Source organism: Catharus ustulatus, chromosome 5, assembly GCF_009819885.2.
Source record: "Catharus ustulatus isolate bCatUst1 chromosome 5, bCatUst1.pri.v2, whole genome shotgun sequence".
In the NCBI taxonomy this organism is placed as follows: Eukaryota; Metazoa; Chordata; class Aves; order Passeriformes; family Turdidae; genus Catharus; species Catharus ustulatus.
The window spans coordinates 60,165,770-60,439,322 of NC_046225.1; the positions used below are offsets into that span (position 1 = coordinate 60,165,770).

The 273,553-nt window shown below is 39.3% G+C and overlaps 1 protein-coding gene across 10 annotated transcripts; it reads left to right on the forward strand.

The window, feature by feature from the left end:
• Positions 1-7,104: 7,104 nt before the first annotated feature.
• LDB2 (LIM domain binding 2) lies at positions 7,105-224,367 on the forward strand. 10 transcript variants are annotated; one of them, XM_042779288.1, is made up of 9 exons: positions 7,105-7,604; positions 81,459-81,561; positions 170,354-170,526; positions 175,685-175,807; positions 177,400-177,483; positions 212,756-212,879; positions 213,998-214,146; positions 220,261-220,403; positions 223,040-223,059. In XM_042779288.1, exons 1-8 carry the CDS (start codon positions 7,473-7,475, stop codon positions 220,363-220,365), a joined length of 993 nt encoding a protein of 330 aa, XP_042635222.1. In that variant the 5' UTR covers positions 7,105-7,472; the 3' UTR covers positions 220,366-220,403; positions 223,040-223,059. The 10 variants fall into 10 exon arrangements, with proteins under 10 accessions (XP_042635222.1, XP_032916730.1, XP_042635223.1 ...); XM_033060839.2 differs by having other exon boundaries at positions 7,106-7,604; positions 213,995-214,146; XM_042779289.1 differs by having other exon boundaries at positions 7,106-7,604; positions 213,995-214,140.
• Positions 224,368-273,553: the final 49,186 nt, after the last annotated feature.

A 273,553-nucleotide genomic window follows, 5' to 3' on the forward strand; every position in this document is an offset into this window, starting at 1 on the left:
CTTCCCTTACCTTCCACACCTGTAAAATAGGGAGAGAGACCTATATGCAGGAGGTTGCAGTTTTGTCATAGTGCTAATCACCACAGTGTCTCTATGAATGTTTATAAAGCGCTTTGAAGATGAAAATTGCCAAATAAGCTAGGGATGATTATTATAAGTTAATGAATAAATTTCAACATGTATTTGATTGCCAGGTAATTCAGAAGGGAATCACCAACCCTACCCTCTCTTCGAAGAAGAAAAGTTGACAGTCAGCTAGTTGCTAATTAGCACTCAACTGAAATGCCTCCAAAGCTGAGTGTTCCCAGTTGAGCCCTTTAAAAAGTAATCTTTCAACTAATTGAAATATGCTGAAAGTTGAGCAGTGGGTGAGGTGTGCAACAGGTAAATCAGTATGGTGGAGTTGGTTATGTAGAAGGAATACTAAGCTTTTCCAGGTAGGAAAAGCCAGCCAAAATGAACATCTCAGGTGAATCATTAGCCAAAACGAGAATCACTTTTTCATATTCACGTATCTGTTCTAAGACCTAGGTTAGGGAGGAAGGGTTGCTTAAAGAGTGTGTTGAAGCCTAGTGTTGTTTATTTCTTACTATACTGAGGAGTAGTTATCATGATTCTTGCTTTGGACTGAGACTACAGAAATTTGAAGTAAAACACTGCCTAATATATTAAAGCTGAGTGACTGTGCCACCTGCATTTAATTCATATTTAGCTTGTCTGTAAGGGAAGCTAGTATATCAGAAAAGGGCTCAGATGCTTCAGGCCCTTTCCTCTCTCCTGACCTGTCTGATGTTTTGCTGGAGGGTCAGTCTGCCAGACCATAGTCTGCTCCTGTAGCCTCCCCCACCATTTCTTTGGAGATTTTTTTTGGCTGTCTGCCAATGCTATAAACCGCAGCACTGTCTTCTCTGCTGCTGAAGGCTGTTTTCTTCCTCAGCTGCTGGGAGATGGCTGCAAAAGGCAAGTTACAGGAATTTCATCTCTTTCTTTCCCCTGTTTGACTGCTCTAGATTGACCATCCTCAGCATCACTTTTTCATACTTTCTTCAGGGAAAACACATCCAGCAAAACTTGCTGAGCACTTAGAGTGGAGAACCTCAGTGGCTTCAAACAGCCCTTCCCAGCACCAGTCTCCAGTGATAATCCACCCCGAAATTCAGCAGGAAGTAGCCCTATGCAGGGGGTGCGGGAGGGGAAACCCAGTCTGTAGGGTGGGAAGCTACCAAGGCAGGTATGATTCAGGGAAAAGGAATTCTGCTCCAAAGGGGCTTTGGGCAGGTATGTACAATATGAAGGAAAATGGGAAGATGGAACAAAAATAGACATAAGTGTTGAAGTTGCTGAATTCTTGAAAGCAGCCTTCATGGTGTCCTCAGAGATTCAACAAAACCAAGGTATATTAAATCTCTTTGCTGTTTTACTAGTCTGGAAGATGCTGTCAATGGACAGATATTCTCTGAAGTTGTTGCAGCCCAGAGAAGCTCCTCTGGAGGTCAAGAGCTGAATATACCACACTTGAGACCTCATCCTCTCCTCCCAGCACCAATTTCCCCTAACAGCAGTCCCCCTCCCACGGGCACAAGGTACTTTGTAGCTACAGTGCCCAGGTATGATGCAGGGCAGGTGGAGGCTGCCCAAGTCCACTGTGCACTCAGGTGCTGCACTGAAGAGCAAAATGAAGCCATTCAGGATTAATGCAAGTCTTCTGTGAGCCAAGGAGCTGGGCTGCAGCTGGGAGTTCCTACAGACCAGTATGCCTCTGCAATGGCACAGGCAGACACAAAACACACAGCACTATGTGTTTTAAACACTGGCTTACCACACCTTAATCAGAGAGATGGTAAGCCAGTTTGTCTGCTGTATCTTGGTGGGTTTAGAAGGCCAATCAATGTAACATCAAGGTAAGATTTTCACCACTTCAAGTTTGTTCTATGTTTACTTTCCCTGCTCTGTCTCCTTCAGGTACTGTGCAGGTAGTGGATGAGCAAAGCTGACAGACTGCTCAGTCAGGCATGGGCAGGCTCCTCAAAGACTGCTTTCAGCTGAGGATTCGTAAGTTTCCAGACAAAATTAAATATCCCTTTTGATTGAGGACAAAGACATTGTGTACACTGAAGAACTCAAAAATATTCAAAATCCCTTCTGTGTTATCAATTTAGAAGTACTTCTAGCATCACTAGTGAGAGCTGGAGCTGTAACTCTAATTTACTAGGATTAAATAGGGGAAGAGAATTCTTAGAATTTTCATTTGTATTGAATTATAATTATATGTAATTTATGCAAGATAGGCTTCTGTCTGCAAAAAGCCTGAAGCATTTAAAAGATGTGAACCCTTCTTGCCACACTACAAAATCTGAAACACAGTAGTTTTGGTGGGTCCCACTTACGGATTTTTTAAAAACCCTTCTGATAAAAACAATCATGTCATTCATTAACAACAGAAAATTAAAATTATCGCAACAAAAATAAAAGGTAATCTACATGAAAAGTCTGGAAATGTACACTGAGCTCAGTCATTTTTTTTAACAATGGACTGAACAGATTTATTTGGTTTCCTGTCCACAAATTATCTGTGAAAGGGCATTGCTTTCTGGAATACATTTTTATTTCAATGTACTAATATTTAATGCAAACAAATTACAGCTTCTACTTTTGCTATAAATTGCAAGCATCTGGTACACTCTATTCTATAGCGGTAGAAATGAATGGAAGTAACCTGAAGCCTGTCAAAATCTGTGTTTGAGCTCTGCAGTTGAGTATGTTACAGATGGTTGGGTATTGCTGGTGGTTCTTCGTTGTGCATCCCAGATTTTGATAAGCATATTTCATTTAGTCAGTCAGGAAAACAGTTTTGTTCTTTTACCTAAGGCCACTCCATCAGAAGTCTTCAGTGCTATTTGGCTTTTGTATAAACAAAGGACAGTTTGAAAATGCAGTGCTGTTAGTTTTTAAAAACAAATCTTGTTTACTTGAGCATTCTCACTATTCAAGTACTTGTAGTTTTTATCTCTTTCATATGCTATGTGTCTTTAAGATCAGTCTCTCCTTTACTGTCTTTCAACAGCTACAAGCCACCTCAAATGTATCCTCGTAAACCTGATTTCTGACAGAGACTGAACAGTCAACACATACTAGGGATAAATACAGCAATTACACCTATTTTCAGCTGTATTGCTTTTCTACATTATTATTATTATTACTAAGCAGTTATTAAAAATAGAGCAACCTTCAGAGCTGCTCTGACTGTCAGCCTGGCGGAGTGAGGCCGTGCCTGGGTCGCACGTGGTGCTTTTGGCAGGGCTGTGTGCCAGGGCTGTGTGGCAGGGCTGTGTGACAAGGCTGTCCATGGTTCTTTTGGCAGGGCTGTGTGCCAGGGCTGTGTGCCAGGGCTGTGTGACAAGGCTGTCCATGGTTCTTTTGGCAGGGCTGTGGGGCAGGGCTGTCCATGGTTCTTTTGGCAGGGCTGTGTGACAGGGCTGTGTGACAGGGCTGTCCATGGTTCTTTTGGCAGGGCTGTGTGGCAGGGCTGTGTGACAGGACTGTCCATGGTTCTTTTGGCAGGGCTGTGTGACAGGGCTGTCCATGGTTCTTTTGGCAGGGCTGTGTGGCAGGGCTGTCCATGGTTCTTTTGGCAGGGCTGTGTGACAGGGCTGTGTGGCAGGGCTGTCCATGGTTCTTTTGGCAGGGCTGTGGGGCAGGGCTGTCCAGGGTGTGCTGTGGCACTGCCAGCACCAGAGCCCTCCCAGTGCAGGCTGTGCAGGACGCCCTGTGCCAGCAGCTCCAGCATGGACAGATGAACACACTCTGGTTTGTCCTTTCTTACTCTCTGCTTTTGTCCTGGAAGTTCCTGCTGTTGGTTTTTGGTCCTTCCACCGTAGGGCAACTTGGCTACTCAGAGATGCTGCAGGTATCACACAGGTGAGTGCAGAGGCAGAGAACACGCACTCATCTGTTCCACCAGATCCATGCTTTCCCCTGAGATGAAGGCAAAGCTGTCTGAGTGCGAGTCCTTGACTTGCGTGGGTCCTTCTGTTTCTGCCCAGGAGAGGGCAATCCAGCACCCAGACAGCAGCCAGATTATCCCGGCCCTGCTTTGGGTGTGCCAATGGGTATGTGGTGGTTAGTGCCTCGCCAGAGAGACACAAAGCGTGGCTCTGTGTCTGCTGGTGAGGTCTAATGGCACACCTCCAGCCAGATGGGAATCACAAGCCTGTGTCCTGGCTCTTCTCTGCTCTGGTGCCTTGTTTCATGTTCACGTGCAGCATCCAGGCAGGGTTAAGGTAAACCAGCGCAGTGTGCAGGTTTGGGAACTGGAAAACCAAGGATGTGTCCCAGTACTTCCTTTCTGGCCTCCGGGTGCTGGTGCAAGCCTCACCACTTTGGGGTGCAGCACGATTTGCACGTGCATACACATCCACATAAAGACAACTCTGCACACAGTCTCCTCATCTGTTGGTAGCCATGCATCTGCACAGACACAGGAATAGACTCATTTTCAGATTTGGGAAGAGTAGTCTCTTCCTTTTGTTTTCCTCCAACTCTTTTTTTGCCTCTGCTCACATCAAACTTGTTTTCCAGATTAAGGAATTTATGGACTTCCTTAAATCTTGAGTCAGATATTTGCCTTCGACCCCTGGGTCACTTTGGGTAGCAGCTTGATGCCAATGGTGCAGGGGGTTTGGAGCAGCCCAGGCAGAAGGGCTGGCTGCATGCCCCCTAACCCACGCCCCTAGAGCACACACAAAACTTAAAAGGCGGCAGATCCAAGTGGGAATCGAGATGACACTGTCAGGATCCCTGTAACTTTATGTTCCTTTGATTCTGCCTTCTGTTTTACCGTTCTGCACATCACACTAGTCTAGATGATAACAGGCAACTGGAAGAGCTGCCGGAGCCTGTAATTAGCAGGCTCCTACCCTGGGACTTGGTTCTTGCTGGTGGGCTGTAGGTGTGGGATAATCTGCCAGTTAATCAATGGGAATTATTAAAATATCACTGCATATTTTTGCTTTGTGCTAGACCCATACACAGAAGCTCTTATAAAGGGGTTGAGGGGAGTATCTGGGATTCCTACTCATGTAAGCAAATCCTACTGCTCCTTCCTTTCCTTCCACCTCAGCCAAAATAAAAATACTAATATAATTGCCATATTTAACTTCAGTGAAACTGTGAATTTTAGCTTAATCAAAAAGTCCTTAAAACAGAAATACCTTACAAGCTATGCAAAATTCCACCATTTTAATTACAGAAAGCAGTGTGTCCTTTCTTGGGCAAATATTCTATTTTGAATTTGCTTTGCAAAGAAGGTAAAATCTGTAACTCAGTAGATTTCTGGGTTTTTTATTTATTTTTTTTAAACATTTTGAAAAGTATGTTGTACTTCGGTTATAAATACTGTGTTTATTAATGCTGTAACTATTTTTTGTGGTCATTTTGGTTTTAGGTTTTAAGGTAGCCTTGTTGGGATCTTTTACAGTACAGGGTAGATGCAGGGAAGTTTTCTCATAGGTGTGAAAGTTATGTTAGAGGTTTTTCATGGGATCAACAAACCCTGGGAGAACACAGTCACTGCAGCACTACTGAGTCAAATATTGCACATTATTTATTAAACTCAGTACCTCCAGTAATGGCACTGGAGTGGCAGTGTAGTATTGCTGCATAGCTGGGGTGCTCTTGAAGAGAGAAGTGACATTCCTTGAGTATTATCTGTTGTCTCTGTTTAGTGACAGAAGCTGTGGGAAGTCTATAAAAACAGCTCAATACGTCACTTCTTATGGAAACTGTTATTCCATAAGAACATTCAGAAATAGTTTTGCTAAACAACTACCAGTAGGGGAAAGATAAATTATGATTCCGATCAGTGGTCAGTAGAATATAAAGCATGAAATTTCATATTTTATCCTGAAAAGAGAGGTCAGACTTTCCAGAACCAGCCAAATGCCAGTGAAAACTAGAATTTTTCAAATATGTATCAAAATATTCCTACATTCGGTCAGATTCGAATTAAATTTTTGACCGTGGGTAAAGCCATATCATGCTCAAATATTCTCGGGATTATTACAAAAATTTAGAAAAAGTAATGGCGCGTGCCTTGATTTCCCCATCTGTGAAATGGGCGATCCTGCAGCGCTCATGCAGAGCGCTCCGACTGAGAACAGTTGTGGCTGCAGCTCATTGTTATTCTCTTAATCATATTAGTTAACTAAATCTGTTCCTAGAGTGGTTCCATTTGCTTGAATGAATTTACATGAGAGATTAATTCAGCGCTGTTTATTGTTGTTTTTACATTTATTCGGTACTGTAAATAATGCCTGATACTTTACAGCTGTGTATGAGGACAGTCTGTGCTTCGAGGACTTTTTCGTACAGGTAATTTGAAGGCTCCCCTCCTAGACCTTGCACTTTCCCATTGAGCACATGAGCCCATTTTGTTTATGCTATATTTTGAGGACTTTTCGTTCACGTGGTGCCCGCTCCCAGCACTTTCCTGCAAGTATGATTCAACAGCTGAAGTTCATCGCTCACCTCCAAGGGGTGATCTCCTCCCCTCGCCCTGCCCTCCTCCCTCGGGACCCCCTTCCCCAATGCTGGACATTCACTGGCAACGCTCTCTAACCGCTGCTGGATTTGCGCCCAGCAACCATCCCAAAAACTGGGAGCAGTCTCCCATCTAGCTGCCGAAGCCCTTCGGCCGGACAGCGGCTCTGAAATGACCCCTTCGTGCCCGGCTGACCCCGCCGCAGGGCACTGCCGCTGCTGCTCCGGGGGTCCCGCTCTGCCAGCCGCCCCTTTGTGCGTTCCCGTTTGCCGGGAGGTCTCTGCGGCTGGCACCGGCTCTGCATTGTGCGGAGCGAGGCGTGCGGGGCTGTTTCTTTGTGCCGTGCCCCGGGCGCGGCCCCCCCGGCCCGGGCAGCGCTCCCCGGGCGGGCAGCGGAGCCGTCGGGCGCGGGGGAAGCGCGGGCTGCCCGCGGCGGGATGGCCGTGGCCTGTGTTTATGTATTTTGTAGTAATCACATTTCTGACATTACCCGCGGGGTGATTGGCTCAGGCAGCTTTTAAACCACCTATATGCTAACGAGCCCGCCGCGGCTCCGGCGGGGGCCTGCGGGGGGACAGCGAACCCCGACCCGCACCTCTGCCAGGCGGTGAGGGGGGGTGGCACTGCCGAACTAGTCGGCAGCGCGGACAGGAAATGACCCCTCCAGAAACTGCTGCTTTAAAACGGAGCGGCGGTGCCTGAAGCTATCCAGCCTCCCTCGCCGTGTCTGGAGCCTGAGCGCTCCCGCTCCCCCACCCCCCGCCCGTCTCCGCCGGAGCGGGCTCCCACAGCAGTCCCCAGCCAGTGCGCGCAGCCTGGATGTGTGTGTGTGTGTGCGCGCCGCTACTTTGTACTGTGAAGAACACACAGCCCATGTGCTCTGTATGGATGTTGATGATACTCTGTGTAGCTTGAATCTCTGCAAGCAGGCAAGATGTCCAGCACACCACATGACCCTTTCTATTCTTCTCCTTTTGGCCCATTTTATAGGAGACACACACCATACATGGTGCAACCAGAGTACCGAATATATGAAATGAACAAGAGGCTGCAGTCGCGGACGGAGGTAAGTCCCCCAGCCTTGTTTTCCTGTGCATGGACCGTGGTAGCTTTCAGCCCGAATTCCAGCTGAAGCGTCCCACTAGACAGTACAGTATATGCAGGCATGAACCCTAATTAATTTAGTAGTTTAATTGGGTAATCCCTCATTATGTTTCCACGCAGGGCAACTCTTCGAGGAGATACCAGCTTAGGCTGAAATCATGAAATTACAGTACAGCACTTCAGGATTGATTATAACGCTGCTCTCAGGAAATTTCTTTGCCTTAGTGTGTTGTTTGCTCAGGATCTGTCCTGCTGGCATTTGCAGCTATAATACTGCAAAGTATTGCTTCGGCTTTTGCACAAAATTAATTCTGGAATGTTGCAGGTTTAGGGGGAGAGACGAACATTTCTTTGGTTTTGTTCTGTAAACTCATTAAAATGAAAAATGGATGATAACTGAAAAGAGGAGCGGAGTTTTAAAAACTTATTCCATGGCTACTCTTAAAGAACACATGTTTGGGACAACCGACAAGAGAAATTTATGTTTACCTTTAGAATGCTGTTGCTTTTAGCAAGAGAGATGGTCAGTTCACTACTTTATCATATAGCTGTCAAAAGTACCCAGTAATGTAAACTACATTCACTGTTGGTTATGCTTTGTAAAATGTGCTCGTGGTTTGTACACCCTGGCTTCGAAATCCAGACCAGCCACTGCAAAGAACATACTGAATGGGAGGGGGAAATGCTTTTGTCACTTAAAAAAAAGAAAAAAAGAAATAGTGGGGGCTGCATATTGTTATTTACGTGGTTAAGTAAAGCACACTTTTCAAGTCTGCTGGAGTGAAAGTGAATCAGGCTGCATTTCTGTCCATGTGTCTGTGTTTGTGCAGCAAACATTCTTGGTGCTGCAATTTTTCATAGTAGTTTATTGGTGGTGCCCTGAAAAGACTTTTTTAAAGTATGAATCTTTTATAGTAAATGGCTTAATATAGTGGCAAATATCTGCTGGGTTTGTGACATGCAGCACGGTGAAGGATGTCAGGTTGATCTGTTTGTTGTATTGTGATTCTTTAAGATAACAGGAGGTTATCATAAAATAAACCACACATGCCTGAATTGTCAGCTAAGCCATGGAGAATCTGTGACGTTTAATGTATATGATACAGCTAACGAGATGTGACCTGCTTTCTGATTGGGTACCGCCACGGGGTAACTGCTTTCCTATCGCTGCTACCACTGCCAGGCTTAAAACCTTGCTGGGGAGGAATTGGTAATACACTTTGTGCTGGCTAAAAACTCCAAGCAGCTCTTTGCTCCCCAAATCATGGCAAGTGTTTGTCAGTTTTGCCCCAAGTTGTTGGCTGCAGAGCGTTGCTGCTGTTTAGAAAGAGGGGTTTTGTGGGGTTTGTTTGCTACTGCTTGTTTGTTAGTGTCTTGCATTCCTGTACATGTTCATGTCATAATTTATAGACTTTTTCAAGTGAGAAGAGCAAATATGTATCACTGAGTAATTGCTTCAGGGCTTTATATACAACTGGTTCTAAAAGCTGTAAGTGGCTTTTACATATTATTTCAGTGGTACTTTTAATACTTGACCAGATCCTGATTGTAGCTCCTTTACAGATGTTACACTAGAAAAGTTTTTGAGGGACTTGTGAAACAACTTTCCCCTCCTTCCTTGCTGAGGTGCAGCACCTTTAATTGCAATCTTTGCTGCGCCAATTCAGATGGATTGTTGTGGGCAAAGAGCAATAACCCACTCTTTCTTGCTAGGAGTGCCTTGCTAGGTTTCAGCAGCATTTTACTTTGACAGACTGTATTTAGTTAATGAAGGCCTTATGCTCCAGCATTTCTTTTATTTGCTCAGGATAAAAATTCTTTTGCTTTGTGACTGTTCAGTGTTTACATTCTGGTTCTCTGTTTTTTTAGTTTATGAGCTCTGTGCTGTTAGCATCGTTGTTCATTGAAATGTGTTTCCTAGCTAACTTCAGTTCATCTCATTCATCTTCCAAATAAAACATCTTCATAATAAACAAACAAAAAATATTAAACTAGTTTCCTGGGACACTAGAGTGGCTAGGTGTGGACAGTCTGTAAAGAATTATGCTGGCTTCTTGGGCAGGTCAGAAGTGGAAGTTTCAAATTAATTTTCTGCACTTTCAAGCATGTTTGGGATTGGTAGGTGAAGGCTTCTGGAGCATATATAACTAGCTCTAAATTTTTTTGAATCCAGATCCCTGTATGTCATGGAAGGAATGTGCTTGTGCTCTGGGTGATACAGGCTTGCTACATGAGCGTTTCTCTTCAGGCAGCCTTTGGAATAATGTAGGCACTGGTCTCTGAAGGAGGCTGCTTGTGCTCTGCGAACCCCAGGGGGTAGGTGAGCACAGGCAAAGCAGCTTAAGGCAAAAGGAATTACAAAGAAACTCTCCAAAAGACTGGGGGTAGCAAGCTGGCAGATTCCACATGGACCCAACTTGTGCAGAGAGACAGTGGCAAATGAGGATGCCTTAAAAAATGGGAAACTACAGCCCTTATCCCAAATACATCCATGGAAAGCCTTTGGGGTTTTTCAGGTTTCATAAAAAAATAAAAATGTTCTTAATAACCCTGTAGATCCAGATTGTCTACTGTCTATTGCAGAGGTGGAAGTTCCAAGGCAGAGCAAAACATACATAATTTAATAAAGTTATACAGAGGATGGATGGAGAGCCTGTGGAAGGAGTATTTGTATGTCATGTCTGTTTTCTCCTCTCCCTTCCTGTTGTAGTTCTCCAAAGCTTGCAGGTAGGTGAGAAATTATTTGGAAAAAAAAAAGAAAAAAAGAAAAAAACAATGAGCCGGTAGAAACACCAGTGGGGAATCCACCAGTAAATGCCATTCGTACTCCTGGTCTCACAGCATCATGGTTGAAGGAGGTGGAAGTGTCCTCAAAATGCCTCAAGGCTTGGGGACCCTTCCTGAGAAATCCACTGCTTCCACTCCAGTTTCTGTCAGCTTTGGGTGGAGGGGAATAACAGTCAGTGTGAAGGATGTGCTCAGTGTATTAAGCAGACAAAGTACAGAGTGATAAAGAAAGGTCATTTAGATGCAGCATAGCTATCTTTGTTGTTCTTGTTTTCTTTAGGAAAAAATGGAAGTCATGAAAGTAAAGAATTAGCAGCTTTAACCTGTGCTAGATGTGCAAACTTCTGCTCTCCAAACTTCTTGTAACTTTATGGGCACCTCAGACAGAGCCTACAACTGCCTTTTTAAATTCAGGGTCAGTCTTAGGCGAAGAATTCCAATCACACCCAGGCAGGGGGTGGTTTTATGATGTAAGTACTGGCAGAAGTCCACCACCTAGCTAGTTCTTATGTGATCTAAAGTAAATTAGGGAGTCTGAGTTACTAAACAGTGTACAGGAAAACCTTACCTTCATTAAACGTTGTTCAAAGAAATCTAATGTGGTAATACTTTTTTCTAAATTAATACATGCTTTCTTCATAATACTTGTGGAGCATCCAGTGCCATTTCGTAATGCATCAACAATCTCTATTTAAAGAAGTAAAATGAATATTTAAATGTTTAATAATCTCTGGCAGATATAAAGATAAATCTTGCTTACTTCTCTCATAGTTGATTAACTTCTGGTTAAACAAAATGCAGCTGTTTCCTTGCTCTGTGTGTGGTTTTTCAGAATTTCATTCCCATTCACTCATACTCAGTTTATCTTAGTATTTTTTATATCTGTATTAGTTTAACATTTCAAGAAAGGAATCCTGTTGTGGCATAATCAGCAGTTTCTGAAGTTCTAGGTAGCAATACACAACATAGGTAGATGTCTCTGTTTTTCATAAAACTTGATGTTTAAAAAGGCACCTCTTTTCCTCTTTGATGTTGTAAATCCTTTTCTGTTCTAATTTTTAATCATTTGAAATTGCTTACACGTAAAAGAAAAAAAGGTGATTATATCTTTATATAATTATTCAGTAACATGACAGTGTGCTGTGAATACATCACTTGAAGTTGCTGACAGTTTAAAGTTTGAGGCGTTGCTTTATTGTCAGTAATCAAAGAAATGTATCAAGCCTTTCACTTGTTTATTTAGTACCCTGTATTGTTAGAACTTTTGTGTATCACAATACATTAAATTCACCTGTAGCTCTCTCTGTCACTACAAGAGATTATGCTTTACATCACCGTTGGATGCAAAACACAGCTTCCCCTCTGGCTAAGAGAGCAGTGTTTTAAGGGTGACTAGAGACCTTGATTAGTAGCATATTTATTTTAAAGACAATCAGCTTAATCAAATGATATCAAACTCCTATTAAACTGTATAGTGAATTTCGCAAAGATTTTGTGATGGGAAAATATATAAAGAAAATTAAAAGGAAAATAAAGGAGGGTGTTATGGTTATTTAAAAGCTGCTAAATGAACTGGAAGCTTACACAGATATTCATACGCAACCAAATATTTAAAGCAAATCAAAGCAAAACAAATTTTCTGCAGTTTAATGGAAGTCTCTTATTTTTCTTCCTCACATTGCTATCTGATGAAATAATCTTCTTCTTCCTGATGCATTTTTAATAGATTAGTCATAAAAATCTATGTTGTGACATCACATTTGTTCGCCTAGCAACTTAGTATGGCAAACAGATCTCTCATATTGTGTACATAAGTCTGAGTTTGTCCAATGAGTTTGTTTTGTTGAGGGGAAAACACATAAACTTCTGTCTCAAAGTAATTTTGAGGAAATATTATTTCACCCACAAATACACTAATACTAAGCAATTCTAGGAACATGAATTAAGTATTTTGAGAGTATTTATGAACCATGCTTTGCTGAAACTGAAAGGTCAGTGTTAAAAGAAAACCCTTGAATGCCTTTAGGCAGACACTGACTTCAGAATGGATTCAAGGCTCTTTTTACCGATTTTCTTTTATTTCAAAGATGTTTTTTATCCATTAAAAATTTAGTTGCAGCTGCTTTCAATTAAAATTGTTACAAACTAACAATTCTTATGAGGCCAGGGGAGAAAAAAAAGACTCCACTTCCTTTACATGTTGATCCTTAGCTTACGATCCGGGATATCTTGCTGCTCCTGCCCGCCCTTCCCCCAAAAAAAGTCATATAATAGAGTGGAAACTGCATGAATGCTGCATTTGGGGGTAGGGGCTGGTGAGGGTGGAGAAAGAGTCCCTGCAAAAGTGCAAGAATGGGTCTTGCCTGCAATTATTCTGATGCTTACTAGATCATTTTCTATAAAGAAACCTTTTCAACTCTTCTTTTTTTTCTTTACTCTTTAAGCCATAAATCCACTTAGAAAAACCCTTAAACTTTGTCTTTCCCTGATGTAAACAAGATTTACTATGCAGATCCAGTCTCAAAAATAGAAGCTGTTGGTTAGTGAGAAAGAAGAAAATAGAGATCATAACAAGGAACCAGTCCTGCACTCTTATTTTAGCTGGAGTTTTGCCTGCAGTAAGATTGCAAGATCAGATAAGAAAGAAAATAATTTGGGTTTGGTATATGCACTTTGTTTAAAAAGGGGTAAGATTACTAAACTCTTTGCAGTATTTTTTAGCTAGACTTCTTACTTCAAATGGTATTTTTTTGCATCTCTTTGCCAGAAGTTGCATATCTACTATAAACACACTTTTCAGCCATGCCGATACTTTGTTCAGTTGTTTCCTCCACAAGAAGAGCCTTCTTTCTTGCAGTGTTCTGTGGAAACAGGTCAGGATAGAGCCCCACTTTTGCCAGGTGCTCTTTTCCAGAAGTTGTTGCCGGGCTGCTTGATGCTTTAGAGGCGTGATCGTGGCAGGAACAAGGTTGCCCCAAACAGGGTGATGATTATTCTCCCAAAAAGACTGTGGCAGGGCAGGACCTGTTGGCCAGTTCTCAATTGTCTCATTTATTAGAGAAAATTAGTAGTGAAAGAAGCATCCCCGAACCCCTGGCTAAAATCTTCTTCCCTATGCCTGCATCTCTCTTTCCCTTGGTATGGTCTTTCTGTGTTTGGTTATTGTCAGGATTTCAGAGAGAAAGCACTTTCTGATCAGAATACTGTTTCTATCACATTGTGGTTTACAGTCCTGCCCTAGTAAGCTAAAACATGTAAATTATTGATCTAGGCTGAATAGTCCACTTGGTACTTCTGAGGTAACAGGGAATCAACTAGACCTCAGTGAGGGAACAGCTCTAGTACTTTCATGCCTTAAAAGGTGAGTGAAAAAACAACTGCTCTGGAAAAATGAGACCTTTCAGAACTAAACATGAAATTGGACTTGGTGTGTTTCTAAACCTATCACCTCTTCAGGATTCGAGATTGGTTGGTACTAAAGAGTCTTTGCAAAGACCGTGATTTCATGGCAACAGGCTGTCCTCTCCATGAGACTTAGGTTGTTTTGGCATCACCTTGGTGTTTCTGCAGTATTGTCAAGGAGGCATGCCCATGTTGAAGCTTCTGGCCAGGTTCTCAGCATACAGACTTGAATTACAGACTCATAGAATGGTTTGGGTTGAAGCATGAGACTTGAGCATAGCAGACTACTTCTTTACAAAGAGCTCTGATAACTACAACCAAATAAAAGTGTCGCACTAGAACTTCTCCCTGAGGTCTTTCTGGTGTCAATACTCACATTCAGGTGCTTGTCCAGAGCAGAATGGCAAATTCAGAACTAATTCAGTAAAGCCCGTAGCTTTACGTAGGTTTCTAAATGTGCTTAGATCTACTGCTCATTCAACTGCAAAGCAAATAGTTTGCATCCTTTGGAGCACCTAATGCATTGGAACATTGCTGTAGATCTGTCATAGATGATCTGCAGTACCTGTTGATATCCATCTTCCCTGATTCTAAGCTTGCCAAGCCCAGTTAGCTGAGCAGGAGCATCATTTGTATGTGTGTTAAAAAGGGGAGGGGGAAATCTTATCTCAGTATAGTTTTGACGTCAGATTACTCACATAAATCTAGATCCCATGCATTTTACCCAAGTGCTAGCTGCAGACTAGAACATCCAGAAGAATTGCCTGGCTGAATGACCTTATCTGTTGCATTCAAAGGACAAATAAACATTATGTGTGTATAAAAGTGGTCGTATTTGGAACCCCCTGATTAAAGCGGACTCAAAAACAGATTGAATAATTGATTCACTTTGCTTATTCTTGAAAAACTAAATACCTGGAAAAAAACCAACTGACCATAATTGAGTATTAATATGTGCAGTCTTACATTACATGTGCAGTGGACTATTTTTACTTTCCTTTTGGACTTTGAAACATTTGTTTTTTTCATAGCTACATTTTTATTAGGTTATTTTCTAAAGTAGTAAATTGAGAAAATTATGACTTTAAGCACATTGTGCATTTGAAGTATTTTATGTACCTTATTGTGATTTTTGTTCCAGTTGTGTAGTTTTACCTCAGCCATTAGCAGAAGATTTTATCAGACAAATAGCTGCCATCTGTCCTAGAGCAGGTTACAATGAGATTTCTGAGATACTAATGACTACATTATACAAAAAGAAATATTCTAAATCTTTAAATACAATAGTTATGTGAAGAGAGGAAAATGCTTAGAAAACAGGAAAGTAAATAGAGTGAAACTTTTTCATTTTATTTCTACCTATGCTGAAGCACCTTCAGCATACTTTATCCTGCAGTCAGCAGCACCAGCATTTCTAACCATCTTCTGTGCACTAGACATGCTCCAGGGTGAGGTGGTGCAACCTCCTCAGCCTCTGGGTTTGCAACCAGGACAGCCTTTAATAAGTCAAAAAAGGGATGACGAAGTGCCTCACACCTAGAATACTGTGTTTTATTCCTGCAGTTTACAAAAGTCTCGTGCATGGGTCATTTGGCCGTGGAGAAAGGCCTAAGGTGTCTTTTTTACTCGCCCACGTTTTGACAGAAACTTGCCTTTTCAGATTGTCACTCACCATCTTCCATAATTCTTTTAGCCGGTTTAAGTACCAAAAATGTTACCATGTTACACTATTTTGCATCACAAAGATGTGAAAAGAAAATAACTGCTATATAATAGTTCCTTTAGAGAGGAATGAAAATAATTCTTGTTCAGCGTGTTGGCAGAGGGACCTCCTTCCTTTTGGCACTTGTTTCTCCATCTTTTTTCCCCCATACCAAGATGTTGAAAACATTCACAGAATATGGATTTGAGATGTGTTTGCAATTGTAACTTTTGCTGTAGTGGATGAAGGCAATACAATGGCTCTATCGCTTCCACCTAGACTAAATCACTGGAGTATCAGTTAACCCTTATGGTAATTGGGTGATAATGTTGTTGATGTGATTTGAAGTATCATTTTAAGCAATTAGAAGTTCAGATATAATGTGATGCAATTATGCATTGTATAGTGCATCTATCCATTTTACACAGCAAAAATTACCATATGTTTTTGGGAAGCTTGGCGTTTTACACTGACTGGGGTTCTGCTTGTATTTATGAACAGCATGCCTGTAAACTGTGGTAATAACTCTTTGAAGGCCACACCTATGCACACTGCTGATTATGTTAAATAGCATAGGCCCATTTTAATGAATGTGTTGGCATGAATAATGGGACATGAAAAGCCAACACACTGGGTAAATGTTCATTACCTGAGTGCAACAAATACTACATGAAAAATTTCCGTGACAATTCACTTGAGTTTAACAGTGAATTTGCTTTGGCTATGTTCGTGCTCTTTATGCTTTTCTGTGAATGTTTGATCAATGGAGTTTTATTCTTACAAATAATTGCAGAATGCAAATTTCAATTTATTAACCATTACTGAAAGAATTTGCTCATTTTATATGGGCTAAGCTGAGAGGCAGTGTTTCCTGTTTTGAGCTTACGTCCCAGATAGAACCATGATACTTAGAAATTACATATGCCAGAGAAGAATCTCTGATTGCTTTGCAGTGAGAACTGACTGGTGTATGAATGTAAAGCAAATTAATAACAATGGCTGGTTGCAATGGGAAAATTACAAGTCAGTAAATATGATGTATGTGCATAATTTTTTTCATGGAACGGAATGCTGCTTAGTGTGCAGTTACATTAGAAAAATGGTAAAAATTTTCTAAGCTTCCTGGCATTTGAAGCTCTAGCTCCATCTGTGCTCATCCAGTCAAGGATGCAAAACAGTGACACACAATATATGACCAACTACAATATATAGTCTTAGCGAATATTACATGCTTACAGCACACTGCTTGTTACAAAAGGCGAGCAAAAATATGTTATAAATTTGAATATTTAGTGCATTCAAATAAATTATTAGTGATTCCTAGAAACCCTTGGTAGAACAAAGTGAAATTCATAAAATTTTTTATTTGATATGAATTATTAGTTCAGTACTTCCTAACACTGGCAGGGTTAATAATGCAAAGTACAGTAGTTTCACGAATACAAGCCGCACGGATTATAAGCCGCAACCCCGGTGCCTCGACAATGTTGCTGTCTTTGTCAATAGATAAGCCGCACCCCGAATATTAGCCGCACTTTCGTTCGTCGCGAGAATCCGTGCGCAGCTTTCACAAACTGGCCAATTAGTAACAGGATCGCGGCATAGCGGGCTTTACTGGCTCGGGGCGGGGCCAGGAAGGCTCGGCCCGCTCATGGTTGCCGACGGGGCCGGCTGGGTGGTGCTGCAGCCGCCGCCGGGCTCACTGGCCCCCCTCTCCCGTCAGCACCGCCCCGCCGCTGCGTTTACGTACTCGCCCTGCCGGCGGGCCAGGCACTGCCGCCGCTGCCAGGCTCGCCGGCCGCCCCCTCCCATCTGCACCGCCGCCGCGTTTCCTCGCCCTGGCCGGCACTGCAGGCCCACGCACCGCCGGGCTCCCCCACGCTGCTGGCCCCGATTCTGCTGGGCTTCCCCCGCTGCCAGGCAGCCCCACCCGCCGGCCTTCCTGCTTCTGCCATGCTCCCCTGCACTGCTAGCCCCAGTTCTCCCCGGCTCCCGCGCCCTGCTGGCCCGGGCTCTGCCGCCCCCCTGCCCCGCCCTGCTGGCTCAGGCTCTGCCGCCCGCCCCCCACACTGCTGGCCCCGCCTCTGCCAGGCTTTCCCACCTCAGCCGGGGCCGGCCGGGCTCCAGCTTGGCTTGGGGCTGCCGCGGGCTCTCACTTCCGTGTTGGCAGCTTTTAGAATTTTGTTAATGTATTAGCCGCCCCGGAATATTGGCCGCACTTCCGGGTTTCCACCAAAATTTTGGTCAAATTGGTGCGACTTGTATTCGTGAAATTACTGTAAAAAGATTGGCCTAGATGCCAGCGCACCAAGTACTTCTCTTCCCTGACGGTGCTTTAAGATTATTTAAGGCCAATATAAAAAACATCCCTAGGCAGCCGAGTTGCACCTTGACTGATAGTTGCATCCAAAGGCCTGCACTTCTAAACACTCAGTGTAGCACAGACCTCCTCTACAGAGCAGTGTTAGCACTGGTATGTAACCTGAAGCCACAACCTGCGTGTCTAGACTGACAAGAATCCTACCACTTGAGCCACTGTGACACCTTGTGGCTTGTGAAGCAACACAAGCGTCTTTTAGAAAACTAACAGGTAAAAGCCAGAGGTTAATGGGTATTGACAAATGTCCTTTCATACAAATACCAATAGAAATGTCTTTGCTGGGTTACTATACTGTGTTTCCAAGATACAGTTAAATTAGGTGTTAGTGGGCTCATTTCTGTTTGTGCCTTTATAGCATGTATTTTACTGCTAAGTGGCATAAGCTGAGGCATCATTTTGCTAAGTCTGACCTACTGCTATTATCTCCATGGCTTTGGTGTTTGCTTATCAGTCAAAACCAGTCAAAACACTGGTTTTGGATGCAGTACAGAGTAAATATTTTATTTCTTTGAGACCACTAATTTGGTTAACCAGAAGAATGCTTGAAGGGTGAAGAGTACTTTTTGATACTGAGTATGTTTTAAATGGTAGCTAAACAGTAGCTTCAACTAAATTATAGTTAGCATTTGGCAATGAGCATGTTACTCCATACAGCCCTGAATCTGAGGTTAGATAGATTGGTCTTTCAGCTGTGGATAGTTCATTAACTACAATGAAATTGTATTTTGCTGAGAAATTACCATTAAACTTAAAATCAGGCCAGGAATGCATGGAGCTTAGAAAGAGCCCTGCATCTATAAATGTTCAGGACCTCATGGTACCATACTAGTGTCCTGTCACAAGTGATTGTCACTTGTTCCTCTTCAAACAAGCATGTCCATGTTTTCTTCCATGATGATCCTGAACATGAGGGGAGTTGCCTGTAAACTCATGCATTATGTCCCATAACAATTTTCTTGGCTCTGATGTTTTAAAAAACTAGGCAAAACTGGGCTGAAATAGTTGCCTTCTGTTGCCAAACAGGGTCTGCATCCCTCTATTGTCCCTTATCTTCAGGTGTGTCCACAGTGCTATCACTTAAACATAACAAATAGACAAGCATGTCTAAACTTTTGTTGAACTTGATGGTGTGGGGAGAGACAGCAGCCCAGGACTCAGGGTGTGCAATCTGCCTTATTTCATGCATGGGTATATTGATCCTTTGCTGAGCTTTATGCTTGTAAAATTAGGTGGTTACTGATGCTCACTTCCTTGTCTTCACGATGTGCACCTTTACTGTAAGGTTCTTGGGGTTGAGACCACTTCTCTTTTTGTACAGTGCTAGAACAGTGGAGTTCTGGTCTGTATCTGCAGCATGCCTTTATTATTGTGCTGTGTATTGTAACTAAGGGCTAAATGCTGGTAGTAGTATTTAAAATACTTTCCAACCCAAATCTATATACACTATTGTCATTTTGATGTCATAAATCAGTTTATGCACTAAAAAGAATTGTCTGAATAGAAAGTACAATAATAGTGTAAGTTCTTGGAAGATGACTGTTTAATGTTATTAACACTTTTTGTTACTTCTCAAGTAATTCAGCACACCCATGCAAATCTACTGGTTTTGCCAAACAACTGCAAATATATTTAAAGCAGCATTCTGCTGCTTGATTTGTACATCTGATATTGTTATTAAATCTATTGCTTTTCAAGTGTGATTCTTCAGTAGTTTCATGTCAATCAAAGAAGCTCATTCTAAGCCCATGTTTTCTTTATATAGTGGAAAAGACATCTTAAATTCTACAGGACAAGCATATTCTTTTTGATGGGAACTGGTGCTGTGGAATATGTATCTTATATCATGATGACTTGGGGAGGGAATATTGTAAAGTCTGGTAATAAATTAAGTTCTTGTAATAAGTAGAGATGAATCAGGGAGGTTGTTCTAGGGAAGAAAGGCAACACTTATTTTTTCTTTTATTGTTTGCACTCTACTGATTTAATTAGCCAGTGAGAACAGACCCACTTTGAATATTAAAAAGACAAAATCAACTTCCCCCTCCCCCGTCCCCACATCTGTTGCCTTTTGGAGACACTTACAGTACCAAAGCTACCCAGAGTCTAATGGATTTTGCTTTTTAACAGACGTTACCTGTATTTTCTCACAAATAAATGAAGTAGTTGTAAGTATTTTATTCTGGGTCGGAGGAAAAGGTGCAGCTTAAAATGTCATTTTGAAAGAAACTGGGCTACCTTAAGCAAAACCAATACATTTTTGGTTTTATACAAATGAAGTCAGTCTTGATACATTTCTGAATGGTGATCTAATAGAAATATCTTAATGGTTACCATATTATAGAAACTTAAATCATTCCTGGGACTGCTTGAAGTTGGAAAGAGTGAAGTCCTGTGTGGGGTTATGTATTGGTCAGGAGCAGGAGAGCATAAATTGATAAAACTACTGAAGTGATCTCTGTTCTGTTTGATTATGCTACTGCCTTCTGCAGCGTCAATTAGATGGACTGAATTTCAGTAAGGCAGCAAAGCAGCTTGCTGCACCTCTGCTGGGTTAGACCCACCATTGTACAGAGCTCCTGCCTTCTTTCTGATCACAGTCTGGAGTATGAATATTAATGCCTTATCCAGATTGCAGTGTTGCAGGACCAAGGGATCCTTGTCAGTGGATCCTGCTCTGTATCCATGCTATTTTGGCACCTTACATCACCCATGGACCCCAGAATCCCCTTAGCTTTGTTTAATGCCACATTTAAAGGCAGCATCAAAGAAGGGTTAAATTTTTAAGTTGCATTTTTTCTTGCCATTTTTATATGCATATACTAGCTACTTTATTAAAATATTTTTCCTGTTGAGAGGAAAAAACTCTCCCAATTTTGCAAAAGGTGGCTTTTCAGAAACACAATTACCTGCATAATTTTCAAGATTATTATTAGGAAGTATATGAAACTATTAGGACCATGGGAACTTGGATAAACCCGCCTGGTGTGCAAATTTTGTTACCAGAATAACTGCACTGAGGTTGAGAACACTGTGTGTGATTATAAGAGTCAACTGAGAAACATAAATTGAGAGCTCAGCCCAGCAGTCTTTCCCTTCCTTGGAGATTGATGGCACACGGATGCACAATTGCAAATAACATAATTTGTAGGCCAGTGGTGCTGTTGTGATAAAAAAAAATAATCTTTTTCTCTATCAGAAGCATCCTAGGTTTGCTTCAGTTTGATCTTGTAACTGCAGCTCCTCATCCCAAGCAAAGATTTCTTTTTTAAGTCAACAAAATGAGCATTTGGTCCTTTATATGAAGATGCTAAAACAAGGCACAGAAACTGGAAAAGCAAAAACTTGGTTTTGTGGAACCTACCTATTCTAATGGATTTACCAAAAGGACTGGAAATATTCTGCTTTTCCATGTTGTCCATAGTTGGCTCTGCAATGAAACTGCATGTTCAGGGACTTGTATTGTGTTTGCACTTACAATATCACAAAATGCAAAAGATATAATAGAAAGCATGGTTAAGAGCAAGCAGCACTCATTATTAAGGAGTACTGTGTAGCAAAACAAGTAGTAGAAACTGAGTGGAGTTTTTTTTGATCAGAAATTTAGCTGGATAGAAATGTATGGCTCATAAATTAGCAGAATAGTAGGTAGATCTGGCAGGCAGAATGAAGTACATAATTTAGCTGAGCTTATCGACACTCTTTGAAAGTGGACTACAAAGCCTATGTTATTGGCTGTATTAATAAAAACAAATTTTGCAAGATTTGTCATTGGGGTTATTGTAATACTGATCAAAACCAAATCCTGGACATCCATAGTTATTTTTCAGTGTTTTTCTCCAGCAGCTGCTAGCTTCTACTGCTTTATCAGGAAGGGGAAAGATGATAAAATGAAATTCATAGCCTTTTAGTGTCTGCTCTGCTCAGCCTGCAACTGGCAGCATTTGGGGTTTGTGGCTGCTGACCTGGCAGACTTACAGCATTTTTATGACGTCAACTGCACACATCATGGATCTGTACAAGCTAAATATGAGCTTCAGTCTCCCCCCTACCCCCGCCACCCCCATTTATTTTCATTTGGGAGACTAAGGACTTCTCCCAGTAAAAATAAGAGAGGGGAGAGCTGAGCTGCTCACTGCACTTGCAAACTTGTGTGTGGCAGTGTGACCTGAGTTACTGGGCCCAGGAGCTTGTTTTTGTAGACATGGTTTCTGTATAGCGCTTTATTTGCTTGGTATGGTAAATGGCAACTTGCTGGTTTAGTAAGTGAAAAATGGATGCAGCTAGCAAATCTGAGCTCTGCTGAAATAAATAGCAGCTTCTTCATTAGCTCCAATATCACCAGCACTATATAAAATATGAATTCTTTACTTCGCTGTTTGTATGAACCTTTGAGTTCTTTTGCTAAGAAAATGAGATTGAAATAATTATATCTACAAGTTTTTATATATCTTGAGAAAATGCTACTGTCTGTTTCACACTCAGTTGTATTTAAAACCTGTGGGTGCATTTCAGGCCATAAAATAAGTTTACAAAATAACAGCCGCTTGCATTCACAGTTGTACTTAATGATTTATTTATTTCTAGGAATTGCATTTGAAATTCCCAGACATCTAAAGCTTTTTCAGCACCAAACTGACCACTGATCTTAAAAAATCATCTACATCAGCACCAACTCAATCACTGACAACGGCTGGAGGAAATGAAACATCTGGGATCTATTAAGATTTTTATTTATGTTTTTAAATATTGAAGTGTGCGTGGCTGCTTGACTTTTAAGCTTTGAGCATGAATCCATTAAAGAAAGCTCTCACAACACAAACAGTTGCAAGGAGAAGTGATTTGGGCTGGAAAGCTGGGACCCCACCATGTAATTGCAGAGGAATTGCTGGGAAGGTGATGACCATGGTGAATGTGGGTTTGTCTCTTTATTGTGGTGACAGAAAGACTTAACCAAGTTCTTCCCAAAGATAAGACTCTTCAATATTCTCGAGGTTTCTTGCAGAAAATGCTTCACCCTTGCATTTATCTCCCTTCTATAGGCTATGCCTTCAAAGTGCAACCTTGCTGCATCCTCAGTGGTAGGTGATGGCATGGAGTTTTGTTGCTGTCAAATGCGCCCCTGCCCACACCCTCATCAAGGGACAATGATGTGTTTGGTTACTAGCTTGCCTTTGTGCTGGGAAGGAGGCTCTTAGGCCAGGGGCTCAGGCTGTTTCTGCTAAATCTGCTCCACTCTGCTGTGCTCCTCTGGAGTCCTGGGGTGCAGGATGGGGGGTTGCAGCTTCTGAGATGCTCTGTCCCCATAGTACCCAGCAGATTTTAAATATATAGTTAAAGACTGACTATGTACAACAGGCAGCGCAGCTACTGGGATTTTTCAGAGGCCAGTAAAGGAAAGGCCTGGGTGGGAGTGCAGCCAGGTTTTCCACAGGACAGCCCTGCACCTCGAAGGCAGCACCTCCACCTGGGTGAGGAACGTTGTGTTGGGGCCAAAACATCTGGGCCTGCAGACTCTTGATGCTTTCTAAATCCAATCTCTGCCTTGCTCCTCCTTCAGCCAATACATTTGATTCCTGAGCTAGGGAATGGTGTGGGCTGCTCTCATTAATGGGGCACTGGCAGAGGGCAGCCTGCAGCTTGGCAGGCTCTGGGGGCTGCACCACAGCCTGCAGTGCTCCAGCACAGCTGGCACCTCCAGCACAGCTGGCACCTCCAGCACAGCTGGCACATCCAGCACAGCTGCAGGCAGGGCTCCAGCCAGCCACCAGGAATTAGCTGTATCCCACTCACTGGGGCCAGTCACTAGGAGGGGCAGACCTTGTAATCTGGGTTAATGAACCTGGACCATCACAGACATTTTAGAGGAATACTGCAAGCCCTATTTATAGGGGCTGCTGGAAAGAGAAGTGCAGTACCAGGTAGTGATCCCTTAGCTGAGGCCAAGCCTCTTCCATCCTGCAGAAACACTCCTCTGAAATATATTTGGGATTTTGTCTGTGGCTTGCTGATTTCATTGAAGATTCTGAAAATAGCATCTGGAAAGAAATAACTGGAAACCATGTCGCTTTAGGGAGGGGGAAGGAAAAAGGATGCATTATTTCAGAGACCAGGTGCATTCAAGGTATGCTTCCCTTAGTGAGTTTCACCAGAATTGTCCATCCTTTACTTTATTTTGGATTCAGGGAAATGGAAGAATAATACAGTAAATAGGGTTAGCTTTAGGAAGGGATAGGATTTCAGAAGTGACAGTGCAGCTAATATACTAGTCTGAGTGACCATGAACAGGCAAATGTTTAAATACCATTTTTATAGACATTGCTAACCCAAGGGGAACAGTAATAGCAAAAGGGTTTCCTGGTGTAGCATATAGTGTCTTTAAAAGGACATTTTGAAATTTCTTGTGACCTGACATGGAAGTTCAAGATCAGATAATAACCTGTAGCAAAGATGACATAGTTTAGTTATTTTACCTTGATGAGTTATATTTAAAACTTGCTTAGGATGTATCTCAAAAACTATACTGAAGTAGTATAGTTCATGGAAAGCTAATCTATTATTTATCAACAAATGTTAACTAGGTTGCACAGATTTGAATACCCTTCAGGATTTCCCTTTGGGTCTTGTCACAAGTACACATAAAAATGTTAGATACATCAGCAGAAAAACTTAAAGAAAAATGAAATTTGTTGAAGTTTTACACAGAACCTACATTGCTGGGAACTGCAATGAATACAGATGATTCCATTAATGATTATCATTCAAAATACCGGTGCTGTGGATTTTTCCTTTTAAGTGACATTGTAAGAGAGATTTATTGTTTTACAAGTTTAAATTGGCATTTCTCATTCATTTAGAGAGATGTACTATGTTGTAATACCTAGCAACTTAAACTTATAGTATGAATGAAAAAGCACATTTACAAAATCTTGGAGCTAGATCATAGTGTGGCAGCTCTGTGAAAGATTGCCTGCTCAATGATTAGTTGCAGCACTCTTACTAAATGTGTTTCAATTCAGATTTTGTCACTGAGAAATCAAGAAATAGGTGGCTTATTAAAGGTGACCACATCCTTTTATGCAAATTTAATGCACTTGGCAGGTTTATCATGATAAATACTCAGGATGAGATGGTTCATGATGTATCTCTAATCTCTTCTGTGAAGATGTTCATGTCTTGCAGGAAGTAGCCCCTTGAGAGTTCAGATCTTTAGAAGTGTGTGATAGATGGTGATGTCTGCAGAGTCTCATAGACTTGCTTTGAAGTAATTCCAAATGGTGCCTTACTGTTCAGGTTTTGCAAGTTCTCTTGCTTCATCTCTCCTCTGGTGCCCTCCTCTCTCCTCCATCAGGCTGAGTCCCCAAGTTGTTCCACATACTCAGAGGAACATGCACATCTTATAGAGTACATTACAACTCTCTCCCCAGCCCTCTCATATTTTTGCCTGTAAAGTTGTTCTTCCATTAGACATCTTGCATATTTTAAGTGAAGTGATTCACAACAGAAAAACAATCAAACAGAACAAATGTCTTAGAAAACTCTATCTATCATTTATACACTGTGTTTAGTTTTTGAGTAACTCTTTTGAGTAAAGAGCCAGCATCAGTGCCACTGTAGTATAACTATGCTATGTTGTGATAATTATAATCAATTACCAATATTAATTAGGCCAACTTCTCTTTAGATTAGTAACAAGAAATGGTTAAATTTTAATGCTGCTGCAGGGGATCTGAAGGAACTCACATAATCAAAAAAGCACTGCAAAGCATTAAATGTAAACCTTATTCTATTGGAATACAGCTAATGAAATAGATATAAAAGCATCAAAAATACATTAAAAATACATCTGAACAATGGTACATTTTCAGAGCTTAATATTTTCACTTTTCATTACTTGGTCTTGGTTGATATGAGTTTGGATGGGCTTCTCTTCTAAAATCAAGTACCAAATTGCAAAGTTTTATACCTGTCATGGTCCCTTTCTAAGTTTTCATTTTAGAATCATTCTTCTTAAATATTTCTATTACTATCATCACTATACATAACCTTGTGTGTAATAATTGGTAATGTTTAGTTTGGTATACATAAATTTTTAGTGTATAGGATTTTTTTTTTGCACTACTTCTTTCTCAAATGGAATTCCCACAACTTTAAAAATGGATCTCTTTTAAACAGGAAATGTAAGGCTCAGAAAAGTTTAAATAGGAAAGGAAAGGCCAAGGAAAGACTGAGAGAATTGAGGTTGTTCAGCCTGAGAAGAGAAGGTTCTGGGGTGACCTTATTGCAGCCTTTCAATACCCAAAGGGGGCCTGCAAGAGAGCTGGAGGGGGACTTCTTACAAGGGTATGTAGTGATAAGACAAGAGGGAATGGCTTTAAGCTGAAAGAGGGCAGATTTAGATTAGGTATGAGGAAGAAATTCTCCCTGTGAGGGTGATGATGTGCTGGAACAGAGAGGTTGTGGATGCTCCATCCCTGGAAGTGTCCAAGGCCACGTTGGATGGGGCTGTGAGGAACCTGCTCCTACCCATGATAGGGGATTGGAGTGTTCCAACCCCACCTTTTTATGATTCGATGAAATATCTATATTTATTATGTTTTTTTCAATCATGGCCTACTAATTTCTACTAAAATTAAAAAAAAAATTGTTACTATTTATTGTAATAATTTCATAATTATTCATAACTATTCCTCAGTCTACTCCATGCTGAGTACCAAAGCATGAATTCTGTTAAAAAAACAGTAAATGTTTTTGTTTTCATCACACTTACTGTCTAAACTGTCCTCAAAGATTTTTGAGTGTTACTTAGTTCTTGCCTTCCTTATGAGCTTTTGCTTGTACATGTAGGACCATGGCTAGCATGTTGTGAAATCTAGGTGCTTTTAAAAGGGAAAGGAACAATGAGCTGGGTATTTTTGAGACACGCTTCAAGGAAATTTTTGGGAAATCACTAAGTTCCATGATTAGTCTGGTTTAAAAATTCTTGATTTTGAGGTTGTACTTTTAGCCATCAATCTATACCCTTAACTGCCCCCATTTTGGACTGTTGCCCTTTTTTAATAAAGTGTCAGTAATTAAATGTTGAAAGATATCTTAATCAACATATGTTTTAGATTCTTGTTATGTTTTGAAAACACTGTAGTTTCATATCACAGTGTAATTGTATTATAGTAGTAGTAAATAATACAAAAGCCCTGAAAAACGGTGCCACAGACCTGATCAGCTGTCTATAGTCTAGAAAGAGGTACTGAGGAATTGTACAATCTCCTTGTTAAAATTCTGCTCATGAGTTAAGAAAAAGACTGTAGTGACTTTTCTGTCTCTGTGACATTCCCTTTGTTTCTGGTTATTGCTACGGCATGTCATCCCAAGGTGATTTATGGAATCACTTGGACTGATTCTCGATTTATAAGAATTTATTTGCAGAGCAAAGTTGTTATTTTACTTTTGTAATAAAAAAGAAAGTCCAAAATTATAGCTGCAATCTTTAATTTAAATATATGTTTTCTCTTACCCAACTGGTACTTTATAGTCTACATCTACAAAACTTCTACTTCTTACATAAATAATTCCTGCAGTTCTAATGCAGGCTCAATAAACACTTTCATAATCATGAGTCTTGTATTCATTTTAATAAGTTACGTGACTGAATGCAAACTTAGATTACAGTAATTTCACGACTATAAGGCGCACTCTTGACTAAAATTTTCCCTTGAACCTGGAAGTGCGCCTTATAGTCTGGTGCGCTTTATCTGATGTACAAAGTTGCGAAATTTGCCAAACCGGAAGTGTGAGCTGTGAGCTGTGGGGGGAGCCAGAAGTGCCACGGCAGCTGGGAGGAGGCGGGCTCAGGGGCCCGCGGCACTGGCCCTGCCAGGTGGAGATGGGCCAGGAGGCCTGCGGCAACCCCCTCCCGGGTCAAGACAGTCCCGGGGGCCCATGTCTGCCGGGTCCAGGGGGGCCCGGTGGCTCGCGGCACTGCTGCTGCCAGGTGGAGGCGGGCCCGAGGGCCAATGGCTGCCGGGTTGAGGCGGGGCCTCGGCCAGCAACCGTTGGGGGGAGCTGGGGGCGGAGCCTTGCTGCAAAAAAAAAGTGCGCCCTATAGTCCGGTGCGCCTTATCTGATCTACAAAGTTGCGAATTTTGCCGACTCCTGGGGGGTGCGCCTTATGGTCGTGAAATTACTGTACCACTTTCTCAGACTACCTGAAAGGTCACCATTACATTTCTTCTCCTGCACTGAACTGGCAAACCATTTGTACATGTGAATGAAATAATAATAAAGAATTACCTGCTTAGTACTACTGTTGGCCGTTTGACTTCTGTGCCAGGGACACTGAAGTATTACCTGTAACTTACTGTGCTTCACCACAGACCATATTAGAGTTGAATGGACCTTGGAGCCACTGGAGCCAATCTGGCCATGACCAGAAGATTAATTTGTTCACTTCTCACCTATTTTACAATTCAGCTGTTAAAAAATTGTCTGGCTTGTCTGTGTCAATCTTCGTTGCTGTTGTTTTTGTATGAGCCATGCTGGTTATCTTTCCTTTGTTAAGCAGTACCATTTCTTTCCCAACTTGCTTTCAGACCCAGACCTAGACCTCCTCAGTGCCATATTCTGGTCCAGCTCCTCTTCTCTGGCCTTGGAAAGATTTTTAATAATACGGTGCTATGGTTATAGTAGAAGTTCAGTAATGAATATTGTACTTCTCTGGATCTTCTCTGGAGCTTAGTCTTTCTGGAGCAGCACCCAACAAACCAATATATTCACAATTCTAAATTTTCCAACTTTGATGTTACTTTATTTGTGGATTTTTTTTTTGTTCGGAATTATGGGTAAATAAGAAACCTCATTCAGTGTGAGTCTGATAATTGTCACATTCATCATATATCTGTGTTGCAGAATGAATATGCAATACAATAGTCTCAGTGAAGGATGTCCTGAATAGTACATTCATTGCACACGTTGTGAATCATAACCCAAATCTTTTATCTAGGGCATCTTTTGACTGCTTATGAGTGGATTGCTATCTGGTGATCTGGTGATCTTCAGAGGAGAAAAGCTGCTTAAGTGGAGAAAAAAAATAGGAAAGAAGGGAGGGAAAAAAAGATAATGCCATCACTGCTTCACCAATAGGTAATATTTGTGCCCACACAACTGATACTACTTAGCAATCAATAATATGCACTGATAAAAAAGTGGAAAATGCAAAATATTTACTCAACAGTCTGTTTGCTTTTATAGTAGCAACCAGTCTAGGCTTTTATTTGCAAACTGTGAACAAAGATGGAACACCAAAATAGCTGTGCAGTTTCCTAATTTTTTATTTTTTATTTTTTGTCTCTTTGGAAGCCATTTACATGACTGTCAGTTTAGTAAATGAGCACATTTTTAAACTTTAGGCATCACACATGATAGGTGTATAAACTAGCCAGAGCAATTTCACTTACAGGAATGCCAGAAAAGCTCTGAAAACTAAAGTAGATGCTAAAGCTAACTGATTGTCCTGGCTGTGTGGGCACAAACATGAAGATATGGTGCCATCTCTTCTGTGTTGCTTGGCCAGACTGCCTGGAAAGAGAGATCAGGAAAAGACAGATTGGCATAAGCCCTCTTGCTCAGTTCCTGGGAACACCATGAAAAAACAGATTCAAACTCAATAGTACTGGGGGCTGGCTAGCAGAGTAAGGAAAATATTGGCAAAGTAACAGCTTTAGAACAGGGTTTAGAACAGCCTGGAGGCTCTTATTTTTGTGAGTCAGTAAGAGGAAAGATAGTTGATAGATGCTATTTAGATTACTCAGCTTTGATGCTCTCTTTCTAATACTAAGGATTGCTTTAAATAAATCTCATTTCTTTTTCTTCATAGAATATTCCTCTGGACTTAATAGAAGTGTTAAGAAGGGTTACCTAGTGATGATCAGTACAGTAACTTCTTTTTCATCAATGAAATACCATGAGTGTGCACAATTGGCCCGTAACCACTGTGTTTATACAAAGGCCAAAACTGATAAATAGCTTGAAATATGTTACTAGACAATTTTCTGTGAGATCTAATACAGAGAAGAGAAGGTGAAGGACAGACTGTACTACAAATATATCTGATATTTTATAGATGTAAGTAGCTGTAAAAGGAGATGATACTGCAGGATCTTTTTCTGCCCCCCTAGTATGTAAAAAAACAAATGTGTGCATGAAAGAAAGCAAAACATTGTAAACTTCTAGCATTACCTGCAGCCAAAACGTGGCAGTTCTGCTTACCAAATTAATACAGGTTTTGTCTTCTAAACAGGAGAATATTGTGAAAAGGAGCAAATTAATAATTCTCTATAAACAATATAGGTTCAGGTCCTGTGAATTTCTCATAGTTTAGTTCTAATATCATTTAGGAAAATGTAGAGCACTTGAAAATACACAAGTCAAACCCCTAGAAAATTCTGTTGTTGCTTTTTCATCCACAGTCTCATTTGACTTTAAGATTCTTTTTTTAAATTTTAGTTAAAAATAATACTATCAGCTTTATATAAAAAACCAAGACACCAGAATCCCTTGCCAGTCGTGCCATAAATAGAGCATTTTTCTAAAATGTCTGTTATACCTTGCACCATTTATTGTGTATTCTTCAAATTTGCATAGTATTTTCTACCTGTTAGTGGGAAAAAAAAATTTAAAAAAACATATTTTTTTTTTTTCTGTTGTGGTGGATTTTTGGGAGGGATTTTCTGGGACTGGTTGATTGGTTGGCAGGACTACTGATAAGGGTTTCATAAAAGGTAATCAGGAAGAAAAAATCTTTGTTGGAGGCCTTTATTTCCCTTACAGATGCCAGCATATCTTCTGTTTAAAACATGTAGGTGTCTGCATATACAAAAATGAAAATAGATGCATTTTGTAGTTTCATTGTCATATTTTAAACACCAACTCCATTGTGCAGTATCCAGATTACAAATAAACCAGTTCATTGTCTTCTACTTCTGTCCTGATATTCAGGCTTAGAGACCTCAACACAGATCCATTGAACTTCTTTAGTTCTGACTATAGCTCCCAAGTTTGTCTGCTAATTGATAAAAATAGTAAACAAAGACTTAAAATGATCATCCTCACCCGCACGCACACACACACGCAAAAAAAAAGAAAAAAAGGCAAAAAAGGGCTGGATGCCTGGCTTGAACTGCCAGACATTATCTGTTTAAATTTTCAAAGAGTGAGTGAAATCTGCATAGAAACTCAGAAAGAGCATCTATAGACTGAACACTTTCTCACATGTCAGTGCTCTCACAGGCTGGCATGTCAGAAAAGGCTTTGCAGTTTTGTTTTTTAGGGTGTCACAAGCTAGCACAAGCATGCAAGCCTTCTTCATTGCATGAAATTTTAAGAAATAAGTTGGATGACTGGATGAATGGAAGGAGTGAAGCTCTCAATGCTGGCAGTGAAAGTTTAACATATGAATTACTTGCTTCTTCCTTCAGCCCATCTAACTGCTCTTGTGCCCCCAGTCAAAGTTCATTGACGGGCTGGCATATCACTCTCTTACAGTGGAACATTTTTTGAATAATGTCCTAATCTGCCTGCCTAGGATCTTGTATTAATATTGGTTGCATTGTGTGTGAGTACTTCCCAAGTGTCAGAACAACAATGCTATCTCTCTCTTCCTTCCCCACCAGGGATGGAAACAGTTAGTTTGTTCTTTCCTCGTAAGGGAGCTCCAGTGGGGTCAGGCAGGCAGGATGGTTAACAATATGGTTTTGTAACTTAGCTGGATGGGTGGATTTCATCTCCATTGTTGCTTTCTTCCTGCTTTATGGTGGCTGCATGCTCACTTGCCAGCTTCCCTTCCCAGTCATTGGCACAACTCAAAAGAGGAAAGGAAGGCTCTAAGTGGCTGGGTGCAGAATTGAGGCTGGGAAGAGGTGAGGTGTTGTATGAAACAGACTGATAAGGAAGAGGCTTGATGACACGATCTGATACAGGAGCTTTAAAAGGCTAAAGTCAGACCTGCTGAGAAAGATTTATTGCAGTAGAAAGAGGTCATGTATTTTTCTCTTGTGACGTCCCATAGGAATGGACTAGAGTGCAGAGAACTCTGTGACAGGCCTGATAGTAAAGGAAGATGAGTTAGTTTTCTCTCACAAATCAGTGGAGAGTAAGTCATACACTGAATTGTATGAGTAAATATGCAAGGTGGGAGTTGTATAGCTGAGGGCAGGCCTCAGCTTTGCTGTAGTTTAGTACCTTCTCCCAAAGGCAGTGACTTTACAGGATCCTTCTAGTTGACTACTCATGTGCCAGAAAGTGACTGAAAATATTTGTGAGGGAAAGAAAAAATTAAAAATCCATTGCTGACAATACATATTTATTTACTTATCTCAAAAGCGTTTTATGAGTGTCCATGTACCCTTTGCATGACAGCTGTGAGAGATTTCATCCTTTAATCTTCTGAGACAGTTTGGATGGAAGGAGGGAAGTAGAAGAGGAAACTCAGGGTGGTGCTGAGAAGCTCAGAGCCAGGAGACTGTGGACTGCAGGACCATTGTGCCTCATTAAGGCAGGAGACAGCACTGGCTCAAATATGTCAGACCTGCTGGCTGCATGGCCAGATCAAAGAAATGCTGCATCCTCACACTGTAGGTTTTGCAGACTGTGTGAAATGCAGAGGATTTGCATTTCTCCTTTAAGAAGATAATATGTCTGTGCACTATATGTCCACTCCAACCCTTTGTACAAGCAGCAAGAGCGGCACAGCTATGTGTAACAATGCAGCATTAGGCGTGATATTTCCACTGTGCTCAGTAATTCTGACAGAATTCTTAATGCAGGGAGTATTTGCAGTATGAATTGCTGCCAGAACTACAGGCACATTGTTGCTAGAACAGCAAACAGCAGAGAGCTAAAAATACCAGGGGTCAAAATTTACTATTGGAATAAATCTGAGAACTGCTTTAGTTTTGAGGGACTGCCTCATGCATGACCAATTTGCCACATATGTTGCTTGGTATCTGGCCATACAAGCTCTTTGCTTTCTTGGTTTTTGTAGTACAGGATTTGTCTATATCTGCTTTATGTCTTTTTGGAAGCAAAGTGCCTGGCATTTGTGAACTCTCTTTCCCCCTCTATTTATTTTTATTTTTTTTTCTTCCTCTATTTTTTAACCCTTCCTTGTCTTCTCTCACCTTTGGTTCAGAAAAGCTGACGTCTTTAGAAGCTGTCAATGCAGAGAATGTTCCAGCGCTAGCTGGTGATTGATAGGTCCTGTACTGAACCTTGTTGTCTTTCTTCATCCCCTTCCCTTACTTGTGTTTCATTTCCTTTTCCCCTCAACAACATAGTGGTTTCCAAACTGAATGTCTTTGTCTCTGCTGTGGCTTTAAAAATACCTCAAATTTAGATATTTTGGGAGTTCTGGAAAGGGAGAAAGAATGGTTGAAGGCTTTTGTCTTCCTCTTGTTTTCTGATAGAGTTTGAATTTCCTTGAATTCCCATGGGAATTTCCCATGGGAAAGAGAACAACTTTCACAAGGAACAGCTTTTCCAGGCTGTCTTGAAGTTAGACCCTTGGAACTTGCACAATTATTCACCTGTACTACGAATGCAACAGTCAGAATATCTCTTATAATCTTCACCTTGGGATTCAGACTGCAAAAAATGTTCATTCAATTAAAAAAAAAAAAAAAGACAGAAAATAGCAGGTGTCCACCTCTTATTAGGCTTCTTCTGTGGTCAGAGAATAAAAAGCCTTCCTTTTTTCAGTGGTGTCATCTCCTGCCTTTGCTGAGGTTTTTGCAACCTAGACTTGTCTCTATTCTCCCAATTTCCTTTTGAATTTGGATTTGATTCACATATTTGTTCTTTCATAAAGTGGAACACAGTAACAGAGCCAATTCTTCCCACATCACTCCCTGTGCTAGTGTCCCCTCCATGACCATGACAATGGCAAAGTCCCTCATCTGACAATTGTATGTATTTGTTTAATGTTATTGCAACTCTTAACAGCTTCCACACACCCAAACTTTGGTTATATTCTCTACATTGTGCTGATACTATCCTGTCTGTGTTTTCTGTTCAAACTTTAAACTCCCTGGTGCCGATGAGACTTTGCTTGCAATGGAAAGTTTTAAGCCAGCCCATCTTCCACCTCCATAATTTTAAGTGATAGCATGAAAGAAATGGAAAGCTGATTTATACAGCCCAAGAACAATTTATCTTTGTATAGAAGTCTCTATGTGCTGTGATAGCAGAGAATTCTTATGGGAGTGTGAAGTAACCTGTGCAGTATTTGGGGCAAAACTGCTGATGGCAGAAAAAAAGAAGTGTTTCCTGACCACTTCTATTTTCATGTGCTTGAAAACAATGTTGGCCATTACTTGTTGACTGAGATGCTGCCTTGATCCTTTTGGCCTCAGAGACCAAGAATAAAAGTACCAAAGTCTTAACATGACTCAGTTACAGGCAGTTATTTGCTACACTGAATAACACAATCTAGACATTTTTCACCCTATCTACATGTTAGCTTTGGTTTAACAGTTCAGGAGGATGATCCAGAAAATAGCTTTCCTGCCTTAGTAATTTCAGCAAACATTTATTTATGTTCATATACACTGCATGCAGACCGAATTTCATTCAAATAATAAATAAAATTCCCTCACACGTGCCACATGTTTTCTACAGTCTATTAGTATTTATTAGTGTGTGTGTTTAAATAATGCTACACAGACAGGCTAGTCCAGGCTTTTATTCCTGTGCATGATTCAGCTTAACCCTTCTCCCCATGATGGACTATTCCTACACTTCATTCCCACAGGAGGTTTTCCTCTCCTGAGAGCAGTTGTAATCCCATAACTATTAGGGTAAACCCATATATATCATGATAAACTAGCCTGATCACTAATCAGCACTCAGCATTCCCCAGGTGGAAAAACACCTGTTCATTTGGATGTGGGGAATATGCAATGAAACCATTCCTGTGACAATAAATAACGTTTTGTTAGTTTTGAAAATAGTCTTCTAAAACATACAAAGAACTGAAGAAAACCCTGGGTGTATAATTCTATTAAACATGCTTTTCTTAGTCCGTGTTGGTAAGAGCTGATAAATGTTGTTGATGCTGCACTGCCCAGATTAATACAGGGAATACATATCGGACCAATAGAAACAAGAAAGACACCTGCCATACAGGAGCATTTTAAATTCAGCTTTCTCCCTTAGGACTGGATGACAGATTATGAAGTAGGAAGACATAGCATCACCCATGTAATCCTGCTATGATCCTACATTAAACAATACGGAGTGATAAAGAAAAAGCAGAAGGAAACTTTTATAGAAATATTGTCCCTCTTAGGCATCCCTACTTAAACCTTCAGCCTGTTGATAATGTTTGAAGATCTGTTACACTACATGCCTCTTGGCCTTTAGCCTCCTCCTCTAGGCCACCTCTGGATCATGTTAATTGGTTTTGTTGGTGTTCTGTTGTGTTTATATTTGAGTTTTTGTTTGGTTGATTTTTTGTTTATTTTTTTCTTTAAATCTGGCTACTTTAATTCGAAGCGTCTAATTCAGAATTAGCTGTAAGTTTCAGCAGTCAGATTTAAATATCTTGGCCATAATGTTCATACTGCACTGAAATATTGAATCTGTTCTCGCTAACAAGGCAGTTTTTCACACATTAAAGGAATATGTCGAATGTTGGATCTGTTATACTCCTTAAGTGTTGGATCTCTCCCCTACTCAGAGCAGCAGTCCTCATCACAGATTGCAATTCAACAGTAAAATATTGAAATTCTATTGAATCACGTGGATTCTCCCCATGCTTCAATGCTTAAAAAAACAAAACAACCCAAAAAAACAAAGCTCAATTAACCCCTAGAGCCTGAGACAAAATTTCATTGACACTGTTAAAAGTAAATGTTCCTTAAAGTACTGTATTATTTTTTAGCTTTATAAATCCTCTGCAAATATTAGAGGAGAGAAACAGCCAACATGACCCACAGTAATTGTATATAACATGTACTGCCTATTCCTTCCCTGTATCTTTTCAGGTTTAGTGTATGGCACTGTCTGTGTCACTGCTCGGAGCTTGTGTAAAGCAAATACACCTATTAACTTTCTGCAAACACTGTTTATATGATCTCCTGGACCTCTTCAGGAGACATTTAATTTACTGATAAATACCTCAGCTATTTTATAGGTAAATGATAGAATTCTGTGCTTCAGTAAAGCTGAGGTAATAATGCATCTTAACAGAAAGTGAAATACTTGGAATTTTAGGATACTGCTTATAAAAAAGAAAACCTTTTAAAACAGAATTTTTAGTCAAATAGCAGACAAAACTGTGTAAGAAGTATTTTTAAAAAGCAGCGTTACTGGGTGATTAGACTTTGTTTTAGGAGTTAACAGTACTGAATTGCACATACATATTGATGCAGTTTTCAAAGTCCATAAATAGAGCTTCAGCTCCTGTATGGCAAGAGGATGTTGCAGAAATAATTATGACATGATGTGATAACCCCTTCCTAAAAAAAAAAAAAAAAGAAAAGGGAAAAAGCAAAGCAAAACAATACTGCAGTGTTCTGGCCATCAGGAAACCACGACAATGCTCCCACCTTTTTCCTGTGACTACCCAGAGTTCCTTCCAGGCGACAGAGATAACTGACTGCTGCAGACTGGATCCTGTGCCAAATAAAAATAAAGGAATTTTTTTGTTAAATTTGTATCTGATTGAAAATGAATCTTAAAAAAACCCTTTTTGACACTCAGTTTTATAGCTCTTCAGATAAAATACATCTTTGTAACTTTGAAATTGCCTAATTTCTTAGTGAGTGTTACTCCAGCAGGACAAGGACAAAAAAATTACTTCATTTTGTAAATTCATATCTTTTAAACGAACTGTGATTGAATAAGAAGGTTGTTCATCTCTGTCTCTGCTTAAGAAAAACTACTTGAAGTTGGCTTTTATGATTCTCTGGGACTTGAGCATTCATGAAACAGCTTTGCCAATAATGCTTTCCAAAGTGTGTGTGACTTAGGGGGACCTCTCACAGTGTTCAAAATGCAAATGTAGTCCCCTGAATGTGACCTTTTGGGGTTGTGTATATACCTTTATGGACATCCTCCTATTCTCTGTGCATCCCTGGGTATGCTTTGCTGTCCCTCTCTGTTTCTGGGTAGGGTGGAGCTGGAGCAGCTCTCCAGCCAAGGCTGCAGCAGCACACGAGTTGTGGCTTTAGAGGTCCTTGGTGTCTTGCCTAGAAAGAGGCCACTTTTGTCTGTTTGGAAATGGTATTTAGATAAAATGCCCATCACTGCAGTGCTCTGCAAGCATGTCTCTGGGAAGTGCAGCATGGATTAGGAACTAGCTGTGACATCAGGGTACAAAGAAATCCTTGCTGGGCAAGAAGGAGCCTCTCTGGTGTGTGTGAGTGATCCTGGGATCCACAGGGCCTCGCTGTGGTTCCCATCAACACACACACACAGTTATTTCATGCTCTCCTTACAGACAGGGAATTATTTCTAGTCCCTTGTTTTTAGCTCAGCTCACTCAGTTAATTTCCACACGCGTTTTGCAGGGTTGTTTATGCTTCAGCCTGTACTTAGCAGCCAAGTTATTTTTTTTTCTGACTGGCTACTAATGAAGAATAAGTCAATTTATCCTCATCAGTTAAATTATAAATACCGAGAAAACGGAGTAAAAATGTCACCACATGGAGATGGCTTTGCTTTTTTCCATTCCCTAAATCCTGGTTTATGTAAACTGAGATAAATATTTATAAAAAATGCTGGACACAGTAACTCTCTTTTTAAAACTATTTGGATTAGCTTGTGAGATGGAACTATTGATAACACAGTTTGGTACCTTTGCAAGTAGATTTACTTTGTAGAGCAATGTCTTCCATTAAATTTTAAAATAAATGTTTTATTTGGGCTGCATAAGAAAAGAACTTGTAAACTACCAAAAAAAAAGAAAATTTGTCAGAAGAAGGTTAATTTTCATAGTATATATTGTGATTTTAAAAAAAAGGAGAATGCCATGCTTGCAGGCCAAAAATTGTCCCCAGACCAAATGGAATTAAAGAAGACAGACAAGAGGGACTTCATGGAATGTGTGGAGATGTTCTTTGCACCCAAAACACGTGTAGGAAGCAAGGAGAGTCAGTGCAGGTGTGCAGTGGGGCTGGGGGAAGGAGGCTGCTGATTGTCTCAATCAAAGCCTCTCTCAGAGGGGCTGCCAGGGCTTCCCTGTATTTCAAATGAACAGGGTTAAACTGTTCATTATGTGCCCTGGAATCCGTCCTCTGGTGTGAGCCATCTCATCCTCACAATTGCTACTTCTGCTGTTGTAAGTGTGCAAGGCAGAGGAGAGTTTTGGGGTTTTTTCCTAAAGTATACAGTGAGGGATTTCAGCATCTTATGATGCTTTTAATAATTAATTGTCAAAAAACACAACAAAAATAGATGGAGCATTAAAGCAAATTTGAAAGCCATTGAAGTAAAGAGCTGCAAATAGAAGCAACGCCTGTATTCTACCTTCAGCTATCAGTATAAAACTCATCAAAGTAAACCAGTTTTATTTAGACATCTGGAAAATGTACTTTGACAAACATCCACTTGATGACTGTCAGTGTCTTATAAAAAGACTTTGATATCAAAGATCCGAAGAAACTGTCAGAATAAACTGGTTGGTTTTTTTTCTTTTGACAGAAGGTTGTTTCCTAGCTATGATTTGTATTGTCTGGAAGAGATGTTTTTAATATCCTAATACAAAGGATTATTTTTACAAATGTTTTTGTATCTACTTGTGCAAAATGTCATGACATTAAGAAGATATATTTGCAAGTTAAGCAAACTAGAGAAGCAGAATCTGTATTCCTGCTCCTTCCAGCACTCTTAATTGTTCTGTCCTTGAGGTTAATAGATAGTGATTTTAAGACTTTATATTTTTGATAGACTCACAGAGCTTAGGTAATCTATCAAAACCTCTTTTCAAGCAGATGCAGAGAACACTAATCATGTTAGTATCTGAAGGGTGAGTGTTAAGAGGATGGAGCCAGGCTCTGCTTGGTGGTTCAAAACAATGGGAAAAGAGGCAGTGGGCAGAAATTGATGGCCAGGAAGTTCCCCCTGAATATGAGAAGCAATTTCTCTACTGTGCAGGTGACCACACATGGAAAAGGTTGCCCAGAGAGGTTGTGGAGTCTCCCTCCACAATACTGGAGATATTCAAGAAGAGTCTGGATGCAATCCTGTGCAATGTGCTCTGGAATGGCCCTGCTTGAGCAGGAAGGTTGGATCTGATGACCCACTGTGGTCCCTCCAAATCTCACCCATTCTGTGATTTTGTGATACTGTAATTTGAATGGCATTGTTTCCTTACATTAAATGCTACTCAATTATATAAAGACAGGGCAAAATGCAGTTGATTCTGTTACATATTTTAGTCTTTCCACAAAAGGCTTTTAATCACCCAGCCTACTTCACCTGAGATAGAAAGAACTGTTCGAGGCAGTAGGTACAACTGCAGATGTCGAAAACAGCTTTTTCCTCCTGGCTTTTTTTTCCTTTTTTTTTTTTTTTAAATCCAGAAAGGAGGTGTTGCCTTGCAGTGTTACTGGAGATGCTGAATACATTAAAGTAGGAAGATGAGAGGAATGCCTTGTGGGGACTTCTTGTAAACATGCAGCATGATTGCTTTTTATTGGAAAAGGCATTTCTGCGATGTTCTGTGCAGTGCTGTAGCACCATAGATATGTTGAAAATGCTATGAAAGCCTTAACTATTTAATTCTCATAATCCATCTGTGAGCACTAAGTGATTAGTTGCAGTTTATCCCAGTATGGATGCTGGTGTTGCTACTTGCATAATCCTGCCCTGCAAGGTCCTGCTGGAGATGGCAATGCCCATGCTCAGTGTGACTGGCAAAACTTCCCTTGATTAATAAGAGAGCTGGAAAGGTGGCCCTGGGCAAACAGAAAAGTCTGCAAGAGATGAGCAGTTTAAACTGATTGAAAGAGTAATGGTGTAGTTTCTCGATGGCTACAAGGATGGTCATACTGCCTAATTTTAGGAACCAGATTTAGGACTATAATTTCCTGGTTTGTCATTAGGGAACAGAGACTTCTCATGTATATGAATCAGATCAAGAGGAAAACTAAATTTTAGGGGAGATATATATACATATATATATGTATATCTAGACTCTTCTCAGCCTCACTTACATAGTGTGGTATTCGCTTAAAGGTAGGGTTCTGCACATGTGTTTTTCTGGTACCAAAGATATGCCCTGGCCATTGTCCCAACTTTGGGAAAACACATTGTTTTGCGGAAAGGCATTTTATAGACAGATAAAATAAATACAAGAATCTTGAGACATTTTGTTTTAGGAAAGCAGACTGCCTTGGAGTGGATATCCTGTATGGAGTCAGGAAGGTATAGGAGGGTACAGGAGATGGTGTGCTTGCAGTGGCTGTAGATCTAGAAATGGATAACAAAGGGGCGGGGGGAGGGAAGTTAGTTGCTTTCTTGCTCATTCTCTCAGACACAGAAGCTATTTTTATCTAGCAAATATCAATTCATCAGTATTATAAAGCAATCCTACTAATGAAATACCCATTTAAAAAGTTTTTGTTTGCAACAAAATTGCAGAATATTTGGTCAACTTTACTTAAAAGATGAAGTTTTCCATTATTTCACTATTTACTTTCAGGGTGGCTAAACAAGGATGCAGTTCCTGTCTGAAATACTACGTTATTTCAGAGCAACTGCTTGTGGTACAGGCAATTACATGATACTATTCCCTTATTTAGGATGGCTGTTCAGGGAATCACAGGTATCAGCATACTGGACACAGCTAGCATTGCCACAGCCTTAACATTGGATTTTAAAAGTTTGAAGGATACTATTTATACCATTAAGGAGATGCTGGAGAATTACTGGAAATAAGTGTATGCTGCTAAACTTTGTCCTGCCAGGCAATAATACAAGCTATTTTGACTAGGCGGAAAAGTTTTTAATGCTGTGGACCAGGTTCTGTGAAAATAGCTTGTATGTTTTGTGGGTAGTTGTGTCCTGGATGGTATTGACTGGCTTCTTTTCGTGACCATAAATATTTGAGCTCACCAACACATATTTCGAGGAAGGAGCTGCTTTCAGCTGATTTGGGTGGGTTACTTTCCTTGTCCTAGGGATCGTGTTCTTTCTTTCTACCTGCACATCTTTCTTGAGGGAAGTGGCCTCCTCTGCTGGTCATTCTATTTTTTCTTCAAATATGTGAGAGAACTAGTATCCTCATTTCCCTTTTATTTTTTTAATCTGCAGAAATGATCTTCAGTTGTTTGTTTTGGCAAATGATTCCTGAGAAAGGATCCATGAGAGCAATTGTTACTATTATATTAGCTTCCCCTAAGTTATTTGTAGCACCACCCCCAAGTCACCTCCTTTCTCTGCTTTTCGTCTTCTTGACTGCTTCCACTCTGGTTTCCTTTGATGTTCTTTTGTTCTTGTTGCCTGTTTATATCTTTTTGTTGTCTTTTCAGTTATGATTTTTCATCCATCAACTCACTGCTTTTCTAAGCCAAGCCAAAGAAACTGCAGTAGTTTGCACCTACACTCACACAGAGATTTAAATCCTCAAGCTTCTGCCTGTAATTTGTCTGCCAGTTCTCACCTTTTTTCCCCTCTGTATGAACAGCCTGTGTCTTTCCAAATTCCAATTTTGGGATGCTTTTCTCTTCCCCCGTCCCAGTTTAATTCCTAGGAGGAATAAAATCCTGGCTCCATTGCATGCTCTTTGCTACAGAGCAGTGCCCACACTTTTCATTTCTGTGACTCATAGCGTACAAAATTAGTGCCTGCAAAGCTCGAGGAGCAGGGAGAAGCTGCAGCAGCTCCCAAGAAACACTGTTAGCAGGAATAAGCTACTGCTCTCACTGAACATGGTGACTTTTTCTTCTTTGGGCTTATCCCTGTTGCCTGCTCTGCCTTTTTTCCTTATGCCAGAAGAAGCATTGGTATAACTTTCCCAGATCAGGAAAAGATTTCAGTTAGAGCAACTGAGGAAAATGAAAGACTAATTTGATTGGTTTTGTGTTTATCAATTGAAAATAATTTTGGCTTGATTTTTTTCCTTCTTTTTAAGGAATTTTGATTAATTGTTTCCAATTTCTGTTTTCATGGATTTTGTGATGATAGAGACTACCTAAATGCTGTGTTGACTGACAGAAAATGTGCAAAATTTTACATTATATATCTGGTAAGGTTTTCCTGTAGTAGCCAGAGACCTGCCAAAACTATACATTCATAGGGAATTTCACAGGTCTCCAGTCAGCTCTCATATCAGCTCCAAATTTATAAAAAAATGAATTTTTTTTTTCTTTTACAACATCATTTAAGAAACAAAAATTACTATCACACAAAAGGTTCCCGTTTGGAAAGTATTTCAGTCTTGAGTGGAAGATGAGAGATTTTGTGTATTCATAGCATTATATCAGCAACTGTAGCTAACAATGTAGTTTTGAGAATAATTTAGAACACAGGATAAAAGTTGTCATGGTTGTTTCCATCTAAATCCAAACTCGTCTCCTTATTTGACTTAACTTTCAAAACTGTTATTTAATAATTGTTTATCTGATGTAATTTCATGTATTCAGTGTTTAACTGTTATGCAGAAAACTTACAGTTGGTACAGATAAAAATATTTAAGGGTTCAAAAAGTTAAATATTCAGGTTTATATATATATATGTATGTATGTGTATATATATATATATGTATTTATGCATATGTGTACACTGTTTCATAAATACAGCTAATAATATGTTTTTCTGCTAGATGAAAAAACACCCAGTAGAGCAGGGTGTAAGTATTCTGTAATAAGCTAAAATATATAATCCGAAAAAGCTGAGGTGACCGACCATATTTTGTTCAAAACTGCATAACTGCCCCTTTCAGAATTATGACATAATAGATATTTATAGCTATCATCACAGTTTTTTTTTTTTTTTAAGTTCAACCAGATTTTAAAACATTTGAAACAGCACGAAATATTCTTCTCTGTTTAGAGGTGCTTTCCTGTAAATTTAAGTCAGCTCCTAAATGCTAATGCAAGAGCTAGTTATAGTTCAGTTGAATTTTAACAAGTGTATGGATGGCATGTTTCTGTGAAATAAAATTCAGTGTAACTTTCCAGGGTACTTGCTCTGCCAAGAAATATGTAATTTCCCAGACTAACTGTATTTAATTGTTGGAGGATATCTTGTGGTTTCTAGTGGTAAAAATGGAAAAATATGCCAAAATTGGTCAGGCTAGGTAATACTATTTTGAGCTCAATCCTACATAGCACGGAGTATCTCCATCATTGCTTCTTCCCTGTGGAAGGAAGACAGCCAGGAGGGAGACCCAGTGATGCTCATTTTCTTTCTCTCCTACTTGGGACTGCAGTTGTGGATGCAGAGCACATGAACACTCCTTAGCCCCAGCTGGAGTTTATACCCATTTAACTCTGTGTTTGGTCTCTAACCCCCCTCTGAGAAACCATTTCCTCTTATAAAAAGGATGGCTTTTGGTTTTAACTGGAATCAGTTTGCAGAAATGGGTTGGGGTGAACAAACACCAGCCAGCTGCAAGGACTGTGTGGTGCTTCTGCAGGTGGGGAAAGAGGAAGGGGGCTGAGTGAGGCTGGGGGGAATGTGAAGGAATGAGGGAGGGGTGAGTGATGGAGCTCACCCAGCCCTGTCCCTGCCTGGGCTTTCCATCAATGACTTCTGAGCTCCTGGTTCTTGTCAAGGTGGTCTCCCTCCAGCCATGCCCACTCTTTTCATTGCAATGGCATATCTTGAACCCCTCCATGAATGGATTTGCCTTGCTAAAGAAACAGAAAGCTACCACAGCAAACCAACAGACAAATCCCTGCAGTTTTACCAGGTGAATGACTTACCTAGCCCACAGAGGAGCTAGATGAACCCAAAAGCAGGAGGTGGAGGGCCTGCAGAACCATTAGAGAAAGGGAAGGAGGCTGAAAGGCTGCTCATTTGGACACAAGGCAGTGTTGGACAGGCTCATCTGTGCTGCTTAGCCACACTCTTAAAATGGGATTTATGGCATCACTCTGCAGGGAGCCTGCCACTCTAGTCACCAAGAAAGACAGGAGGAAAACCAGGACCTGTAAATCTTGTCTTTGCTTTGGTCTTCAGGGAAACACCTCATTAGGGCTGTTGGCTCAAATGCTTCCTGGAGCAGCCATTTATCCCCAAATTTACTTTTTTACTTAAGGTGCTGGTGATAAAGAGGTTCCTCAGCTGTCTTGCTTATGCTGAGCTAATGGGCCTGGAGAACTGCAGCTCTGCTTACTGAGCAGGGGCTGGAGAAGAGACTCTAGACCACAAGTTAGGGAGTAGGGCACTCACCTGAAGTGGGGAAATCTGGGACTCAGCCCTGTTTCCAGCACACTGACCACAGCTCTGATTATGTGCAAAAGAAGAGACTTCTGCAAATAAGAGGAGTGGGATTCACTGACCAATGTGGATGATGAGCTCTGAGTCACTTTTCTGGACTCCATGTATGATCACTGGAGACAAACACATTTGCAATAGAAAACAGCTCTCCGTTCAATGTGGACATTTAAAATAGACACGATGAATTGCAGCTTCAGAGTATCTTTCTCTCAAACTACAAGGAATTTTGAAAAGCAGTCCACATGTAGATGACTGCACCAATGGAGCCTGGTTGACATAAATATTGCAAAAGGTAACTGAGGAATTCAGGAGTATTTTGAGAACACTTTCAAATTCTATTGCCTGGATTTTCCTATCAGCTTCTAAGCAATTTAGTGGAACTAGGTCATGATACCTTACAGGATAGAATTTTTCTTTCCCAGAATATAATGATTTTCACATCCAAATGTCTTAAAAACATAAATATACCCATATGACCATATAACTATACCCATGGGTGTGGCCATGATCCAGCAGGAATTGTGGCATATGAATAAATTCTACACAGTACCAAATACCAAAGGCAAATAAAGGCTTCCCTATCCTCCACCGATTATCCATGGGATGTGACAAACAGTGGCATTGCTGTGATATTTTCCTATCAATAACATTCTCCAATTCAGAATTTAGATTTAAAATCAACATTTGCATTTTTCATCAAAACAATAATGGTTCAGTAAAAATGGGCTGGAAATTTTAAGACAGACAGTTACAGATTATTACAAACATCAGATAAAATGAATTAATGTACAACTAATCATAATTAAGTATTCTGTATTTATATATCTCAGTGTACTACAGTACCTTTCAATCAAATGACAGTTGCTCTGTAGTGACTATGGTACCAATGATAATGAAGCAACAGGTGAAAATCACAGCAATTTAATTAATTAAACTTCAAACATTAATTTTCCCCGTATTTGAGTCATAGTTTTGGGAAACAATAACAGAAAGATTTTTTTTTGTTATTGAAAGTTGCTCCTTCATAGAAGCTTTGGTTCAGCTTTTTTTTTATTATTTTCTAAGCTTCACACAGTGGTTTGATTCTGATTTAGTTAATGTTTAGCCTATTCAGAAGGGTAAAATTACTGGGGTGAGCTTTATTGCTGTAATGGAGGTCTTGAGAAATTTAAATTGAGAAGTAGTCTAATGCATCTCTGTAGAATATTATCTGCCTCACTTCTGAATGCTTTGCTACCATGAGCAGAACATGGCACATAAGTGGCTTTTGGGGCTCGATGCACTTATGCAATTGTTTTTCCTTGCTGTCTCTTAACACAACAAAAAGACACTTGCAGCCTTTACTTGGGGCTTATCTTTATTCCAAATTTAAGTGCAAAGAGTGCAAAGTCCATCACAATGCACCTGCAAGCTTTTTTTTCTTTCAACTGTAGCCATTGTGATGATTTTCAATGAAAAATTCTGTTGCCAAAGAATTGCTGAAGTGAAGGTTTGCAAAATTCTATTGTTTAAGATAGAGCCAAGATTAAATTAAACAAAATTATTTTTGCAATTGGTTGCAGGTAAAAATTGTTTATAAGCTTATATTAGCTAGTCCGGGAACATAAACTTTATTCTGTGCTTTACACAGACTGTTCTACAGTGCAAATGTTGAACTGCATCTAATGAATTATCTAAGGAATATACCCTGTGAACAGTTGCAAACATTATATGCTGAGATGTGTTCAATACACTGTTCATTGAGCAACTCTGAAGAGTAGTAGTAATAATAATAATAGGAGCCTATTTGCAGACAGTGGCAAGCAGGAGAAATGGCTAAATGCTTCAGTTAAATTATTCCTTATTTGCCTTGTCATACTGTGTGGTAACAGTTAATAATATAATGTGTTTTAGTAATGGGTCGGGGTTTTTTCCTGCATTACTTCTTCTGTCCAGATTATTCTCCTCCATTAGCCCGTTCTCAGTGGTTTGTTTGTTTGTAAAGTCCATCCAGTGGTTATAGGCTGACTTCAAACTTGGCTTTCTTACTATGTCCAAGTGATGAAGTAATGTCTTTTGTGGACACTTTTCCACAGATCTACTAGAGGGTTTTACTGCTATTTTATTGAAATTCTTCCTGGAAGTTTGGTGATAGCTGTGCTGAGTATCAAAGCTGAAGATGGATATGGACCTTGGCCCTCCCTTACACATTTCAGATAATTTCTAACCCCATTTTCTGATCTTCAATATTATAAGATACTTTAACAAATATTATGATTGAGATTCTCAAATAATCAGAGTTAAGATAGTATTAGGTCAGTTTAAAATTGCATCACTTGAAGTTCTAATATAAGACTTTACACCTCACTAAGCTTTCCTATTTGTATTTAACTCATCTATTACTTTCTGCAGCAAAAAGTATTTAAGCTTGTAGAAAAACATGTCTTCTCTGAGATGTTTATAACAAGCTGATTAATGTAATGTGTTACAAATAATGTGGTATTCAGTTGTTTGGGGTTTTTTTAAACTAAATCAGTTCATGTCAGATTTTATAAAAATGCTAACGGCACAAAGTATATTCAGATACATCCATCTAAAATCAGAGGAACATTGTGCAGTAGAGTGAAGCAAGAGGAATTTCAGTGTGTGCAGTAGATATTGCCACTTGCATAACAATTCACCTCTCCCTGTTGCTAGTGAATATTCATATTCCCATAGTAAGGCTCTTTGTATTTACTGTTCTGCCGAAGTGCGAGATGGCATCCAAGCCCTCTAGTGTTTTATCGGAGTAGACATGCCATTTGCAATGTTGTTCTAAGCCTTCCTACATAGAACAAACTGAGATGAACAATACTCTTGTATACCTCTCCTAAATCTCCTTAAAATGTAAATGTAATGTGATATGGACTCCTTTATTACTGCCTCTTTTTGTAAAATCCCTTACATTGGCTTGACTTGGAATAAGAGAGAAGGTGGGGGGAAGGGGGAGAGTGAGCTCTGGACCCTGAGCACATATATATATATATATTTATTTGTAGCCCAGAAAGCAAACTAGGAATCATCTGCATTAGAACAAATAGATTCTAGCATGCAGGAGAGAACTATTACACAGAAAACAAATTATGTAAGTTGTACATGAATCCATTCAAGGATTCTGCTTTCTGCATATCTGGAGTACAAACTTTCCAATAGCCATCACTGCCTGTCTGTGGAAGCACAGCTTGTAACTGTGAACCATAGATTGCTTAAAAATAAGCAATCAACAGTATTCCTGGCAGTGTTCCCTGCTCTGGCTAGTCCTGCCTTCTTGGCTGTTCCTTCTCTTCTTATACCGACCTTCCTACCTGTGCTCTCCCCCAGACCATCCCTCTCTTACCTCAATTTTTCACGTGCTTCATCTTTTTCAGGAAAGCAACAGTCCCTGGTACCAGCAAGTACCTCGGGGCCATAGTTGTTTGCCTCCTCTTCTCCCTCCCCTGCTGCCTTTCCTCTCAGCCAGCTCATTCTCTCTGCAGGTGAAGTAACACCCAAGAGTTGCGCACAAATTTTAGCACGCTGCATTTACAGCTGCACTGGCTACTTCCGGCTAGGGAGGTCCCACCGGACTGATCTGGACACCAACAGGACAGCACTAGGTGCTCTCCCTGGCTTTGAGGGGCTGTTTGCTCACTAGAACAGCTTGGCTGTTTTCTGAGCAGTCCGAGATGCTGTTGAGTTTCATGCAAAGCCTGAAATCAGGACTATCCAGGTTAGATCCAGAAATGAGGCAAGGATACAGCGCAGCTTCAGATGCTTCAAATGTTTCAAAGCAGATGTAAACAACTTCTGTCTTGAAAGGGATTCAAACCCATCTGCACAGTCACCCTTATCAGTTAGCTTGTTCTCCTACAGTTAATTTGTACAATGTTTGTGTGCAAATAGGGCTTTAAAGTGATCAGACAGCATAATTAAGCAAAACCGTACTTTGGAAACACCAAGTGAGTTTCCTCTTCATCTTGGTGGGAGAAGAGATAACAGCCATCAGGCCTCACTCTTCAGAGTGACAAGAGTTGTGTGACTCTGTAGCTGCTCTTCAGTGCCTCTCTAATCAAGGTGCTTCTCTTCAGATCACAGCTGATGCTTTGGGAAATCTTCATCAGCCTTCAGTGCACTGCAAGGGCTGGGAATGCAAACATGGAAATACCAACCTGTTGTTCTGATGGATTGTTGTGAGCTGTCAGGGGCTGGTGAAGGTAGGAAATCAGAAGGGTGCTGGAAGGTTTGATGTCACTGTGCCAGGAAGGGCTGAGCTGGTGGTGCTGGATCCTGAGAGCAGCTGTGCAGATCAGGGGCTGCCAGTCCAGCTTCAGTGATGCAGCCCTGCAAACTGCTGAGGGCTTTTCTCATGGCACAGGGATTCAAATCCTGCACACAGACAGACACCACTAGGCAGTGTAAGGTAAATACTTGTCTGCTTTTATCCACTGTCCTTATTATGTGTATCCCCAAATATATGAAGGCAGAGTTTTTGTTCTCAGACTGTGTGGTGACTTTTGTGCACCATCTGTATTCACTGTATTCTTTCTATCTGTATTCTCTGGAAATATGCCTTTACAGGTAAGTCATATTTATTCAGGTAGTTATTCAGTGCTTGTTCCCTAATGAAAACCTCATTGCCACAGGTTTCTGTCAGGTCAGGAGCCGTTCAGAGCAGCAGATGGGAGCCAGGTGTCTCATTCCAGTTAGGCTTCTTTGGCTTTTGTGTATTGCAACTGTGATCCTGTTGGGTGTCCCTTCTGCTAAGTATAGTTGTTATATATGAGTTAAAGTATTGATTTTGTTTAGTGATTGTTGCTATCAATAAAGATAATTTCAATAATTATCTCCTATGACATTTTAATTTTGAACCATGACAGGTTTATATTTGCTGTTTGATTTTATTGCAGTCTGTTAATTTGAATCCTATTTTTCTTACTTTATTACAGTATTCATTCGCCACTATGTTTTATAAATATAAATGACTTATGAGTTAAAACACTTGACTGGGACATTGTGACTTCTCATTTTGTATTTTGGAAAACAGATTTTCATTATTTTTTCAAGCGAACTTTAGGATAAAATGCCTCTACCTGTAAATGAACAGTGTAACTTAACTTGGTTGGGAGATGTAATGTGACTTGAGTAAGGCAACAGCTCTGCTTTGTGTGTCTTGCATGGGTGATGCTTTAAATAAAAATAATGATTCATAAAAACATCTTTTTATGGGAGTTTTTCCTGCCCTCAGCACTTCATACAAGAACTAATTTTACAGAGACATATATGTGTATGTAGTTATGGTGTAAAGATGGGGTGCATTTCAGACAGCACCAGCTGCCTCTGATGCAAGAGAAGGGGAATGCAATTGCTTTCTCTGCAAGTCTGTACATATTTGCCAGAATTTATAAATGTTTACAAGTAACTGGTCTTCACATAAGCAGGGCCCTCAGGGAGTGCTAGGCCCCCATCTGCTGGAGAGTTTTATGTCAATTCTGGTGATTTTTAGGTTATTTTTCCTGCATTTTTCCCTTAGAATTATCATCACTTGGCTTACTAACTTAAATGCTGATAGTGCCTGGAGAGGCAAAGGCCTTATTGTTTGGAGTAGTCTACATACATATGGTGAGAGACAGTTTCTCTCCCAACAAGTTTTCCATCTAAATAAACAAGGTTAACAGGGCTGGGAAGAAGCAGTAACTCCCCATTTCACGGGGGAAGTACCAGAAAGTGAGAGGAGCTGAGCAGTGAGCCCCAATCCTGACAGGCACAAAAACGTTTGCTCCTGGCAGGGCCAGAGGGGTTTGGAAAATATTTTCAAGTTGAAAACAGTTGGAAACGTACTTCAAGAAAAATAAACATTGCAATCTGCTTGGATAGCTAAGCAGGAATGGCACAGAACTTGGTATCCTAGAGGTTCTGGGGATTAAAGGCTTTCAACTACGTTTTTGACCTTTGGGGATATTCTGTGGCCTCTGGAGTACTTTTGGTAGCTTAATTTGCAGCTTTTTGTTGTTGTAATGCTGCCTAGAGCTGTGCCTTTGACTGGAGTGTCTCAATTGTACTTACACAGCAAACATGTGACTGAAGTCGAAGTGTGAGATGATCTGTTCCTTGATGGTTTTGAGGAGCCTGAGAAGTAGCTGAGATGCCTGCCTTGCTGTTTACAGAGAAGGCTTGCCTGGGGACACAGATGGGGACTCTTCCTAGGATGCTGCTTGTCTTCTATGCACTGTTGGTTGGATCAAACGGGAGAATGTAACCAAGACACTGAGAACAGTCTTGTATAGAAATTCCTTGATTTGCCCCATCTCTCCCCCATCATGGCCAGTGCAGAAAGCAGCAATGAGAGCGCTCCTGGAACCAGCCTTACAGCTCCTGGCAGCCGCCTCAGGACAGTGTGTTCCAGGGACTGGAGGAAGATTAATTGCACACTTGAATTTCACACACATCTTTAAGGGCACCTCTAATTATGAATGCAATACAGATTACAGTTAAGACTGTAACACTGGGAATGTTTAAAAACAGACATTTGTCATCAGCAGGGAAGCCTTAGAGGAGGTAAATCTATATTACTATTTCCCTCTTCTCCCATGTCAGAATAGTAGTGAGTGAAGAGGGAAAATCTCTGGTGTGGTAGAGGAAAAGCCTCTCTGTCCAATTCTCAGAGGGAAAGCATCCAGTTTTGGGGAGTCTTTGGGAAATACTTTGCTTTTCTTCTATCAGACATACGAAATAGCTCACAGTCCTGCCCAAAGAAACTAGTCTGAAGCTGAGCCCAAACTGTGCCAGCAAAGAGTGGCACACAGCGTAGTTTGAAGAGACTGGGTTATCATGTTGGGCTGATTTGCAGGGAAAATGAATATTTAGGTAGAAATGCATATTGAGTAGAGTCCTATTTATTGCTGCAAATTACAGTCACTTTGAAAGTGGATTGATTTACATGTTTCCTCTGAAGTCCTGCTTTCATTCTCTGACCTGATGTGGTGTACAAAGAATCAAACCATCTCTATATTAAAAAAAGAAATGAGAAAAACTGTACTCAAGCCATAAAAAGGTTTTGGTTTCTTCAAAAGAAGAAAGGCAGTCTTGCCACAAATTTGGTGAACTGCATTTATAGTGCTTATGCCCACAGATTTAGATTGCAACAGGGAAATGTGCTATGTTTAAATACCCAGAAGGAGTCTGGAAGACAGATTTGTCCTGATAGCTTGTCATTTACCAAAATGGGTAGTGATAATTAGACACAGGAGACACTTTCAGATCAACCTTTAGAGACATTGCTGATAGTTACTGAAAACATAAAATATCTCATCATGGAGCTTCAGTGTCTTTGTCATCAGCCCAGGCGATGTCCCCAGCAAACACCACATGCATCATTGCCAACTGCATTTTATCAAAATACTCTCACTTCAGTCCTTTTCTTGGTCTTCAAAATATTCTAAAACTGTACATATTAAAATTTACAGAATAATAATGAGATTTGAGAAGTATAAGAGGGGTGGATAAACCCATCCTTCCTATGTTGCTTTTGGCTGTGATGGCTCTGGCCTGGAATGAAGCAGACATATTAGTTATCTACCAGGAATGAACCTGTTTTCCAAATCTTGCTCCCCTTGATCTTCATCTTTTAGCCACCCTGTTGGTATCCTGTGCCACAGGACTCAGTGTTGATCTGATGAAGTGGAACAAGATGAAGAACAGATTTACTTATTCAAAGAGTGAATTATCGCACTTAACTAAGAAGCCTCCCAAAGTTTCTTAATTAGAACCTTTTCTTTTGCATTGCTTTTAAGTATCATTTATTGCAACTTCCTGGTTATTTAGCTTGTGCTTTTGAGAAAATAGGGGGGGTTTTGTGGGGCACTGTACACAGCTATGATATAATTACAAAAATCACAGCAAAATGTTGTGTATCATTCTGACTTCTCCAACTACACTTTTGCCTGTCAAATAACTTATAAGAACTGTTCAGGTTTTTTTACTGCATTTTACATGCTTGAATGCTACATCTTAAATGCAGGATACTTATCTCCTTGGTCTGTGCTACCTTTTTCAGCATTTTTAACTAGTCCCTTTCCTGCTTCTTGCAAAGCATGCACAACACTGACTGCAAATGATGCTTGTATTGCTTAGTTGTAATATTTGGCTGTTTAAGGAGCTGCTGAAAATTATATTCAGATGAAGCTAAATTGCCAGCTAAATATTGAATTGAGCAGTAAATGGTGAAGTCCCATGTGGTATTTTATTATTAATCTCATCAGGAGGTTGTAAAGAACAATACCAATAATTACTCATACCTTCTAACCCTCTAAACCAGGACATATTGGTTATATTACCCTTCATAGTACACTTTATTAATTACTTCCTATTTTTCTTATATATTATGATGTAAGAAGGATTGCTGGGTCTTAATGAAGGTATTATGTGAATTAAAGAATAAAATTTGACTAACCAGGTTAAAATTTATTTATTCATAACTAAATAATTGCTGGGTGTGTTAGTGTATATGATTGAAAAGGTAGCCTTTTTTTTAAATGAGACCTTGGATTAATAAATGCTGGAAAGATTTAAGATCTCCCTTTTCTGCCCTTTTGCTGATGTTGTTACCCTAGATATAAGGTATTCAGGCTGTATGTTATATTCATATCCACTGCTTCTAAGACACATGACCTGAATGTGGCAAAAAGATAATTTTATAATATAATGGTAAGAACTTAAAAGAAAAGGAAATGAGGCCAGTAGCTACCCTATAATGAAGGTTCTGTTTGAGGAAAGGATCCCTGTGCAGCAGAGCTGTTAATGTCTGCTAAAGTAAATGGCATGTAGGCATATACATAAACACATACGTCAATGTTATTAATCAGGATCAGAAAGTTTATTGAGATTTTTAATTTAGTCAAGATAAAATGCATGAGCACATTTTCACATTTTCCTTTACTTGTGGTGGACTCAGTAAGCTGTGTTTTCAATCACGTCCTTTTACCTAAAAGTTATTGGGAATAAAAAGTCCAAGGGAGTTCAGTAACATAGACTGGCTCGAATTCTCAAGACAGCACAAATACTAAATACATTTACAGATGTAAATTTTGGGCATTTTACTAAAGATTGCTTGATTTAGCATTTGTTGCAATGTGCTAGAAACAGTTTTTCTGCCCATACATTTGATGTGTATATGAGTATCAGTTTGGCTGCGTGCTTTGAGCAGGTAAATATTTACTCAGGAAGTTCTTGGGTTTTTCTGTACATATCAAGCTGATGAGTGGCTGGGATAGGTCTGATATGGAGAGAAGTGCCATCTCAAGTCAACCCTCCTTAAAGCAGCCTAGACACTGAGTCCATCTGTTTTACCACAAACTTGCTCCCCACAAGCCACAAATTGCCCTTTTAGCAAAGCCAAGCAAACTTAAGGCAATAATAATCGGCACTGCTCAGGCAAAAGCACTTTTTAAATGGGCTTGCAAACGTTGAAAAGACACAAAGGCAATTAAAACTTCATATAAAAAAATAAAAGAAAACCCAAACGAAGAAGGTAATGTTAAATTTCAATATTGTCTATCAGTATTTAAACTTAAGTTTGGAATCTCATCTCTATCTTGAATCTTGCAGATTGGTTTGTGGAATTAAAAACCTGCTTTTGCTCTTTGGAATCTTCAGTTTTTATTTTATTCTTCTGTCTTTGGCACAAATCAATCTGACTCTGATAATGTTATATTTTTTCAAGTGCTTGAGGAGAAAGAGGTGTACAAACAAGTTTCCAGGTCTTTAGAAAGCAAGCTTTAGTGCTTGCCTACTGTTTTTTGTTTGTTTTGTCTAGGAGTCTTGGGGTTTTTATGACTATTTTTTTTCTGTGAGAGACAGGCTGATCAGACAGACATTCAAAAACATTGTAATCTGTATTTATTACTCAGTGGAAGACACAAGGCTAATGGAATGAATTGACAGTGCTCTGTATACACATGCTGTATTTACCTAGTTCTGCTTAAGTCTGAATGGAAATTTTACTTACTGTTTAACTAATAATTATTTTACCAGCTATATTAGTTCTGGGTATTGGTTTTACACTAGCAGTAAATTCAAGAAATCTTTTTACGACTAAATCTATTTAATTGTTTATTTCTTTGTTTATAGATAAGAAAATTAAAAGTCCCAGCTGAGACATTGAGCTGCCAAGAATGACCACATACAAAGAAAAAAATAATTTTCTCTGAAAATTCTTTGCAGATATCAAACCGTTGTCTGATCTTTGTACCCACATATATTTAAATATTAAATTTTTAAAATGTTGAAAATATTTGGAGTAAGATGCCCATTTAGAAGTCCTAATGAGAAATAAAGTTCCAACCACAGTTAATTGTCCTGCAACTTTTAAATTGAGCTACAGATGCCAAAATATGCATGGAACCCCTGCAGGGGGGAGAACAGGGATCTAAACACTGACCAGGCTCCAGTTAAGTTAGTGAGGCAGAGTCCTGATAAATACTTCTGTGTTAAGCATTGTTTCTGGTGGGGGTGCATGGTGAAGGAAAGCATCTTTGGAGCAATGTTGGTTAGGAGTGATGTTCTGTTGCTCATTTAGATCATGAACCTTTTGTCAATACGAACAATTAGTGGGCTAAAGATTCCATTGACCACACGACAAGAATCAATATACACAGTACTTGATAGTTATTTACCACAGAGTGTATTAAAGCCTGTAGATTCACCATAAATCCTTTAAAGCTATCCTGCTATGATCCTTGCCACAACATGCATTGACACATCAATAAATCCTTTTGACAAGGGTGATATGTGAAAATCAATACCAGTTTATCAGCTATTTCCATGTAGTCTTTTCTACAGAGGTTTAAAGATCTTTTCCCAAAGCTGTACAACTGACATGGTGTAGGGACAGATCTTGAGTCAAATAGTGACCTTGATTAATGCTGTTCACACAAAGAATTTTTTAAATCCCATATAAGGGACATACAACCATTTCTGATGAGGTTCACTGTTTAGAAAGTGCTTTTCAAAGCTTTTGCTGAAATTTCTTTTTTTCTTTTTGAGAGTGAATGAACTTTGTGTGCATACAGACCATGTTAGGTGCTTTTTTCCCTCAAAAAGAGGTTTCTTCTGCTGATAAAAATTGCCAGATGTTTCTGTTTCACTAAATTATTTTCTACAACACAAGAGCCATTGCCAAAGGCTGTGCTGTGTACTTATTCTGCTATACAAACTTTATTGCATTATAAAAATAGGTTCAACACATATATTTATAATGGAAAGTATACAATCTAGGCAGAGTAGAACTATTTTTTAGTTGGTTCTTCTGAAGTGTTTGAGGAACTTTGAACTGATCCTATCTTATTTCAAGTGTCAAGCAATGTTTTAAAAATCCAGGCTTCCAGTAGTGGTTATCTTTCATGTCTAAGTAGTAGATTATTTAGATTTTTCAGGGATTCTTTCTATGTATACTGTCCTCCAAATGTATGCAGTAGTTTTATCCTGAAATTTTATATATCACTTATTTCACCAGGAAGTTCTAATTGTCCTGGAGGATGTAAAAACTTGGATGGAACCAATGTAAAAAACATTTCACTGTAAAAATCTTACCTAAAACCTCCACTCTAAAATCTCAGTTGTTCTGCTATAAGCGTGATATAATGTACACCCTGTTATTTGCCTTTCTTTCTCCCCTTTATTTTCCTCCCCTCCATCATTTCTACTTTATCATGTTCCCTCTGATGAATCTATAAGTATGGATAAATGTAGTGTATTAAATGGCATTAAAATACAGGAAAAACTCTGTTTGGTTTAACTACCCTGTTTATGGGGATAAAGATATTTAAATTATATTCCCTCACCATTTAGATACATGGACCATCCTTAAAAGTAATGAGTGAATTTTTCAATTTTCACAAAGAATATGTTAAATACTTTCTCTCTGTCTCTTTCTTTTCTGTAAAGAGGAAAACTCTTCTCACCTAATGTTGCTCTTTCCCATTAGAGTAGTCTGGATTTCTTGGTGCACAACCAGGATGGGCTTCTGGTGTGTGCCCCAGGGACTTCAAGCTGAAAAGGGAAGAGAGTATGAAGAAAAGGGTGGAATAAAATCCATGTAAACAACAGAAGAACAATGATCCCTGAATGAAAAACAAGGTAGAATAGCCTCGGGCGACAGACAACCCAAGCTCCAGCTGACCTTGACAGCATGACTGGGTCTTTACATAAGGACAGAATCCTCCAGCAATTTCATCAGTTTTGCCCCACTGTCAACCTTGCATCTATTATTATGTCTTTTTTTTTCTCTGCTCACATGTGTTTATTGCTTTAATGTATTTACTATGGCTAACAGAAGGAAGATCTCTAAGTAGGCTTGAGCTTTCTCAAGTCTCTCAGACTCCTGAGGACTGATGAAATTCAGGATTCTTTTTTTCGTTCATTTGTTTCAAATCTCTTGAGCCAGAGAAAATTGGACACCAGCTCTGCACCAGCAAGGTTGAATTTTGGGCCTAGAGCAGTCTAATTTTGGCATAGTTGTAGAGTATGTCTTGTGTCCTTTCTGCTGTGAATGTGCAGTTAAACTAAGAGCAGAGGACGGAAAGGCAGCCGTCTTGAGCACGTCACTTGGCACTGACCAGACCTTAAGCATGAACAGATTTGTTGAGGCAGCTTTCCCAGCCTATTGAGTAAAGGCAACCAGTTCTGAGCCTTGTGTACTGTGAGCTGATGGGGTCTATTAAATATCCTCATATAAAACATGCCAGGGGCCAGTGTAAGGGAAAGAAAGGAGTATTCACTGAGAGACATAAGCTAAAAACTGTCAAGAGTTCTGTGTCGCCAAGAATAGTTGTTTTACTGTTTGTTTGTGAAGGATGCATCAAAGCATCCTACTTTAAAATTGTAAGGGCTGCATAGCTTTTCTATCATATAATAATTTTGGCATTTCTTTGGCTATAACAAATGATCATGCTGCTGCATCCACATGAATGAAACTGCATATATTCAGCTGAGAGGAAGATTGCTTCGTGGTGTTTTTGTTATAGGCTACCATGTACCCTGTGCACCTGTGTTTTAAAGTCACAATATATCAACAAGAGTCAAACACTTGTGAACTAAGTTGTACTGGAGCAAAATGTGTTACCATGGTGTTTTGATATTTTAGCCATTTTAAATATTAATATAATTTGAGACAGTGAATTGAAATTTCAGTTGATGATTGCAGAAGGATCATTTCTACTGTTTGAATCATTTTGTGTGCAACTTCATTTGATACTGATGAACTAATTTCCAAAAGAAAGAGTCCTATAATTTAAAAGCACAACTAGTAAAAATACTGTTAACTTTTAATGCTGTTGAAAATAAACTTTTTTCATAAGGGTAGATTGATAAGTTATTACAGGGAACATGATTTGCTGTTGTCAAAAGCAGGGAAAAATTTTGTAGGTCTTCTGATTATACCCATCTTCATCAGATTTTTCTGCAGAGGAGGTACAGGGGAAGAAATCTATGACAAAAAAAAAAAAAAGAAGAAAAAAGGGTTGCTGCATGACCATGGGGTCTCTTGAAGAAATTATTTTTCATTATTATTCCTTTTCAACTATCCTCTGTAGTTGACACTGGGTTAGGAGCAAAGTTAGAAGTTTTAACGATCAAGCAAACAAATGGGAAGAAGCAAGAGAGAGGATTTAGAGGCAAGGATTTATTTGGTAGTAAGCAAGATGGTTTTATTCTCACCCTCCAATCTGACCCATTTTCTTTGCTTAAATTATTTAATTGTTTTACGTGAACAGTAACAAAGCATGTGTGCTAAATATGTAGCAGTGTTTTGTCAAAAAGAGGTTACAGTAATTTCACGAATACAAGCCGCACCAATTTGACCAAAAGTTTGGTGGAAACCCGGAAGTGCGGCTAATATTCGAGGGCGGCTAATACATGGACAATATTCTAAAAGCTGCCAACACGGAAGTGAGAGCCCGCGGCAGCCCCAAGCCAAGCTGGAGCCCGGCCGGCCCCGGCAGAGGTGGGAAAGCCTGGCAGAGGCGGGGCCAGCAGTGTGGGGGGCGGGCGGCTGAGCCTGAGCCAGCAGGGCGGGGCAGGGGGGGCGGCAGAGCCCGGGCCAGCAGGGCGGGGGAGCCCGGGAGAACTGGGGCTAGCAGTGCAGGGGAGCATGGCAGAAGCAGGAAGCCGGGCGGGTGGGGCTGCCTGGCAGCGGGGGAAGCCCAGCAGAATCGGGGCCAGCAGCATGGGGGTGCCCGGTGGTGCGGGGGCCTACAGTGCCGGCCAGGGCGAGCAAACGCAGCAGCAGGGCGGCCGGCCCGCTGGCAGGGCGAGTAAATGCAGCAGCAGGGCGGCTGGCGTGCCTCGCAGCGGCGGCGGGGGCCGGCCCGCCGGCAGGGCGAGTAAACGCGGCAGCGAGGCGGTGCTGACGGGAGAGGGGGGCCAGTGAGCCCGGCGGCGGCTGCAGCACCACCCGGCCGGCCCCGTCGGCAACCATGAGCGGGCTGAGCCTTCCTGGCCCCGCCCTGAGCCAGTAAATCCCGCTCTGCCGCGATCCTGTTACTAATTGGCCAATTTGTGAAAGCTGCGCACGGATTCTCGCTACGAACGAAAGTGCGGCTAATATTCGGGGTGCGGCTTATCTATTGACAAAGACAGCAACATTGTCGAGGCACCGGAGGTGTGGCTTATAGTCCGTGCGGCTTGTATTCGTGAAACTACTGTACATTTCAGTAGAAATAAATTGTAGTGTAAATTGCTTTAGTTAGTTCGTAAATCTGCTAGTAAAGACACTGAATTCAGAAGTCCTGACATAAATGTTTGCCTGAAATAAGGATAAGCTGTAAAAACACACCAGCCTTGTAGATGGGGGAGCAACAAGCACATTTTGTTTTCACCTTCAACTGTTGTGTGACAAGTGCCACCCATTCTTCATTTTGTGTCTTGCACAGAGAGAATGACAGAATATTTTACTTCTTTTCAAGTGTATGATGCTAGTGTTCTAAAAAACTCAAAACGTGTTTTTTTTTTCTCCTGGAAATAATATTTCCTCAGTTTCTAGGATCATAGATGTAAAATACTTTGGAAAAACAAAAAAAAAACACCAAAAAACCTCACCAAAAATCTCTTAGAAGCCTAGTCTGTATAGTCAGTCCACACATTATATGTTTGCTCCTGGTGATTTCTTATTTCCTGGGATTCAGACATCCCTTCCATAAGCTGATACTGGGGCCTGTGCTGGACACAGCTTAAAGGAGGAAGAGCTTACTTTTAAAGATGTCTCTGCGTTTTGACTGAGGTCTTCTCAGGAGTTGTAAGGAAATTTGGCAGGTGAAATACAGCAGTCCTTTGGAAAGATGTTTTCTCATATTTGAACAGCTCTGGTGGCCACTGCCAAGGAGGGACAACTGCCAGTCACTCCTGAACTCTTCCCAGCCCTTTTTGGGAGAAGCTGATGTCATGATTCATCTTTGCATGAGACAGTGCTCATGTTTCCCTGCTGTTTTATGCCTCAGCACAGGAGGAGGTTCTTTGTTTTCTCTCCCCTTGGGCTCGCTTCTTGCAGTCCCATGCAGGGCTGAATACAATCTGGCCTATGGTAGAGATTTGGAATCTGTTTGCTTGCTCTTCTACAGCTTTCAAGGCTTGCCAGCAATACTGTGGGAAGCCTGGAAAAAATTAAAGTGTTATTCTATCCTGAAACTTGTTTCTGCAAAAATGCTATTCTAGGCTTCCATGTTTATTGTTTCTCCATGATTCTCTGTATGAAATTTGATCCGCTTCAAATGTAAAGGAAAAAAGCAACAAAAAAAAGACATAAAATTTCTGATTACCTGTCCAGCAGATGCCTTCTTTGAGCAGACAACCTGAATTCTCTCTCCTCAGTCTGAGAATCAGAATCTCTTCTGATGAAAGGAATCAAACCCAGCTGAGAATGGCTCTGCTGTGTTTGAACTTAAAATTCTTTTCAGCTGAAAAGATATTAACTTACTTGACAGCAAATTCACAGGGCAAGGTTATTTATAAATGCTAGTGTATTGTCTGGTTCATAGGGAAGGCAGGACTGTAAATTGTAGTGCAGGACCTAGGGTTTCCTCTGAGAAATATTTTTTGTCACCTGTTTTCCAGTGTCATCTATTCAGCCTACAGAGTAACTTCTCATGTTTCAAATGCACATCACAGACCAGTTGTCCACTGCATCTTCTGTGATAGCCCAAATCACCCCTGTATTAGTCCAGTTGGAGTGAACCCATTATCTCTGTAAAATACAGTTAATTGTGGAATTTCCTTTGGAAACATTTTTTGGGAGAAGATGCACATGGTACATAGCTTGCCTTTACCTTTAGGCTAGTGACAGAGAAGTTCTGAAAGGGTCCCTGTATCATAAAGACAGGGAGGTACATCACAGCCCCTGATGTGAACATGACCTGCAAGAGTTCTGGATTGGAAACAGCAGATTTTTAATGGTCAGATCTTGTAAACTGGTGACAGCCTTTCTCTCATCTGGAAACTGTTTCTGTTTTCGTTCAAAAAATAAACAAGTGCGTTCAATCAAGTCTTCTTGATCAGTGAAAAATAAAGTTCTTCTGACCTACAGAGCCATAAACAAGATTTTTTTACCATTTTCCAAGGAACTAAGAGCTTGGCCATTATTAGATAGTTTGGGAGTGTAATTATCACCTTACATATAATTTTAAAAGATCAATCTTAATGGACCACTATTTTTAAAAAAAGCATGGCAAACCAGGAAACTCAGAAGGTACATATGCAAATCTATCTTTTATTATTTTGGTTATATCTATGCAGCACCTCTTGATAGTCACATATGAGAGGCCAGACAAAAGGGAGGGACTTTGTACAAGTCCTTGCAGCTGATTCCCTCGGGGCTGGGTTCATTTTAAATATGGCTAGTTTCCCATTTTTAAAAATCAGTCATAATTTTAAAAATTGCGGATACTTGCAAACAAAGAAAATTGTAGGGGATTATTTGTTGCAGTCATTGCCAGGGCTGTTGTTATAATTACTTCTATTTTAAAAGTCCTCTTGGCCCATGACAAAAAGGATTTTTTAAATTTGATGAAAACTTGTAAAATAAAATAATGCACTCTTAAAATAATATGCAATGAATTTATTACCAAAATCTATTGATGAAATCTATGCTTTCATTATATCAAAAGCATCAGCAATCACATGTTTTGTGCTACATTTTGTTCTCTTTGGTGCTGAAACAGATGAGGTTTTACTAAGGTTGCTGAATGTTATCCATGATAGCTTCCAGTTTGCAGATCCTGATAGCTTTGCCAGACTTTAACTATTTGGCATCTCCATGAGGTGAAGCTTTCCATACTAGTTTTCTTCTTAGTTGAATCTGTTTTGGAAAAATTCAGACAAAATTATTCAAACATTTCCAGGCATTAGGCAGTGGGAATATACATTTTTTTGACCACACCGAAAACTCCTGGCAAACCTTGCTCTGAATAGCTGTAGCTTCCTCTCCCTCCCTCCCTCCCTCCCTCTGCTGCCCATCCTATTGTTTGGGAATAAGGATTTGAAATTTGGCAGGAGGGTGCTCTTTGTCTTATAAAATTGTTATGAAAAGCATCGCATTGCGTGAACTTAAAAATCTTTGAGAAAATGTAATGAAGGCAGGTGGGAGAGGGGAATCAGCTGAGAAAAGAAATGGTTCTATCTCTGGAAATATTGGTGTAAAGCAAGGGGGAAAGGGATGTGAGCAGAGAAACAGTTAATTGAGGATGAGACACTGATATGAACCTGGAAGTCAAAGGGAGTTACAGGATTTAATATTTACTACACAGAAGATCAGGCCTTGGAATCAGCCTTTTCAGAAGGGAAGATTTGTGGAGAAGAAGGGTCAGATGTCAACTATCCTGCCACCAGTAGCAGATGGATTGGGAAAGGATAAGTGAGCAAAACTGGGGAAGGACCAAACATTTTTTACTGATATATCAGCTCACCCCAAATGGGAGGTTGTGCCTGGAGCACTGCACTCAGGAATTGCCAGTGTATTCTGCCTCTGCTAATACACCTAATATGTTTTAAAATTTGTTTATGCTTGTGACTTGAAGCCCGGCAGCAATGAATTCTACAGCTTGTGCGTTGTATGAAAAATTATTTCCTCTTACTGGGTTTAAAACTGTGAGCTAATTTTATTGTGTCCTCAGATTTTTTTGTAATTTATTTATTACAATGATGATTTTTACACTGAATAATCATTCTCTAATCACAGAGTAGAAAGTCCAGAACTTTTATGACTTGCAAACCTCCCTTGTACCCATCCCCAGTTACCTTTTTTCTGATCTGAAAGCATGTGGTTGGCCTTTTTTTGCTACATATCATTAAACCAACATTTCCATGGAATTATCCATAATGGTTCAGAGATTTTTGTGCCGCATGATAATAGCTGGGGTCCATTGTGGTTTAGATCTAATTAGGATTGTTTTCCCTCATATGCATTACTTTGCATTCATCAATACCCTCTGCTGTTTTATTGTTGTTTAGTATTTTAAGCTTCCCACAACTCTTTGCATTCAGATCAGCTAGCCAGAGTGACTCTCCATGCCTGGTAAATTTTTTCATGCTGTTATCTGTCTTCTTTCAATGGCCTACAAGACTCTACCCAACATCTCAGGTCCTTGGGAGTTGGGTGGGTAGTTTTCTTCTGTTGCAAAAGCTTGCCAGTTATTTCTACCCTTTGTTTGATATCTTTTAATGATTTATTAACCAAGTCTTAGGTTTCCCTTTATCAAAACCTAGAATAAGATAAAAACTGTCTGCATTTCACAAAAAAAAAAAAACAAAAAACAAAAAACAAACAAAAAAACCCTAAACAAACAAAACAAAACAAAACAAAAAAAACAACAGAAACCTCAGTGCCACCACTTGGAGATGCAGGAATTCAATTTGCCTTTGAAACTTTAATAGGCATCTTTTTAGCTTATAATAAATTCTTTAATTAACTGATCTTACAGTATTAGATCATGTACTCCCTGCTTTCTTCAGTGCACAGCAAGCTTCTGTAATGGGAGCAAATCAAGATAACAGATAGGAAAAGACTCTTGTCAGGAGAATATTTATTTTGGAACTTGGCATCTGTACTGGGAATGAAATCGAGGAAAATATCCCCCGGTTAAGGACGTTAAACATAAAGTCCAACAACTGGTTGCATTTCCACATCTTACTTCAAGGTACTCACATGTGCAAATAATGTGCAGGTTTTCATAGAGGCCAAGGCCCTTGCCTGGCTATTTACAGCAGGCTGCAGTAATTTTACAAAAAGTTAGAGCAGTGAATATTGTGTCATTCTCTAAGAAATTCTGGATGCACAAAGACACATATACAGATATATAAATAGATAGACCTATGCACATAAGATCTTTCTTTTAAGTCTAATTCAGAATTCCCTTATTAGTATTATTAGAAAATATCTTTGTTTTCAGGCAGCAGGAGAACCACTGTCCACTATGGTAAAGTTGCTTGCAAATGATTAGACTTAAATGTTGGCAAAATAATACCTAAACTCTCAAGACAACTCTCGTGTTTATAAATCAACACCAGCTGTTCCTGTTTATGCAATACTTTATAAACATAAAAGAATAAAATAGAATCTGATATGACAGCTCATATACCAAGATTCAACTTTCTGCAAAAACAAATCAGGCCATTAAAAAATGTGGGGTTTGTTTCAGATATTCTAACAAAGCCAGCTAGTCTCATGACAATAAATGTAACCATGTTTCTCTAATGCCTTTAGGCATATGGCAGGTACCTGGCAAGGAGACTTCTAGACCTAAGCCATCAGAGAGGTTTTCTTGCTCTCCCCCTGGAAGGGACTAATAGGAAGACCCCCTCACAGGCAGCACCTGTCAAGCGTTTCTGAGCCATGTCAGTTCCAAATTTGCCCTAAGTGCCAAATTCTGATTTCTGTCACACAGATTCTGTGACAGAAAGTGAAGGGATTCTCTAAAGTCAGTGGGGTTTTCTTTAGCATAATTGTCCTCAGATCATCCACAAATCTCTCTTAGGAGTGGGTGTATTTTACATTTGGCATAGTTCTCTCTCATAAACTCAAAGTTAAAAACTCTTAACTTTTGGTGAGTATTTCTCATGTGTAGAGAGGATTAGATGTTAGCTAAAACCAGTTCAGTTTGAAAAAACTAAGATTTAGTAATCTCACAGCTAGGTGCGTGGCCCCCAGAATGAATGAATCCACAGGCTGGTTCCATGGGAAGTGTGGTGTGAAAGCCAGGCACATCAGAGCTGAGTTTCAAACTAGCTGTTTGCTGAGGTGAGCACTAAACTCTTGATGGTGTGGTCTTTGGAAAGGGGGATTATCTTCTGTATTTTTTGTGGAAGCTCAGCATCCTATCAGAGCTGAGATCCACCTAGACAAAGCTGCCTACCTAAATCCCTGAGAGTAGGGACCTAAAATTTTCTTCTAAAAAACAGGCACAGAAATGAGTTCTCTTTTTCCCCTTAATTTTGCCTGGGAAGGGTAAGAGGTAATGCTTCTTCACCCCTGCTAATGTTTTAATTTGTACTAAGATTGCCACTTTAGAAGTAAATTATGTGAATGTCTCAACTTACTGGATGTCAGGTCATGTTGCAAAGCAGTCTTGGTGTGTGTGAACTGGACTTTAAGGTCTCTGACTACTCCTTGCCATTCAGCCCATGGGATTGGTCTCAAGCCCATTGAAATTTAACCATTCCTTCCTCCTCCTTTGTACCCCCCAACATCCATATTGTGGGCATTGGATCAGGTGCAGGAGCTTGCATTTGGCTGTGTTGAACCTCATGCGATTCCCAAGGCACACTTAGAGTTTGTTCACGTCCCTCTGAATTCCATCTCACCCCTCAGGTGTGTCAGCTGCACCTGTCAGCTTCCCATTGTCTGCAAACTCACTGTGGGTGCACTTGTGCACTGCCTGTGTCACTGACAAGGATTAAACAGCCCTGATCCCAGGGCAGCTCCTCAGGGTCACTCCTCAGCACTGGAGAGACGTGTAGTCTATGGCATTCCCACCTACCAAGCTTTGTGCAACATCTGGAAACTAAAGACAAGAAATGCTGAAACCTCAGCTCTCCTGTTAAGAGATTTTCTGGGACATGATATTTTAGGGGCAGAATCCACTAAATAGAACACATTATTTTGGAACTCTATTTTTAGCTTATTTTATTTACGACTTGGCAGACTCCTAGTCAGGAGGGGATAACCCTGGCCCTAGTGATAAGTTCTAACAACTACATGTTTATGCACCAGTAGGTATCAGGAGGTCAGTCATAAAAACCTGTCAGTTTGTATTACTTCTCTGTTGACTCTCTATCAAAGCATGAAGGAAACGGGAACTGCCATCTTTCTCTTCCTACCACTGGGTAGTATGTCATGAATTAAATAAAATAGATAAAATAAGCTGTTTTTTTCTTATATTTGTGCAAAATAGAGTTCTCCTTTGAGAACTGGAGAAAAAACAATTAAATTTCTATCTGTTATTCAGTTACTGAAGCAGAGATACCACTTTTGCAGGTGAAGGCAATGGAAATAATGTAGAATACATGCTGCTTCTGAGCTTTTCTTAAAAACACATAGGCAGCACTCTCAGATGCTTGTGAATCTATTGTTGAATTCTGGTCAGGTCTCCCCTAAGAAGATTTGTTTGGATATTAATGAATTGTTAATTTTTAAGTTATATGCAACAGGGAATAGGGAAACTTGCATCATCTTTAATATGTTCAGGTCACTTCCTTTTGATACCAACAATCAAATTAAAGAAGCTGAATGGGATAAGAGAGTATCAATGATGATCATGTTTTTTTCTCTGTATGAGAAATTTATACTCTGTTTAACACCCTGCCTCCAAGTGAGCTTCCAGTTATTTGATGTTGATGGCCATGAGAAGGAACATCCACAATTAAAACACATAAACCATTCTGTGCTTCTGGCCAAAGCGGAGCCAGGCTCTGAAGGATCATGCCATTGGCTGAAATGTCATCCTATTGAAGAAGAAAAGAGTTTGGAATTCCCTTTCTTCTATGGCTCATGTTTAAATGCATTTCATGACACTAAATTTTCTCTGAAACCATGGCTACAATTAGGGTGGGCTCTTGTTCTTAAAAACTCCACACTTCATTGTCTATCTGGAGGACCTGAGAGCTTTTTCAAGACAGTTTTTTGATAGGATAAGCTACAGAATGCAAAGTCTACAGCAGATGAATAGAGCACTAAGTTGTTCTGAGCTTGTATCAAGAAACCAGATACTAAAGACTGACAATTTCAAAGACCTGCCATTCTTTCTATGTGCTCCAAGCACTACACCATGCAGACCAGGCACTGCTGTGTCTCACTTCAGTAGACCCTGTAGATCAGGAAGGTACCCAGGATTGTTTTGATCATTATCTGGATGGAAAAAAAATATATATATAATGAAACACAATGCATAGTAATTTCCTTAGAGCTATTTATGATAGTAGAAATCAAAGTGGGAAAAAACTGTAGCTTGTTTCTCTTTATTTTACCATGGGTTAAAGTTACTTTTGAGTTTTTCTCTATTAAAATGCGAAACATGGATACCTTGGAAGTGCAAAAAGGATTACTTGATTAAATCTGTGAAGTATACCTGGCAAGTGGACATTTTCTAGAAGTGCAAAAAGATCTTTTCAAGCAGGAAAAATAAATTCTTAGAGCAATGGTTACTTCATACTATATCACCCTCTCATCCTACATTTCCTAAGGAGGCATTTATTATCCCTGACTGCTGTGCTTATTGTCATAGGAACATTGTGGAACAACATGTTTCCTTTTACATTTGCAAGGCACTGCTGCTGATGGTCTCATAGGTTAGGTTATTCCCTAGGACATTCTTTATTGTGAGACTCATCATGTAGAACATGGATTGCACTTCTGTTTTCATGTCCCATCTTGGCCACTGGATTCAGTTGATATCTATATCTACATCATTATATCTATCTATCTATATCTATATATCTCTATATCTCTATATCTATCTATATCATCTATATCTATATCTATCTGTATAGATATCTAGATCTAGATCATCTATATAATCTGTAGCTATACTTACATCTATATATCTAATCTCTATCTCTATCTATATCATCTCTATCTCTGTCTGTCTATCTATCTATCTATCTATCTATCTATCTATCTATCTATCTATCTATCTATCTATCTATCTCTGAATGGTCTATATGTATATCAGTGTGTATCAGCTCACAGCCCATAGGATCTTTCATCTGCTGCATACTACATAATACAGCTGAAAATATTCAGTGTCTCTGCAGTTTCTAGGCCATGTGTCCTGGGCAATTTGGTGTCACCTCTTTGACTGATTCTAATGAGTGCTTGGAATATTGGCAGAGGAATGAGGAGCATACTGACAGTGTAATCCTGCTTGTGGTCCCTTCAGATCAAGGTGTTTGAGTATTTTCAGGGAGAGACAGGGAAGCTGCTTTGATTCTGTACTTGTTCTGCAAGTCTGTTGAGACTTTAGGACATGAAGACCTGTGACTGTCAGCTGTACTGGAGAGGGTTGAGAGGAACTCAGTCCAGGCCTGACTCCTGCCAGATGTTGAGCCTTTCTGAACAAGTAGATTTACAGGAGTCTGAACAAGGACTGCTTGCTTAATACAAAGCATATTTGATCCTCAGTACACTCTTTTGTCCTTGCTGATATGCCATGAGATATATGGTGGGGCTCTGTGCTGACCAGGCAGTTGCTGATGGGCTTCTTGCTGCTTTCAAATCTCACATGTAGAGGTTATAAAAAGTTCACATTCGTTCTAGAATGCCTCAGACCAGGGATAACTTGATACATGATTTTAAGAAGCAGAAGACCTAATCCAGGAGACACTACTACTGAAGCTGAGAGTATCAACAAAAATGTGTGTCTGTCCATGTCTGTCAGTGCACCTGTTTTAGAAAAAAACTTTACAAATCAGAAAGTAGAGCTAAGAAAGCAAGAGGGGGAAAAAAAAGAAGTAATTTTGTTCTAGAGCAGAGAGGTGATCCTTCAGTGTGCCAGACAAAATCAGGTGTAAAATTCAAGTGACTGGAGAAGAACTCCTTTAGAGGAGGAGAATCCTAAGAACAGTCAGCACCTGAAACCAGCATCTCCAAAGAGCATCTGGGCTATTTTGATATAATATTTCTCTGAGGGCCTAGAGAGTGATCCAGCTACAACTAATTTTGTACGTTCTGACACAACATAGTGCAAAGAAATATGATAACATCTCACAGTGGTTGTCATTGCACTAGTGGAAAACAAGCTGCTTGATGTGAATCCATATATTCTGGGCTGAGCTTGACATAAGGTTCTCCTAGTCTAAGAAGACATTAGCACTGAATCTTTTCTGATTTTCTGTCTCACTTTCAGCTGACAGCTCCTCTGGCAGTTAACACATTCCCAGAAATGGGACTGTGTAGTTTCTTGGCTTTGTCAAGGCTATTGCTGCTGTCTCAGGCTCTTTGGTAGTATGAACACAAATCTTTTAGGAAGGCTCTGAAACTGTAGATGTTCTGGGTTTATGGCACTCTAGGGGAACACATTGTAATTAGGAAAAAAATAGGGTTCTGAATATAACCATTGTATGTTTTAGTTAGAAATGCACAACTGTAACAAAACAGAGAAACAATGGTATGTCCATCATATATATTTTATTTATAATATACTGTAATATTTATAGTATATTTTAATGTTAATATATGAGGATTTAGATTTTTGGAAATAGGTCTGAGCTGCTCTATAGGTGCACTTTTGTGAGCTCTTTAAGTTATTTCAGTCTTCTCTGCAGCAACTTTGTCCATACTTATCCATGTTATGCAAAACTGTTTTCTTTCTTAAAATAGTTTTCTGTGCGTTTGAGCTTTCTCACAGATTCATATTCTTTCTGGTTTTAAACATTTAGTATCAACACTGGTAGGTTTTTTTAGGCTGTAGATGCACCATGTCCCTAGATCCTATTCCTTAGCTGGGGAGGAAGGAAACTGCTTTTTCAAAGCTTTTCTTGCTCTTAGTCAGGAGATGCCTTCACCTGGCAGGCACTGAGGGTAAAAGTCTACATCAGCAGTCCAAGGTGTCACTTACTTGGCTCTTTGACTAATGTGAAAATGTAAAATCAGGAAGGTCATTAGTCATTTTTTTGCAATGAAGCTTGCTGGCTGGCAGGAGCACACCAAGAAAGATCCAAGTTTCCAAGCAAATTCACAAGTTTTCTGTAAGCAAGTTTTCCGTAAGCAAGTTTTCCAAATTGTCACTTTTTCATACTTCTATATGTCATGCAACTTTACACAGAGAAATTTTGATGGCATTAGAAAACAGGAAAGGCCAAATACCACTTCTGGCAAACTGAGAAACCTTAAGTGAATCACTTTTACTGATTTCACAGGTCCACCGAGTCTGAAGTGATTGCTTGTAGTTCATAGGAGCATGTTGTTGTAATGAAAAGATGTTTAAAATTTCATTAAATGTTTACAGATCCAGAGGTGAGGCCCCAGTAGATTATCATACACAACATAAAGATGTATTTTTTAAAAAATTACTACCTGTTACGACTTTCAACTGGATCATATCAAGTCTCAGTACAAAGATGACCTCAGTGGGTGCTTTCTGTGACATATGTAGCTCACACTTTGCTTTGCTTACTTTTTTTAAATTTAGATTTATACATTTTTCATGTTTAAGCAGTAGGGTAGCTAGTAAATAGACATTTTTAGTAAATAATTGCTCATCTTGTTACCAGTTGACTGACAGCAAATGAAATCCTGCAAGGATTTTTTATACATACTAGTGGTAGTGATACAGCTAAGTGGCCACTTGGTAGGTGAGAGCTTTGTTTGTCTAGGGTTTTAGCATAATCATTAAATCACAGCTTTCTCTAATTGCTTCAGCTGCAGCCAAACTCAGTTGGATGGGATTCTGAAGCAAATGGAATTCTGTCACATTCAATATCAGTGTTTGCTTTATTAAATAGCATTTCTCTGGGGACCTGCATAGACTTTTGGAGTTTTTAATTTGTTACAGTATGTAGTAGCTGGCTTCTGTAAAGAAATTGTTCACCAAGATGCAATTTTATTATTATTATTGATGCCTTTTTACTTTAAATGAGGTTGACAAGATAAGAGATGCCATTTAGAAGGTAGCTTTACTTACTTTGCTCAGTGAAGAGCGAGTTTTGAAAGAGAGCACTTCTTGGCATGCATAAATTCTGCCTTTTCTTTTGAAGTGAAAATTTAAAGTTAATAATTAAAACAAACACACAAACCCAGTCTGTTATCACAACCTCTGTGCTTCATTCTCTCTCTATTTCTTTCAGTACAGTATATCCTTTGATTTAGCAGCCGTAACAGCCTTGTCAGTGATCTGTTACACTGTTCTACGATATTATAGCAGCAATAACAGTAAAAGTTTTGGTTCTGAGTAGATTTTTCATGGCAAGCAGGTGATTCAGACATCTCCATTTGAATCAGAATTTTAATTCGTAAATGCAAATGTCAGTTTAGAAAGTACCTTGTGCTTCTCACCACCAAAACTTGCAAATCATTGTGTACACTGAGAATATGCAATGTCTGGAGCCCAACTCATCCTCACTTTGTCAAAGCAACCTGAACTGCTGATTAGTGTTCCCTCATTAATCAGGCCAGGCTGTAATGCCTGTTATGTGCTACACCACAGAAATGGAGCCACTGAGTGATCTGGCAGGATAAAGCATGAGAAATATCACTATTTGATATGGGTTGCCTTGACCTAGGATTTCCCTATATTTCAGATTACCCAGGACGTAGGAAGATATATATGAGCAATTCTGTGTCCAATTTAATTGTATTTTGTACAGGAATTTTGTATCCAAATACAGTATGAGATAAAAAAACAGGACTTGAGGGCCTTTATTTGCAGCTGTTGCTAGCCGGGGAGTAAAGTTAGGAAGCCAGGCAAATAATCACATCTTCTTCATTTGAAGTATTTCATACTGGCAGAAGTCTTTAACCAGTTCTCCAACTTCTGTCTGCCACTTGGAGCTTTTTATATGAAACAGCAGGAACCTGGCAGCCTGGACATCTTTGAGGATTGTGAGCAAAAAACTTGAACATCATTTATAGGTTTTCCTGCCAAGACTGTAAAAATCTAGACAAAGTAGATACAGTTGTTTCACCCAGATTTTCACGTATTTTTGTCCTTCACTAAGCTCTCAAAGCCTCAACCAGTTTTCTTCCTCACTTTTAAATTCTTAGAAGATATATAGAATAGGATTTATCTTACCTACCTTTATCCCTAAAAAAGTTACATGGCTAGACTGAACCATTCTCTAGGCTCCCTCTACAGACAGTGAAGAGACAGAGATCTGCAGGAGGCTTTTTATCTCACATGAATTTAGACAACTGTCTTGGGGTGAGATGAATCCCAGCCCTGTTGTCACCCTCTAGCTTTGATTCAGCAAATGTAACAAGTTCCATGCTGGGATTTGGAGCCTTGCATAGAATATTCCAACATCTGATTTCCACTTAATTTAATGGAAAATGAATGCATAAGTCTTTTAATTAAGTCTTTTAATTTGAAAATCTCTGCCTTAATGTTTGATTAAGTCTGAATGCACATGTGTTTATATATTTAAAAACTACAAACCATGAATGTAGCTGTATTATTTTCAAATACCTGAGCATCTGATAACTGCAGCTGATTAGTGGTTCAAATGGCCACTGAAGATGATACTATGCTGTAGTGTGGAAAACTAGAACAAGTAGAGTCTAAAATATAGACTTAATAATATCTCAACTCTATATTTTTTCTTACCTCTCTCTTAAGTAAAAATTAGATTCTGAAACGCATTTAACACAGATGATATTTGTGGATAGAGGGACATCACCAGCTGACAAAAATGTCTGTGATTACTATTACTTATAAGTACAGAATGCACACAGGAATTAACTTGGAATGTAGTTTTGCTATACTAAAGAAGTAATTCTTTAAAATGATCACAAGAATGGGGCTTCTGATATGTGTTGAATAAAATACGTGAATGAAATTTTAAGGGACATAATTTGCAAGTCACTGTAACTCATTTGTAATTATTTGTTAATTACCACAGTGAGGGTTTTTTTTTCTTAAAAATATGCACAGTTTATGTAGCAAAGATATAGAGGGGTTTTTCTCTTACCTATACATAACAAGGAACTCACATTTGTGCTTTACCATTGCTTCTTGCCAAAATTTCTGTAAGGTGCCGTAATGGTTACTTCTCTGAACTGTCTGGAATTAATGCAGTGCTTTTACAATTTCTTTGGGTGATACCTTGACACCCCAAACCACAGTTATATTACTAAACCACAGTTATATTATTAAACAATTAAATGCAGCAATATATAATTTAAAGTGTAGATATGGTTGTAAAATTTAACAAGAATGGTTTCTTCACTACTTCTTTCTTAATTGTTTTGTCTTTTTCTGGCTATTTGTTGCTAAATTAAGCTTTTGTGCATGAGATTTCCTGTCCTCCATAGGAAAAGGCACATATAATATACCTGCTCTTGTCCACTGCCTATACCTTTCCAAGAAATAACAGCTCTTTGGTTAGAGCTGTCCATGATTTTGATATGCTCTTACCTGGTTGCAAAGCCTAATAGGAAGTCATAATTTTGAGTTAATTAGACTTGCAGACTACCAAAAGCATGGATGGATCTCAGCTCGGCAAAACATTTAAGCATATCCTTAATTTTAAAAGTCTCTTGCTGAGTCTTAGCAAGAGTTTTCTCAAAGTCCTGTAGGGTAGAGTTGTGCTAGAGCTGTGTACAGTGGTCTGGGTTGGAGGGGACCTTAAATTAGATCATTTGCTTCCAAATCCCCTGCCAAGGACAGGGGCACCTTCCACTAGACCAGGTTGCTCAGAGCTCCAGCCAGCCTGGTCTTGAACACTGCTAGGGATGGGGCATCCACAGCTTCTCTGGCCAACCTGTGTCAGTGCCTCATTACCCTCACACTGCTAATTGAAACCTGCTGTCTCAGTTCAGAGCCATTTCCCCTTGTCCCATCAATATGTGCCCTTGTAAATAATCCCTCTCAGGCTTTCTTTGTGTGTGTAGAGATTTTTATCTCCTCACCTATATGTCTTTTCAATCCATCTAATCTTTCCTTATGATAAAATCAACTCTTTGTAGCTGCATTATCTAGCCCTTTCACTATTTGATACTTCTGCAAGACTCCAGAATGGAACTGGAAGGATGGTTTGTGTTACCTACAAACTATTCCCTTTCCTGCCTGGATCACCAGATTCGCACAAGAATAAGGAACAATACATAGCAGAATAAGTTTTTTAACTTAGCTGAAAAGCCATTTATGACCTCTCAAAGTACAGTCTATTAGATCATAGTTTAGATTATAGTTCTTCAGAATCAGGGACCTCTGAAGGTCCCAGCTTTGTACCTGTCTCCAATACACATGGTGCTTTTGTGAGGCTTCAGTAATCAAAGAGGTGGGGAGAGTCCAGTGTGGAATGCAGATGTCAAGGACTGTCTTCATCATGCTCCAATGTAGTATGTTGTCAGTAATAATTTTATTTTGACTGTAATAAATGATAAAGGGATTTGTGTTCACTAAATTTTAGAGCCTTGGGAGTTGGTGCAGTTGGATAGATAGACCTAGAGAGACTCATTTACTAATATTGCTGGGAATATGAGTTTTTTTCTGTGCCCTAGTGACACATAATATTTGATGCTCTATATTCACTCATGGCAATACTAGTTATTGCCTTTTCATTCGGATAGATGGCACAGCAGCTTCCATTTACTCATAGAGATGGAAGTAAACAAGGTAAAAAAGAAACCAGGTCAAAATGTCAGAATAAAATAAGAACATTTGTATGGCTGACGGTAGTATAGTAGATAATAGACACACTTAATATTCCATCTCTCTAAACTGTTCTCAAAGGCAGAGGCTGTGAGGTATTCTCTGGCAGAACAGAGAAACATAACTGTGGTTCATTTTTGATAAACACAAAACTCAGGTCTGTGATTTGTCTGCAATGATCATGGATTGAGAATACTGCTAAGGAAATCTATTACTGTTTCCAGCCAGCTAGAGATATTTTCATGCCTATTCAAAAAAGGACTCAAATTTAAAACAATTTTGAATATGGATTTAGTATGCACTGTAGCTATAGCAAGTGCTAACAGGTACTCTGCTGTGGGTGGAAGTGTATATTTCTGCTAAAAACTGCACAATTTGGTTGTTAATGCCCAGTCTTTTTGTTCTCACAGCTGGAATATAGGTCTTATCCTTAGAGACCAAGTGCAATCTTATCCCTTATATTTTAAAAGGAAAAAAGAGCATCTTCTGCTGGTCAGTGATGATATTGCTGTGAAATCTCAAGGATGATGCCACACTGGCAATAAGGAATTGGTAGTGGAGTGTCTTAAGCTCAGCTTCACTGCTCTTTTCCCCCCTTTCTTTCTTCTATCCATTCTTGTGCACAAGTTTCAGGAATGGAAATAATGAATTCAAATTAAAGAAGCCAGTGAAATGACACATTTCATAAGTTAACTCCTTCTGCTCTCTACAGCTTACAGACAAGTATTAAACTGCAATCTCCTGTCTGCTGCAGGTGAATAGTCAAACATGCACAGAGCAGATATTTAAGAATTCATTTCTCTTTTGTCCACAAGCTCCAGTAAAATTTAAAGACTGACAAATAATAGGTTTTATACCAGGCATTCTCCTCTGATTCTGTTACTAGACTAAACCGGGTATGTCTCTGTCTCATCCTTTCCTGACAACTTAAGTTAAAAATCTCTATAATTTTAAGCACTGCAATTTTAAAAGGATATCCAAATTGTTATACATGTAACATCTGTGTAGATGGAAAAATTGGGTGGCTTAGATGTAGTGGAATAACTGTTCTTTTATAGCTGTGTGTAGACTGGTCTTGCTGTTTGCCACCCCTGTGAGTATTTCCCACAAATACACTAACAAATGCTATCTAATTTGGGCATATGTTAGTGGAAGGGGTCAACCTTCATCCTGAACACAAGAAAAGTATTTGTTGTCCTTATTTCAGCATATTTCAGTTAATCTGAATTCCCCAATGTGGGACTTGCTATTTGTGACATGTAAGTGACACTATCTCAAAGCAGTATATCTGCAAAGCTGAGTTATATGACCAGTGCCATTACATGTTCTTGCCAAAATTATGCTGATTCTCGCCTGCCTGGGTTCAGAGTACAAGAGGAAAACGGCATAAATCAATTTGTGTATTTTGCAAAGCCTCTCTCCTTTTCTTCTTTTTCTTTTTCCCTCCCACTTTTATGTGAAATAAAATAATTAATGTTTGATTTTCTGTTGTCTGATAGTGTACTGATTTATAGGCAATAAAAATAGAATCCTTGATATACTAGGCATTTCCAGTGAATCTGTAAGAGTAACTCCCTGTTATGGGCCTTTCCCTGGAATTCCTTTGTATTTTTAAACCTACTCTAGATTTACATGAGAAACAGAGATGTTGCCCCATTTTGCACCTCAGTCAGTCTCTCTGAGGAGGTATTGCTGTGGGGATCTGTTGCATGACTATATTCTGCCTTTTCAATAAAACAGGAACTTGGTGGTTTTTTCTTTACTGTACAATTGAAGATAAGTTCCTAAGTGGAATGTAAACAATAGTTTAATTAATTATTAAGTGGGCTGAAGAGGCTGATATGTTTTGGGCATTGAGCGGAGTTTTGGCAAGAAGTTGCAAGTGTATAATGGAACAGAAAGCTACTTATGGCCAAAGCCAAGTCTTAAAATCTTTCAGCCAGTTTTACTACACATTGTTTGAGAGATGGAATCCAGCCATACTAGTAAGTGAAATAAAAGAATGCAACACCATTAAAACTGTGAATATGTGTGAAATAACAAATGGAAAGAATAGAGTTGGGCATTCCTGGCAGGGAAACGGGGATGGAGATTCTGGAAGATACCACTAGGTGCAAGATTAAAGGTATATTTAATTGTGTAAAATATGCTTTATGTTTGAAATAAAATAAATGAGATAGAACAACAAATGGAAAAGCAATGAATTGGTTCTTAAAAACCAGCCCTGATTAACCAGATTGGTCCTCTTTTTCAGGTACTTTTACTGACTATAGGGTACCACATTTTCCTAGCAAGGATACTGGGAAAATAAGAAAATTGTGCATCTTCTTGTATAACAGACAACCATATATGGGTTTATCACCTCCATACTTATGAGCATTCCACTCTCACTCTGTTCATACTGTTTCAGGAAAACCAATCTAGGACTCAGTATCTGTAGTCTATACTGAATATATACAAATAGCAAAAAACCCTATGTCAGATTACAAAACCATTGTGCTTTGCAGGACTAGATCTACAGATGAGTACTCAAATTTCCAAATCTGCACAACTGTGGTACGTAGGTCCCTCATAATTTGTTACTCATGCGCAATTTGTATCAGAATCTTAAATATGTTAGAGACAAGATTGGTCTAATTTAAAACTAATGGGGAAAATTATTGGTTTCTTGTATTTGGACATTTTATTTTTCATGGTTTGTCTATGTGCTTTGAGTATAAGCTTCAATGACAGACTTTTTTTTTTTAATACTTGTGAGTTTTATAATTTGTAATGGCTGTGGAGTTTTTCCACATGTATTTAATAGCAAAATCTTATCTTGAACTGAATTGTGAAAGCTCAAGTGTAGTTTAATTTGCTTGGAACAGGAGGAGGGAAGGAATGCTATTCTTTCCTTAGGGAGACAGAAGTTCCTTGTGCAACATTAACTTAAAAGAATATGCGACATGTATATATTGCCAACAGGAATGTAGATGTATAGAGTTCTGAAAATAGTAAGTGTCAATAGGGAAGGGTTGCAGATGCCAGAAGAAAAATGTAACTCCCAAGTGCACTCTCTCTTTTTATTTTTGCCTTGTCCAATGCCAAACTGATGTTTAAAATTCAGGCTTTCCCTAAAAAGTGATTATTTTAAAAAAAGTCTGACTTCAGAACAGATGTGTTTCGTGTGTGTATTCAGAATCTTTTTATTTGTTTCCATAACTCTGTTTGAATATACCATTTACACCTGTAACACATGTGCAGCCAAAAGTAATGTGAGGTAGAAACCAAATTCGGCTGCTCTCTGGGCATGAGCTGTGGAGCTGCAGTAAAGGGGTGGCTCGCGGGCAGCAGGATCCCTGTATCCACTCCCCTTGGGAACACAGCAGTCGTGCTCTGCTGCTCCTTCCCCTCTGCAAAACACTACCTAGAAATCTGTAATGGTATTAAACCACTTAACCTGCAAAGGCAGCAAACTGAACCAATCATTGCTTCTTCTGTGTTAGCCACCAAGGACAAGTGTTCACTCTTCTTTACAGCAATCTTTTCATATAATTGAGGAGTGTCATCATGTTCACTGTGAGCTGCTTCTGTCTTATACAAAACACAGCTAGATTCTTCTACCTTTCTTCCTATGAGTCTTTTGGGGTAGGTTGGTTTATTTGCATGTGTGTTTAAATTCATTTATTCCTATGGTTCTTAGCTAATTTCTTTAAAAGTGGGTGACCCAGACTTGGCCATAGTTCTCCAGAAGTGGACTGACAATTCCAGTTGAAATCTTTCCAGAGATGTGTTTGCTGGAGTGGAAGGGTATTCTAAGACATTTCCCTTATTTCCAAAAGCAAAAAAAAAAAAAAAGAAGATTGCTGACATGTTTGCTTTATGATCTGCACCATTTTCTACAGTACTGCTTAGCCAGTATCCCCCATTTTGTTGTTGTACTTTTCTCACTTCACTTTATTGAATTTCATCTTCATTTCAGATAATTTCTCCAAACTATCAAAATAATTTTGAATTCCAGTTCTGTCCTGCAAGATATCTACATCCTTTCAAGTGTGATTTCATGTACTGACTTTTTACATCAGTCCATTCTGCCTTCCAAATCATTAAACAAAAATAAAAGAATTTGGAGAAAATGCCATAGTCTCAGTTGGCCTCATATTCCAGTTGCAAGATCTATCACAGGCAAGTGGAAAAGCCTCGTTTAGCTTGCAGACTCTTAATCATGTAAGTGTGTAAGGTGTAAAGAAGAACCCAGCGTGACTCTCAGATCACGCAGTGAACATACGGGACTTTTAGATGGAGAGGGAAAAGGAACATCATTGTACTTAAAATCTGATTACCTTTGCCAAAGAAATCAGAGTCAGGAAAAAATATTGAAACGGTAGGATTCCATTTACTTGAGACCCTATTCAGAGCTGAGCCATGGTTCAAATTACAAGTAATACCAGGGGTGGAGGGGATCAGAGGGAAAAATGACAGTTGTGGAAGAAGTCGCTTTGCTGCTTGGGTACCTGGTCACCGGAGCATGGCATCTTCACTTCTGACCCAACTTGCTGGTTGTCTCTGCCCTTGTCTCTCCTGTGACCTATTCCTTAAGTTTATTTTAATACAAAATATTTTTTAGAGAATTAATTTTTTTTTGGTTATGTTTAGGCCATTATTTCAATGTTTGAGCATGTGAGTGCACTACGTGAAAGGGAGGTTGCCATGGTAATTTCTCATTATTGTTGAATAGAAAAATAATTACTCTGGCAAAATCCCCCGTAACCTGTCAAAGCATAAGTTAAAGATGCCTGAGGGCAGCCTTGCCTTCACCATCCCCTTTCTGAAAAAAAGAAAAAAAAAAAATTAAATAACTGGATTCTATTTTGGTTTGGCTGAGGACACCTCATTTGGTTTAGTTCACATTTGGCTTTGAGTGTAGATGGGCCCACCTGTGACAAGGGTGGGGCAGAAAATTAATCAGCAGAGTATTTCCAAGGTTAACAGGATTTATACACTCTTTTTTAAGGTTGGGTTCTCTTTCAAAGGGTGGCATGTTGCATTTTATATTTTTCCTTCTTCCTCGCCTAAAATATGCAAAAGCTTAAGATGACGACCTTGGACTGTGTTCAAACTGTGAGAGAGTCTGGATGTTTCATCTTACCAGGGAGGGAATCCACAGTAATTCCATTTCCACATTTTCCTTGCTTTCAAGGCTCCTTGGGAGCCAGTGTGAGTGCAGATATATGTGGTTTTGAGGTGAGGGCCTGCACTTTCCCTGCCCTTCTCCATCTTTCCCATGTGCAGTTACATCCTGGCTATGTGATGCTCTCATCTCATTGGATGCTGCATGAGTATCTCCAGTGATACCCAACTACTGCACTAACAAGAGCTGCACATGTGGTGTGTGGCACTGCTGAAATTCTTCGCTCTTCCTTCCCCGTGACCAAAAGGTTGAATGGCACTGCAGCCCCTCTTTAGTCAAATGGCAGAGAGGTGGCTCCTGGCTGCTTGTTGGACAATGTGCTCGTGCATGGGGTGGTGCTGCAGCCCCAGGCTGTGCTGGGTGCAGGCTCCATCACAGGTGTGCTGAACACCTGCGCGTGTCCCTTGCACCTCTGAGTATTTCGTGCTTGCTGCTGGGGCTGCTTGGCTACTCACACGGCAGAGCTTGCACATGGGAGCACTCACCAGGTTTACACCAGCAAAGAACAACAGCTCTGTGTGGCAGCAGATTTCTGAGATGTGAGGACAGCTTTGATACCTCTTTGTGTGACTGAATTCAGGGCTGTATGGTCCTGTCACTGCCAGGTGGGATGAGCCTTGGCAGGGAAAGTGTATTACAGGCTCTGACTCAGACAAGAAGTCTCTCTAGGGTCTCTTGAAGGAACCAGATTGTTTAACCTGTCCTTACCATTTCTCCATTGGATGCTTGACAAAAAATCAAAGTGAAATTGAGAGGCAGGAAGTATACCTTGCTTAACATTTTGGAGTGAAATCCAAAAGTAACAGCATCAGGAAATACAGCAGCAGAACTAAAATCTCCAGATTGCTCTGCATGTGTACATAATGAGTATGATAGATGCATATTTTCTTTTAAATTGTCATTTTATCTCAGGATTTTTTTTTCCTGTGAAGCAAACAAATGTTTTCTGGCTTAGATCTATATTGCTCAGGCATTAAGACATACTCAGGCCTCACTGTGCTGAGTTATCCTGGCCTTGCACACTGGAAAGGAAGGTGCTGTGAGTGGGACAGAATGGCTCTGAGGAGTTCTGCATTCTGAGGATGCAGCCAGGGCATCCTCAGTGTATTTCCAGCCTTGTTACTGACCTTGTGTGCTACAAGTGATTTCAGTCTTGGGGCCTCAAAGCAGCAGAAGAGACTGAGCCAAAAATTTCTAAGCCAGCTATTAAATATATTCACAGCTTTTGAATGAAACATTTGCTGGGTTTTTTGTTGCCTAACTTCTGTGAAAACCCTTGCAAGATGGACCACTTGTTTTGACACTAGACATTGAGGTTGGGTGTCTGTTGTTGATCATCTCAGTCTGAAAACGCCTGGTTCAGTTGTTAAAGTCAAGAAACTCCCTGTAGTGCTGTGTTGGTATATGTCTTGCATTGCTCACTATTTCAGTAATTGCCATGTTCCAGCTATGTGTATTGCTGTAAGTCTAAGTATGCACAAGTCATCTTCACACATTTTTTTTATTTCTTGTATCACACTTAAAAGTAAAGATTTTTCACAACAATTACATTTAATTAACTAGCTGGTATTTAATCAACCTGAAGTAGCATTATATTTATATTAAATGCATTGGAGTAGAATGGCCATTATATTTCGTTTCTAAATAACTTTCTTGTAATCTTGTGCTGATGATGAGGTTATGAAGCATTCTAGAATTAAGTACTGAGGCATTTTCCATTACTAGGACTAAGCATTTGGGACACACAGCTCAGAAAAGGGGGGAAAACCCATAATTGCTTTATTTGCAACTGATTTGTAAAACTATATCTAACATTTGGAAAAAAAATGTAATGAAAAATAAAGTTTTCACATATTTAATATGCTGGATAAAATGGAAGACAGTTTATTGTACAGCAAATTAAACACTTCAGGTTTTTTTCTAAATTAGAAATAGAACTTTATCTAGGAAAATTAGTTTGAAATGCCATATAGACATCTGCACCCCAAAACCATAGGTGAAGAAGCCAAACTAGGTGTGATCCTGTTGAATTTCTTTTACAACAGATGAACATATTTTCATTTTGCCTTCTGTTAAGTGAATGATCTGTTGCTTCCTAGGATAGTGACAACCTCTGGTGGGATGCCTTTGCAACTGAATTTTTTGAAGATGATGCAACCTTAACACTTTCATTTTGTTTGGAAGATGGACCAAAGCGATACAGTAAGAAATGCATATTTTTTGTTCTAATGTTAAGTATGAGTTTCTAAAAACAGTTTATCTGTACAAGACAGATGCAGCCCTGGCAATGACAAAGTCACTTGTGCATATTCAGTGACTATTAAGTTACATTAAAGAATTCCGTGAATTGGGAATCCATTTTTACAGAATTCCTCTGAGTTTTATTACATGAAAATAAATTATTTCCTAGTGGAATGAAGCAAATAATAAAATAAAATATTTGGATTTTTTTTTTAATTAATGTGTTTTGTGGCTGTGTTTGCACTCTTTGGTAATTTTTCTTCTGCAAAAATTCAAGCGTTGAGTCTTGTAGGCAAAATTGTTCACAGAAAGAGAACTTTGTAGCAAATATCAGTATTTTTTGCTGGAAGGGCTTCCAAAATTAAAGAGGGATTGGAAAAACAACAAATTAAAATCTATATCCTTGCTGATGTAGGTAAGTGTTATTCCATCAACGGTGTGGATCTATGCTACTTGCACACATTAAGGACTAGTCTTGGATGCTGTCTGAGCAGCAGTGGAAGTCTAGAATACTCTCAATCAAGCACTAAATGAAAGCTTGAATAAAAGTGAAGCAGTGAATAAATCTGATGGCATTGGAATCCATTGCCTGCATACACTGAGCAGCAAAAAGGGACAAAATTCATCAAACAAATTGTTCTAAGTGAATAATTCACTCAGCTTTAGCACCAAGCAACAGGGAGAGAAGTAAACATTGAGAAACTGCATTGCCAATTGTTTGACTCCATTCAGAGTGACCCCTGCTTCATGGTGACAGATTGTGCTCTTTACTTTATGTTCTGAATCTTGTGAGGTTCGTCTTTTTCATGAGAGTGACTGATTGTCAGTGTGTCACTCACATACTTCTAATTCCTATTATCAATTATCTCAGGTATTTATTTGACAAGTGTTACCGTCTTCTGGAGAAAAAATAACATCCACTTTGAATGCACGTTTCTGGGATTAGTGTTGACAGAATTACAGTTTCTTGCCTTTCAAAGCAAGTGATAACTCTCTAAAGGTCCTCAAATTACAGCCTATAGCAACGTTGGTAACAGCTGATCTGTCCTGATTAGGTTGAGTCAACTTGTCAGATATCAGATTTGCTAGTTGTGTTATCAGTCCAGAAGGCAGAGATAAATCAGCAAAAAAGCAATTAATGTCCAGTTAGATCAGAGGGAGTTGTGATTCTGGAAAACAGTGCTGCATATCAAAGTATTTGTCAATGTGTAAAATACTCCTGTTGTCACAAATGCTTGATAATGGTTGTATTGTCTGCAAGTGGAACAGTTTGACATGGGGTAATACTGTGATTCTTAGCATTGTTGTTGATAAGAATGATTGAAAGATCAAGTTACTGTAGTCATGCTTTTAAAAGTGACTAGTACACTGAATTTTTCCTCTGGTTTTAATTTCTGACCTCTGCACAAACTGTTGTTGCTTTTGGTTTATTCTCAGCATCTGGAATTGAAGCTCCACATTTAAGGCTCTTTGCTGTTAATTCATATTTAATTTCCTTTTTAAGTTAATATTTATGTAATACTGAACTATTAGATGCTTTTTGACATGAGCAGTATTCCAGCTCAGTGAAACTCTGAAGAGCTCTGGTGACTGTTCTGGTTTGAGACTTCCACTGCCTTCTGAGAAGGCTTTGAGAGCAGTCTTGAGCCTCTGTGCTGTCCAAGTCCCAGCTTGGGGTCACTTTCAGCTTCGCTTGTGGTGGCTGCAGGGTGGAGGTTGCATGTTAAGAGTAGCTCTCTCTTCCTGGCTGGGAGCTTGGTGTCCAAAATCACATCCAGGAGTTGAGAACAGAGAAGTTTTCTCCCCTTTCAGGTCTCTGTTTTATTGCCCACGCCATGCTCATGCTCTGCTACTCTCTTATGGATGCTCTTGGCATCTCCCCAAAGCCATGATGGCACCCAGTGCCTCTTTTCCAAGCTGATGAAATTGCTGACCAGGGGCTGTGGCTCCTGTTAGGCGACTTTGGCACCTGTACTCCAAGCACAGAGTATTGAAAGTGATGAAAAAGTGTCCTTTTCTTCATCTGTGCTGTCTGCAGCAATTCACCTGCCTCCTTGCCTGGTGTGTATGCTCTTTGAGATGGACAGGGCATTAAACATATTGGAACTGGCAGAGAGGAAAGAGAAAAGACAAATTGTTTTTTCTTATACTTGCTGGCACAGACAGTAATGGAGAGAACCAAGATAAGGCCCAGGAAAAGAGAAAAAGGCATCCTTTGAGAAGTTGTTTATAAAGTTGAAAGTGGTGAAAGATGCTGACCTCTTGCATTTGCTCTAGGGGTCAGGTCAAAATTGCCTCCCTTTGTCTTGCTTCAGCCTGTGAGAGCTTTGTGTACATCTCTGACATTGGTTGTGGCCACCACCTTATTTTTTTCCTTTGGGCAATGGTTTCTCTCTTCTGAGAAGTAAAATATTTTCTTTTGTAACAAACAAATTTAAAAAAAAAAACCTTGTACGTGTGTGTGTGGAAAAGACAAAAACTTTTTTGCTGTCCATGGCCTCATTTTTCTCTGGGTTATGGCAATTCCCAGTCCACTTCCCTCCTTCTTCTCAGGGGCTATCCAGAACTTGTGTTAAGCCATCAGAGACACAAAGAAGCATGCTGTTTTGCCCCAGGTTCCTTCTTCAAAGCCCCTCGAGAATGTTGTGGGAGGCTGCTGGGAACTAATCTTGAGTGCAGTTCCCAAATTCCTTTGGGGGCTTTTTTCCTGTGGTTGCTTTAAACTTTTCCTTTCGTATGATAGCCTGTTCCCAGCTGGCTCTCTCTGTCCTCTGCTCTTACCTGAACAGTCCAATTCCACAGCCAATGCAAATGTTCAGAGCAGGCCTGCAAATCAGTGTTTGTGTAAGTGGTAAAACACTTTTTTTCAAAAAATTACTTTTATTTGTCTCCCCTTTTGTTTTAACTTTTAATATACAGTTTTGTCCAAGCGATTGTAAGGGTTGTGAACTCACCTGTTTTTTGAGTTTTTTTGTCTCAGAAAACAAAGTTGCTTATATAGCTTTGTGGCCCAAAACTGAAACTTTATGAAGAACACAAAATACTTTTAGGTCTTTAATTCACATTACCATGTTTTACAGCACTCCTCTCCATACTGAGAAAAGCAGTTTTCTTCCCTTTGCTGTTCTCAATGTTTCTCCTCAGCTGTCAGCTCTGAGATTCTTTCATTTGTAGGGAAAAAAAAGATACAGTTCACAATGGGGGTTTTAAGTCACTGGGTTATATTTACTTTGCTTCACGTCAGGCAGCGCTGTGTACATCAGTACATAGTACTGTACTCAAGCTAGCTTTAAATGTTCCTATATCTGCATGGCACAGCATGCAAAGATGTAAAACTTACTTATGCCCTGGAAAGAGCAGAGTTTTGTTAGTTCAGTGATCCACTGGTGTTAATTAATTTGATTGCAAGGTTTGTTACACCTAGACCTAGTTATCTGTGCAGAACCACATTCTGCCTTGGATAGATGTGACTTGAGAGCCCAGCTTAACTTTTTCATGCAGAGATTCTGTGTCGGACCAGAAATAGCTGCTGCCCATCTCTGCAGCTCTTTTTGTCTTTCTTCAGTATTTGATTTCTGTAGATGCAAGAACTTTACCTTCTGCAATCCTTTCTGCCTGGCACAGCATTCCAGAATGAAGATACTATCTTCTTTCAAACAGCCACTGAAAATATGTTTTTCTCCAACTTGCTTATACCCCCCAGCTATTCTTTTGGTCTGCTATTATCTGTGAATCCTACTCATATTATTGAATTCTTGTTGAAATTTTAATGAAAATGCTGCAGAAAATAAAGATATATTTTAAGTTAACAAAGGTGCAAATTATGCATTTCTCTACTCTGGCTTTTTGTCTACCCTGAGATAGAGAGAAACCATTCCAAAGCTTAAAGACAAGGAAAGGTTCCCAAAAGCAGAGATGCTACCTGTCTTACACTGCATTGAATTACAGTCAACAGAAACTAAGAAGTAAACACATGAAGTTCATTCTACAATGAAAGAAAAAAGAAATTTACTCTAATATATTATGCCCTGATTTGTTTGTTCAGGAAATAAATAGGATTTGAACAAAATCAAAAAAAAAAAAAAGAAAATATGCCTAATGGAGCAGAATTTTTGTTTCCTTGTTGTGGATAAAGCATTCAAAGAGGCTTCTATCCCTGTAAAAGAGTAAATACTAGACTCTGATCCATTGTTGCCCAGGTTCTTTGTTTCTCAGAGACAAAATATTTCCTGAACAGATAAGAGAAACAAGTTTGATTGACAGCTCTTAGCAGAGTCTCATCAGCTGCTGTGCTGACAGCCTGGTGATGCGCACTGTGCTGATGTGGTGGGGACTGACAGCTGATTGACAGCCCAGGACTGGGGAGACAGGAAAGATGAAGCATGCTCAGTAAGAATAATGTGCAGTGTTTATGCAGCACTGCAGAGAATAGGAGCTAGAAAGTTAACTCTTTCAGGGAAAGTGCTACTTTAACGCATAATGAATGCAGTTGCCACTGTACAGAAAATTAGAGCTTGACTGTATTTCTCTTCTGTTCACTAAATGATTTCTGTCCATGGAGAAGCTATAACGCTGTGAGGAAGCAAAAGCATGAGCCATTACATTTGTAGCTGTAAAAAAATTTCATGTGTGGTAGATATAATGGAGTCCTCAAAATGGATTTATTTAAGCTTATAGATGTAGAATATATTGAGAATTTGAAGCACTTTTTATAGGCTTTCATCACACAATTTTATATGGCATTGCATAATGTTACACAGTAGAAATTTCAAAAGGAACAATTTGTGCTCTTTGCTCTCCCTATCCTTAGGAAAATATAGTGATTTCAGTTTTATTGTTGCTCTGAATCTGTAGCTGATAATTGAATATGTATTTTCTGTTATAATTTCTACTGCAGTTTGTGTTTGGAATGTATAAGGTAACTATACCATGCTTTGCATTTTATGCCCTTTTCTTTCATTTTCTCTACTTGGCTCATGAACCCTATTTGTATTTTTTTCATAGATAGATAGATAGATAGATAGATTGATAGGGAAGGAAGGAAGGAAGGAAGGAAGGAAGGAAGGAAGGAAGGAAGGAAGGAAGGAAGGAAGGAAGGAAGGAAGGAAGGAAGGAAGGAAGGAAGGAAGGAAGGAAGGAAGGAAGGAAGGAAGGAAGGAAGGAAGGAAGGAAGGAAGGAAGGAAGGAAGGAAGGAAGGAAGGAAGGAAGGAAGGGAGGGAGGGAGGGAGGAAGGAAGGAAGGAAGGAAGGAAGGAAGGAAGGAAGGAAGGAAGGAAGGAGAGCGAACTTTGGGTCAAGTGGCAAAATCATACATTTTGAAGTGTTTACCCAAGTTTTTTGTGCGCCTATAGAATATATTAAATAAGAGTATTTTAGATTTTACTACAAATTGTTCAATTAGTACACCAAGGCAGCTGCAACAGATTCGTTGTGATTTTATCCTTGTTTTTATAACCTGTGCAATGCAGGTAACTTTATTGAAAAACTTTTGCAGGGGTTAATGGTGAGAAGCTACATCTAGTGGGTACTTCTTATAAGCATAGTTTGGGAATAAACAGGGAAAGTTCATCACTCATTACCCACTTGCATAACTATTTTCAAAAAGATGGTTTGAGGGGCCAGCGTGCTACATTATGACCCCAGGTTTTTCTAAAACTGTCATGTAGCTTCTCTCCTATAACTCTTAGAGAGAAAATTAAATTTGCCTAGAGAAAGAGATTGTTTTTTTTACAGGAACATCTTTTTTCCTATATTTTTTCCCCCTAAGAAATCACAGTCATTAAACATCATTTGAGCATTCAGGTACAACACAGTAAATTGGCCTAGCTTTGTGAGACAGATTATTCTGTGTGACTCCCTGGTATTCATCTTTATGTACCACTATTCTAGATTTGGGTTTTTTCAAAGTTTCTTGGTAATACTTTTGAATTAATTTTCAGAACTTAGGTAAAATTTTCATTAAAATCAGATGTAAGAGGTCCACAATTGCCTGGATCACCACTAGACCCTCCATCCTCCAGATAATGATTTCTAATTAACAATTACAGTAATTTCACGAGTATAAGGTGCACTTCTGGGGTCCGATCAAAATTTTCAGTCAAAAAGGTGCACCTTATACTCGTGAAATTACTGTACTTTCTAAAATTGCTGTTTTAAAGAGTTCTCAATCAATTTTAAATATGCTTTATGAAAATAAATTAATAAACTTTAGTAAGAATATAACTAATGCACTATTTAGTTGCTTTACAGGTGTCTAAGTGTATTACAGTCTTGCACTTATCTTTATCACCCAAACTTTTGTAAGCTCATCAAAGAATAAAATGAGATTTTGTTTGACAAGAACTATTTTGCATAAACCCATGTTGGCTGGCATTAATTACATCCCTTTCACTTCAGTCTTTGTCAGTTAAATCCTGTATTTTTTTTCCCACTATTTGGCTGGATTGGTATTAAGCAAGTGCATTAGGTTATGCTGTTCCCTGACTGTTTACTGTCCCTTAAATATCAGCACAGCAGTATTGAATTTTTAAAATTCCCTCAGTAGTTATTTTATTTTTTTAATTAATATTTTATAACACCAGATATATATGTGAAAAAACCCATTAGAACTGCTAATTTCAAAACATTTAAGATCCATCTTAGCTGCTGATGGGCTAGCAAGCACTTTTCACTCAAGATCAACATTCTTTCCAAAAGTAGAACAAAAAGGCTTCTTATATGTTGATGCTGAAAGTTTTTCTGTTCCCAAATTAAATTACAATTTGATAAATTTCAGATCTTATTTTCTCTAGTTTTTACAGAAATGAATTTTTCACTGTCAACTTCAGCATCTCATTCTAATATTTTGTATTACATAATATGTTTTTACAGAACATTTCCCCCTTTTTTAACGTTGCTTTTATTTTCCAGACACCATAATTATCAAGATTTTCTCCCTTCTAATTATTGCCTTCGTTTTCCCACTAACTTTTTTTTGCCAAAGTTGTTTTCCTTTTCACATTATATTTGCATCTTTTAGATATCTTAGGAAGTCTCTTTAACAGATTCTTAATTTTCATGTGTAGTTCTTTTCTATATTTTCTCCCTGTCAGTTGAACTATGGTGAATCCAGTATTCTGAAGCACCAGCTGTGTCTCTCCTACTGACTGGGATTGCCATTTCTTTGTCTGCACTGAATGCATGGTTTGGATGGCATTTGTACAGAAATATGTGGTCTGATTGGAGAGTGTCCAGGGGAAAGGAAAAGTCTTGAAATAAGACTTATTAAGGAAAATCAAAGAATTTGAGTTGGTCAGTCTGCAGAAGAGAAGACACAGCAGAAAGGAGAGAGGAAAGTGGGACGTAATAACAGGACATGTGAAGGAAAGGCATGTGCTCTGTTTCCATAGACATAATGAGCAGAGAAGAGATGCATTAAATTAAATTGCATTCAAACAAACAAACAAAAAACAATAAAAAAGAGGGGTTCACTCTTACCACTGATAAAAATGAGGTGCTTGGACAGATTTCCTGGGGAGGCTGTGGTGCCTCCAGTAAACAGGGAGCTGTCTGATCTTCACCTCTGGTCGCTCCCAGAGCTGGTGCCAACTTTCAGTCTCCCATTCAGTTCAGTCTCAGTCATCATAACCAGTTCTGGAACAGGATGCTAGACTTTTTGTGATTAAAAAGACCTTCCTCTTTCCAATTTTGGGTAGTAGGAATAATCTTTTTCTAATACTGCTGGCTAAGCAAGATGCACATGCATCTTCCACCAATTTCCTTCAGAAATAGCATTTTTCTTTTTCTCAATATTACGGACAGGTGTTGAAGGAATAATTCCTGCTAGTTCCTGATTTGCAATTAGCAGATATGAATTAGACTTTCACCTCTGCCAGCTGCAGTCTTGTTAGCTAGCTCAGTGCTCCTGCTTCTCTGAGTTCTCAATACCTTCAAAACACAAAAGAAGGCTTCACTGCAAAGTGCCAGCTACATGCAGTGTGTGTGTGTATTGCCTGTGTGTGCACACACAACATCAGTTAGGTACAACGTGGAAAAGTTTATAATGAAAACTGTTTCATCAGCCTCTTTCTCAACTATCCTAACAAATAATGTAATATCTCAGATATTTTACAAAGGGGGATCCCAGATTTCTTCTGCTTGTATCTAAGCATGTTGTACAAATCAACATGGGAGACCCTATGTCTGTGAAGTGGCACATGGAAAAGGGCTACTAATGTAATAAGGGCTACTAATTCCTAATGTGAATATTGTGTAATTATGTGGAGCCTCTAATTGCAATTTCTGAAACCCCAGTCAATCAGACTGGTTCTGCTGTTGTATAAACACATGAAATGATAAATCCTCTTTGGGAGAAATCTTAATATCATAGGACAGGATACATTAGAGGTGTCTTGGGTCTGTTCAGAAAGTAGAAAGAATAAATGCAAAATTAACATGAGAGAATCACAGTGATTTATGGGCTTTTCCCCTGCCCAATACAAATGATTCCTTTGTTGTAGTTGGCTTTTGTTCACCCAATTGGTCTAAATTATGTAGCATTCAGTTCTTTCTGCAGGAGATGATGTTAATAAAATGATGGAAACCCACGCAAAATAATGGAAATTAATAACTTTTTATATCAAAATATTAGCCAATTTTTCACTGTTTTAAGATTTAGGTTAAATAATTTCTTCATAGTTTTGTGTGCATAGTTTAATGGCAATTGTGAGGAAATGGTCAGTACTTTTTCTGTTTTGCTGAATAACTGTGTTTGGCTTCAAATGTTGTCAGTACATTAAATTAATTTTCTTTTATTGAGAAATAAAAGTGTTCCTATACTAGAGGTATTTTAGAGGTTTTTCCATGAAATTGAAAGTATTCAGTGGTTATTGCTTCAACTTCTAATGTTATCAAGTGATTTTTAAGATGATCAATTAATATGTGTTTTGTTCTTGCAGAAAACGTAGTTACAGAGTTCCTGTAAGAAACAAGATTGGATTAGAATATTCATGTTTCCCTTAGTAGTCAATAATTTTTTTTCTGTATTTTTAATTTTTATTCTTTTCTTTTCTTTTGTTACACTCATGGTGCTTCTTCTTCAGAAGTGAAATACGTCACTTTATGAATTACCTAAGCAACACCACCAAAAACATGGAAGTTTTGTGGTAGAGGATATTTTCATATTTTTATCTCATTTCTAAAACAAAGAGAGGCATTTAACTTAGTAGTTTTATCCACAATTGGTATAAACTATAACACTTTGGAGTGCATGGATTGCCTGAAGGTATTAGAAATAAATTTTGTTTTATAGAACACTGAATAACTAAACTCTGCGCCAGATTTTTTTCTTTCCTTATTGAATCCTCAGGTATAGGAGATCCAGAACAAAATTCCTAATTGTTCTGGGACGTTTATTCATATTATGATGACTCAATAATAATTTATAAATTCTGTATTGTGCATTTGCACTTCCCACTGCAGTTAGTGGTGTTTCATGCTTCATGGCTTTAGCACACTGTCAGGACAAGACTTGTAGGTGCAGATGATCTTTTTAAAGTTCAGATAATAAAACATTTGCTCCTCTATAATAAAACATTTGCTCCTCTACCTACAAATTTAATCTTGCAGACCTGTATGCACATACAAATAGAACACAGTCAAATACACAAACATGCATCCTAATATAGTGTAGGTTTTATTACACAAAATGTGCATGCTTGTGTTTAATGTACAATAAAACTTTATTAAGACTTTTACATTGTATTTCTGTGATGCAGCAGAGCTGTTCCACATGATGTACCTTATTGTTAGGCACTAGGTATTTACTGTAGTGCAATATTTTAAATGGCTTAGGAGAACACAACATGCAACATCACCAAAAATTATGGAATCTTTATAGAAATACATTTAAACTGGGTCAGCTGCATGATTAGTAGAAATAGACCCAAAAGCTGATTCTGAACACTGAGATACTATTCCCAATTCCATATTGAAAGTTTCTTAGAATTAATGCAGTCATGATTTTTTTTTTTTTTTTTTTTTACATCTGCTATGTATGGGAAGGCTCAGATATTATACAGTGACTATCATTCCTTATCACATTGAATTCTGCACTCCAAATTATATTACCTTTAAAATGTTGCTGACATTTTGCTGTTCCACTATTCTGATCCATATAGGTTTTATACCATAATATTTTAAGTTCATTCTAGTGCATATAGCAGTGTAAGCAGTACTTTGCATTTCTTGTTTCTTCTCTCCTTATTTTCACAGAGAAGTGGTCCCTGTGAAGTATTTACTTAGGATTTTTCAAGACAAATGAACTCCATACATAGATACTATCAAAAGTTTACATCAGAGAGGAGAATTCATAGGTATATGTATAGGATTGGGAATGGAATGATTACGATTTATGATATTCCTTAGTTTTTGTGGAGTTTGAACTACTTTTCTACTGAACTGCTGGGGATATCCTGGCTCCTGAAGGACACTGGTGTCCAGCTCTGCCTGAGCAGGAAAAAAGGGTGTGCAGGTCCATTGTTCCAGATATGCTCTTTGAACGATCTTGTTTCAGGTCATTAAGAGTGTTGGTATCTTGGTTTCATAGTGTATGAGAAATATGGGAAGGATTGCAAGCCAGCTCTGGGCTGCAGAGGAGATACTGGCACCTGCAGCCTTGGGGTTAACTGTGTAGGGCTGTTTCCTTGCTGCCACCCAGCCAAGACACATGAATCAACAGTCAGTGGCTGAGAAAATTTTGTTGCTGAAGGGCACTGTCACATGCAGAGTCTGGGTGATGTCTCCTCATAGCTGTGCTCCAGAATAAAGTGCCTGCACATAAGTGTTCCTTCACCCAAGGAGGCTTGTGCCTTGGCCCCAGGGTCATGCTACTGCTATTCCTTCATTATCAGAGTTACCTTTTTCACACCATTCAGCTTCAAACATGTGCTTTTTATCTGTGACTTGGGCTAATCTCAGTTTACCACTTTGGATATAGCACAGGAATATGTGCAGAGAAGCACCAGGCACAGCTGTCTGTCCAATGGCTCCATCGATGCAATTCACTGCGTACCTGAAAGGAGATGTTGACCATTTTGTTGTATCTATTAAAAATCCATTACTTCCAACTCCATTTGGCTATGATAAAGGTTTCTATATACAATTTTATCTAGTCCAGAAATATTAGAACACTATGCAATTCAATTTTTTTTGTCTTTAATGTCTGAACTTGAATTAATACAGCATTGCTTTTCATCCTGATATCAATCTTGTTCCTTTCATTCAGATCCAAATTCCTTTGTAGTACATGATTTAATTCACTAAAATCAGGTAAAATGAAACCCTGGTCCAGGGAATATTAAACTAACATATTTTTTGTGTTACATGTGATAGTAGCAGTGTCTGCTGTATAACTGTTTGTTTCCCTCCCCTCTTTTAGTTCCTGAAAGACTTTAAAACTTTTTTTCCTCTCAAGAATTGATATTACCTCTATTTTTTTCCCCCACACTCTACCCCCACCTTTAGCCTTAAGGAAAATCAATTCCTCTATTATTCAATTATATGTTATAGAGATTAAAAATGCACTTTCCTTTAATAAAATCAAGTCCCTGGTTTTTTAAGCAATTTTGAACTCAAACTAGTTTGGTATTCTCTAACTGTGGATCTGTGCTTTCTTTTGTGGCAAATTAGCTTTTATTTGACAGCTATTTTTGTTTCAAGATTGTAGGCACACCAGTTTTGCTGCAGCTTGGCTCTTAGGGACAGTTGCACATGCATGGCTGGCTGTGCATCAAATTCTGTAATCCAAAGGGATGCTCCAGGTCATGGTCTAAAAAAAAAAAATAAAAGGGAAAAAGGGTAAAAAACAACATGGACTTGCACCAAGAAAAAATATATCAAGTTGGAAAACAAAGGAATGTCCTTCCTTTCCAGACTGTTTCTGTTTCTGTACAGTATTCTTAGTATTCTTAGTATTCTAGTATTCTTCTTTTATCCATTATGCATGCACAACTAATGGAATTAAGTTAATAGTTTGAAAATGCAAATGAAACCAAAGGTATCTTATACTGAGAAGGATTAAACTTAGTTTAGTGAAATGTGCACAGCCTATAGTGTGAATTTGTGTGCAACTTGGGAATTGCACTATGGTAGGGAGAAGGTTCTTGACTAAACAGAAAGAAAAAGTCTGGAAAATACATTCCAACCACCTTAGACAGGTAGAGTTTGTACTGTTAGTACTCTTCAGGGCCAAGGGCCAGCTTGTTGGTCTAATTTATAATCTGTTGTTCTGGTGGCTGGATGCTACACTGATATCAGCAGGAAGACCAGTGCAGTAGGATTGCAATATTGAGGGCATGACTTCCACATAACTCATGTTTTTCAGGGGTTATTTCAGCCTAGGTCCAGCCCAGCCTAGTGAACTACCTGCCTGTTAAAGGCTGGCATGCATTAAGTGCATTCCTGGAGTCCATCTGGCGCCTTCTTACGAAGGGCATAGAGTCTGTGAGCTTGGAGACCTCTCCACATCATGGACCAAAGTGAGGTGATTCAGGCACCAAATTCAGAAAAGTGAAGCTAACTGAGGTAAAAAGTGAGGGTGAATTTAGGTATGGAGAAGGAATTCCTTTGTGATAATGCCTTCATTAGGCACCCTGCAAGGAGCCATGTGTGCCATCCTGAGATGAAAAGTTCATTTACTTTTACTTTTGATATCATTTATACCATAGACCTAATAACCCTCTGTTCTTCTTCCTTACTTCCATGAAAAGCATCCAAGTCCTGGAGGAGTCTATTCTACATATTCAGCACCAGTCATGCTCCTATGACAGTGCTCTTCTCTGGTGTGACAACAATTCCTCGTCCTCAAACACTTGCTTGATTTTTCTTGTTCTAGAGCTGTGGAGAAAGACTATTCAGCACACAATCTCCCACTCTTTTCACTTATTTTAGTCTTTGTGAGGTCTGCAGCCTTGCTCTACATCTGTGTCTCATCCCCTGCAGTCCTGCTGACCTCCCTTGGAGTGAGCTAGTGGCCAGGCTTGCAGTAGCTTGTTTTTTGCTGCTTGGACCCACTTCCCCCACACTGGCTTGAGGAATCAGCCCCATTGCTATGTAGAAACCATATCCCTCAGGGAATAAGGTCACCATGCATTCTCTTGGCATACTGTGAAAGCCAATCTTAAATCCCAAAATGCTTTCTTCTGAAGCTTCTTTCCTCCATCAATTCTCTTTAATAATAACAAAGACAAAAGACCTATTCAGGATCCGATGATGTGATTCTACAGTAGAGAGCTCAGATATAATAAATATAACTTTGGCTGCTCCTAGCAATAACTTTCAACAGAATGTAACCAATATGTCAGTAGATGATTTCAAATAAGTATTAATATACCTTGATATGTCTCTTGATTGTAGGAAGGTGCACACATACATCTACATTGTAGTAAATTTGTATACTATCAAATTCATTTGTGCAAATATATGTGATCATGTAATTACACTCTGTATTATTGCAGTACAGATGCACAGGGAAGCAGGATTAAGATTGTGCTGTCAGCTTCAATTTGAATAACCCCTGGCATCTGAGCACACTGCAGTGGAACATTAGCTTTTGGTGTGGCTTTTGCTGCAGCTGCCAGAATTAGGATCAATGCCTGCTTCTCTTTGGCAAGTTGCTGCTATCCTGACATAGGTGTGTGTACCTGGTCATTCTGATCAATGCACTGTCATCATCAGCACACAAAAGAAGCAATAGAAATGAGGGTGATGTCAATGGGGAACATTATCTAAGACTGAAACAGCAGTGCAGCTCCTCAGCAGAAGCAGTCAGTGAGGACTGTGGCACAGAATACAGAACAGAGCTTCCCATGGACTGGGCCACCACAATTACGTCTTGCTACAAGAAAGTAATGAAGAGGCCTGCAAGAGGGCTAGCAAGGACAAGCATCATTACCCAACTTTTAGATGTCCTACTAGAAAGGAGAAGAATATAATTTTTTTATTTTTGCTTGTTTGTATAGTGTATTATGAGATAGTCATTCAAGTCTGTTTAGGATGAATGATTGTGTAAAGACATTTTAGTATCTACTGAAAGTGCTAGTTAATAGCAGAGACAGCAAACAAGAGATATTGTTTACAGAGATTTTTAAAGCAAGGCTTTAATGAGATAATATTGGCATGTGAGCATTTTCTGGTTTGCATGTCTTGCCAATTGAGTATTCCCCTTCTGTCACTTCTGTTTTAAAGTAAGGTTTACTGGAAATGCACAGCATATATATAATTTGTCTTTATGAAACTGATACATTTACTCACCAGATCATGACACATTTCTCTAGACCTGTTGATGGGATCTAAACTGTACCTCTTCTGTGTGCGTTGAATTTGAAAGCAAAAGTCAGCAGGATTGAAAGGGACAACCATGAGTCATTCACCATTAAATTTTGGAATAGTTTCAATACGAGAGGAAAGAGCTGGGAGTCTACATCAGACAGCTGTGTTACAATAGCACAATACAGTGTTTTGAATGCACATTGCTATATGATTTTCATTCTCACTGAAAAACTGAATTTTTTTTTTTGGAAGCTTTTCAACTGCTTATGTCTTACTCTTCTTCTTTATGCCATCATAGTTATACTATTTTTGTCACTGGTAATTTATGAAATGTTGTTTGATATGTCTAGCTAGTTTAATTATTAAGGAAGGAAGCAATAAGAAAATAGCATCCTAATATGCTAATTATATTCAAGTCAACAATGTTTAGAAAAAAACAGGTTTTGATACATACTCTTGCGCCTCACCTACGCAATGACGAGTCAAAAGGACTCAGAGAAAAATTACCAGAGGCCACTAATTCATACAGTCATTTTTGCAAGTGTTTGTGTAAACTTACTAATATATCTCTACTTACCATTATATAAAATAATATAAATAATTATTAAAAACATTGGTTTATTATTTAGAATCTCATCATCAATCATGAAAGTTTTACTTTTGCTTTTATTTTAATAAATAATTATTAGTGTACTCAGTTTTCTGGCACAACAAACTTGGTAAAATGTCATGCATATATAGTCTTCCTATTTGAAAAGCAGTCTAGGAAAGATAGCATTTGATTGACTACTTATGAGTAAACCTCCTATTCCAGACCATGTAGCTGAACATATTTTATGCAAAAATATTAAAATGTATAATCTTCTAAAACAAAGGTAGGCCAAAACATCAGTAATTATAAAAGTCTTTATGCAGGTTCACAGCAATACAACAGTTCTCTTTCATTTGATAATTACCTCGTTAAGCTAGTGTCCAGCTAGCTCTGTATATTTTAAAGAAAAGTAATCTTCTCGTTAATTCATGGCAGAGCTCCAGCACTCTTCATCAAAATATTGGTCTGAAAATTTTGACTTAATTTTAGGTTTTCTGGACTGAAGCAAGCAGTTCCTTCTTAGATTTCCTCTTCATCATTTTCCACTCTATTTTCCATTATTTATTTCTGCTATTATGCTTCAAATTACACCATCTTTAGTTACAGAGTCATAGCATGGTTTTTATTGATAAATATAAAGATCATCTGCTTCCAACCCCCCTCCATGAGCAGGAACACCTTCCATTAGACTAGGTTGCTCAAAGCCCCACCCAGCCTGGCCTTGAACACTCCCAGGATGGGGCATCCACAGTGGTTTTTTTTTTTGGGACAACTTTTTCTGGCATCTTACCACCTGCATTGTAAAGAATTTCCTCCTAATAGCTCATTTAAACCCCTCTTAGTTTAGAGCCATTACCTCCTGTTCTATCACTACATCACCTTTTAAAATGTCCCTCCCCAGCTCTCTTGTAGCCCCCTTGAAGTACTGGAAGGTGCTACAAGGTGTCCCTGGAGCCTTCTGTTCTTCAGGCTGGAACAATGCATCTCTCAACCTGTCTATTTATAGAAGTACTCCAGCCCTCAGATCATCTTTTTGAGTTTGCCCAGGTCCCTCTGGACGGCATCCCTTCCCTCCAGCCTTGCTGCATCACACAGATTTGTGTAATCTGCAGCTGAGCTGAGTGTGCTCTTGATCCCACTGTCCATTGATAAAGGTGTTCAGCAGCCCTGGTCCCAGTACAGACTCCTGAGGAATGTCACACGTCCACAACTCCCTGAGTACAACCATCCCAACAATTCCTTGTCCTCTCAGTGCTTCATCCACCTAATCCAAGTCTCTCCAGTTTAGAGACAAAGTTGTTGTGTTGTACAATATCAAATGCTTTGCACGAGTCCAGGTAGATGGCATCAGTCCCCCTTCCCTCCTCACCAGCATTGTAAATCATAGTTGCCTGTGTCTGGATGAGTTCTGCCCAGTGCTATCAGCACTACACAAATGGCAAGAATTGCCTGTCAGTACAAACCAGAGTATGTGAATTTTTAATTTTTCTTTTTTTTGGCCTGTCCATTTTCTCTCTTAAGTCTGGTTGGTAAAATTTTAAAAATGGAGAAACATGTACTAGCTTTTTAACTCATTGTTTATTTTTCAGACTAATGATAGACATGCATCATATTATAGGGATGACAGATAACACAAAAATCTTTTAACAAAACATGTAAAGGTTTCCTTGGATGATGTGAAAATGTTTATAAATCCCCAAATGGAATTTTCCTTTTTTCCTGTTTCAAATGTAGTTCAGACTTCTTTAGTGGGATTTATGAGAACCATTAACAGTCTTAGATCAGTGGAAGCCTTTCTTAAAAGTTACATTTTCTTCTTTTTTTCTTCCCAAAAAAATCCAACGTCCTGTTTCACATCTCAGATGCCTAGTGCTCACTGAGAATAGCAGCAATCAGGTTTTTCCTGTTGCTGAACTAGCTTAAATACAGACATCTACAAAGGCAACAATAATGAATCTCAGTTAATATCCTGTTTATTCCAACAGAGCTTTTGTATAGATTCCTTTGCTGTCCCTAAAGATGCTTTTATGATCTCTGGAATGTATTTATCTTTCAAAGCAGCAGAGAATCGTTCATCTGTCTGCCATCATTACTATTTACAATTGCAGTGGCACTAAAGATGATCCTCCTCAAGTTTCCAATCTACACTATTTTCTCGGGTGCTTCAAAACTGCAAGAAGTTATTTCAGAGATTATATATTTAATATAGATGATTAAATCTGATGCCTTGAATTCCTCAAGACGTGTCACAAGTGACTCGAGTTCTTTTTTGTTTTCCTATGGACCACATGAGGACATCCTTTTATTTAAAATTAACCCAATTTTATCCATTGCCAAAAGTGCAATGAAAATTAGTTGAGGATGGTGGAAAGATCTTAAGATGCTTAGCTAAAGGTATATCTCATCTGAGTCTTCCACCCAGTGCTCTAGACATGCTGCAGAGTAGGATAGTCCTATTTTCTGTCTAATAAAAATGAAAAGGTATGGGAGGATGGGTAATGGGTAGTGATGTTTCAAAGTCCTCCTTTGCTTTCACTTAACATGACATCCTAAGTAGTCAGTTCTTTTTTGACAGTTCTTTCAGTACAGCAGTTGAGTGCCCAGTTCCCTCATAGACTTTCACATCCTGACCTTCTGCATAATCTGAGAACATAAAAGTGGGAGAGGGCAGAAGGGGCTGTGGCTTGTTGGATCCCTCTGTGAAGGACTCGTTACCCTCCCCAGCTCCTGAGCTGTCAGTGCACAGCACCATGCTATGTGACACACAGGAGTGCCTCTCTGCCGCCCCTAGGGTGGCTGGAATTCCCATGTGGTTGGAAGCTGAACTGGCTCTAGGAGCTGTTCCCTGCCTCTTAGCAGAAAGAACCATCTGTTTTTCCTGTTTGGGAGTGTTTACATTCCAGGTGTTGAGCCTGCTTTCCCCTCACCATGCACTTTTAGGATTATAGTTGCAAGGATCCCTAGATGATTTTTAAGATCCCTTCTAACACTAGCTATTATATGATTCTATGTTCCTTGAAATGGTTTGAAACTAGGACTTTACTGATTCATCCCACCTAACTGAGCCATCTGTTAAAAGGTATCTAGATTTGTCTGGTTTTGAGTTTTAGGATTCTTTAAAAAAAAAAAAAGTTAAAGTAAGAAACTGCAAGATTCAGTCCAGACCTTCTCCTGTTCAAGCAGCAATACACTGCTATGCAGAATTTTACTGAAGACCACCTACCTTTCATTTGAAATTTGATCAGACTGTGTTATTCTTTTAAGTTTATTGGGACACAAATGTTCATTAATACTACATTTGTGTAGCTAGAAAAGTGTCTTTTGGAGTTAAAAGAGCCAGTGCATGAAAAGAGATAGCAGGGGCTGTACCAAGGGGCCAAATCCTTCTAGCTGGAGATACAAGGCTGAGGATGGCCAGAGAAACGGGATCTGAGACCTGGAGGGGTATCTGGTACAGGGAAAAATGAGAGGTTGTAAAAGTTCGTAGTATCTGCCAGCAGGGGGGTAAACCCAGAAGAAGGAGGTAAGAGAAGGACAGACCACAATGCTCTTTTTAGTGTGTTTATTGCTAAGAGGGTCAGTATTTGACTTAGAGCAAATAAGGGCCATGCAGGGAAACCTATTACCTGAACAACACAATGATTATATTGTGGGGTTTGTTTAAAATAGACATCAAGATGGATTCTTTTTTCCCTGTAATTCTTCTGTGTTCTGAGGTCTTATCTCTTCTGAAAGACAACGAATGACCTGGATAAGTAGTATTCTAAAAATTCTGGAAATAATGAATGCAACGTAAATTGTCTTGCTGTAGTTATGTATAGATGATACAAAGAAAACACAAATCCTCTGAGCTATAATTCCTGAAATGTCACAAAAAAATCAGACCTTTTCTATAGATCACCCTTCCTGAACCTTTGGACAAGATGCTGGGCAGTTAGAAAATTATTTCTCTGGTTAACCTCTTCTTTTACCATTGCTTATTGCTTTTATTTTTCTGGTATTGTCATCTTTGCCACATTTTGCCTGATTTTAGATAGAAGGTGCTGAAATAGCATGGGAACTGCTGTTTTCTCAGGATCTGGAAAATTGCCAAATATCATACTGAGTTACTTATCATTCTAAGAGATCAAATCTGGTTCTAAGATCGGGCTCAATGAGGTCTAGCTATGTGACCAGAAGTTTGAAAGCATGCATGATCTAAACTGGGCCTCGTGTGAGTTGTACAGCACCATAAATTGCAAAGCAAATATTTTTCTCTTGCTGTAAGTACTGTTTAAAGTCTGAGAAGAATTCACAGATCTTCCACAGAAGAAAAAAGATCCTTTCTTCCACACTGCTGTCATTAATCCTATGCCATGCATTTTCTGGTGAAAAATACAAATTAATTTTATGTAGCACAGAGCTAAAAATCAAAGGTAATAAAACCTTGCAGGTTACTTCTAATCTTCTGTGGTATGTCTGTCTGCATCATATTATCAATAGAGAAGAGACAGTTTCCATTTGAGCACAGCTTTTTTTTTTTTTGCTTTTAATGACCTCTAGTTTTTAGGAGGAAAATTACCACTCTCATTTATTTTGTCTCTGACATTTTTATTGTCCTGGAGGTTACAAAATTCTAGACACAGTGATTCCTGTCTGGTAACTGTCCTGAAAATTTGTGCTTTTGCAAACTTTTTTTCTTCTTTAATTCAGAACCAAAATCTGTAGATAACGTGTGCAAACAATGTATTAGCACGTATCTTGTAGGCGCTAAATAAAGCTGCTGCCTTCTGCTGTGATTTGTGACTGAAGTTACACCTCAACAAGTGGAGGTCTATGTGATGCAGCTAACAGAATCAAAATCTTGTCTATCCAGATTGTGACAGTTAATTCAGGTAAGATTTTCTTCTGTTGGACAAGTCCAGATGCTTTTCTTGATTGCCTACCCTAAACACTTCCACACGTGGGAGATGGATATCAGACTGCTCAAACTATCTTTCCACATGCACAGGTTCTGGGAGCCTCCAGACTCGTCAGAGAGTTACCTTCTGCACCAATCAACTGCAAAGACTTTCTAGTTGACCTTCTTGCAAATAGAAATCCAGAAGTCTTAGATGGAATTAGGTGTTGTGAATTTTGGACATGATCTTTGCGATAAAGTGTTTGTCTTTGTTTGCAACACCAGTTCTACTTACATGTGTTCTTGTACCTCCATTCCTTATTACCAAGGCAGTGCTTTACACTGTGAGGATGATGAACACAGACAACAAGTGTCTACAACAGGGTCCTAGAATATGTTCTAAAACATGTGTCTATGGCCATAAAATTGGCCTCATTTTAAAAATTTCAGCAAATCTAATTTTCCACAAAATCAGTGGAAGTTACTTGCTGGAAGGATTGTCATAGGCTTGCAGAGGACATAAATGCCTCTTTTGTGTGACAAGCCCCTGTAAGATTAGGTGGCTGATATTACTAGTATGGTTGAAAATGCAGACCTGTATATCAAAGCACATTTAAAGAGCAAATCTCTTTATGCAAAAAGCTGGTCCTGGAAATAGCCAACATTTTCATCTGTTAAGTTTTTTAGCATCTAGGATACTGTCAGTCTGTAATTCCAAGTTTCTCATGGGTTAGAAAGCATCTTAGAGGCAGAAGATATTTTCTGGTCTCTCTCTGTTATTAAATATTTGATAGAAAAGGGCAATACTTGTTCAAATCACATGGCAGTTGTGCATTGGTTTTGTGTGGCTAAACTGTTAGTGATTCATAGCTGTCTCATTTGGTGTAGGAGAGGTAACCTGTAAGGTGCCTGGGAAAGACCAAGCCTCTCCTCTACCACTTCTACTGTCACATCTTTTCAGGTAGTAGTGACAGCCTGTGTAGACTGCATCATCTTATCTTTGTCTGTCATTTGTCTTGTAACTGTTAGGTATCCCTTTAGATACACGGCTAAGAAAATATAATTGAATGAACTATACAATAATTTTATTAGCTGACACAAAAATCATCTTCTACACTTTTTTCCCCCTGGAGAAATACCATGACATTTGTGTAGATGTGAATTAAAAATGCCATATAGATAGGGCCTGGACTTCTGAACTCTGTTGAAAATGGAATATATATAGCTGTCAAAAACAGTAACAAAAAACAAGGCAGTGAGGAGGCAGATCTGTCATTCAGACTGATTGGGCTTACATATATTCACCACTTTCTGTATCTTGAACTATGCATTATTTGATCGTCCAGATGGCTTTTATCAGCTGTTTAAGTGACAGAAGTCCATTGAAAACTGGCCTAACAGTGTTTGAATTACCTTGCTATGATTCCTCTGGCACCTGAGGGTGGTTGTTAAAAGTTGAATCCGATTTAAGTCTGTGCTCATGTCAGACTACACATGTGTTACTTCTGTTTTTATTTGTTTTATCTGATTATTCGTTTAACAGAAATTGCCACATTAAAGAAGAGCAAAGAAAATTCTGACAACTTCTTTTAGCTAAAGAGAGGAGAATTTGCTGGAATACATGCTTACTCCTTCTCTAATGTCAGTTTTGTTTCCATTTCTTTAAATTACATATCCATGTTCAATTAAATTTAGTTTTATCAAACAACTACTTGTCTATGCTGCTTCTGAAGCAAATTAGGCTTGAGATTGTGCTTTATATATTTCAATGAAAAAAAAAGACAGGCAGTATCAGATAAAATTGAAACAGAACAACCTTATTTACAGGAGAAAATTCTACAGATGTTACTGGCTTAAATCCAGTGGGTAAATTTTATATTGTTATTTCATAATTCCAAAATTTCTGTGGCTGCTTCTACTGTTCCTGCTGTTTGCCAACACTTGCAAATTTAAGAAGAGCAAAGACTTGTTACATTAGTAGATTCATCTCCATTTCCTTGTCTTTTTCTGTTTTCAAGGTCACCCACTGTCTGGCAGGGAGCAGGCTGTTACCTCACCCTGCTCCCTATGATGCTTGTAAATGTAAATGGCCTACTGCCTTCATGTAAAGGTGAGGCTCTTAGGACATGGCTAAATTGATAGAATCTAAGTAGCATAATGCATGTGGTGTGTTACACAAGTTAAAAATCACACACAACATGAAATGTTAATGTTTGACATAGAAACCTGTCGTGAATGTAAGACTCACTGTGCTCAAGCCTGCGGTGCAGAAGCACTTCTCCATTCTGAAGCCATCAGAAATTTGTCAGTTAAATTAAGTGCTTGTTTCTGTTTTATATTCTTTGTGGGTGTGTGTATATGTTTGTGTATATTTCCAAGAGTCTAAAAATCATAATTCATGGTGGCAGTTTTATTTATAAGACAGTCTTTGTGTGGACATCGCAACATAAGGAGAGACATTTACACCTCTCTGCACAAGTTGTAAGTCAGACTTCCTAGTTTTTGGCTCAAGTCTGTAACAAATCAGTTTGAAAACCTGAATTCTAGGAGGTGGGACCTGAATCTTACACCTCCTTGGTTTCCCAGTACTGTCAGTCCTTGGCTTGCAGCAAGTTCCAAGGCTAGACTTACATCCGTGTGAAATGAGCATTAGACCTTTTAGGACTCTGAACTTGATTGTCTAGAGTGGATCTAGATATATCATTTGGATATGTCTGCATTAGAAAATAAAACTTGCTCTGTTTGGCAAGGAAGTGGAACTGGACAGCATCTCAGTCAATACCCTGAATCTCAATGCCTGTGCCTCAAATCCCAGTGCCTGCTAAGAGAGCTCAGGCATAAGTTTAGCATCTGTGACCACTTCTCTTGATCTGGGTTACATGTGGGGTTCTACAAAGAAGGTTATCTACAAAGAAATGGCAAAAGCATCAGCCTGATGTCAAAGCAGGTACTGTAGCTCATTTTGTGAGGTTTTGAAATAGATTATGTGAGTACAAATATTTGTCGGAACTGGTCCTGGCTACTTACTGATTTTAAACAATTGGATGACTGTTGTACTGCTTCCCTAGGTGCTAAAAATCAACGATAATGCCAGACTACTTCATTCATTGTTATTTTAGAAAATCCCTAATCAAAACAAGTGTAAGTGCTGATGTGTGCTCAGTGGTGGAGTTTTGTGTGTTCCTTGGAAATATGATATTCCCTGGAGAGAGAGGAAAGGATTAGAAATGATAACCATTTTTTAAATACATCAGCTTGCTCATGTGTGTGGTGTTTTTTATCAGCTTTACAGCAAAAGCTTCATTTGATTTGTGCAGGGATGTGGATAATAAGGAGAGAGGCCAGCAAGCTGATTTTTATAGTCTGTTTGTAGCTTAAACAAAGATCTGGGATTTTGCGGATAAAGACCAACTGAAATACCACAGATTATGCAGCTTTGGTTTTTTTTCAAAGATTTGTTAATTTTTCCCCCACAGAGCCTGATTTTCATGTGTCCACTCCACATGAAAACATGGAGTTTTAAAACAGCATTTGTGGCAGAACTTTATCAAATCCTGCTCCTTGATTGTGATGTGCCATAATTAGACACTCTTGCTTTTGTCATAAAAACAGAGTTTGAACTTAGACCACTATGACATTAGCAGGCACAGTTCTCACTGCAAAAATCCGACTGTTCTGGAAAAAATCCTTGAAGTCAAACAAGAGGTGGAGCAAGATGCTGCCTGTACTGGAGGGTGAATATAAGTTGGTGGCATGGCTCCAGTTTTGCTGTGACACAGTTAGAAAGCTTAATGAAAACTGTACTGCCTTGTCTCTGTACAGGAGTGGAAGGCACAGCCCTGCCAACAGATTTCTCAATCCAGGCAGAAGTAGTATTTCCTTTTTTTAAATTTTATTTCTTTTGTGCATTGTACACCTTTCGCTTAAGTTAGGATCACATGAATGCAAAGCGGCTTCTGGATGCTGGGAGCTAAGTGAAAATTGGTGTTAAAGTCCAGCAGTGTGGCTCCTGCACAAACTCTGCAGCTCACAGCTTGCTGGCTTGTGAAGCTGAACCAGATGCCTTCACAACAGAGCTGGGACCTCCTGCGTTAGATGTTAGCTGGAAGTGCAAAGGACCAGATAAATGAAAAGCATCACAGAGATGCTCTGTGTGAAAGTATCTGTGTTATTTTTAAATGCACAGAAGAAAGCCAGGCGAGCGCGAGGCGGAGTGGCAGGACAACACATCACTTTAGTGGTACTGTTCACTTTCTTATTTTGTCAAAATTGTTGTTTCCACTGTTGGAAGAAATGGATGTTTTTAAAATTAATTTTTAACTTGGTCTAGAATTTAGCTTCTTTCAGAACCTGTCATAGAGATGTTGGCTACATTTATTTTTAAATTCCAAGGGAAACAAATATAGAAATAAAATCATGTTTCCCTGCAGCACTTGGAAAACAACTTTTTCATCCACTAGAACATGACCACTTGGAAATTCAATTGACTTAAAACTGACTAAACGGAAGAGAATTTGCAAGAAATATTTCTAATGCAGAGAAAACTGCAAGGAGTAACTCAGCAGCATTCTTGCAGACATTGTGTTATAGTGGGCAGAGCTCTGGCACAGCTCTGGGGCAGCATGTGGAGATATGGGTCTCATCTCTTGTAATTTGTAAAACAACTAAAGCAATGCTTTTGACTTATATGTTTTAATTTTTTCTGATACATGATTTATATAATTTACATTTTCAATGAGCTACCTTTAAAAAAAAAAGCAGGAAATAGCAAATGGAAAGTGATGGTACAGGAAAAATGAAGCATTCTTAAATAAACTAGAGCTACTTGTGGGAAGACTGAACCAGCTGTCAGTGACTTAAAAACAGCTAAAAGATGGGAGATGATTTTGCTCTTAATAGCTAGACCATCCCTCATTTTAGAAGACTTCTGCATATTTTCAGCTTATGTTTGAAAATGTGCCATCTTAGCTTTAGTCTTAGCATACCTCATGTACAACTGATGAGAGATTCCTGAGGACACCTCAGCCTGAGAGATCAGTTGCTGCATATTCAATCTGTAAAGCACTTTGGGTTCTTTGTGAGGTTAAGATGCTGAGTTTTCCAGTAGTAAGGGTCAGACTCTGATGCTAGTCCTCATGTTAGCTAGTACCTAATCCAGTATCAGCTTCAGTGGGGATGTGTGTTGAATGCAGTATTATTCAACATGAGTTAAGGTAGTTCACATAATCCTCAAAAGAATTCATATGAGTATATAATAGATATGGTTAAAATGCCTTTATAAAACCATTGGCTATATAGGAAGAGGAAAATCTCAGAAAATAATATTCAGAGCTTTTAGAAATACAACTGACTCCTACTTCCAAATCATCAATAAGTGTGCTTTATTTTGTAGTGTACTTTTTTGAATAGTACCAGGCTGTTAGTTTAGCTCATTCTCAGTTCTCTTGCAAGTGCCTGGCCCCAAAACACAGTTCTGAATGACCTTCTTTTTATTTTGCTGATTTTAAAAGGACTGACATGGTGCGGCTGCTGTTGAGGGACTGCCAGCCAACTGCCATCCTTAATTATATCTGGGCTTCTTCAGCTTCAGTAGGGTAAAGTCACAGTCCCTTTAAGAGCCTTTTTTGCTCTACAGGAAATGTCACGTGTAAGATATAGTAGTGCATCTATCATGAAGTGTTCATTTATGGGGCAAAACATTGCTAAGGGAGGTAAATTTGGTCTCTGGGAAGCAGATGAAATAGAAAGCCAGCTAAGAGTCTGGTACAAATGAAAGAAAAGTATCAAAAGAGTAATTGTGATTGTGTGAGATAAACCCTGTGTTGCTGTGACTTTCTTACTGCTGCCATTAGAATTCAGAGTCAGGTTGTGCTGGATACAAAAAGGTATACATTGAGGACTTAATCCAAAGGGAAAAGCTTCCAGTGGGACTGGCTGCAGCCCAAGACTAGGCAGGGGTTAGTATGGCCCCATTCATGCCGTGGGACCTGAAGCAGAGGAGTGTTGCATAGCTCAGTGTTTCCTTTTGTGTTGGTCAGTGAGGGCTTTTAGACTGTGCCCACCATGCCTGGTGAGGACTCCCTTGCTCTGGGCATGCTCTCCTTGTGCCATAGAGGCTTTTGGCCAGCACCAGAGGGAATTAATTAACAGAGATTTACCCTCGCTTGCCCACCAGAAGGCTCCTACATAACTGTGTCCTATTTTTTAAGAAGTGGGTTATCTCAGCTGAGCTCAGCATGTTGACTTCATTAGGGACCTTTGAAGGTATCCATGTGCTTGCTCCTGCAAATGGAATAGGGACTCTCTGTCTCCAGACCTTGCTTTGTCACAGGCTAGGAGCAAAGAATGCCCCCAAAATTGGGTAGTGGTGGCAATACTTAACCCTCTGTATTTCCCAAGTGCTGCTTCCAGGAGTGCCAGTCTGCAGGAAACAATTTCTGTCTCTTACTATCTTGTTTTGTGCATTCCATTGATCTGCTCAGCACTTCAGAAATGGTAGAAACATGACCTTTCCTATGAATTTTTAACATAAGGGCCCTTATCTTACAAACTTGTCTGCCTCTGCACACCTAGAGGACTGAAGTCAGAACAGCTGGATAGAGTAGCAACATTTGTTAGCAGAGATCATCCTGGCAGAACTGAAGCCTAAATTCTTTCTGGTTCTTTTAAAAATATCTAAAAAAACTAAAATTTCTTTTTAAAAATATATTAAGCAGAATCAAAATTTTTAACCAGGCTTTACTTTCTGACCATATAGCAGTAATTTCAACCTGTTCTCCTTAGTACATAAAGTTAATTTTTATGTTTGAAGTTGCAATTTGGAATAGGATTTAATGACATTCTATTACTGTAAATGAATATGACAAGATTCCACTATTAAACTTAAATGTTTTAACACACATTTATAGTGGGAAACAATCTCTATTATCATGAGACTTTTTAGTAACAAATACAAGCTGAAATAAGTAAATTTTATCTGTTGTGAAAATAGTCTGTCATTGTTAAACAGAATTTCTATTATACACATATTGTTTACTATTATTTAAATCAAAAAGGATTTATTTACATTACAAACTGTAAATTTAATTTACTGTTAAACAGTTAAATTACAGCATTTGCAAGGCTAAGCTGCCAGTAATTTGGCCATAAATATATGCGATTTTTTCCTTGAATGCTTTACACAAAACATTATAAAAATGCATACATTACAAGAATCCAGACAGGGAGTCCAAATCAGCTTCTCCTAATTTTTATCTGAAAATCTATCCATTTTCACCATTAAAAAGGGAGATGCAATAATGTATTCAGAGTGATAGAACAAAGGATTCTGATAGCTTTCAGCATCGAACACCCTTCTAAATGCTTATAGGTTTTGATCCTTTCAGATATCATCTTGAAAATCATTGTGGAGGAAAGCTACTATGATTTATGTGATACAATGCATCTGGTATCTGCTTTCGTGATTTTTTTTTTAACTGCCCTTTTTTCAAGTGCTTTAAACTCATACATATTTCTAAATTGGTTTCCGTAGTCGACAGTTACTAACAACAGATTTCATGTAATTTATGAAGGTCTGGGTCCTACAAGGTGTTGACTGCTGTGGTGCTGATCTCACAAGGGTTATCTCAGCTTTAACCAGAGCTCTTGTCTCAGTTGCCCACTGACTTGGCAGTATGAGGGCTCACATCTGGCTGCTGGATTTGGGGAAGGAGCAGCCTCGTGGAGACAGCAACACACGAGACCTGTCTGAGACTTGGCATCTACAGCAGATGAGCCCTGAAAATGAAGAAGGTCCAAGTGAAGGCTCTAACCCTTCCTTGCTGTCCATTCTGACTTCTGAACTGGAGGCTTTCAGTTCAAATTCTTCCTGGCATACACTTCTGGATGGCAGAAGGTGCTGTCATGTATTTTTCCTGCCCAATAAACATTAGCTGCTGTGGTATACAAAAAGGAAACATATGGTAAGACCAGTCAGTCCACCAGAAGGACTAGTTAGTCTGCAACACTGGTTTTTGAATGGTTAGTAGAAATTTTAAGCTTTTAGTGGGATATGGTTCTTATTTGATGTTTTCTTCATCTGTTTTCTGTTACTATGAAATGCTCAGAGCACGTACAGATCATTTGCCACTTTGGCACTTAATTTAAGCAAAGACCATAAAAGATGCCTATGGCTATCAGTTAATTTGGCAGAGACTATAAAGACATACTTTAAGTGATCAATTTGTCCGTTCTCTATCCCAGGCACTTAAAATTTGCATTTTCTTATCTTAACTGTGCATTCTAGCCATGACCTTTATTCTGCTGTGGTTGGACCCTTGTGTTTAATTCTTTCCTTGCCTACTCAAGGACTGTGTCTCTTTATTTTTACTGTCATACTCTTTCTTCATTTTCTTTGGAGCAGAAGTAAGAGTCACGGTTTGCCTTATATAAAATTGGACAAACAAGAAGATAATTTTAAATTTGATAATAAATGAAATAAGTGAACTAAATGAAATATAATTCAATAAATGAAAAGCTGAAGTGCTTGTGCAAGAGCAGTTGGAACAATTATGATTTCACCATCTTTTTTCTACTTTAGGTATTCTACCCACCAACTTTATTAAAACTCTCTGACAATAATCTCATCCTGTGTTTCCATTTCCTTTAAGGTCTGCTTCTGTACCCATCACCTCTTACATTGATGCACACTTGACAAATCAGAATAGTGTATGTCGTTACTGTGCTGTCATGTGCAAGAAGTAAATTAAAGCATTTTGTGAATCTCACTGCTGGTTTCATTTCTACAGGATGTGGTAGAGTGTGTTTGCACAAGCTGTGCTGACAGATAGGATGGAATACTGTGTACTTGCCTTGAACAACTGGTCTTTTAAAACATTGGTTGACTATAGCTTTGGGTTAGATCTTCTCCTGAAGAGAGAGTCACTCAGTGATAAACTTGCTACATGTGCTCTTCACTTGTGATTTGAGAACGTTTCCTGTCAGACCGCAGAGGCAGCGATGCAGCAGAATGGTCAGCTGATTGATCATTGCACTGCCCCGTTCTCCAGCTGTTCCAGTTTACCTGCTGTCAGCAGATTCACAAGGAGTGCCTTTGTGAGTAATGGGTAATGTTGTGGGCAGCAGGCGTGAACCAGCTGTTCCAGATGCGTGAACTCCTTCTCAGAATCTGAAAGACCACTGCTTGGGGTAATAGGAGGTCAGGATATATCTATTACCAGCAGGAAAGCCTCTCATTTGAGTCATGCAAGCAAATTTACTTGGGGTTTCTTTTTCCTTTGCTCGGTGCTGTTGAGTTGCACGTATTGAGCTCCTTGCCTCACAGTAGTGTGCCATCAGTAGAGCCGTAAAAGGTCAGTATGTAATGATAGAGCAGTTTGTACTTGACGACATTTTTCACACCGAATTTTTTCTCCTTAACATTTCTGAAAAAAAAAAAAAAGTCACACAGTTTTTAAGCATTTCTGAGCTGAATTTGAACAAGCTGGCTTAGGAATTCTCCATCGCAGTGCTCACCCATCCCTAACCTTGAAATGTTTAAAAATAAATAAATAAATGGATTAGCATAAAATAATATAGTAACCCACTGAATTTATTTAGTTTAATTTATGCTAATCATGGCATATTGGTGCTCTGGCAGATAAAATAAAGCTGGTGGAGAAGATTGCGTCAAGGAAACTATGACAATTAACCCTAGAAATTATCACTCTGAAAGTGTGTTCAGCTTTGCCATTGAAAGGAATGAGTCCAGCAAATTCTGTAAACTTCCAGTAATAAGATGGATTTATTAATTTTAGGAATGTTAATTTAATTTTTAATTATATATATACACATATGTACACATGTGTTTTCTTAAAGTTGTGCATATTCCTCTTGGATATTAGAATTTTAAATATTTGAATATAAGAAAACAACTTAATCCAGAACAATACTCAGGTCCTTTTACATTGTTTTTTAATTATTTCTGGCTTATAGATCTTCAAGGTTTTTTTAAGGTTTTGTAATATACCATGTTAGGAATAAACATACATAATACAGAAGTTAATATTAGTTTAGGCTTTCAGTAACATCGGAAATAATGAAAATGGCCAAGCAGAAAAGGTTGTAGGTATTATTTTATCAGAGCAGGATAGCTGGACTCTGTCATGCTGCGTCACTTTTAAATTGTGTCTTGGGTGTCTCTATCAGAGGAAGCATACAGACCACGTAAATAAATAAAATTGTTGTCATAAACAAACAAGTATCTCAGGACTTCTCACATGCTTTAGTTCCTGTGTATGCTGATTTGGTTTTAGATATAAATTAACTCCTTTAGTTCCTCACTTAAAACCTTGTATAACAATCAATGGAAACAGAAATTTAGTTATACATTTTTTTCCACACAAAATGAAAAATTGAGGGCAGAGGGGAAGTTCCTTTCTTCACCTTAGACCACATTGCATGAGGTAAAGTCAGACAGGACTTGAGTGCAAGCAGTCTCTGAAAAAGCAAGATACTTTTATTATTTACTAGGTTAGGGTTGGCATTTTTCTTGGTTTGATTCACTTTTTAAGGAGTAGAATCACAGACTTAAAGGTGATGGCAAGGACTTTCCAAAGAAGGTACCTCAATTAGGTTTTAATTCTCTTTAGGACAAAAGTAGGTGGTCTGATTTTCAATACTGCAGAGCAAGCAACGGCAATCCAAGGTCCATGAGAATTGCAGGATTTTTAGAACTAATTGATTTGTTTTGCTGCTTCCTTTTGTGGCTTTAAATTGTTCTATCCTGAACCTTAAAACAGGTCTTTCTTCCTGGTTACTGCCTGCAATGCCTGAACAAATGGCAGGAGCTGAGCAAGTGAATGCCTCTGCACAGGGAAGAGTAAAACTGATGATGTGCAACTTCTGCCATGCATGCAAAACAAACATGAAAGCTCATTTTCTCAAATGCCTTTTGTTTGCTGTTATTATTTGAAGCAAGAGTCACTACCAAATTTTCAGATGGAATTATAGGCTCTTATGGACTGCATCGCATGTTGAATTTGCATGGTAACTTTCCTATGAGCTTCTTGGTTTCAGTCAGTTAAAACTCACCAGTGTTCACTTGGAGGCTAAAAATGCTCCTGCTGCATATCTACCTGGGCATCCCCTGTGCCTGAACATGGGTTGTGCCGTTTCCTGGTATGGGCCAAGATAAAACACACTTTTCCACTTTTACAGAGAATATTTGTGGACTCTTATAGCTTGTTCAACTGTAGGTAGAAACTTGAAATTTGCATGGAAATAGCTGTCATGAAGGAGAAGTGTTATTTGTTTTTCTAGAGAAAATTGCTTTTGGTTTGACTGAGCCTTTGGGAAGTAGAGCAAAATTTTATTCCCTGAGCTTACAGGGTATGTAGTGGAGGAAAGACTCTGTGCATATGGTTAATTTAGTGGAAGGGCAGAGTATAGTGCAACATGCTTCCGAAAATGGGTGAAGGCACCTGAGGCTGGGACTTTATAAGGCACGAAGGAGAAAGAACTTTCCATTTTTAGGTGCTAAGGCAAAGGCAGCTTTTCCTCAGCTCTCAGAGATCTCGTTTACTGATGCTCCTAACACAAGCAAGAAGGCTCTCCTACACACAGTCATATTGCTCTGTCCCAGAAACAAAAGAAGAAAGTGACTTTAGCAAGTGTTTTTAGCCCCTGTTGAATTTGAAATGACATTATGGTCGCACTACAGAAAATCCAGCAGATCCATCCTGCCATGTACACCATCATCCAGGTAGCAGGGTCTGTATCTAATCTACCATTTGCTGTAATCTACATCTTCTGCCTGTGTTTCTTCACTTCTAGATAACATCCATACCCCATTTGAAATCCATCCTTGGGTATCTTGCATATTTTTAATTTTCGTCACATTAGAGATTAGTAGGGCTTTTTTCCAGCCATCTTTCCATGGGTGATATATTGGTAAATGACACCCAGTCCTTTACCACTGCTTAATTTTATTTTTTAATTAATTTAACTAGTTTTCCAATAGGGTCTCTAAATTTTTCTCTTCTGTAATGTTCAAACTGGATAAGATGACGTAGGATAGAAGAAGGAATTTGTGGCACATTCCTTTAAGAATCACTTTTGTTGCCTGGATGGGCAGCAGTTCTCCTGAGCTCTTACAGGTTCTACCACGGCTCCAGCTCCTGAGCACCTCCTGCCTTTCTCCCTGACTGGGCCCTGAGCTTCCTTCATGTACAGCTATGTCACCTGGCTGTCACTTCAGAAGCAGCTCTTCAATCCCATCATCCATTAATCCATATCTTGTTGAACCTAAGACATACAGTAATTTCACGACCTTAAGGCGCACCAGACTATAAGGCGCACTTCAGGGTTCAGGGGAAAATTTTAGTCAAAAGGGTGGGCCTTATAGTAATGAAATTACTGTACTTAAAAGGGCAGCTCTGTGGCAGTTCCAAGCACTTTACACCGTGCAATTTTGCTGTCTAAAGCCCTACACAATTGCAATTCCTCTGACTGACACTGATAGACACACCCCCTCTAACAGGGTCAGATCCAGTCTCCCTAAAACTTCCCTCCAGCAGCTCTGGCTTGACTCCCTGCCCATAAACCTGGGTTCTGAAATCAGGTCAGTGCTTAGGAAGCAAGGCAGCTTCTCTCTTGTGTGCAGAGAGCTGTGCAAACCCTCCCTGAAGAGCCTTCCTTCACCAGAGCTTCCTCACCAAGGGATGTCAGTGGAGACCAGAGAGACAGAGCAAGGGCGAATCCATCATAGATTGACCTGTTGTAGAAGGGTATGGTGATTTTCATATTTCCCTTGTCTTTATTACAAAGCTGTTTTCTCCAGAAAAGCTGCCAAATAGACACATCATTCACGCTTGCTCAGGCCTGTTGCTGCCTGTTGGCGTGTCCCGCTCTGTCAGAGCCAGGAACGCTCCTGACCCCATTGGACTTGATCCCCAGAGATTTCAGAGAAGGGATGCATTTTTCCTTAGGCCTTTAGCTTCCAGGCTTCCCCAGTACAGAGCAACACAATATCAAAGCCATCTTATTCACTGCTAAATTAATTATGCTGTTAATTGGTTAACCTAGGGCAGACTGTATGGAAAAAATGCATAATATGTGTTTGTTGGCAAGAGTGGATGGAGCTGGGCAATGGAGATGCACAGATTATAACAATGAGATGTTTCCATTGTAAAACGTTGGGAGTTGATGTACAGTCAAATGTTGTAAAATGTTGCTAATATTATTTGAGTATACAGCATTCTCTAGAATAAAATCATAGACACTTTAGGACTCAGGGTAAGTAGTTCTGGTATCTCTTCACTCTTTTACACTTAACTGGCTATTTTACCATTCTCCTGGCAGCCTGGTGTACAGACAGCATGGCACAAAATGGTAATAGGGTGGTGCCAGTCGAAACAATGAACTCAACAACTGGATCCTGGCCTTGAGTCTAGCAAGACAGGATGCCATTGTAAGCATAAAAAATATATAAAAAAAGAAAAGAAAACTGAAAAAATTTTAAAAAATAAAGCAAGTCCAGAAATGTGCTGGAAAGAAATAAACCATAATTAAATTTCCCAACTCATTTTAGCCCCAGAGCTTGAAAATGTCAGTAAATAAATTATTGGTTATGTAAAGATAACTCTTTTCTGCTAATAGGAGGGAAGAACTAAAGCCATGAGGTATTCCTTCTTTGATCTTTAGCAGGAAATAAAAACATAGGCAACATCACCAAAATGGAAAAAAAAAAAAAAAAAAGACATATCCTTTCAAAGCTGTCAGTACTCTCCTTGCTTTGGAAGGGAGGAAGGCAGGTTATCGCTTGTGTATGTGTGAAATTCAGCCTTGTTTGCAGTATGATTGTATAAACAGCACTTTATTAAAAGCTAACTGTTATTTCCAGACTCTAAACTTAAACACCGACGAGTTCAGGGATAGATATAAAATCAATATAGCTCTTCAAGTAATGCAAGCAACATTTTGAAAGGCAACTGTTTAGAGTGTAACAAGTGATTTACTGATAAGGTTGCTCTGCTGATCCATTTGTTGCTGATTTGCTATACCTTGTCCATTAACGTGACTGCAAAATGGGACTCTGAGCTTGGTTTGATTCTGCTGTAGGACTTTTATTTCATCCTCTGAAAGAAACTGAGAGCAGCATATCTGATAGTTTGTTACAGAGAACTTCAGATACCTAATATGAAGCTACAGTGCATTTTTACACTAAACATGCTGTGCATTTCAGATTATTTTCTAATCATTGTGCTAAAAATCTTGTTTTATTTTGGAGCAACTAGGTGTATACAAAAACTCTAGTAGTGCATAAGCACAGGTAATGAAATAGAAAAGACTATGTCTTTAACTATTCCTATTGCCTCTATATGGGTTTTGATGAAATGACACATGAATTTTGCAGTATTAATATTATTTTCCTTCTGTTACATGAACTGAAGCCATTAAACAAAGTGCTGCTATTTCCTCTATGGCCCCATCTTCCTACCTTAGTTTTCTAGTTTATCTGGTTCTGAGTACCACTAATAGGTGAATGGCATTCATTCCAGCGACATTAGTTTGATGTCAAATGTGACTTAGGCTTTGAGGTTGATGGGATGATAAGCAGCCCACCGTTTCCCCTGTGGGAGATAATGTCTGCACCAACCTGCCTTTTTACATTCAGAGGTCATGTCCACTTGAGAGAGCAACATGTACAAATGGGATTTTGGGTACACATTACCTTTTGCCCCTGAAAGTACAGCGGGGTTGTGACACAATAAATATGCAGGTTTTCCTTCAGTCCTACCTGTTCTTCCTGTGACTAATCAAACAATTGTAAAAATGTACACAATTTAGCTTAAACATACTTGTCTCTTTAATTAGGTCTTTCACCAGAAAAGTCTGCTTTTCAAAGCACAAGTCAGTCAAAAGAAGGAAAAAATTCCACAAGCATATACTGGGACAAGTGGTTTTTTAATATGTAATTGTTGTGATGAGCACAATAGAAGAACTCTTGTATGATTTGAGAACAGGTGGAATTGTTTCAGAATTTTTTTTTCCTGAAGTGAACTCAATGATAGCACACTTTTGATAATATTTTTAATTTGGTATTTTTGGTCTCTTATTTGACTACCTACTCTAAACTAAAATATTAAAAGAGGACATATAAATGCATACTAATACAATGCTGAAAATGTGATGGGAAAATATCTTACCACTTGGTAGTCCATATTGTGAAAATATTATTTTTTAATTGTGGTGTTTGATGCATAAGCACCATATTTTGGACCAGGATGAGTTTTAACAGGTGAGACATCGTTTTGCCCAAGGGAATACAGAGTTTATGGCAGTATCGCTGCCAGACCTCTAACTGCTGTTGCCCTTACACTTTATAGTGCCACTAGTGACCACCACTGCTATGAATGTAAATTCTGCATGCACTGAGCTTTTATACACAAGTTGAAGGGTGATGGAGGGAGGAGGTAGAGGAGACAATGCTTCATGACTGGCTTTAGGGATATTAAATCCTTGCCAACTGGTTAGATGGATAGCGCAGTTTCTAAAATTTGCAAGTCAAAGGGAGACAGGCCTAAATTCTTTCCACTATGAAACCCCCACAGTCCTCTGCCTTTCAGGCAGAAGCAAAAAGGAATGGAAAATTCCAAACTAACGAGCGCTTCATTTTTTTTTTCTGCAGTGCTGTGCTTAGAAAAATTGCACTCCTTTTTTTTTTCTAAGGCAAAGAAGTAAAATTAAAGTTGTATGACTGTTATAAATATTACATGTTCAGGGTATCAAGAGTACCTGTAGTTCTCTGGTTTCTGAGGGTGTTTTTGAATTAACCCTTTTATAGATACTGGTTGTTGGGAGGATCTTAGGCAAATGTTACACTGCTAAGGAGAAAGTATCCTATCCTAAAGGTTTGTGGTATTTGTATGTATGTTGTTTGCACATCTGTTTTGTAGAAGTGGACTGTAGGACAAGCCAGAGATGAAGCAAGAAATGGAACCCAATGCCTTCATTCCAGACTCTCTGATGTTTTGCTTTCCGTTTTACTGAATATTAGAGATTAGTCAACCTAAATATTGGTTCTATATTAAATACATATATATTCAGCAGCAGCAGAATTCAGGATTTAGAAAGTGGTGAACTTTTACTGAATTTTTCAAAGACTGAGACAAATATGCTGTCTTGTTTTATTGACATGTTTAAAGAGAACTTCTGACAGGCCTTTGGGAGAAGTAATATAAGATAGAAGAAAATTAGAGCCTCCAGATTTCTTGACTGAGATGTCCTCAGTGTGAAGGACCCATGCAAGCAGGAATGGAGCGTGCAGGAAAGCAGACTCTCCTGCTGATCCGGACAAGAAACGCACCCTGTGCAACGCACTGGCATTCGGGCTCTGGATGTTGCCTGGAATTCACTCAGTCATGACCTTCACTTTAGCTCAGTACTGCTCTTGCAGGGGATGAGATACTCCTAGGTACCCTTCCTCTGTGGGTAAAATACATTCATAGCTTTCTGCTGGGTCTTGTATAAGCAACAGACAGACTCCCTATGTTCTCAATTAATCCATTTGCAACATCTTCCTACATAAAATCTATCTGTAATTTAACTTAGACTGTCCAGAGGACAACGATTAAGAAGAACTTCCATCTTAGCAAAAGTCAAAAAGAATACAATTCAATTTCTTTTTTTTTCTTTCTTCTTGTGATTCTGAATAATTTCTTAAAGTTGCTTCACTTCTGCTTTTCTATATACTCCAGTCAATTTACTCATTGGATCAAAATCTGTTTTTCCTTTTCAGCATAATACCTCAGCCACACTAGCACCTTTGTGCCTTTCATTTTGCAAGCTGTTCATAGCCAGTAAAATAATGATGTTTCATTTTCTTCATAATCTTTAGCTGTCTTTGGGCTGGTTGATGTTCCCATAACTTTGGGAAATGTTACCCTATTGAAATAAATAAGCATATTAATTAGATTGTCAGGTATTAACATAGACAAGACATCGCTAAAGTAATTATTCTTTTGTGCATTAGTGTTTTGGTAGTGCATCTTTTTATAAATAAAATTATATGTTTTGGGGATCTTAAAATGACTTCCTTCTCTCTCCTGCAGAAGGAATCAGTGATATTTGAGAAAAATAATTATGTATAAACTTATATATATTTACTAATTGTATCACAGACAGGCCAACAATTTGAAAATATATTAAGCTTTGTATTTAATTGATGTGATATTTCTTGAACATTCTCCAACGTGTCTATCTCTTTAAAGTATTGGCTCGCTTCAAAGCTAATTTTGCCTAAGACCACTATCTGATGAGAAATTCACATGTGCTAAATATACTTATGATAGTAATCTTATTTTCAGTCCTCCAGTAGAGATCCTGATGGCCTGAAAGGGATTTGAGTCCTCATTGTAGCTTCCCTGCCATTATTTTTCCAGCAGATTTCAGGAGAAAGAAATGGTTAGAATGCTAAGCCATAAATACTGCTGTAATGTGGTTTAGCAATCATTTTGTCGATATAACAATAATATAGCAATAACAATATGTTCAATGAAACAATAGCAGTATGTATAATAATGACAATTATGTTTGTCTCATAAAGGACTCTTAGTGAATAAGGGACTACAGAAAGGCATTAATAGAAATGGATTGCTCACACATGCTATACAGTCCAGGTGTGAGTAGTATATTTCTCCTCTGTGATAAATTTGGGATAGCAAGGAGTAAAATTGCTGAGTTGTTCAACCAAACTTCAGTTTGATTTTCACATCTCTGGGCTACTGCTTGAAATACAGACTGTGGCAACCCTCTCTGGTCAGTATACATGCATTTTTCTTAGACTGAAGTCAGTGAGATTATTGCAAAGTCACCTCAGAAAGAGTGCGTGTTGAAATTCGGGTTTCATCTGGAACAGGTCATAATGCCACTTTTCACTGATAATTTTGTCATGCTTAGGGCAAATGGCATTGCCTGTATTGTTATGTACGTTGTTTATACCACAGCTTAATTAGAACTCTTCTGATGTTTCTGTGGTAGTCGTCTGGCTGAAGTAGAAATTTTAGTTCCTGATGTAGTTCAGACAGGCGACAGGGCTAAGCACAACTACACCGTTGGCAAGCAATTACTGCTTCAGTGCCCTGCAGAAAGGACACCCTAGTACAAGGCTCTTGGTTGCCTTAAAAGTATTTATGTAGCCTACAAGTAGCAATGTCTGTATTTTTGTATCTCTGTCTCAGCTGGTCTACACGGAAGGCAGCATTATCCTCAGTGCCCATCAGACATGTCCATCAGCTGAAACAAAAAAGCTGTAAGGAGATTCTGATGGCTGTTGATGCACACCTTTCAGATTAACAGTGAAAAACTAAAACAAAGAAACAAACAAAACCCTTGAACAGCAGCAACAACAAAATGATGAAACACAAAAGCCACAAGATCTAAGAATCAGGGCATTATTGTTGAAAAAATGTGGAAGGGAATATATGTGAATATTATGCCAACAGTGGTTCTATTACTGCATTTTTAAATTTTTTTAATTGTGATTAAGTCAATCTGTCAGAGTGGGATTATTTTTGAGAGTGAAAGCAATATGGTAGATGTCAGCCAGAGTATAGAGAATACAAAATAGCAGGGTTTTGAGCTCCAAAAAAGAATCAATTTAATCAACTTACTTTTCCAGAAAAGAAGTTCATTCTCAGATGTTTAACTAGCATGCCCAAAACTAACTGCTTATAAGTGATAGTTCAAAATAGTAGAAGTTTTAAAGAACATAATATTTTTACATTTGTCCACTTAATTTCAAGTATTTGGTATGTGTGCTGGTTCACTTTTGGTATTCTTCTGCAAATGCTAAGAATTTTCTTTTAATAATATGAAGGCTGATCCTTATTCCAGGACCTGCAATTTGTGAAAGTCATCAACTATCATTAAACTCTCAGTAAAACTATCAGCTAATCATTTGTGGTAGACTGCATTCTTCAGGGCACTGTCAGTGAACCACAGGGCACTATCAATGAGCCAGACGTGCTCTCACGCACAGGCCACCATCTCTGACTCCCAGGAGAGTGATACAGTCATGCAGAGCATGAATTTTACTTGAAATCTGAGCAACACTGTACTTACTGCATACATATCAGAGTTAGGTGGAGTAAATTACAAATCGAAACAATGAGCAGGAATTAAACTCTTAGTTTATGGTAACTTAATTTTAGATTTGAGCTCAGACCTAAGCTTTTGTAACTTTGAGACTTATTAAGGATAATACCTGTAGAATCATTTTCTGCCATGATTAATTTTTAGGTTTTTCAGAAATTCCTAGTCTTATTATGTGAGTCTCCACATTTACATATTTATTCATAGTGGTAGATCTCTTTGAAGATTTTCAAAATTTAGGGTTGTATTTGCAAATTCCTCTCTATCAAAACAATTGATATAGTAGTAGAAGTTACATAATGAAAAGCTTTATCTGAATATTTAGCCCTGAAATTAAATAACAATTCAAATTATAAATTATAATTTCTTTACTTAATTGCTTATCATGTCAGAAGATGCAGAAAGATAAATGAACCTTTCTGGTAACATTTTGAATAAAAGCATCATTTTAGTGATCAGGTTAACATTTTCTTCATTATACTATCAAACTGACAGAAAACTATGATGCAAATGTACCTTTATAATTTGAAGACACATTCCTTGCACAAATATTTGACCTGAGTTAGAAAGTGAAGAAGATTATAGCTGTCTCTTGGTGTTTCATACTCAAGTGTTATTGCTTATCAAACAGGAAAAATTAGTAATATGGTAAAGAACCACACAGAATTCTGTATTATAGAAGGACATTTTAGTTAGTAAATCTTATTGTCTTTTTCTTTTTCATAGGTGAAAACAAATGACATTTGTTTTTTATTTTTTTATAGTACTCTCCACTACCTCTCATGCAGGTTTGTTGCAATTTAGTGATACCAATAAATTTTTGAGGTAATATTATTTTATCATGTACATTAAACTAAAAGCAGGTTTTCTTCAACTTTAACTTCAAGTTTAAATGGAATTTGGCTATTCATAGAAATAATTTTTGAGTATTTTTCTGATACATGAACATACAAAAATAACTTTTGACAATTTTGGGGAGCTAATTTCACCTCCTAGTGTGGTGTGAAACTTCAAGAGTGATGGGGTTATAATACCCATCCTTCATTTAACAGCTCAGTTTACAAACTCTGAGGATTATCATCCTTAGGTAAGGAAAAATGGGCATAGGCTTTCTACCCTTTTAAACCAAAATTAGTCAGTCAAGTGAATCACAGAAATATTTGTGTTTCTAGAGGTGTTTGAAGGCCATCTGCTCAATGATTTTTCTCAAAGCAGGGCTAAAAGTTCGAAGATGTTCTGAATGATGTATATCTAGGATCTGCTCAGTTATATTATATTCATAATTTTTAAAAAAAGTATTTGCTTTCATTTCTCTTTATAAAGGAAAATAACTGGTAGTTCTTACAGAAATTAAATAGTGGGTCCTTAAAGGACCCAGGACAGGTTTCTGTATTGTATAACACAATCTGGATTATAGCAGTTTTAGCTCAGTGGAATCCCATCATTTTTTATGCATAATTTGGTAGACTAGTGGTGTGAGTAACACTTCAGCTTGCTACAAATACTAAAAGACCCATCAGGAAAACAAATTATTGCTTTTCATTTTATAGATAAATAATCTGAAAGGCTGCAGGAGATTTCTCCAGTCAGATATAGGAATCAAAATGAGACACCCAACTTTTATCCACTTGTGTGGAAAAGCTGTGTTCTTTCTGTTCAGCTGTCCTCCCCATATGCACTAAAATACATACTTCTCACATAGCTAGAAATAAAATCTAGGTTTCTGCTTCCTTCTAGCTCCTCCAAACTTGATGGCTTCACTACCATCTAGTAATTGTAATAGCAGAAAATTGGTGATTTTTCCGTCTAGGTCGTAGTCTATACAGAAGCTGTATGAGTTGTTTGGGCATTAGAATTCCATGGTCCGAAATTTGGAGTGCATGTAAGAAACAAGACAACCAAGTTTTTGACAGGACAAGACAGCTGAAAAAGAAACCAAATGGAATTTAGTGCTTTGGCCATGAACAAATGATCTGCAATGAACACCAATGTTTTGCAGTAAAGTTTTTTCTCAGTCTTTCATCTGCAATTACACAATTCAGTAAAAGTATGTTAGATTTCAGCCATTTCTCAGACTTGGATATCTGTGTTTCTCCTCAGTGGCATTGTAGAGATGAGAAGATGTGAAAGTAGTTATTCCTGTCTTTTGGACTCAGTGGTCACTTTGTATTTTTTTTTGTTGATTAACTTTTGCAGAGTCCAAAAATAGCAAGGGAGACAGAGTCTGTGGTGGTGATCTGAAAACACAGAAATTTTGGTTCTTGGGGCCGTGGAGACTGGTTTTGTTTACTGCACACTTCATACCAACCATATGAAGTTTAACACTGACAAATGCCAGATTCTGGACCATTGATGTAGGTTCAGGCTGGGACATGAGATGCTGGAAAGAAGTGCTGTGGAAGGGGAGCTGGAGATCCTGTTTGATGGCAAGTTGAACATGAGCCAGCAGCTCCCTGGCAGCCAGGAGGGCCAGACCTGTTCTGGGGTTCATCAAGCACAGCATGGCCAGCCAGGCAAGGGTGGGAATTGTCCTGCTCTGCTCTGAGCTGGGGCAGCCTCACCTCGAGTGCTGGGGGCAATTTTGGGTGCCATGATATAAAAAATACAGGAAGCTGTTAGAGATCATCCAAAGGAGGGCAACAAAGATGGTGAAGGGTCTTGCACGGAAGCCATACCAGGAGCAGGTGAGGTCACTTGGTTTGTTCAGCCTGGTGAAGAGGAGATGGAGGGGAGACCTCATGGTGGTGTTCAACATCCTCATGAGGGCAAGAGGGAGGGGCAGGCACTGATCTCTTCTCTCTGGTGACCAGTGACAGGACCTGAGAGAATGGCATGAAACTGAGTCAGAGGTGGTTTAGGTTAAATACTAGGAAAAATTTCGTCACTCAGAGTGTGGCTGGGCACTGAAACAGTGTTAAGGAATCATCTCTATCTAGCAATCCAGGATCCACTCTGGCAGTCTCTCTCACACCACCTTGAGCTAGGACTGAAGCCCCTTTGCAGCTACACACCCCACACTCCCACAAGTCAGATCAGGTTTTGTTACCAGCTCAACCGCAGTTTTCCCACAGCAGAGTCTCAGATGTCACTGGCCTCACAATAGTTTTATCATGATGCAATAAGAAAATAGTTTAAGCTGGGTGCCTCTGAGGAAGGACCTTAAAAAAATGAGTGTTTTTATACTCTTGGAGTACAATCAGGTGGAAGTCTTGGGTAGTCAGCTCCTGCTATATCTCTGAGTGCCTTTGCCAGATCCCTGTGCCCTCTGTCATGCAAAGAGTCGCCAGTTCATGGCCTCTTGCTCAGGACACCAACCCCAGATCTCAGTCTGCAGCTGGAACTGCAGCAGCACACCAAGCTACTGCACTGAATTAACTCCCTGACAACAGGCTCCCCAGGGCAGTGGTCACAGCAGCAGCCTGACAGAGTTCAAGAAGCGTTTGGACAATGCTCCCAGGCACATGGTGTGACTCTTGGGGCTGTCCTGTTCAGAGCCAGGAGCTGGACTTGTATGAACCTTGTGGGTTCCTTCCAACTCAGGATCATCTATGATTCTTTGTTTCTGCACTGACTGCTTCTTTTTCTTCTCTTCTGCTTTGGATGGTGCCACATGTTTCTGTAGAAATGAGCTCCAGTGCATTGCCATCAGATCTTCAAAAACACTGGAGTGAGTCTTCCTCTTCCTATGTATTGAAGCCAAATGGGAACATAATATTGTCAATGGGCTTGCACAATTGAGGCCTTTTACAAGTGCTTGTAAAAAGTCAGAAACATTTATATCAATCATGTGGAATGTTTTATTACTATAGATAGATACAAACCCACCCCCCTCATCCCCCCTTTCCTCCACAAGAAAGAACTTCAGGCTTCAGTGAACCCCTAGAGGATTCACCGTCTGAAAAAAGGAAGAGAACACAGATCACAGAAAAAGAATTTAAACAGGCAAGAGGGAAAAAAAAACTGGAGAAGTTCCCAAATCAGTGTATAAGCCCTTCCAAAATGTCACTAAGTTATTTTCATAAAGCAGCTTAGCTTTCCATTTTGGCACTCCTCGTTCATTGTTTTTTGTGAGAGAAAGCAATAAAGAAACTCAGGTCAGACTGGTCATTTTTGGTTCCTTGGTCACTCCCTATCTAATATAGGATTATTCTTCTTTCCACACTTAAGAAACCTGTAATGACTTTCATCTACCTCACCAGAGACCTGGGAAGGAGTGTCTAATTCTCCCAGTGAAGCTGATCTCAGCTTGAACATCTCTCCTTCTCTATCAGTGTCTCTTTGTTCAACTTCATATATATGTATCTTTCAGTATATATTTTAAGGCCAGGAAGCTCAGGAAGGGCAGAATCATGCCCGCACTTGTACCAACTGTTTAAAGAAATTATATCACAGAATGATTTACAGATTTTTCAAAAAAGCAGTATTTTAAGGCATGAACAGTTATTTTTCTAAAGAACAGGCAAAGAGCTGTAGTAATTACCTTCAGTCAGCATAACCCTCAGTGTTCATTGCTATCACAGAATAAAAAAAAATATTTCTTCTTTGTATTTCTGGATGCAATGTTTTCCACTTCTAACTGCAGTATAAAAGGACAATGATTTTCTTCTCCACCCCCAGAAGAGTGAGAGATGAATGTTTAATTAGAGCCAGAATTTGTAATGTTCACAGAACAATTTTTTCCCCATAAGTGTCTCTGCTGATATGGATACCGTTTGTAGCTCATCTCCATGCGTCCTTTCTATCTGCTAACAACAGAGCCCTGCTGCAGTTGCTGCATAAGCAGTTTTTGCCTTTTTAATAAGGAGAAGGGAAGTCTTGTAGTTCATCCCAGTGGTGCAGTTTAAGAGAAAAACAAGAAATGAGGCAAACAAGGGCAAAGAGAAGATTCTTTTAACTCTCTGATTGCTTTTGCCACGTTGCTTAATTTACACTGGTGACAGAAATTTTGGCAGTGTGTCTGGTGCACCTCATTCTCCCTCACTGCTGAGAAATATCAACTGGATGCTGTCAAATGACTTTTACCTCGCCATTTTTTCTTGCATTACTTGTCATAGCTTGTTATCTCTTTTGAGTATTGGCTCCCTCAGGTTGCTGTGTCATGTCAAAAAGGAGGAGGGGAAATAGCAAACTGTTCAAATGGGATCTGTTGTGGAAACAAAAAAGAAAACTTGTGGGGAAAGCAGAAGAGAATGAAGACCAGGACACTGACTGCCTCCTATTTTAAACTTTGTAGAAATCACCAATTGTTTTCCTTAACTTTTGCCCATTTAAAGCAATTATAAAAGAAATAACCTTATTGTGTGTAAAGGAGCTATTTTCTGCAATTTGTTCAGGAAGTGCTTTGCCATAGTTTCTTGAATCTTTCAGAAATAGGTGGGAATTTAAGGACTGTGTATTTAAGGTGTGTTTGCCTGGCGGAAGCTGCACTGTCCTGCACATTTTGCATCCTAATAGCAAATTTAATTGCTCTCCTCTGTTTCCAATTAAACTACTTACAGAAAGATAGTTCACTGTAGCCAGGCATAACATCCAAACCCCAAAGAGAAGTAGGATATAGGAAAGGGTGTGGATATTCATGTTAATCACTAATTCCAGTAAAAATGAAATATTGGGGATGGAGAGTTATGTGATCACAAACATATTGCTGGAAGGAGCTGCTGTAGTATCTCATTTATGGAGCAGTGAAATGTAGGAATGATAATAGCTTGAGTTTATATAGCACCTTCCAACACAAAGGATTCAGAGGTGATTTACAAACTTAAATTGTTACATAGATGGCACTTATAAAACAGAACACAATTGCTGTTTTCAGAGTAATGGTCTGAAACACTACAGATTGTGTTAGTGCTACTGAAATGATTTGGGCTGTTATTGGAGAATAGGTAGGATTCTTTATTTTTGTAGTATAAAAACTGAATCATAGTAGCCAGCTCATGAATGAGCTGCAACTGCTGTTAAAATGTGGTTAGAAAAGCAGCACAATGCAGGAGCCAGGACATATGGGGAAGAAAGGTCTACACAGAAACTTTTGGAGTGATTGAGTAAAAGCAGTAGCATTATCCTCCCATGGAAAAAAAAATAATCTGTGTATAAGGGGTCCTGATCTTTCTGGAGTGGCTTTTCAAAAAGTTGTGACTTCTACATTTCCTGAAAAGTTATGTCCAACAGCTTGATGTCCCAAAGCAGTGCAGGAGGAAAACAGGCCTGCAGTCCAGGCTCCTGGGAAGTGCCTCTGCTGAATTTGCAGTCTCTCTCCTGCCACCTTTAGGCTCCCTTGCAGGTTTCCTGCCCAGATGCTGGCACTGCCTGTGATGTTTCAATGTGATTTATGTGAAAATAAACTGAGGTTATACTGTATGAGAAGTCCACATAGGTGTGTCTGACACCTCTAGGATCTGTAGTTGGTTTTGTCTCTCGTTTTACCTTTGAGTGTGATTGCAGAAGTTGTCTTTGTTGGCTCAGCTAGAAGAAGGCAGATAGAGGCAACTGCTATACAAACTGCAGCTCTTTTGCCTGACTTCCATGATGCAAAGTGTTATCTCCTGTGCCCCTGTTACAGGTGAAGTTACAGCACCACTCTCTCCAACACAAACGTATGTAGTTACTCATCTGACTATAAATCTTTGTTTGGTATAGACTGAAAGCACATGTAGGTGAAAAGGGGTTGCAATGACTACTGCTGCTTGGCTACTAATTCCATACCAATCAAGAGGAAGTGTGCTGACACCTCATGCAAATTCTGCCTTCCACCCTGTGCCTGCATTCCTGTGCAATTATCACCACACTATATTAAATGGAGGTTGTTTTCATCGATGCTTTCAACAGTTTGTAAGAATTGCATAACATACACACTGTAAACTGTTACTGTGAAGTGTTTGGAAATATTTAGAAGATGGGCAGAGGAGTTGAGTGGTTTTTGCTTCAGCAATAGATTTAGTCAAACAAGCTGTTGGGAGGCAGTATCCATTTTTATTTTTGTTTTCCTGTTGTACTGATTCATTGTGGACCAATCTACTCCAAGCAGCTATTCTGACCTAAAAAAAATAATGTTTCAGATGCAATGTATTCTAAGCACTTAAAATTGAAGGAATGTCTTGCTGGCTATATGAAGTCTACTAACAAAATAAGGATTAAAAAAAATATGTAAAAAATTTCTATTGAACTATGTGAGATCAACTTGATTCTAAGCAGAGTGTTGGCTAATCTCTGTGTGGTAACAACTGTAACTATGGGACTCCTGTGCAATTTACTCTGGAAAATGCAAGCCTTAAAACTTTGCAAAGCAATCTGAAAATATTTGTTCCTGTCTTATACTTATTCCAGTACAATGTGGAAGGTCATTTTAAATGCAACTGTAGCTATACAAACTGATCTACACAACGAGATTTGTAGATTAAAGCTTAATTAGGGCAAGTAGCTCATGAAAGCCTCTTCTAAAGTGCAGCTGCTCTCCCCAAAAATGTACCACATAGCAACTGGTAGCAGTCTTTTACCAAACACTCCGGTATTTGTAGCTAACTAGACTAAATATCAAAAGGAGTATTGGTCTGGAATATGTATCTTGGTTCTATCAAAACTGGAGTAAACAATCATTGAAGTAGATGAATGCTGTGGGCTTTTCTTTTTTTTCTTGGTGGGAAATGGGGAATTTGCTCAGAAATACTAAACTTAAAATAATCAACTACATGTAATCCTTCTTTACAAATGCTTGAACAAAATTCCAAACTGTTCTTAATTCTTCCCCAGGACATCAAATATTCTTCTCTGGACAGGTTGCTTTTTGTGCCGGATACAATATCAAGGGACTATGCTTCAATTTTGTTTAGCAAATGGTTTGATATATTTTCTTATTATTGTTCATGTCTTATAGGTTTATTTCTTATATAAGAGGTAGAAGTTGATGAGACAAAATAGGACAATAGTACTGTCTGTGTATTCACATTTTACCAGTTCGGCTCAGTATAGCAGTTCAATAACACAGAGATTCTTAAATTTAAGCCTGTCCATGCTTACTTTGCTCAAGTGTGTTCTTACTGTTGTTTTCAGATTTTGTTAACTGTTTTGGTAACACTGTTTTTGATGTCAGTGGATATTCTGTCTCAGAAAGAATTCACTAGAACAAAAAGGAAATTTGAAGGTCTGACACAATCTGTAAGAGGTTGAAATTGCTTGCACCAGAAATGCTGGCACAGAAAGCAGATTTTACACAGAGGATGGTAATAGTGTGCAGCTCTATCCAGCTGAAATTACAAGGGAAGGTTACAAAGACATAATGTGACAACCCAAATTAGATTTTGGCAAACTGGGCAAAACTAACACTTTACTCTCAATTTTTTTTTATAAGATTTCCAATGTCCCCAGTGGTCAGGTCCTTAGATTTATTTCTTGTAAGAAAACCAGTGTGTTCAGGAGTAACACATGTGAATTCTAAGAGAACAGGGGGAAAGGAAGTCAAACAGCAAAAAAAACCAAAACCCCAAACTAAACAACAAAACTCAAAACTCAAAAGAAAAAAAAAATCAGAATCACTTCTATTTATATGAGAAGTGGATAGCAGTGTGTGCCTAGAAAACTAAATTTCTGCATGTAGATCTGAAATGTTGCTGTTTTATGAAATTCATTGTTGATCAAAGGGACAGAATCAAGCTGTTAGCTTCTTTGAAGGAATGCTGAAATGTGTGTTTTACTATGGTTTCAGGTACTTTTCAGGTGTGTGAATGCCATTCCTGCTGGCTGAGCTTGCTGGGGCTCCCAGGAGGGAAGGTCGGGCGCAGGACCATGTGCACTGCGGCCAAGGGGCCCGGTGAGCTCCCGCTGCTGCGCTGCTTCAGTGCAAATGCTGTTCACCAGGCATCTCATCAGAGAGTGCTGATTTAGAGCAAAAATATTTGTTGCTGTCTGTTTCGCTGATGGCCAGTTTTTGTGGGAAGGAAGGGCCCCTTGGAGACTGCACGCCAGGCTCTGCTGTTACCTGCTCATGCTTAGTTAGCAGCAGGCTGAGGCAGACCTGGGAGAAAGCTCAGCCTTTGCCAGGGGTGTTTCTGGGGGAAAAGAATCTGTTCACTGATGCAGAAAGTCTTTTCTTGTGCGAAGTGCCCCCGGCTCACTCAGGCTTGTTTCCCAGAGTGGCTGAAGGTTCCTTCTGTGACAGCTGGGGCACCACCAGGAGCCTGCTGCGTGTCCCTGCATCGCCCGCCTTCGGGTACGGCCTGGGGGACATGGCCTTGGGGACATGGTCTGGGGGACACGACCTGGGGGACACAGCCTGGGGGACACGGCCTGGGGGACACGGCCTCTGCATGGCCTAAGGGACACAGCCTTGGTCCGTGAGGTTTTGCTGGAGCTCAGAATGGCCTAGGTGACACAACTCCTGTCCATGAAGCTTGGTTGGTGCTCGGCACTGCCCAAGGGACACAGCCCCATCTGTGAGGCTTTGCTGTCGCTCAGCACTGCCCAAGGGACACAGCCCCTGTCTGTGAGGTTTTACCGGAGCTCAGCAGGGCCAAGGGCACACAGCCCCTGTCCGTGAGGCTTTACCGGAGCTCAGCAGGGCCGAGGGCACAGAGCCTCTGTCCGTGAGGCTGTGGTGTCGCTCAGCACTGCCCAAGGGACACAGCCCCTGTCTGTGAGGCGTTGCTGGAGCTCAGCAGGGCCGAGGGCACACAGCCCCTGTCTGTGAGGCGTTGCCGGAGCTCAGCAGGGCCCAGGGCACACAGCCCCTGTCCGTGAGGCTGTGGTGTCGCTCAGCACTGCCCTTGCTGCTGGCAGTGCTGGCACCACCGCCGGCCCAATGCCCAACCTTGGCAGTGCTGCAGAGCACAGTGCTACCCTGCCGCTTCACAGCCACAACGCTCCTGTGTCTCCACAAAAGCTGATCCACTTGTCTGGGTGCCCCCAGCCCCCCACTTGGACGATGCAAGGATTAGACTAGGAGCATATTTCTTCTTGTCTCTCTGCCTGGCTTGTACAACCCGCTACCGGGGACAGGCAGCGGCTGCCAAATTGCATCCTACATCTGTTCATTTCCAAATGCGCCTTTGTTAGGTGAAAACGAAGGCCTCATTATTGGCTGTAAGTATGTAGTCACTTAGGAAAATAAGTCAATAAGTAAACATCTGAGTGAACAAATTGGTGATTTGCATCTCCTTGTTCCCTGAATGCGTTCAGAAGTGGTGAGAAAAAGAGCCAGTGTCTTCAAACAAGTCCACGTGGCATTTCCCCACAATACAGTTTTTCAAACAGACTGTCTGGCTTTTTCAGCCAAATGATATGTAGGGAAATCTAGAGAGAAGAAAGATGGATGTATTGGATTTAGTAATACAGAGTACTGAGGTACAGGTACAAAGATTACATTCCTTCTGGAAAACTTCTGATTTACTCCTAAACACAAAGTTGACCATAAGGAGAACTTCCTGCGTCTGAAGAAAAGCAGCTCACTATTTCAGGTCTGCAAGAGAAACTTCTGCTTCTTGTAATAATAAATCTCTGGACTATCTTTTTTTCTGTTCAGTAGACTGAAATTTAGATTCAGGAACAGTATAGAATTAGAGGCAAATAAACTGTTAGAGAAACTCTTAAGTCATATTGACTTAAGTGATGAGATCATGCCAAGAAAGTTAATGCAGGCAGCTCTAGGGGAATGCTGATCAACTGATTTATTCACCTCTGTTTGTTTTAAGCAAAAACATATGTCTAAGGAGGATTTCAAAGCAGATTAAAAAGCTGAAAAAAACCAAATTCCTTTTAGACCCTTGTTGTCTTCACTCCATTGACTATATATTTTTCATGTACAGGTAAAACAGTATGAAGAGATGAAAATACAGCATAAATGCCTTTTAAAGTGCCTCTTTAATTCTATATTGACATTTATTAAAAAGTAACCCTGGATTCCAAGTTGTGTAGTTCCACATCAGTAGGGCAGAACCTGGCTATATGTTTCTGCTTGCCTCGTTCACTGCTGATCACCCTTGCCCACTTTGGTTATGCTTACAGCCACTGACTGTGGCTTTCTTATAAATTATTTTTCCTACAATTTATGCTTGACTGTAAGTTTGTACAAAGATAGCTTAATAATCTAAGATCTAAAGTAAGTTTAGGCTGTTTCAAATTCTAGATGCGCATTGTCCACATAGGCACAAGGTCCATTGTTAAATGAATGAATATTTTTGGTTAGTACCCCCTGCATGGAATCCAGTCTCAACTTGCTATACAGATTTTTAAATTCTGTTAGTGTTAAAAAAAAAATGGATCCAATTTTGATCTTTTAAAAAACTCTCTAAAATGGAATAAAAAAATTTCAGAAGAACTTGCATGAAGACACACTTAAGGATCCTAGAAAACAAAAAAATATTTTATTTCTAGACTATAACTTTTCCTGGAAACTAATAAATTTGCGATGTCTACAACAAATTTGTGCTCTCAATTCAGTATAGACTTTAATAAGGTTAGTAACCCATCAGTATAGACTACAGAGCATCTGCATCAAGGCACTGTAGAAGCTTTTAAATATTGTATTTTTAATATATTTAATAGGGACTTACAAGTTTAGTTGTGATTGACTACCAGGCAAATAGTGCATATTGCACTTGCAAACATGCAGCTCCGAGGATTGGCTGTGTAAATTAAATTTGTTTTGTAACTGTGATTTTGCATGCATCTGCCTGTTTCTATGATAATCAGATGGAAAGATTACCCACAATGAAAACCCACCCCATGAGAGATTTCACATCTCTGTTTTGAATTCTTTCTCATAAGAATTCCTTGCATGTGCCCAGCTTTATTTACGCTTCTGCTTACGTAAGAATTTAAAGGCTATCTTTTCTGCATCTGTATGTAAACACTGGGAAACACATTTAGCTCTACACACCACGAAGGAAGCATGCTGTTCTCTCCAATAACATATTTTTTGTTCATAGATGTTCAGATTATCAAACATATCTAACATTAGATGTTAGATTATCGAAGTATTGAGAAACATTGTGTCTCTGCCCCCAGATTCATTACCACAACTTGTCTTTGCCACAGCATAACCATAAAACTGCTTAACAAAGAAGGATTTGCTTCTGGGAGACTTTTCAAGAGCTTTGTAATTGAGTGGGTATGGACTGACCAGCACTACTTGAAAGTTCAAGTCCATTTGCTTGAAAGGGAGAGAAATGAAAAAGAGCAGGTTTAGACTGAATGTAATGAGAGAGTATCATATGGGCCCAACAGTGCTCTCCAATGTGGAATGGTTAAATAAAACAGTTGAGCTGGATTAAAATTTAGGTAAATAACAGGTTGAGAAAAGTCAGAGAAGTGTACCTCAGGGAATGATTTTACATGGTTTCAGGAAATGACCAAATAATACCTTCATCCTTATCTCAGTTACTCATCTTAATATGAGCCAAAAGCTCTCCAGGTCTCTAAAGAGGCACGTGGCTCATCACTTTTCAGTGTACAAAGATAACAGAAATGAAATCCCAGATTCTTTCTTTCTCTCCAACTAAGGCACTCATTTTTAAACCTGATCCACTCTTAAGAAAAGGCTTTTCCCATTAGACACATAAATCCTAGTGAGCATAAGGATTCCCAAGTTGCACCATAATGGAGAATTTGGATGTGAGCAGAATCAGAGGTACTTCTGAATTTCTGAAGCAAAGATCTTTGTTCATTAGCGCAGGAAATACTGTTTAGGACAGGGAGTTCTAGAGATGAACCAGGAGTTAACACCGAATATATCAAAAGTATTTGTTGCATATGCAACTCACAATCATTATAAATGTGAATAGAAATTGTTGCACCAGCAAGTAATGTCTATATGTCATACTTCAAAAAACCCACACTTTAACCAAAACTGAAGGCTCACCTGGCATAAATGAATGGCAATATTATACTAAAATTTGGAATTGTAAGTCTTTGTTATTGTTGAGATTGTCCTAGTGGATCCAAAAGCCATGGCTTTAAAAACATGAAAAACATTCTGAAAAGTCCCTGATTGATGACATATAGAACAATCTTTAAAAAGTAATGCAAATAAATAACGGGGGAAAGTGGAAGTAGAAGCACTGAATTTAAATTACAGGTTAAAAATGCAGGCAGTAAAGAAGAGGAGCCAAAAAAATCAGTAGATATAAGTAGAAATAGAATTAAAATAGTAAAAAAGATTTTAAAGGATATTAGGAAGGAATATCACTTTTATCCAAGACCAGACCCATTGCAATATGAAGAATATATAATCAAATAATACAAAAATTTAAAAAATACATAAACATTCAGTTATTAATTCTGTTCAATGTTTGAAGAGAAGTAGGAGATGAAATGGTGGATTAAATGAGAAGTTTACCATCTGCAGTGAAAGAGAATGTGAAACAGTATCTGCTATAATTAAATGCCATAGACTCAAGAGGCACAGAGAAGTACAATTAAAATCTTTGAGGAATTATCCAAGGAGCAGAAAGAGCTGAGTCAGTTTGAGATTGAGACATAACTCTAGGAGTGGACATGGATAATTACCTGTGGAAGACAGGCTTGTTGGAAGCTTAGAGATCACAAACAAAAGCACATGAGGGTCTGGTGGGTAAACATTGAACTTGAACAAATTTGGCCTCAAAGGAGACAGATTTTCCTTGTATTAAGGTAATTTAGCATGGGAACAGCTCACCAGGGAAGGCTGCAGACTCATCAGTTGGAGACTAAAATGAAATGAGATAACTCTTAAAAGAGTTGTATCTCAGGAAGGTTCTATTCTGTGTATAGACAAGGTCAGACTAGATGATCAGAGCAGTTCTTTTTGGGCACAGCATGTATAAATTATAAATTAAACTCAAACTAATTTAGAAAATGATGTTTCAACCCAAACTAGAAACTAATTTACTGTCTCCTGCATTAGACTCTTCTCTCTGATAATGTCTCCAGCATAACTGCCATTGATTTTTTATTAATTAACAGCACATGTTTCTAATGTGGTCTGTTTTGTGGCCATCTAGTACTTAGGTTCATTTTGTGGGGCTGATGAATACGCACATATAATGAATTATATATTAAAAAAAGCACTATGAAAGAACTTACACTCAAAAGAAAACATGAGAGACAACAGGTGGGCAGAATAGCCCCACTGAAGGGGGCTGAGGGTTGGTACAATACTAGGTAGAACTGAAGAGTTTCTATTGAGTACTAGAAGGTGCCATATGGTCAGACATGCCTGAATGTGTTATGGGGCTTTTCAGCAAGACCGGCTGCTCTAGCAAAAGACTCACAATTAGCATAAAAAAATGATTAGGGGGAAATTTTGTTTAATCGTCAAAAAAATCAAACTCAACAGTGGAAGGTACCATAACCCTGCAAATACAGAGGGCACCTGCAGAGAATCTAGACCTACATAAATATTTTCAATATCCTTGTTTCAGAGGATGTCGACATCCTTAGAGAAGCTAAGAAGAACTAAGTCATTAAAGTTATTCCTTGAGAAGCCTTGAAATATATACTTCAGTTCTGTGACATCTTCTTTCAAAAGTATCTGGACAGTGAAGGTTGTTTTATCATCAACTCAAATAAGGGACAGGATATGTTTCCTAGCATTTAAAATAAATTTGGAATGGAGGTGCAGTGTACTAAATGAGCTTTTAGATTGAGAAGTATTTCACTGCTTTCTTCCTGATCACTTGGAAGGTAACCTCCTAAACCCTGCAAAAGATACCCTGCTTTCAAATTCTCAGCGGCATTCTGTGCTTTACTGGGTATTTTTTACTTGTTCAGACACTGTTCTACAAGACTCTACTGTTCTACAAGAGTCTGGTTAATTGTCTTTAAAGACAGCAAAAGAAAAAATAAGCCAGATAAACATCCCCCAAAACAACTTGTAGTGTTTGGAACATAGTGGGTTTCCTATATATATAATGTGTACTATATGGTATTTCTTTACTTATTCATTTATTTCTGTAGCTAGCTGAATTGGTTGTGCTAGATAACCTACAGTGATTCCAGTATTTCTGGGACATTATCCGTGATGGACTGGGGAAATGAATTCTTTACTTGTACTACATGCAGTGGTGTGCATATGGATACTTTTGTCTATGGCTGAATGTGGGAAAAGTGTGTAAAAGGTGATAGAGAACTTCAAAACTTTATGTGTCATCTCAGCTGGCATTTAATGCGCACTGTATATGGTACTGTTATCTGTCGCTCTCCATACAGCTTGTTAAGAAGCAGAGGCAGCGGTTTGCTAATATGCTCATATATACAAGTGCTGTGCAGGAGTACACAGTACAAACTGAAAAGAGGATTTTGTCCAGTGACTTCAGTGGGCAACAGATCAGGCCCATACCATTCGTCATCATTTCTTCTTAAAGTCCTAGCGGTTGCTTCTGAAGAGGTGTGCAAACAGCAGCAGCAGAAAATGTTTATTTCTCCGCAACTAGTTAAAGTAATTCACTGAAGTATTGTACCTGTCTTAGGGAGAGCAAAAGTGCTTGTGCTGCAGTAAAGCATGATAGGCACCGTTGGGGATTTTCCCTGCACTGAAACCCCAAGTCTGGGACAGCACTGTAGTTTTTTAACCTCTGCATAAGTCAGTTTGTATTAACATCATAGCTCATGGTCCTTGGCACAGAAGAAGGATTGATAAAAAAAAAGATTCTTAATACATTTCTCAGGGCCTGTATCTGCTTGACTCTCTGGGTGTCTAATTATCAGTCATAGTGTGGCCTTCCTAGAATGCTGCATGTATTTATCACTTGGAGCGTTTTTTCACTCTGCTCTTTTTCTTGTAGAAATGTAATGAATTTATAGTGCAAGCTGGGATGTTTCTAATATCCCTGTAATTTGGAATTCAGGTGCATTAGGAGAAATTGGTGATGCTATTCTTTGCCCAGTCAATTACTGATCTGGAGTGATTTTGTTTTTCCTAAAAATTGAACAGTTGCAATCCCAATACAAATGTTACAAATCATTACTTATGCAAGCAGAACTATTGATTGCAAAACATAAGTGATGGCAGATAGCTTCTTTGTTTCTTACTGTGTTTGGCCTCAGCATCTCAATTCTCAGACAGCAACTCTTTTTCTTCTTGTATACAAGGCACATTTCATATTGTATTACTGAAATGTACAGCTGTGTTTAGTAGCTCCATTCTCACACATTTAAGAATAGCCATGCCTGATTTTTTTGAGATTGTGCCAGTATTCCAAATGGCTTCTCTTTTGTTTTGGGGAAGTTAAGGCTTAATTTTGGCATTTATCAGTTCTGAAGTTATGTTTGGTTTCAACAGCTTTTTTTTTTTTCTAAGATGCACCATTTGAAATCACCCTCAGTAATTACAAGAGTTTGTCAGGATGTTGCTGAGCACCTCCTGCGTGTGTTTTTTGGAGAGAGGCGTGGGGCAGGATGCACGAAGCTCTGCCCTGCTGCCGCCCGTGCCCGGCGCTGTCAGCACCAATCCACCCCGGCACCTCCCCGCTCTTCAGTCAGGCTTAGTGGCCCCTCGTCGCTTGTTGTTCAAGCTGTGTGTCACAGCCAGTCACAACAGTTACTTCAAGCAAATTTTCACACTCTTTGGCTCAAACTGCTGGCAGCATTCCTAAAGACTCTGAGGAAATAATTCCACAAAGTGGCATAAATTAATGTGACTAATTAACATGATGTTAATTATTTGTAAATTGTATGTTTGGATACACATTACTTGAGAGGCATATGTTACATTCAATGTTTACTGAAACAAGTGACTGCTAATCGCATCTCCTGAGTGTTCCTTTCACAACAGTCAGCAAATAGAGGCTTCTCTAAAAATAAAAATTGTGTCCTAAGGGAATGCATGAACTATAGCATGCAGTGAAATGAGGAACTGAAGTAGAGTTACCTTCGTGGCAGCCTGAAGAAGTGTGTTGCAATGGGTTTCATAGGTAGCAACTACTTTCACATGTAAATCAGGACATATATAGTATATTAGCAGAAGGTATTTAAATGATCCTTTCCCACACCAGTGGCCAAAATACCGGAGCTCACGTAATTAAAAGTTGCACACAAGGAGAAGACCTCAATTTAGAGTTGAAAAACCAACAGTAACACAGTTTTCTAAATTCTGAGTTTCTGTTGTGATGTTGAGATGGTCCTCCTGCATCATTAGCAGCAATTGCAGGCACTTGAGTGGTAAGGGCAAGAAGGGCAAAATGTGACCTGCTCAGTAACCTGTGACTTTCTGAGCATGAGAGGCTGGTGTGGTGGGTTACAATGTCTGCAGACACCCACCCCCAGGTTACAGTGCCTGCAGACACCCACTGCCACTGCAGCTGGCAGCAGATTCGGGTACACGTTGTGCTGAGCCCACACAGGTTCTCCTGTGCTCTAGAGGGCATCGACAGATTGCGCTGGTGCTCATCAAGGTACTTTTGTGACCCGGGAGTCGGCTCTGAATGCCACTACTAAGGGGTTATAACAGAGAAATGCAGTAAGTCCTGTTGTGAGGTGCCACAGGCCATATAATCCCTCTATTAAATTGGTCAAGCTCCATTATTTTGTATTGTTTTTCAGTACTGCTGTCAGAAAGTTATTTTAGAATACAAGGCAGTCATGCTTAAAAACTCTTTTTGTAATTCCTAGTTTACATTTCTCCATGATTGCTTACAACTATTCTTTTTGGTCACATCAAAATTGTCTTTTAGATTAAGTAGTTCTTTTACTTCTCCCACATTTCCTCTTCCAGCTTCATTCACATTACATCTTTGAAAGTTCAATCCATAGAAGCCTAATTAGTTTAAATGCTGGTTATTGTTCTGCCACAGCAGCTCCCTAAACTCACTTGTCACCTGACTGCACATGCACTAGAGTTGGTGCAAAGCAGAAGGGACCATGTATTTGTAATATAAAGGCACAGAGAGAAATATAGACAGAGATAAAAAGGACAGGCATAGCATGTCTGTGAATTACATTGGTAATCAGAAATTTGAGAAGTGATTTTTCAGTCACAGTACAACCATATCCTATATATGAGGGAAACTTCTGTATTTCACCCTTCATCCTTCCATAGTTCCCATTCTTGCTTCACATATCAAGATATATGAGCTTCCCAGTAAAGAAAAAGAGTATGACTTTTTAATTATTTTCTTTTTAAACACGAGCAAACAACATGTTTTCCTAGCATGCTTTCTTCTTTTGGAGGACAGAAACTGCTTTTGTCGAAAGTTAAAAGATAAAATTTCGTCTGAGGCAAACATCTAGTCTGGAAAATTTCAGTGAAAAAAATACAGCTTGGCAAAGATGTAAGCAACTGAAACCAATGTATTATAATAAAAAATATTAGGCAAACTTAACCAGAGCTCTTGTCTGTAATGAAAATGTACGCAAGCATACATATGTATATACCGTGCTATTTTCTTATACATGTAATGAATAATGCAGTTCATTATTTTTGGAACTGTATCGTTTGCAGTACTCTTTCAAGCCAGCTCCTGAATTCAATGGGGCTTATTGTATATGTAAAGTTTAATACATGCATAACTCTTTTGCAGAATCATATCCTACAATATTAATATGGTATTCACATTATGAATTTACCTGCCTGAAAATCCAGACTATTTTAAAATATGGCTATATACACACTGACAATAAAATTAGAAACTCTAGCACTCTATATTTTCATGCATTTTTTGTGTGTGAAATGGTTGCATATATTGAAAAAAGAAGACGACGTGTAACTCCTAGTTTGGTTTTTTTTTTCTTGTAAATTTATTGTGGTTTATCGGTTTTTGGTCATTCTTTTTTCTTTCCTGGGAAGGGATGATACATGCGAACACAGATTGTGCATTTTGCTTATTTAGGAAGTGTTTGGCTGCATAAGTTCTTTACTAGCGAGGGTAGGTAGGGTGGAAGTCCCAGTTGCTGCTGTGCTGAGGTGCAGATGTTAAGGAGGCTGGTTTGGGGCATGTGTTGACTTAGCTCTAGTTGCATAAAGAACCTTCCATGAACAGATGCTCTGAGAATCTGTTTTGTGACCAAGAGTCTGATCTGTTTGAACTCTCTCATCTGTTAAGTTAAAGAAAAACTCAACTCTGGGCATGGATGCACAACCAGGATTGGGATTTGGTGCTGAAATTATACAGAATACAACAGTGAACTTATTTTCAGAAAGTTACAAGTTCCAGACACTTTTCTAAAGAAACATAGAAGAGCTTTATTATGCCATAGTTCATAGTGACTGTGAATTCTCTGTACAATGCATTTTCAGATCAATGGAAAAGGGTGAGTACTAGGAAAAGTTTTTGTTCCATAGAAACAAAAATAAAATTTTAGAGGCTTTGCTGAAACTATACTATGGTTTTGAAAAAGAGAACTGTGAAATTACATAAAAATAAGGATGAACAGCAGGTCTTTAAGTTGTGAAGTCTTTTTGAAATGGAAATATTTATGTATCTGCTCCTCAATGGAAGTAGTTTTCTTAGCATTTAGGTTTTTCCTACATATTTTGACAACAAAAAACCCAACTAGAATAATTTAAATTATTTTAAAATAAAAATAATTTTTGATTTTTGAAAAAATAAAAAGTAGTTATGATCTCTCACTCAGCCAGGTAGTTGCTAACTGACTCTGATAGCAGTTGAATCTATTACACTGACTAGGCCACCCTTAGAATGGTGAGAAAGTGTCCCTGTCTCATATGGCTGTGTTGAGTCATGTGAAACAGAGCCACTACTCACAATAAAATAATACAAAACTACCTTTGGACAGGACAGGAGGTAAATAACAGAAATTGCAGAGGAGAAATTGCAACCTGCAGGCAGAATTAATCACCAGAGCTGGTGTTGGGAGAAGTGCTTGAAATAAGTCCCAAAAAATACCATCTCACTAAGCACATGCGCTAAGGACTGTTTCTTTGGGGATCCAGTTTCTCCTATGGCATTGTCCTTCAGGGGTGAAACCTTGCCCAGGCAGCTGGGCAGCTGAAAGGAAAGCTGTGGTTTGTTTGGCCACTCCATTCCACAGTGCTGGAGTTATCACTGGATGTTTCAGGCACAATCCAGCTGGCATTAGTTGAAGGACAGGACCTTGTGGAATCAGTCATAAACATGAATGTAACTTTAAGGACCTGACACAGACCCAGAGATTTGGTAGGGAAAACTGACTTTCATTCAATTGCTTAACAATTTGTAGTTTTCTTCTTCCCATTGACTACCCTCCCTGTGCTGATCAGCCCACACAGGAACTGTTGTGAGGTCCCAGTTGTGAAGGTGTGATGTACAGCTGACAGCCAGTGCTTGCTAATCCCATGGGTTTCATTGGGAGTTCAGCCAGGGCCCAAACACCATGGCAGCACAGGAAACCCAGTGCTCTTTCTCTATTCCCCCAGTCTTCAAGTTGTATTTTGTAATAGTACATGAAGAAATTTTGGGAGATTGGTGGGGGGTTTTTTTGACTTAAAGGTCAATTTTGTTGGTGAAATGGAAATGGAAGTGTCTCCAACAGATTAAGGGGAACGAAAGAGTCAGATTAGGCCCCTAAAATTAGAAGTACCTCTTGGGCTGGGTCAAGTAAACCACTGTCTCCTAGGGAGCTTAAAATTGAAGACAGCACCTAGGTTACATCTTAATTTCCTGCTGGGAAGAATTGTGCCAAAATATTAGGCGTTTTTAGTTTGAGCATATACCAATTCACAAAAATAGCCAACTAAGGTTAGGTTAAACTGCAGGCATATAACTTTCATCTATGCATCACCTTTCTTTTAGGGTGCTTCTATTTGTAGGCTATACCCCCAGGAGCATGCATATCCCATCAAACAAAATTGAAAAATCTTTTCTTACTATATCCTTAAAGGACATATTCTTGTTCCACCCTTCTCTGCCGGATGGGTGACACATGGGCCAGATACACCCACCAGCCTCTTCAGTTTCATGTAACAAGACACAGTTCCAGCCCTTGTTAAGACACCTATTGGCACTGTGTATCTCAAAGATGGTAAGTATCAGAAGGAAAAACCAGCCCAGCATCTCTGTGTTAAAATTAGACATGTACAGAAAGTCACATGAATGTGATGTTCTTGTTAACTGTATCCTTAAAAACTGCAATGACATTCAGTGGTGTGTTTTAAGAATATTTTTTTATAATATTGTCACAATTTGCCTATCCATTACTTAAATATCTCAAATGGATGGATGTCATTCAAAAGTGCAACAGTGATGTGTTTGCTTGATTTATAGTCCATTCTTCTCTCTAGCTTTCTGGCCTCCAGTGGGATTTCTATTTGCTGTTGTTAAATCCTAGCATAATGGATACCACAGCTGCAATGGACAGCTGTAATTTTTACTGACTTCTGTCTTGGTGTGTGTGTGACTCAGCTATGCAGTTCTCTAGTCAACCAATGTGTTTTGAAAATGTATTTGAATAATATCTGCATATATTGTTTAATTAACAATAGAAAATGTTTATTATTTTGAACTTCTCACTTTTGAAAGAGAAAGAAAATATGTGTATGTTTTGTATTTAATATTAACATTCCCTAGGTACTTAATGAAGGAATGTACAGGACAGCTGTTTTGGATGTACACAGAATGTAAACCCACAGCAGGGTATTTAACTTCTTGAAATCACATTTAATTTTAAAGACTTCTGAAAGATGAAACAGTCAGAAAACACTGAAGTGGTAATAAAATCTTATTACTAAGAGAATAGGATCCTTAGTACCTAATGCCACATTTTGGTGCTTGGAGAAGGGTTTCTTGCCATCATTTACTAACTCGTTTTTCACCCCTGCACAAAAGCATTAGAAAGTACCTTCATCATCCCTGAGCTGAAATCAAATTGATATACCCAGGTTTTCACTAGAATATCCCAACACATTCAACTTGTCATGTTCTACACTGGATCTTGTTCTTTGAATGACACCTGGTACCTCAGATAATTGAACAGGAGTTGTATGCTGCTATTGTTGGGGTTCGTACTTAATACCAGGTAATACACACTTACATTTAACCTGCTTTAAAAGCTAAATATTTTCCTCCAAACAACTTTTACTGTGAGAACATCTGTAAACACTCACTAACCCCATGTCACTTCTCTGTGAAACCAGAGGAGGAAGATGGTATATTTGCACACACTGAAGTGGAGCAGTGTGCCCCAAAAACATGCTAAACTTAGCTTTTTGCACAAAACCCTCTGACAGTCAGAGCTGTCCCTGAGAAATAAGACAAAGATGTCCCTCAGCAATCTGGTTTCTCTGGTTTGAACCTGATATGCCAATGAATATCCCATAATCTTATAAAGGAAACATAAATTACTGAATGGTTTGCACATGAAAGCACAGGGCTAACTACAGTTTAAATATTTAAATACTGTCTCCTCCATTGCATTAGGTGCAAATCTGTTTGCTGTCAACATTTAGCCAGTCCAACCTAGGATTTTATAAGAAATATCAGTTGATCACAAGTCTGTCTCTAGGCTGTGTGAGTCTCTCAAATGTGCAGTTCCAGGGAAATTGCCACAGGGCTAATGTATATCCAGCACTGAAGCATGTAGCACTCTCCATGAGATCCACTGTCATAGAAAAGTGAAAATAAAACCCTTAGTCTTTCTAGGAGGAGGTACATTAGTGTAATAGTTGGCCATTTTTAATACCATTTGATAGCTTGTAAGTGCATAAAAGTATTGAGAATTAGTACTCTATCAGGTGGTTTTCTAGCTGATAGAAGGCAAGAGAGTTTTGCTGTTAGGAAAGGTATTTTAAGAGAGGAAACAATGTCAATGCATCAATTTTTTTATCTGATTGCTATAGCTATTTAACATGATTCTTTACACCCTTGGTCAGTAAGAATGTTACATACAGTCTACTAATTAAAACTGGAAGGGTTTGGGTTTCCTTGCAAAATTTTTGGTCAGCTGCCAAATCAGTGGTCAGCAGAGACACTGGATACTTATGACAGACAATATTCAGCTTCTAACTATCAGAGTCAAATTCTGTATTGGGTTGATAAAATTGAGAATGTAAGGCTGTAAGAGGAAATATAATAATAAAATTAATAATCTTTGATATATGCAAAATTCTTATAGCCAAGACCATTTTGAATATTTACAATTGAAACTTTTTTAGCTTTGGATATCAAAATTTGCCACTATGGATTGGCATGTGGTTTACTGTTCCATTTGAAGGAGTTTGCCTTTTAGACTGTTTAATACAAAGACTATCACTGTATGAAAAAACTCCAAACTTGTTCTTTTCACCTAGCTATGATTTACATGACTAATGCAGTTAATGTAATAACACAGGCAAGGTTCTTCACAAATATACCTGTGATGGTACTATCTGTTTATTTATTTTTTGGTATTTACCTTTGCATCTGTGTGCTGTTGATTTTTCCTGTTAATATTTTATTATTTTGGACTCTCTTGTCAAATAACTTTCCATTAGAAGAAATGCCTTGCATGCAAGATCAAATACTGTGCTATGCACTCCACTCATTAAAGAATCAATAGCTGTTTTCTGTATTGTAAGTAGCTTGTTCAAAGTAACAGCTTGCAAAAGTAATAGCAAGACATCTCCAGTCTGGTTTTTTGTTTCCCTAGATATAAAAGGAGCAGCTGGTTAGAATCTGTTCTACCATATTAAATAACATCCCAGTAGGAACCGCTTCTCTCTGAGAGAAAAATCTGACACTGACTTACCAAAATTTGCAGAGTGTTGATTATACCTCAGCTTTTACTTAATGCATCCTGTAGGTCATGTCTAGATACATGTTGCTACTCCTCTACATATAATTTTAATTAATATATTTCTTGATTATTTAAACTAAAACCTCTTAAATGGCAAGAAACATTAGATTTTTCAAAGTGAGGATGTACAAATCAGATCCTGAATTCTGATTTGAAAGTCCTTTGGGAAGGATGAAAATCCTATAAAAATATTTTTGGTGGTGGTTACAGTATGTATGTTTGCATATTGTGTATGTAGACAAAAACAGTGTTTAGGAATTTTTGGAAGAGATTTCTGTATGATGAATCTGCAAATTGGATTTTCAGAGACTTATTTTATTTAAAGTGTGTAGACATTTGTCATATAGCTTGGAAAACAGTTGTAAGGTAGAAAGGGTATGTCAAGTTTTACACAGTTTAAAATGTCTGAAGAGCATTCTGTTTAGGTGACATCTTTGACTATTAAGTACAAGATACTTATGTGAGTGCCAAATATAAAGTTTTAAGACAGTTATTTGGCATGTTGGCCTGTTGTCTGTAATTTTTCTACAGTTTATGTGGTAATATTTGTTAGATTTTTAAAGTTTTCCCTTTATTTTGTAATCAATATTTGTTGGTGATTATATTTGGAATGTGTTTGTGTAGGTGTACACAGACATGCCACCTCAGACATATACATAAAATAATGAGGTAACTGTTCATACAATAGTGAGCTATTTAAGCTTAAACATTGGTTACAGATTCACTATGCTGTTTGACATCATTACATCTGTTTGAATAAACCATGAATTATTCTTCTTCCATAGCAAACTAAGCCTATATTATTAAAACAATTAAAAGATAGGAGTAGTAGTTAACCAGAAACTCACTCTGATGAGTTAGGTTTTATTTACTTCATATCCACTCCACTGTGCAGAGGTGTGAAGGAATTTCATGCAGACCTTTTCCTGCACTATACCTGCTTTCAAATAATCTAAACACAGGATTCTGTCCAATAGATTATGTAGCATCTATGCATGCTTGACATACCAGGGCAGCCTTTAGAAGCTACTCAGGAGACCAGATACCATCAAGGGCATGCCTTGCTTGTTGGTAGAGGGTTTGCTCTGGCAGATGTGAGCCATGTAAGTTGAGGCCAACTGAGGGGCTTCATCATGAACCATGTCAGCACTACCTTGTGCCATGTTGCTTTGCTCTGGCATGGGGATATGCAGTGCTGTGAACAGAAACCCTGCAGTCACAGAGGAAAGGCCAGAGGAAAGACTCATTCATGAAGTCACAGAAATGAAGGCAACATGTTACAGAACAGATTCCTTTTTTGTTTGGAGCCTTTCTTAAGATGATAGAACAGAATGGCACTCCCCTCATTTGCTTGGGTTTCTTTAGGAAAGGAATTTTTCAGAAGAGCGAGCAAACATGTCCTACCATCCATGAGAGAGATCAGTAAAGTGCATGTGTCCACACGGTGGGTTACAAAGACAACTTTGTCCTAAGAGATAATGCAAATTCCAGGGATGTATGTACAGCAAACAAGGAATTATTCTGGCACCTGCAGTTCCTGTAGTAATAGAAGCAGCTCATCCAGTAGTGAACTGGTTTTTTCAATCTGTTTTGTTGCTACTTTCCATAATGTGAAATATTGGGGCCCATCCCCACTGAGTTTCTGGCTCAGACTGCTACAGTTCCATGCAAAAGCACTGCTTGTGGAGAAATTCAATACCACAGTCATGTGAGTTGCTGCTCTAGAAAATGATGCACAGTCTAGCTCATCACATAGAAAAACATAAGTTGTTCTTATATCTGTGGTAATATATAAATAACATTTTAACAGAAAGTAAGAGAAGGTACTGTGGTAATCTAGGAAATTTTCCTCCACCTTTTCAGCCATTCCTTCCCAATGTATATGGTACTATACCTTATAACTTTCATTTCTGATTCCAAGAGTGTAGGGGAAAATGGATTCTGCCTGATAGTCCTCACTAATAACTTAATTCAGGAAACAATAGTTTTCATCTTTTCTTTAACATAATCTGATTCTGTCTTCAGACCATTTTTTTTGGTTTTTTTTTTTTTTTTTTATTTGTAATCCCACTCTTGCTGTCTGCAACAATTTTCTTTTTTTGTTTTTCCCTCTTGGAAGAAATGTGTGGCTAGATTGCTTCTTCCCATCATTCCTCTACTTAGCTCTAACTTTGCCTTCATGTATGTTACAGGATGTACCAGAAGGGCTTACTAATTTCAATAACCAAACAATCTCTAAGGTGGCAGCAGCATTTCTCAGTGGTCTGTAACAACTTTGGGAAACAGGATCAATTTAGTGCAATCATAACTGGAACCCATTCACTATCATGGATAGATCATATTTAAACTGTAGAAATATTTTGCATTACAGGTTTATATTCATAAATTCCAAGGTGAAGGAAATAAATTCAAAACCTGTTCTTCAAAGTGTGGAAGTGAGAGAAGAAAGCTTTTGCAGAAACTAACTTTATTATATGATAGACACTGCACCAGAGGAAAAGGGTCATCACTCCTGAGCTTTAAACAGGATTTGAAACATCCCACACCCAGATCGTTTAGTCACTTGGAGCTAAGGCTGCAGAACTGACCTTAATGTAATATTCTGGAGGGAACTGGTGATTTGACATATTCTTGGCAGTATTTCCAAACTTATGGCTGAAGTACCCTGCAGGCTTTCTTTTCAGAAGTGTTTGGTAGCCTCCATCGCATTGTCTGACTACAGAAGTGATTGTCCTGTGATCCAGGTAAATCAGGAGTCAACTGTACAGCAGCCACACAGCTGTCATATTGACCTCCTAAATCATACTGGGTCATTTCAGCAGCCTCCATCACACCAGGAAGGGCAAGAGCACCCCCAGCATGTCCCAGACAGGACATTGTGCATTTCCAGAAAGCAGAAGGTAGTGAGGCAATCCCGGGAGGCACAGCTGCCCTCTGGTCTGGGCCTGGGCAGTCTTTCATTCAGAACATCCCTTCAAATGAGATGTATAGTGCCATATTCACTAGCTGTGGTTGCTTTCAATGTGATGTTTAAAGCCCAGGCAAGCTGCAGTGTTACAGCCTGGTCAGACCTTCCTTTCAGCTGTGGATAACCGTGTTAATTTAGTTACATGCTCTCAGAAACATCCTTGTTATCAGTGCTTAGTGATTGCCTTCTGGGCAAATACAGTTCCCCAGTAAAGATCTAAAAAGCTCCAGGAAAAAATGGATCCAGTGGTGCAGAACATTTTCCAAAATCTCTTTCCACAGCCACATAATGACTGCTGAATTTAGGCTAACAGCTATGTTCACATACTTTCTAGCAACAGAAAAGTCAAAACCCTTGCTAGAGCACAGTGCTAATCAGTCACTAATCAAGTCTGTAACCAGCCTGGAAAATGTGCTGTTTGAAGAGCAAAAATTCATATCTTTGTAATTTTTAATTTTTCTGCCTAGAACTTATTTTCTTGCTGTGCTCCATAGTCTATGAGAAAGAAACTGAGTAGATTTTTACAGATCGGTGTTTTTCAGTTCTTTTCCTGTATTGTGAATACGCTGAATGTTTAGTTTGTTAATAGATATAGGAGGATAGTTATGTTTTAAACAAAAGTTCATAAAAGAATGTTTCTTTCTTGCTACACATTGTGTTGTAAGGCTCTATGTCAAATCTGCATTATAAATTATACTTTTTCTTACAACTTTTTATATCACTGCTGATTAACAGCTGATTTTAAAGTTGTCTTTATTTCATAGGTTGCTGTGAAATAAAGTTTCTTTAATGACAATTTTCCTAAGAGGTGATTTACTACAGTCTCATTTTGTCTGACCTTTAAATTAGTTTTATGCAACCACAGTATTAGAACATTCAAGCAAATGCAACACAGATTTATCAAAGTTATTATCCCAGTCTACACTGAAGAACTAGACATTTAGAAAATGTGATAGGCCTGATAGTCAAAGTTCAACATTTGATAAGGATCATACATGGGAAATTATTAGTCCAGATGAACAAGGTGGATGTTAGTAGCAGCATTTGCAGAATGGAATAGAGCTGAGTAAAAAAGCGACCACAACAGGTTATGTTAAATGGAGAACTGTCACACTAGAAGGAGCATATCGGTGGATTTTTTCAAGGATCAATCTTGAGTACTTGACTTACTTAATATTTTAATTAATGGTTTTGACACAAAATGTAGAACTGGAGGAATGGAATTTGGTGGCGGCAAAACATTGTGAGGTATCATTGACATAAAGGATGATCAGAATATTAAGCAGGAGAAATGTTCTGACCTTGAGGACTAAAGTAATAGAAATAAGATGAAATTTAAGAATACTGATGGCACTTAAGGGCTGCTGGAAAGAATTTCTGCTAGAGACTTATCAGTTGAAAACGACAGAGGAGGCAAAAGACCTGTGTGTAACAATCAGTCATAGAATAACTATGAGTCACCACTGTGATACAGCTGTGAAGAAAGCAATGTGATCCTAGAAAGCATCAAATGAGATTTTTTCCTGTGGAGATGGGAAAATGTTAATGTTGTAGCAGCACTGGAGAGCTTGCTTTTTGAAAAACTGTACACCTGCTTTTAAGGAAGATTAAATACAAGTAGTGCAAGTATTAGGAAGGGTTATAGGGATGATTAGAATGATACAGAAGCAAACTAAATGTACTGCAAACAAAATAAAAGGTTGTGGCTTGTTTAGGGCAGTAATATAAGAGTGAAAGGAGGCTAGACTGCTGTCCACATGCTCTTTGGGGGGAAAGAGCAGAGTCAGAGAAAAGTGGCACCTGTGACAAAAACAAGTGGACATGAGTGAATACAGGCTGGAAATTAAGAGAACATTTCTAGTGATCAGATAGTAGGGTCTGAATCAGTACCATCAGTGAAGAGAGAAGTGGACTGGTTTTAAGAGAGAGCTCAGTAAACTCGTGGAAAGGTTTATAGGGTGTGATTTTCATATGATGTGTTTTGCTGAGTCAGTTGGGAACTAAATTTGCAGATTTACAAAATCTTATGTTCTTCATTGCTTAATCACCTGTGTATGCATCATATGTGATGCATGCAGCTTGCTTAGATTGTGCCAACTTATTTAACCTCAAATTGTTATTAAACAGTGAGACGAACTCTCCATGAGAGGTATGGAAAGAGGATCCTTATTTATAACTACATTGTTCAAAATACTCAGATGTTCTCTTTCGTACCTGCAGCAGTGCTCAAAAGTACTCAGACTCAGAATATTTATGTATTTCTTAGATATACTATAGGCTGTATAAATGCCAATTACAGTATGAAAAAGTATGGAATTATTTCTGAAACCTATGTTTCATAATTTTGGCAAAGGAAACAGATAATGGGTGCAAACAAAACTGGTCTTCTAAGAGGACATAAAACACCTTTAACACCAGTAAAATTTACTGATAAAATTTGCTTCTTTTCTGACAAGTGCAAATCTTAAAAAATACAAAAACCAATAGTGTCTGTTCTCTATATTGCATGCAAAATTCTACACCTACTTCACTGAAAAAGTGTAGCTGTAAGTTTTACTGAAGTGAAAGATTTAATTTGGCATAGAATATGAAAGGAACCTCTTGGATGTTAAGATCCTTGCAATGTGAATTCCACCAGTAGAAATTCTATCAGGGTAATAATTTCTATCAGGATGATAAGTGCAAAGGCTCTGATTAGATAAAAATGTTGATCCTCATGTGTTTGTCAGTCACAATTAAAAACCAGAATTTTTTTCCCACTAAAAATACTTGTAATGGGCTATTCCAACCTTAGGAAATAATAAGAAATTTAAAATATATGCAAGAAAAGAAAGGAGGTCTGGCAAACAAAGGTTACCTAATTTCAACCATGAAGTGTTTCTTCACATTACTCCTTTACAGTCATGGATGGATAGTGGGGGAGGGGAAACAGTATGCCTTAATAGAGAGCACTTTTAATGACAAGAGTTGCCATTAAGAGAAAGAAGAAAATTCTTAGAGAGATGAGCATCTTGGGTTTGCCTGGCTCACACTGCTGCAGAACACTTGCATACGGTTCTGCAAAAAATCAATTCTTCCAGTATAAACATCCTTTTTGCAGAAAGTTGAAACAGAAAATACAGTACACTGACATGTTGCTAAGCAGCAAAAAGGACATATGTCAAGAACCATCTCTGTCTTTTGTATTAGTGCACTTCCTCTCATCACACTTTCATCACACAAGCTGTTAGAATTCTTATGTGCCCATAATATGGAGAGAAATTACACAGAAGTTAGTTTTTCCTCATTTATTCTCTATTTCCTTTTTTAAAGATCCAGTATTAAAGAGAGGTCCTTGGTGGATCTAATCTGGTTGAGATATTACTAGTTTCAGGTCAGTCCAGGGCTTTAGGCATTTTTGGTGTAGATGATTAATTCATTAGTTGATGGGCATACTGTTGTGAAGCCTTTTGGGTCTGGGTTACTTCCAGAAATAAAATGAAAATCTTGCCAAAAGGGAGAATATTAACCTTAGAAATAAAACTGGCCTCTCTAGACCGTGAGGAGGTCAACAGTATTCTGCTGAGATAGTTAAGAACTACAAAATGGTGACTACCAGAAAAAAAAGAGGTAATTGGAAAGTGTTAGCAAATAGGAATTTTGAGATGGTTTGCACTGACCCCTAATTTATGTTGCTTGCCATATCTTTTATTCACTGGAGTAGGGGTAGTTTCTTCCTAGCAAGTTTTCATGGGTAAAGCATTACAGTCTCTCTCTTGCTCTTCCAGAAACATTTGTGTGAGTAGTTTCAGTTACTTGTATTTGTAAAGTGCATTAAAGACCTTTTGATAATTGATTATAATCTTTGCAAGGATGTATTTTATGCTGGTGACATTCCATGTTTTTAAAAACATTTATTTACTGTGAAACTATTACTGAGTACTTTCAGGACACACTGTCTTTGTGATAACAAATGTCTTCTGAAATGAGAAAAAGCTTTCCTTAATTTAAAATTTCAGTATTGAGATTATTTTTTATTATTACAGCTATTTAATAATCTCTTCCAAGTCCTTACATATTTTCAAGGTCAAGAATTTTTAGAAAGACTTATGGGACTCAAATTTCTTTTTGCTTCTATCAGACCAACTGTGATGAGGTAATGGTGTTCTACAAGTTGGCATTGGAACAACAAATTATACATCAGCCAGGGCTCATGCCTTTTTCCCTATGTGGCCTGTGACTATGTGACTAATAAAATGCCTATTTTTATTGTGTGTGGTCCAGCTTCAGAATAATAATCATCCTTGAAGATTAAATTAATGAAAAATCAATTTAGCAATCAAATATTTCAGCCATAGTGGGTGGCTGAGTTAAGAAGGTATTATAAGCAGAGTATAATTTGTTCAGACATATAGGCTGTTGTTGGATTTCTTATTCAGCCATCAATTACTGCAAAATGGTTACCCGAAATTACAATTAAATAATGGTTGCAAACCATACTGTTAGAGTGCAGTCGCATGTGGAAACAGCTGCAGTTATTCTAGAAGTGACCATCCCTGCTGTTTTCTATTGCTCTTCCTCTGCAGGTCACAGACATGAGAAAGGGGCTTCTCTCATGCACTGTCTTGCTCAGGCAGCTTCAGCCACCACCAAGCCCTGGTTTGGGCAGGAGCTTTCACAAGGCTTCTGTGGTGTCTCCTCCTGGGCTTGTGGCTCCCAGCATGGTGACAGCAAGCAGCCAAGGCTGCTCACACCCTGCACTGCTCCCACTCCGCCTCTCATGGGGTTTGCCTGTGAGCATGGGGTTTGCTCACCTGGAGAAGTGACCCTTAACCCATTTCAGGATGGATTGTCCTACAATTGCACTTCTGTCCAACTGTGCCTAGGTTAAGACCTAGGCTGTAAGAGCAGCATTTTCAGGGAAAGCATTTGAGGCTTTCAATTTGCCACATATTCAGTACCCATCTTTATGACATGAGTGAAAATAATTAATTGTTTCTTGATTAAATAATTGCCCCCAGTTTACTGTGTGCTATAAGACATTATAGAGGACATGGGAGAGACTTTGAAATCTGCTTTCAAGATTTCCAAGGGAAAATTATTATAAATTAAGCATCTGGACCTCCTCATAAGTTTGTGATTCCATTTCAGGGCTCAACTTTTCAGAGAAAAGCAGTGACTTAATAATGGTACAAGGGGTTTTAGTACTTGCTGTCTGTCTCATAGAGCATTATGTGGTCACTTACATATTCGGTTGAAAGGTTGTTCTGTGCAGGCTTATCTGTTGCAATATTCCCAGATACTCTGTTTAAAAGCATTTTCTAGTAGGCATATGTATGCAATACATCATGGACAAATGCCAAAAAAATCCTATAAAAACTTATTTTGCGTCGTGAAAGGGGGTGTAAGTTCAGGTGTGCTTCAGTGCTGCACCACGGATGTGTCATTTCAAGCAGTTTTACATGTAGGCGTTTGCTATTAGGTGTTTGCTATTGTTAAAAGTGACAGTTACATCCCCCTCTTTAGGTGAGCCTTTTAAAAATAAGTGTAATCTACATATGGTTTGCATATTTTAATTTGTAATTTGCATATGTTAATTGACAGTCGTTGCAGCAGCAAATGGCATTGCATGTAGTCAGCCTAAGTTGTAAGAGTTACAGGAAAGTTTGCTCAAAGGCTCGGGAAAGACTGAGCTACCACTGATCGTCCCCGGTGATGCTGAGGATGGGGAGGGCTCTGTATTGCACATTTCAGAAGCATAAATTAATAAACACAATGGTTGCTCTCCTGGTTTTAAAATACATCTTGTAACTTTAGAAAGGAATCATTCCCTGCCGTCAATGCCTTCCATGGCAATAAAGTTCATGCCAGATCATATAGAAAATTGCTCTTAAAGTGAGCCTACATTGCTAGAACTTTTGGGGGGAAAGAAGATCCTAATTTTACCAGTTAGATAATACATGAAGTCTCTTGTATCCATGCAGAGGAGTCAGGAAGTGAGGCTGTGGTGCAGAGTGAACCACATGAACACACCACTTTGTAGCATTGAAAACACGAGATTCGTTTCTGCAGATCACCCGTGTTTTTTGCAACAAGCCAGATCAGCATATTGGAAAAGATCTATTGGAGGAGACATCAAAGTTTTTGCTCAAAAAGGTGCTAGATAGGAAGGGACATAGGAGGGAATACCTACTTTAATGATATTTCAGTTCCTGAATATTGCAACAGTTGACCTGTATTGGAATAATCTTGTAACAGGAGCCCTCTGGGATTCTTTTGCTCTGTAGCAGACACATTGGCATCAGTTTATGTATTTTCTAGGCCACTACATTTCAAATAAGAGCAAGTTTCATATTACTACTGTCTGTGATGCATTCTGAAAAAATAGTGAAAAAGACAAAAAGAAAGCCTGTACAATTTTCCATCACATTGACACCATTGTGGTATCAATAATATGGATCATCCATCTTGCAGCAGTGTTTTCTTGTGATTAGCAGACAAGTGGCCAATGACTCTTCCCTTCAGCATATCTAATGTCACCAGCAGTACAGTTTTTCTTCCATGTTTCAGCAAGACTTCCGTTTAGAATCACAGTTAATAAGGTGAGGTAGAAATTCCCAGTAAATCTAAAAGAATGGTTCATAGATGGGCAGGTAGTTGCAAGAATCCTCTGTACTTGTCATCTCACTGTGCCCTTTAAGAAACATCCACTGGCAGTCACTCTCTGGGGACTAGTTTGCAAATGTGGCAGGGAAAACTGCTGCATTTGCCTGGGACATGTCACCCCAATGTACCACAGTCATTACAGGCAGCATGGTTTATGGAAAGGAGATGATTATTGCACACCAGTTGGCTAGTTACGTAAAGGATTTTTTATTTAAAATAGATGACTGTAGAATATATAAAAATATTCTTAATTTCTGGAATCACTGGGGAGACAAAAAAAGACACCCACAACATAGCTATTGTGAATCTTTTCTATGACACTGGAGTGTAAACATAGACATTTCTCTGAAGGAAAATAAAAAAGTAAGATTTTTTTCTTGGGTTTTGATCCTGTTTGGGTTAAAATTTACTTCTTATAAAATGCCGGTTCTTCTTGACACTGTTAGGAGTGTCATTCCTCAAGTGTAACTTGTAACTGATGCAGTAAACAAAAATGTTGTTTCGTTAATACTACCATTTGCTCCTAAATCTTCTCACAGTTGCATGAAAACCTGTGTTTTGAAATTCAGCTATTCCCATCACCTCTCTTATGATTCTGAAGGTTTGGGTGCATTTATCACTACTCAGAACATACAGAGCACAAATAACTTGGCAAACAAGCAGCAAACACAAATTCTTCAATGGAAATGCTTTGAGTGACCCTGTGAGTGACTTCCATGTGAGTACCCCTTTGAAGGACATTGAATGGAGCAGAGAGCTTACATGGGAGAGTAAAATGTGAATGGGATGACATACAAGTGATGAAACTCAAGGGGAAAAAAGCAGGTGGAAATAGAAGAAGAGGAGCAAAAGTTCAACTTCCCTAGGCTGCATCCCCACGCAGAGCAAAGGCTTCCTGTGAAGTTGCTCTTTGGGGGTGTAGCCTACCATCTGCCTTGGAAGTGGTGGATTTTTAGGAGACATTAAAGGTGACCAAAGTCATTCAGAGCCACTGTTTGTGACTATGCTGCACACCACCTCATGGGAATAGCTCTGGGAAATCAGACTCATGCTGCTTTGCTGACAAAATGTGTATGTGGTTGAAAGCTCCTGTTCCACCCCAGTAGGATACTGAGTGTGAAGGCATAGATGATTATCCTGGAGAAATTCAGCATTACTTTGCTAAATCCGTATTGCTCCTGAAGTGGGCACATTATGGACACAAAGCACGTGCTGTAAGAGAGGGTTGGTATTTTCTTCTTTCAGAAATATGGGGCCCTATACCCCATACCAGTGTCAGGGCAGTGACAGTGGAGACTCAGCTGTATGGTGTGGCAAAACTAACCACTCCCTGAATCTTGTCTGCAGCTATGTGACACACATTTGGTGCACTGTGCAGTCAGTGTGGGCACCTACTGTGTGCAAAGCCTGAGGAGGAGAGGTTTTAGTATCACACTGGTTGCTGTGAATTGTTTTCTATGTTATCTTGCATACATTGACATATATAATGGGTTATTTCTAAGTTCAAAGCCATAGCTCAGCCCATCAAAGTAATTTGAGTCTCTTGCAGTGGCAAGCAAAATAGCCATCCCTTTTTAAGACCCACTTGCCTCTGAGGTTCTTGCAAAAGCAGTAAAAAACAAGAATTTCAAGCTCAACAGCCTGAAAGAATAAACTTCCTCAAATGATTTTTAGCACTTCCTAACTCTAACCAGATGTGAGGTATGCAAGAACAGCCTTTTAATTTATATTCGGAGTTGTGCTGATTCTAGGAACAGGAGGATAGCAGCGATGTGACTAAAGTACTGTATGAAATACAAGAGTGCTGATCCAAAAAATCTTAATTGTCATGTTCAGTCTAAGGCTTGTGCAGAGGTCTGGGAGTAACTCCTATTTATCTAAGTTGCTTTATGCTTCACTGTGGGTAATTTTCCCTCCATTTCTATTTTTTGTAGAAAATGACACTTTAGTTTTGAATTAATCCACAATTTTGCTGAAAAAAAATATGCAAGCTTCACTTTGTTTAGAAAGCAGTTGCAGAGTAGAACCCATGTTTTCAGGTTGTGTTCAGCATGCTCTGTTGGCATAATCCAGAAGCATAGGGAGCAGACACAGTTCAGCTACCTGAACTGCATCGGAGTACAGCACTGCTCCTCTGCCCTCACCTCTTAGGCCACTAACTTCAATATATGAAAATTATTTTCTTTAATTCTCATCATTATGCAAACAAAATTTCTGCTGTTTTAGGGGGAGATTCATGAGATGCCAGTATTTGTGAATAATGTCTGAAATATGATCAGTATTAACAGGTGGGGACTAATTTGAAAATATGAATATATTAATAAAGTGTAATTAATAAAGTGTATTAATGCAGTGAAGAAAGTTTGGGTTTAGGCAAAGATATTTTTCTATGGTGAATAAAGAAAACTTTGTAGGATTGTTCTTTTCTGTTACTCTCCTGCGTAATGGATGCTCAAAACAGGACTGGTGTTTTCTGCGTTTTACTCCAGCACCTTTATATTTGTCATATAATAAAAGTATTACTTGGTTCCTACCAAGCTTACTCTTACATGGTGTTATGTTTTGTAAACAAATAAGTCAGCTTTCTATTCACTGCAGTCGTCGGCGCACAAATCTGTTTCCAAATCCTGAGTTGAGTTTGCAATGTTGAAGTTAAAAAATATATTCTTCATTGTGAGATAGGTACAAATTATTTGAAAGTCAAGGAGATATTTCAAATACATATTAATACAGCAATATATTTGCATGTTTACACTGCAAGGTGGAGTATCTTATTTTTTTATGCAAAGTCATGTTTGACATAATGAGTTTGAAATATACCAAATTAAATTAGTTTTCCCACATTAGGTGATTTTTCTACGTTTTTAAAATTTGGTAGATTTTGAAAAAATACATTTAATTTTTCTAAGAAGCACTTTGAGTTGCATATTAGGGTATCAGGACATGAATTTATCTATCTGGGATCCTTCTCTTGGATGTCGACAGGGATTCTTACTGGGAGAGTTGCACTGTAACCCTATTGAGCACTTCTAAATCTTTAGAAAAGAGCTTCCCACCTTGACATTCTCTATTGAAGTTCTGCAGGAAAACATGTTCCAAGATAATTTTTTTGCATGCTTTCAGCCTAAGATAATAAAGTCTGTATATATTTTTTCCATAATTAAACTAAGAGGTTTTAGGGTGGCATCTGGAGCATGGGGTTCCCTGTGCTCTCACTGTACTTGGATGTCAATAGCTGTTAATAGCTCTGATTTCCTTGTCTAATGTGTGCAACCATCACTTCTCTAGCTTTCCACTTCTTCATTTTTGGAAATAGGTGTGATGGACCAGGGCAAGGATCATGCCACACTTCTTTTTTTTCCATTTTTTTCTTAGGTTTCTAGTTTGTGTGTTGTTAAGCAGTGATATTGGTCAGGGTGGGCATTTGGGGTTCATCCTCTATGGTGGTTGTTATGTTTTATGGTCAGGCAGTCCCAGAAATTGTCCAAATGGTGGCAGGTCAAGACTGTCGTGGGAACTGTATTTTACCCTATGGGAGTTCCAGAAATCACCGTAGAAAAACTGTTCCAAAGAAGATAATAAATTACTCCCTGGGAAATGTGCAGAAATGTACCATACAGCTAAAAGGACAGAAAACATAGGAAGTGATTGTTTCAACTTCAGCACAGATTTGTTGTAGTACTTATTACTGACGTTACCTTTTTCAAGTTAAGAGGATTTTGCATTACTTGCATGAAATTTTATTAAAAACTATGTATAATGTGTGTTCTGACTGAAGCTTATAAACCTGCTACATTGCTTGCCCTTTTCTGAAAGTGCTTCTTTATTATTTCGTGTTATTTTGTCAGACATCTGATTTGTATAACTGAACACAGGGCACTTGCCTTCATTTTAAGGGTAATAAACAAGGCACAGTTTTAAAACCAACAAAATATTTTTAAATAGTAGACTATTTTTTAATTATCTTGTCCACTGTGTTCAATACCATTTTTACTTTCTCTGCAGTTAGCTTCCATGAGCTTGAAAGAGAAAGAGAATGGGAAAGCAAGCTTTGCTGCTGAAAAAAAAAATAATCAAAGCCAACCACCAACAGCTTTTTGAAAAAGAGTGTTCGGGTTGTTATAAAACATGTATATAACTGACAAGTGATATTATCCACTGGTGAGATATTGTTCATACATCTGCAGCATAACATTACCAGAAAAATCATGCTGGTTATCAATCCATATGTGCTCAATGCAGTTTGAGGATTTTGAGAATGCCATGTATATCTTTTATCATGTCACTGTAACCCCTCACCTCCCACCAGTTCTCCAGACACACTCCCCACTACGTTATCTCCCCTTTGATGCACGTATCAACCCATTTCACCTCTGATATTTTTCACCTGAATGTGGACCATGCTGTGATGCTTGACTGACAGTGGTTGAGCACGAACTGCTGTGTTGGGGGAAAGGACTGTCTTTCCCCTTCACATGGCCAGCCTGTGGGTGTCAGTCTTGCCAGGAAAAGAATTCTTACAGTGCTGAGGAGGCCAGCAGCACCTGTGGGGCAAATGCCTATATGAGCCCATTTTTCCTATCCACACCAAGCTGACCAGATGCTTTGTGGCCATTTTCATGTCTCAGAGCCCAAATCAATATATGTTCCTTCTTCACAGGAATTGCTTCCTCAGACATGATGCCAAGCTATGCAAACATGTTACTTTGGGATTACAGTGATTTCACGAGTATAAGCCACACCATTTTGACTAAAATTTTGCTTCCACCCCGGAAATGCAGCTTACACTCAGGAGTGGCTTATATATGAAAAAAGTTCGGAAATTTCCAACCCGGGAAGTGCAGCTGAGGTGCCTAGCCGAGCAGCTGCCAGTAAAACCCGGGATTGTGCAATTGCTACAAATTGGTTGCTCTGTTGTGCGGCGGGTGGGGCCGGCTCTGTGTAGCCAGCGCAGGGCGGGGGGGAGGTGGGAGGAGGTGGGGGCTCCCTCCTTCAGGTAGCGCAGCCCAGGAGAGAGGCGGGGGGCTCCGTGCTGCCATCCCTGCGGCTCGGGGAGAGGCAGGGGGCTCCCACCCCCACCTGCCGCCGCCACCGCAGGAGCAGGCAGGCTCCGTCCCCACCTGCCACCGCCACCATGGGTGCTGGCGGGCTCTGTCCCCGCCTACCACCACGGGGCAGCGCCAGGCCGGGGCGAGCGAGCCCGGCGGAAGCAGTGGCCAGCCCCGAGCGGCCCCACAGAACAGCAGCGCCAAGCTGGGCCACCTGGCCCCATCGGCAGCCCTGAGCGGGCCGAGCCTGCCCGACCCTGAGCCAAGCCAGTAAACCCTGCGATCCTGCAATTCTGTTACTATTTGGCAACTTTGTTGCATGCAGGTCCTCACTGTGAACGACAGAGCGGCTTATAATCAGGTGTTGCTTATTTATGGAGAAAGAACGAAATGTTGCCAACACCCGGAGATGCAGCTTATACTCAGTGCGGCTTGTAATCGTGAAATTACTGTACTCAGAGTGTTAGCAGAGCAAGTTGATGTCTATCTACAATATGCCTTACAGAAACATCCATGGCTGTGTTTACACTGTACTAACCACAGTGAAGGAATACCTTTGACTACTTAAACTAGCTGCCATAAGTACTGGTGTTCCTATCTCTCAGTGGAAGGGAGCTTGTGGAGAGCTGCAGAAAGCATCCAAGAAGAAAAGTAAATTCTGAGCTAAACCCTCTGAGGTCCCAGCAGCCTGTGCTTGTCCTCAGGCTTTACATCATGAATGGTGTCCTCAGGCTTTTCATCGGGCATGGTGGTGATGACATGAGGTGCTACTCTGGCAGATACAAATTGGACTGAAACCAAAAAAAGAATTTATCAAACTTGCAGCTAATTGAAGGTGTGTGATGTTGCTGATTTTGCCTGGATGAAAATCAGACTTTAGAAGTGAAAAAGTCCTCTTCTACACATGGTACCCTGTCTCAGTCTCTCACAGCTTCTCTTCCAACGTTTCTAAGGGTGAAAGTGACATTCATTTTTCAGATCAGATTGTTTAATCTTCCCTCATATAGGCTGCATATGTTTAACAGTATTTCTAGGGTACATGTAAGACTTTTTTTTCCTGCCTCAGGTTCCCATCTCAACATGGAGAGACTGGAGATGAGAAACTGGTAGAATTATATTTGTAGACATCTGTCTCCAGAACAACTTCACTCTGGAAAATATAGCACAACAGATCTTCCTATGTGCTTTTGTAGCAATAGTTGGAATATTTGTACCATTTGGGGGCAGGAAGGGGGAAGGGAGACCTCCAGCATAATGACCAAGTTCTTAGCATGTGGTAATTGGTGTGGTTCTAGTGAATTGCCTGATTTTTGTAGAACTGTTTGATTTAGACCAATAAAAGGTTAATCAAGTTGATGGCTGTGAAATATGTGGGTTGGTGCCTTAACACACCACCAGTATGAACACACTACAGAAAGGCAGACACTTTTTTTCTACAGCAACCAAGTTTTGGTTTTGAGATCTCTGTCTAGCTTCTGGTTCAGACCAGCTTGTCTACCTGCCTAAAAGGATTCTGGCAGTATGTGAGGGTATGGCCAATATCACTTTATCTTAACATCATTTTGCTTATATTTTTACATAATGGTTTTTTTTTTTCTTGTGCCATGTTTAGCATTCTTCTAGGTCAGATGAAGTCAGGGGTCAGGGGTGTTCTTGATTTAATATAACTAGATGGTTTCCCTGGTTTTTGTCCCTTTCTTTTGGTGTCCTGTCATTTGAATTTTATGGTTTTGCCTTTATTTCTTGAGACAACTTTTCTTGGTATCATTTTCTCTGCTGCGTTGGTCCTTTTTGCTGGTACAGATTGCATTTGTTCATCTAAAATGCCTGTCCTGTACAATTTCCATCATTTTTACGGTCTTACATTTTGTCATTTTCTGCTTGTTTGGTTGTGGTTTGTTATGTTTTGACAGTGGTTTGTCATACAGCTGTGAATAACCTCTTTGGTTTGCTTTTAAAAGTTTCTTCTTTGCAGTTGTACAAAGTTAACTGACCTACTCTTCCTTCAAAATGAATGATTAGCACAGACAGAAGCGTGAGTGACTGTACACTGCAAGCAGGAAACCATTTGTTCTGGTTTTATTTGAATACAGAGTGTAGAAATTTTATGCAAACACAAATACTCTCTTTTCTAAATTTTCATCATGGGAGTGATGGTTTTGATTTATAAGACATGGAAGTTTTAGAGTTAAAATTAGAGCTTCCTCATCTAAGGTATGTCTTTTTGTCTGTGGATCAAGAGTATGGGTAACTCACCCATTTCTCACCTCCAGACTAAAAAAATCAGCTTAGACTGTATGGTTCCTGATAAATCTGCCTGCCGTGAGAAATTCTGAATTTTTTAATGTCACACAGGGGTTTGGCCTGCTCTGTACTATTAGAAATCTAACTCAGTTGTTTAAACAATAAATTGTATGGGCTCTGAGTTTTCATTTTAGGATCGAGTAGCAGGCTCCCTAAGTACTTCGTGTTGTCAGTGGATACAGAGAAAAAAAACTTAAAACTTGAAGCTGGTACGGAACTGTGCAGGGCTGGTGCTCTGCTATTTGTGCTTCAGCTTGAGACACTGGTTATGAGACCTGCAGGAAAGGAGCCCAGAGCTGAAGCTGACTGTGAGCCAGCAATGTGCCATTGCAGCAAAAAAATCAACAGCCTCCTGGCCTGCATGAGGGAGAGTTTGAGGGAGGTGGCGGAGGTGATCTTCCCCTCAGCACTGGAGAGACAGATCTGGTGTAGGACACTCAGTTTGGACTCAACATTTTGAAGCAAGACGTGGATATATATACTGGAGTGAGTCCAGAAATGAGATGTGAATATGATTAAGGGCTTGGAGGATTTGCAATATGAGGAGAGGCTGAGAGAATTGAGACTCTGCAGCCTGGAGAAGCCTATAATGTGTTTAAATATGTGATGGGGACAGAGTAAAGAAGATAGGCTTTTCAGTATTGGTCAGTGTAATGCAAGAGGCAGTGAGCACAAAGTGAAACACAGAAAATTCTGTTTAAACACAACAAAAACTGTTTTTTTCAAAGGTGGTCAAATACTTGCACAGGTTACCCAGAGAGGTTGTGAAGGCTTTGGAGATACTCAAAACTCAGTTGGACACAGCCCTAAACTGGAGATTTCTGAGTGGAGGGTGGGATGATTTCCAGAGGTGCTCTCTGAGTCCAGGTTCTATCCTGTGAAAGGGATCTTGGACTCTGCTGCTTGCTCACTACATTCCCTGGACTAGACTTAGGCTAAGACTGAAATACTCAAGATCTGATGAATGAATTTTGTACAGAGCAGTTCTTTAAAGACTGGTGGTCAGCTGCCAGTGTAATAAGAAGAAGGTTAGGAGGAGATTTTGTTGTTGGCTGGCTGAACCTTAATTAAAAATTACTCTCATGCAGTTTAAGTTTGTGCTGAGAGTTATAGAGGATTTTATAGTTATTTTCTGAATGTTTTTTCTAAAATGAATTACAGTGAAATATTGTCTGTCTTCAGAGGGATCAAGGATTTAAGACTGAGTTGCAGATTATGTGTCTGTTGAGAATAAGGGTCATAAGGTGCAGGGAGTAAAGCTGAGTTCTCATTGTCATAGTTTCTGTTACTTGCTCTTGACTCAAGTGTGTTTTAGAGGATTGAAGTGCTGGTTACACTCTTTTGAGAAAAGGAAATATGCTGTCAAATGAATCAAATTTTACACGTGAATCCTCACCAGGGTAAAATGTTAGAAAATACTGGGGAAAAGGCACAGTCAGATCTAACATAATGATTGAATTACACAGGCTAGAAGGAACTGGAGAGAAAAAACCTATACATTTGCAACTTTATAAGCTTTAATATTTTGGGTTATAGCCTTTAACTGTAGGCAATGTTGTTGATATAAAACAAGTAAGATACTGCAGATACCGAGAAAGTGTCATGGATCTGAACAAAACCATTGGGTTCTGGTTGTGGGAAGGATTCAGTTGACTCAGTAACAGGTACTGATCCATGTTACACATCCCACTTTGTAATTTTGACACAAAATTGAGAACAAAGGCAAATTGGTTAGAGCATTAAATTTCCACAATATCCAGAAGATGCTGTGTAGATAATTAAAAATAAAACCATAAATTTCAGTACACGGGAAGAATATATAATACGCTAATTTTACTCCTCAAAAGGTGTGCTTTTGCAATATGGAGCTACTACTTCCACTCTCTTCCAAATTTCATGGTGTTTAAAATTTATATGTGTAGATTATGCAGATGTTTTCTGAATGTGCAAATACAGTGTAGCATATTACTAGTATAGAACTATTAAAAGTACATTAGTGTACTCGAATATACTATTATTGTTATATAGTATAGTATTGTATTGTTATTATTGCACAGATTTTATACCATGCTTTTGCTTGATATTTAGTTAGTATAAATAAACTGAAATTTCTGTAAGTGGAAATTAAGCATACATTCTAATTTTTATTCTAGAAGAAACCTACACGTTAGAAGCCCAATCTTACACACTAGATAGGGATTAAGAAAGGACAGGTCTGTGTGTGCCAGATTCTGCCTTGAATGCATGTGGGTGGTTTAATCAACATGGCCCACGTCTCTGAGACAGAATCTGGACTTATTAGACTGCCTTTTCACTGCCTTCTGTGCCACACTATCAAATCTGACAGTAGCTTTTCCTAGGAATTGACAGATTTGTGTTGTCTGGGTTTGAATCCACTGGGCAAAGAAGGTCTTACAGAGGTGGAGAAGTGGTCCCATGAGCATCATCCCTTGCAATTCTTCCAGAGAGCAGGCCATAGTTCTGAAAAATGGAGATTTGCTATTGTCCAGCTTCAGAGAGGGATCCCTCCCTCCACATCCCAGCTAAATGGACTGTATCTGGAAGAGAACACAGCTGATGTGCTCCTTCACTGGGACAGTCTTGGGTAAATAGAAGTGTAGGCAGAGCACCAGCAGTGGTATCACTTTGTAACTCCATGAAGTTTTGCTCTGTGTGCACTGATTTGTTTACTTCAGCTACAGAAACATATGTAAATGAACATGCCAAGCTCTGACCCACGCAGATGTTAGTTAGTCATGCCCACAGATGTCAATTAACAATTAACAGAAAGCTCATGCTCTCTTTTTCAGTGCCCAGGAAGGTTCATTTGCAATCAATGGGCTGTTGTTTCTTGGCTTCACTAGTCCCTGCATCTGGCTGAGGAGAGTTAGTTACATCTCCATTTAATTACTGAGATCCAACTGTGATAATCTCTCAAGCAACAGACTCTCATAGTCTGCCTAGAGCTTTATGGGACAGCTCAACATTTTGTGTTGGGAGCTAAAAAAAACCCCACAGTCCCAACCAGTAGAGCTCCTCAAGCCCATTTACAGCATGTTGATGAGATAATCAACTGCAGGCTGCACCAGAGTTTCCAGAGCTCCTTTGAGCTATAGGCACAGGGTGTTTTTTTCATTCTGCTGCTGATTCTGTGGAACTTTTAAAGGCTTTTTATCTTTTATATTTTTGGGTTTATTTTTTTCTGTTTTATTACTTATTTTATGACCTAGCTTTAATTAAAGACAGAGGACTTGACAGGATTCAAGCTGAAAAGAAAAACAACCTGAAAGCAATAAAACCAATATTTTTATTTCACTGATTAACACTTCCATCGTTTCTTTGCTACACCAACTTTGCAGTTATTTTACTTGGTATATATGCTAAATCCAAATGTCTGATCCTGAGAGCTTCTACTGTAAATGCAACACATGAGCAGTTCAGTGAGTAAGGAGGGGTTTGCTATCAAGCCCTGCTTCTTCAAAGAGGCCATGACCCTTCATTCTGTAGAGGGGGCATTGAGATTTTGGCAGCCTATCTTTGGCACACAAAGGCAGGAAACGTTCTACTATTCCTAGCCCACATATAATACCAGTTTCCTGTGAACTAGAAAAACATGTTTACTCTCTGTTTTACTCAAATCTTCCTTGGGGGAAAAAAGCCCCAACCATCAAACTGTACCATCACCACCAATCTGTGTGGTGGTACCTAAATTATATTGTAAACTATTTTTTCAGCTGGCTTTCTACCCATAGCTCATCTGAGGCTTGGAAAAACCCTGAACTTCACAAGTTATGGACAATCCCATCTGGAGATCATTGGACTTTTTGGCTCAGTTTGGGATGGAAAAATAATTCTAGAGTTACACATATTCCTGACAGAATGAAGTGTTTTATGCTCAGGCAAACATATCTAAAATGGAAAATAAACTAATGGAACAGTGTGAGAGAGAGGCATCCTAATCATCACTGTTGCATGCCCAGGCCAAAAAGCAGGAGTGTGTCCTCAGTGCATCCCTTCTTGAGAGGCATGCCTTGGGCCATTTAATATGTCAGATGGTTTCATTCTATTCTTTAGAATTCCCTAGGTATGATACTTGAGTAATTATATATAATATAAGTGTTACTGACCTATAAAGCTTCTTGCCTATGTTCATAGATTGAATTAATTGATTTCTGGACCACTCATGTTTTGGGGGGGAGGGGCAATCACAAATATATCTTACTTCAATTCTAAAATTGTTTTTTGGTCTCTGATGCATGGAAAAGTTACATGGAATGACATTTAGCCAAACTGTCACACTACAGCATAAGATGAAGTTACGTCATGCCAGTGGATGACAACATTCTTTTTTGTGCAAAAAATTCATTTCATTTTCATATAAATAACTATTTCTTATTGCTAAATCCAGCTGATCTTTGTCACTTTGCTTAGCTATCTGGGCAACTGCTAGCAAAATCAAGCAAAGATGACGTGTCAGTGCCCCACTTCTCATAAGAAATCCTCCTTCATTTAGGGAGGAATGCTGCCCAGGACAAAATGATAATTTAATCTGGAATTAAAGCCTGAGGAGCAGGTGATTTTTCCTTCTAGTGTATACAGTATCTTGCAATGGGGGGTGTCACATTTCACGCTATTAAATGATCATTTCTGGGTAATGGGACATAAAAGCCTGTTATTATTTGTATAGATGAAAGCATTTTTTCTATGTTAAGAAATTGCAAGTTTGTTTTTTAAATATTGAAAAATCTGTATGCTTTGGAGTAGTGTTGCTCACCTTTGTGGTAGGGGTATCCCTTTGTCCTCTTTGTGGCAATCTGACTGAATTTAACAGATTTCAAAATATTTTGGGGGACAGAAAGGTACCTATTCTCAGGTAATCAGTGCAGGCTTTACTAGGGTTTGACAGCTAAAATTTCCAAGGTCTCCCTTCCCAGGAACATTGCTCAGTGGGGCATCCACATGCCAACTACATTGAGTTACTAGAAATTTTGCAGGTCAGGGCTATATGGAACCATGGTCATTTCCATTACAAAACCCACAGGGAAGGCTCAGCCAGTTGTGCATGCAGGAGCAGGAAACCCTTTCTTCTGCACTGCTGGCAGGTGTGCCTGGGATCTGGGTGGCCTTAAGCAGGAAGGAACTTGACCTGAATACAGAGGAAAGAAATGGGAAGAGGAAAGCGAAAAATGCCCGGTAAAAATCAGGACCAGATGCCATTGATATGATAGAAATAGTACCTGGGAGATGAAAGGAGAAGATGGAGGGTGATTGAGTACAGGAGAGTTGGAAGTCAATGAGAAAAATACAGGGAATGGGGATATGTTTGGCTGGGTAGGGGACAAAGAGGAAGGAGGTCCTCTTGACTGGTCCCTGGCTGATGAGACACTGAAGGAAGGAAGGAAAGTTGGGATAAATTTGGAGAAAGAATCTACTGTTACAAGGAGACAGAGTGGGAAAAAGTGCAGAGAGAGAATTTGGCAGGAGTAAACCACAAATTCAAGATCCAGGAGTGCTTAGGCTGCTAAGGCAGGGAGGTTGGGACAAGCAGCTGTGGAAACCTGGCTGGGTAGGAAGGGCACCAAAAAAGTGTGTGTGAAGTTGGCATTTTGGTCAGCGTGGAGGAGAACAAGGAAACTGAGACTAAATAACTGGGCCATCTTAATTAAGACGAATGAAAAAATCATGTAGATTCAGGGTAGGTTATTGAGTTTCCTTGAGCAAAAGAAAAAGAGGCATCATCTGAGGAGGGGGAGGAGACAAGGAGATATTGGGAGCTGAACAGTGATCTTGGAAGATAAACAACCAACCATATGCTGAAAAAATGGACAATTGGACCATGGGCATGGATGAGCAAAAAGACTGGAGAAAGAAAAAAGCCCTGGCATTAAGAAAGGAAATGACAAGAACTTCTCCAGACTCAAACTGCTCCTGCAAATGCTGAGCCCAGAGCTCTTGTGGCTGAGATCTGTGTGCTAGCTCTGAAGGCTCCATGTGATGGGTGTGGTAGGGAGGAGCCCTACAAAACCATGCACAGACACACATTCTTGGACATGTATTCTGTGGACTAAAAGCCACGCTCTAAAATATGAAAGAATTCCAATTCCAGTAGCACATAAATCTTCATTCAGCCCCACTGGTGCAATTAGATGTGCTGTTAGACTAGACTTTCCATTATGCTGTGACTGCCACTGGGGAATTGCAAACCCAAGGCCAGGCTGGCATACAGCTTGCTCTGTGCTCTGCAAGGGGTGAGTTCATTTCACGGGCATAAGGATGGCTGGACTGCATCCTGAAGTGGCCACAAGTATCCAGTTGTTCCGTAATTCTGCCTTCACATTGTTTGGGGTCCTCCAATAAAGTGTCGTGCTCTAGCAGAAGATCCATGGTATTGCTGAAATCTTGTTGACATGTACAGTGGCAGGCACAGGAGGAGTGTGTGCATCCACATGTAAGCACATCCATCTACTGCAAGTAGGGAAGGAAAAGCACCATTGCCATGTTCCATTCTTTTTCTCAGGAAAGGATTGAGTGTATGCATGCAGCAGAGCAGGGAGTGCATACACATGTGCTTGCATATTCATCTACACAATTATGCCTTGGAAGAGAAAAATTCAAGGAGTAGTCCTTTGCACTAGAAAGTACACAAAGTTTGTGATGATCTCTGGGCCTCATAAAAGTTATTCCATAGCCTTTTGTTTTTCTTGGAAATTCCATCTCCTGCACAAAACCCCCTTGTTACTGCTCTGGAGTTTCATGTTTATCCTAAAAATGAAATGAAATGATTTTTTAAGTCACTGAGTGCTTCAGGAAGAAAACTAAAACCTTGAACCTGCTTCAATCTTTCATGGCAAAGCAAAATAGTGAGCTGAGGAGAGGTCTGCTCATTAGCACAGGTTTCCATTGCTGTTCCTTCTGGAGCTGAATAGTTAGCTATAAACATGTACGCTGGATATTTGCATCGGTTATTTTCAGTTCTGCAGAGCGACAGGGTCTGCATGTGCATCTGTCATGGAAGATGAGGTTCCATGGAGCACATCCTTGTGTGCACCTCCATTCCTCTTCATGCTTTTGGTCTCCCACTTTGTTCCTAACAGTGGTATATCTCTGTAGCAAGCACAGATAACACTTACCAGGAAATAATTTTTATTAAAAAATGTTTACTAGTAATAAGAATAAATTATTTAATGTATTTCTAGACTTCTTTAATGTTTTGTAGCTGTAAATACAAGGCAAAAAACAACACCACATGACCATGCTACTTTGGGAACAGTCTATAAACTGCAGTTAAATAGTTTCAAGATGTTTATGCAGTGCATAAGTCACATGAATAGAGGTTTATCACAATCAGTAGGAATGCTGGATTTTCATATCACCCATTTGCTGCTTAAGATGATTAGCAGGAAATTTAATTTGCACTAATTAGCCTTAGGGGAGCAAGAAATTAACTTGATGGGTAAATTTCACTTTTTACTATATACCACACCAACATGAAGAAATTTGAGTTAAACCATGAATTAAATCCTATGCTAATACACTGGACTTCAGATTTTCTAAATTATATTAAAAGACTGTAAAAAAATATTGTATGCATAGTTAGTGGGTGGGGTTTTTTAGGATCTACAGTTGTACAACAGACTTTCAATGTATTCACTGAATTATCAGCCACTCCCAGAGTGTGGTATATTTTTGTACATTAAACTACATTGATTTGTGATATTACAGAAAAGCTTTTACAAGTCCTAATTTTCTGTATTTGCATATTTTCTTTTTACAATACGCATTATGACTGCCTATACAGTACTCCACGTTGCAATGCACAGAAGAAAAACAGTAGTCACAGAACTACTGTGAAAATTCCTTATTTTTAAATTTGCAACACCCATTTGCAAATGCATTTTTAGGTTCAGGAGCCTTTGTTCATATGCTGGCAAAATTTCTATAAAAATAGTTTTTTTAGAAATCACTCTCAAAAGTATACAGCAAATGAGGGAGGCATGAGTCACCACCCAGTCCCAACAGAAAAATTAGAATTAGGAATTTATAAACTCTAATCTTGCCTGTGGATGGTGACTTTTCTACCTCATTCTTCCAAGAGACCATTTAGATTGCTTGGTTTTTCCATGTAAAATGGAGGCAATTTTTATGTATCCACGACTCAAAATTACTGTGGATTGATTAATACTTGCAAAGCAATGAGTCATTTGGTATGGAAGTATCCATCTATTACAAACTCAAATGCTCTCTTATACCGGGCTTGTGGTTACATTCAAATTTATCTGAAGAGAAGGAGATGGAAAGCATCAGTTGCATATGAGGTAATTACATTTGATGTCAGTGCTGCTGCTAATTTGTGCATCTGAAGCACACTCAGCTCATTTTTGGAGTTAGACCTTATAAAACTTACCTGACACTACTACTGAAGTGAGAGATGTGACTTCAGTGAGAGTTTTACCCCACTAAAGAGTTCAGTCCATAGTTTGGGGTTTAAGTGGTACATGCAAGGGAGTTCAGGTGTCTGCTCAGACTTTCTAGCCTATGACACAAATACTGGTCTAAAGAGAGATCTCAAATAGATCTGTATATAGTCATATATTGTATAACGTTCTAGTTTTCCATTCTCAGGTGCTACTTCAATCCCCAGTACTCTGATTTCTCAGTAGTAGCCCTTCTGTTGAATCAAGAGTGCATGTACATGTGTGTGTGTGTGCATGTGTGGGTGGGCATATATAAATATACACATGCCCACACACACAAAAAAACATGTATGTGTACACAACCCCCTTATATAAAGTGGTTTACTTTTTTGGGTGTAAAAATATAGTTCTGTCAATACTCATCACTTGTATTTATACATTTATGGGTAATATTCAGCTTTCAGTAGTAATTGACATCATGTGGTTTTTTGTGTAATAATTACTTTGGGACAAAAAGCCTTGCAGATGGTTTCAAGAGTGACTCTAACATGCCATCAATGTAAGAAAATTAAATATGATGAGCCCACTCCCTCTGAATGGAGTCAGCCATTTTCATTGATTTCAGTGGGAGCAGGCACAACTTTGTCCCTACAAAAGGGAGAAAACATGCATTATATTCATTAAATGAAAGTTTGATTTCATTGCACTTAAAATTATTCATGTACTGTTAGCAAATGGTTTGAGATTTTATAACCTAGAGCATTTGCTGAATTCTGCTTTGTATTTTCCTCACAGCAATTGGAAGAACCCTCATTCCTCGTTATTTTAGCACTGTCTTTGAAGGAGGTGTAACAGACCTGTATTACATTCTCAAGCACTCAAAAGAGTCATACCACAACTCATCCATCACAGTGGACTGTGATCAATGCACCATGGTCACTCAGCATGGAAAACCCATGTTTACCAAGGTAACAGGGAAGACTCTATAAAGTGTGTTGTTTGGTTTTGGTTTTCTTTTTCTTTTTCAGTGTGTATAAGGGTGAAAAATATTGGCTGTTGAATTTTTCTGGTAGACTGAGATTATTTCTAATACTGAAAACCCTTGGAGCCATTTAATTACTGTTTTCTATATTCATTATGTGACTGGAAGAATGTGTGGGTATCTCCTGTAATTCTCCCAGAAAGAGAAGCACATAATGCCAGGCCAGAACTATCAGTTTTATGTTCATTAAATTCAGCCTGCCCATTTCCTGTTCTCTGGGTTTGATTTTAAAGTAGCAATGAGATTTCACATTGCTAGTACCTACCATTTGGGATGCTATGCACTACATGTGATACTTACCTGGTACAAGGACTATAAATCTCTATGAAAATACTGATTTGATACAGCAGGATGCCAGTTCAAAAGGCAGTGAAGTTAATGGAAGGAGTCAATTGATTGGATCAAACAGTTAGTGAATATTCAATATTTGTAATTGATAGTGAATTATCTTCATTCATAGGGCACATCTAATCCTGTAATTAAAATGGGTACTATATATGTATATAAAAAAACAGTACCAAAAGAGTGAAAAATAAAATTAAACCAAGAATTTTCTGATATTAAAAAAAAAATCAGTAAACTTCTTTCAGAATGCAAGTGAATACATTTTAATACATTAGCAGTAAATAATGACAACAGGAAATACTGATTTTCCATCTTGTACCTGTTTAACTTTTTCATGAAGAAAAGAACACAAGGAGAAGGCAGCAGGAGAAGGTAGATAATTTGTGTTGCCCTTGATCTGCAGGACCGTGGAGTTTTAAGTCACTGGCTGTTAGCAGCATCCTGACCAGGTTACATGGCTTATGCTATTTTAGCATGGATGTGAGTCCATCCCTTTGCAGGTCCTGCTCCCCATCTCCCCTGGGGTGGGCTCAGAGGGAGAAGAAGCTGCAGGTGTGGTGCACTGGTGAGCCAGGACGTGTGAGCCCTCTCCAGCCCCTGTGGCTTATACAGATACAGACAGAGAAGAATCCAGATATTCCTATTAGCACCTCTTTGCCACCTCACTGCTCATGAGGAGCTGTGAGTCCTGGCCATGTGCAGATGTGCCAAAGTTCCACAGTAGCTGCCTCATTGCTGAACTCCCTAAAGCAATTTCTGTGTCATTTCCCTTTGTGTTAGCATTAATGCAATAGCAAATAAAAGGGGCTTGGTTTGGGGGTTTTTCAACCAGTAAATGCAGAAAGCTTTTCTAAATTCAATTAGATTTTTTACTATTCATGGCAGCACATGACAGTATTGTTATTTTGTAAGGGAGGTTAGCATCCAGCAGGTCAAAGTTGGATGAACAGTATGGACTGGGCTGGGTGCCCCCCTCACATGAGGGGGTCACAGTTGCCTCCTGTGGCACTGTCCTGTTGTGTGCTGTGGGTCTCTCTGTCTGCTGCAGCCCTGGCAGTGCACAGCTCACCTCAGCCTTGATTGACTTGCCAATTTCTCTGGCAGATTCCAATATAAACCTCTGGGTCCTGGTAGACAAGTTCAGGTGGGGATGTGATTTGGATTCTAGTAAAAAAAATTAGGAAGGTTTAATGCCTGCATGTTTAAAATATGACTTGTTAGTAAGAGCAAATCTGGAATAAAACACAGTCATTGGTGGAATAGGGGAGAAGAAATAATACTCTCTCAGAAATTAGTTAGAGCCGAATGTTGTCTCAGCTGTGCTTATTTAACTTCTAGCAGATACACCAAGGGCACAGCTCTCGTACCCAGAGGTAAACTACTCTCACAGTGCTGGTGATGGAACAAAGCAGACCTCCCATAATAAGCACCACTGCAATGGGCTGTGGAGCTCCTTGGATCATATCTGAATTTGACCCAGTGAAACTATCGTGAGGGGGTTAATGCAAAAATACAAACCATTTCAGTTTCACAAGCGAATTCTAAGCTGCAAATTCACTAACTTCTAATATAACAGACTGAAATACTTTTCATTATGTATTGAATCAGGAATCCACAGAATCAAAAATCAAATGTATTTTATTCATCTCAACATTTTGCTAGTTAGAGCAACTCACTGCATACACAAGTATTGGATGAATATATAAAATAGCATTTCCAATTCTTTTGAAACAAATATGGCCAGAACATGCCTAGCAGTAAGAATATGAATGGTTCAGCTTGTCTTTAGAGGGTAAGAGGTCCTTGTAAAGTGTCACACATTAAAATTGTTTTGTCAAAATTCAAATAAATAGTATAAAAAATTTATACTAGTTCAGTGGCATAAATAAACTTGTAAAACACCAAAGCCAAGGCCACGATGTTTTTTTTACCTGGGAGATGCTCCACTTTTTCTTCAGGTAGATGAAAGTTTTAGGAGTCCTCTTAAGTCTCTGTTTTCACTGTGTTTACTCCAACTCTGGCACTCCCAGTTTATGTGTAGGCAAATAGTTTTTCTACAGTTGTCAATGGTTGTCAGTGGAATAGCAGAGGTAGGCAATGCCTTCACCACTAAAGCAGTGAGCGCCCCATGTGCTCACTACTCACTTCCTTCTCCCAGGAGTGCAGCCATCAGCTGGATTTTGTTTGGTGAAGCCCTTAAAACTCAGCAATTTTAATCCCTACTAATAATACCAGGCATTGCCCAGATTTGTATAAGCTTTAGGTTTCTTTTAAAGCAACAACTCATGTTTGAGAAATGGTAGTTAATAAGGGGGGAACACTTCTAAAGATGCCAAGTGTTAGGAGAATGAGATTGTGAGTAAGAAGGCACAGGACCAAAGTTGGTTTTTATAGGCACAAGCAGTTGAAATTCCTACAATTAATAAGTGCAGTGAAGGGGTTAAAAAGCTATTGGTTAGTTTGAGAAATGTTCTTTTTTAGTTTTTTCCTGGCCTAGTCTAGAGCAACCACGTGACACCCTGAATGCCTGCCAGCCTCTTTCTTGTTGATCCTCCGGAGACCATCTGTGCTGGGGGCATTGATTAGAGTGTGTCTGCTGGGATTACATCTTTTCTGTTGCCATGCCAACTAATCAGCTGATTTTGGTTACCACAGAAACAAAATGTCAGAGCTCACAGTACGGTAACATGAATTCAGCACAACAGAAAATGTTTTCTTAATTGGAGACCCTTTTGATTTTTTGGATTCTATGTAAAAGGCAGCTTTCAGGGGAAAAAAATAGCCCTTTTAAAATGAGAACTGTGCCAATTTTATTGATTAAAAGCAGTGTGTAAAATTCTACTTTACATAAGGAAATTAAATTCCTTTATAAGACGTATAAATTTTTACCACTGCAATATGAGGAATGTGTTTAAGTTTTTTCTATTAAAATTTGTTAATGCCAGTGCCTAAAATCTGCTAAGAGCTTTGGCAGTGTGAGCTTAAGAAAAGAAACATTTGAAAAGTCACAGGTATTATTATTAAAAAATTATTTTAACCCTGAAATATTTTCACATCAACTGGTCAATAACCAGGATCTTTGACCTCAACACAATAACATTAATAGAAAATATATTCCTTCTGTGAATCCTTACGTATGTGCATATGTACTGTGTAATTTCTCATCATGGTGCAGGTGATGTGAAAATTAAAGGTGAAACATAAGGCACATTAAATATCTGAAGGCATCACTAAGGTGTGTTGAAAAGGGCAGATGAGAACCTGTTGCAAGATTCTCCTTCACAGGTGTACAGGAATTTGTCTATATAGTGTGCCTGTTATAACTGCCTATGTGTTTTTGCAGAAACAGTAAGGAGGAAAAACTGTAAGAACATTAAGCGAACTGTTAACCAGAAAAGCCACACATTGATCAAGTGAGAGATGGCCAAGTCTAAGTCAGAGCTTTTAAAAAGGCTCAACAGACTCAGCTGAATCTGGGATGGTTATTTTTCAGTCAAATACTAGCTGTATTAAAATTAAGGTTGCAGAAACCCTTTGTTTTGAAAACCATTGCACCCTGTTTCCACAATATCTCTGTACCCTGCACTGCAAGTTTACTATGAACAGGGATTCTAAGTCTAAATATACATTTTTTTTTAAAATCAAAAGTGGTTAATTTTCAAATCAGTCATAATTTTCTATACTCCACAGTACCCTTAGTCAAGACACCATGCTGGGATTGTATTCTTCACCTTAAAGAAGATCACAATCATGTACCTTTTCCACATAAAATTGTGGAGAGATATTTAAAAGTCCCTAGTAATTTATTTTATTTTTCATTTATAGGTAGTACCCACCTGCTGCATTTTTTCCTCCTATATTTTCTATGCTTTCTTAGACAAGATTCCTCACAAAGCTGTGTGAGCCACTATCTGTGGAAGTAGCTCCATTGTCCTGGCTCTCCTTTGCTCCCCTCCCTCTAAAACCTGTGAGCAATGCAGCTCGTAGAGCCCCATGGCAGGCACCCATCTGACTTTCCTTGGAAGGGGGGACTAATAAAACTAGATAAGAGGGGAAAAAGAAACACAGAAAGAAACCCACAAAAAAAAAAAAAAAAAAAACCAAAAAAAACCCAAGAAAAAATAAAACAAAACAAAAAATCAAAAGCAAACAAAAAAATAAACGCGAAAAACCAAATGCAACAGGAGAAAATGCCTGGAAAAGGGAAAAAATGATGAAAAAAGTTATAAAAAATCATGGGGGGGGTGGGAAAAAAAAAGCCAGGTTTGACCACAGGCATTCAGGGCACTGCCTACTCCAGCTGGACATGAGAGAAAGGCTTATATGCCAAGCTGTAGTAAGTCTAAAACTGGTTGGGAATGACTGGTTCAGCAACTTGCCATCAAGTGCACTCAGTTGCACCACAATCACCTCCACTGTGAGGTTCAGTCATTAATTAGCAGTAGCAAACTGTGAGGAAAAGGGAATTGATGCAATAAATAAGATTTAGCGCACAATATTCTATGTTTGTAAAATGCTATAAAATCTATAGCATTATAAGTTACTGTCTCTGAGGTAAGACCTATGAAGTAATTTTTCCACATTTGTTTTTCTCCCCAAGAGGAGGAAAAACAATTAATCTAGCAGAGATGAACAATAGATTACTGATCTGATATTTTTGAATGTTGTTTAATCGATGATGCAATACCAATGAAAACAAAATTCCTGGGAATTTATTTCATGCATTTTATGTATTCTAGGTATGCACAGAAGGACGTCTTATCTTGGAGTTTACTTTTGATGATCTTATGAGAATAAAAACATGGCACTTTACTATTAGACAATACAGAGAATTAGTCCCACGCAGCATTCTAGCCATGCATGTAAGTAATCCTTTATTCATTTGACCTAATGCAAAGAGATGAGATTAGGTTTATGAAGAACTCCAGCAAATTTCACACCCAAGGCAATTAACTATAAATATTTTGGCTTGCTTGCAACCACATCTATTCACAAGTTCTTTCATGTCTCCCTTGTTTCTCAGTGCTCTATTATTGCCACTGTTGCTATGTTTTCATTCCATTTTAGCACGTAATTTTCTTTTTAATCCCACTTGGTGGTCTGTGTGATTTGGGTCCAAAATCTCTTCTTATCGACCTGGACTGCACCAAAGTCTGTGAATTTTCATCATTGTAGGTACCAATGATAAGTTTTAAATGAAGCAAAGCGATGTTACCCTTGCATAGACAAAAGATAAGAAATTGCCATAAATTTACTTGGAGACCTTTAGAATTTTAATCCAGAACTTCTTTTTGTTCCACATTTCACAAATTTCTTTTGTTATTGAATGAAAATACACACAAAAAACATTAAAGTATTAAATATTCCACAAGATAAAGTCAAAATATATAAAACGTAAATTGTAGAGAAACAATGAACATACTTTTATTGACACTCTAATTTCTTCACCGTAGACCCATTCCTGCTAGTAGCACCCCAATATACAAAATAAGTTGCAGGACTATGGTTTTAAAAAAGGTAAGAACACAAACACAATGATGTTCCTATATTTGTTCCTCTAAGTTACTTAGATATCCACAGATAAAAATATATTTATAGTGAGGAATTTTATATGGCTTAAGCTGGATCTTTTTCCAAAGTGCTATTGCAAGCCCGAGGAAAACACCTTTGAAAACTTGCCCCACCATTTCTGTCCCAGGATTATCTACTATTTTAGGGAACTTATCAACTGAACTCTTCAACAGTATCCCATTAAGGGACAATGAGGATGGCATGATCGACATTTTGTATTTAGAGGGCTGCTAAATTCAGAGTGGAAGCAGGTTAGACAGCAAGCAGCAGGTATTAATTTTAGTAATGAGATTGATCTCATTTTAAAGAGGAGGCTGGTCTCACAGGTAAAGATGCTGGCTAGGTCAGGGAAGAACTATACTTGCATTTTTCCCCATTTAATTCTGGGAAAATAACTTAGATCAGAAGGGTTCTCCAGACTGTGCTTAATGTCACATGTTTGATGAGGTCTTCCTGCTGCAGTTTCTTACCCACAAAAAAAAAAATGATATGTTTTTTATTCCTGCCTTTTCTGTCAAGTCTCCTGGGACTCAGAGCCAACATACTGAAGGCTCAGAGTGTACTGCAATCCCTGAGGAAGCTCTTTGGTGGGGCACTGCTCACTTGCATGACCAGACCTCTTAGGTCTATCTTTTGAATGAATGGTCAGGGATCAAAGGAACATACTCGAAAACAGTCTTTAGTCTGCTCCAATTTCATCATGCTTTACATCTTCCTATGCATATGGAACTCTAGCTTATTACATATATTTAGCACCAGTGTGTAATTTTTCCATAGCAGTGGCACTGCTTTTCAGGGAACCCTCCCTACATTCCACTAAGCACATAGAAAAAATACCCCAATGAAAAGCAAAGTGAAAATTCTTTTTTCCTTTGTCGTTTAGGCACAAGACCCTCAGGTGCTGGAGCAGCTGTCCAAAAACATCACTCGAATGGGTCTGACAAACTTCACCCTCAACTACCTCAGGGTAAGCACATAGCTGATGATTGTTGTGAGCATTTTCTAAAAGGTACTGTTGGTAATGAGAGCAGAGTCTGTGTTGATCAGGTAAGAAATTGACCTAACCCTTAATGAGGGTGGAGGAAAAACAAAGACATTATAGAAGAGATATAGTTTATAACAATGGGCTATTAAAAAGGCTAATAATTTTATAATTCACCCTGAGCCTTGTGTGAGGAGCCCCTCTTTTTAAGTATTTCTTCTCAGTTTCAGTAATGTCTTTATTTTATTGCAAGCAAGAAATTCCCAGTATTTTTCCTCTCTGTTTCACTGTGCCTGAGAAAATGGTAGCTAATTCTTATTAAAAGCTGCCTGTCTTTTCCAGCTTTTCAACCTTGCCACCTCTCCCAGGCAGAGGCAGGGCTGAGGGAAAGTTCAGCTCCAGCCCTGTTTGCAGCAGTCCCTCAAAGCAGTCCTCACTTCACATGCCTCTGGGAGCCTGAGCTTCCTCCTCAGCCTTGCACTGAATCGAGTGTGGTTTTTAAGATTAAATAATGCATTTGTTCCCATTGCTTTTTGACCCTTGAAGTGCATTCAAAGTTTAGATGTTTATTTTTATTTTTGAAAGTATTCCCTGGTGTGGGCTTACCATACATACACAGCAATACAGATTTGTAGAGTTCATATTTCAAATTTAAATTCAGATTTTTTGTATTTCTAGATCTGCCATCAGTGGTTAAAATGAGACAAACTGCTCAATGATACACCAAACTAACTTGGCCAGAACTGTCTAGTTTTATTATTTTTAATTTCATGAATAATTATTCAAGGAACTTTTTTACGATAACACAAACACTAGAAAACGCAGTTATTTTCAGCCTAATGTAGAGATGTACCTAAGTGTGTAATTTAGCTGCACTTCATTTAGTTCTTTCCTATGATGGATGGACCCCTGTCCCCAGAGTGTTTTTGAACTCCAAGGGAGACAGTGTGCAGGACTGAGATGTGTGACGAGTTCTCTCTCAGGGTATCCCTACAGTTTATAGATACCCCATATTGTACTTACTCTCCCAATAGCATAAGCCATTACTGATTTCTGCTTATGTGGTGTTAATGTAAAAAATTACTGTTCAAATTACAGCCTGAGTTGTGCAGGGCAGGTCTGGTCTATTGTAACTGAAAGAAGAATGTGGCATAAAACCTCAGAGGAATAATACATTGCATTAGGATTTTTCCATGTGTAAATGTAAGATTAACGTGCCTGTGTAATGCACATTGTATTCTCGTGTTTAGTTTAGTTTGTGAGTTGGTACAGAGTGCAGCTCTTGTTCTCTGGCAACCCTACAGCCACGCTGCCCTTGTTTTGTGGTGGGGCACCCTAGAGCATGTCCTAGAGAAAATCCCACTGGGGATTCCTGCTCAATCATGGCAAGTTTTACATTACATGTCATTCATTTCATGTTTGCGTCAAACTGGGCAGAAAGGGGCTGAGTTAGGTAGGGGATTTCTGTGGTTTCTTTGCAAACTGTCCAGTGACTCCGGGCATTGACCACTCGTGGGTGTTTGGTCCCCTGAGTGTGACAGGACATTTGGGCTGGCCCTCAGCAGCCATGGGCTCTGCAGCCTCTGCAAAGCTCTGAGGGCCAGGGAATTCACAGCACAAACCACCTCTGTCTCTGATCCCTTCTGCCTCCTCCGTGGTGCAGCCTGTGATTGCTCCCTGTGACAACACAAATGACAAAGGCAAGGCTCTGGTTAGGGGCAGCTGGCATCAGGCACCCATTCTGCTCCCTCTGTCAGCATCAAAAACTGAAAGGAAGAGGGAGAGAGAGGAAAAAAAACTCGGAAAAAGAAAACTGGGATCAAGATAAGCACTAGGGAGATGAGCAGTGAAGTGGAAGGGGATGAAAAGATAAAGTCTTACTTTTTTTCTTCTTCAGACTAGTTTTGTTAGCTTAACAGACGACATTAGGTCTCTGGGTGCAAAGCTTCTCTGGCTCCTGCTGTGGTGATTCCAAGAGGAAATCTTTTTCTTCTCAAGCCAGTCTTTACATGTCTCTTTTTCTTGTGGTGAGGGATTGATCATTCTGCTCTTTTTTTCAGATGTTCAGCTCATCATGGCAGCGTGTATTACATGGTGTATTTCCATTTTGATTTGCTTCTTTTCCAGTTACTTTCCTCTGTTAATTTTAACATGAAAATATTTTCTGAGCTCATGCACTAAAAATCATGCACTAAACTAATGTGGTAAATGTACTTAGATTTAAGGTGTTCTGTTTTGTCGGTTTTTAAGTCATCATTTTATGATATTTTATTCAGTCTTCCCAGTGTTTAGTAATTAGCACTGTTACATGATTTTGAATAAAGATCAGAAACTAAGCATTAATTTTTTTTTTTCTGCTCACACAGCAAAGGCTTGTGATACTCATAAGCAAAAACTTCACTGATGGGCGGAATTAATCATTTTTATTCTCCAGTGTGCACATAGCAGCAAGCTGTGCTGCAGTTTCTTTAAAGGCAGAATTTAAACCTGGATTTCAGATGGTTGTGATATAAAGGCATAGCCGGTGGTTTTTGGGCTCTAGACATCACAGAATGCTAAATCATTGCTAGTTGGGATAATTGCAGTTGCTGGCATGTAAACCTCCATTCCTGAGTGCCACATGCTTGTAGAGCCACAGCTTTGGATGTGTGCCCTGGTTTGTCTTCATTCACTCCAAGTAAAACTGTCCAGCATTGAAGAACACTGATTTTGTAAATCGTATTTAATACAAATTTAAAATATATCTTCTTGGAACCTGGAAATGAAATGTTTTGTCCTATGTCAATTGCCAAATGGTCTTTCTCTCTGTTTTCTCTGGATCTGTACAAAACCATAGGCTTCCTTTCTTTCTAGTTACGAGTTTGTTTTGTTCCAGCATAATTGATTACCCCATCAATGGGGTCAGCATACTTTGCTGAAGCTGCTGACTAGGAGTTGAATAGGCTGTCTCAGAAATAATGAACAAAACCTTGTAGGTTTTAAATTAATATCAAGATTTTTAAAATGTAATTTCTTATCAAGTCATCAAGTAGTAGATATTACGAACTATCAGATAATAAGGCCAAGACCTAGTCTCATTCAGTATGAGTCCAGGAACAAACAGGAATCCTGTACAGAATTTGAAGGTGAAGATAACATTGAGAAGAACAGTTTCCACTAAACTGCAATAATTTAGTCCCCATGTTTCCTTATTTTTTTCTAATTTATTTAGTTGCTGAGCTATGTTATCTATATCTTCAATGCATAATGGATTTGAATGTACTTTAAAAACAACAGCTCTATACTAGCAGCACTATTCAAAATTTGGAGTTCAGCTATTTCTTGTTGTCATCTATAAAATTATTCATTCTCTTAACATTTCTGACACTATTTAAAGTCAGCCCCTGTGTCAGGTAGGCAGGATTACCTGTCCTGGGCCTTGAAAGATAGCTGTGTCTTGCCCAGCTGGTTTTCAAAATTTGTCTCTGCTTTCTTGTGCTGGCTGGGCTGGAATGATTTCATAGAGTGCTTCCCCAGAGGTCTCTGTTGCATCCTCCCCCCACTGTGGTCTGCTCTGGTAGCCAGTTTAGTGATGCTAATGGACATAAATCCCCTGCCCCTTGCTAAGTTGGAGTTAGTGTGGCAGAGCACTCCAGCTCTGCCTCGGGAGAGGTATCTAGGCAGGGGAATGCACACTCCCACTTCCCCTTACATCCTGTAAGACTCTGTTAACCAGGGCTTGCTTATCTGAGCTACAAATGATACAATTTGTTTGTTCTCTATATGAGACAATGACGAGGTGTTACTATTGCTACACAGAGGACAATATTTTCTAAGTCCTCACTTTCACTAATTTAGTTCCTTGCTAGACACTTTTGGATTTCTTCTTCTGGGAGGATAATGTGAATTATTTAATGGGACACAATTTTCTAAAGGCACTACTTACACTGTAGTCAAAAGCCATTTGTATGTGTACCCATTGTGTACAGAGAATTTTCTTTTCCACATGCAAAATAGACACACGTGCAATGCTTTCCTTTAATGTGCAGGGAAACTTGATTTTCTTCATATGATTTCAAGCACAGGAAAGATATGAGCTGAAATAATTTTGGAGCTATTTTGCTCCTAATCCATAACAGTTTATGGCAGCCAATATGTTATGGCTTTTGGCGTATCTTCAGTGAAGAAGGAGAAAGTTTACATGCATACATGTTAAGGATGTGCAGTCGGGTGTTTGGGGGAAAAGAAAAGCTGTATTTATAGCCACACATGCAATATGAACTCATTTCTCTTTGTGAGTTATGTTGTGTCATCATCATCAGGCAGTGCAGGTAGAGCATAGGTTAACTAGCCCTCACTCAGGAGCAAATGCTCCAGTGCTGCTTATTCTCTTCTAGGGTGTTCCCCAGTATCATTCTGCTGCCCAGGGAAGTAGTGGAGCACAATTCCTGGAGGTATTCATTTAAAAGACCTGTGGAGGTGGCACTTAGGGACATGGTTTAGTGGTGGCCTTGCAGTGCTGGGTCCATGGTTGGGCTCAATGATCTTAGAAGTGTTTCCCAATCAGAGTGACTCTGATTTCATCTCGGTTGCAAACCTTAGTGGCTGCACGGCTTCTACCAGCTAAGGAGGCGTTGTCATTCCAGTGCACACCTTTGGGATTAGGGCACATGGATGAGCACTGGGGCAGTCTGAGGGGACAACTAAAGGGAAGTGCCCTTTCTGAGAAAGCAAGGACCTGTTACTGCACTTGGGATTTCATCTTGCCCCATATACTAACAACAAAACTATTTCTGTTGGATGCAGTCTGTTGTCTAAGGCTGGCAACATGGTGTTTCTGGAAACACACTAGTGAAAATTCTTTTCCCATGGCTATCACAGTGAAGCTTGGGAACAGGGGCAGTTTGTTAAAGCAGCACTGGGCTACTCTAAAGCCTATCCTTTCTTGTTCTCCAGTCCCCTGCTTCTGCCATGTTTCCATGTCTTCAGTAGCTACATGTGAAGCCCTACACAAAGGAATTTATTAGTTTTGTGCAGCACATTGAATGGGGGGTGCTGGGGAAACGGAGGATGTGTTCAGAGGCTGTATCCTATTGGATGTGAATGAGTTCTATTAAGGGCTCTCAAGCACTAAAAGGGGGATGTTTAGATAATTTAATAATTTTGGTGACTTTAAAATGAAAACAGCCAAAATTTTAAAGGAACTTCTGTGTTGTATATGGTGAAAGCAGGCACAACGTTTTGTAGCCTTAGTTCCTGTAAAGAATGGAATTTTTCAATCTAAACCAATTGATCCTGGGGTAGCTCTCCATAGGAAAATACAGCCGAAACCAGAGGATTCTCACAGAAGGATTCAGATTACTGTAGCTGGCTGTCCATAATCTATCTGTGCCAACTATAATTAGCTGATTCTGCCAAGGTTTTCTGGTAATGTAATTTCTTAGCATTTATTTTAGTAATGATCAGAGTGGATTCTGTTCCCCTCTTTTATGCATCTAACGCTTTAGGGATAGTGTTATATGTTACTTTCAGAATAATAAATGAGAAGAAATGTATTTGCAAAAGCTCATACAGTCAAATGTTAGCTTTTCACTTTTTTAATAAAGACAGAACATCACAGAATCCTTATATCAGGAGTTAATTCATCATAAGCTTGAAATATCAGAGAGAACAGGGATGGAAGAGTTGCAGAAGATAGGGTAGGTAGAGAATTAAGCAATAACTTAGATATTTTCTAAAGCAAAAATGGAATCTGAAGCAACCACTGCATAGGAGATGGATTGGAAAGAAAATATTCATATTGTTAGAAATAATAATGGTGTGTTTTTCATCCCTTGATTTTTAAGTATTTTGCTAAAACAAATGGGAAAATTGTGGCACATAAGAAACAAAAAAATATGGAGCAAACCCAATAGCATTTAAGAAAAGTCAGATGGCAATTCTAAACCAGACTGGAGAGTAAAGTGAGCTGGTGCAGTATTGTCCTCTTCTGCTCCTAATGACTCAGAAACAGATTTTAGTGTCTGTGAATACCAGAAATTTCAGAAGTCCTGAAAAGTGTGCAGTGGAAACAAAGGACAAGGGACAACAGACATCACAGTACGAATTGGGATTTCAGCAGACATGACAGATTTTGCCAGCATTCTGGAAATGGTAATGGCCCGTTTTCACACAAAGAGCACTGACTAGGCTCATGAGTATCAGTTAAGGAGAAAGATGTGTGTGTATGAACACAAGCCAGTTACTGTGCTCACTGGACATACAGCCCATATGACCTTTGAAATAAAATTAAGGTCTGGACTAATGAGAATGGAAGGATGATAATCAGTGATGTGAGTCCTTGAAGCATCCATGAGTAAGAAATCAGAATGAAGTTAGGTTGGAGCACTTTAAAATTAAAAATGTCAGAAGGGTAAAAGGGAGAAAAAGAAAGACAAAGAAAAAGCACTAGTCAAAAAAACAAGCTACAAGATTTGAACTAATAATGTTATTTCAGAAAAGAAAAAAGATAAAGAAAAAAAATTCCAAGAACACAGCCACAGGCTCTCTTTTAAGAAGACTAATTTGGACTAGTATGCAGTACAGTCATAAATAATAATAACTATTAATTAAGTTTAGGAATGAGACCTGCAGAGGTACAATTTATATGAAGACCTGAAAATGCCCAAACCAGCTTCTTGTTCAAAGCAATGAAAACAGCAGAAATTTTAATTAGTTGTTTAATATTGAATATCCATCGGTATTTGGTATGAATTGTTATGCAGGGAGGAGTGAGTGCTCCGAAGCGGTCAAGAAAACCCTTTCATGCAAAGCTGGTGGTTCAAACCTTTGTTCTTGGAAGGAGTTGTTTTAGAACTTAAAATATTTATTGTGGAAAGATTATGGCAACCCTAAGGTCTGCTATTCATCTGGAAAGGGAATCCTGTAGCCTACCCACTCATGTTTTTAATCTTCATAAAGATAATGTCATGAGTCTGTCTATCGTGATATCACAAGCTACTAGCTCATATCACCTTGTAAAGTAGTTTTCTATAATAGTTAACTGTACTGATTAGCCTGCTTATCCCCTTCCCCTGCCACTCTTTGTATGGTAAAACAGCATTACTATTTACTGGAGAGATCTTCTGTGATGCGTCTCAAGCTAAAATTTGACTTTTCAAAAAAAGGTTTTCCTTGGGCTTTGATCCTACTTCTAGGATGTTTATGAAAAGCCTTTACCTTTCTTGTGTGATGCCCTGATCCTTGTGTTTATGAAGGATACCTACCCACTTTGTCACTTTGTTCTGTCTATATACAGTAATTTCACAAATACAAGTCGCAGCAATTTGACAAAAATTTTGGTGGAAACCCGGAAGTGCGGCTAATACTCAGGGGCAGCTAATATGTGAATAATTTTCTGACATTTACAACCCCAGACGTGCCAGCCAGGGCGCCGAGCCAAGCACCTGCCAGTAAAAGCCGGTATTTCGCGATTGTTACAAAGTGTTACTCCGTTGCCCTGGCTCCCTGCAGGCAGCACGGGGGGCGGGGAGAGAGGCAGGAGAGCTCTCTTCTTCCCTCCTCTGCCGCAGCCCAGGGGAGAGACGGGGAGACCCCGCGCCGCCATTGCCGCGGCTCGGGGAGGAGGGGGTGCTCCATGCCCGGCCAGCGCCGCGGCGGGAGTGGGGCCGGGGCAAGCGAACCCAGAGGTGGCGGCCAGCCCCGAGCGGCACCACCGAGCTGGGCCACCTGGCCCCATCAGCAGCCTCTAGCGGGCTGAGCCTGCACAGCCTTAGCTGAGCCAGTAAACCCCACCCTGCCGCGATTCTGTTGGTATTTGGCAACTTTGTTGCACACAGGTCCTCGCTGCGAACGACAGAGCGGCTTATATTCAGGTGCGGCTTGTGTATGGGCAAAGAACGAAATATTTGCCAACACCCAGAGATGCGGCTTATGCTCAGTGCGGCTTGTATTCGTGAATTTACTGTACTTTTATTTTTAAATCTATTTTGATCTCTCTGTGTAATTTCTCCATTTTATATTCTCAACAGAACCCTAAATACCAAAATCTGACTCTGATCAGTGAAATAGTTCAGAGACTATTAGTCTGGATGAGAGACTGGCACACAGAAAGTTAAATTTGTCTTGCAGTCACCTCCCTTGTACTGGTGCAAGCACTGTTGGAGCCAGGTCAGGTGACTGATCTGATGAAATAACTAATCTAACTCTTTTCACCTGAATTATGACCACTCTTAATAGCTCCCCAAGTGCTACTTGGGCTGGTCAGAGAACAGAGCAGCAGTATGGATTCGTATCAACTGGCTACTGTTGAAGCTGGACCTCATCTCCAAATTTGCCAGCACTGATAGAAAAAGACAAGAAAGAGCTTGGGAATCCTACAGATTAAGTAGGATTCCATGAATCTATAAATTTTCCTTTTATTCTTCTGTATCTGAACCATTATATTGATCGTGTCTGACCTATTATTGTTTCATACTCTTAAATGTATTCATTTCATTAGAGTGACCACTGACTTTCAACCATACATTTTAGAGTAGACATTTGCTCAGAACAGATTACCATAATTTACAAAACTTGAATTGAAAATAGAATAAGCATAAAGAGAAAAGGTTGATTTTTTTTTTTTTTGCACTACTGAGTGAAAAGGAAAATTCTATCTATATACACATATTTATCTCTATAAATGGAACACCCACTTCTGTAGGTATCCTGTGGACCATACTGTTCACTAACCTTGCAATTAATTGTCATTACTCTCCTACTGGAAAACTTCAGTAAAACATTTCCTTGCTGTATGCACACATAGATGAATATTAGTGTCCATCATGAATGTGTAGATCTGCATTCCTTTTGATTTCTAAGCATGCCTTCTGTTGATATTAAAGGGAGTATCAACAGATGTCTCAAATTCATAAATGGAAACCCATGATTTTGTGTTTGTCCTGCTTCAGGCAGACCCATGAGATGTAATGTGGATAATTTCTAGCCAGCACTAATGAGCAAAGGTGGTGAACCAAACCTGTACTGATGCCCACATAAGGCTTGTGAGCACAGAGGGGCAGAGGACATTGAGACTTGATCCAAAATCTGTGTCATTCCTGGTGCTGCATTCTGCACAGCTAGAAAACTGTGCTGTGTTAAATATTCCTCCCTACTCTGAATTGCTTCCTTAATCTTGTGCCTTGTTACCTTTTCTACTTGGTGTTGTTGCCTCACAATTACTCATAATAAGGAAGTTTGTTAATCAAGGATCCAGTTCAACATCCATTGGAGTCAATGGGTATATCTCCTTTGATCCAAATGTCATCTCAGAGTTTTCCATTTGTTCTGAGGTATTTTATGCACATAAAATCCAATTCATTGAAATTAATTTCTCTATTCCTTCAGGCAGTTTTAGCCATGAAAATGTCACGCTTCATGAACAGCAACAACAAATGGTTATTTTTATTGCTTTTTTGTTTTTCTTTTCAAATTTTGTGACAAAAGAAAATTAACTTGATTAACCACAGATTATAGTTCTTAGGTGAGCCCAAAGGAACAAATATCAGCTTGGGGATCTGATTTGAAGACTGTAAGCATAGAAAAGAATGAAGGAATACAGAAAAATAGAGCTTTCATAGCAAGACAGAGAATTTTCTCATTTTATTAATCATTCAGGCAAAACTTAGAGCTGATTTAATTAAAGGACTGTGCACCATTTCTATCCACGATAAGATGGTTTTACATAAAGTAAGTATGAGTCACATGGAAAAAAACTCCACAGCTGTATTCCCTAGCTAAGATTTCATAGAATTTCATTTATAAAGTAGGATTGGACTCAGTCATGCTGGATCAAAACCTTCAAAGAAAGCACATGCAACACCATTTTGTCTAAACAAAATGATGTTGGTGATTAGGCAGAGATCACAGTACTCTGCAGTAGACCTTGTCTCATTCTGGTTCTTTACTTGTCCAGCTTTTCAGCATTACTGCTGCATACCACAATGGAATGTAGGTCCCATGTCTACAAGGCAGCAAAGGTTTCTTTCTAGAGACATTCCAATCCAAGTAATGAAATATAAAAGGGAATAATCTTTTAATAGTGATATGCAAAGAAAGGAAGTAAATTTCCATCTTCTAAACACTACACCAGACCTTTTCACTGATTAACTTTTGGTAAGGTGTATTAGAGCTATGGTATCATTTGAAATATTATAGCCTATTTCATAGCAAGTCTGTATTTTATAACTATCCCAGCATCATGGTGGTATTCTAGTGAATCCTTGGATATCTTACTGATTTTCTTTAGCAGTGTGTGAGATGAGATTTTCAGCCATACCAAAGACAGTATATCGTATGTTCTATTGCTAAGTGCTCTCAAACAATGTAATTTTAAAAATTAATTAATTCTACTAAAACAATTGCAGTAAGAAACAGAACATGAAATACAGCTTGCTGTTTATGATAGTCAACAGTGTAAGGAGAAGGACAAATGATTCAGAACAAAATGTATATTCTTGAAGTCTTTCAATGCTATCACCAAATATATTCATGATACTTTTTGTTTCTTTTGGGCATGTTCTTGGTGTCTAATTGTATTATGATGACCATCTGGTCTCTTTATTTCTCAGTTTCTTTGAATTCTTTCTCGTTTAATATAAGGATAGGTTGATTCCTATAGTCTTATTCTAATACTTAGATTCCTACTGTGGGCCACTTTACTACCTAAGTAAGCTTTCTGTTGCTATAATAACGGACAAGGAAAACTTCTGCTTTCAATCACACACATATACGAACTGGAACAACATCTTGGAAAGCAGTGACCTTTCTCCAGAGTGAAATAAGTGGGTGCAAAGCTTCTCCTGTGATAGTTACATATTTCCTTACCTGTAGAAATACAAGGTATGAGCACCATCAGATTAATCACAGCAGTGAAGGACATGGGGACACTGTCATGGTCTGCCCTCCAAGGCTTGCTCCAAAGCCTCTGATAATCAGCCCAGTTCTGCTGAGAACACAGGGCCCAGTCAAGCATTTCTCAATCAAACTTTTCTGAGTACAAATCCTGTTTAAAGGGAAAAGGCTACCTTCCTTATAGGCCAAAAAAATTATCACAGAGGCTTCAAGAACTGTCTGTTTCATTGACTACTAGAGCAGAAATCAGAAACACATGAAACAAGAGGAAACAGCAGAAACAGAATCACCCACATAAACAAAAGCTCTGTAGCCCCCCAGGAGACTTGAGAAGGATGCTGTCCATGAGGTGCTCTCACTTTTCTATTTACACTGTCCTCTCACATTTCTTGCATCAAATTCTGCTGAAGATCACTTCCTTAAAGAGCAATGAATATCAGAGGAAGGTTCATAATATAAAGCGTACTTTTAAAATGCTGATTGGTTTGGAATTATATTTTAGGCTTTTTCCTCACCTTTTCCTTTAAGTGGAATTAAAGAAGAAAGAAGATTTTTTGATACCTGCTATGAAGGCTGTTACTGGTCCTTGATAATGCCTTTGTGTAAGTAGAAGTTGTGATTGCTTAGTACATTTCAAGATGGATGTATCATGCCAGCTTTTACCCCTAATTTATATTCTCAAGCAAACCTAAAGGGAGCTTACATTTTTAACTTCCAGTGTTTGATTTCATTGTTCAAACTTTTATTCTTTTTTTTTCTTAGTTTCTTTCTGAACAAAAATTATGTTAGAAAGAACTTCAAAGGATATCAGCTGCTAGAGGGTTGTTGATTTCAGTGGAATTATACCAAGTTATGAAAAAAATCAGGTCAAAACGGGAAAAACTTAAAGAAGTATATGCATCTAATATTCTATGCTATGACAAAGCTTTTAATAGGTGATCTGCTTGCATTTTGCTCAAGCTTATTTCTTTTATGTACATAAACATGCTTTTCCAAACAATTGATACAATTCATCTTTGCTCAGCTTCTTTCATACCAGTAAGGCTGGAATCAAGTTCTTGAAACAGTGTCTGAGGTCAGTTCTGGGTGCAATCCAAAAAGCTATTCATCTATGTGTGTAATCATGGAAGGTGATGTGTGCAAAGGTGGAAACATTGCAGTCTAGCTTAAAGATAGTCTGTGCCTTAGGAATAAGGCAATATGGGCAGATCTCATTAGCTACTTTATTTTATCTGCAAGGGCTGTTAGAATCATCCATTTAATGACATTCTGTGATTTAATAAATAAGGTTGTATGAATCTAGAATATCACAGGAATTGTGATTGTGCAGAAAACACTTTTGGTGATGAAAAATTCAACTTTCCACTCAGGAGTGCTCAAAAAACTTAAACAAAACCCTGAAGGGGTTGATCTGTGATGACTTATTTGGGGTTTTGTTTATCATACAGATATTTTTATATTAATATAAAATTATGTATTTTATTCAATTTAGTTGGGAAAAAACCCACCCCTATATTTGTTGGCCATTTTAGGCAGTGTGTTACTGCAGCAATGGAAAAGTCTAGAGAGTGCATCTGTGCTTGGTTATCAGTCTTAAACACCTTGAATAAATAGCATAGCATCAGGAAAACCAGATTACTTCAACCATCCAAAAATACAAGAAAATGCATTGCCTGCAGCCTCTTGCCACTGCTATAAAATAGAAATAATTATGGAGAGGGGGAAAAAGTTCATCTGTGTACATTTACTAAAGTATATGTCCATGTCATCATTGAAAATGTGCCTGAAAGTTCTAGCATAGTAAAGCCATTTCATATAATGAATTTTGTTATGCCTTCTCATTTTCTGTGGACTTGAAAATCTAGATCTACCTGGACTCCCATCATCATCGTATCTGATGGTTTTGCATTTTCATTTTATTTTATTCTATCAATATTGTTGTAAAAGCCATTCTATCCATTGCACAGCTGAGGAGCTGAGGATGCTTACAAGGACACAAAGCCTCAGTCAGACATAGCATCTTCACTGCAGCCTCCAGCTAGAGGCTTATCTTTTTGGATTTCATTGCTTGGGACACCACAGGCACCTGTGCCATCCTAGTTTGAGCCAGCCACTGTGTCATTTATTTTTATAGTAAAGCATGGGAGGTGGGAGGAGATGCCTGGCTTTATCTGGTATTCCAGAACCCTTGCCCCAAAGTCTTTACTTATGGGTCAACATCCTACTTAGCCTGAGGGAGTTGAAAGCCCCCTGTGCACACACACCAAGAACAGGCTAAAAAAACCAGTGGGTGCTGTGAGCAACTTAATGAAGCAGGGCCATGATGCAACCTAGAGACATGGCTCCATGGGTCAAAAAAGGAACCAGATTATTTCAGCTGCTGGAGAGATTGGCTGAATGAAAACAAGGACTTATCTTCTCCAGTCTGCTCTCAGGATTCTTTGCTTTTAATTGAAGAGTGACTGAACAGCAAGTTGGAGTGAACATACTGGTGATTGCTCTTCTGTATACACAGCTTGCACTTCTGTGTGCTTAAGCCATCCACATCTGTCAGACTCCTTGAAAGGGCTCATTTGGATTTTCAACACCCTCAGGTTATGTTCATCTTTGTATATTAAACAGAATCTAGTGGTGTTCTTGGGCATCTGAATGCACTGTCTATACTCTTTTAGAGCTCTTCTGCCTACTTTGCTCACTCTCAAAGAATTCCTGGGCAGTTCAGGAATTGGCATGATAGTCCATTGCTGGAAGGAAATTTGTATGTAGTCTCCTGTCTTGGTGCATAAGAAGGCTTAACTTTATGAAGGTAGGACAGTGTCTGCCAGTTGGCCTCACTGCCAGAGAACAGTGCTGGCACATTTCATTTACTAGAGTTGCTATGTCTTAACAGTCTTAAACATGATGCTTTTTGAATTCTGAATTGTTTGAGTGTGTACCAGGCTCACCTCAACCAAGGCAGATGAAACACAGGACTTTGTGGCTCACACTCTTGGAGTTAAATGCTTAAATGTAGGTACTTTAGTACTTTTTTCTGATATTTGATTTAGAGCTACAACTGAGGTCACAAACCAAGAATGAGCTTTAAGACCAGCTCTCCTATTTTTTTTCCTGATACCACTACCACCATTTCATTTGCCTATTTCTTCTGTATTAACAGAAACACATACTTATGTGTATCTTTTCTTTCTGTCAAGGAGAATGCTGCTACTGTTCTCCTGTGTTCAGTAGGCAATAACAATTTTCCCCGTCAGCCAGCAGGAAGAATGGTAGTCTCTTTTAACTCCACTCCCATATACACTTCTAGAAGTGAAAGAAACTTGTCTCTCTGGAAGAGGCCTGCTGCCTGGACTGAAGGCAGGCATGTAGCAGCCAAGCAGCAGAGTGACCAGCTGATCAGAATGTGTTCCACAGAACACAGTCCAGGATGTGAAGACAACTCATGAATGCCATGGAGAACCTCTAACACTTGGAAATGTGTACCTGAGTACACAAAATGGGGCTAAAATCTGGAAAAAAATTAAATAAGATTAATAGCTCCATCTTGAATACCTCTGGTCTTTGCATGTCTGTCTGAGTAAAGTAAAAATTTACCTTCGATGTCTTCTGTACATGCTGCAAAGTCAGGCAGCTCTCAGAGATTAAGGGGCTCTTCCTTTCTGAGTCACATTTTACAGCAGAGCTGTTAAGGGCCAAGTGCAATATTAATAAATGAAACAGAAGGAACACGACTTGATTTTCAAACTCCAAGCAGGAGTTTGCAGAACTAGCAATTAGGAAGAAGATATTTGTACATGAAAACTGCAAGTCTTATCTGGAAATCACTGAGTTAATAATCTTGGCACCTGATGACTTTTTTTTTTACCAAGACACAGCAGTTTAAGGACACTGTTGTGTGAAACTTTGTACAAATCTGGTAATGGATCAGCTGGTCTGTTTTTAAAAGGAGGGAAGGAAGACTATTTATTTCCCCCCAAAGGAACTGCTACAAAGCTATTTTCCTTATCAGAAGAACACCTTTTTCCTGAATGTTATCTCTGACATTTGTTCTTTATAACCTAATGAGGGCAGGTGGAACACCATGGGAATGAGTAATTGTTGATTTGATATAATTTTAACTTTTGTTTCAAGCCTGCACATGGAGTTGGTATTTTGAGCCTTCATTTTGCTTATTGGTGACCTTGGGCTATTTTGTAGTCAATAAGAGGGGAAAAAGATAGTGCGTCTTTTTACAGCTAGGCTGTTAGGTGGCTCAAACTCTTGCCTAGAGACCATGCACAGAAATGTTTTTCTATGTATTTTTTTTCTTTTGTGAGCAGCAGAGAGTGTTACTTGATCTTCCTAAATAAAATGGTAGGGCACATTTGTAATTTAGGTTCTTCTCTCTGAGTGTTTGCATTAGACTCCTTGCACATCCTGTGACAAACACCCAGTGTCCTTCCTGGCCAAGGCCCTGGGCAGGCGGAGTGAGGCTGCACTATGGCCCTGCCTGCTGCCCCAGTGCTCAGCAGGCATGGAAGCTGGCTGGGTGCTGCCTGCCCTGGCACACAGCCTGACCTTCTTTCCTTAGGAAAGTTTTCAGGGATTCCCCCAGGAACCTTTGGGCATGGTCACTCCCAGAAGATGGACTTTCCTCTGCCGGACATCAGGGGCTATGTAAACCTGTTACTCCGCTGGTCAGTGGTACTGGCAGGGATTGTTCCTCTCTGGACTGGATGCAGTGTTGTGCACACAGTAAAACCCAGGGACTGGGAGAGAAGCTTGTGTGTCCTTAGATCTGCCCATGGCCAGCCTGTTTCAATTTGCCTTCTTGGTACTCAACAAGTAACCTCAGGTTACAAACTTTCAGCATGAAAAGTAAAGCCATGAAAAGTAAAGATTTAACCTTATGTGTGCACAGGTGCAGCCTCTGTCCTGGCAGGAACCCAGTGGTGTGTTAGAGTCTGAATACAGACTACGAGCTTGTAGAGTATCAAAGCTCAGGGAATAGTCTGATATGCTCACTTGAATCTTAAATGGCTGAACAACCATGGTATTTTTGCATTCCCTAGTATTTTACATGGTACTCTAATACCAATCCCTAGCTGAAGATGAATACCCAGTGTTGGTATTCTGCCAGGATCAGAGTACAGCTTCTGTAACGATAGGCAGAAAAACTGCTTTGGCTCTGCCTGATAGTTAAATAACCATTCTTTTTATTTCCATCAGGAAAAGGATTCTTCTAAACACCACTTTCTCCTCTTCACCATACTTGGCTACTGGGAAAACCAGAAAAGTCATACACAAATAAAAAGTAATTTAAATGTAATCTAGTACTAAATGTAGTCTTTTCTATTGTCATCTCTCTTGGCTATTGGCCAAAGAGATTTGGTACCCAGCTGTTATGTCATCTTACTCATGGATGTGTAAGGGTGATCCCCAAGAGCTCATCCAAGTCTGGGCCTGAGAGCCACAAGCTCCACAGTAACATCATCCTCTGTGCCAGAATGACCATTTCTGGGGAGCTGAGACAATCAACAGTAATAAAAGCTAAAATAAGATTGCTTTCCTTAAAGAAGCTAGCAAGAATCTGGCTCAGAACACGAACCTGAAAATGCCTTTGTCTGTCACCAAGCAGAAAACTTTCTCCAATTGCTTTCAGAAACCCACATCTGGTATGTCTGTCTGTACAGTTTCTAAAGCAGCATTGGTCCCACATCACCAGTTTCAGCCACACATTTCTGCCCACATGCTGCCTATTTCCTTAGTTACTTCTTGGACAGATCTCTTCCCCCAGCTGCTCTGCTGTACAGCCACACAAACAGCAGTGCTTGCACAGCAGTGGGACAGCATAGTGCTGCTTCAGCTGGCATTGCTACCTAAGAAACAGCAGCCTTAGTGCAGTGTCCTTTGGATCCTGTCCCTTCCTAAACCTTCCACACGATTTTGTTGGCCTTGCTTTCCAGGAGAGGGGGAGAAGGAGGAGAAAGCAGTCTATGAGTACTAACACCTCTGAATTCAGGTTTTTCCCAAGTAGCAATTTATTCAATGTATGATGGACCATTCAATCACAGGTTGGATACAAGAACCTGCAGGCTTTTCAGAAGAAAAGTTTAACTCATTTCTCCACTTAGCCTCGGATTAATGAAGGGTTGGGGACACTGGGGCACACTTAGAGAACATTAAAATGTCTACATAATTTTTTATGTTCTCCACACCCTGAATGTTCACTTCATGGTGCAGATACCATATTGCCTCCCAGAATATCCAGACTTTCTTTTGCCGTCTGCAAAACTAATTAAAAGCTTAAAAACAAGTGGTCTGAAAGAGCATAGTCCTGCTAAACCTTTACTGGTCAGTGGTGCCTGCAGACTAATTTATCCTCACTTCTTGATCAATTGACTCATGCCATAATGATCTCATACTCTTCCCATTCAATCTCAGAATGTTTTTAATGATTGGAAATCTCTTTCTCTGGCTGTGCTTTATACCCTGTGCCATTTCATGGACTTCAGGAAATTTCTTAGCAAGAGCTTCCACCTTTCACTGGAGCTAACAAAAGGGCACTTCAAGTTGTATGATTCTTCAGCAGCACCTCCCAGACTGAACCCATTCAGGAAGAACAAGATAAATCAAACAATATGGGCAAGTACATAATGCAGACAATTCACAATAATAAAGTAGTTGCATTAGTCTCAAAACAGCAATTCAGAGGAGCATAGGATTACAGTAATTTCACGAATACAAGCCGCAGCAAGAAGACTAAAATTTTGGTGGAAACCCGGAAATGCGGCCAATATTCCGGTGCGGCTAATCTATGGACAAAAATGTGATATCTGCCCTTACCTAGTATCATGCTGGTCCAGTCTCGAGCCAAAACAGTCTGAAATCCATGGTTTCCCGTTGTTCCGACGATGAACCAATCAGAGAACAGCTTATTGCCTGCCTGTGGATGGCGGCGTTACTGAGGGGCGGGGGTTGTTATCGGGGTGAGTTACCTCGGCAGTTCGATAAAAGTGTGTGATATTTCTCTGTACTTTTTAAAGTGTTTTCAGTCTTGTGTGGCTGCGGGGCTGGCTGGGCTCGCAGGGAGAGGGCTGGGGGAGCCTCTCTCCCCGCAGGGAGAGGGATGAAGTGGGCAATCGGCTCGCAGGGAGAGGGCTGGGGGAGCCGCTCAGCCCGCAGGGAGAGGGGTAGAACGGCCACCGGCTCGCAGGGAGAGGGCTACAACGGCCGCTCGCCCCGCGGGGCTGCGAGGGCTACAACAGCCGCTCCCCCCACGGGGCTGTGAGGGCTACAACGGCCGCTCCTGTGCCAGCACGGAGATGTGGCTCCGCTCGGAGCTCAGCTGCCTGCCCGCGCGGCTGAGCGGCTGTTTAAAGGCAACGCGGATCCATTGGGAATGCTCACAAAATGACCACACTATTGTTCCTGTCTTTTTCGGCTTTTAAATAAAGGGTGTGTCTTTTTTCACTTGGAAACAATGTTTCCGAGGTCGGCAGTAAGCCAGTAAGCCCCGGCGATCCCGCGATTGTGTTACTAAATGACGATTTTGTGAAAGTTCGCAGCGAACTAAAGTGCGGCTAATATTCCGGGTGCGGCTTATCTATTGACAAAGACATCAATGTTGCCAACACACCGGATATGCGGCGTATACTCCGTGCAGCTTGTATTCGTGAATTTACTGTAACCAAATACTGTATATACCAGTTCATTTGCACCATCCTCTGAACCAAATATCAGAAGGGGAAAGGATAATAGACACATGGGGCTGTGTGTTGAAATAGATTTGGAAAAAGAAAATTGTTTCAGAAAGCTATGAAAACAAAAATCTGGGTGCTTACAAATCTGCAGCCAGGAGAGGGAAGAAAGAATGTCGCTTCATAGGCCTCAGAGATTTGCTTTTTCACTTACCATTTTTAGAAGTGGGGAAGGTTGTGGAGCTTAATATAATCTACTCTGGAGTCTAGTTCAGACAGGAATTGCTATTTAACTATAGGAACCACAAGCATGGCTCCTATTATGCAGAGAACATGAAGCACAAATTTTTCAAATGTATGTGGATGCTGTGAGTGAGTACATGCAAAATTTGGGCTTGGATATAGTCACCAGGATACAGCCACAGACTGACTCTGTTTAGATGGTTTAGACATTGCAACCACTTGATAAGAATCTTTTGTGTTCACCAGAGCATGTGATAGACATTTGGAACCCTTCAGCTGGCCTTCAGATCAATATTACTGAGAATGCTTTCCTAGAAAATATGATCAAAAGCTGAGAAATTGCGTTGTTCAGATACTGTTGTAAAATATGTGCATTAGTCAAAAGATTATATTGGATTCTGCATTGCCAAACACAGGAACACTAAAATAGGGGAAAAGATCCCATTATTCCAGAAGTCTGAGAAGTGCTGGTGCATCTCTATAAAGTGTCATATGGTGTATTAGCATAAACCAACCCATTTCAAACCCTGAAAATATGTGTTTATTTCTCTTCATCAAGACTGCTTAAATATTGGAAGTTACAGTTTTTCCCTTGTAATATAAATTGCTACAAGAAATGTAAATTAATTGTTACTTATTTAATTGATAATAATTACACTTAACAATCTGTGCTGCAAAAGGTAATGGCTGTGAAAGTCAAAAGGCATTTGCACAGAAGTTTAACTTAGTGATAAATGGCTTCCTTGTGTGAGATGACACATTAGAGCTGAAAATGCAGTCCCATCTTTAAAGACTTGGAAAATTCTGGTTTAACTGCAAGGAAAAAAAGAAAGAAAAGAGGAAAAGAAAAAGAGGAAAATAATTTTCTATGTCTCTCCTTCTGGTGCTGAATAGGACAATATTCTAGAAAGTGACTGTAAAAATTAGAAAGGTCCCTTTAAAATGCAGTATAAAGTAATTGTTTATTTTAAATTTCAGTTCTTATTGTGTCAGAACACCTAAAAAATACTCATGAATGCATCACTGATTCCTAGGGAGGTGGTGTTACAGGACATAAGGCATCAGAATAGAATTCAGTCCAACTTTGTGTATATCACGGGCCGTTGTACTTCACTGAATTACTGCCAAACTGAGCCTAGTGGCTTCAATTTCACTGAGACATAACTGGTGTTTGGCAAGAGCAGAAAGTATCCTCAGAGTACCCATTTCAAATTATGGAATTATTAGTTTCCTTATTATATAGATGGGACACAGAGTAGTTTGGGGAACCATTGAAAGGTCTTTCTGGATGCTATATGCTCTACCAAGAGGCTATTTTCTCATGGAAAAAAAAGCGAAAACACCACAGGAATCTTGAGGTCTCACTAACTCCTTCTCCATAAAACTGACTTCTCCTGACGCTAGGGGTGATAATGAGAATTTGACGATTGTTCTGTGACTTGTGTGATATTTTCGGTCCTGGCTGGAACACATTAAAAAGCTGTTTTGAAGATAGAGGATACATTACTGTGATCACACTAGCAAAAAAAGTTCAAAATCTCTCCTTGCTCTCTAAAAGCACTGAACTGCCTGAAGAAAATAGATGTGTTAGCATAGGAAAAATTACTCAAACCTTGTGCCAGAATTGAAATTCACATTGCCTTGCTCACGTAAGAAGGTGTAAATTATATTTTTTCATACAAATAAACTTGAAAAAGCCAAATTGTAGTTGTTTTTGTGGTTAGAGTTTCCAGCAACAGGCACCATGTCTGGTTAGCTTCTAAAGGCATTGTGCCCACTCTAGAAATAACAATTGCACTGTCCCCAGGAGCACTGGGACCACTGCACACCCTCTACCTGCATCAGTAATATATGGGCAGTGCTATTTGCAAGAGACCACAGATTTTGGCTTCCTCATCCAGAAATGTCAGTCTGTCCAGTTAGTCCAGTTCCTCCTCATAATGGAAAACAAGCAGGACATTCCAGTCACCAGACCTGTAGCTGTCACTGGGTAGATGATTCTCCCTGCCTGCATTTCCACTAGTAAATGAGATGGACCTGTGGAATTGAGAGCTGGCATATAAATATCTGCCTGGGTAACCTGGCACATTTTCTCAATTTATCCCATGCCACCTCACTGTCTCCCAAACTGTCTTGGTGTCATTTTCAGAGCAACCTGGGTGAAGGTGATTTTCAGTATGATTGGGACCACCCTCTGCTGGGAGCAGGCAGGGCTGAGCTGTGTGCACACAAGTGCTGCACTAGCACCTTCCCTGAGGGCTGAAGAATGGGCTTTTCCTCCTTCATTTGGGAAAATTCTACTTTATAATGTGTCCATAAGTGGCTCCATACCCATTAACAATGTATCCTTGTGATTGGATCATCAAGCCATATAAATTTAGAATGGCTCAAATGAGAGCAAAATTATATTTCTGTTATTTTAGCAGAGCATCCATTGTGGAATGAGGCTGACTTTGTTGCCTGTGTTGGGCAATACCTGATCTGATGCTGGAATGGAACTGGCAGATGATCCCTTGTATGCCATGAAACATACTGATACAAAAGTAATCTGTCACATTTTCTTGAAAAATATTAAACTGGTCAAATTAATTTCTACAAGCACAGCTGTCTGCCTCACTGATACCCAGGAGCTTTAACACCAGGGCTGCTGTGCTGCTGAAGCACAATCTTAGTCACACACTTTAACAGCTTTGAGAGCAGTGCTGCAGTGCAATTGGTAGCACTGATACACACACAGAAGACCTTTCTCAATATTGCTGCTACTGAGAACTTCAAATGAATGGATGCATTTGAAAGACTTCCCAGAAAATACATTTCCTTTTCAGCTGGCAGCTCAGTTATTCATCTAAGTAGTCTGTGGATTAAGTAATTTGACAGGTTTCTTTTGTGAAACAATTGTGTGTTATTGCTCTCTCCTTTTTCCATCTCACCGGTACAACTAACCCAGAAATTCAGCACAGATGTTTCAAGGCACACACCAGGACCAGCCAGCAGCCACCCCAAGCAGCATGTGATGATTCTGGTGACCACCACAGGGCCCATAAATGGGTTCACAAACCAGGGAGGGAAAACCAGAAGCAGGGAAAGGGTTAAGAAGGTTGTTTTTTCCTATTTGATTATTATCTCAGTTCTTGGCATAAGTGTCTCTGGACATGGACAAAGAGGGAGCACAGATTTTACTCTTTCATTGTTTCAGAAGATTAGTGCAGGGAGGTCAAATTGAGGTACAGCATCATATATTCTAACACAGCACAATGATCTGGTATCTAATTTATGAAGTGACCAGGCAGATTGGACATCCTGATTTTTCTGCGTGTGTAGGAACTCTCTGTTTGTTGGCACTGTTGGTAGCTCTTCTTTCTGTTTATGCTGGGCTGCAAGGGTGGGCTGGGTGGGAAGAGGCTGGGCTCTCCCCATTCAGATGCAGCTACCCCGTCATTGCACTTTCCTGTGTGTTTACCTGGGGCTGACTTTCACAGCACAGACACTCAGACCACGAGCACTCGTGAGCAGGTGGTGTAAGGAGTGCCAGTGTCCCCACACAGTGTCCCCACAGTGTCCCCACACAGTGTCCCCACAGCACTGCAAGATGCAGCCGTTCTGGGAAGCAGAGGCCACACATGCCATTGTGTTTTACTCCACCTGATCATCATATCCACCCGCCTGAATTCCATCTCTGTTTTCTATATAGATCCTGACAGAACAGCTCAAGTACACTGTGTACAGTCAGAGGACAAGTATTGATTTTGCTGTACCTGAATAAAATTCTTAACAGAAAAACAAAGCTAATGTTGGTGTTTCGGTTTTTTCTCTCTTTTGGCTTCTGTGCGTGGGTTTCTGTTCTCACCATATAGTTTTTAATCCATATGAGGTTCCCAGTCAGAGCTAGATTTTTAAGATGTGCATGACCCAGGCTGTGATCTGTGCACAATTTCAGAGCCAGTAAATAATTTTTCCTATGTTTTATTGCCTGTATTTAAGTGAAGTGCAAAGCAATAATTTCCCTCCTACCAACAAATCAGCGAGTCAGACAGACAGTTAGTATGTTTTTCTGGTGTAATTATGAGGGACCATACTCTTCCACACCAGCATTGCCTAAAAGTTTCAGTGTGTAGTTTATTGGCACTTCACTGGGCCAAGGGACAACTAGACTAATCTAAAGTGTATCTTTATTTATTTTGAAGATGTTGCTGTAAATTAAGGTCATTAATGCATTATTTTAATAGTAGGTATAGTATACATTAGTTGTGTTGCTAATTATATTGTCATGAAAACATTTGAAGCCTTATTAATGCACACACCATCGATACTTAAAAGCATCGTTGCCTGATGGTGAAAATGCAGCTTCACTAGTGGATGATCTATGACTGCAAGCATTAAATACTCCCTACTTTAAAGTCATTAATCCCTACTTTCTTCAAATGCATTTAATTAAAAAGTTCCATTTCCCAGTAATTGCTGTTTTTATATAACCCCGAAATGGAATTTTATTCAGGCACAAGGTCTTTTATATAAACATCCATCTGTCCGCAGCATAACAGTGCTGGGACAAGTTTTGTGGATTGGGTGAGAAGTGAAGAGATTACAGAAGACTCTGTGTCCCAGTAAGAACTGTGAACTTTTGTCCTCTGTGTAACAGTTTTAGAATGTTTTTGCTTTCAGAATTTTGGTGCCAAACAAGGAATTGCAGAGTCAATAGGAGAGAAAATCATGAAACAATGGGTTTTGTGCCTACTGGAGTTGCAATATTAGTTTATAAAAAAGCTCCTTCCTTATTCCTTTTTTTTTTTCTTGTCAAGGTCTACACTGCAAAGTATTCTCCTTTCTATTTGAACACAGAATTAAGCAAACCTCAATATCATGTATAAAAATACATATACATATACATATACGTACACATACACATACACATATATATCCTCTGTGATTCAGGCTAAGAGATATCACTAATAAAAAAAATGTGTTATTGATAAGGTCTGTATTCAAAAAGAATGGAATAAATGCATGGAAGTTTGTCAGCTTATTAATCATTCCATTACAAGTGGTGTTTTTACTTTCATTGCTCTAACATCTAACCACAGTTCACTGGCTAAAGGCCAAGGTAGCTTTTGCACTGGCACATTACCATGCGGTGTACTTCTGTACTTCTCTTCCATTTATTAATGCTGCAGACTTCCTACAATTCAGGCTAAAAATAGAACTGGTTATGTGAAAAACACTGCATTTGTGCTTGAGCTGCAGTGTAGAAACAAGAGGATTTTATGTGGATGGGGGAAGAGATTCATGACAGAGAAGAGCTAGCTGGTTATATTCTGGAAAAAGCTTTCTTTTTTCATGGTTGTAAATAAAATTAGAGTTGCTATGTACATGTTAGTCTGGAGAATGAATCACAGTTGTATTGCCTCAGTCTGTATGAATCTCTATGTGTATCTTTTGTATGGAGGAGAGATGATTTCTTGTACAAGGAAATCTGAAAATAGAACAACGTATGGAAGTGAATTTGTAAAATCAAAGGTGAATGTGACGTTTTGTTTTTCAATATAGAGATGGTCTTCATCTGAGGCATGTGTTTTGAAGTAGCCTCAAAAATTATATGCAAACCAAAAACTTCAACCTCACCACTAATTTTTGCACTTGTATTTTGGCCAGACATAGCATCTCCTATTGTTCTGCTTTCAGAAACTTTAAGTCAACATTTGCTGTCTGTGGGTCACTTTACCAAGAAACATTTCTAAACTTATTTCCAAGCTGTAATACAGCTGCACACTAAAAACTGTCAGCATTCAAATGCAGTCCTTACACTCTTGATCTTTTCTATAATGCTGTGATTTGTTTTGAATCAACAGTAGTTTGAACAAGACAAACAGCATACCCGATTCCATCTGAACCTAAGGGAGCTGCCAGGGACACAGGTGAAGAGTGATAGTGGATGCATTTCATAGTCAAAATGAAAAGCGGCAAAACTGATAAGGTCTCATTGTTGCACAAATAGAAAAAGCTAACAGTTTGCATATCAGAAATATCAGGTGTTAGGGTTTGACTGAGAACTGCTGAATAGGAGCTTGTTTGCCTTTGGAGAAATAAAGAGGAAGGAAATGTCATGCAGCAACATCACACATGGTAATGATGGGAGATGGCAAACAAGGAAATAGACTTTTCCGATGCTGTTTCCTAGAGATACTGTTTGGGCTGGCTGTGATGGTGGATTATTAAGGAATTCTGATTATTAAATATCTAGGCTTGGCAAAGAATAAGAGAGCAATGAACCTCTTTTAAGTGCATGGCAGTCTTGGAAGACACCCTTGTTTTGTTCTTATCTTGGTAATGTGTAAGAAATAAAATTGGTGATCATGTTAGAAACAGAGGCAATAATATTGAAATGAGAAAAAATTGTGAACTGTGTGATTTTTTAACTATCTAGAGAAAGTGAAATTAAGAAACCTTTCAAATGCCATGTGCTTTGCACCAGGCCACTGAAACACAGTGAGATAAAACAATAGCTACTGTGTTTCTCTGTCAATTCATAACCTATAATTGGACTTTAAAAAGTAGGTATTAATTCACAGGACAAGGCTTAAGTAAAAAATATTTGGTGCAAAGTGCTTAGTTCCTCCTCTTAATTACTACAGACCAGCCTTAAACCTTGCCTAACAGTAGAACTCCATCCAAATCTAGTATAGACTGAAATTAATAAATCTTCTCCAATTTGCATTAAAATTTCATTTTGTCCTGACAAGCTCTCTGAAATTGATACTCACTGCAATACTGAGTGCAGTATAAAAGATCATATCATGCAGTCAACATGATGCACTTTGCAATGTAATTTAACACTAATGCTAAATTAAATTACAAAGATAAATTTTATGGTCTCTCTTAAAATCATTTAAGAGTTTAATTCTTATCTGAAATGTGTAAGACACAAATCTTTCCTATTGATCACTGACTATGTAGATAATTGTGAGAGAAGAATCACAAAATATGGTGGTCTGTCCAAGGCTTTTCTTTATGATGCAGATTTGTGATATGATGTATTAGTCCTTTATTACAACTAGGATCTCTGCTGAAGGAAAAGGCTCAAGTAGGTTGTCCTCAAGAAAATGCCAATCTTTACAGTTTGGATGAGGCCAAATTGCACCAGGAGATCCATAAAGAAGATTTAGACAATGTTAAACAAGATTTGGGTGATTCAGATTGTAGATTTTCGTGGCCTTCAGAACTAAGCCCATCAGGAGGAAGATGAAACTCATCCCATAAGTCCTTTTCTTTTCATTAGCTGAAAATACAAACAGCAACTGGATGCAGTTTGCCTCTGCCATTGAGATTCCAGGAATATCTACTTATGTTATTGAAACCAAGTGCCCTTACTTTGATTTGTCATCAAGGGAAAGGAAAGGGAGCAGAAAACCTTCACTATTCACTTTGGTGTAGGAAGAACTGTGAGCCCAGCTGGTGGAAACAAAATTAAAATCTCTTAACACTTGTGTGTGGTGCTGTTGAAGGAGGGGGTTCTCAAAACCATTGTACAGAAGGTGAATAGGAAAAAGAGCATTTATTGAAAGGACATTACCCATGTCTGGGTAATGAGAGGAAGAGTTTAAAGTTGCAAAGTTCTTGCAAAGAATCAAAAAAATAGAAATAATATTTGAAAACAGTATTAAAATTTCAAAGAGAGAAGGAATAGTACAAACAGTGGAGCTCCTTTTTAAGCCCTTTCTAAACAATGGATCTTAAATAAAAAGATTAAGCAAAATCACAAGGAAAAACTTTTCAGAGTTTGAGGGGAGAGTGTTATCAAACAGTTACAGCAATGACTGAGAGCCTTAATTGGGTTTTTTTTAATGCTTAAGGATGTTTTGAAACAGAATTCCTTCCAGCACATGCTGCAATGATGAGCGTACTGACTGAAGTGAGGTAATAAGGTATACCTAAATAAGGTATATGTCAAAGTCATCTCCACAAATGCACTCCAGCCTCCCCTTGGACAAGGAAAGGAGAGCACATCTGTCCTGTTCAAAATTCATTATGTGGCATCTTGAAAGTGCTTCACACCAGTCATTACTTATAAACTGAAGGTGTCACCAAGACTGATCATATCCAGTGTTAGAAATGCTTAGTTTAATACAATATGAGACTAAGTAAGCCCTCAAATTATGTTCTTTTCAAGGAAGAATGTGCTCAGCTGGTTCTGGAGCTCTTAAAGCCAGAGCCCTTCTGCTAGCCCAGGCATACTGCAGGGAGTGAGGAACTTGCAGTCCTTGCTGGGATGAAAGGAGGGAGAAAGAAACTTTCTGAGCTGTAGAGGAGGTTGGGTTCCCTGCTGACCACACATGCAGTTTTGGTGCTGTCATGGTGTCACCACGAGGAAAGGCAGAATTAATAGCCACAAGAGCTAACAAAGTTTCCACAGTCACCTGAATTGCTCCATAGTGCATGGAGGAGATGACAATGGTGGAAGTTTTTATCTAGCTGATATGTAGAGGAGGAGGAAGAAAAGGGGAAGAAAAATGAAATTAATTGGGGTGCAGCGCTCTAACCAGAATTAACTGTAATGCTGGTGATGTCTGTGCTGTGTTTCTGTTTCGTATCTACTCATAGTTATTTGCCTGAAAAAGCTTGTATTTTAAGCTTAGTCTTACCTGAAATGAATGCTGCTTCTTTCCATTACCACTGTTGCTGGGAATTGAAATGGCTGCAGATACAGAACAGTGTAAAAACATGATGAGCTATGTAACTTGGGAGCAATTGAGCAGCTGAATACTGCATTACTGAGAAATCATTTGCTACCTCTGGGTGTTAGTGAGAAACTGGAGAGTCCTAGACTGGCATTCAGGGCATAGCATAGGATGAATAAACATTACTGAGTGCTGAGTATTTGCTAGTGAATCCAGCATGGAGCTTCAGCAGTTGTGTGTCATCCCACTGCATCCTCCAGAGCTGGCAACACACACAAAAGGAATAGTGAACACCAGGAGCCTTGTGACAGAATTGTTTCCAAAATAACCAAATTATCAATGAAATTAATGACATTTTGTATGACGTGCAGCAGGCAAAACAGCCATATTTTCAAGTGTCAACATGTGAGAACCATTTAAATATATATCAGTAGTCCTTAAGGGACTTGTGTCTGGATAGGTGCATGAAATTGTTGTTGTTTTTATGTGCATACCTGACTGTTGCCAAATTATTCCTGGCTTAGTATTTTGCCTCTTATCTAGTTAAGATAGGAATCTCTTTAGAACTGAAGGAGCTCAGTGTTTTGTAAAATATATGTATAGCTCTGTCATTATATAAATAATAAGCTGTCAATGCAAATGATCACTAATATTGCAAGTGTTAAGCTGGAATGTCTAATTCCTAGCTTCTTAGGCGATTGCAAATACAAATAATTCTTGACTCAGCATGGTATCACAAAACATGGAAGCTTCTCCCGTGCTGAGAGGTGGCTATTAAATATATCCCAAACCCTGTAAATCTCAGGTTATGGAATTTGTCCCAGAATCTGCTTTTGCTATGGTATTGTGCTGCAGAAACTCATCCTGTATTTTTTAAAGCTAACACAAAATATCGACTCCATATGGTTTTGGAGATGTACTTAAAATATGAGCCAAGTTCAACCTGATGCAGTGCTGTCTTGCTGAACCCTGAGCTAGTCTAAAACATTTTTTTTTCAGAGGTGTAATCTCTGAAAGAAAAGATCATTCATCTCAATGAGATTTTAAGTCAAAGCCTAAAGAAGTTATTTTTAGTAACAGTTTTAAAACCTTTTCATTATTATCTATTTAAATCAAATGTCTTTAATTTAGCAGTAAATAGAGTTAGCATGCTTACACCCTATTTCCAAGCAGTTTCCCACCTCCTTGTAGATTCCTACCTATGTAGCAAACCCAAGGACTTTAGTCTGTTTATACAGAGCCAATTTAAAAAATCTTTGGCACAGAAGGAGTTGGAAATATGGAGAGAACAGTAGTCACAGTAAACAAGCTAGGGATTACTCTGTGGTATTGGACTACTTAAGCTATTGGGGTTAAGAGCTGGCTTTTCATTCTGTCCCAAAGATCATCTAAGGTTTCACTAAAATAAATGACCTTGTGACTGGATTTTGAATATTCAGGTTAAAATAACGGGGTTTATAATTAAAGTTGAAGTAGCTACTGTATTCGCTGCTTGCTACACTAACTACTGTCAAAATTGAACATTTATTTATTCCGTGTATATCATTACATGGGATGTACAATGAACATTTATTAGTTCCACATCTCAGCAGGAGTGCACAGTGGCTCTTCAAAAAGGGAAAGAAGGTAGCAAGAATAGTAAGTAGAGTGATGGGAATCTCAAAGCCCCTTCTTTTGGCTTAAAGTTTATCTTGCAGGGGAGGACTGTGGATATAACTGATCCACTGAAATGCACTGATGGAAGAGACTTGTATTTGACTTGACATACTGGGCAGGAGCTTAAAACAAAGCCAAAGCATTCCCCTCTAGGAAACAAGTATGTGAAAAAACACCTAATTTCTTTCAGTTCATAAAAACCCCAAAACATTTCTCATTTATATCTTCATGTTTTTAATGGAAAACAAAGATGGTTTTTAAGATGGAAATGTTCTGTATTCACATGTGATTCTTAAAAAACACATGCTATTTTGAGCAGTGAATTGCAAGCCGGCCAGTAAAAGAAGCAGCAATATGTTCCTAGGAAATTTTCATTCCTCCCTCTGTTCTGCAGGGGAATGAAACTTACATTAATTCTGAAAAACAAGCAGGAGCAGAGAAATTTAAAATCAGCTATAAGCTTTCTCTGTTTTTAACTCCAGAGAATGAACTGTGTTGAGGACTGCAGCAATGCTTTCCTGTTTCAGTGCCATGCTGTTGGGGGTCCAGGGCACTCAGACAGGATTTTGAAACTACTCCAGGAAGTCAAACTTCCAGGTATGGCTCTTCTACAGGGCCTGAAAAAATAACCATAGAGTGTCCCTTTCCTCACTGCAGGTGTACCAGTAACATATTGTGGACATCTGGAAATGTGTGCCTGTGGATGGGCATAGAGCTGGGGATGTGGATGTGCAGAGACATTTCAGTTCTTTGAAGAAATCCTGTCCCACTGAAGAAATGGGATCTTTCCCAGGGAATGCACTGGGGCCAGATTTCTCTAGCAGCATTAACTGGAGTTGTTTTCTCTAGAGCACATAGAGGGTGTGCAGGGGGAAGACTGCATTCCAGAATGGAAATAAAATGTTGTTGTGTTTAGATTTGTTGGTTAATAATGCAGGGTCTTTGTGGAGGATAAAAAATGAGCTTTAAAAGAAAGAACTGAACCTCTTCAAAGCTGCACATTGTATTCCAGGTATACCTTCACTGTCAACATCTTACCTGAATATTAGCTAATGATTAATACTCCCATTCAAGTGAGGGTTTTGTCACTTTTAGGAGAGGTAGTAAATCAACATGTGCCCTGAATATGCAACAGTTCCTATAATTTTCAAGTGATTAATACAGGCATTTGACCAGGAGAAGTTTCAAGCATCAAGGAGTTAAAACTACATTTCAGTAGAACTTCAGGGAACACTCTCACTGCTGCCCGGTTCCTTGATGGCTCATTCAGAAAAACTGATGTTATATTATACATTAACATTTGTAAGTGCCATCTACATGAAAAATTTTAGCTGTTTCCATTTTTAAAATTGTAATTAGTGAAACTTTTATGTATACAGACAAATTGGGCAGCCACAGGAAGACACTTTAAATTTGCTTATTTTGGTAGCCCATGAGACTTGTTGGCCACCTGACCAGATACGATTCCTGATTTAAAGAAACTGACTGGGTTATTATGTAGTGTCACCAGCTAAATATGGCAAGACTGGAGGCTCACGGATTTCTCTTTAAAACGCAGAAAGCATTAAAGAGCTGAAGGGCTGCCGATCCTTTGTGCTGCCGGCACGGAGGCAGGGGAGCGTGTTGGCTGGGGCAGCTCTGCCACCTGCAGCTCAGCGCCGGCAGGAGCAGCCTTCCCACCGCTAACCAAAAACCCTCCTGGAGGCAAGAGCCTTCATGACGAGGGGAATCGCTAATTAAATTAGAAATAGAGTACATTAGCTTATGGTGTGCAAAAGGTAAAAGAGAGCTTTCACATCGGTCTTTATTGCTAATCTGCACTGCTTCCAGAATGAGCATCTGTTCTCTGAACAGAATGAAAACCCAGCATTAGAACAAAAATCATAAGGCTAAAACTATTCTTGGTGTGACTGGACTGATCTCAGAGCTGAATCTGACCCCTCACTGATGAAGGCCAGTTTGTGCTCTGCTGATAACTGAGGTATTACAGGAAATTATGTGTGGATCCATATTCTCAGAACCCTTTAATTCCTGTCTGCAGTGCCATCACTATCTCCTCATATAAGTCCCTTCTTGAAATACACTGGTTTTTGAAACTTCCGAATTCTAGTCTTCTCCTCCAAAAAATTCATTAAAAAATAAATCAAATTCTTCCAGATGTGTTTCACTAACACCAAAGAGAAAACAAAGCCCCCCAACATGCCTTGCTATGTTCCCTATTTTCACTTTCCTGAGCCCCAGTGGTGTAGCATTACCATTTTGTCAAGTTGGATCCAAGCCCTCTAACTGATAAATTGTCTGTCCAGAGGATCCATATGGAACTCCAGGAAAGTCACTACCAGTCTATATAGTACCAAAATGTGTGCACAGGTCCCAGTGTGTACTGGGCACCCACAAATGCAGGCTGCTCATGCTGGTGATCTCTCAGTGTGAAGTGTTCATCCCTAGAGCTGGCTCCTCCTCACAGCCCTGACAGTGACACAGTGATGGTTCTGAGTAATGGTCACACATCACCACAATGAGCTCAGATAAGATGGCTAATTCTAATAATACAAGCATAATGTGGAGTTCTTTCAGTGGGTTTTAGTACTGCAGAGGGAAAGTATATAATCTATTATGATACACATTGTTCCAAGTATGTTTTAAAAGCTAAAACAAACATAATTTTTCTTTGAACTTTAGGCTTTACACACAATTAAGACACATTCTAGTGCCTGAAACATCCACATGGAGCTTTGTGTGCTTCTGTGACAGCAAGAGCGATCTGGTGGATCAGATCCAGCATCATCTAGGGCATTTCAGCTGGTACTAGACACCTGTGCATAGGCATATGGATCCCACCTCTAGTGTTGCCTAAGTGTGGAACTTGGAAATATCTGTCTTGTCAAGCATTGCCATTAAAGGTTCTGTATTCCTAGGAATGTGGAAATTATTTCTGCAATCATACTTCGTCGCTGCATTAAATTCTTGAAGTCTTTAGGCTATTTTCTTGGGTAACTGATTTCAAGCTGTGAAGAAACTGCTTGAAGAAGAGATTGGTTTAGTTGGTGTTCCAAACATTATTAATATAGTACTATGGTAAAAACTTGTACATTTTGGTATTATCCAGTGCTTAAAAAAACATTAAAATGGATGTTTTGAAGAAATCCCACAGAGGGAGACTAGATGATCTGTGGGGAATAGACAGTTTAAGCCTCAGGCTTCGTCTATATGCCAATGAATGCAGGAGTATAAAACATTTCATTAGCTTTGTTTTAAGAACTCTCTCTGTCAACCCAGCCTGCCAGTTACCTGCTCACCAGTGGTTAAAGACAGCAGGTGGTTTTGGCCAATCAAACTTTTAAATGCATCTTGTCCCCACATTTTTAATCCAGCTTTTTTGAAAAAACCAAGTGACTGATTGTCACTGGCAAGTTCCTTGGACTTAAGATAATTGGAGCACAATCATTTCCTCTTTCAAGGATTTGGGTTTGAGTCATTTTAGATTTCAAGTGGGTCTCAAAGGTCACCAAAAAAGACTATGAGATATGATATCAATCATTTTTAATCCAGTTCATTTTACACTTATGCCCAATTCACATGAGCTAGATGTATTTAAAACTATAGAGTTCAATGCCCTTCTATTACTCAAGTATCCAAAGCTGACCTTCAAATTTTCAGACTTTAGAGGAAAAAATGGTTGTGAATTCCCAAAAAAACAGAAGAAGAATTCATGTGAGTAGGTACAGCTCCCAAGTATCCAGAAGGTGAGACTTTCCCATGTCCTAGAGTAGGGCCCTCAGTGCCCATATTTTTTTTCTCTATGTAAGTGAGATCAGTCAAGCATTTCTACATATTGGGTCTGTATTCAATTTTAATCTTGTGTGTGAAGTGAAAGAGATTATATACAGTATTAGCAGTCGAGATATCCACAGGCAGCAGGGACAGAGTAGTTCTCAGTGCACATTATGGTTAGAGCACAATAGCAAACATCTTTGCCAAGATGATAAAGAAGAAACATTCTCTTTGTTGCCAGCAATGAATATCTAGGGAAGAGTAAGTGTATCATGAATAAAGTGTCCCTAAGGAAATGTTGGAAGAACCTATATACATATTTACGTATTTTTAGTCCCAACAGCAGTAGAGCTATGTGAGTCCAGTGCTCTGCCCAGGGTAACTAGTTTGTTCAGAATCATCACAAATATCTTTTTCATGCTTGCTGCTATCAGCTCATAATGAGAAAATTTAGGCAGCTGTGCCAGAAACCCAGACTTTTGAGAGTCAAAACAATGGTGTCCATTATGATCACAAATCTCTTTCTCTCTCACATACACACACACACAAAACCTGAGCAAGCACCTGCAGGTTTCAGAATAAATTGAATATGAACTCAAAATACAACACCTTTTTCACAGCATAAACTGGATCCTGCATATATTATAGGACTTGATCATCTTAATATTTGTTAGAATATTGAACTAGATGAAAATCTAAGCCCAGAGTTCACTATCTGATAGCAGTTTTCTGTCTATTAGATTATCTTGTCGATATTTATTTACAAAAAATATGTAAAAACTGTGTAAGAAAATCTTCAAGGCAACTGCAGATTCAATTTCTACAGTGGGAAAATATAATTTCTCATACTGAAGCTCTTCATTCTCCCTGCTGCTTTATGTTATCTCTGTTTTAACTGCTGTTAATGAAAGGCTCGTCAAACAGCAGTGCCAATACACAGTAATATTTAAATGCTGAATTAGTCTCAGTCTTCGTGGCAGCTCCCTTTCAACTATTTTGCCTGCATACTTTGCATCCCCACTTATATGAATGAGAGAAGGGTGCACGTGGGGAGAATGGAGCAAGCATTGCTCATCTCTGCAGCCCAGAGAGAAGAATTTTCTTGTCTTATCAATTTGTAAAAGAATAAAGGGAAAACATCTCCTGATGAAGTAAATCCTGGATACTCCTTCAGCAAAACTTCCTAAAATTAAGTAAATCATTCAAAACAAGACTTTGCTTAAGTTACACCTTTCTTCAGTTGCCATTCTAACTTCTAATAATTTGATCAACTTGTTGCCCTACTTGTGCTGGTAAAAAAAACCAAACCTGTCCCTGCTTCTAAATGCAGTTCTGCTTTGAAAAGTGACTAAAAATTACATGCAGGCTCCATGCTTATTCTGTGCCAGCTACTTCTTTATCATGTGTGCTCAGTTTGCAAGTAAGGAACCATTTCCTCCTGTATACCTGCAAATTTTAGGTAGAACCTTTAGGTGAACCTGGATTTTTTTTTTCTGACTTAGGATGCCTAAAAACCAAGGCTCTGGCAAACAAGAGTAAGCCCTCAGTTACACATGTGAAATTTTGTAGCCTTCTATGGCTTTGAGTGAGGTTTAAATGAGGAAATGATTCTGTGGTTATAAACAGAAGAAAATAGAAAGCAGTGCAATGCTCTTTCTGCTGGATCTGCTGTGCTAACAGGAGTAGAAAGCAGTGAACAATAATTTTAATTATTAAGTGAACAGATAGAAATTGTATAGGACTCTATTTTTAAAAAGGTGTTTGAAAATCCATGTTTTCAGAAATCTCTGTGTTATATTCTGCATTCAAGCAGACAAGAAAAATAAAGTGCTTCTCTTTTTCTCTCATATGTGTCATTCATGTGATAGAATAGAGTGTATAATCCTCACATAACAAAAAAAGCCCAAAATTACCTGGTTTATTTTGTATGCAATATCAAAATAAAATATCATTTACAAGAAGTTCTCATTGTGGTGTGCAGCAGGTCAGAAGAATATATTTTACTGTAGAGGAATGATAATCCACTATGGGCATTTTATTATTTATTAATCTTTGCAACTTTGGCAATGAAGCATGAACATTTTCTAGCCTTCTGAAATCTCTGTAGCCTGGAAGACTAGAGTTGAAGTTTCTCTAGTACCTCCAAAAATTACCTAGGATTATAAATAGCAAGAAAAAGTTTTCCCTATTCAGAGTTTTGATTTTGCAATCCAAGTGCAGATTAAACTGAACATGTACAAGGCATGCTCTGTTAACAAGAATAAAAAAATCCAAAAATACAATTATAATTTCCAGCTACATAAATAATGATCAATGGAGCTTTTGCTTGGATGAAATTGTTCTATTCTGATTTTTTTCTTCCAGTTGTGTGTAATACTGGAGCCAATGCAGGAACTGATGTCAAGACATAAAACTTACAATCTAAGTCCTCGAGACTGCTTGAAGACGTGCTTATTTCAAAAATGGCAGAGAATGGTGGCCCCACCAGGTATGTTTTACTTCCAATATTCCACTTTATTTATTGTTAATAGTAAAATTAATAGAGAAGCAATGGAAAGTTTACTTATAAAGGAAAGTAATAAAAATTAACAATGCTTCCAAAGCAAGCCTGGAAATTATTCTGATATTTTATGATTTCAGTCTGACACAACTGATTTATAGATGTGCACGCTGAGATGGCTTCACCATGACTAGGATATAATTTAGTACAAAAATATGTGTAGATGGAATGCAAAATGCCTACTGGCTCCATTAGAATTCATTGTTTATGTAATCCTGCTTCCTGCTGTGACTCTGAAATTACAGCTACAATTCATAATTAATTGTCTTTGAGACTAATATCGAGTTATTTGCAGGCCTGGACCTAACCTCCTTCCTCTTACACCTCAAAATAATAACTCTCTTTTTTCAGATTATAAAGCTTTTTATATCTAAGAGTGTTCACATGGGTGCCCAGGCCAAATTTTGAGAAGAACAATTGCCCCTCTGTGCTTTGCCAGTGTAAGCAAAGCTGTGTAATTGTCCTGATTGGATCTGAGTTTTGCAGGCTTGCAGGGCAATGGCATTAGCACACTTTATGGGTTCTCTGGGGAGCAGCAGTTTGAAAGGTGAAGCCCACACAGGATGTAGAGGGAGCTCAAAGGGTGGTTGCTTGCTGCCTGCTGCATGGATGGCAGCACTAGGGTAGAAAGCTCCTTTAGCCTTTGTCTTTGGCTGGATCATTTGAGGCTGTACCCTACATCACAGCAAGACCTGCGTTTTTGTGTAGCACCATTTCTTGCTGGGTGATCTTCAGCAAGTTCCACAGCCACTTGGACCATTATGATGATCATTATCATTACTCCCATCAGTAAAATGCTTTTATAGACAATGCTGGGACAATAAGCTTTTTTAATCCATCAGAAAAAAATTGAAAGCAGATTCCATTGGTTTGGGTCCAAATATCATTCTATGGTTTATATGTTAAATCTGACACAACTGCTTCTATTAAACTTAGCAATTTAAAACTAATTGAAAAAAATATTTCAGCACTTCTTATGGATTATTTTAGTTCAGGCTTTACAGTATCTGCTATTTGCTTTCCTTCTTATCATTTTATTGCAGCAGAACCCACAAGACAACCAACAACCAAACGGAGAAAAAGGAAAAATTCTACCAGCAGCACTTCCAACAGTAGTGCTGGGAACAACGCAAATAGTACCAACAGCAAGAAAAAGTCAGCTGCTGCAAACCTGAGTCTATCAAGTCAGGTACCTGTAAGTCTCACTTTCCTTTTAGGCCTGAATCACTTACAGTGCTTTCATTCTTTGCATACATTGTAAAGAAGGTGCATTCTTGAGCCAAAACTGCCACAAGCAAAAGGCAATCTTGCACAGTGTGTTGTGGAAGCTGAGGAATTAGTGGAGAGGTGTGAAGAAGCTGTTCTGCAGTGCAACTTTAATGCAGGACCCTCAAACAGAAGTGTCCTGAGGATCAGATGTGATTTTTTAAAGGTCTGGGACAGTTCCCCTTTTTGCCAGGGGGAGTCCCTCCACTAGTGGTGGCACTCGTATTAGGCCTTGTGTTTTTAGACATGAGTCTTGCAGGATTCATCTGCCAGGTGCTAAGTGAGGATGTGTCCCAGTGGTGCAGGACAGCTGTACCTGAGGAAGCCTCTGGTCTCTCTGTGTTAGTGCCTTACCTCTAATTGGTGCCAGGTTCAGATGCTGAACAGGAACAGGTTATGATTTTATTTACCTGCAGAGCTTATTTCTTTGTCCAATCACTCCACTTGCAGAGGGTAGATCCTCTGGAATGTGGCTCCCAGCTTATCCACCCTGCTAGCTGCAACTGTGACATCCTAATTGTATAGGGAGACACCAAGTCATTTCCAGAGCAGCAACTGTCTCAGCACTTTAATAATGTCACATTTACTGCCTTAGTCACAATATAGGGGTAATCAGACCCCAAATTATGACAAAGTGTGCCTTAGTCAATAAGGAGATAGCTTATGCATTTTAAAGCTCAGTAAATTAATTTGATATTATAGGAAACATAAAGTCATATCCTGGGAATAACATGCAGGTATTTTTATTGGATTTCTGATCAGCAGATAGGAAGGAGTTAGATGGCTTCTGAAACCTGACAAAGAATATAGGCATTTTGTTAGCACAAAGCAGACACTTCCTAGGAAGCTTGAATATCCAGATAAAAAAAAATAAAGAGGAGTAGACTAATACCAGTGAAATGAAATTAAGATTTTTGTTTAGCAACTGATGTAGCAATCCACTCGTTTACAGCTTTGGGCTTCAGTACATTAAACTCATATTTCCTCCTTGTCATATTAAAATTGGCTCGCACCCCCAGAGTCAGATTCTTTCCCTAATATAGGCATCTCTGTGTTTTTCTGGCAGCACAAAGCTGTCACAAGGCTGACTACCTGATCTCCTGGTGGCAGGCACCACTCTGCCCCACTGATGGTGTCTGCCAGAAAATCCTTTGGTTCAATATTCAGCCATATTTAAGAAAAAACTGCAATGAAGTGCAAAACCAAGCAGCCAGCTAGTTCCCTGCTATCTCCAACTTTGAAGCACACTAAAATAATTTTCTGTCAGCTACACCCTGCTCAGAGTTCAGCAGGACCAGAATCTGACCCCCTGCCTCTCTTCAGCCTGCTCCTCCCTGGAGAGAGGACTTTTGTTGCCTTCAGTGGTAGCCGTGTGTGCTTGAAGGTTTGAATGTGACTGAGCCCTCTGATAGTTACCTGTCACTCCCACTGATATTGAAAGTGACTTCAGGTGCTGAAGGCCACTCCTGACAGATGAAGTAGTCAAGGCTGCTCTTCTGATAGCGATGACAGTTGAGCATCTGAGACATATTGGTGAAGTTTATTATGGTATGAGGGATGGATTTTTAGCCTTCATTTGCTTTCAGGATGTTGCATACTCAATGTTTTTCAATATTCTTTGCTTTCTGTATCAGAGTAGCAAAATGGTCCAAACTCTTTTGTATGGAGGATCAGGTTCCATTTTTAGGACACTGTTCCTTTCCATCTGCAGAGGGGAAAATGCTTAGCTGTTTGTTTGACATACTAACAGCTCTTCCCATCTTCCCCACAGCAAAGATAGCAAACCAGATGGAATTGATGGTTTGGCCACCCTGTAGAGTAGACAGAACTCAAAAAAATTTTAGCAGGAGGATATTTTGGTGTAAAACTATTCAACGCTTTTCAGTTTAATAAAGAGATGTTATCCCACGCTTCTTCAAAATTATGCATTCTTTGAAGTGGACCTTGTTGCCATTGCTTTCTGAAGATAGCTGCAGGTAGCAGCTGTTTCTTTTCCATAACTGTACCTTAAAGTGTATCATTTAGTAGTTAGATTTTGTTTCCCTTACATGCAATAGAAGACAAGAAATCTTTTAACACAATTTGGCAGTTTTCAATTCACTAAAATATTCATTTGGCCATACAGCTTTTTGTGAATGGGACTTTCCTGCTCAGTAGAAAAAACCACCACCCTACTGAAATCATTCACTTTCAGTGTTAAAAGCATTTCCCCTCTCCTTGTTAGAGAAGAGGAATGGAATCACTGCATTTTCTATCTAGATTACTCAAACAACCAGAGCTAGTTTCAGTTCCATTTTTCTCATCCTCCTCTCTGGAGACCCCCACAATAAGCTCATATCTATATCAACCCTGGATTAATATGAAGTCCTGTATTCCAACTTTCTCTTTTTCTCCAATGATTTCTTCCCTGCCAGCAAAGTCAGTCTCTCCACCATAATCACATCTAATTTCCTGTCTCTTTTATGCTTCTATGTTGTTTTAACTTTGATAGTAAATTAATCCTGATTAAATAGTGTTTTCTTAGCCTCCATTCCATGTGATATTTCCTGGTTTAGGACATTGGTAATTATTCCATTTTGCTCCTGCATTAATATTGCATACACTCTGACAAATATGTGAACTTACCATATACCTCATCCAGACTTCTCACTCACACCATTAACTTCTGTTTCTTCAATGAGGTCTTCATGCCTGGAGAGGCAAATGTCCCATGCTCAGGATAACGTCCAGAAAACAGAAGTACCATCAGCTGTGGCAAAGCTTGAAACTTCAAAGTTTTCTCATTTTCCCCACAGCCCCTTCCAGCTCTTCTGATAAATGCACTGGTCTGAGAAAATCTTGATTAATGAGAGAATGTTACTTGTCACCTAGACATTCTTCTACTAGTAGAAAGAGAAGGTTGTGCCATTTCCTCCACCTGCATTATTTTCTGATCAGTTGTCCCAGCAGGGACAGGGCAGACACTGCAGAGCCAAGTCCAGAAAGAGAAATGACGCGATTGTGTTTCGTGCATGGGTCAGGTTGGCACTGAATCCTGAAGTTCAGTTGTTGAAGCCTATTCAACCAGTATCATTTGTGCTCCTTGTGCTACCTTAAATTTATTAGCACTTCCACAGTGCTGACACATTCTGATACATCTCTAGTGACAATCCATAAAAGCATCTGAAGGGTCTTTGCTAATGGGTGGGTATCTTCTCTCTCATCAGGAATTTGAAAATGTTCACTCTCAGTCCATCCTCTAATCTCCAAATATTGCTTATACTTTCTCAACTGTAATAAATAAAATACAAAGTTTTGTCTTTTTCACAGTCACTTGCACTCTATTCTACCCATTTTCTCTTAAGATGGTGGGATAAACTCTGTTTTCTGTGATTCTGATGATTCTCTGGCTACTGATTGCAGACCTTCAGTATCTCTTGTCAACATGATTCTTCTGGCCCAAGCCTTTTGTTTAATATCTTTTCTATGTATTACATATTTTCTACATGTTTCCTATATTCTTAATACAAATGCAGTTAGTCAGTGTGCCCCATGATGGCACCACACAACTCATTCTTAGGCTGGCCCATTGCTTGTCCAGTGATGCTTTTGACCCAAATCCTGTAGGTGCTGAGGCAACACACTGTAGTGTGGTGAAAGTTGAACTAAGTGCTGCTAAAGTCAGTCCAGTAGCACAAGCACAAAAACGTTTTTCTCACCAGAAGTTTTCTTTTCTCAGGCTCTCGTGGGTGGAGGCTCAGTACTGCCAGTGCTTCCGATAGATGCATTGGCTGGTTTTAGTGCATAAAGAAAACAGACAGGACAGGGACCCAGAAACTGTAGTCCACTCATCTGCCTTAGTCTCAGCAGATGCCAGTAATTTAAACTTGGATCTGTTCATATTCTCAATCACAACTGATCTTTGGAAGGCTCATTGGGCAGAAACTGGAGTTACCAATTTCCGCTTTACTCTAGACAAAGAGCAAAGTTGGGCAAGAGTCCTTCTGCAAGGTTCATAGAAAACTTTCTAGTGTTAGCCTCCCTACCATTTTAAAGAAGTTAGTTACCTAATTAGTTTGTGTCATTGATATACTACTTACACAGTACTAATAATTTCCTCTAGTATTTGAAACTAGCTGTAATATTTTCCCAAGCCTTTGCTCAGTTTTCAAGCATTCTTACTGGCTAAAATCATATTCCTTAGCATTTTTCATATTCTTGTGTTTCAAATAAAACTTTCTTGAAAGCCCAAACCCTTGTACTGTAGAGCAGTGATTTGTATACTGTGATCTGTGGATTATAGAAAGGCTCCATACAGCTATTTTCACCTAAATGCTACTCTCTGTTAAGTTTGATTAAAACAGGGCACGTTGATCCATTTTCATATATTTGAAACTTGATAGCAATCCACGACTCTCACAAACTCTCAGAACCATTGCTCTATGCTGCTCCCAGTCATCACCACAGAAATTAATAGATGGATTGTGCTTTCATTTACTAAAGAAGATGAGTGTAATGCTGTAACCATGAACCCAGTGAAATACCGTGTGTTGGAAAGAATAAAGCATCACTAGATGCCACTGTGTAAGTGAAACATTCTTTGTTACATCAAGGGTCTTAAGTAGAACCTTCTTGCACACTTTAAGCAAGTTACATACCTCCAATAGTCTTTCTCTTTTTAGATCTCTGTAAGCTCCTCAGAAACCAAATCCATAAGTAAACCTGCTGATGTGGAAGGGAGCAATACAATCTCTTACACGTTTCAGAACCAGGGTAGGTGTAGGTGGTTTGTAGTGGATGTTGTGGAACCAGAGCTGCAGTTCCAGGGCCAGAGATTAGTGTCAGAAACTATTCCATGTCTCAAAACCATGCAATTCAGAATCTAAGATTTAGTAGTAAGGAGATGAGAGAGAATAACTTTGTTTCCAGTTCTTGTGCTTTAGGAAAAACATTCCAAACAAGAACAGAATGTCAAGTTAACAGTGGGAACTATGATGAGATGTGAACGATTTTTCTCTAGGAAGTGTTTACTCTGAAACCTAATTAAAATGTCATTTCTGTTTCTAAAGATCATTTCAATACCAACATCAGTCTGATGTTCTTCTCATGGAAGCAGTGACCATTATGGGTGTGGGCAGCAGTGGGGCTCTCAGTCATTTATGATTTTTGTGCCAAGGAGATAAAATGTCGATTATTAAAATAAATACCACTAACACGGTTCCATAAGAAGGAAAGTAGGAGGAGGAATCCTTCTTCTCTTGACATAGCACTTAGAGGTATGCTATCTGCTAAAACTAGTGCAACTTCCAGTCCTTGAAAGGATGAGATATGCTTGAATGATATACTTAAGAGTGCCAGGAATTTTTAATTACTTTAGGTTTGTGAAGTTTGTCTGCTTCTGGGGGCTATGACAACAGAGCACTGTAACATACTGGGCAAGGCTACGTATTAACAGCAGCAAAGCTGGCAGGCTCAGGGATGGGGAATTTTACCAGATATTTTTACCTCCAAACTTCACTAAGACATTGTTTAGACATAGGATGATCCCAAGTTTAAAAGTGCAGTCACTTAACTGGGCAGGGCAGAGCTAAATTTTGAGGCTTGGTATAAAAATAAAAGATGAAACCTACAAATGACCAGTCTGTTACATAGAAGTGCTTGCATCTGAGTGTTGTGTGAAGTGATCTCTGTGTATAGTTTATATGCATCAATTTAAGTTTGGGTGGCAATTAGGGCTATTACAGGATGAAAGGTATGATATACATGAAAGTTGCTTTTCTGGTTATATAATAAAATACTACATTTCTATCACATAATGTAAAACAACCACTGCTTTATTTACAATGCTTCACTACAACCATATTTTACTATCATGAGACATTCCTTGACCAAAAATGTTGTTTCTAATCACAGAGTAAATTAATAAGATTGAGTGACTACAGTCTAAATTTTTTAAACTAATTTAGTCTAATATGTGCTACCATAACTAGGCCATAGCAGTGTGTGCTGCCATGCAAGAGACTAGGGTTTAATTCTTGGATTCTGCTTCTCACTCCATGAGCAGGAGCTAGGAGCACTCCAGAGCTGCAGCCTCAACCCTGGGAGGGATGGAGCCTTGTGTCATTCAACAGCAGTGACCCCCACTGGCCAATTTAAGGAGAAGCATTGAGGGGCTTTAAAAGGAGTCACTTCCAGTCCTCCTCAGAGGTTGGTGGTCATTGCACGGGATCTAGTGAGTGGAGGTTCAATGGGGTGCACTTGGTGGGGTCTTCAGCTTTCAGTCTGAGGAGCAGAATCCTCTGGGGAGGAGACAGCATGTGCGCTTCCTGAGACACTATTTTTGCCTGATATAAGTGGCAAGATTGTCAAGAATTTTTTTTCAGATGTCCTGTAACGAATGCTGTGATATCTATCTTTTAAATAGAGGGAAAACTCCACTAACCTCAATATAACTGTAGCTCAATTCCCAGAGAGAGAGAGAGACTCAATAGCATAGAGGGAAATACAAGTGCAAACTGTTTTCTCAGGGGGAGTCATTATACGAAAGGAATAATATTTGCAATGAACCTGAGAAATTAGAGGTGGAAATACTCAAAGGTCATTGAACATGTCCCCACTGATGCACAAATGTTTCCTACCACAGACTGAGATTTTTTCCCAGCCTAGCGTTAGGTGACCTGAGCAGTAAAACTAGCACTGTTCCAGTGGGTTCATTAATCCTCAGCCTGCCATTATCAGGAACAGAAATACTGTCTTAGCAGTGGGGATTACATTTTTGTCTACTTAATGCCATCTTAGTACCCTAGTCTACATCTCCTCAGATTGGCCTAAAGTGATTGTCTTCCTTTCAGCACTTGCAGCTGTTTAGCATATTTCCCCTCCCAATCATTTTGTGGATGTAAAACATATTTAATTCTTATACATGGCCTCCCCAGCCAGCTGTTGCAGCCCCATAGTGATTTTTGATGCGCTTGTCTAAGTCTCATCCGAATCACTGACCTCTTGCTGGTATGGCAACAGAGAGAGCTTGAGGCCTGTCCTTGAGAGTGCCAGAAAGGAGCTGTTGCCACCTGGGTCTGTGATTCTGTGTTCCAGCCTCTTGGTCCTTTTTGGCTGCCATATATCACTGCACACTCACGCCCAACTCGCTGTCCTCTGCCAGGTCTCCTTCGTCATTAATGCTCTCGGTACAATGGGATCAGGGCTGGTTCAGCAGTGCACACTAATACTGCCTGTTGGGAGAGAGATGGGATAAATTAGAATAAACTTTTGCTTATGAACACCTTTGTCTTTTAAACTTCTCTGTCACAATGCTGTGTGTTAGGTTTTTTAACCAAGTAGTTTATGGATACATGGAGTAACAAAACAGACAAAGACAAGAAGAAATAATGTAACAATTTTCATATACTCATAATTTTTTTTACATAGCACAGGCTGAAAATGTGACACAAGCGTTCTTTTGTAACATGCCAGCCTTTGCTGAGGGATATCAAGAAACAGCATAAACACTTGCAGGCAATAATTTGTATTGTTTTGTGGGGAAGGAAGTAGATATCTGATTAAGAAGAAACCTTATTAAATGCAAACATTTGTCTTCTGTTTGCTTTTAACATTCATAAGGAGGAACAGATCCATTAAAAAATGAATCCGTTGTTCACTAGGATTCTTGGAAAGGCTTGTTAAATCAGCAGGAACAAAGCTACACATCTGGAATTACTGCACTTCTACCAAGCACTACCTGATGCCCTGACACCTGAGCTGCATGAAAAGATGCATCCCACATATTTCTTTAGCTGTTAGCACAGCAGCCTGATTCTCCCTTGAACAGGGAGAACAAGAGAGCTCTCTGGCTTTGCACCTTTGCTTTCCAATCTCAAGTTTGCACCTTTCTATCCCATGCTGCTTAGGTTTTTTTGCAGCAAATCTGTTATGCACTGGAGTACAGTAGGCGGTTTACTTGTTTTCATGGAAGGACAATTTGTACTTAAAGCAGTGATTAGATGAATTCTTTCTTTCTTGCATGCTTTAGTTTCTGATGAGTACTAGTTTCATCAGTGTAATTATAATTAGCACTCTTCATCTTGCTTTTACGGTACCAGCTGGACAGATTGGTCCTCTTACTGCACAGATTGGCGGCAGGGTTGCCTACATGGAGTTAGGTGACAGGCACCATGAAATAACAGATGGTAAATTCAGGGCTTGTTGGCAATCAGCAGGTTTTTGCTAATGACTTAATTAGCTATGCAAATTGTCAAATCAGTGTGAACATTGTTTTTATCGAAAACTTTACCTAAATTAATTACCATAATTAAGTAGCAGAATGTCAAGTATATTGGATGCGTAAAAGGGCTTGGCTGGCTATGGATAAGAGAGTTACCATCTTTATTAGTGTATGAGTGCTGTGCTCCACGTTTGAGAAGTCTGAGGATAAGAAATGTGGTTTCTTTTAAACTACTTTTAAAATATGCATATCACCAAGTTCCAACTGAGATACACCCTGGTGCCTTTCCAAAGCAAATGGCTCAGGAAGGATTTACTGGGTAAAGGCTACATATTTCAAGGAGAAGTTTAAAGGCAGTTTCATAGCCTGTTTGTTTGCTTAAAATCAGGCATATTTTTCAGCCTACCTGCTTCTTAGTTCTGGGGTTTCTGAGATCCAGAGCCATGAGCATGTGACTATAGAGATGTGTTATTGTTTTTAATTATATTAGAAACAAAGTGTAAGCCTCTCTCCTTGTTCCTACTATGTGGGAACTTTTAACTTTGTTTTTCAAATGTCACAAAGTTAAAGAGATGCAAATTCTCTAACCTAATTTTTTTAAGTTGATTTTTTCTCTCTCAAGGTTTCCATATAACAAATATTGGGTGCTGTTCACAGGATGTGATGGTGGTAGGAGAACCAACTCTGATGGGAGGCGAATTCGGGGATGAAGACGAAAGGCTTATCACTAGATTAGAGAATACACAGTATGATGCAGCAAATGGCATGGATGATGAAGAAGATTTCAACAATTCACCTGCACTGGGAAATAACAGCCCGTGGAACAGCAAACCTCCTGCTAACCAGGAGACTAAATCTGAAAACCCCACACCACAAGCTTCCCAATAGGTTATTCTGCAGCAGTTCCCACTGCAATGTACCTCAGTGGGTTATTAATTACTGTTTCACAGCATTCTTCAAAATAAAATTTCAAATAAACACCTTTCAAATGATACAGTATCTATTTCTAAACTAAAGCTATCCAACTCTTTTTTTGTTAAGGAAAACTCTTGTATAAGCTTCCATATACATTTCTTGGAAGTATTGTCATACAACTAGATACTGGCACTGACCTCAATTAAAATAATTGAAAATCAAACAGCATCTCATGGCAAGTTTCTGACAGTGCATTTTATTGGAAGGGGTTGTTTTTTTCCTCATCAGACAATGGCCATATTTTAACAAGTCATCAGTGCTCAGGATCTCATTAACATAACTATGTAAAACTTTTTACAATTGTAATATATTTTCTGCTTTTCAACTTGCACCTGAAATTTCTTGTTTCAGAAAAAGGTCAGCTTTTAAGGAAAAGTAATTTAAAGTAACTTTTGTTCATTCCTTTTCTTTCATCAGTTAATCATTTAAAGGATCCAGCATTTTTAATTTACATTTAGCTGATGCCAGTAGATACTCTATCCATCATTTAATAAAAATACTGAAACAAGAAATGTCTTTTTTTCATCGAAGACATGAGAAATATTTTTATGTGGAAAAAGACACCCAGTCCTATGAGAGTTTATGCTTTGTAAAATTGCTGTCGATCCAGATATTTTAAAGCCATGTAATCCATTAACTTTGTGGGCAGCTTAATAAATCTAAAACTTTTGTGTTTTTATTATTGTATCTAAGTTGGCTTTGTTGTTATTTCTTTTCATAGTATATTTCTTGTATAATATTTTTGTAAAGCCCTCATTTTTTGTTTTACTTTTTTGTTTTGTTTTGTTTTTTATTCCGGTGTATTTATGTGAAACTTTATAAAAAAAAGAAACTAATTTTTTTCATTTACATATTAATATGTTCAGCTCATCATGTAAAGACACAGTGAGTCAGTGTGTTATATAATACAACTGTATTTTATGTATGCTTTGCCAATAAGTGTGCCAATAAACTGTGTTAACAAATGTGCTCTTATACAGTGCATTTACAGCTCCTTGTATGCACAACACACACCTGTGTTCAGGATCATGCACCAGGGACTTCTGGAATTAGTGTTTCACTGAATTGCAGTCTTTTTCCAGCTAAAGGGAAAGCCTATGGTTGGGTGTGAGTGGCTTGCAGCTCCATTTGGCTTGATGCTCTTTTTCCAACAATAACGATGTGCGGCAGCACAGGTGAGTTACAGCAGTGAGAGCCAGGAGTGAGGGAGTGCTGGGCACCCAGCCAGAGCAGCTCCATCCTGAACTCTGCATCACTTGCCTTCCAGGGCCGGGGCTTATCGGAGCAGGGATTCCACTCTGCTGAATTCTCTCTGATAGTGTTATGATGAGTCCCTCAACTGGCAATGAGAGGATTTTTTAAATCCTCCTTTCTTTGCTTTGCTATCATATCAATTGTTCACGGGTGCCAGTGAAACCCCTGCAGTGGTGCAGCCGCTCTGGGCACAGCCCAGCCTGCAAAGCCCTGGGCTGAGCTGGAGGACTGAGGCACACATCCACATAACCAGGCACCTGGGAAGCCCTGCAAGGTGCACCCTGAGAATGGCAAACACAGGGAGAACTGTCAGCAGAGAGATGCTGAATCTGCACAATCCTGCCTTTTGTGCAGGGGAGTGGTGTTTTGTTCTTCCCTGAAACTCTACTTTCGATATTGCTGACATTGTAAGAGCAGCTGAAGAACTCCTCAGGTTTTTTTTAGTGGCTGTGCATATACCCAGAAGCCAGCCTAGGGATATGTGTCTCCTTAGCATATACACAAATTTTTTTAACCATGCTTCTGCTGGTTCTACCAAACAGTTTTGAAACCAGCACTGCAGAAGGAATACAAGGCAAAGCACCCTGTGTGACCTCTTGGTTCTTGCCCCAGGAACCAGCCTTGGCCCCTGATCTGGGCCCATGCTCCTGCCAGAAAAATCCTTGTTCAATGAATTTTGGCACTCGTGGTACTCCTTGCAGGCAGATAGCCTAAAAGACACTCCAAGCTCTAGAGCACAAAGGATATCAACTATAGAATTTTAAACTAGTTAAATAACAAACTTGCATAGCCATGCTGCTCCTTATCATGCAATGACTTCATCAGCCCTGATTTTTCCATGTAAATAATTAAATTTGCAATGTATTCTGTTAAGGGATCTCTGGCTTCTATATAACCGCTATAACATTACAATTATACACTGTAATTCTAATGTTCAAGAACACTAATCATTCATATTACATCTCCATGAGCACACTCCAAAAGGCGTTCCTTATTATTAATCTTTCAAGACTGGCACTACTATTTCAATTTTTAAAAGATTTATGATGTGATATTACTCCTGTTGTTTCAGTAAATAAACACAGGAACGCTTGAAAAATGGGCAACAGACTCCTTAGAGTGCTGTCCTTGAATTAATCTCCAAGGACACTTTCTCCATATCTCCTCAAAACCCTCGTCTGCAAGCTATCAATCCACCCTATTGAGGTTAGGGTGAGCAACAGACACAACTAGCTGATTTTATTTATTCACTTATTTATTCATAAATGTCCAAAATGGAGCAGCTTGAGGAAGTGGTTGAGATGGACAGCAGCTGCACACGCAGTCTCCTCCTGCTACATCCTCCTCCCCTGTGCCCTGGGCTGCTGCATGAGATTTTCATTTCATGTTTGAAATGACATGGTAGATTCAAGACAGTGCCTATGATCCCATTTCTGATCCTAAGAGCTCCTGCCCTGTCCTCAGGAATTGTCCCCACGGGTTGAGGATGAAAGAACAATGATCACATGAACTAATGGATTTTATGGCTTTTGGTTGGGGTTGTCATTAAGTGACACTGTGGCTTCTGTGTCTGCCTGGCACAGAGCAGTGGGAAAGGTGGACAAACACCACAGGTGAGTTGAAGCTGCAGCCTGAAGAATGAAAGCTGGAAACCAATAGTTAATTTTACTGTAATCTAATCTCACCACCTACCAGAACATTGTATCTCCCTTAGAACTTGGAAGGAAATAATGTTTTTGGCACTTCCCCCTTGGGACCCCTGAAGCTATTAAAAGGAGGAAGGAAACTTATCTCATGATGTTGAAATACTTTCAAAAAGAAAGCTCTTGTTTGTTTTAGCTAAATGGAGGGAAATACTGGCCCTGAGAAGTGCCTGTACAAATCAGAGGGAGGAAATTCCAGGAGTTTACTTGGAAAAGCTGAATCACATAATTAGTAAAGTGACCAAATATGAACACTGATAACCAAGCTGATTGCTGTTACAAATAATTTAAATCATGCAAGAGTTATAAGCATTGGTGGGTTTTGATTGTTCTTTGAATTGCTTTGAGTTTTTGGGGTTTTTTTGGGAGGGGTGGTCTTTGTTCAGCAAAGTCCACATCTTAGAGAACTTCCAACTCCTGCGAATCACCAGCTGGTCTCACCAGCTGCCCCTTTTGAGAATATTTCAGGTCCTAAAGCTCCTTCTTTCTCTCCACAATAAGCAAAACCAAGCAGCATTTACAGATTTGTAATCTCTTCAGAAAGCAGGTTTTCTCAAGTTTCATAATGTTTTCATTGATATGCATGTGTCTAATAATGGGGTAGGATAATTCAATTTGGAAGGGACCTTGGGAGGTATAACTAGTATTTGCATTCTTTCAGCATCACAGACCTCTGAGAAAGTCATGACTAATTTTTAGCCTTGGTCCTGGAGAAGTTACTGCTCTCAAACATTTGGGAAGTGACCAGGTTGTGTCCTTGGGGAACAGAGTGAAAGCACCCCGTACCAGAGAGCCAAGGATGCCAAGGATGATCAGTCAAAATGTGCAGGAAGACACAGGGGTTAGAGGGGGAGGAAACTTCCAAAGGCAAAGGCAAAATACTGAACACTACTGAGTGTTCTCTAACACCAGGGTGGAGAGAGGCTCCCCACCCAGCCATGGCTACAAAACACCATTAAAGGAGTCTAAGTGATAGAACAGACTAAATTTTGCAATTTCACAGCCTCCATGAAAATCCCATTTTAGCAAAGACAGGATGAAAGAGAAAACATGAATGATTGATATTGAAGAAAACCCAGTTTGTGTCTAATATATCCTGGAGAAACTGCTAATGGAAATTGAATAGTCCTGAAAATATTTCCTGAGACTGCTACTCTGATCAAGTAGCCCTATGGTGATGTATTGCAGGTCCAAATTAAAGCTGCCCTGGGGCACACGTTACCCCAGCAGCTGGTTTTACTGAGCAGGACTGGATGATTTGTATGCTTTTTCTAGCTTTTTGACAGCATATTTTTATACAAGGCTAAGGCCTGAATCTTCTGCTATGTAAGAGGAGTTACTGAATATTTAACATCCCATAGAACCGATGTTACTCCAGCATGTCATTATGCTCTATTAGGAAGCCTGGTGGTACCCCAGCATTGCAGAATGGCAGGTGGTACCTTTAGATAGCCTCTGAATTTATGGACCATAATCATACATTTCTTGAGAAAATATGAATTTCCACTGAATGCTCACTGTATTAAAATCTGTTCTAATTTACCATGTTATTTTGACAGCAACTAGTATTAATTCTTTAAAGGGGAGAGGTTTTATTAGGAACAGTGATGGAGCAATCTAACTGTAAAAGCATTTCTTCCATGACCCTGTGAATCACTTCTGAAATAAAAAAACTTTATCCCTCACATCAAGAAATAATTTTTAATGGGTCTATGGGCAGTCTTAATTCATAAGCACATTTTAAAACACCATTATGCACTAAAGATGACATCAGGAAATAATTCACTTATGAATACAGAATCAAAAACTTTATAAACAGCATCCATCTGCAACAAAGCACAAACACTCCAGCTCCAAACACTGCCCAACAAATTCCCAATTCTGTTTCCATCAACTTTACAGAGATCAGAATGAGATTGATCAGCTTTAGTTTGAATAAGATACTGAATCCATCCCTGAATAATGCAGGTTACAGATTACTGCACATTGGCAAGGGAATGTGCTTCAGCTGAACCATGTAAATGCCCACCAGTGTGTCTCCACACCTGCTGGACAACCAAATTCAGCATCTTTTGGGTCAGTGCTCAAGGCTGGAGTCTGAATTTCTAAAGGTTCATTTTCTTTATTTTCTGTGTGTTGTTGTGGGGATTTTATGAGGATGGGGATTTTTAATTTGGGAATATTTGGGGTCTTATTTTATTCCTTTTTTTTTTCCTTCAATCTGTACAGTGGTCTGTAAGTACTTCTTAGATGTCCAAGACCATATCAGCTGGAAGGTGACATACAGAGCATGTGTTAGAGTGTGTGTGTAGCAGTATTTTATATTATGTTAAAAGAAACTCTGCATGATCTCTGGAGATCCTCAAGTTGTGTATCACCCCAGTTTAATTAATAGCTCTGTCTCAACAACTCTGAATTCATCTAAGTTGCTATGTATAATTTTGTATCGAACAGCTGTAATGTGTAAGGTTAGCATCTCCTTTGCAATGCATTAGGAGACATTTTAGCAAATGCTTGATATAAAGCAGGCATTTAACACTCCTTATCTCATTCAACTGCAACTCTCATTTCTTCACATGAAGTTTCATCGTCCCTGAGTAATCTCTTGGGGAGTCTGAGTACTGAAAAAGCTTTTAAAAGCTGGTGTTTGGTGCTTTCAGATGCTGGGGATTTTTTTTTTTTCTATTCTATTTTCTTCCGTCTCTCTTTGCTAGCTTATGAAAATTTGTTTGTGATTTTGCACAATGACATTAAAGTTCCATCTTCTTCTGGCCATGTGCAAAACAGAACACAGGACTCCCATGTGCTCCACACAGACAAACCCATCAAAACCAAGGTGGGCTGCTCCCGGCTTGCCAAGAGAGATCAAATTCAGCAAACAGAAGGTGTGAAATTTAGGAACTGTGGTCGATAATGGGGCTTGTGTCTGTCTTTGACTGCAAACTCTATTCTGAAAGGGAACTTTCAGCTGTTTTCTTTGAAATCTCCCCTCCAGGTTAAACTCATGTTCCAAAGGGTGGTAACAAAGGGTGACCTACTGAGACAGCTATCTTTTCATTTGAGTTTGTCAGCAGCTCTGTGTCTGTGCTTAGACCACCAGCTCCTCCAATGTGAATCAGGTGGGAAGTGCTGCAGGAGCTGGGCTTATTGCTTAAGTATCCCTGGACAGCAATCACGAACCTTTATTGTGATTCCTGAGCTCTGCAGCAGTAATGCAATTTCATTTTTGCATATCGCAGCTATCTCCTCTGCTGCTCTTTGTGTCAACAGGGATGGGGAGCTTCATGTTGGCTTTATTTGTTTTGCTGGTATTTCAGCCTAAAAACGAAAAAAAAAAAAATAACCTGTATCAGGCTTCTTTCTTCCAGAAAATGTATTATTTTTAAATATAACCCCTTTTTCAAAGCAGTCAGGACTTCCTTGTGAAGGGCCTAACTCAAATTTCACGCAGCAGGATTTGGCTTTACCCTAGATGCCGGTTGCATTCCTGAGAGGGAGGAAAAAAAACTAATGGCCAGGTTATAATGAGGGGCTGAACAGTGGCACTCCACAGGGAGGCAACATTTTCGAGCTCAAGACCATGTAATAGTAGGATATGGGCTTTTAAAATGGAAAGAGAGTTGTCGAGTCCTATGATTTTTCTGTGAGACCCACAGCATGGCCAGTTCTCAAGTAGGGAAGGGAACTGCTGGGGAAGGAAGGAGTGGTCTGTATAATAATTGCCTTCAAACAGTTTGAGGCTTCTGAAAGTGGCAATCTACAAGACAGCCGTTTCCAAGAAAAGGCCATATACAGGGGAAGAAATCTGCAATCAGTAATGAAGGAAACCTTCTAGCAATGGGCCTCATGCAGGCACTTCCAGGTGCCAGGATGGGCACATATCTGCAAGGTCAAGACTCAGAGGGGAAAATGGAAATTGATCTTATTTAATGCACTTTGAATTTTTGTTTGTTTGGTTTTTTTATTAATCTGTTTTATTTTTTTAATCATCTGTGACCATGCAGTTCAGTGATTTCTTAACTGCCACAACCTCCTTTAGCTGATTAAGTGGCAGATTAATTTAAAATATCCTTTGAGGTAGAAGAAAGAAAACACAGGGACAGCCCTACCTTAAAACCAGTAGAGTCATTTTGTCACACTAAAAGGCTGGCTGCAGCCACAGCTGTTCTGGGTCTGTTGTATTCATCTACCTACACCTCACCCTCCAGCCAAGTGCCCCACAACCTCCTCCAGACCAGCACCTTCCTTAGAAGGTTTGTGGTGATTTGACTACCACTTCAAAATGTCTGCCTGTACGACTGCAGGCTGTTGTGAAACATTCAGAGTAGATGTACAGAAATAATTTCTCAAAATCATGATTCTTTAATATTTTGTTTTGTTTGGTTCATTTTTTTGGTTGGTTGGGATTTTGTTCAACCAAAACCTTTTCCTTTGTTTGGAATGCATTTTTCCTTTTGGTTCCTTCTGGGTATTAAAATTTTAAGTTTTACTTTGATAATTTTCTTTCCAGATGTGATTGTCATGAAACTACAAATACCACAAATTTGTTTTCAGTTTGAAAAAACAGTTAAAATTTTCTGGACATGGAAGTAAAATATCAAATGCAAGCACCACTGAACTAGCCAGGGTGGGCTGATGAGGTTCCCTTCTCAAGGCTCCTGACTAAGCCCCAACACTTCAGAATGAATTACACAGACTTTGTCCTGCCCAGCTCTCTACAGAAATATGCTTATAAACATTGCAGAAAGACAGTTTGAGGGACATATGAATGAAATAGAATGAAATAGATCACTCAAAGCATAAGTTATTCCATCCTTCTCCTCTTCTTCCTTCCCCAATCCCCTTCAATATTTGAAAATAGACTAATCCGGGAGACTTGAAATTACAAAAAATTAAAAAAAAAAAAAAAGGTGGTAAAGACTTGTCAGCTCTGGCTTTCCAGTTACAAGGGCTGGTCTCAGGATGCTGTTATGTCAGCTGGTGCTTTACATGTGACCAGTTCTGGATAACCCTGACTGGACTGTGGCCACTGTGTACATGTGTGACTTCATGGCAGTGTCTGTGCATACAGCACAGCAAGCAGTTCCTAAAAAGCACAGTTTCCTGTAATTCCCACAGAAGGGCTGCTTTGAGGACCTCATTTTCTATACAAAACCATAAGGCTTTGCAGCTTACCTGGCCTCGTGGCACACCCCTGGTCCCTGATGGGAAGCCAGCAGTGCCCTGATGAGGAGCACAGCGCTCCGCTGCCCAGCTCATCCGCAGCCCCATCCCACCCTCGGGCACAGCCCCTCTGCCTGAGCACCCACAGTCCTGCCCTGAGGCCACTCAGCCTTTTACACAACCCAAGATATCTGTCTGTCTTCACATTTGTGAGTCTTGAGTGGAGCTGGGCCAATTTGGATCCCTTTATTAGCAGTATTAAATTCCGTTGTGCAGGTATTTCCACAGCTGTGAGTTATTCAACATAAACTACTGAAGTAGAGAATAGGCTGCAAATAACCCACCAGGGAACAATTTTTTGAGTGTTAGTCATCCAGCAAATTCCTTTATTCTCAGTTTTTATAGCAGGATTATTTGATGTAGAGGATATGTCCAGGTTATAATGTATTTGATTATTTATAGCAGATATCTCATGTCATGAGCTCCATTTTAAAATGGACAAGGATTATTGGAACTAGACAGATGTGATGTTAATTTCCAAAACTAACCTCGTTTTCAGTGGAGCCTGTGCTATTGCTTGTACTTTAGAGGATATCACTTTTCTGGTAATTTGTCAACCCCCCAGTTGTTTTGCTACTAAGCCTACTTCATCCTGTGATTTTTCTGTTTCCTATATCTTTCCTTGATGACTATTCCTATTTCCTAGTGAAATATTTCCCTCCCAATGCCACCAAATGGATCCCCCTGCATGGGGAGAAAAAAAAAAAAAAAGCTTTTTTTTATTCCACACTTCGTCAATATGTTTTCAGATCTGTGGAGGCCCCAAGAGCAGGAGTCACCTGCTTTGTACCCCCTGAATGGAAGCTCCCCCTTCTGTCTCACCTGTCTGAACCAACAGTGTGAGCACTCTCCTGGGAAATGTATTTAGAGGATACACACCTTTTTTTAAATGCTGCTGCATTACCCTAAAGACAAGGGGACCTTTACACAATTCTTGCTGGTGCCTCCAAATCAAGCTATTGGCACAGCACAGTTGTCATGGTACAACCCCAGCTGGAACCTGAGTACCACAGATCTCCTTGCTCACACCCCACCCACCCTTTACACACACTTCCTCTCTGGTGAGATGGGGAGGGGAATCAAGGAAAAAAATATAAAAATCCTAGACTGAGATAAAATATTTAATAATTAAAAGTAAAATATAATAATCCTGATGACAATAATAGCAATTAGAACAATTGAAATGAAAATGAGAGATGGAGAGGAATAAAATCCAAAAGAAACAAGTGATGCACACTACAATTGCTCACCACTCACTGACCCCACACCTTGTCCATCCCTGAGCAGCAATTGGTGCCTCCCAGACAGCTCCCTCCCAGTCTATATAATCAACATGTCCTGTGGAATGGACCAGCCCTTTGGTCACCTCTCCTGAGCATGCTCCCTCCTGCTCCTTGTGCACCTGCTGACTGGCAAAGCACAGGACACTGAAAAGTCCTTGATTTAGAGTAAGCAACACTGAGCAAAAGCCAGAACATGTGTGTTATTAACTGATTCTCATACTGAATCCAAACCACAGCACTGTTCCTTATGAAGAAACTTAACTCTGTCCCAGCCAAAACCAGCACAATGGGGTCAGTTCCTTTTGGAGGCTGTTGTTGCTCTCTGCCTCTTCACCCTTTGTTTACTATTGAAAATATTTTGACTGACACAGTAACATCATTGAGGGCCCCTACATCTTGTACCACCTTCACATTCAGCTTCTCTGCCACTCCCCTGCTTTCACAAAGGTGATCAAATTGCCCAGCTCTGCCTGCAGCTTCCAGACCAACCCATCAGCCCAAGGCCAGATTCTGCCCCACCATCAAACATGCTCAGCAGGGATGGCAAGTGTGCTAGAGCAGTGGCCAGGCAGGGAAGTCTTAGCAGACGCTGTGCCCCTCTATTTGCAGATCCATTTGGCCCTTTCTTCCATGTGATGGAGAAAACAGTTCTGGAATGTATTTTTGAGGTTATTCCATACCGTTATTCCATAGCCATTAAAGTGCATTGCCTTCTACTAAGGTCCTTTTTTATTATTTTTGTTTAATTCCCACGTATTTATGGTGCGGTTTCAGAGTGCTGTGCATGGTTTTTATTTGCGTAACTTCCATTGAATTTTTAATTTTTTTTTAATAGAAACTGTAGCAAAATCTTCCAAGTGCCTCTTAGCAGTGCTAGGATTTCATTCCTGTCATCCTTATCCTTTTTTGCAGACTATTCAGCCAGCAATATTCAGAGCTTTTCTTAAAGCCTTCCATCTCCTCTGTGCTGCTGGGAAGGGGCCAGCTATCAGCCAAACAGCAAGTAAATAGACTGCCTGCATTTAATGTAGTGATGGGAGCATATGTTTTTAGTGAAGAGTTTATTTGCCAGAAGAAAACTTGTTTGAGAATTCAGGTCAACTTTTGGTGAATAACTTTGAACTAATAAATACAAGAGGTGAGGACAGAAAGATTTCAGAAGTGCAGGAAAACCTCATATCAATTTTTCTAGAACCAATCAGCTCTGTTTAGTTGGGCTAGGCTACTCCTGTTGCCAGCAAGGAAAAGCAAACAAACAAACAAATGAACAAACAAACCAAAAATTTTTAAAAACACCCGAAAAACAACCCAGGGAGGGAGGAGAAGGAAAACAGGACAGGAGATTGCCCCAAAGATATCATCCAAGTCAGAGGTGTTTAATAAATCCATTTCCTTTGGTACCCTTCACTGTCCTGCCTCAGCCCTTGCCCCAGCTCCTCCCCTCTCCTGTGACAAAACTCCTATTTCTGAACCTATCCACTGCAATCTTCCCCATCCCTTGGTCCTGATCATGAACATGGCCAGGTGCCAGCTGGACAGCCTCCAGCCTCTGCCATCCCCATATCTTTCCAAAGCTGTGCAGTAAATTCCCCTTGTCCTAACCCACCAAGAGCTCTCCACATTCAAGCACCTCCAAAAGTCCTCCCCAAAGCCCCTTCTTGGTTCACTCATCTGTGCCAGAGCAGGGACTTGGCTCTTCCCAGCACCATTGGCTGCTGCAGCCCACTGTGCCCAGCTTTCCTCCTGGAAAAGCCTCAGACAGGGCTCCAGCTGCAAGCCAAAGATTCCAGAGGGTTGCAGTGCTCACTGGCAGTGCAAAGTCCTGTCCTAACAGGTCTCCAAGGGAAGAAAAGGAGTATTATGATGAGGGAATATCTGATGTGCTGAAACTCTTTTTTCAGGATCCATTCACAAGAGACTGAAATGTCATTCATAGATTTAAAAAAATGTTGCCCCTAACACTCGCTTAAGATGTAGAAGAGTGGATTCAGCCTTCAGCCTCCCATGTTACACGAGGGTTACCCTGAAGAGGGGCTGATCTCATCCCTGTGGAAGGGTAAAGGTGATCTCAGTAATATCTGGGCCAAAGGATAGTGAGACCCTCCAGAGTGAGCTGATGCTTTCTGCAGAAACTTAGTCCATATCTGTTCTCAAAGCAAGGCACAGGGAATTTGAGCTTGGTTTTTGTACCACATGGGATACACGATCCTGTTTGCTATTCAGGTGCCACTGGGATCATGGTCTACTGTCCTCTGTAAATCTCAAGTTTAATTTTTATTAAATTGCATAAAGGAGCAAGTGAATTGAGCATGATTCCTTCAAGCACACTGAGAAATTTTTTTGAAAGCTGACTCAAGACATCCGTACTTCATTTAACTTCTTTTTCATTTAGTACATTAAAAAGCACTGCTGCTGAGATATCCAGCCATATGTCCCTGCCATGGAAGGACAAGGGTGTTTTATTCCCAGGAGAGCTGCCTTGTTCATGCAGAGAGGAGGGAATCCAAGGCACCATGTATAAGGGGGCAGTTTCCCACTGGGACAGGCAATTTTACTGATTTTGACAAAATAAAAAGCTCTGAAACTCAAAATCCTGATATTAGCCTGCTCCCACCACACTAAATCCTTGTTCTGGATTTTCGAGGTCGGTGAATTCAGCTCATGCAGCTCTTGTCAGCAATCACCTGTGCAGCTGTTTCAGCATAATGGTCCTTCTTCAGAGGCACAGCAAAGGAGCTCTGAGGAGATTTATGGAGGTTCACATCAGAGCACTGCACAGCGAAGGTGGCAGAGGCGAATGTCGGTGTGATGGACCCAGCCTGGCTCCATAGCACGGACTAGAATGCCTCTCCCTGCAGAGGCAGGCTCTGTCTCTGCACTGCCTCCCACCTAACCTTGCATTTTCCAGCCCAGTTACAAAGCTCCAGTCCTCTCCCACACCCATGGTCCCCAACTTGAGCAAGCCCCATGCTCAGCTCTGCTCCTGGACTCACAAAACACACACACCTGAAGTCCCACTGCCGGTCATTCAGCAAACGACCTCATTTGGAAACAAGCCCCTCAGTCCAATTATCCAGCCACATGTCCTTATGTAGCAGCATTGCTCATTTATATGCTAATTTTACTAAGTCTACTTCAAAGGGGAGAATTGTTTGTTAAAAATCTTACACTCCAGCCTGAGTTCAGACCATCTCATTATTTACCTGCAAATTTAGGGAGATATGGGTAAAAGCTCTGTTCTTTTATGATCTATTGTCTAGGTGATCAAAGGAAACCATTCAATATGAAGATCAAAAAGAGTCTGGCTCCCAGCAGCCCAGCAGCTGGCTCTGCCAACTCCCAAAGTCTGCAACCTCAGTTATAAGGAAAGGCTGATTCTACTATTAAATAACTTTTGATTACAAATTGGAGGGAATAAAAGAAAAAGAAAAACAACAAACCTCGCATCATAGTCTCTTTACTAAGGTGTTAATGAAACTAGGCTTCATATTGATATTATCTCAATTATTAGTCAAGGAATAATCACTATGTATATAGTGTCTCTATTAATAATCCTCAGCTAATGAAAAATATCCCACAGACATAACTAATACTGCTTGATAAATTGCTGGTGGACCACAGCTAACCCAGATTTTCTTCCACATATATATATATACTGCTCAAAGGATTTTTTAAAACAGGAACTCAGAGACAGAAGTGTTTACTATTTAGCAGAGGCAAAAGCAGTGGCTGTCGGTTGAAGTATCAAAATGGGACACCTCATGTCCCAGTCTGTTAGGGAATTATGTCAACAGAGTAACACAATGTGAATAATGAACTCATGCTTTTCAGGGCTGACATAATTCCTCAGTCTAAGGAATTTCAAGAACCATGATTTATAGAAATCCTACTCTTCTTGAAAAGATAACCCACAGAAAGAATTTTTCATCTTCACCACAAATAAACATTAAATAGTATACAGATTGCTTTAGAAAAAGAATGTGAGAAATGAAAATGTATAGACTTTCAGGCTTTAATCTTCCCTTTAAACTTGACACACTGTTATTCACTACAGTGTGTCCCTTTACCATGCTACAAGAAGCAGCAAACAAGAGGCTGAGCACTGACATATATATTTGGGGCTTCTGCAAGGCGGGCACAAGGATATTTTGGCTGCTGAGATAATAAAATATGTTTCTGAAAAATATTTCTGAATATACACTGCATTCTCCTAAAAGCATTAAGCCTCCAGTGCTGATAGGAGAGATATTTTGCTCACTGTGCTTTAGCTTGTTTGTGTAAATCAGTATGTTGTAGCCTTCCTGTCAGTCAGTAGTAAATTAATACCTTAACTGGTCTTGGATAACTTCTGGTGCTGTTCTCATTTGGAGCAGATCTAAAGCTGATGTTTTGAACAGTTGTTAGTATTAAAGATCTGATGGCACTTTACAGGAGGATTGGGATGTAAGTTTTTGGTGTCCTGGCCGAATTCCAAAATGGGTAATTAAATTCTGTCCATCTAAACTTCCCCCTGTGGTTTTAGTTGGCTCAGGTATTCTTAATTTCCTGTCTTAAAATGTTCCATAGTGTCGCAGCAGTGCTGTTAAACAGTTGCCAGGTTCCACCTCGGCAATGTGTGAGATGATTCATACCTTATAGATCTGCAGATAGCAGCACGTTCAGTGCAGCCTATGGCAGCTGGAGAAAAGGCAGGGTTGGAATGACAAGATGTCATAACCACTGCTCCTTTCATTCATTTTCTAATTTTGTGATATTTCAGAAGGATATAATAAAATCTCTCTGGTTTTTAATGAAATAAGTTCCTCTCCCCCTCGACCCTTCCATTCCTTGCATCCCCAGGAGAGAAGAGAGAAGCTGAAGAGATGTGCACAGGGTTAAACGAAAACCCAGATCCCTGACTACACCAGGATGTGAAGAGAACTGAGATCCACATTTGACCTGCTCAGAAGAACATTTTTCACCTCACATGCTCTGAAGCTTTGAGAAATTTCAATTCCAAATCAAAGCTTTATGCCCTTATGGTAGTTCTTCTTCTTAAAATGTAGCAACACAGCACCAAAAGGGTGCTGAAGGTAAGATGAGCCCAAGTTAATGTGCATTTTAAGTTGCTCCCTGTTTTGTTCTTTCACTGGCAGTTTAAAAGCTAAACAAAGTCTAAATTACACACACACACACACCCCCTCCATAAAAACAAAATCCTTTTATGGAATGGTACAAGCAGGCCCGTTATTTGCCACTCCCTCATTGTTACCTGTCCTGTTTTTCCCTTAGTTTTCTTCAGTCTTTCAAAATTTCCAAACTCAGTCTGGATACGAGGGAAGAGCTTTAAGTATTCAGTCTCTCGTCAAAAACAAGTTAGGAGGTGATAACGTCTTTGTTAGGGAAAAGAGGTTTTTCTATTGGCTGGTTCAGCCCACCCAAAAATCCAAGCAGTGCCCCAGAGACATTTACCTGAATCCATTGCTCAGGTAAGAAGTGTAAAATGAGGTTATTAACTTCAGCACCTCAGTTTGTTGCCTAAGGTGGGAGGAATAGCCCTGCCATTTTAACACAACATGTAATGTGTCTGTCTTGTGGTATGGCTCATGAATTTATCATGAGGTAGCAAAACCAGAATAGAGGTAAATTGGTGAGATTCCATTTTCATACAAATTTCTGAAAACTCTCAATAGCTATAAAAATCACGGTGAGCCCAGCAAACTACCAGCAGTGTCCTTTGAAGTGCCCAGTACAACAAAAATCTCTTTTGCAAGAGCAGGAGAATCAGCTGAGATGTGGAACAGCTCAGTACTCCTGGTTTTGTGGCTTTCTCCCACAGACCTTGCTTCAGGAGCCATCACCAGTGCAGCGGACAGGGAGAGCTTTGTCCAGCCTGTCTGCTGAGGAGCTCAGGGAGTTACTGGCTGGATTACAGCTGCTTGGCTGCCTGGGCTGCAGCTCTGTGTGAGTGAGGGATAATGGGCAGACTTTTAAACTTCTTGAAATAAGGAAAAAAGCTCTTTCAAAAAGAGAGAGCAAATATGTGCCAGATTTTTTAATGACAAAAACAGAATGGTGAAAAAGGGGGAAATATTAATGCTACTTTGGGATAAAAGTGCTTTGTAGAGGAACATCTTTAACTAATCAGGAAGCTCTGGACAGTAGGCCTGATCTTTTTGGCCTAAGCAAAATATCTACGCGTATCATTTTTCTGGCAGAAAGCCAGTTTTTCTTGTCTTGAGAGTTCCTGGAATGATATGAATTGGGGCCTGATTCTGGAAACCTTGGGGGGGCTGAATTCCTAGGAATCCCTGTGTAGTAGACTGAAGGAAAACAAAGGTTTTGTGACACCCTGAGTGAAAAAAGTTGAGCCCTCTCTAGATGAGTATAATCACTGGCTACATAAAATAAGAAAGGGATGAAAAATGTGGTGTAGGAAGTCCCTGAAAGTCAAGAGTTTTCATTTTGTCCTCGTGAATGCAGGCAGGGATCAATTGCTGGAACTGATCCAATCCCACTGCCCTTAAACATATAAAATCCCACTTCAGTCAATGGGATCTGTGCATGCTGAAGAGCTACTGGGCCAATTTACATTCTTGTAAATGTCTGACACTGATTGTGTGACACATGGGCACTCTTACAGCTGACTGAAGGAACGGCGTGTCAGCAGCAGAGGAGACCTTTGCACAAATAGGATAACAACACCATGTCAATATTTCCCTAATGTGTGAGTAAGTGCTGTGAGGGACAGGGCATACAACATTCCAGAAACTGAAGTGTGGGAGATGGCTGAGAAAGCTTGCTGAATTCTTATCTAAACACCAGAAAGTGATATTAAATATTAAATCAAATTATTAATATCAGAATATAAAATGTTAGCATGACACTTCACCTTCTTTAAAGCTATATGCTGCCACTTGCCCTTGATGTAAAATCATGTGCTAAATGAATGATTTTCTGCTACTGCTTTCCAGTATGAAATCAATGGGGTGGAAAAGCTTTCATTTTGTCAGAAATTTACAGACAAGATTGCACAATGTGGTTACTGGAAGGGGCAGCAGTGGGGTACATGTGTAAGACTTGACCTTTGTAGCGTGTGAAAACAGAGATATGAAATGGTGTTAACCCACTCTGAAGCCCTCCAGCCCCTGGGTTCCAGCTCCAGGACAAGTCCTATGTGAGAACTGAAGCAATGCTGTTTTCTTCTGCTTTATGCCTTGTTAAATTCAGCCCAGACACAGCTAATTGTGAAAGGATAATTCTGCATTTTTGAGATCACAAATTGATCTAAGTCTAATTGATCTCTCATATATGTTTACTTACTTCAATCTTAAACAAAAACTGCCCCATGTAGGTGTACAAATGTGTTTGAAGAGGCTTGTGTGGTGTCTGGGACCACCTGGGGATCCTACAAACATTTTATCCTTATTCTTCCAGTACCAAAGTCAGTGTTACAGTTTATTGGAGCAATGCAGAAGAGACAGAAGAGGGGAAGTGGTGGTCAGCTCTGTACATGTACAAGCAGACTGGTGGCTGCTTTGTAGCACCTAATGGGGCAGGACATCCTGCCTGATTTCTCACAAACTACAATGTCACATGTTTATCAACTTTTTTAGTATTGCCATTTTATTGAGGAGTAGGTTCTAATTGTTCTGAAGTCCAACAGAGTGAGAGTGGCCCTTGATTACATTTTTCCCCTTTCCTTAAAAGGGATACATAATGTAGAAATACAAATTCCTCATCACCTTCTTCTTTCCTCCCTGCTAACCCTGAGCACTCACAGAGACACCTCTTGTGTAACCATTCTCAGGGCAGAAAGGCTCTCTAAAGACAAAAGTGGGTAGCAGTGCCAGTTGCCTGAGTTACATGGTTATGACCATGGCAGACTCAAGTCCATCTTTGTCCACTGGAATTCTTTCAGGACTTTTACATAAACAATGCATTGGCATCAAAAAAATGTAAGTAGACAAAAGGAATCAAGTTAGTATTTAAGCCAGGTTCCCTGGAAAAATAGAAAACAAGAGTTATGGTTGGACCTACTCTGAGCAGAACCTGGACCAGAAGACTTTCAGAGGTCCCTTCAAAGCTGCTGGAGTCTGAGTGTGGATGGAGGATGGAGGGGGAATGCATCAACATGTTTTTGCAAGGCATGTGCCCAGTTCAGAACTTGGACAGTCATAAAAAAAAAAGAAATGTGAGGCTTCATGATTCAGAAATAGGTCCCAGAGCTCCCAGAGAACTGTGTGCTGCCTGGCAGGCTTGGATGAGCTGCATTAGTTTCAGGACACAAGCACATGGGCTCAATCATTAAGGAAAGTACAGCAGGCCTTCAAAGTGCTTGAAGTGAGCACCTGATGTCTTAAACTCAGGGCAAGAAGCTCTGGGGAATTTGGAAGTCCTCAGCAATCAGACTGAGAAGCTCAGTCATTTCAGTGCCAAATTAGTGGGGATTTCTGAAGATATCTGGGTGCTACAAGAAAGCTGGTCACGGTTCAGCAGTGTCTGTAACAACAGGACTTCCACATCTCTGTTTTTGCAATAGAATTTGTAATTCTGTAAAGTACCTCAGTGCTTGTGAAGCCCATTGCATGAATTAATAAATAATAATATCTTGGAAACTGCAAGAAATTCTGTTTCAAATCTAAGAGGACTCTAATCCTTTCATGCTAGGAGGACATCTTTTCTATATTCCCTTTCTTGGGATGTCAAAGATATACTTTTCCAAAACATTTGAACAATTTGACTGGGACCCAAGGGGAAATTCTGGATGAATTGTGGTGAACTAATGAGTCAGAAAGTTTTCTTGCCAGGGATTGAGAAATGCCTGACCTCATTTCTGAGAACACTGCATGAGAGGGAGAGATTTTGCCCTTGGTGGAATTCTAAATGTTTAGTGTAGACCTCTGAGCATAAAGCAGCAGCATTTCTGTTCCAAAAACAAAAAAAAAGGATCTGCGATTGTTCTTGCATTTACCTCTAGAGAAATAAATTTTTGGGTCAAATTTGAAACTAATTCTAGGTGTCAAAAGAATATAATAATTCTAATTATTGTTTATTGAATATATGGCTTTGACCTAAGGTGCAGCTTTATATACATAACTTCATTTTTTAAATCCTAAGTCTTGGAAGCCAATGGGTGGACAGTCCCTGCACCAAGGCAGGATTAGCCATTTCTATTGCATTTCTGACAAGTATTTATCTAAATACTTCTTACAGATCTCCAGCACTGATGATGCCCCAGAACCTGTTTCAATGTCTAATCTGAGTCATCCAAATGTGAGCACAGTGTCTCTCCGATGTAGAGAACAGTAGGCACACATTAGCCCTGTGACTACAGGGCACAGGTTTTGCTGAACTTCTGGCAAGTAAAATTTGGGGCATTTTTATGTTTGGTATGATTTGTCTTTTTTTTTTTTCTTTTTTTTTTTTATAGTCCCTGGGTCTGTAATCAATATATGTGTTCCATAAAAAGGATTAATACTGTGCCTAAGTACATAAGTAATTGCACATTTTGTATGATTTTCTTCTGCAGAGGATGCTTAATTGCTTAGGTGCACAACCAAGCCTCTGTGGCTGCAGCTACTCTGGGTGGCAGGTTGGGTGCAATCCCCAGAGGCTGCAGGCAGCTCCTGCTTTGCTTTTTGGTTCACTTTGCTTTAAGATCTACCTCAGGAAGTCAACAAACAATATTACTCACTGAATTCCATTTATTTGCTACAAATCTCTTTGAATTGACTACATTGAATTGACTACATCAAGGATCACTGCCATCTTATCTTGGTACCTGCTCATCAAACACACCCAGGTGTGCATAAAAATCCATGGAAAAGTTACCAAAGATGATATAGCTCACTAAAGTTCTCTTTATGGTAATTGCTCCAACTGATGATATTCTACAAAGGAAGTTCCTACATCCACAAAACTTTTATATTATTATTTTATTTTTTTTAAGGCAGTGGGTACCACTGTCTTTAATGAAAATCAGTCTTTTTATCCTAGAGACTAATATAGCTCCTGGCCCTGGAGTTTGAACCCTATCTCCCTTGACTGCCAGAGCATTCTCATTTTTCATCCCTGCTGAGAACACAGCTACAGCACATTTCCTAATTTCTATCATATGTTCATGTATTTTGTGAAATGCAATTCCTTTTTCTTTTTTTTTTTAATAAAAATAATCAAATAAAACACTTTTGAATGAATATGTTTTTCACTTTTTGCCTTACTTGATCAATTCATTTGAGAAGCCAGTTATTTTCACTAAAGCTAGAATTTTTAAGACTTCAGTCAAAAATGTGACTTTTTTATATCTTATTAAATTTCATGTGGGTTATGCAGAAAATAAATTACATGCAACTGTACTACCTAAGTACCACTGCTGTATTTTTTTCTCACTGAGCAATTTCTGAAAGCAGTATAAATCATAGGCTAAATTCTGCTGCCCTTCCTCCAACCTTGCTGAGCCAAAATCCCATTAAAGTTAACTTTGAGATTTGGCCCCATGACTGGATGAGTATGGGAAAGCCTGTAATTTATAAGGCCATATCCAGCCTATTATATGTCTGGAAAATGTGCAGAAATATATTTTTAAGAGACTTTTCTCTCCAAGTTCCTAAAAAGGCCTGAGTAATTTCAGGGAGGCAATCTGATAGACAGATTTGTATGAATATTTATATAACTAATAACAGAGCCAATATTTCTAAATATTTTCTAAGAATATTCGCTCAAGTAAAACAGTGAATTTGTCTTGGCTGTTTGTCTTCTTTCCATTTACTTTCTGTGACTATTCCTGCAGATGAGTTCACAGACAGGAGTGTTGAAGAATATTTGAGAATAATGACACTATTCACCAAGAAAATTTAAACTTGTAGTTCAGAGCAGTTTCATCAGAAATCTCTCCTGATTTGTGAATAGAAATAATTATATGTAGCAAGGGAAGTTCAAAATTGTCTTACATTTTTTATTTTGAATAGTGAGTCTTTCAAACATAAACAATCTACAGGTAATATTCAGAGAACGTATTGAAAGAGTAATTTCCACTAATTCAAGAAAATTATAAAGCATCTTCAGAACATATGTAAACAGAGAAAGGTTAAAACAATTAAGTAGGTTATTTACTACAAAATAATCATTCAACCATAGAAACTAACCCCAAACAGATGTACACTGCTCTGATGTACACTTGTGGTCTATTTGAAGACAAATTAAAGTTCTTCTCTTACTATCAAATAAATACCCTTCAAAATGCTTCTTCAGATCTTCAATCATTACCATGAACATGTGTGGTGCAGAATTAAACACTGCAAATATGTGCATCTTAAAGGTCAGGGCCTGAGTGGTGATGCCTGTATTTACACTGTAGAAATTAATAAATTCCCACATATCCTATATGCCTGACATCAAGTTCTTCATTAAATATATTGAATTTTGGTGGCTGGGATGAAAACACCGAATAAAAATTTAGGAATGCCTTAAAAGCCATCTCAGTAGTAGCCTTGAGTCCCCACTGATGGGCAGGTCCTGCAAAGCTGGGGATCCACATTTTATCTCTTGCTTACTGTTTAATTAAGGAAAGGAAACCAAGGGAAATGCATCAGTTTGGTCCATTTTTCTCCCTACTTACTGCCCAGCAGCAAGGGGGAAGACACTAAAGCTTTTCTGTCTGAACAAGCAGCGTGGACACATTTACAGGGCATGCAGAAAAGCTGGCATTGATTATAAGAGTCTCTTGGATCCATTAACAGTAAAGCTCAGTATAGATTTTAAAACTGTGGCTGTTCAAGTAACAGACATTTACTACAGGGCTAAGTACCTCATTCATGGAAGTTTTATATTCTTATATGTTTAAACTGCTTGCACACATATATATATAGAAACCCATACACTTAAATGTGCATAAGGCCTACAATTGTTCATAGAAAAACTTCCATAACTTGTCAGATGTAGCTGGTTATTACAGTTTGCAAGCACTAATACGACTGATTGATGTTAATGTGTTCTGATTAAATTTACTGCTGATTAGTTGATCATCACTTGGAACAACAAGAAATTATATTTCACTGTTTTTATTACGCTGATTGGCATTTAGTTTATCAGCCATGGCACCAATGGGAATTATCAGAGCTAAGTGATTTCTAATGAGGATATATTAATTACATAAATGTAAGGAAATTCAATCAATTATAATCTGTTTTATTTTAAGATGAGCAATCATGAAACTAAGAAAAGGAAACATCCAGAATCCTACAGTAATTGTTAAATTCTGCAGAAGTACATTAAGTTATACTTTAGATTGATCTGCCTGTGCAATGGATATTCACTTCTGAGGCTTTTTCCTCTGATTCTGACTGAAGATTTGAAGAACTCTATCTTTTTTCTTTTAACATATTGTGTTTATTCATCAAGAAGTAATTCCTAATGGCAGAAATAATTATTTTGGTTTTATGTCATAGCATTTCATGTCTTCTGGTGTAAGAGAAAATTATTTTAAATAGCACTGTTATTAGTTTTCAAAACATGAGTAGAAAAGAATCAAGGACATAAAATATGAAAGCTTTAAAAATAAAGCAATTAAAAACCTCTTTAGAGTTCTTCCTTAAAATCTCCTCTATCTGCCTTCCACTGCTTGAGGGTGCCAAGATAAAATGCTAACTGATTTTCCAGTTTTTAATACCGGCTTTCTGAGTTTTGGTTCAGGAGTCAATTACACCCCTACTCTCTGATTTCACACCCTGATACCATCAGTGCCATTGACCTTAATTCAGCAAAGCACGTGTGTAAGTGTACAAATCCCATCCAGAGAGGGTTGTGCTCTGCTGAATGGCGAGCTGCTGACATCACAAAATTAAATGGGGGAAAGACCCTATAGCTTTCATATATAACTCTCATATATAACCAGAAAACTCCCAGCTGTACATGTAGACCCCTGCTTGCATTTCCAGGATACTGCCCCAGCCAGCCTGCTTAAGCTGCTCTGGGCCATGGAGATGCAGTATCCTCACACCAATGAGCTTTCTGCCTTTGCTTCACATACTCATTCTCCCTGTCTCCCTTTCTCTTTGTCAGACAAATTTGGTGCTTTATAGGTTGTAGTCTCCATCCTGCTTTAATGCCTTCTGAAAGCTGCTTGTTGCAGGCTCAGGATCACATCTAACTTGTTTGTGAGTATTATCTTTAATGCTCTTGCTATCTTTTAGACCTGCTAATGAAGGCTGAAGTATTTTACTTAATGTACACAGAAGGATTTTTTTTAATGCATTCTACTTGGGGAATAAGTTGACAGTTTCTTATGGGCACATGCTCCAAGAAGAAAGAATATACACTCCATCTTTAGGAAATTGCTGGCTGTCTTAACACCTCTCCAACATGATTAATGCTAAAGCTCTTAGAAATATCTGTCTGTCCATGTGTCCAACTTCCACAGGCTGTGCAGAAGCAGCAGGAGTGGCCTATTGGTATGAATAATTTATGGCAGGGGGTAAAGCATTTTTACGTATTCATATGTTCACCCTTTAAATGCAACTCATAACCCACAGGAATGCACAGAATTTAGGAACTTCACCAAGCTCCAAAAGCCTTAAAGGAAAAGAAACTTATCTGCCAACACTGAAAAGAAAAATAACTTAGGAAAACTGTTTCTAATGTAGTATTTCAAGTTGAGGATCTTAAGACACTTAATATTTCTTAATTATTTTACTGCCATAGTGCTGACCATAAGATAGATGCCAAAATGACAGCACAGTGATTACCTGAATGCTCAGGTTCAGCTTTACAGATGGATGTGCTTGCAGCACGCACTCATTAAAGAATACATTTCCAAACAGATTCAACTCTTTATTTTATTACAAGGCTCCTGAAATAAAAGAGTTTATTATTCATTGATAAAATGCTTATAAAGCACAGGGTAATGTTTGTTTTCACTAATTCTTACCTTAACTCACAAAGATTTGTTTATTTTTATGGTAAAATATGAGCATGTCCTATTTTCAGATGTGAGCAATTTATTAAAATACTCGAATTTCATATTTACATAAACTTCTGCTTTTGTAAGCTTGACATCCAACTTATGGTGTTTAGCCATCAGTAAATACTACATAAGTGATGGAAAAAGGAAAAATAATCTCCCACTATGCTTATGGGGCCTGTGACATGTTTCCAGATTGACTGTGTTGTATGGGGAAGGGCAGGTATTAATATGAAGAGCCTGGGTATTTTAAAAGTGTTTAGCCAGAGCTGAAGCACCAGGTAAACAAACCCCAAACTGACCATAAATTCAAGAGGTTCAGAGTCGACAGTCCTGATCAATCCATGGGAAGATGCACAATTGCTGTAGAAAAGAGTCTTTGAGAAGCAGCACCTTGCTGGTAGGACAGTGCCAGAATTATCACTTGGCAAATCCTTTCAACAGAGCTGCAGCCTTACTGGGAAGTCTGAGCAGCCCATAGTTAATATATTTTGGTTAGGCTGGGGGATGGCTCAGGCACAGAACAGTCTAACTGGCAGACAGGAGCTTTAAGAAGACAGAGTCTGCACAGTGTAGGGGAAATTACTGACAACTGGTCACAAAACTCTGAGGTGTCACAACAGGGCGAAAAGAAAACACAGATGAATTTTCATGAGCTTGAAAAAAAGGAGTGTCACTGACACCAAATCAACCCCCTTGGACAGATTTCAAATTCTGCAATAATTATGAATATGTTACAGACTTTCTTTAAAAGTAGTGTTTCAACTCTAGAAAGGGAGTTCTACCTCTGGAATAGCTGGAAATGTGTCCAAATTCTGGAAAATCCATCTGAATACTGATTCCCAAGATCCCCAAAAAGTATCAGGTGGGGCAGAAATGAAGCACAGAAAATTTCAGACCAGCTGGTTTTTGTTTGACAAAATTGTAAGAGGTCTCAACAGGAGTGACCAAACAAATCACTGATGATGATGATGGCCTGAAGAGCTCAGGGGTGCAGAGCCAAGCACTGAGCAGCCAGAAAACTGATGAACTTTAGTTTGCCCAATGTAATCTTCAAACTCCTGATGGCACATTTCTCTTGCTCCCTCCCATTGAACCACCACCATGTCCAGTGCCCAGAATGAGCAAGGTTCAATTGATGAGCAGATCTTTCTGGAGAAATGTCATTGGGGTCCAACGTGAGAAAGACAAGTTTGTCCTTTGCATACTCCTTTGAAAGCACTTATTTATGTTCACTGAAATGAAAATGAAGTCTCTAAAACATTCTTCAGAGCCAGCCATCAGTGATATCAAACCAGCAAGATAACACAAACTTCAAGGCATCATGAAGAAGGTATTAAAATAGGAAAGCCTGTGGAATTATAACAGCAGTGAAGTTAGAATTAAAAAAAAAAAAAACAAAAAAAACAAAAAAAAAAACCATCACCAAACAAACAAACAATCAAATGAAACTTTTAAAAACTGCCTGAAAAACAAAAGCCTATTTATTAACTTTCCATGCACTATGAGTTATGTTGGTAACAAAAGCCCAGTTGACTTCTTTAATAGTCACACAAAATGTGTTTACAGCTAAAAAATAATATTTTGTGAACACTTGCTATTTTAAAAAGTGTAAAAAACAACATTTTTCATAAAACATGATGTGATAGTGTCAGTAATTTTTTTCAGATAATATTTTGGGTTTAGAAATAAATATAATTGGTTTAAAATTATTCAACAGCTCCTTGAAGCCCATTAGCCTTGACTGTCATTCCTAAAGGAACAAGAACACTCGTGCATTTAGGGAAGTACAGACCAGTAGTTAAATCTGGTACTTTGCTGGATGTATGACCATTAACAGAATGCCAATAGGAAGGACGCTACTGCATTGTTTTCTGACTTTATTGAAAGCAATACGTTGGAGAAGGAGTGTGAAGGTAGGCAGCCCTTACTCCTGAAAGGGGAATAGGCATCCTGGAATATATGCTTTGCATCAAAACAGCTTTAGGGACAAAAACTGTTTTCCTGCAGAGGTATTTCTGATTCTGGATCTTTTATTGTGAAGGTTTTTGTTCCTCTATGGTGATGCTGAAATGGTTAACAGCAAACTTTTGAAATGGGATTTGAAAAGCTTGATGAAAGAGACTGATGTTTTTCCTGATTTTTCTTTTCCTCTGTGGACAAAGGCCTTGAATGCTGAAGGCTGAAAAGCCTATTATCACCAGAAAGAAATGTAAGTAAACAAGGCATTACAATAATGAATTCTACAGTGAACGAAAGCAAGAATCAGCTCTGTGCAGCAAGCAGTGAAAGATTTGGCTGTATCTTGGCAATTTTTCAAAAATGATAACAATAAGAGGTTTTGTCGCTTCAGACATGTAAATCAAAAGGATATTTCAGAAGTAAAAATGATACTGAGAGTTTCTAACCATTGACCCCAAACCAGCATTCAAAAATAGACATTAAAACTGAGAAGCTATAATCCTACAAGCCATGCACAATCAAACCTAAAGAGCTAAAAAGATTGAATTTTTAAAGTCCATTTGAAATGAGGTTGGCAATAACTACCCTTATCCACAGGAGAAGAATTTCTGATATTCAAAGTTAAGATGTGATAAAAAGGAATAATCCAAAAATTATACCAAGAGTATTTTTCAAAAACAGCATTTGAAATGGTCTGATATTGCCCAAGCTTGCTCCTAAATAAACAGCAAATACAGAGGCCACACACAAGGGTAGTTTGGACTAGAAGATGTAGAGCATTTTATTTGTAAGAAGTTAAAGAGCGCATAAGTGAAATGTGAAGATTGTGTAATTTAATATTTAGCCTTTTTATAGTGTATTAACAAACTGTGCAAATGTGCCTAAAAGCAAATAAAACCAGCAGCTTGTGGCCAAAGTGGGGCAGTAGAATTTTGGCAGAGCAGAAGGGATCCAGTTAAAACTTTTCTTCTGGTAGAACTTAAATCTGCTTGAAACTCCCAAAGCAGAAGAGAGCATCTGTGTACGTGAGCAAAGCCTTGCAAACTCTAAAAGAACACAGAAAAGAATACAAAGTTTGCAACTGTTAATGGTGGATTGAGCCTTTTGCACTGCCTGTCTCATCTGTGAGGGAGGGCAGGAGCCCTTGCTGCAGCAGCAAGGTGCAGCTTTTGAATGCCACTGACAGCAGAGCACTGCTGACTTATCTGGGGCATCCTACGGGAACAGTAGTGTCACTTCAAGGGACACATCCAAACTGCATGCAGGATTGGACTAGGCACTTGTTCCTTTCCTTACCTAAACCCTCCTTACATACTCACATGAAGACAAGTAAACAAAAAATGAAAAGAAGGCTTAAACACACAGGTGAAGTTAAATTCCACCACAGAGGGTAAACTCAGGTATTGGAACCAACCTCACTGAGATCCACACTGCATCTGGCAAAGCAGTGCCTGCAACACTGCAACTCCTTTTCTCTCACATCAAACTGGACAAGCGTGACAGATTCACAGCCTTCCTTTTGAGATTTGTGCCTTGAGTAATTTGTCAGAGCCAGGTTTGCAGAGTGGGAACACAGGCAGTTCAGGTGGCAAAACCCCTCAAATCTCAGTTCATGACTGGGTGTTCCTCTCCATCAACCTTCCCCACAAAGACAAACCCAAAAGACTCCCTCCACCTGACAAGCCTGATGCCTGACAGGGCAGCACAGAAAAGGCAGAACAGCCTTGAGGATATTTTAGCATAGGACCTAGGCCAGGAAGTGTAGCTGAGATGATTTCATTTGGGTGAAGACAACCTTTGGGGTACAGAATCCTCTTGTACAGATGGTCACCAAAGGGTCAGCACCCAGGCTGCAACATGAACAAAGCAATTCCAAACTAAGGATCTGGTCCATGGGAAAAACTTTCCCTCTTGAAAGGATCCGATTTGTCTTACATCCAGGCTTGGATCATCCCAAACTACAAGAATTTCTATGCAGCTCAGTGAATTATAGTGTAAACAATGCACAAACCAGTGCCCGTCCAAGCCTTCTCCAGGACCAGAACTGAGAATAACATGCCACAAACACAGTAATGTCCCCCTACAAGTTCAGAAATTTCTGTGTGGTATTGGGTGACAGAACATGGCATGGTCTGATACAGCTATGGGCACTTTTGAGTAGAGCAGAAAAGCTCAACATGTTCTGAATTAATATCTTCTAATCCAGATTCCTTAAAAAGATAAGGTCTTTCAGTAGCAGAAGCACCTACAGAGAAAAACAAAGTAAAAAAACTCCAAATAAAACAAAAAAAACCCCAACCCAACAACACAAGCCCTTGACCTCTTTAAGATTTACAGTAGTAAAGTATATTTACATGAATTGTGACATTAGTAAACTCCAAAACCTTTGTTAAGGTTTCTACAACCGGCTCAGAACACAGCTGAAACCTCTATTCTCCAGGGAAATGTCCACCTTCCTAGCTTCAACGTGGAGCTGAACAACTGAAAAAGCAGCTCACAGTTTCAGTTAGCACCAAAATTAGAATCAAGACCAAAGACTTAGTTCATGATTTGTCCCTGCTAGATCAGCTCTGCTGAAGGCAAGAAAAGTTAGTTTCAGTTAAAGCTGCAGCTCAGGATATATAAATGAACCAAAAAAAGTGTCAGAAATTATGATCTTTTTCAGTGATAAATAGTCCACTTGGGGATTTTTACTGATTCCATTTGATAAATCATTTTAATGTACCTGTGAGGTAATATTTCCATGCCAATTTGAGTTGCTTGGTGCTGACTGCCATAGGATATATATACATACATCTTTACAAAAATAAGGATGAACTAAGTAGACAAATCAAATAGTATAAATATTTTTACTTTGAAACAAAACTTGATTATTTGCTGAAACATGTAATTAGACATTAATACTTCATAAAGTGGAAACATTCCTCTAAAAATACAAAAGAAATATTTTTCTCATATTATTGTTAGAGAGACCTAATCATATAATGCTTTCAGAGACAGAAATTGCTGCCACAAATGTGCAAACCCTTGTTTAAATAATGTGTAAGGCAAAAAGAAGTAAAAAATGTAATTTTTCACATAGAACTTTTATTCAGAAGTAGTTGGTACTTAGTACACTCACTGGAAGAAATGGGATTACAGATGATCATGCAACTTTCAGCAGTATAAGTTACTAAACTTTCTGCCTTATCAGCATATCTCATGCATGCATAAAATTTATTGCTGTTATAATGAAAAAAGTTGTTGCAATAGCCACTGGGCTGGTATACTTTTTCTCAACATTTAATGGTTCCTCTAGAATTTTCTACTTTTCACATACATAATTAATTCCCTATGGATTGAAGTGATTTTAGTAACTCATTGATAACATCAAAATACTCAATGTATCTAGAAGTTGAATCTGATATTTGTATTAAATTACTCCATTTGGATTAAAATAATAGTGACTACTATTAAAATACAGTGAACTACAGCTTCCAGCCACATTCCACAATGTTCATGCTGAGTAGGTCACAAAACCATCAACGTGTTATTGTAAAACTCAAGAAGGTCTGGGGGGTTGGAAAGGGTTGGGAAGGGTGATGAGGAATGGGATGAATCAGAATTGGAACAACCAGGTCAGCCTAGAAAAATGCTCAAATTCCATAAACCATACAGCCTTGGGTTATGTTATTTATCTAGAGACAATGTTATGCAGGAATGAGAAATAACACAGCATGATATGAGGAGGAATTGCATGGCAAATCAATTTATTTTTTGTGAAAGAAAAGGAAGCTCTAAAAGGTAAATAATTAATCCTAATTAATCCTAGTCCTTAATTAATCCTAATAGGAGAGTGTAAATTTTAGGCCATGTGCCAGCCTGGTTTCCTGTGGAAGCTATTGAGTGGGTTGAAGACAAGAAAGCATGACATATCAGTTTTTGGGTGGTTTTTTTGGTAGCAATAATTGTACCCTTTAATTTCCAGCCTAAGAATAAACTCATGGAACAGAGGAGCTTTGCTGAGCAAATTAACATGTTATAATGTAATTATTTTTCACTATAAACTTGTACCTAGAAATATTTTCCCACTGTAGGAAGTCCATTTAGCTCACAGTGAACTCTTTCCTTCTGACAAAAGCTTAATCTGGTGCCTGTTTAGGTACCACCCAGAGCTCTAAGCTTCTTGGCACTGTGAGGATATATTTCACACCTACTATGAACATATCTGATGGGTACAGTCCCTGTTGGCCACCTGTGTGGTGCCTGGTCTAACAGTTAATTCTGACTACTTCAAAGGATAATAGTGATTTTTCTGCTGTTGCTCAGCTTCTCTTTCCATTTTTCATTGTCCAGGGCCCTGTCTACTTCATATATCCTGTTGGGTTGCTGCTCCATGCAGCTTCACCTGAGAAACCAAAACCCTATTAGACTGGGTGCTACACATACATCAGCTTAAAAAACAAAGAGATTGATCCTGGCACAAGGAACACACAGCTGAGGAGATGTAGCAATGCTAATAGATGTTTGCACATTTAAAAAGATTTTCTTGAAGAGTATTTTAAAAAGTAAGCCAATTTGCCAAAGTTAGGCCAGAATAGCTGACAAAAACAATAAAAAATCAAGGTGGAAAAAAGGAATGAACTGGTGCAGGCAGCACTAATGACAGTTTGAAATCAGGCTGGTTTAGGCAATCCCAGAATACACACCAATGCATGTTCATCTAGTCTGCCTGGAAATACATCCATTTGCCTTTTTTGTAACAATGCAGCTTGTGTTAGTGATTGTATAATAAAGTGCTAATGACTAGATAATAAAGATCTACACACTTACAGTAGCAGTTCTCTGCAGTTGAAGGTCCTCACCTTCAAGGAAAAGAGATCCTCACTTCCTCATATCTTAACATTCTTGGACCTGACTTAGGCCAAGTTGACTAGCTGACTATTACTGGATTTTATGTTCTTTACAAAGAATTTTGGTGTTAGGCTTCTTTCTATTACATTTATACAATTATGCTGCTTTTTACATATTTTATTCAGTGGTTTTGTTACACAAATTGATTTATAGTGGTCTGGTATTAATATTTCCAGTTAACTTTGTCTAAAACAAGTGCTTTGAAATGCTTTACTTTTTGGGCTCTGTTTCCTGGAAAGCTGCCTGTGATTTCCAGTCAGGTATGGAAGTCTTCTGTCCCTTTGAGAAAATATCTTCAGTGTCTGACTCCTCTCATTCATGATCTGGTGTCTCAGATCTCTGAGATGGAAGCGTGGCAAGGGTGGTGCTACAACTTTGCAGTATGGAAGGTGTCCCCAGGTAAACACCAACTAACCACAGCAAAGGTCCTAGAACAAATCCTTCTACCCAGGCAAGCTAGGAGAGCTGGGCTTTTCCCTAAAGACTGGATGCTGCCAGCTTTCTGGATGTCAGTTAACTCAAACATCAAGGAACCTTCAGTTCTGTATCCCCAGAGTATATAAAAAACTGCTTTACTCCCCCCATGCTATTCCTTAGACTTACTGAAAAAACTCCCTGCAGGCATTTTTTACCTATATAATCAACTTATGGGTTAAACTCATCAAGGAATAAAGAATAGGTATCATATCAACAATTCACTGCTGCAGTAAATCACATTTGTTAAAATTAGAAACTTGTTAAATAGGGCCTTGATGGTAATTGCTAAAGTTGAGTATTTATGGTAAAGTGACACAGACTTAGTCATTAGAAAAGCAAAATTCAGCGTTTTGAAACTGTTGGTTTTCACTGACTATTGAAATTCAATATGCTATCACTGGAATTATTTATTGATCTATTTAACAGTTTTACAGACCATTGCTGTATACTTGTTAACCATCTTTTATGTTCAGTCCATCTTGTACTGTGACACATTTCCTGGATGAACTATGAGCAATAAATTCCATGTTTGTTACGTGTTTTTGCAAAACTATAAAATCTATGGAGGCATCAAAAATAAAATTTTATAACACAGATGATGCCCAGACATTCCTTTCCCATTGAAAATCCTAAGGGCTGACTTGCAGAGGAATCTAAATGAGCATTACCCCCTGATTTCAGTAAAAGCTATGAATAAATCCTCAAAGTAACTTAGCCACTGAAATATCATAGATGATTGCCATCTAACACCATCTCCTTTCCTGATTTAGGAACCTGTAGGAGCAGAGAGCACTTGTGGGAGAAGAGAGAGCTGCTTTGCCAGATACAACTGCAGTTCAGAGGAGAAGACAAGCCCCAGGAGATACAGAGGCTGGGGCACCTGGATTTGGGCACCTAACTCAGATCAGGAGTGCCCCTTCAGTAGGATCCCAACAAATGAGACACAACCTGCAACCATGCTCTGCTCCTGTTCACAGCCCAAACTTCAATCAACATTTTCCATCCCCTGGGGCAGTTTAAGACAAAATTTTCCAGCTGTCCCACTGCTGTCCCAGTGCTGCTGTTCACCTGGTATAGTTAGCAAAGGAATGAAGAGAGGCAGAACACACAGAATAATCTTAATTAACATAAACAGAATACTCCTACTCCAAGGGATATATTTTATTTATTCATCATAAGATATCTCTAAGAAGTGACATTTGGAAAGTACAGAATAACCAAATAACTTGCCCATGGGGAATCTGGTAGAGCTGAATTTAAGCACATTTTGTGGATCATAGAGAGGAAGAGTATGAATCTTGGTTCTTCATCTCTCGAACGGAAGCTCTAGCTACCCAACTCCTCTGGACATATGCACACAGTCTCTCCCCCACTCACTCCCTCTCCCTCCTTCTGTTTCATGCTTCAAGCCCACCCACTGACTGTCCTCCTGTTTCTTTGCACAGACTGAGATGTTGGCTTTGGCACTGGGCAGCAGTGATAGCAAACCATATGTATGTTTCTATATGCTAAAGAATGGAAATATTTCCCAGTTGAATCTTGTCCTAAGAGTTGTACTGATTTTGTCAACAACAATTCTGCTATTTTTTAAAGAATTATTAGAGTTTTCCCATTATATTTTTTTGCATATTGTAGTAGAAGCAATTAAAGAGAAAAAAAAGGTTGGAAGATACAGATGCAATTGAAAATGTTTAGAAAATGAAAATGAAATTTTACACTCCAGTACCCAAATTCAGCTAAGACACACTTGGACTGGGACAATTAAATTGCTACACTTTGTCTGACTTCAAAAAAATTTTGTACAGTATCTCCATATATATCTCTATTTTTTGATTAAATGACAAGAATAGGGAAAAAATAAAAACAAGAACTTGTGTGTAAAACGTATCCTTTTACCCATCAGTATTGGATTTGCTTGGAATTGAAGAACAAAATCTTCAGATGTCTATAAAAGAGAGGTTAAGTATTTCAGCTTTAAATGTGGCACTAAAAGCCAAAGAGAAAATCTTGCAAAAGAAAATGAGAGATGAGTCTTTCTTATCCATGTGGGTGAGTTTTCACCATCATCTGCTTTTCCTCAGTCCTGGTGCTCAGTGAGGACCAGGAAAGCAAAACTGGTGCCACTTAAATTCAGAAGTTGGCCTTTACGTTGGGACAGGGCTTAGCAGTTGGGCCAGGCAAATCAGGCTATAGGCACAATAGCTCACCCTGAAATCCAAAGCAAGGACAGCCAAGCCCACATTGAGCTGTCCTCTAAACTTGAAAGCACATGACCTTTTGTCACAGCCTCCAGGAAAGTATGGACATGAGCACATATATGATCTTTTACTTGCAACCCTGGACAATCTTTCTATAACCTTATGTGGGTGCCAACACCTCGTTGTTTTTCTGTCAGTACACCTAGGTGCAAACTGACCAGAAATTAGTCCTCAGTATTGTAAGGGGATTACTCCTAAGTATTTTAACAGAAAATCTTTTCCAATAACAAAAAAAAAGCATTTTATCCTTTGGTCAGTAAATATTTTCAAGCCCTGCAAAAGCTAAACGAGAGGGCTCCAAAAATTTGGGAATATTAAGGCCTGATTGATTAGAATTAAGCATTTATAATGAAAGAACTGATTACCTCATTCACATCTCAGAGTCCTACAGTATTTCATGAGGTATTCCAGGGATATAGGTTTTAAATGAAAATATGACATTTTTTAATGGTAAATTCAACACAGTAGTTGCAGCTAAGAAGTCTGAACCAGCAAAGTAGGCATTCTCCCTTTCTGTCATTTTATTTATAAATCCATAGTCTCTCTGGTGGGTCGGGTTTTGTTTTAATGCATTTGAATATTGTGGCACATCACAAACATTATAAGATGGGGCTTAACTGCTAGAAAGGAAGAGTGTTGATTTTATGCCATGCCTTGTGATAAATGTGCCTTTGTGCAAAGAAGTAAAAATTGGTAGAGATGGGATACAAGTAGCAGTAAAAAGAAAAATGTTGAGACTCTTTTAAAATACATCCCGCAGTTTAGCTATAAAGCTCCTTATTTTTAGAAAACCAGTAGAATTGTTCAGGCTCTGCCCCTGCAGTTTCAATAGCAGTCTAGTGCTTTAAAACCCTGACCTTGAAAAGAAAGCGTTTACATTGTAAATGTACTGGCAGTATGGAGACTATTCTATGACTGAGTATCCAACTGCAGCAAAAACTTCAGAAGCAGGTTTTCTTTCTTCTGAAAGGCCTAATCCATGGGGCTTTTTTAGTGGTAAAAGCACTTGGCACTAATTGTGACTTACTCCTAGCAGTGAACCTGTATAATTCTCAAATTTCACACAGCCAATTAATTCCCATGAATACCAGGAATCACAGACTTTGATAGGTTTTAATATACAGCATTTTTTGATGCTTAGATTTTCTGCAAACATAGGGGACCTCTAAAAGCTGGTTCTTGTGTCTAAAATGAAATGTGATCACACACCAATTTATGATGACCAGAGTACTTAAAGGATAAGCAGAAAACAATCTGTGGAGGTACCACAGGGATGAAGTGTGGCACTGGAGGGATGTGCAGCCCCCCTGCTCTTGGGTTGCCTGTGAGAGGAAGGAGGAGGGAGAAGAGACAATGTGCAACTGCAGGGACTCAAGGGACTCCCTCCATTGAATCCAATTCACAGCAAATCCTTTGTAAAATGTCTCAACTTCAAGAATCTCCTTGAAAAAGGCTCACTTGCCCCAACTGATCACAAAGTTAACAGGTTCTCAGCTCTGCTCTTAAGACCTTGGTGACAACCCTATGGTTTAGGGACACTTCTCTCTTGCTTCTAGAGCAGAGATTTACCTTTTTTTTTTTTGGACAAAAAATGAGCTCACCTCTCCAATCTTACAATTCTCATCCTTTAAAAACAGGTTGAATGTTCTGAGGATTAATAAACAAATCTGTTAATTTGGGCTAAAATTAAACTGGTTATTTAAAGAAATTTAACATCTGTTCTTTGACCTGAATAATCTTAAAACTACAGACTCTCTCAACTCTCCATGTAGTTAAAATTTATCAAAAACTTGTGCACAAGCTGTACAATATAAAAATAGATTGTAGTTAAGTTGCTAATTATTGTTTTATCTAATTGTTGTAAATATGCAGGATGCAAAGAGGGTCAGGTCAGCAGTTAACCCTTAAGTGGAGCTACTTCAGCGATGTAGCCAGTCCTCCTCTACAGCAGGTCTTCACCAAACAAGTCTGCTAGATCTGACAGGGATGCAGCTCTAGGAGGTCATGGCAAGTCTCCACTACTAGTATATTTTTCTGCACCAGTCTCACTGGCTAAAGCTGTCATTAATGACTGAAAGGTCTCTCAGCTGGTATTGTGCTATGTTTTGGATTTAGGATGACAATAATACTGATACCACTCTGATGTTTTAGTTGTTAATGACCAGTGCTTACACTAATGACTTCACAACTATTCACAGGCCTCTCAGTGAGGAGGATGTGGGTCCCTGGAGCTGGGAGGGGACACAGACAGCACAGCTGACCCCAATGGACCCAAGGGATACACCATATCAATGGCATCACAGTGAACAAAAAGCAGGGGGGAGTTGGCTGTGGGGCAGTGGCCACGGTTTGGGGACTGGATGGGTATTGGTCAATGGGTGCTGAGCAATTGCATTGTGCAGAGCTTGTTTTGTATATCCCTTTATTGTTATTGCTATTTTCCCTTGCCTTTCTGTCCTATTAAACTGTCATTGTCTCAGCCCATGAGTTTTACCCTTTTTCCAGCTCTCCCCCACATCTCACTGCAGGAGAGTGAGAAAGCAGCTGTGTGGTGTTTAGCTGCCTGACAGGTTAAACTGCAACATGCTGCACCAGTAGCAGATCCCTTCAAGTTGCAGTGGTACCACAACTGTGCTAAAGAAGCCTGATGGATGCTGTTGCCAGGCAAGACCTAGAAATTTCATTAGCTGATCATACCCTGCTACACTGAATGAAGTAACTGGTGAAATCATTAAAAATAAAAACCCACCAATTGTAAGCATGTTCCATCAATTTGTGCTAAATATTATATAATCACGACCTTCTAGAGCAGTGTTGCGGAAATTTGATACTGGGCCATCCTCAAAAAGGCTACTGGGGCAGCAGTTATTGCTATAGAGGCTCTCAAGTTCTTAAGTAAATAATTGGTGTGCTCTTCACATCACAGTTGGACAGTTTAATACAGACCTGGTTATATTCCAGTGTCAATGGCAGCTTGATAGCTACGTCCAGGGACTCCATTTGACAAGATAAATAATCAGGTCACTGTACACTGCTTGCTACACATTTGATTGAATCCCACCTGCAAGAATTTATCAAATGAAGCCAGCAAGACAATGTCGTTCTAGCAGTTGATATCCTGAAGTAAAACAGTGTCAACTCAAAGGTCCATCAAGCAGTCAATGAAGACCTCAAAAAATGATAGTAGAAGGTCACAGCCTTGCCAAGTAAACCCACCTTGCTAACAGGGAAAGCACAAAATAACTGTACATTTTTAAGGCTTTATAAATAAACCAGGGCAGTTAGTTTGGGAGCTAATTTTCATTTTAAAGGTTATCTTCAATAAAAGTAATGCTTTGTTCCTCTGATCTTAGTAAAATAGGGGTTCTTTATGCTCTCAAAGTACAGTAATTTCACGACTATAAGGCGCACCGGTTTATAAGGCGCACTTCCGGATGTCAGCAAATTTCCGAACTTTTGTACATTATATAAGGCACACCGGACTACAAGGCGCACTTCTGGGTTTGGGCCAAAATTTTAGTCAAAAGGGTACACCTTATAGTTGTGAAATTACTGTACTTAAAGCTATGAAAGACTGTGCCCCATCCTGTAACACAGCGTTGTAGGATTAACAACCATTTACCCCCATAAATGTTGTTTTTAGAATTTCTTCTGGAGAAAATTTCATGGACAGTGTGAAAAACTTCTCATTCAAAATGCTGCTTTTTCCTCAATGGAAGTGACTTCCTGGTATGAAGTTGCATCTATACTCTGCTTAAATAATCAGAGTCAGAATAGGTCAGAACCTAGCCATTTTGTGAATTCTGTGCATTCTGTGAGAATACAGGCCACCAGACTCCCTGCCCTGGCTCTCTGAGGGCATATCCATGGGGATGGGATTGGTTAAGGCTCAGCTCCCAGTGTCCCAGTATGAAACACTCAGGCCCATCAGTCCCAGATACCTTTGTAGCATATGGTATGAGGTACAGGCTGAGTGCCCTCCCAGGACAGATGCCAAGAAATCCAGTCTGCAGGCTGTCTGTCGGCCAGCCCATGGCACCAGCATGGCAACAGCAATGCAGAGCAGCAACCTGGGCACCCTGCAGCTCAGCCTGCAGACTCCACCAGCACAGCCCCAGCCCATGGCACAGAGGTACCCAGGAATCCAGTCTGATCCTGCTCCTCCCTGGCTGCTTTGAGGCTTGCAGTGCTGGTGTGCAGAGAGCTCATGATGAAAAAGCAGAGCAGAAGAAGCTTATATCCACAGAGGCATTTTGAGAAGAACAGCATGTTTCCATTGTTCTTCCTGCAGCTGAGATCACAGGCTTCACTTAATGACAGTAGCTGCTGGCTATATTCTTAATGGCAACATTATGATGACACAAAGAGAAAAAAAAAGTAATTCTATTTTTAGGCAAACATTTGAATCTGGAACCAGAAACACAAAATGTCCCTCACTGGAATGATTTATTTTATTTGATAATGTTAGATAGCAGAGCTTTCTTGGATGCTGTTTCTGAGCATTTCCCACGCTACCTTCTATGTACTTCCTTAGAAGGTAAATTTCCTTTGAAATTTTAGATATTATGTATCTAATTTTGCATAATTACATGATTTCTACAAACTTCTTGTTTAGCTTGAGCTTAAATTGAACTTTATTTCAATGCAATCAGTCTTTTTCCTTGACACTGAATATTTTCTGCTCTTAAGCACCTGCAGCTAGTTGCACACAAGTCCTTGAAAACACTGTAAATAGGTCATCCTGTCTATTACTCTGCCTCAAGGAAGAATCAACCATGCCTATGTCATTCCTGGCAGATATTTGTCCGACTTGTTCTAAACAGTTCTAATGATTGAATTTTAACAATTTCCTTATCTATTCCAACACTTAAATATCTTCTCAAAATTGCAATTCTTATGAGATTATTAAGAATTAAACCATGCCACCACATATTGCACTGGAGTCCTTTAAATTAATGTAAAATTGCATCTTAATGTAAAAATGAACAACTGTGCCTAGCAGTTTGTTCCTGATGGGTGCCCTCTCACTCACACAAGAGATAAAGAATGATCCCTAACCTTCCAGCTCTACAAGAAATTGCAAATTCCTTCTCTTCATTTCCCTTTCCCTAATTCTATGAGCTGGCATTGCATATCTGAACTACCTGCAAGTCTTTCGAGGTTCTTCAGGAGGCCTTTAGTGAGGAGATGTTGGATGCTTAAGCAGGAGCAATCTGGTGCTAAGATTAAAATTATACACTAAGCATCTAGATAATGTATCATGGACACAGATCTTCCAATTTTATGTACTTGCTCTTTGAATCATGTTCTCTAGCTGCACTATTATTTGAGACCTTGGCAATAGTCTTGTGCCTCTGGGCCCCACCCAGCTATTGCATGCAATATAGAGACATTAAGAGGGGGACAGCTTTCCACAGACTGACTTTGTCTGCTTTTGCCATCTCCCAGCTGCTCACCCCATCCTGCCTCCTTCAGGACTAGACTCTGGCTGTGAGCTCCTGGAGAGAAGCTGCCTCCTCACCACACTCTGGTGTGCTCTCTTGAGCAACACCTTCATCCTTTCACAGTGCCAGTAATAAATACTAACAAAGGACAACTAAACTCCAGATAATGACAGCATATCATCAAAAGCTGTGTCAGTAATAATGGTAACAAACAGTTGTGGGTATTTCATGTAAATGGGCAATCTTTTAAATTAAGCTGCTCTTCAGAAAATTTATTGCATTTCTTTAGAGATTCACAAAACAATGTTTTCATTTAAGAACTCTCCATAACATACAGGTTTTTGAGGAAATTCAAGGTAGACATATAAAATCTTTATTATTGGTTTTTTTTCACAATAGGGCAGTAGCTGGCATGGTCCTTTTATTCACCCTCCTGCCAGCTATTTTATTAGCTGTTTTAGCTGTTGCAGTGCAGGACAAACAAGCCACCAGAGAGACCAGTTGAAAGGCAGGTTAAGCAGCTGAATGAAAGAGGGCTGGAGGAACAGGGGAGCATAAAACAAATACCTTTTAAAAATTAAATTTTTTTTTCTGCTTTTCTTTAAAGTAAAAAAGGCTATGGGATTTACTGAGGCACCTGCTTTTTCTCCTGAAGTGCAGAACTCTGATTTTCTGAAAAGCTGGAGACCTCGGAAATAGCCTGCACTCATAACCTGAACAAAGACTGGCCCATCCTAGGAATATTTTTTTTCTATAAGTTATAACAACCAAGCTTGAATAGGCTTGTTTATTATTGTGCAGGCACAAAGTAACTGGAAAGAGGAAGAAAATTAAGAGATCTTTTCCTGCCTCCATTACTGCTGGTTACTGGTCACCTTCTCCACCCCCTGCAGTGGTGGGTTTGCAACTCTCCCTGGTTTCCAGCCAAGGTTGCCTGGGGTCGTGCATCATATTTCCCTTGGGTACCCCTGGAGCCTCTGCAACTCTGCACAGCTAAAATCCCTGTGGTTTTTGTCTGCAGAGCACTGGGAAGTCCAAAGAGGCTTCTGCTGCAGTGCAAAAAGGACTCAGTCCTTTATGGGGTGCATCAAACTGCATGTCCAAATTGCTTGTGAACCCCACTTTATAAAGAGAAGCTTTAGAAAAAACAGATTGAGCTCCTCAAAGGGCAAGCCCTGGTGGGGTTCTCCTGAATCTGGGAGGCAGGAAGGCACCTCCTGTCCCAGCAGAGCAGCTCAGATCACCCTGCTCTATGTGCACACAGCTCAGCACAACTCCAACATATGTTCTTTGCTTTTTTGGCTGAAGTTACTGCTGTCTTTCCTTTCCTCTTTCTCTCCCCCCAACTCTCTCTCGCTCTAACTCTCACAGGAGCAATAAATGCCAGCAGTAAATATTCTCAGCCTTACAAGGATTTCAGTAAATTAAGGTTCATATCCAAGCTTTGGGCAACTTCCTGTGTTCTAAATGGGATCCAAATGAAGGTTTTCCAAAGCCTATACAGTATAATAATAATAAAAAACATATCTAAATCATTAAAATGAGTGACAGCATTCCCTATACTAGTTCTGGGCTCCATAAATAATGTATAAAACCAATCTGCATTATATTAGCAAAAGATAAAAATTAGAAAAGGGTGAGAGTAAAACCGTTTCATTTTTTCGGTGACACAAAGAGCATCATCCTCGCTCCTGAGCTGAGAGCTCCATCTTGTGGGGGTGGTGCAGGTGCCGTGGTTTTCTGCTCACCGCACATCTATTATTCTAAAAATTTTCAGGCATTTTAAATATGATAACACAAGCCTGACCTGTCTGGGGTGGAAGAGGGCAGCGTGGCAGCCCTGGCTGCTGTCCAGGACAAGGGTGATGCTCAGCCTCCCCTGCCTCTTCTGCCCCCGCCCACACCTGGCAGATCTCGCTGATAGAAATCCTCCCCCAAAAATGTTTGCAATGGCTATTTCATTTATGCAACATTTGGAATGTACTTCCAGGATGAAAGACTACTTATCTGGTTAGCTTTATTTCCTAATTTCATCCCATTATGCCTTGATAGATACCCTTTGATGCCAGGAGTTCCTGTAGGGCAGCACTATCTCTTCGAGCCACTCTTCAAATATTCGTGAACACATCCCTCATTCTCTTACCAAGAGACATGAGATAAAGCATTAAAAACCTAAGCTTTTCTAGTGATTGCCTTTTTCTTTTCTTTTTATTAATACACTCTACAGAATTGGAGAGGCTTTAAATTTAACCATTATTTTCTAGCCATTATTAACCAACAAAAAGTGCTTTGTTACAGGCAATGGTGAGTAGAAATGCAGAGTTTACAAAGTAATACCCTCCTAAGCACTACCAAATGTAGCAACCTCTGCTCTGTCATTCTTGTAATTAATAGAAATTTGGAGACTGCCTTGGCTTTTTAAAATTGCAGACCAGAGCTCAGAGGAGGCCTAAGGAATGAGATAATATCAAGAAAGGGAGGACACAGATATTTCATCAGAAAAGGAAGAACACAGACATTTCACCAAAAATAGGCAAAGTCTCTCTGAAGGGCAGACCACCACAGAAATGACACACAGAGTAAGCACATGAATGAAGTGTGTGGGTTTCCACAGCTGTTGTGCCACCAGAGGTGTGCCCAGGTGAGGAGGCACTTCCCTCCACACGCTGCTGAGACTGGAGCTGGATGTTTCTGGACTCAGGACACACAAGGAATGGGAGCTGGGGGCTGATCACGGGGTTCTCTGAATGCCCAGGTTCTTCTAAATTGCAGTTGAGTGTCCCAGCTCTTAGGCATCTGGAGAAGAACACAAAGCAAATCTAGTCCCTTTTTTTTCCTTCCAAAGCAACTATGTAGTTTGGCCATAATGGGCACTTATGCCCAAATGGACCTGCACTAGACCTCAAAACTCCAAATTTTGTATGAAACTCATGGGACAAGTGGAAACCCACAGAGAGGTGAAGGACAATATGCTGGAGGACCATGCCATTTCTTTCTCAGTTGAGGCAGGAGCTCACCTTGACAGTACTGGAAGGTAGAAGAGTGCTGATCATGCTCTTGAGCAAAGTGCAGTCTTTGAAGCAAGGTGGTGAGCTGGGGGTCTGAGATCAACAATGTCTTTTGTGACGGAGGAGGAAAAACAAGACATGAAAACCAGAGGAAAGAGAGGCAAAAATTAAGGAGCTTACAGATTTAACCTTGAATATATTAGACAGAATGAAATGCTGGTGCCCTGTTACATTTATACTCAAAGCAGGAGCAAGCACTGTTAGGTGGATTGCTGCAGTTCAATGGCCATCAGCTGTTCATAAATCAAGTATCCAGAGAGACTGCAAACTGCCCTGCTGCCATGACAAAGACACAGTGATTAATGGTACTGTTATGGATTAGGAAGGCACTGAGGTAATATTACAAATAATACTAAGATGTTACTTTTTTTTTTAGCTTCTCAGTTGAAGGCCAAGCAAAGTTTGGTCAATATTGCTCAGAATCAAACTGTTAGGGGAGTGCCATATGTTCTATAACATACACACATGCCTGTACTTGTAAATAGTTTCTTTTTTTTTTTTTTTTTTTTAGTAAAGTCAATAATTATTATGGAGTAAATTTGTCAGTATTTTCTTGCACTTATTTCCCTATTTCTGCTATGTAAGTTTCTGTACAGGCTGTATTTTAGCATATACATATATATAATTCCATTCCCTTTGCTGCTTTTTCAGAGTTTTTCAGTCTCTGCAGTATGGCATCAATCTAGTAGCTACAAATCATCTGGTCTTTTCAGCCTGGAGAAGAAAGGAATGGCTAGAAATCCTCTAGATTCTTCAGGGAGAATGAGCAAAAGAGAGTCTGAAGGCTTTCAGCAGGAAGAATCATGGTGCCCCAGTTTGCAGAGACTGACCCTGCACTGCCAAGAGGATCAGGATGGATCAGGGATGTGGTGGATGCAGCACACACGGCTGTCCCACATCGTCCCTCCCCTCCAGACCATAAGGCTCTCATATGCTTTTTGTATACAAACTCCTTCTAGTAAACTCTAATTAGCCCAGGTTTGGAAGGGAATAAATACAGGGGTGTAGCTGGACTCTTTTCCCACTTTAAACACATTCTGAAAAACCTCAAGAAACTGTAAGATCTGTAAGAATCCCTCCTCTCCAATGTCTTTTTATGCTCACTCTATTTTTCTCTGCCTATGTGCAAAGACTCAGAGGATTCCACAAAGGCATTTCCCAATCTCATTAACTGACCAAGTTGGAGAGGAAAAAAGTCACAGATGCTAATAAAGCTAATATCTGAGTCTGGATTTCCACATTTTAAAATGTACCTGTGCCTTTGGTTTTCTTATACAGCTGATCTGCAGCAGGTCTGTTGCTACCCATTGCATCTGCCTAGTGCCCATGATTGTGGGATTCCAGTGTTTGCAGCTGAAGGCACTGTCTGATAGATGGATCCATTCTAACCTAAATTATACATTTTTGTGAATCGCTATAAGAAAAAAAAAACTAATTCTAAATTTTAAAATGTACTATTTTATGGTTTCATTTGTCCATGAAAAAATAAGTGAAATGATATGAACTAAAATAAGTGAAATGAAATGAACTAAAATGCAAAACACATCCATCCATACATTCATAGAAAAAGTAATTTGCTGCTATTTTATGCTCACAGAACTCATAGAGCATATTTCCTCAGTTTCTTGTTATTATAGGGCAATTGGTCCATGTCTATCAAAAACCTTGGAGAAACATAATGTTCTTATGTGATAAAAGCACAATATTAGTGGACAAACTGTTCACTTAATTTTTTTTTTTTTTGGCTTCACAAAAAGGGTAGCTGCTGTATTTTGAATATCCACCATATTTCCAATATATTGCTGTGTGCACATCTCACTATTTGCCTACTTAGGTATCTTATGAAAGATACAGACTGTTGTAAATTATTCCAAATACTTTGAAATTTATTCACCTCTTTCTTTCTCTCTTTATTTATTAAGAAGGCAAGAACACTTGTCTTCCAAATCTTTTACTGACTTTAATAGTTCAGCTTTTATGAATGCAGGTTTCATGAGAAAAGCTCATCAAAGTCCTTCATATCCTATATTTATTTAATCCTCAATTAGCCTTTTATATATATTAAATTCTTCATATTCCTCTATTATACATTTTTCCCTTGTACAATTGATTAATTGATTAAAGTTTTTAATTTAACTTTACAGGCAAAATCAAGACCATTACAGAGGGTCAAAATTAAAAATAGCATTTTTGAAGTTGTTTTTTCCCCAGTAAAATATTAAAAGACATATTTTAATCACATTGATTTTCCTTAGCATACATTTGCTGCTTCAGTAGGTTTCAGCTATCTTCCTTTTGATTTTAAATAAAGCTTTTCAGCACAAATATTTCTTTCAGACTATTCAAATCTTTTAGCATGATAAACAGGCATTGAAATTTGAATGAATCACTATATAGGTAAACAGTTCTTTATTCCATAAAAATTACAGAAAGTGTTGTGACAAGTATTTGCATTTTCATATACAGTTCTAGCTCTTTCAGATACACAGGAAAAGTATTTACATTAAATACTTTGCAGTTAAGTCATAGGAAAGGCTCTTTCTTAGGCATGAGTCTCATTTCAGAAAGTGTCTCATTTGGGAAGGATGATGGAGAACTTCATCATCTAGCATTAGTTAATCAGATAGCTCTGATTTTAAGTACAGTAATTTCACAATTATAAGTCGCACCATTTTGACTAAAATTTTGGTCTGAACCCAAACTGCGGCTTATAATCAGGTGCGGCTTATATACGGACAAAGAACAAAAAGTTGCTGTTTTAGTTTGGAGGACAGGTGTCTGCTGAGAAAGGCAGGAACTTCTCTTTGAAATGGAGAATGTAAACCCCCTCCCTCCAAATTATTATAATTTTGAAATCAAGGGGCTTTCAGGCAAAAATATGGGAATTAGGAATAACAGTTCTTTGCTAAGGAAATTAAAATAGAAATACAGTACTACAAAGAAACAAACTCCAAACCCTGGCGAAGTCAGAGTACAGCCTGACACCCTGTCAGGTAGGGTGTTGGTAGCTGTCCCATTAAATGGTGGTTGCATCCTCCTGCAGTGACAGATGTGGTTCAGTTGGAGCAGTGCTCCTGTAGAAGGTGCAGTTTCCCTCCAGAGGTCCAGTGGTGATGTGGAGAAATCCAGTTTTCCTCTGGAGTCCAGTGGAGAAAGGGGTTCCCTTAGTGTCCCAAAACCTCTGTTTTTATCTTGGTAAGAAATGTTGGGCTCTTTCCCCTGGCTGGAGCAACTCCCAATGGGATGCAGTAATTTTATCAGTCACACAGTGGGACTCAATGGCCATTAGCAGAAAATGACTCGCTGGAGGAAGGATGAGTTGTGAAAAGATAAAGAACAATGCCCTGCCTGGTTTCAATGGATGGTCCATTAGCAGATTATCTCCCATGGAGATAAGGATCACTGCCCCCACTCTCAATAGATGGTGATAGAACAGATACCTTTTATCACACTCTGTATTGTAACCCAAGACAGTTGCTAACACCCAGACGTGCAGCCTATAATCGGTGCGACCTGTAATCGTGAAATTGCTGTAACTTCAGAGAAATAAAACATTCAGGCCTTACTGTGGATATGCACAAATCATCCTCAGACTTCCCATATGACCTCATATGACATACCTACCTGTTCATGGTCTGCCAAGGTGCATGGAGCTCCAGGATATATAAATGTACCTTAAATCCTGATTTTGGGGCTCTAACCTCTAATTCCTGCCTAGGAAATCCTGGAAGTTAATGGTTCTGTTCTGTTTTCTATACACAGAAATGGTCATTACACATCTGCAGTGGGGACACTGCTCTTACACACTCTTACACACTGCAGGGCTCAGAGCTCTGTCTTTACAGCACCCAGCTTTAAACGGCCACTCAGCTTTCCAAGAGTATGGGATCCTCTGCTAGGCATAGCAAAGTCTAACTAGGGGTAGGAAGGAGGTTGAATTTATTGTTATTGCTCTTCACACTAACTAGTTTACTAGTAGTTTGTTGCAAGAAGAATATACAGTAAATTAAAGTGATTCCTAATAAAAGTGACCAATAACATTTCTCAGTTGGCTTTTTGCAGGGGAAGAAGATCTTCCCCTTGGCAGTGTCTTGTCCTGAATAAGATGATGCTCTGCTGGCTGGGACCTCATCAGTCTTTGTCTTTTTAATTTTCCTTTGGCAAAGACAGGTCCTTGGCTCTATCAGTACCAATGGGAGAGGTGTGGATTATGGAATTTCTCCCTTCTCAAGAGGAAGAACTTCTCATGTGCTTTAATACTGCAAGTATGAATACTTGTCAAGTTTCATCAGCTACATGCCTTAATTATTGCAGCACAGTCTAGTGATATCTTACATCAGGGAATAAACACATTTACAAAGCCCCAGGTCTTTACAGTAATGGTCAATGACTGATCAATAAATACAAAAAACATTTCCTTGTGATAAAAACAATGGCCCAGATGAGACCAATAGTTTAGTGACATTAAATTGCAGCTTTCCTCATTAGAGCTCTTGGTAAGGTGTGCCCTGTGATTAATGACAGATCATTTATACAGCATTACCAGCAGGCAAATAATTCTAATTACCAATAACATTAAATCCTGATCACTATGCAAATAATTTACATAATGTAATGGAATATCTGGTCATTATAGGGCAAACAATTCACAATGTTAACCGAGGTTAGTCAGTTATCACAGAGTAAATAACATTAGAAATTAAACAAAGCCAAGCTAATATCAGGTTTTATCCAGTTAATAAGCAGTGAATGTATCCCTAGCAAAACACATCAGACCATGTAAAAACACATCAGACCATGTTACCTTGCTGTCTAATGCAATACAAATTGGAGATAACATAAAAACATCTTATCTAGCAGGATGTTCCTGGCTATCTGGAGGTGTGTAAACAAGGGGGTGGAGGGATTCATGGTGAAGCTTACTGATTTTTACTGCTTCACAGATTATATTTTCCTGTCTTTGATGCTTTGTCTTTGATCTGTCTTCAGATGCAGGCCACAGGATCCTTACACTGTGGAAGATAAAGCACCATGGCAGTCAAAATGAGGCCAGATGAGGCCGTCTGTGTTCACATGCTTGAAACATAGCTGCAGAAGTAGCATTATATTAAATCTGGCATTAATCTAAATCTCTTAATAGTTATTTATAATCATGGAATCAGATAATGTCCTCATCCAGCACATGAGGCATACAACATGAGGAATATAGTGGGAAGGAAGGCAGCACAATATACAGGAAATAGTATATTTGGGGGCAAAAGGCAAAAGGCAGCCCAGAGAAGCCTGGATTGCCACAATTCTGAAAATATAGATGCAAAAATTGAGTTACATACTTGACTAAGGAGATGAGGGTGGAGAGGTAAAAGGAATGGTTGGGTTTTAGTTCTTCATTTCTGAACTGAGAGGAAAGGATAAGAGACAGAAATTGCTACTTGAAATAATGCCTGAAACCTAACAGTTGTACTTATGAGTTTCAATAGAGAAGATTTTTTGCTAAATATATATTATTTTTTCTAATTTTGTTTTGTCTTCTGAAATGATGGAGCAGAAGAGGATGCTTGGGTTACAATACCGAACACTCAAGTACTCTAGGTGACCTGAGGGGCATTAGAGAATTTTTCACAAGGGACAAGTCTCCTTTTGATGTTAGAGGACATTTGGACATCAGCAGTGAATTCTAGCTGAAAATTCCATCCATGGTAATCAAATGAGAGACAAAGCCTTGATTTGGCCTCTATCCTTATTTGGCGTTGCTCTTGTGGCTAGCTTTTGTTTTCCAGTGTCTCAGGTTAGGATAGACACTCTCTGCAAGATCCCACATGCCTGTTCAACCATTCTACCCCAGCTGTTTGCACAGCCAGCACTGTCCTGGGGGCTCTGCTCCTGGAAGGGATCTTGGGTAGATTGGCTAAAATGGTTTCTGGTAACCTTCGCCCTGCTAGTTCAAACCAGTTTCATCAGCTCTTTAGATTAATCCAGTTGTAGTTTTCTGAAGCAGAGCAGCAAATGCTGACAAGATTCCTCCTGAGGTCAATACCCTCTAGCATAAGCAAGTAGCCATACATCTGGGGAAGAGAGAGTATTTCCAATATCTGAGTAAATGTCCACCCAGATCTGGTTGGCTGAGATGAAGAGCTGGGCAGTAACTGAGCATATTGAAAGCAAGTTAAAAAACTGGGTCCCTCAAAGGGATGGGAAACGTGGGGCATAGTCTTGAGGTTTGGCATGTTTGAGGACCTACTGAAAAATCTTCATACATGCTGCCTGGTTTCTGCTGTTAGAAAATCAGAGAATACGCTGAGTTGGAAGGGAGCCATCAGGACCATCGAGTCACACTCCTGGCCATGTTCAGGACATCCCAAGAATAATGGGCCTGAAAGCTTGTATTGTCTTTTTTTCTTGCACACATTGCAGGATAGCAAATACTGCTTGGAAATGATTTATGGAAACACTGTTGCATTGCCTATGATCCACCTATGCTGTATTCAGTCTACATAACTTCAACCAGGGAAGAACACATTCATAGAGCATTGCTGTATCTATGTTTACTATTTGTATTTGTATTTGGTAATTTTCTCATCAGGAAAAAGTTGTTGGATTTCATGCATATTCACATATTCTTCTTCCTAGCCCTAATGTTGAGGTCATCACCTCTTTCATTTTAATTAGCATTGAGCAGAAGATGGAAATCTCACCAAAAAGCATTTATTTGCTGATCCCTCTGAATCTGGGCAGAGAAGATAGTGTTTGATGGATTGTATGGAGTAGGAAAAAATAACAGTTTGTCTCCTGCAAATTGATATAACAGAACATAAATGAAGCAGGAGTAAGGCAGCAAAAGAGAAAGGAAAGTGATAACTGACTTTCAAAGATGACTTTAGAAAGGGGAAAAGTATATAGACTGCCTATACTCTGAATTATCAAGAGGAATTGATAGCAATTGATAGAATTGGAGTAAGCAACAATAGAAGACTTTAGGAAAACTTCAGGTACTAAAAGCAAGTTTTATGGAAAGGCAAATAGAAGCAGAAATGAGAGGCAAATCTTGACAAATCCTTAACTTGAGAAAGCGGTATAAGCAGAGCAACATTCTCTGTTAAAAGAGTCACAGGTCAGTATCACAAGTATTGAAAACTTTCAGAAAACTTGAGAGGAAAGGTAATTAAAAAAACCCCACATTTATTTTTCAAAGTAAAAGAATGGAAACAGTGATACTGAAATAACTGCATGACCTCAGACAAATCAGATCTTTTTCCTGGATGTTGCCAAACTTAACTAAGAGTATCTTGCCAGATCTTAAGCAGCATCACCAATGTCTGTGATCCTGAAACTGAAATAAACTTAACCATTCCACGCAAAACAACAGATCAAAATACATTAGAAAATCCTCATTTTATTTGAAACCTTATGGCTGATAAAAGATATACTACTTTCACGATTATAAGGCGCACCATTTTGACTAAAATTTTGGTCCGAACCCGGAAGTGCGGCTTAGAACCAGGTGCGGCTTATATACGGACAAAGAACAAAAAGTCGCTGTTTTAGTTTGGTGGACAGGTGTCTGCTGAGAAAGGCAGGAGCTTCTCTTTGAAATGGAGAATGTAAACCCCCTCCCTCCAAATTATTATAATTTTGAAATCAAGGGGCTTTCAGGCAAAAATATGGGAATTAGGAATAACAGTTCTTTACTAGGGAAATTAAAATAGAAATACAGTACTACAAAGAAACAAACCCCAAACCCTGACAAAGTCAGAGCACAACCTGACACCCTGTCAGGCAGGGTGTTGGTAGCAGTTTGATTGAATGGTGGTTGCATCCTCCTGCAGTGACAGATGTGATTCAGTTGAAGCAGAGCTCCTGTACAAGGTGCAGTTTCCCTCCAGAGGTCCAGTGGTGATGTGGAAAAATCCAGTTTTCCTCCAGAGTCCAGTGGAGAAAGGGGCTACCTTAGTGTCCCAAAACCTCTGTTTTTATCTTGGTAAGAAATGTTGGGCTCTTCCCCCTGGCTGGAGCAACTCCCAATGGGATGCAGTAATTTTATCAGTCACACAGTGGGACTCAATGGCCATTAGCAGAAAATGACTCGCTGGAGGAAGGATGAGTTGTGAAAAGATAAAGAACAATGCCCTGCCTGGTTTCAATGGATGGCCCATTAGCAGAATATCTCCCACGGAGATAAGGATCGCTGCCCCCACCCTCAACAGATGGTGATAGAATAGATACCTTTTGTCACACTCTGTATTGTAACGTGCGGTTTATAATCAGGTGTGGCTTATGTATGGACAAAGAATGAAAAGTTGTTGGCACCTGGAAGTGCGGCTTATACTCAGTGCGGCTTATAATCGTGAAATTACTGTAATTATTTTAACCAAGGTTTCCCTGCTCCGGTGACTGAATTAGTCAGGCAGGTCCACAGTAAAAAATAGTCCATATATGATTTTATTTATTTTTCTAAAGCCAGCAGTTCCACTGAGTAAGTCAAACACAGGCCAGCTTTCCTACTGCAAGTTCAAGCTGTTAGGGAAGCAGCAAAGGTAGAAGCTCCCCAGTTCTTCCAAGGTACAGAACATCCAGACACAGCACAGACTTGTTCAGACAAGGTGCAGGGGACTGCAGGGCACATGCAGAGAAGTCAGGATTCATGGCTGCATGGCTTG

Excerpts from the sequence above, each read along its gene's own strand:
- LDB2 (XM_033060832.2), top strand. The coding sequence starts at position 7,473 with ATGTCCAGCACACCACATGACCCTTTCTATTCTTCTCCTTTTGGCCCA. Across the intron at positions 7,605-81,458 it reads GGCTGCAGTCGCGGACGGAG|GATAGTGACAACCTCTGGTG; the intron begins GTAAGTCCCCCA and ends GTTGCTTCCTAG. Across the intron at positions 177,484-212,755 it reads TCACCCTCAACTACCTCAGG|TTGTGTGTAATACTGGAGCC; the intron begins GTAAGCACATAG and ends TTTTTCTTCCAG.